This window comes from Pseudophryne corroboree, chromosome 3 (assembly GCF_028390025.1).
Source record: "Pseudophryne corroboree isolate aPseCor3 chromosome 3, aPseCor3.hap2, whole genome shotgun sequence".
Classification (NCBI taxonomy): domain Eukaryota; kingdom Metazoa; phylum Chordata; class Amphibia; order Anura; family Myobatrachidae; genus Pseudophryne; species Pseudophryne corroboree.
The window spans coordinates 337,374,152-337,662,509 of NC_086446.1; the positions used below are offsets into that span (position 1 = coordinate 337,374,152).

The 288,358-nt window shown below is 46.8% G+C and overlaps 1 protein-coding gene and 1 pseudogene across 2 annotated transcripts; one reads left to right on the forward strand and one right to left on the reverse strand.

The window, feature by feature from the left end:
• The first annotated feature begins 3,702 nt into the window (after positions 1 to 3,702).
• Positions 3,703 to 3,821, forward strand: LOC134897492 (5S ribosomal RNA; annotated as a pseudogene).
• Positions 3,822 to 34,644: 30,823 nt separating this feature from the next.
• Positions 34,645 to 206,522, reverse strand: CALCOCO2 (calcium binding and coiled-coil domain 2). Of its 2 annotated transcripts, none has more exons than XM_063959598.1 (22): positions 206,417 to 206,522; positions 174,308 to 174,496; positions 170,954 to 171,032; positions 158,139 to 158,281; positions 156,365 to 156,406; positions 151,005 to 151,142; positions 143,391 to 143,470; positions 142,283 to 142,373; positions 139,611 to 139,675; positions 132,995 to 133,085; positions 120,949 to 121,044; positions 107,064 to 107,132; positions 101,541 to 101,648; positions 97,514 to 97,582; positions 84,242 to 84,310; positions 80,103 to 80,201; positions 78,429 to 78,497; positions 68,484 to 68,582; positions 66,405 to 66,500; positions 59,062 to 59,167; positions 36,553 to 36,578; positions 34,645 to 34,949 (listed from the first exon to the last, which is right to left on the reverse strand). In XM_063959598.1, exons 2-22 carry the CDS (start codon positions 174,482 to 174,484, stop codon positions 34,845 to 34,847), a joined length of 1,917 nt encoding a protein of 638 aa, XP_063815668.1. In that variant the 5' UTR covers positions 174,485 to 174,496; positions 206,417 to 206,522; the 3' UTR covers positions 34,645 to 34,844. The 2 variants fall into 2 exon arrangements, with proteins under 2 accessions (XP_063815668.1, XP_063815669.1); XM_063959599.1 differs by having other exon boundaries at positions 174,308 to 174,484; positions 206,417 to 206,489.
• Positions 206,523 to 288,358: the final 81,836 nt, after the last annotated feature.

Sequence of the window (288,358 nt, forward strand, 5' to 3'; positions counted from 1 at the left end):
GGCTGTCAGGGTGAAGAGGGACAGAAAAGAAAGCAGAACAGAGGTCAATTACAGTGAAGAATTTTGCTGTAGAGGGAATTTGCATGAGGATGACAGCTGGATTGGGCACTACGGGGAATTGGCTCTCAACTATTTTGTTTATCCCCCTTAGATCCTGCACTAGCCTGTAACCCCCCCCCCCCCCACTCTTTTTCACAGGGAAGATGGGACTATTGGCGGTGCTGGACGTCCTGACTAGGATGCCCTGCTGTAGCAGCCGCTCTATGACGGGGTACACTCCTAATTCTACCTCTGGCTTCAGAGGATACTGAGGGATTTTTGGAGCTATCCTACCATCTTTTACTTGTACTGCTACTGGAGCTACATTCGCCATCAATCCAGTGTCCTGTCCATCTTTGGTCCAAAGGGAACCCAGTATTTGCGAGATCATTTCCTCTACCTTTGATGGACAAGTGTCTATAACAGTAGAATGCGACATTAGCCTTTGAGGGGTGTCTAGTATATCTTGCACTTCTTGAGCATGGTTCTCAGGTATATCCAAGAAGACACCCTCAGGAGTACAGTATATGACACACCGCATTTTACACAATAAGTCTCTGCCGAGTAGATTAGTCGGAGCCGATGCAGCCAACAGAAAAGAATGGTTTGCAAGGGCCCTATCGTAATCTCTGCAGGTCTGCTCAAAGGGTATTGTTGCACCGTTCCTGTTACTCCCATTGCCGAAATCGTTTTACCCATGGTTTTTACACCTGATGTGGAATTCAACACTGATCTGGCCGCCCCTGTATCTACAAGGAAAGGTAATGGTACACTTGCTACATCAACCATGCTAAATCCAATATTGATCTTTTCACTTTATCAAACCATTTCTACACAGGTTCTGTTACCATTAAATTGGCTATACGTATCTCCCCTTATACCTGTTCTCAGTCCCTCTCCTTTGTGTTTCACACTTTGCACTACACATTCCCTTATGGTACTATATGGGAGGTATTATGTCTCCCCAACCAGCACACATCATTTTCAGTTTGTTCCTTCACCTCACCCAACCTATGAGACTTACATCTTCCTCATCTATTTATCACCATTCATTCACCAATACAATTTTCAACTCCCTTCCATTGCTTCTCACCTCACCCTTGTAACATATTTTCATAACCCCTCTTTTAATTTCAATATCTGTTTAATAATCTATTCTGTCATATGCTTTCATTCTATGGTAATTTAATGTACTTATATATCATTTTGTTACTATCCATATCTATTTTATTATTTAATCATATAAAACCTAGATAAACTTCTTCAAAGTCCACGTTCTCTGATTCATTCAGAGCACTTACTCCTGATTATATGCTGCCGCTCATCACCACTCGTAAACCAGGCTGAGGGGCATCATTTTGACACCCGATAGCCGGCCCTCCCGTCGACGTCACTATTACACTCACCAGCAAGCTAAATCGCGCCTACTGTATCCTGGCAACACGTCCACACAACCCAGGGGCGGAGGTTCACAGCAATACTTCCGCCCTCACATCAGGTATGATGCCGAGTGTTGCCGATCGTATCCTGGCAACACTGTGACATCACCTGAGGACGGAAGTCTAAAGTACTACTTCCGCCCTCGTCTTACACACGCAATGCCGCTCAGGGAGGTTCGCTCGCTGTTGCTGATCGTATCTTGGCAACACTGTGACATCTTCTGAGGGCGGAAGTCTAAAGTACCACTTCCGCCCTCGTCTTACACACGCAATGCCGCTCAGGGAGGTTTGCTCTCAGCAGCGTTTTCTATCACAGGCGGAAACAGTACACCGTCCGCCCACCTGCCAACCCCCCTGCCCACCCCTTGCCATATAGTAGCTGTCTCATGGTGATATAGCCAATAGGATTGTCCACTTGGATCCCGCCCACAACTACGATCATTGGTTGTCAATTAATGGAAGGGGCTTTAAATATTCAGCCAACTCAGCACACACCAGCTGCTCCATGGAAGTGAACAAGCCCATGATCGGGTGAAACGCGTTTTCCCCTCTTTTCTGTGGGCCCCTCTCCTACCTGAAGACTGCATGGGTGATACTTATTATTTACCTTCAGTAATGAACTGGTTTTTTTTTGGCTTAAATTTAAAATTATCACCAGCTTAGTAAGATTCCTTTCATTGTGGATTGTCACAGGGTGTCAGGAACTGGTGCAGAATCCGGAATTCGGGATCAGGTACCAAGTGGTTGACGTTACCCAGAACAGAGGCGCGGAGTCTAACACGCCGGAAGGTTTTCACCAGGGAACCCAGCAAGGGGATATGGGCTTCGCGGCTTCCGACGTGCAGGTCGCGGCCCCCTGTCTGGGTCACTTGATACCTGAACTGGACTGGAGTTATGGTAGAGGTGTTGTATATGACCAACCGCAGGGATACACAGGAACAAACAGGAACTGGAGAAGGCGGCAGGGTGCACACGGCCAGATAGTACGCTGGGGCCGTGGAGATGGAACAGCAGCAGGCACTCCAGGGGTGACACAGGAGGTAGCGGCAGTCGGCAGACTAAAGTTGTCAGCAAGATGTTGAAGCTGGAATTCATTACTGGAACAAGGCAATACCCACTGGACAGATGAACTGAGACCAGAGAGGAACCAGGAAGCAGAACACCACATGGAGTAGTTTCCAGGTAACGAGCTGTAATTACAGAATCCAGACACCTGTGAAGTCAGTTGCTGAGTGCAGGAGCAAAGGCACTGGGAGACAACTATGCAGGAGCTAGCTGTGACCTGTAGTTCCACAAACTGAAGCAAAGGTAATTTATAACAAAAACAAAACATGAGTGCTCAGGATTGTAACACAGGGGTATCATAACAAAAGCGTATGGTGATAACAAACTATCAGTTGTTTTATAAATACCAGTTATGATGCTTTAGCCTTTATACTGCTAAGTGCTAGAAAAAACTTTCCATTTTTTGATTGCAGGCATCCTCAGGTATTTTCACACTACATATCTGCCCAATCCCTCGTTAAAACTCACAGGGACAGGTGGAATGTGGTCCCGCAGTTTAATCTGTCCAAAGTATCTCAAACTGTTGTTTCTTCATGTTTTCATCTTTTTCTAATTCTGTTGAGTCTTGTGTACATTACACTTTTTTTGATAAATTGTGTGTGGCTCTAGAGACTGAAATCGGCACAACCAATTAGGTCTTTTGGATGCTTTAGTTCATAATTCATTGTGTTTAAAATTAAATACTACACCTACCATTATCACTAGCATTCCATTGTATAACCTATATAGCCCACAGTCAAGACCAGTGGTGGTGTGTGGCCTTGCTTCAGGTCCACCACAGGTACTGCAATTACACGTCCTCAGGGGGTCGCTCAATATCTCACCCCCCCCCCCCCCTGTTAGATTACTCTTGCTACCTTTACAGTACGGCAGTATTGGTCCTTGCACAATATCGTAACACTCATCGCAGTGGTTCTCATACCAATGTCAATTTTCTTCCCCCTTTCTGTTTTTTCCATTCTTTTCTTTTTTCCGTGAACTCTCATCCACGATTCTGGGGAGCGTGTCCCCCAGGAGACACGTTTCTCCCATCTAACGAGGACAGCAGATTCATAAGATCTATCCCATTCTTTCTCCCCCTCTTTTCCCCCATCCCTCTCTCAGAAGAAAATCCCTCTTCTGTTTCGGTGCACTCTCATTAGTGACACAGGGCAAGTCTTCCTACGACCATACCCCTACGCTCACGCCCAATCTCGTCCGATCTTGGAAGCTAAATGGAGGTGGGCTAGGTCAGTACCTAGACGGGCGACCGCTAGGGAATACCCAGTGCAGTAGGAAGACCGCATTCCCTGTGGGACAACACTAACAGCAGGATCACCACTTCCACTTATTCTTACTACTTTTCAGTGTCAAGATCCCACACTTGTCCATTTAACGCAATTTCTCCAAGATAGACTCCAATCATCAGGGTTAGATCTCAGTCTGTGGGTGTTCCCTCTCTCGAAATCAACCCTACTTAGGGCTTTATTAATACAAACACAGTTTGTACAGATCTTTGGCAGACGGAAGCAGCATGGTATGTAGCTATCTTCCAATATGCATTTATCTAAGCATAATTAAGATCTGAACACTCCATTTTTTTATGGAATGCTTTTTTCCTCTGTTGGAATGTCAACAGTTACTTATGTTTAATCTCACTACTGAGTTTTGTTTTGTGCTGAGTTCCCATTTATTTTAAGAATAGAAATAAAGAATCTATTATTTCTTAGATACATCACTAATCATTAGACACTAAGATACAACAAGAGTGCGCCCCAACAAGAGTCATACTTTTCTCTTCTTTGTTACATCAACCATGACCTCAGGTTCACTACCAAGGCTAGCAATCAACTTCCCTGGCTGCAGACTACAGCTGTGGCCCAACCCCTATTGTGTAGTGGGACCTTCCAGCAGCGCATTCGCAGCTACAGTATGTGAGGGGGGTAGCTGTGATTTTTTGGAGGCCTGCCAGTCCCTCCTTGGTGGGTACCTCCTTGTTTCCCCCCTATGTGGCTCATAATCTCTCCTATATGGTCCCTGATCCCAATTATGTGAATTGTAGTATGGCTCGTATTCAGGTCTAGGGGGTCTGTATACGTTATGTGTCCCTTTATTCCTACAGTCCCTTGCAAAATGTCCTTCCTTATTACAATAGAAGCATACTATTGTCCTTGACTTACCATCAGGGGTCTGGGGTTTTCCTGTAAGAGCCTGTATACTCACCATCATCAGCTTATCCCCCTGCGACTCCGTGTGCTTACTGATTTTCCGATCGTGCTCGACAGCGGACTCTCTCAACGCAGCCACAGTAATACCTCTCCAATTAGGTAAAGAGGTTTGCACCCTTGTTCTCAGTGCCTCCTTTAACCCGTCCATTAATACAGAAACAGCTACCTCCCTGTGGTGTGCATTATCCTTAATGTCCTCGATCCCAGTATATCTAGCTATTTCCTGCAGTGCTCGATGTAAATATTCGGATGCCATTTCACCTTCTTTTTGTCTTATGGAGAAGATTTTATTCCATTTAACAACAGTAGGGAAATACACTCCTAATTGCAGGTTGATTTGCCGTACATTCTCCTGATTGTATTCATCAGTGAGAGGTACCTCTGCGTCTAATTTACAATCCGTTATGAATTTCGGGATGTCAGTATTTGAGGGTAAACACACCCGTAGCACTGTTCGCCAATCGTTATTTGTGGGCTTGTGGGCGTTACCTAACTCTTTAATGAACCTCTGGCATCCGACTAGATCTTTTCTGGGATCGGGAAATTCTGACATAATTGACCTTAACTCTGCCCGGGACCAGGGACAATGCATGGCAATGTTCCTGATGGGAGTCACCCCCTGAGTGTCAGTTTTCCTGTTGGGAACTGCAATCACCCTGAAAGGATTTAATTCAACTACATCATTCTGGCTTGACTCTATAATGTGGGGCGCTATTGTCTTTGCATAGTGTATGGTGCCGTACTTACCTGTGGACACGACCTCACTTATCCCTCCGCTAGGGGGCCTTGCTACAACTCTTGGTGGTTGGGCCGTGCCCACCTGGGTGTCCTGTATGGTGGCTGCTAGAGAGAGTGCCGATATTGCGCTGGGCTCATCTTCCTGTTCACAGTCCTGAGGAAAATTTAGAACGGGATACAACTGGCAAGGGTTAAGGCTAGGGTTAACACATTTATCAATCATTTTCCTATCTTTTACCGATGCACCATTGCTTGTAGCCAATTTCTCTACATCAATATATGGTGGTGGTGGTGCGCTCGCAATTGCTTTCCCGCTAGATTTGGAACTTGCTGTGCAAGCCAGTTCCTTTTGCATCTCCCCCTCTTGCTGCCACAGGTTTAAACAATTAGTATGTCTGACCCTTTGTTTTCTGGATTTAATCAGACATACTTTAATCCTTATATTCTGTAACACTTCTGATTCAAAGCTACCAACCTTTGGGAATGGGGCCCTATCTTCCGCAATCATACGTACCCACTCATTGCAAAAAGCCTCTGTGTGTGAGCCATATTTTTCACACATAATAAACCTTGCTGACCCTTTCGGCCGCAGTTCTGACCTTCTCGATCCCAATTCTTCTGCCTGAACCCTAGCTACCAAACGCCCACTACTTGTGCAATTGGATCCCATCGCGGACTTTTTGCCTATAATTGCAATCCCCAAATGCACAATACAATAGACGGTGAAAGACACCTAACGCTTTCACTCGCTCCTTCTCCGCTGACGTACCACGGCTCACTCCAATAGTGAACACCGCGTACCCAGTGAGGCCCTAACTGGCTTCTATTCACTGGAAGTTTTTAGGAGTAACTTACCTCTTCCAGCGAATATCTGCCGCTGAAGATTTTTCCTGAGAGAGACCAGCGAAAACTTTCCTTTTTGACTTACACAAATCAAGCTTGCGTATGCTCTACACAGCGATAATGATACCGAGATTTTACGCAAAAGCTTGTAAAAGGGGTATCAAGTTGCGCTATGTATTGCACCCACAAACATGCGGTCCAATCGCACAGCGTATAGGTACTTGTTACCTATCCGCCATACGACCACTGGAATCGAATCGCAAGCTGCGAAACCTCAGCCGGAGCGTAATACAAAACCTTTAAACTTCAATTCACAATTTCTATACTTCTGCACAATGCACAATCCTATATTACGCTCCTCTACAAATCTCACGATTTGCGTATTACCTTTATTAACGTGAGTCAGCTGCCTCACGCCACCAAGTCTCCACTCACTTGGTGTACCCACGGGACCCGAATTTCCGGGGTTCAAATCCTCTCACTCCACTTTCACTCACTCAGATACACCTTATTTTTCTTTTCTGTACAGAAAATCTGTTACTTCCTTTAGGTCAGTAGCTTTTTTCCAGAGGTGCTCACAGTTTTTAAACTAAATTTTAGAGTAACCTGTTTTTGAAACTGGATAGTTATGTGCTATTGTATTAAATGTCTACTATCCCACCTTAATTGAACAAATATTGTGTGCTTTGTACTTCGCATCCGTATTCCTACGCAACCTTGCGTAAACACGCGACCAGCGTGCCTTTTACACTACGAGCGCTCTCCTGTACTTTGTCCGGACCACGTGTACAAACGTGCGTCCGCAATAAAACAAATCTCACAATCTCTATAAATGTGAGCAATACAAACTATAATTACTCACTTAATACACCCCACACTTGTTCCGTATAACCCTTTACGACTGGGCCAGAACAGCGTTTTGTGTTTTCTTATAATTACTCCCTTAAATACATTTATTTCAAATTTATCTATATAGCAAACAAACGTATCCGATTTCACACAGGTTTAAGAATGATTACTACCCTATAGCAACAATGTATGGGAGAGTCTGCAAACTATTGGTACGCTTTGTGTACGCTCTTGGCTCCAAAATTACACAGACTTTTAAATAGCTTTTTTCCTGTTTACCTCCAGGCTCTATCAGCACCTCTATAGACCAGACAGAGCAGACGCAATCTAGTCAGCACACAAATAGGGTTTTTTGAACATCCAACAACCAGAAACAGATTTAACGTAAATATCTTTCCACCTTTTGCTGATAGATAAAAGTCTGCTATGACCTGCTAGCCTTTGAGTATGTGAAAAAAACGGAATTGTAAATGTTGGTTTACTTACTAAAAGCAACACTAAGACATTCAATACACTTTAAATGGAGCCGCTGCGGCCGCTGTAATCAATCCTTAGCCTAAGTACTTTTTACCCAATTTGCATACAAAGCCCCGAACCGTGTACGCACTTTGCGTACAAACGCCGCAATGGTCATACAAAGTACACGCGGTGCGTACACACACAAAGACACGCCGTGAGCACTTTGCAGCTACACGTGTGACTGGATTTCACTTATATAACACTAGCAGGGAAAGAGAGACACGACACCAATTTGTAACTCTCTCTGCAAATGTTATATCTGCCTCCCCTGCAGTGCACATGGTTTTGCCCAATTGCTAACAAACTTGCTGCTGCGATCAACTCAGAATTACCCCCATTGTTTGAGTTGCTCACTTGGGCAATAGATAGCTGCATATATTGATTTTTTTTTTTAAACACCTTTCATACCGTCCATGTGTAAATTCTGTAATTTATTCCTAAAAAAAATCAAACAGTTCCTTTTTGATGGTTTGAGAAGGAGAGGTTTTATTTAAAGCCTCAACTTGGGCTATTTTATATTCTAATTATTCCTGTTGTTGTAAGGACTGTATTTTTCAGTCAAGATCCGGTTGAAACAGGTGAAAGGTTTATATAGCAAGTATATAATATTCCGGAATAAAATACCACAATAATGGTCACCTGATCAAACAGATCTAGATGTTAACAGCAAGGATCAATCTGTTTCATCCAAAACATTTCCGGACATGTGATCGAAATTTACGACCACGTGTCCGGAAGATCGAGTGAGGCAATATGGTGATAATCCCAAGAGTTACGGTCCGATTCCAGTAACTCTTGGGATTATCACCATATTGCCTCACTCGATCTCCTGGTCACGTGGTCGTAAATTTTGATAATGTGTTCGGAATTGTTTTGGATGAAACTGATCCTTGCTGTTAACATCTAGATATGTTTGGTCAGCTGACCGTTATTTCGGTCACGTGACCAGAAAAAAATAAACAATGCCAGCTCTTGTCTCCAGCCTCAGCATCTTTAATCTATACATAACAACTATTTTAATATTTCCCGATACGATTCACATTTATAAGAGTTATACTACTGTTTCTAAGTTTTGACATGATATTAATGTATGTATGGCTTTATGGTTTGCAATAAGCCAATTATGGTCTCCAATTGATGACATCATTCCCCTTTATAATGGGGGTCAGTTCAATGGATCAATACCTTTTGAGAAAGTTGCCTAGTCCAGTGAAAGGCGTCAGGCCTACACACACCAAGTCCCAGACCGCTCCATCCAGTACAATCCATCCAATTTGAGGAACATTACTAAGGACAGCTTACTCAGCACCACTATTCACTGTGAACCAGGATCCATCCACCATTGACTGCCGTTGCTACACGAGCTAATTATTCTCTTGGACCTTCTTACTTGGGACACAGAACTTGCAAAGTGACTTAATAGCTGTAAGTTACATTTGTGCATTATAAATTAGAACCGTCAACAACATGGCCATGTATGAATATGAATTTAACCCATTGTGACCAACCCTCTATTGAGGAGTGCATTAATCTGTGGAGCAAACTCAGGAGTCCATGTAACATATTTGCAGTTTATGCTCATCCACTTTGTTTTTAAAACTTTGCATATTAAAGTGTATTTATTGTGATAATTGAAAAAAATTTAGGCACTGTTTTTATATTCTTTTCAAGATCCTATTTGAATAGAGGTTCCTCGTATTACTGCTTTAAAAGCACACCAATATGTGCATACCATAGTGTCCACTATTCGGTTAGTTTCTTAAATGGTGTCTTTCAGATCTTTTACTCAGGAAACCTCCATAATCTACGAGTGTTAGCCAAAGTATTGATGAACTAAGTCCATGTAGCTGGAGCGTAGTCAGACCATCCTATGGGTAGAATTTTTGAATGGCAAGTATTTTGTAATGTCCATTTATCTAGTAGAATCAAGTCTATACGTGAGTAGGTAATATGTACATAGGAGGAAGAAGTGTAGTTCTTGACTGTTGGGGAAGAAACCCTCCAGACATCATAAATATCATATTATGCTACGAACGCATGGAAAGCTACAGGGGTAACTTTATTGTTTTTACTAGCACTAGAAGTGGTAAAAAATGAGCTATCAAGAAGGGCGTCCAAGACCAGGTTAAAATCCCCCATTATAATAATATGGACTCTAGAAATTAACCTATTTTCCTCCAGAACTTTTCTAATAAATAGAAGTTGTCTTGTATTAGGAGCATACAATGAGACAGTAGTAACTTCCTTTGCTTCAATTTTACCTTGCACTATGCACTCCATTGTAACCAATGGTGGGAATTTTGCGGTCAGCGGTGAGGTTACTTTCGGTCAACCGCTGGCCACAAAGTTCCCACCATTGGTTATAATGGAGCGCATAGGCGCTACATTGTAACACTGCCGTGTGCTGCCTGACAGACACTTCAAGAGCATACAGCCAATCAGGAGGGTGCCACGACGTGGCGCTTCCTGATTGGCTGAAGGAACCCTCTTAGACAGAAGTCAGGGGGGGTTCCTGGCAGTCGGGGAAAGGGGTCCCATGTGAAAACATGGGGCCCCTTTCAGTGCGTGGTCGGGTGTTCGTTTTGTTATTTTGCCAAGTTCGTGGATTACAAATAGAACAGAAGAGGACCAAACAACACTGGATTATGTGAGTATAATTTTCCCAACAGGTACCCCATGGATTCTACATGGAGAAGAGGACCGACCCTCGTGTGAACATAGGTAAGTATGTATGTATGGAGGTGTGGATGTATGCAATAAACTTTTACTTTCAAGGTGTGTGTGTCCTGTTTTTATTGGGGTATTTTTTTAGTAGTAGTACTACAGGTACCAGCGGGCCCGGTTTTCCTACGCATGCTGGTACTTGTGGTTCTCCAAGTACCAGCTTGCGGGGAGGCTTGCTGGGACTTGTAGTACTGCTACAAAAAACAATATTCAACACTTCTCAAAAAGGCTATCAGCCCCCCATCCGCCGCCCTTGGATGGGGGGGACAGCCTCGGGCTTCACCCCTGGCCCTTGGGTGGCTGGAGGGGGGGACCCCTTGATTGAAGGGGTCCCCACTCCTCCAGGGTACCCCGGCCAGGGGTGACTAGTTGGGTATGTAATGCCAGGGCCGCAGGGACCTATATAAAAGTGTCCCCCAGCTGTGGCATTATGTACCTGGCTAGTGGAGCCCGGTGCTGGTTTTAAAAATATGGGGGACCCCTACGCTTTTTGTCCCCCGTATTTTTGGAACCAGGACCAGATGCAGAGCCCGGTGCTGGTTGATTAAATATGGGGGAACCCCTGTCACTTTTCCCCCCATATTTTTTCAACCAGGACCGACTCAAAGAGCCCGAGGCTGGTTTTGCTTAGGAGGGGGGACCCCACGCATTTTTTTTCTAAAAAATGAACACTTTCCAACCCCTTCCCACTGATAAACATGCACGGATCTCATGGATCCGTGCATGCATATCAGAACACGGTAAAAAAAAGCAGGTCTGTTTTATTTTAGCACTTTCTTACGATTTGTATTTTTTTATGGCAGTGTTTGGCTATTGCCGGCAGTGTTTGTGAATTACACTTTTTAGTAAATTACCGAGTTCTACCAATTTGCAGGTGTATTTGACCGATGGTGTATTCATTCGTATTTTTTTTCTTGGACTTCCAATAAAATACGAATGCCCTCATCACTGCCGTGATTTGAGTTTAGTAAATTCCCGAGATGACACTTTGAAGAAAAAACACCATCTCGGTCAAAATCGGGACCTTAGTAAATATACCCCTATGTGTGTACATTCATATGTTCAGCCGGAATGCAAAAAGTTTGCCAGCTGGCGGGATGCCGGTGGTCAGGCTATCGATGCCGGAATCCCAACAGCCGACAGCCGGGATCCCGACGTGCAGGGACTATTCTCACTTAGGATGTCCACGACACCCATATAATAGTAGAAATGATTAACAATGACCCATATTTTCAAATATGAGAAATTTACAGGAATCAGAAAATGTAAGTGGAACAAAAAAAATATTGTATAGGAGGGGTTAGACAAGGGAGTGATGGACAGGTGTAAGGGGAGGTGACAGAACTACTTGAAGATAAAGCATCTTGAGCAGCATCCTATGATAAGCAGAAATGATCATTTGTGGAGTCAAAGAAGAGTACCTGTTAAAGGTAATAGAGTGAGGAAAAGTGAAGCAAGGATGATGGCCCTCACCCATTGCTCATGGATCCAGTGGAGGAGGTTGGTATAGGGGTCAAGGGCAAAGGGTACCTTCGTGGGAGAGCCATGGAGCCCACACTTGGATGAACATTTAGCCCCTATTGTGGAAATAATAGGTGATATTTTCCATCGCCGCAATATGCCAAATTTGCAATTTTCTCCGGCTGGGTCCACAGGTTATCCACAGGATAACATTGGAATATGCCATAGCGACAGCGGAAATGGCACCAAATAGTCACAAGTTTTCTGGCACCCCAGGATGCATCAGGCTCGTCTATATAATCTTGCCCACCGACTCAGTCAAATCAGTTTTTTGTTTGGTGCAGCAGGAGCCGGACCATGGTCACAGGGCTGCTAAGGCAGCCCTAAGATTTATTATTTTTATAGTCTTACTATGTTTTGAGTGATCTTTCTTAACAGCGTCTTAAACGCATGCTAGAAAGAGTCGCTCCAACAACTCTCCACCAGGTCGCAACAACGCTTACCTCCGGGTACTAGTGCTGTCTCAGTGGGTGTCTGTGTCGGATGTTCTAGCAGGTCCAGCAGACGTTACCAGGCTGTGGCCGGAGCATGGGGAGAAGATAAGGCATCGGTTCCACTTACTAGGGGAATTCGGACACAGCCGCACTGTATTGGTGGAGACTACAAACAGTGGTTGATGCGCCACCACCCCTCCAGCGCTATGCTTTAGGAATCATAGGTGCCAGGACTAGGTGGAGGCCATGATCCCTGGAGTTTATGTCAGCACGTGCGTCTCCCGTCCATGAACTGATTGCCTCACTTCCGGCTCAGACGCTACCACGAGGTAACTCGGTCGCAGCTTAGGCTGCTGCGACCGTGCACACTAGAGTTTACCGCCAAGACCGGGTCGCAGACATGAGCGTCTGCATACACTAATCGTTCACTGAGCGTCTGTGTCCTTTATCAGTTACCGGAGCGGCAGTATACACTAGTAGCATCTGGATACACTCAGCGTCTTTCGAGCGTATTGATCGATCCTGGAAGTGGGGCGAGTCTCCCTGTATCCCACTCTACTGAGTAAGGGTTATACAGTACTAAAATTCTATCTACTGTGTAGTACGAATAGTTAATTTTGGTGCACAATTCATATGATGAGGCCTGTACAGTACTGTCGTTTCTGCATAATATGTCTGAAAAGTTTGTTGAAATAGCTGTTTAAAAACAGAGGGGGTAATTCCAAGTTGATCGCAGCAGGAAATTTTTTAGCAGTTGGGCAAAACCATGTGCACTGCAGGGGGGGCAGATATAACATGTGCAGAGAGAGATAGATTTGGGTGTGGTGAGTTCAATCTGCAATCTAAATTGCAGTGTAAAAATAAAGCAGCCAGTATTTACCCTGCACAAACAAAATAACCAACCCAAATCTAACTCTCTCTGCACATGTTATATCTGCCTCCCCTGCAGTGCACATGGTTTTGTCCAACTGCTAAAAAATTTCCTGCTGCGATCAACTTGGAATTACCCCCAGAATACGGTAATTGTACTCCTACATACTGGAGAAATATTTTTGTGGTTGATTATATACTCATATGACATTTAACTTGTGACTGACTGCTAGTGTGATTGCTGACTTTTATATGTTTGTCGGTATTGTTTCTGAACCTCAATTCGGGTGCTCGGGTTGTAGTCAGATTGATATCACTTCTATATTTATATAAGTGATTTCAGTCACAGAGAGTGTAGTATATTGTATAAACGGATTATTTACCATGTCTGTGAGCGGCAAAAGTGACGAGGATACTTTATCAGGGACTCCTACAGCCTTAACATGTTTATCTTGTAAAGTAGGGATGTTAGCCCAGTATTTAACTTATGACGGGTTATGTGCAAACTGTTGTGCGTATCAGCAAAGTAAAAAACAGGTTCTGGTTCAGCAACCAGTAGATCCACCATGGGGTGTGTTTGCACAGACTTTATCTACAATAGCTGACAGATTAGCACCTGCAGTTCCACTCCCGGGAGTAGGATACACTATTAACCCCTACATGCAGCTCCCTTCTTGTGGTTTAATTCCAGCAGCTTCAAGAAGTAAGCAGGCTAGTAAAACCAGGGTAGATACATCTATGTTACAGACTACACAAGACGATACAACAGATGAGGATACAGTGTATTCAAATACCCCATATGACGACCAGTCGGAGGGTTTCAGCTCAGAGGATATAGCGGAGCTTATTGTTGCCATGAAGGCTATTCTGTCCTGGAAGAATCAGCCAAGGCAATATCAAAATCTAAAGCACCTGTGTTTAAATGTCCAAAAACAGTTAGGATTGAGTTTCCAGGGTCAGAAGATCTGACGGAAATTATGGAAGAACCTTGGGCTACACCCAATAAGAAATATAGAATTCCGAAAAAGTGGGATTCATACTATCCGTTTCCGGTGAGGACAGTTCTAAAAGAGAAGCTCCTCCTAAAGTAGATGCACATGTCGTGCGACTTGTGCGGAAATCTATTTTACCGTTGCCCTCTATCTCACTGAATGATGTCACAGATAGAAGAGTAGATGGTTTCTTGAAAAAAACATTTTCTCAGTCAGGGGCTGTTGTAAGGCCAGCTATGGCTTCAGCCTAGATGGCAAAAGCAATGGTAGAATGGGTGGAGGAACTAGAGAGTGGCCTCTCCGCACCTACCGGGGAGCAGGAGTCTCATCTAGGCCATATAAAACAAGCTGCACAATATTTGGAAGAAGCAGCAATTGATATGGGTACGATTGCTTCTAAAGCATCAGCCTTAACGGTAGCCGCTTGTAGAGCAATTTGGCAACGTACTTGGAAAGCGGATGCAGAATCCAAGAAAGTTCTGGAAGCTTTGCCTTTCGCTGGTAATATTCTGTTTGGAAAACAATTGACAGATATTCTGGAATCGGAAGCTGAATCCAAAAGGGTCAGGTTTCCAGCTAGTTATAACCCTAAACCGAGGGGTTTAAAATTTTGGCCATTTCGATGGCAAGGTAAAGCAAAAGGAAAGGATAATTCTAAGCAACCCCAGTACAATAAATCAGCTAGGGGCAGGAAGCAATGTGCCAATAGTAGGCCAGCTTCCAAGCCAGAACAGAAGCCATCAGTCTGAGGGTGCGAGCCTCCTCCTGGAGGACTCCAGGGTTGGGGGCTGACTCCTTCACTTTGCACACATATGGCAGCAGTCGACGACAGATGCTTGGGTGCAGAAGGTGGTATCTCTCGGTTATGGTTTCCCTTTCAAGAAGCAGCCTCCTCAAAGGTTTTTTTGCACCAGCCCATCTCGTATAGAGTCGAAGGCCAGAGCTCTACAAGAAGCAGTTCAGAAATTGCTTCAGTCTGGGGTAATTATCCCAGTACCCCTGACACAACAGGGACGGGGGTTTTACTCCGACCTATTTTTTATTCAGAAGCCAAATGGATCATTTTGACCAATTCGCAAACTCAAGATGTTAAACGAATACATTTGGGTTCCAAAGTTTCACATGGAGACGTTACGCTCCATAGTTTTGACCATGGAACCAGTAGATTACATGGTATCTCTGGATGTACAGGATGCTTACCTGCATGTGCCCATAGCACGGTCCCATCAGTGTTACCTCAGGTTTGCCATCCTCCAGCAACATTTTCAGTTCCAGGCTTTGCCCTTTGGGCTAGCGACAGCCCCCAGGGTATTTACCAAAATTATGGTATTTATGGCAGCTTATCTTCGCAAGCAGGGGATAAGAATTTTTCCATACCTCGACGACCTTTTAATCCTGGCACAATCCCAGGAATTACTCTTGGGCCATCTCCAACAGACAATAGCTTGTCTACAAAGACACGGATGGCTCATAAATTGGGAAAAGTCGTCTCTGAGTCCATCACAACGGATGGTTCACTTGGGGGCCATATTGGATTCAAGTCTACAAAGAATCTTCTTACCTGGGAAAAAGATATCCAAAGTGCAGGTAATGACTCAGGAATTGTTGCACAGTCAGACAGTATCAGTCCATGCAGCAATGCCAGTGATGGGTCTGATGGTGTCAACATTCAACATGTTGGAATATGCACAATTCCACTCCAGACCTCTACAGCACCTCATTCTAACCAGATGGAATGGAAAACATCAGACAATAAAAAGACAGATGATAAAGCTTCCAGTAAACGTAAAAAGGTCACTAGCCTGGTGGCTACAGACGGACCATCTAGACAAGGGGAGACCCTTTTGGATAGCAGATTGGCAAGTACTGACAACGGATGCCAGTCTTCAGGGCTGGGGAGCAGTGTTCAAAAGTTTTTGGTTCCAGGGAAAATGGACCTCAAGGGAAAGTTGCCTGCCAATAAATCTGTTGGAAATAAGGGACATATATATGGCTCTGGTTCAGGCAAAGGACATTCTGCAAGGAATACCAGTCCAGATCCAGTCAGACAATGCAACAGCAGTAGCGAACCTCAACCATCAGGGAGGAACTCACAGCAAAAGATTGATGGAGGAAATAACTCACATACTAAGATGGGCAGAACTCCATCTTCCGGCATTGTCTGCAGTGTTTGTGCCAGGAGTGCTGAACTGGGAAACGGACTTTCTCAGTCGACACACCATTCAGGAGACCGAATGGGCATTACACCCGGAAGTATTTCAGACTCTAGTAAACGGATGGGGTCTGCCAGAGATAAATCTCATGGCGTCTCGTCTGAACAACAAAGTTCCGGTATACGGGTCAAGAACAAAGGATCCCGGGGTGATCCTTGTACACGCACTGTCAGAGAGATGGGAATTTCATCTGGCATATCTGTTTCCTCCAATCTCCCTGTTACCCAGGGTGGTGAGGAAAATAAAGCAAGCAAAGGGAGCCATAATTCTAATAGCTCCAGCTTGGCCCAGAAGGCATTGGTACATAGATCTAATAAGGATGTCCGTGAAAGCTCCAATTCTGCTTCCTCAACGTCCAGATCTACTAATGCAGGGTCCTTGTTATCACAGCCATCTGGATCGTCTGTCTTTGACGGCGTGGCTGTTGAAACCTCTATCCTAAAATCAGGAGGATTTTCACAACAGGTAATTCAAACCATGCTTAGAGCAAGAAAGCCTTCTTCAGCTCGTATTTATCATCGAATATGGCAGGCCTATCTTCACTGGTGTAGCGAAAGAGGTATGGATCCAAAATCTTTTAGCGTATCCAGGATTTTGGATCTCCTCCAAGCAGGAATGGATAAGGGTTTAAAGGTGGCTTCCTTGAGAGTTCAAGTATCAGCATTAACTTTATGGTTTCAGAAAAAGATTGCTAACCTACAGGATGTGCGTACTTTTTTTCAGGGAATGTTGCACATTCAACCACCGTTTGTTCCTCCAGCAGTACCCTGGGATTTAAATCTGGTTCTTAAAATCCTTCAGGGGGCTCCGTTTGAACCACTTAAGAGAGCAGATCTTAAATGGTTGACGGCTAAAGTTCTCTTTCTGCTGACGATGGCGTCAGCTAGAAGAGTGTCAGATTTAGGAGCGCTGTCATGTAAGTCTCCTTTTCTGATCTTTTATCCAGATAAAGCAGTTCTCAGAACTAGATCTGGTTATCTTCAGAAGGTGGTCTCAAAGTTTCACCTGAATGAAGAAATTGTAGTCCCGGCTTTTCAGGTATCAGGACTTTCTGCAGGAGAAGCGTCGCTGGACGTAGTCCGTGCATTAAGAATTTACGTAGATCATACTAGTGCCATCAGAAAGACAGATTCTCTCTTCATTCTCTACGGATTTCACAAAAGAGGATGGCCTGCTAGTAAACAGACGCTAGCAAGATGGCGCCGAATGATAATTTCAGAAGCATATTCTCATGCTGATCTCCCTGCTCCGGCTAATGTCTATGCGCACTCTACACGTAAGGTAGGTCCTTCATGGGCAGCACAACATGGTGCTTCAGTAGAACAGATTTGTAAGGCAGCCACATGGTCTTCCATTAACACATTCATTAGACATTATGCCTTGGATACTTTTGCCTCTCATGATGCGGAATTCGAACGAAAGGTTCTCCTGTCTAATCAGGAGCGTCCCCACCACTAAAAATGGCTTTGGGAATTCCAATGTTATCCTGTGGATAACCTGTGGACCCAGCCGGAGAAATATACGTTATGGTAAGAACTTACCGTTGATAACGGAATTTCTCCTATGTCTACAGGTATGCACAGGGATTCCACCCTGACGCACCTGATCTTTACAATCACTAAACCTCTTCCCTTTTGTATGGAAGGGTGTGCATATGTGTTCTTATCACCTGAATAGGGTTCTAAATGATGCCTAGCTAAATGGTGTGAAAACAACTGATTTGACTGAGTCGGTGGGCGGGATTATATGGACGAGCCCTATGCATCCTGGGAGGCCAGAAAGCTTGTAACTATTTGGTGCCATTTTCGCTGTCGCTCCGGCATATCCCAATGTTATCCTGTGGATACCTGTGGACATAGGAGAAACTCCGTTATCAACAGTAAGTTCTTACCATAACGTATATTTATGGCAGAAAGGGATGGCGGGACAGGGTTTTTCTAATTACAAGCTATCATTTATGTGCCAGCTACTAGAACTTGGGACAACAGCTTCACAGAGAGAGGGTACCATAGAAGAAAGATCCACCATTTCCATGGGATCGGAACTTCAAAGAAGTTATTTCTATGGGTCTGCACCGAGGTCCAAAAAACATCAAGGAACAGGCAGGTCCACCAGATATATGGTTAAGTGTACCTGGGAGGCCTCAGTTTCTGCAGCAAAGGAGTGATGCAGAAGAAAACATTTGCGAGAGCCTACCAGAGCATAATACCAGTAGTAGTATAGTTTGTATGAGGTTTTCTTAAATTTTGTGGAATTAGAGGATTTGGCAGTAGCCTGGCTCATGTTGTCCTAAACTTCCTCATCTGGTGGGGGGCAGTGGTCCGCCTCTTAAGAGGATTTGTGAGGGCTACGATTGGAAAGAGCAGCATCAATAAGGATACCATAAACTTGGGAGATCATTTCTTTGGTCACGAGCTGGAATCTAAAAAGGCATTCAAAGAGAGTGAGGGTACAAAGAAGTGAGTCTTGTGGCATAGAGTGTAGTAAGTGCCGTATTTGGTAGAATTAGAAGTTGCTGAGGGGTTGGGCAGGAACTTTCGACTGTAGTTCTTATAGGGAAAGCCAAAGCCCACATGTGCTAAAATCCACAGGATTTTGGAAGGCCAGATACATCCACTGTGACGTGCGGGTCTTTTGGAGTCCTGGTGGAAAACGGATTATTCCATATGGGTGTAAGGGAAGATATGGGGGAGATGATGGAAAACTTAAGAGTGTAGGTAGTAAATCAGACTGCATTGCTGCAGCGGCCGTTGGAGGGCAGCTGCATCACGTCACATGCAGCTGCTGCGACCTGGGACGTGGCAGTTAGCCACCTGCCAGCAGCAGGAGCTGTACTGGCAGGGAGCTACTTGTCAGGTACAAAAGCATCTCTGCCATGTGATCCTTTTGTACCTGTGCGGGAGGGGGGGGGGGGGGGTTAGGGGGTAGGGCATGACATGCGGGCAGACTAGCCCTGTGCTGGGCGTCCCCCTGCATGTCAGAGAAACTGATCGTAGATGTGCTAAATTTACCACATCTACGATCAGGTCTGAATTACCCCCATAGAGTCTACAACTGTAGAAGGAATTTAACCACTTAAATGACGATTTATTTAGCCAAAAACCACTCTGAAATTGTCTGGGTTTTTTATGAGTGAATTAGGTGAAAAACAGGAATTTAACCCTATCCCAAATGATTTTAGTTAAAAAAATAATATATATATATATATATATATATATATATATATATATACATATATATATACATATATATATATATTTTTTTTTAAATTCCCAAACATTGAAACATCGATCAGGAACATTGCGAACATCGCGACCATCACGGCTTTCATTTTGAAAGCCGGGACAGCCTCCAGGTATACAGGGGGGGGTCTGGGGTTGGCTTGGGAGGGTTAATTTACACTCCCCAGCGGCTGCCATTGTCTGCAGCCGCTGGAGGGAGGGGTCCTGCCGTGCTGACCGATCAGCAGTGATCGGCAGCACGGCAATCAGTGGGGGGAGAGTGCAGAGAGGCAGAGGGACCCTCGCTGGCCTCGCAAAACAAGGGTAGTCTCCTGCCTGCGCAGCCTAGCTGTGAAGGCAGGAGCACCGCTGCCATGTTTCCTTCTCACAGACCCCTTATGATGCCACGTGGCCGACCCAAAAATGTCCCAGACCCGCCCGTTTTCTCTGCACGCCGCCCCGTCCGTCCCGTGAAGTGGGCATTCGTATATCTCCCGGACCAGATGCTATTGAATCTCAGTAGTGAATGCTTTTGAATAAGGCCCATAAGGCATAAATGTCTTTGGAGCCTTCGGAAATTGGTAGAAACATTAATATTCCATTCTGCTAGTAGCTTTACCATTGCTTTCAGAGGATATAACATAAGAAGAGACATCATAATGCACTATTAATGTGATCGGAAACCCCCATCGATATGTGATATCATATTCTCTCAAAGCCGCCGTCACGGCATGGAAGGATTTACGTTTAGACAGAGTAACGGCATCTTTGTCAGCAGGTGATCTGGCTGCTTTGAGAATATTTTCTTTGATATGGAAAAAGTGAACCTGCGTCAACATATCTCTTGGATATTTAGGTGGGCTTGACCTTGCTTTCAGGAGACAGTGGGGTAAATTTACTAAGATGGGAGTTCTATTTAAGATGTGATGTTGCCCATAGCAACCAGTCAGTTTCCAGGTATTATCTACTAGAAGGTGCTAGATAAATGAGAAGTAGAATGTGATTGGTTGTTATGGGCAACATCCCATCTTAACTACAACTCCTGTAAATTTACCCCAGTGAATGTGATCTAGTAAAAGGTCCTGAGAAGTAGCAGAGGTTAATGGCTTAAGAAAAGCTTCATTACATATTCCGGAAGCTCAGCATTAGATAGAGAATCTGGCATTCCTCTTATTTTCAAGTTATTTTGTCTTACTTTCTCTTCAAGGTCTGCCGCTATATCTCTAAGGGGATCCACTCCCGCCTGCAGATCAGTATGAGCTGCTAGTAGATCGTTGTGAGATGTTGTAATTTCCTGCAACTTCCAAATGGTCTACGATCTCCAATCTCTTTAACTTCTGTATGTAGCAATTAGACTGATGCCTTCATCTCATTCAGCAAGTCATCCCGGAAAGCTGTATACATCTAAAACATTGTATGTACCAGTCATAATTTTGTCATCGAAAACTTTGACTAAAAGTATTCGTTGAATACAGTTTATTTCAGGACTAAAATGAAACCTGAGATCCACTGACTAAATCTTAACTAAAACAAAGCGAAAAAAGTGATTGACTAAAACTACATTTGAAATTCTTGTCAAAGAACACACACTGGAAGTAGGGTTTTAAATTAAATTATATGTTCTAGATATTTGCAGAAAATAAATATGAACTGCTGTGAAAGATATGGGATTGTGTATTGTACTTGTTTGTCCTAACAAACTTAAGGCATTAATTTGTATATGATATATGGGCAGGGCCGTCTTTTCGTATGGGCTCAATGGGCTCTTGCCCAAGGGCCCCAGGAGAATAAGGGCCCTAGGCTGATAGCTGAGGTGCCCCTCTTTCCAGGGATACCAGATTTTTGAAAATCGGCCTTGGGGAACCGGAGATATCCAATGTCAAAGCAGTGGTCCCCATCCAAGCCTGTTACTTGCCAGATAGCTCGGGTTCTGTCTGACTTTCTGAGGGTATACTCCAAAAGCTTGGACTCTCCCCTTTCGGTGGACACTGGCAGCTTGTCTCTACTACGCCCATATCCATAGATATCTACCTTCCAGCAGTTGCTCCCTGCTCCAGCTCCACACGCCTGGTATACAGTTTTATATTTTCGTTGGTGGATTGCTCTGGCTCCTGAACTCTGATCCCCAAGTCCCAGTACCTCCTGAAATGTGGGACTCTCTAGGTGTTTATCCCATTGAAAGCTAAGAAATCTATTTCCAGGAACTGGAGATATCTGCAGTCAAGCATGCTGTCCTCCCACCGGAGAATGATGAATATTAACCACACTCCACTATCCACCCCCTCCCTTACGTATTAAACACCACCCTGGAAGTCCTGTATCGGGGACCCTTTTTTCGGCACAATGCCCCCTTCTACAGTTTAGTGTTCTCCCTCGTGCCTCATCTGTGCAGTAAATGAATAATTAGCAGAAAGATAGAACACCCCCTACCACCTGCGGGACTTTAAAGCTGCCGCTGATAGCACCCCCCACCCTTACTGCTGGAGGATAGGTAGGAGCCCCAGTGCATTGCTGTGCCCAGGGGCCTACACTGCTGTTAAGACAGCCCTGTATATGGGAGCACTAAGGTAATTCATACTCCGCATGCAACACATCATCAGCATACTGAGACTAGAGTACTAAACATGTATGGAAAAGGTATGCAAACTTCTCAAAGGAATTTTAGAGAAACGTTCGTCAGCAAAATCCATTACAGTATCATTAAACTGTTTGCATAAGTTATTACTAAAACATTGAATAAAATGAAACTAAAATGAAACATGAGATCCACTGACTAAATCTTGACTAAAATGAAACAAAAGAAAAAGACTAAATTATGACTATAAACCAACTACAGTTTTAAGTAAAACTAAATTCACAAAATTGTCAAAATTAACCCTGTTATGTACTGTCAGGGGTGTATTAGGCTCTACTGTAAAGGCCCCCACACATGGTACAATTTTTTAAACGATATTGCCATTTTCGACCAATTGGAACATCACATCATGTAAAAATTGTCCATCTGTAGGCACGATAACGTTGCATTGCACGCACCCGCGGGGGTCATTGGTCATCCCCTCAGATGTTTTGAACATACAGAAAGATCTGAGGAGGTGGAGAACGATGCCATGCAGTCGAATGTAGCTTAGCCCCCCTACATCATACCCCCCCTCCCCGGCGTCGCTCATCGCTGCCAGCATCAGCAAGTGTGTATGCACTTGCTGATGCCAGCACCCTGCCGGGTCACGTCACTGCGTCATTTGGAGACACGTATTGTGTGTGGGAGCCATAAGACCTAGGTCACAAAGCGTAGGCAAGCTATCCTGTGACAGCGTAGCTGGCAGAGTAGACTGATATATTACAGTGATTTTTGGAGTAGCAGGTGGGTAGCCGTGTAGTTGGAAAAAGGATTGGCTGATGGATCTTCTTTTGTTTGACTGCTTCTCCAGCCATAGGTGTTGGCCTGACAATGAGGTGTATAACTTGATCATTCAGTGTGGAACATTACAAAACTTTGGTAACTCATAGCGCCTGCGTTTTTCAGCACACTCCCGGAAAACGCTCAGTTACCACCGAGAAACGCCCCTTTCCTGTCAATCACTCACCGATCAGCAGTGCGACTAAAAAGCGCCGCAGGATCCACAGCAAATCTAAGTTTTTAGTTAAATAACTAAGCGCATGCGCCCTGCGTGCCTTGCGCATGCGCATTTTGCAACAAATCGCAGCATAGCGAAAATCGGCAACGAGCGAACAACTCGGAATGACCCCTAATGTTAGCAAACCAATTTATAAAGAAATGGAGGATATGAATAACAAATAAGCGGACATTACATTTAATTATGTAAATATCTTCTTTACATGTCACTTTTGAGCAGTTTTGCTCCAATGAGGCATACAAGTGTAGCTCATGTTCATGTAATTACATGTGGCTAGTCATATCCAGCAACCCCAAATCACTATATAGGCAAATTTGACCAATCTCCAATTCGGCACCAGTGCAATGGATACGCATGATATGCATGGGTCCTACCTGGAAAAAGTGATGTTACTCATGGAGGATTCATCTACTAAACCCATAAGCGATAGCGTTTGATGTGTTAGAGCAGGCATTCCAAACCACAAGGCACACTAACAGTGCAGGTTTTAGTGATATCCAGGCTTCAGCACAGGTGACTTAATTAGTAGCTCAGTTATTTTGATTAACCATCTGTGCTGCAGCCTCCATATCACTAAAACCTGCACTATTGGTGTGCCTTGAGGACTGCGGTGGGAATGCCTGTGTTAGAGCTTTGTGTAGCATGAAGAAAAACTAGATGATGTAGAAAATGGGATGCAGTTAATATGCCGGATGTTGGGATCCTGGCAGTTAGAATCCTGACATCCATCAGAAAGCAGACATCAGAGTTTCGAAAAGGTCAGGACACCGATGCCGGAATCCTTACTGTAGTAAGTATAGCGCGGGGTAGGTTTAGGTGCCATTCGGGGGAGGGGGTTTAGGGTTAGGCTGCGGCATGGGAGATGTTATGGTTAGGGTGTGGGGAGGAGGGAATTATGGTTAGGTACCCCCAGGTAGGGTTAGGCTGCCGGGAGGGCGTTAAGTTTAGGCACCACTGGAAGGAGGTTAGGGTTAAGCACTAAAAGCGGAGGGTAGGGCTAGACTGCAGAATGGGTGGATTAGGGTGTAGGGCACAGGGGGAGAATAACCTATACTCACACCTGTCAGTATTTTATTACAGGGATCCTGGCGTCGGAATTATGACCGCCGGGTTTCCAAAACCCTTATAAAATGAAAATATTGCACCAAAATAACAGTATACATGTTCTTTAAACTGAAAACACAATAAATATGTAGCTGAACACAGAACTGATACAAAAGCAGGTGATATCAAAGGAAAATAATTGAAAAAGTACAATATATTCTTTGTTTCATTGTTTTACTATCTATTCTAGTTTGTATATTGTTGTTGCATTTACTGTCACCATTTCAACACCCAGGTCAAGGTTATACATAAAACATGGACACAGTTGTTGGAATAATGATGGGCAAGTGGGCTCATTTTACCACATTTGGTGGTCTTGCCCAGCGATTACCCGCTACTAAGCTATGGTTAGTTCTCTTATCAGTAGTCTAGCTGAGCTTACCCCCCCCCCCCCCTTCTCCTGTAAATTTACTAATCTGTGCCCCACTTGAAAACATATCCAAGGGGTGGTATTCATGTGACCGCCGGTCAGCTGACCGACAGTCACATGACCTCCTCCGTGAGCCCGACGGTTCACTATCCCGATGGTCGGCATGCCGACCAACAGGGACTATTTCCACTCGTGGGTGTCCACGACACCCATAGAGTGGGAATAGAACCCGTGGCGACCGCAGGTCGCCACCGAGCCCGCAGCGTGGCGAGCGCAGCGAGCCCGCAAGGGGCTTGCTGCGCTCGCCCCTCCCCGCCGGGATCCCGGCGTCGGTATGCTGCCGGGATCCCGGCGTCGGTAAGGTGACCGGCGGTCAGGAGACCGCCGGTCACCAGTACTACACCCATATCCAAGTACTCAAATAAATTGGTCCTCTCTATATTTCGTGTGCCGCTAAATATCAAATAGCGTGTAATTGGAAAGCTATTAATCCCCCTAACAAACGGGAACTGCTGAATAGAGTATGGTTCATCTCAAAGATAGAATACAATACCAGTCTGCAAAATTTCACTCCACATGGCTCCCCTGGTATAGGCTTCACAATGTCCGCCTCCCGGGCCTTTGTTAAAATCCTATCCTCACATGTCCTCTCTTAAGGTGCATACACACGGTGAGATTCAGGCTAAGACCCTCATTCCGAGTTGTTCGCCCGCTAGGCCGCCACCCTCTGGGAGTGTATCTTTGCTTAGCAGAATTGCGAACGAAAGAGTAGCAGAATTGCGAATAAATATTTCGTAGCAGTTTCTGAGTAGCTCGAGACTTACTCCTACACTGCGATCAGCTCAGCCCGTTTCGTTCCTGGTTTGACGTCACAAACACGCCCTGCGTTCGGCCAGCCACTCCCCCGTTTTCCCAGACACTCCTGCGTTTTATCCTGGCACGCCTGCGTTTTTCCGCACACTCCCAGAAAACGGTCAGTTTCCGCCCAGAAACACCCACTGCCTGTCAATCACACTCCGATCACTTCAACTATGAAAAGTCTTAGTTCGGACGTGAGTAAATCTACTAAGTTTTGTGCTAAATTACTTAGCGCATGCGCACTGCGTACGATGCGCATGCGCATTTTTGCCTTAATCGCTCCGTTGCGAAAATCGGCAACGAGTGAACAACTCAGAATGACCCCCTAAGCCCGATTCTCACTATGCGACAGGGACTAGGTAGGCATCGCAAGCACATAATGACTGTGCTTGCGATACTATGTGCGATTTTGGCTAAGTGTCAATTTTGACTATCTCATCTGTAGAGAAAGTCAAAATTGACTTGCCTGCATAGTCTCTCTAGGCTTCGGGACCGCGCATCGGCATCGAATCGGGATCGCAAGGTGACTTTCACCTTGCGATCTGCACTAACTTTTCTTACGATTATATAGTCAAAATCGTAAGAAAATATCTCAACGTGTGTATACACCATTACCCTGTTATGCTTTCCCGCTTTTCTTTTTATCCCGACTTGATAGGGGAACTTCTCCCTTTACTCTATTCCTTTACCCTTCCCCTTCAACTTCTCTTCTCTTTCTGACATCCTTTATGTTTAAACTCTCTTACCTAAAACGCGTTTAGTCCTTTTTTAAGCTACATTTTAGGTGGGGTTTTTTACGACTTATTTACAAGCAGTTTTTGTACGATAATAATGTCTCTTTATAGGAGGATTATATCCTCTTTATGTCAAGAGATTATACATGCTGTTGCTGATCTCTTTGTATTACTTCATATGTCGAACCAATTTCACTGTTTATCATGATTTGCATATGTTATTGGTTTGCTCCAGTATGTCATCTTTGTAATTGCTTATTTTTTTCTTTTCTTTTCTCCCAATAAAAACTCTGATTCAAAAAACATGGACACAGTGATATGTTTGCCCATGAAGACAAGACCACATTCCCACTGGTTTGATACAGTGATAAGTAGACTCACAAATACATTATATATATATATATATATATATATATATATACATACATACACACACACTGCTCAAAAAAATAAAGGGAACACTTAAACAACACAATGTAACTTCAAGTCAATCACACTTCTGTGAAATCAAACTGTCCACTTAGGAAGCAACACTGATTGACAATCAATTTCACATGCTGTTGTGCAAATGGAATAGACTACAGGTGGGAATTATAGGCAATTAGCAAGACACCACCAATAAAGGAATTGTTCTGCAGGTGGTGACCACAGACCACTTCTCAGCTCCTATGCTTTCTGGCTGATGTTTTGGTCACTTTTGAAAGCTGGCGGTGCTTTCAGTCTAGTGGTAGCATGAGACAAGTCTACAACCCACACAAGTGGCTCAGGTAGTGCAGCTCATCCAGGATGGCACATCAATGCGAGCTGTGGCAAGAAGGTTTGCTGTGTCTGTCAGCATAGTGTCCAGAGCATGGAGGCGCTACCAGGAGACAGGCCAGTACATCAGGAGACGTGGAGGAGGCCGTAGGAGGGCAACAACAACAATGACCTCCAGCAAGCCACAAATGTGCATGTGTCTACTCAAATGATCAGAAACAGACTCCATGAGGGTGGTATGAGGGCCCGACGTCCACAGGCGGGGGGTTGTGCTTACAGCCCAACATCATGCAGGACGTTTGGCATTTGCCAGAGAACACCAAGATTGGCAAATTCGCCACTGGCACCCTGTGCTCTTCACAGATGAAAGCAGGTTCTCACTGAGCACATGTTACAGACGTGACAGAGTCTGGAGATGCCAAGGAGAACGTTCTGCTGCCTGCAACATCCTCCAGCATGACCGGTTTGGCATTGGGTCAGTAATGGTGTGGGGTGGCATTTCTTTGGCGGGCCGCACGGCCCTCCATGTGCTCGCTAGAGGTAGCCTGACTGCCATTAGGTACCGAGATGAGATCCTCAGACCCCTTGTGAGACCATATGCTGGTGCGGTTGGCCCTGGGTTCCTCCTAATGCAAGACAATGCTAGACCTCATGTGGCTGGAGTGTGTCAGCAGTTCCTGCAAGATGAAGGCATTGATGCTATGGACCTGCCCGCCCGTTCCCTAGACCTGAATCCTATTGAGCACATCTGGGACTTCATGTCTCGCTCCATCCACCAGACTGTCCAGACTGTCCAGGAGTTGGCGGATGCTTTAGTCCAGGTCTGGGAGGAGATCCCTCAGGAGACCATCCGCCACCTCATCAGGAGCATGCCCAGGCATTGTAGGGAGGTCATACAGGCACGTGGAGGCCACACACACTACTGAGCCTCATTTTGACTTGTTTTAAGGACATTACATCAAAGTTGGATCAGCCTGTAGTGTGTTTTTCCACTTTAATTTTGCGTGTGACTCCAAATCCAGACCTCCATGGGTTAATAAATTTGATTTCCATTGATAATTTTTGTGTGATTTTGTTGTCAGCACATTCAACTATGTAAAGAACAAAGTATTTAATAAGAATAATAAGAATTTACTTACCGATAATTCTATTTCTCGTAGTCCGTAGTGGATGCTGGGGACTCCGTCAGGACCATGGGGGATAGCGGGCTCCGCAGGAGACAGGGCACATCTAAAAAGCTTTTTAGGTCACATGGTGTGTACTGGCTCCTCCCCCTATGACCCTCCTCCAAGCCTCAGTTAGGTACTGTGCCCGGACGAGCGTACACAATAAGGAAGGATCTTGAATCCCGGGTAAGACTCATACCAGCCACACCAATCACACCGTACAACTTGTGATCTGAACCCAGTTAACAGTATGATAACAAAACGAAGTAGCCTCTGAAAAAATGGCTCACAACAATAGTAATAACCCGATTTTTGTAACAATAACTATGTACAAGCATTGCAGACAATCCGCACTTGGGATGGGCGCCCAGCATCCACTACGGACTACGAGAAATAGAATTATCGGTAAGTAAATTCTTATTTTCTCTAACGTCCTAGTGGATGCTGGGGACTCCGTCAGGACCATGGGGATTATACCAAAGCTCCCAAACGGGCGGGAGAGTGCGGATGACTCTGCAGCACCGAATGAGAGAACTCCAGGTCCTCTTTAGCCAGAGTATCAAATTTGTAAAATTTTACAAACGTGTTCTCCCCTGACCACGTAGCTGCTCGGCAAAGTTATAATGCCGAGACTCCTCGGGCAGCCGCCCAGGATGAGGCCACCTTCCTTGTGGAATGGGCATCTACATATTTCGGCTGTGGCAGGCCTGCCACAGAATGTGCAAGCTGAATTGTACTACAAATCTAGCGTGCAATAGACTGCTTAGAAGCAGGAGCACCCAGCTTGTTGGGTGCATACAATATAAACAGCAAGTCAGACTTTCTGACTCCAGCCGTCCTAACTATATATATATATATATATATATATATATATATATATATATATATTTATTTTTAGGGCCCTGACAACGTCTAGTAACTTGGAGTCCTCCAAGTCCCCAGTAGCCGCAGGCACCACAATAGGTTGTTTCAGGTGACAACGCTGACACCCCTTTAGGAAGAAACTGGAGACGAGTCCCAGTTCTGCCCTGTTCAAATGGAAAATTCTAATATGGGCTTTTGTAAAACAAAACCGCCCATTCTTTTTGACAATCGCCTGGCCGAGGCCAGGACTAACAACATGGTCACTTTCCATGTGAGATATTGGTCAACAGCATGATCACTTTCCATGTGAGATATTTTAAATCCACAGATTTGAGCGGTTCAAACCAATATGATTTTAAGGAATCCCAACACTATGTTGAGATCTCACGGTGCCCCTAGAGGCACAAAAAAACTGTATATGGAATACACCCTTTACAATCTGGACTTCAGGAACTGAAGTCAATTTTTTCTGGAAGAAAATCTACAGGGCCGAAATTTAAATCTTAATGAACCCCAATTTGAGACTCAAAACACTCCTGTTTTCAGGAAGTGCAGAATCGACCTAGTTGAATTTCCTTCGTGGAGCCTTCCTGGCCTTACCCACGCAACATATTTTCACCACATGTGGTGATGACGTTGTGCGGTCACCTCCTTCCTGGCTTTGACCAAGGTAGGTATGACCTCTTATGGAATGCCTTTTTCCCTTCAGAATCCGGTATTCAACCGCCATGCCGTCAAACGCAGCCGCGGTAATTCTTGGAAAAGACATGGTACTTGCTGAAGCAAGTCCCTTCTTAGCTCCCCAGGCCCTTAGTCCTCTGTGAGCATCTCTTGAAGCTCCGGGTACCAAGTCCCTCTTGGCCCATCCGGAGCCACTAGTATAGTTCATACTCCTCTATGTCTTATAATTCTCAATACCTTGGTTATGAGAAACAGAGGAGGGAACCCATACACTGACTGGTACACCCACGGTGTTACCAGAACATCCACAGCTATCGCCTGAAGGTCTCATGACCTGGCGGAATACCTGTCCCGTTTTTCGGGCGGGACGCTATCATGTCCACCTTTGGTCTTTGCCAACGGTCCACAATCATGCTGAAAAACTTCCCTATGAAGTTTCCACTCTCCCGGGTGGAGGTCATGCCTGCTGAGGAAGTCTGCTTCCCAGTCGTCCACTCCCGGAAAGAACACTGCTGACAGTGCTATCACATGATTTTCCGCCTAGCGAAAAATCCTTGCAGTTTTGTCACTGCCCTCCTGCTTCTTGTGCCGCCCTTTCTGTTTACGTGGGCGACTGCCGTGATGTTATCCCACTGGATCAATACCGGCTGACCTTGAAGCAGAGGTCTTGCTAAGTTTAGAGCCTTATAAATTTGCTCTAAGCTTATTTATGCAGAGAGAATTCTCCAGACTTAATCACACTTCCCTGGAAATTTTTTCCCTGTGTGACTGTTCTCCAGCCTCTCAGGCTGGCCTCCGTGGTCACCGGCATCCAATCCTGAATGCCAAATCTGCGGCCCTCTAGAAGATGAGCACTCTGTAATCACCACAGGAGAGACACCCTTGTCCTTGGATATAGGGTTATCCGCTGATGCATCTGAGGATGCGATCCGGACCATTTGTCCAGCAGATCCCACCGAAGAGTTCTTGCGGGAAATCTGCCGAATGGAATTGCTTCGTAATAAGCCACCATTTTTACCAGGACTCTTGTGCAATGATGCACTGACACTTTTCCTGGTTTTAGGAGGATCCCGATTAGCTCGGAGAACTCCCTGGCTTTCTCCACTGGGAGAAACACGTTTTTCTGGACTGTGTCCAGAATCATCCCTATGAACAGTAGACGTGTCATCGGAAAAAGCTGCGATTTTGGAATATTTAGAATCCACTCGTGCTGACGTAGAACTACTTAAGATAGTGCTACTCCGACCTCCAACTGTTCTCTGGACCTTGCCCTTATCAGGAAAGCGTCCATGTTTCCTTTTAAGAAAAATCATCATTCCGGCCATTACCTTGGTAAAGACCCGGGGCGCCGTGGACAACCCAAACGGCAGCGTCTGAACTGATAGTGACAGTTCTGTACCAGGAACCTGAAGTACCCTTGGTGAGAAGGGCAAATTTGGACCTGTAGGTAAGCGTCCCTGATATCCAGTGACACCATATCGTCCCCTTCTTCCTGGTTCGCTATCACTGCTCTGAGTGACTCCATCTTGATTTGAACGCTTGTATGTAAGTGTTCAAATATTTCAGATCTCACCGAGCCGGTTGGCTTCAGTACCACAATATAGTGTGGGATACTACCCCCTTCCATGTTGTAAGAGGGGTACTTTGATTATCACCTGCTGGGAATACAGCCTGTGAATTGTGTGAGGGGGAGATGTCTCGAATTTCCAATGTACACCTGGGATACTACATGTAGGATCCCGGAGTTCCCTTGCGAGTGAGCCCCCTGCGTACTGAAACTCTTGAGATGACCCCCTACCGCACCTGAGTCCGCTTGTACGGCCCCAGCGTTATGCTGCGGACTTGGCAGAAGCTGTGAGGGGCTTCTGTTCCTGGGAATGGGCTGCTTGCTGCAGTCTTCTTCCCTTTCCTCTACCCCTGGGCAGATATGACTGGCCTTTGCCCGCCTGCCCCTATGGGGACGAAAGGACTGAGACTGAAAAGACTGTGTCCTTTTTTGCCGATATGTGATTCGGGGTAACAAAAAGTGGATTTTTCAGCTGTTGCCATGGCCACCAGGTCCGATGGACCGCCCCTTTATACGGCAATACTTCCACATGCCGTCTGGAATCTGCCTCACCTGACCACTGTCGTGTCTTCGTCTGGCAGATATGTAAATCACATTTACTCTTGATGCCAGAATGCAAATATCCCTCTGCGCATCACGCATATATAGAAATGCATCCTTAAAATGCTCTATAGTCAATAAAATCTTGTCCCTGTCAAGGGTATCAAAATTTTCAGTCAGGAAATCCGACCAAGCCCCCTCAGCGCTGCACATCCAGGCTGAGGCGATTGCTGGTCGTAGTATAACACCAGTATGTGTGTATATACTGTCATGATATTTTTCAGCTTCCTATCAGCTGGCTTCTTGAGGGCGGCCGTATCTAGAGACGGTAACGCCATGTTTTTATAAGCGTGTGAGCGCCTTATCCACCCTAAGGTGTGTTTCCCAACTCGCCCTTACTTCTGGCGGGAAAGGGTATACCGCCCATAACTTTCTATCGGAGGAACCCCACGTATCATCACACACTTCATTTAATTTATCTGATTCAGGCAAAACTACAAGTAGTTTATTCACACCCTACAAAATACCCTTATTTGTGGTACTTGTAGTATCAGAAATATGTAACAGCTCCTTCATTGCCCTTAACATGTAACTCGTGGCCCTAAAGGAAAATTACGTATGTTTCTTCACCGTCGACACTGGGGTCAGTGTCCATGTCTGTGTCTGTCGACCGACTGAGGTAAATGGGCGTTTTTACAAGCCCCTGACGGTGTCTGAGACGCCTGGACCGGTACTAATTTGTCCGCCGGCCATCTCATGTCGTCAACCGTCTTGCAGCGTGTTGACATTATCACGTAATTCCATAAGTAGACCATCCATTCCGGTGTCGACTCCCTAGAGAGTGACATCAACATTACAGGCAATTTGCTCCGCCTCCTCACCAACATTTTCCTCATACATGTCGACACACACGTACCGACATACAGCACACACACAGGGAATGCTCTGATAGAGGACAGGACCCACTAGCCCTTTGGGGAGACAGAGGGAGAGTTTGCCAGCACACACCAAAAGCGCTATAATGTATATAACAACCCTAGAAGGTGTTGTTTCTATATATGCGCTCTTAATATATCATTATATCGCCAATTTATGCCCCCCTTCTCTTTTAACCCTGTTTCTGTAGTGCAGTGCAGGGGAGAGTGGGAGCCTTCCTCACCAGCGGAGCTGATCAGGAAAATGGCGCTGAGTGCTGAGGAGAATAAGCTCCGCCCCCTTTTCGGCGGGCTTTTCCTCCCGGTTTTTTAATAACTGGCCTGGGTTAAAATACATACATATAGCCTTAATGGCTATATGTGATGTATTTATTTGCCAAATAGGTATTTATATTGCTGCCCAGGGCGCCCCCAGCAGCGCCCTGCACCTCCGTGACCGTGTCAGTGAGCCGTGTGACAACAATGGCGCACAGCTGCAGTGCTGTGCGCTACCTCTCTGAAGACTGTGAAGTCTTCTGCCGCCTGTTTCCGGACCTCCGTTCCGCCGTCTTTCTTCAGCGTCTGTAAGGGGGATCGGCGGCGCGGCTCCGGGACGAACCCCAGGCTGACCTGTGTTCCGACTCCCTCTGGAGCTCAGTGTCCAGTAGCCTAAGACTTCAATCCTCCTGCACGCAGGTGAGTTGCCAGTCTCTCCCCTAAGTCCCTCGTTGCAGTGATCCTGTCGCCAGCAGGAATCACTGATTAGAAACCTAAAAAAAAACTTTACTAAATAGCTCCTTAAGAGAGCCATCCAGTTTGCACCCTTCTCGGACGGGCACAAAAACCTAACTGAGGCTTGGAGGAGGGTCATAGGGGGAGGAGCCAGTACACACCATGTGACCTAAAAAGCTTTTTAGATGTGCCCTGTCTCCTGCGGAGCCCGCTATCCCCCATGGTCCTGACGGAGTCCCCAGCATCCACTAGGACGTTAGAGAAATTTAATTCATTCAGATCTAGGATGTGTTATTTTAGTGTTCCCTTTATTTTTTTGAGCAGTGTATATATATATATATATATATATATACACATATACATACATACATACATACATACACAGATATGTCCACTTACATCTTTGCTATTTTGCTCAATTTGGCACAACATGCAGAACACGGCTAAGCCGTTTTTCACGAGTAGCGAGTGGATGGATTTTTACATTTTTGTTTGCCATATTAGAATATGTATAAAGTAACATATTAAAGAAGCAAATTGAGAAAAATCACAAGGCATGGATACATTTCTGAGTCTCTGACATTGATTTGAAACCACCTGTACTGAAACAGTGATATCCCTAATTTCTGGACTGTGAGTGGGTCATCAGGACCAGGTTTGGAAATCACTGCAGTTTAGCCTATTTGCATACTGAAGAATAAAGAAAATAACACAGGCAACTTAGTTTCATAATAAAAATTTTGATTGTGACGCAGCCTGATGTACCACCTACAGGTCATGTTTTGTGGATTTCTTTAATCATGCACAGGTGAGGTAATCTGTTTTGCTGGTTCAGTAATTATCCCACCTATTTCCACAGAATGAAATCCTCAAAACATGACCTGTTGGGAAAACTTGAGGGTTTTCGGTTGAGAACCATCGTCCAAGAACAACGACATCTGATTATTTTGAGAACTATTGCAGAATAGGAAGTACTGTACAGCCAGAAGTTTGAACAGCAATATTGTGGAATAGCAATACTTCTCCATTAAATAATAAGGACTCAGTGAAATTATTGAGAAAATGTATTTCCATTGCATTGATTAAAGTGTACAGGTTTACTATGAGCAATCAAAGACATTTTGGTGTTTCACATAGTCTATTGTGTATAGATTTTATTACCCCAAATCTCTGCACTCTTTTTAATGGTAAGTGTGGTCAGAGATTCAAGAGGATATACAGTATCACTGTTAACGCACTAGCTCTCAGTTTAATGGCACATCACATGATCTTCATACACTTGACATTCATTGGCTTGGAATTGTTCAGAACATATTGGACATATTAAAGGATTTCTTTGCTGTATGCCTTCAGTCTGTAAAAGGGAAATGAAAAGACATTAAATGTAATAAGGATGCTTTCTGTAGTGCACTTTCAGCTGGGCTTTAGCTGTGTCATTTGAGGGCTGAAACTCTATTCATGAAAGAACCTAATCTATTAATTTGAAACCAGTGATATCACTGAAATATAAAGCCCAGTATAAGAATGCAATCTAGTAATTTACTAGGACCCCATGATATCACAGAAACATGAGGAACAGCAGGACAATATGGTTTAGCAATTGATTAGGATCTATGACAGTGATGAGTCACAAACTTAATTATTCCGAAAGATCTGATAAACTGCAATGTTGATAATCATGCTTCAATCCACAGGTGACACTTGTGAGGTCCACACAGGATCGGGAAATCCAGCTCTCCCCATGCTGTAAACGTGACCTGTGTCAGATGAACCGGGTTACCCGTTTAAACTGTAGCTCACTCAGGTCCTTCCTGGGCAAAACCCTACTACCTGGGAAGGATTCACTAAGCTGGGTTTTTTCTAAAGAAGCTGTTTCCACTGACAAAAATACTGGGTTGATGCACATTCACATGCAAAACCCCACAATTTTCATGTCAGTGGAAAAGGGGTATAAGCTGACAAAGGATAATAATTCTAGCTGATAGTCCCCAGGATTTCCTATTCACTTGCCAGACAATTTAAATAGTTTTCCTATTCTGGCTGCTTAGCAAGCTAGCTTTAGTCATTTTGCACTGTTCTGCTGTGTGTGCTTTTTAATTGAGGATTTAGGAAACTCTGGGCCTAATTCAGGTTGGATCGCTCCTGCGATCCAACAAGCGATTTCCCGGTAGTCGGGAAACCGTGCATGTGCAGGTAGTGGCGGGGCCAGGGACTGCGTTTCCATGTTATCGGTACAGCAGCTGGAGAGCACATGGAGCATTTATAAAATGGTTAGTAAAATTTGATAATTCATTAAACCGTTGGTAACTTATTTGTGCAATTGTAACATGTTGCCATTGGCCCTCATTCCGAGTTGATCGCTCGCAAGGCGATTTTAGCAGAGTTACACACGCTAAGCCGCCGCCTACTGGGAGTGAATCTTAGCTTCTTAAAATTGCGAACGATGTATTCGCAATATTGCGATTACAAACTACTTAGCAGTTTCAGAGTAGCTTCAGACTTACTCGGCATCTGCGATCAGTTCAGTGCTCGTCGTTCCTGGTTTGATGTCACAAACACACCCAGCGTTCGCCCAGACACTCCCCCGTTTCTCCGGCCACTCCTGCGTTTTTTCCGGAAACGGTAGCGTTTTGATCCACACGCCCATAAAACGCCGTGTTTCCGCCCAGTAACACCCATTTCCTGTCAATCACACTACGATCGCCGGAGCGAAGAAAAAGCCGTGAGTAAAAATACTATCTTCATTGTTAAATTACTTGGCGCAGTCGCAGTGCGAATATTGCGCATGCGTACTAAGCGGAATTTCACTGCGATGCGATGAAAATTACCGAGCGAACGACTCGGAATGAGGGCCATTGTGACTCAATTTGCTTTGAAATTGGGTCCATCTTTTTGTAACACCCTGTATATTAGATTCTGTTTATGTAGGAAGACCATTACGTGCTAACTCTACTCACCTCTGTGGATGAACTTGTATTAGCTCCTGAAAAATGTATAACATTTTTTGATTAATAATATGACAAGTGCGCATAATTATAATACAGGTCTACAATATATATAAACAACCCATCCCGAAAAAATGGCTTATGCAGTATAAATAATAAGTGCAAGTTGGGCTTTGTCCAAGGAAAGATATGCAAACCGGACATGAACACATTTTAGGCACTTGCAGGGAAGAATTACAGGTGTAGAAGGTGTAGGGAAGTTGTTCACGGAATACTGCCATTTTTCTATGTTAATGCATCCCACAACCCCGGTCTGTCATTTCCTCAATAAACCACTTTCTGAGGATCACCATGTGTCACATCAAACTTTTCTATTGAACCATTTTGTTGAAAAAATTTAATGTTTATTATAAGGCATCATTGTTTACTTAATGTTTATACACTGTACAGTATGTTACAGTCCCATACTCATTCCACACGTCACAAGCCCTGTCCTCTTTTGGTTTCATTGCAACATGTTTAAACTTCTCCTTTAGCAGCTCCAAGCAGCTCTCTGCAGATTATTTTACAACAGCTGACCATGCACCCTCAAAATAAGGTGCCCATACCAGGTATTGAGCAGCTGTATGTGTGAGCAGAGTTAATTATAGAAATTAGGCAATCTTCTTACAGAGAATGATTTAAGTCTGTCTTAAGAGGAGTACACACAGGCCCTCATTCCGAGTTGTTCGCTCGCAAGCTGCTTTTAGCAGCATTGCACACGCTAAGCCGCCGCCTACTGGGAGTGAATCTTAGCTTGGCAAAATTGCGAACGAAAGATTAGCAAAATTGCGAATAGACACTTCTTAGCAGTTTCTGAGTAGCTCCACACTTACTCGGCATCTACGATCAGTTCAGTGCTTGTCGTTCCTGGTTTGACGTCACAAACACACCCAGCGTTCGCCCAGACACTCCTCCGTTTCTTCAGCCACTCCCGCGTTTTTCCCAGAAACGGTAGCGTTTTTTCGCACACACCCATAAAACGGCCAGTTTCCGCCCAGAAACACCCACTTCCTGTCAATCACATTACGATCACCAGAACGAAGAAAAAACCTTGCAATGCCGTGAGTAAAATACCTAACTGCATAGCAAATTTACTTGGTGCAGTCGCACTGCGGACATTGCGCATGCGCATTAGCGACTAATCGCTCCGTTGCGAGAAAAAAATAACGAGCTAACAACTCGGATTGACCCCCACAGAGCGATGTTCAGCTAATTTCTGAGCAATCTGACTAGATTGCTTAGAAATTAGCTGAACAACGCTCCGTGTGTAGGGGTGCTGGCGACAGCGATACACGGTCCCGCGCATCGCTATCGCCATCCTCGATTGGCACAATCTAGCAGGTCGCTCATTTCACCGCTGGGTGAAATGAGCGGCCCCCCGTGCCTGCCCGTTCCACCCCCCCTTGCTCAGCACATCGTGCTGTGCTGAGCGGGGGGAGAGATGTGTGCTGAGCGGTCTGTGCTAGACCGCTCAGCACACATCTCTGGGGAAATCTCCCCGTCAGTACGGCCCTTTAGATCTTTGTGTCACATTATTCACTGAAAACCTTTGTTACACTTAAGTTAAGTACACTATAATTATTGGACTGATTTGCCAATAATCGGGTGCTCGGCCTGTTTTTTTTGCATAGCGTGTATTTATCTCTCTCCTGCTTCTATTAGCTGGTGACATTTCACCGAATCCGGGACCCAATCACTTACCCCACTCACATCCACCTGATTCGCAGCAATATAGAAATCCAGCCAACCTCATAAACATCACATGTCTCCTTGCGCCCTCCAAATCACTAAAATGTGTCTTATGGAATGCACACTCTGTTTGTAACAAATTAACATCCTTATAAGACCTCTTAATATCTAACCACTTCAATCTGCTGGCTATAACAGAAACATTGCTCACACAATCAGACACAGCCTCCCCTGCAGCACTGTCACACAGTGGTCTCCACTTCACACACACCTCCAGGTCTGGTAACAGTTAAGGAGGTGGGGTGGATTATTACTTTCCCAATCTTTCGCATACACAGTCCTACCACAGATTCCATCACTCACATTCACATCATTTGAAGTACATTCCATCAGGACTTACACTCCTTTCCCTCTGCGTGTTATCGCCCACCTGGGAAACCCAAACAATTTCTGGAAGATTTTTCTGCCTGACTCCTTATCATCTGACATCTCCACCATCATCACAGGTGATTTCAATATTGCTATTGATAGTCCAAAATCTGCTGCTCATGCCTCCAAACTACTTTCTCTAACCTCCTCTCTCGGCCTCTCCCAATGGACTGACTCCTCTACTCATCAGGAGGGCCACTGCCTTGATCTAGTATTCACCAGACTTTGCTCAGATTCTGAATTCACTAACACTCCTTTCCCTCTCTCAGATCACAACCTTATCACCTGCATGCTCTCCACCATTACCTCAAACTCAGAGTCATTAAAGTCCTCCAATCTTACTCAAACCCGCAGAAATATTAACACAATTAATTTTCAAGCACTATCCACCTCTCTGCAACAACTGCTCTCACCTATTTCTGCATTTACTTCTCCTTAATCTGCTGTATCACATCTGAATGAGACTCTAGAAATAGCCCTTGACCAAGCTGCTCCAGCTACCCATCACAATCCACTTAGGCCTAGATGTCAACCGTGGCACTCTAAATTAACAAGATATTTACAAAAACTCACGAAAAGTTGAGCGTCAGTGGCGTAAATCTTGTATTACAAGTGACTTCCTCAGATATAAGTACTTTCTACCACTCTTATCGTAATGTCCTGGACACTGCCAAACAAACATATTTCCAAACGCTCATATCTGCTCAAGCCTCTAACCCTAAATTATTTTTTATTACATTTAAATCACTTCTGAACCCTCGCTCACCCAATCCACCAGCCACTATCAAGGCGCAAGATCTTGCTTCCTTCTTCAAGGACAAGACTGATAAGATCCGAGATGAAATGGTATGCTCTTCCTCAGCCAGTGACCTGCTCAATTCTCTACCTGAACCCTCTGGCACTCTCTCTTTATTTTATCCCACATATGAAGATGAAGTGTCATCACTCTTCTCATCCTGTTACTCTACTACCTCTCCTCTTGAGCCTATACCCTCACAAGTAAGTACATTTCTGTCTGCTTAGCTTATCCCAATTTTAACTAACATCTGTAATCTCTCTCTTTCTACTGGTATCTTTCCTTCACTATTCAAGTATGCAGTGATTACTCCCATTCTGAAGAAAACAAAATTCTGACCCTAACTCCCTCTCAAACTACCGTCCCATCTCTCAGCTACCATGCCTCTCCTAGCCACTTGAGAGACTTGCCTACACTCGCCTTACACACTTTCTTATTTCTCACAACTTATTTGACCAACTTCAGTCAGGCTTTCATTCCCAACACTCCACAGAGACAGCACTGACTAAAGTAGCGAATTATCACTGCGAAGTACAAAGGCCAATATTCACTACTTATTTTTCTAGATCTCTACTTTTGAAACTGTTGACCATTTTCTTCTCATACAAACACTACAATCCCTAGGTTTTAAAGACACAGCCCTATCTTGGTTCCTATCCTACCTACCTTATTGCTCCTTCAGTGTTCGCTTCTCTGAATCCACCTTCTCTTCGCTACCTTTTTCAGTTGGAGTACCACAAGGTTCGGTCTTAGGTACTCTGCTTTTCTCAATCTATACGTCATCTCTTGGCAAACTTATCAGGTCTTTTGGATTTCAGTATCATCTGTACGCAGATGATACGCAAATCTATCTATCCTCCCCAGATTTTTCACCATCTCTATTGGTCATGGTCACTGAATGCCTTTCTACCATTTCATCTTGGATGTTATCTCGCCACCTCAAACTTAATATTTCCAAAACAGAGTTAATTATATTTCCACCGGCCAATAGTAGTTACCAACCTGATATTGCTATCACTGTTGAGAACTCAGCAATCAGTCCTACCCCACAAGCTCGCTGCCTAGGTGTCATACTTGACACATAACTGTCCTTTGCTCCCCACATTCAATCTGTCTCAAAATCATGCTACATGCATCTAAAAAACATATCCAAAATACGACCATACCTTACACAAGACACTGAATAAACTCTAATCCATGCTCTCATTATCTCCCGCATTGATTATTGCAATAGTCTTCTTACTGGTCTTACCAAAAAGAGACTCTCACCACTACAATCCATTTTAAATGCAGCTGCAAGGCTAATCTTCCTCGCTAGATGTTCATCGGCTGCTGATCCGCTCTGTCAGTCCCTCCATTGGTTACCTGTATTCTACCGTATTCAATATAAAATACTTTTACTCACACACAAGGCCATTAACCAAACTACACCAATGTACTTCTCTTCGCTTAACTCAAAACATCTCCCAACTCGACCTCTCCGCTCTTCACAAGACCTGCGTCTCTCATCCGCACTCATCACTCGCTCCCATGCATTATTGCAGGACTTTCTTCAGGCTGCACCACTCTGTGGAATGCCCTCCCACGCACAATAAGTCTCCAAAACTTCAAACGTTACCTGAAAACTCACCTCTTCAGGCTAGCTTATCACATTCCAGACCTACCTACTCAGTCAACCTTCATAAACTTTCCTATCCAATTATAGCCCCACTGTCCAGTCCACATATTTTTTCTTTCTTCACTTTCCCTTCCTTCTGGCCATGGTTCATCATTCCTGTGATGTGATATCATGCAGCCCACCTAGAACATTTGCAATCCAGTGGACAACTATGCAATAGATAACACCTATCCTTGTGTATCAATGCCTATTTCCCTATAGATTGTAACCTTGTGAGCAGGGCCTTCCTACCTCTATGACTGTTTGTTATTACGCAGTTTTGTTTTATCATCGTGTACAATTGTAAAGCGCAACAGAATTTTCTGTGCTATATAAGAAACTGTTAATAAGTAAATAAATAAATAATAAATATTTGGCGTTTTGGCCACATGCTGATTAAGTGGCAAAAAAATGGGCACAAACACACAGCTTCAATTATCCGATCAGTCGGCCTCGACTAAAGATATTTGCCCATAGGACCCAATATTCTGTGGTGTATGTGCATTCTCAATAATCTGCTCATATTTTCCATTGTTTATTACTACATCCTCTTTGTGGGCAGACATATGCAAATTCAGTGTCGTGTGAGAGAAAATCACAAACTTAAAAAAAAAAATGCTTAATGCATAATGCTGATATAGGGACCCTCCAGTTTCAGAAAAATGATCCCGTTTGTTGGTTCCACCCAAAAAATCGCAATGTGTACCTAGTACACATCAGGACTGTGCGAGTGTTTAGCGAGGGGACCTCATGGACAGCAGGTGAGACCACGGAGGTCTCAGCCATGACAGCAGGCAGCACTTGCCAGGGCTGTCTTTTTGTATGGGCTCAATGGGCAGTTGCCCAAGGGCCCCAGGAGTATAAGGGTTCTAGGCTGATAGCTAAGGGTCCCCCTTCTCCAGGGCTACCAGGGGTACCAACTAGTGAGGCTGGTGCATTTCTACTCCCCAGCAACTAGTGCAACGTAACTGCTCTTGTATAGTATGCCTAGTGTCCAGTACTTACCTGATTCCACCTGCAACCAGCACATACTGTCCGCAGTGGCGCCAAGAGGGGGAGGGGGCGGGCACTCTTTTTACCCCTGTTGGAAGGGCAATGGTAAGGGTGGAGCATATGACTGGGGTGGGGCTTAATCCAGCACTGCTAAACAGGGACTGGCTTCTATGGAGTTTATGAGCCGTAGCAGCCCATAGAAGCCAGATAGGGCTGATGGTATAGCAGGGGAGTGGCTTCCAATGGGAGGTCACTGCCACTGCTAGTAAGTGCCTGAGGGGTGGCAGATTTTACTGGGGGGGGGTTGCAGTTCTGCAGCCCATAAATAAAATCTGCCACTAACTAGTTCTGTATCTGTCGAGGGGATAGCAATATCTGTACACATCACAAACACGACTCCAAAAATATTCAAACTGACATACAGCAGATCATAACTACAACTTTAGTAGTGCCATAGTTCTCCTTCTGCCACATAGTGTGCTCAGTTTATATTACAGTATATCACATTATAGTACCTCAACATTATGCCACACTGGGCCCCTACTTCACATTATGCCGCATTGTAGTAGCCACCGATTCACATTGGTGGACTCCAGCTGATTATGCACCTTGCTGACACCTTAGCCTGGCAGATGGCAGTTAATTGCCACATTGTCCCACTTACTGGTAATCAACTGGTCTGTGAACAGAGGTTATTTATTACCAGTTATTTATATAGTGCACACATATTCTGCAGCGCTTTCCAGAGAATATTTGCCCATTCATATCAGTCCCTGCGCCAGTGGAGCTTACAATCTATATTCCCTACCACATGTACACGGACACACATTCACGCTAGGGTTAATTTTTGTTGGGATCCAATTAACTTACCAGTATATTTTTGGATTGTGGGAGGAAACCGGAGTACTCGGAGGAAACCTACGCAAATACGGGGAGAATATACAAACTCCACACAGTTGGGCCATGGTGGGAATCGAACCCATGACCTCAGTGCTGTAAGGTAGTAATGCTAACCATTACACCATACGTACTGCCCTAGGTTATACTCAGCACACGGTAATGCCATCAGACCTCCCCATGTGTCCTTTAAATGCCTCTCAGACCTTTCCCCATGCCATCAGATCTCCCCACACGCACTCAGACCACCCCACATGCACCGTAAGGGGGAGATGTACTAAGCCTTTGTCGAAGTCAAAAATATTACATACACACCACATGCAAACACCAGTGTGGCCTCTGTGCGTGCAAGTAGTCGCCGTGCGTGCATATACACGCACGCTACGTACACTGGTTCACAAGCCTTGCGTATTGGCGCGTGGTATGAGTATATACGGTAGCATACACATTCGCACAGAAAAGCCACAAAGACATATTCAATATTCTATTTATATAGTGCATAATTTACACATAGTCTCCACACACTTTTCCAGCAAGTTACATATACTCAAAAGATAGAACAACAGTTATTCAGGGTTACGGGATGTGAGGGGATGGAGCAAGGTTAGGACTTACTGTATTTTGAGATCTACATTCCGGTTGCTATTTGCAGTTTATAGCATGTTTCTGCGTATAGATATGTGCAGAATTGTAATATTCACAAATACTGTAAATACTGTACTCTTGATATTTGGCGGGAACCCAGTGGCGAACACCTGCAAGTACACCTGGACCAAGCATCGCCAATTTATTTAAACCAACCTATGACCCCTTGTGTACTGTAAACGACCTGCCCTTTGACCCATGAAAGAAGAGCTTACATTTCCCATTGTACTGTATTTGTACACATTGTATAAAAAGAGAGTCCTCCTGGCCAGGCTCAGGCTATTCTCTGAAGGTCATCTTGCTAAGACTGACAGTCCTGGATCCGGGAGCGCTCGCAAACAAACATATGTACTATTGGTTGTAGCTCTTCTCTGTAATATTGTTGTTTCTTTTATCTGTATCTTTTGAGTAAATACTGTTGATGCGTTGGACCACAACATTACATTTAACTACTGGTGTCACATTCCATTCTTGTTTGGGGATAAGGTGTATTCAGCCACATGTGTCGCTGCACTGTGCGCATACCGTGTCGGCGTGTATACGCAACGTGCATACATATCTTAGCGGTTATTTGCTTACGTTTGGCAGCTACAGCGGCCCGAACCACAGTGTGATACGGTATTGCTTTTCCTTGTAAATTAATCAAACTTTACAGTTAGGGGCTCTGTCCAGTTCACCTCATACTCGCGGACTTGCAGGGCCTAACAGACTTTGGTCTAACAACAAAGGGTGGAGGACGCGTCTAAAGTAAAACAATTTCTGTTGTTGTGTTAAAACTACCTAATGTTGTTAAACCACGTCTGTCCTGTATAGTCTCAGAGGTGCTGGTGCGAACCAAGGGACAGCAAGGAAAATTTTTCTTTGTGTGTTACTTTTGGTGTGAAAACGCGCACAAGCGTACAGATATTTTGCGTATATTCTCATATATTGTTGCCATAGGTTGTAGTAGTCATTATAGATCTGCATAGAATTGGATAAGTTATTTGTTATACATTTATTGTATTTTGTTTAGTGGGTACTTGTAAAAGCACATACAAAACTTGGTCCTGGCCTAAAAGTTTGGGCAGCACCCAACGGAAGTTATCCACGTGGGTGACTTTCAGGGTGTGTAGGGAACAAAAGTGTGTTGTGTATTAATTGCAAAATATTTGCATTTCATAAGTGAAACTCTGTTCCAGCCTAAAAGTTTAGGTAGCACGTAGCGGAAGCTTTCCGGCAGGGGACTTCCGGTGCTCAAAGGGAACGTGGAAGCATTTATCTAACTGCTACAATACGAATAGTGTTTTTTTTTGTATTACTAGAGTTGGTTAAGAGAGTGTGGCAGGCTACAAAAGTATGCAGCGATACACACTTGCATATGCAAGTATACATGTGTCATAGTAAAATAATACATGCACGTGTATATAGCGACACACAGATACACACGTGGACGCACAGAAGGTGGAAAACGTGAGCGCATATTTACGCAAGCGGAAGTTAACAAGTAACTATCTGATTTTAGACAGATTATTGAAAAACGTATTATAAGTGTAGTACCTCTGGGGCAAGTTATCGACCAAAGGGAGTGATTTTTTTTTTTTCTGTACAAAAAATCTAAAAGTGTGAGTTTTTGAAAAGTAAGTGTGAGTGGATTGAACCCCGAAAAGCGGGATCACATCGGTGAGGCACTGAGTAAGCAGAGGCTTGGTGGCGTGGAGGTTAGCGACCTCCCATATTAATTGGTATTGAGGCACGTAGTGTGTGTGTTTTTAAAGGTAAAACGTGCGGAGGAGCGTGATTTTGGTGTTACGCTCCGGCTGTGGAGCGCAGCTTGTAAATTTGACTCCCGTGATCATAGGGTGTATAGATAACAAGTATCTATAAGCTTTGCGAATGGACCATTTGCTTAATTTCGCGCAATTACGTCATCATACACGCTGTGTTAGCATACACAGACGTGATTGGTGTAAAGTAAAGGAATTTTTCGATGACGCTCTCTCAGGAAATATTCCTGGTGGAACTACATAGGAAGGCTTGATGATGTTTCCCAAGTGGAATTCCTGTGGAAAGAAACCAAAAAGATCAGGCTTTTAACCTCCACTGAAAAAGGGGTATTAATTTATTGCTGTTTATACTTCATACTTCCAGTGCTGAGGGGTCTGGCAGGGGTCCTCATTGGGTACGTGGGGCGATCACTACTGGAGTGGACCGTGGTACTGTCCAGCAGAGACGGAACGGGTGAAAAGCGCACAGAGGAACTTTTCACAGTCATCTCGTGTGGGCCATTTGGTGTTTGTGTTTAAAAAGTCCACAATGGGAGCCAAATGTCTGTCAAGCTATGTTCCCATTCATTGGATAATTGGTCAGAAATACACCAGTTCCCTGCTATTTAAGGGAGGTCAGTTTAGGAACTGTTTCATTCAGCTGACCTTATGTGAGAGGCTGCACGCCAGTGGTATGTTTTAATTTGTGTTTTTCATAGGAATTTTTTTTATAGGAATTTTATGTATATGGGAAAATTTCTTATTGATGTCTTTTTTATTATAGTTAAATACACTGTCTAATCTTGATTAAGACGCCGCCGAGCGTCGAAACGCGTTGATACAGTGTTGCATTGATGTTTTCAAACCAGCATATCCATTGAGGGGAGCATGTGACATTGTTATATCCGGATTTTACTTTGTCAGCTGAAGTCCACCTCTGTTTCCCAAATTTGGTATGATTGGTCGTCTGTTTGTATTATTTTAAATAAAAGGGGTTTGGTTTGCCCTAATTGGCTTCCCTTTTTTAATTCCACATATGTTCACATGAGCAATATTCATCTGCATCATATGGTTTAAGAAGAAAAATCTCAATATTTTCATTAAAGAAACCTTGATGTGTTTTCTACCATATTCATAAAAGTAAGCATACATGTAAGAATTCGTTGCCAAGTCCTCGTCGTATCACTTTGGTGACCCCATAAGAAGGAGGACGTTTGAACTCTTCTGGGATTTTTCCATCGCTTCATTTCTTCCCCTACACAGTGGAAAGAACTTTTTTGCATATGCAGTATTACACTATGTCATGTTTAATTTTTTGTTTCATGTAAACCCCGATATCGGTGTGAGGACAACTAAAGTGAAGGGACATTTGGAGCGCAAAGAGTGAGATCGTACCTTTTTCTTTGTTATATATTTTCCTATAGGTTGGTGACCTATTTGGTATTGTCTATTTGCTGCCCGTTTGCAGCGCCTTAGGAGGGTCTCTTTTTATTCTACATTTGGTGTTTGTGTTTAAAAAGTCCACAATGGGAGCCAAGTGGGCACGCGAGAGGCGTTCAGGAGCCAGGGTTCAGGCTGAGGAGCAGAGACCGAGAGGGTCCGCTCAGTATATTATGTGTAGAAAATATGGTCCATACACAGGGGCTTTTTGTGATGAAAGGGTACGAATGACTGTTGATGATAGGGCATCATTTCCTAGGGTTGGTAGTTTTGAACCAGAGGTGCTGCAGAATGTTAGAAATAGGATATGTCTGATCAAATCCAAGAAACAAAAGGATCAGACATAACGACTGTTTAAACATATGGCAACAAGAGGGAGAAATGCAAAGGGAACTTGCTCGTGTAGCAAGTTCCAAACCAGACAGGAATGTGAATACGAGTGCACCACCACCGCCATATGTCGATGAAGAGAAGGCTGCTACAACCAATAGCATACCAGGAAATGATAGGGATGCACTTACAAATTGTATTAACCCTAACCCATGCAAATTGTACCCTGTTTTAAGTTCTTTCAAGGGTCATAGTTCAGAAGAGGATGACGAACCTAGCCTGATCTCGTCTCTCTCTCAGGCAGTAAGCATACAGGAAACCCAGGTGGGGCAAGCCCAACCGGTAAGAGTAACAACTGCGTCCTCTTCAGGTGAGACGGCCGGGATCAGAGCTACCGGTAAGTATGGGTCCGTCCATTATGAAGAAACAGTGTATCCCCAGGTTGAGTCAGAAAGGTTGATATAGCAGGGCTACACCCCGTCCGCGTAATTACTGTCCCCAATGGGAGAACTGACAGGGACAGAGTAACCCCCATCAGGAATATTGCAATGTATTGCCTGTGGTCCAGGTCGGAACTGCGGTCAATCATTTCAGAATTCTCCGATCCCAGGAAAGATTTAGCCAGATGCCAGAAGTTTATTAAGGATCTGGGTAATGCCCATGAACCTACAAACAAAGATTGGCGGCCAGTGTTAAGAGCGTGCCTACCCACCAATATTGACACCCAAAATTTTATAATGGATTGTAAGATAGAGGCAGACAGTCCTCTGACTGATGAATACAATTAGGAGAACGTGAAACAAATCAGTATACAACTAGGATTGTATTTCCCCACAATTGTAAAATGGAATAAAATTTTCACTATCAAACAGAGAGAAAGTGAACTGGCATCCAAATATTTTCATAGAGCCTTACAAGATATGGCTAAATACACTGGGATAAGGGATATAAAAAATGATGTGAACCACAGGGAGGTAGCTGTCTCTGTGTTAACGGACGGACTCAAAGAGGCATTGAAAGTCAGGGTACAGACTTCTTTGCCTAATTGGAGAGGGGTCACTGTAGATGCTCTGAGAGAATCTGCTATTGAGCATAACAAGAATATCTTCAAACATAAAGAACAGCAGGGGGAAAGGTTAATGACGGTGAGTATACAGTCTCTGGAAGGCCAAACTACACAACCTACCCCCCAAGTGTTTGAAGAACCGAGAAGGAGAGTAAGTAGGTGTTACACTTGTGGGAGAGAGGGACATTTCTCCAGGGACTGTACACTGAAAAGACCACAAGCCCCTAGACACGAGCCACATACACAAAACTACCCAACACATAGACGGGACCAAGGGACATATAGAAGGGATTTTGAGCCACATAGAGGGGAAACACATAGATTTCCCCCAAGGACGGATGGGCAGACCTCCAACTCATCGCAGTTCCTTCCCTCACATATTATAGCTGCCAACGCCTTCTGGGGAAACCAACAATACAGGCAATAGGAAGGGGGTCACACCTGTATCTTACAGCCAGTGAGGTTGACAAATAGCCTCAGAGACGATCATGGAGGTCATGGTCAAGGTAGCTGGTACAAGACAACCTTTCCTTGTAGATACAGGGGCGGCCAGATATATATAAACCTCTTCAACAGGAATAATGACCATGGGCAAAACAATTTCGGCAATGGGAGTAACGAGAAAAGTGCAACAGTATCCTTTGACTAGACCTGCAGAGGTTACGATAGGGCCCTTACATAACAAACATTCATTCTTGTTGGCTGCATCGGCCCCGACTAACCTACTTGGCAGAAACTTATTATGTAAAATGTGCTGTGTTATATATTCTACCCCTGAGGGTGTGTTTTTAGATATCCCTGAAGGCCATGCACAGGAAGTACAAGATATGTTAGAAACACCTCAAAGGCTAATGTTGCAGTCTACCATTCTAGACACATGTCCATCGCAGGTAGAGGAAATGATCTCACAAATACTGGGTTCCTTATGGACTAAAGATGGACAGGACACTGGATATGGCAAATGTAGCCCCAGTAGTAGTACAAATAAAGGATGGCAGGATAGCTCCAAAAATCCTCCAGTACCCTCTGAAGCCAGAGGTGGAACTAAGACTATACCCTGTCATAGAACGGCTGCTACAGCATTGCATCCTAGTCAGGACATCCAGCACAGCCAATAGTCCCATCTTCCCTGTGAAAAAGAGTGGGGGGAGGGGTTACAGGCTTATGCAGGATTTAAGGGGAATAAACAAAATAGTCAACAGCCAATTCCCCGTAGTGCCCAATCCAGCTGTCATCCTCATGCAGATTCCTTCTACCTCTAATTACTTCACTGTAATTGACCTCTGCTCTGCTTTCTTTTCTGTTCCCCTTCACCCTGACAGCCAGTACCTCTTTGCCTTCTCTAACAGGGGAGTACAGTACACCTGTACCCGTCTTTCCCAAGGTTTCATTGACAGCCCAAGTACTTTCTCCCAAGCCCTACATGACTGTTTACAATCCTTTCAGCCTGAGAATGGGTCAGTGCTGATACAATATGTTGATGACTTGTTATGCTCTGATTCATTTGAGTCATCCCTGGCAGACACTAAACAGCTTCTGTTTCACCTCTCCCAGACAGGACACAAGGTTTCTAAGGATAAATTACAGTTGTGCCGGACAAGGGTTAAATACTTGGGACACTGCTTGATTCAAGGACTAAGACACATGACCACAGACAGAATACAGGCCATCCGTGACATGAGTCTGCCACAGACTCAGCAACAAATTTGCACATTTCTAGGAATATGTGGGTATTGTCGGAATTGGATTCCGGGGTTCTCTATTTTGGCACTACTACTGCAAGAAATGGTCTCTTCAAGCAAACCAGAACGTGTCTCTCATACTGAGTGGTCCGAACTGGCGTTTGAAAGACTAAAAGCGTGCTTGTCCCAAGCACCAGCATTGGGGATGCCAGATTATGAGAAACCTTTTGAATTATATTGTACCGAAAGTGCTGGGTGCGCGGCAGGGGTCCTAACACAGAAACATGGTGATGCCAACAGACCGGTAGCCTACTACAGTGCACAGCTGGACACTGTAGCACGGTCTCTCCCCACTTGCCTACAAAGTGTTGCAGCTATAGCTTTGTTGGTAAGTAAGAGTGAAGATGTAGTGTTAGGGCATGACCTGACAATCCATACACCTCATGCAGTATCAGCCTTGCTAAACTCCGCCCAAACCAGACATGTCTCATCCACTCGGTTTACAAAATGGGAACTATCACTGATGGCCCCTGTAAACATCATCATAAAAAGGTGTAGCACACTAAATCCTGCAACTTATTTGCCAAGTGTGCCTTGTCATGCACAAAGGGTGGAGAATGAGAATAATGGTGAAGGAGGATTTAGTAAAGACACTGATACGCATGACTGTATGGAATACTTGAACCAGACTTTCACTGCCAGACCTGACATTAGTGACAACCCACTAGAAAACGTAGACTTTACCCTTTACACAGATGGTAGTTGTCACAGACAGATAGACTCAGGAGACCTGTGCACCGGATACGCAGTTGTAGATGACAAAGGTATCAAAGAAGCTGAACCCCTTAGTCTACCTCACTCAGCAAAAGTCACTGAACTGGTAGCACTGACCAGAGCATGTGAGTTGGCAAAGGGTAAGTCAGCTAATATATACACGGATTCTAGATATGCTTTCGGAGTAGTGCATGATTTCGGGGCCCTGTGGCGCCTCAGAAATTTCATGACGGCAGCTGGCACGCCTGTGACGCATGCGTCACACATCAAAAGGCTTCTGACAGCCATACAGGAACCGGACAGAGTGGCTGTTATCAAGTGTAAAGCACACACAACCAAGACTCAATTTCACTTGGTAACAGCCGGGCGGACGAAGCTGCTAAATGGGCAACAAGCACCACCACACAAAGTACCACCACACAACTGATTACATTTTTCCCTACAGGAGAAGGCGGTCTGGAAGGTGAAGGGATATGGTCAGGAGTCCTCAGGACTCTGGAGAGATGGACAAGGTAAGCCAGTGGCCCCCAGGGCATATCTCCCAAGCCTAGCTGAAGCGGCACATGGTCTGACTCACCTGGGCAAGGAAGGTTTGTGCAAATTGGTAAGAGCTCACTGGCATGCACCTGGGTTCTCTTCTCAGGCAAGCAAGAAAGTAATGACATGTCTTACTTGCTTGAGGAAGAATATTGGTAAGACAATACCGACGGAGCAATCCCATATCCCTCCTACAGATGGACCTTTCCAGGTAATACAAATCGACTTTATACAGCTACCACCCTGTAGGAATTTGAAATATGTATTGGTATGCACTGATGTCTTCTCGAACTGGGTAGAGGCATTTCCTGCCGCCACAAAAACTGCTGTGTTCACCGCTAAGAAAATTGTGCAGGAATTTGTGTGTAGATATGGTATCCTTAGGATTATTGAGAGTGATAGGGGTACCCATTTTACAGGTGAAGTCTTTCAAGTCATGTGCAAACTAATGGGTATTAATAGTAAACTACATACTTCCTACCGACCGCAGGCCAGTGCGAAGGTGGAGAGAATGAATTGCACTATTAAAAACAAGCTGAGCAAAGTGATGGCTGAAACTGGACTGTTGTGGCCAGAGGCACTGCCACTAGTGTTGTACAGCATCAGAACCACTCACAGGTCACCGCTTAACCTATCACCCTTTGAAATTCTTTTTGGACGACAGCCCCATGTAATGATAGGTCCCCAGGATGATCTGAAATGCAATAATGAGATGACTGTGCAATACTTCGTTAGGATGAGCCAGCAATTGAGAAACCAGCAAAGGAATTGAAACTGGCGATTCCTGACCTGTCAAACAGTAATTGTCATGAAATTTAACCTGGGGACTATGTAATGATTCAAAATGTTCTACGCTCAGGTTGCCTCATAGGTGGGAAGGGCCGTATCAAGTTTTGTTGACCAGCACGACAGCACTGAAGGATGCCGAGAGAGAGACTTGGGTCCACTCATCCCACTGCAAGAAGGTCGCTAACCCGGAGAAAGCTTGTGAGAAAGAGAGAGGTGAAGAAAACCTGATATCACTGGAGAATCTGTTCCGGGAAAGCTGAAAGGCAGGACTGTTGAAACTGCACCTGAGCGTGGTGAAAAACAAAATCAAGGACTGTTATCTTAATTTTTTTCTCTCCAAACACCCCCCCTCTTCATTTTTTCCCCCTTCCTCTTCACAAAATGAGAAGAGACTGTGTTATCCCTATTCCAGATTTTTCTTGTGATTCTATTTTTGACCAGGACAATTTGTTTTTGCAAGGGCCCACGAGAAGTCGAGCAAGGATCTGGAATGGGTTCTGATGGAGAGGATGAATTTGTAGGACCCCAGGATCAGTCCATCACTTTGGTCAAAGCTGGTATAAGTAAGAGATCTGGTAGTCACGGAGCTCGGAGGCAATTGAAGGGTTGTTGTCTGATGAATACTGCATATGTAAGTACTGCGATAACATAGTCGAAGATGAGTGCATCCAGAGATGTCAGTAAAACAATATCAATATTGATGGACATCCTTTGAGTGACTATCACTCATTAGTGGGTACAGTCTTAAACCAAACAGAATGCTGGGTATGCTCACAATTACCTCAAGGACAGAGTAAATCGGGATTTGTGCCATACCCATTAACAGTAAATGAGGTATTCAAATTGCATGGGGGGAGACAGGTGGACAGAAAATACAATATATCTAGACCCCCTAGCCTAAAGCTCCATCAGTACCACTTAGATAGATCACTACTGTGTTTCAACATAACCAATTTCTGGAAACCAGGAAATTGGGAAGTAACTTGGAACAATCAGACAATGACCTCCTCACACAGAGCTGACAAAGAACGCGTCAACTCTGAACTAGTACGTGGGATAGCCGCAAATGGGAGGTACTTCCGATACAAGTATACACGTGGGATCAAAACCATGTGGGCTGGAAAAGTGTCACAGGGATATTGTGCGCACATCATCCAGCCAGATACTTGTGTCGAGCAGATGGAAAAACGGGGGACAGGTTTCTTTGTAAGTATTATTTGTAATATGATATTGATGCATTTTGTCCCCTATGTTCTCCCAGATGACGCTTATTTCATATGTGGAAGGAAGGCGTACAAGTGGCTTACTCCAAGCTCTGAAGGGTTGTGTTACATAGGCAGAGTACTACCAGAGGTCATGACCATTGCACATGACAAAATGAAAGACATTCACCGCAACGCTCCGCCTCCTTATACTCACACCCACTACGAACACATTTTCAAGAGACACCTCATAGACAGGAGAGAGCTCGCAGCCTCTAATTTGATCCATGAATCCACCGGGATTCAGATTCTTCTTGCATTAGACATCACCCATACTGCCAGAGGAATTGTAAATTATAGGTATATCCATGCGCTAGCGAACTTGATAGATAATATCACTGAGATGTATGATGACACCTTCAGATATACGGCTAAGGAACTACAAGCCTACAAGAAGGAACTGGTACAACATCGAATGGTCTTGAATTACGTCACGGCCGTGACGGGTGGGTATTGTGTTACTTTAGCAACTCAATATGGTGTGAAGTACTGCACGTATATTACGAACAGTACTGAGGACCCAACAGAGATCATTGATCAAAAGATGGATGAGATCTTGCAGTTGAAATGGGAGTTTAGAAGGAAACACAGTCTCACTTTAGCGGCTGTGGGTAATGAATTGACTGGATGGGCCTCATGGTTGAACCCACTCAAGTGGTTCTCTGGGTTAGGAGGGTGGGCACAAGGAATGATTGCAAATGTGGGTAAGTTTCTCCTCTGTATCCTGGGTGTTGTCATAATTATCGGCCTGATATTTAAATGTGTTCGGATTTTGACGCGGCAAGAAAAGCATAATTCAAATTTGATGAGTCTAAGGAGCGGGTGCGCTGTAAATGCGGCAGATCTGGTATACGATCCGATGATAGAGAAAGTGTTGTAATAGGAATGTATATGAATCTCATGGCCTGTTTCTTTCACGATTTGTCTGTGTTTTCTCCCTCTACCCAGCAAAACCTCTATCGAATCCGAACATCAGTGTACAAAGACGTAGGTACATGTATGTATGCAACGTTCGTTCAAATCAGACATCATGGGCCATAGCACTGTCCCAGCATACTCTATAGGTTGAATGTCGTCCCACACCCAACCAGTGGTCCCGTGACCGCCGAGTGCATATAGAGGATGTCCCGTCCTCCTCCGTCTTCCCCAAATATAGTCAATGTCTGATTTGCGAAATGAATACATACCTGTGTCTAGGTCACCAATTATTGTTTGAAATATTTTTTTTTGTAATTATGTTTAGTGTGACAGTTATGATAGTTATTGTCTACTGTCAAAGGGTGGACTGTCGAAGTCAAAAATATTACATACACACCACATGCAAACACCAAACAGAGTGGCCTCTGTGCGTGCACGTAGTTGCTGTGCATGCGCATACACGCACTCTACGTACACTCGTTCATGAGCCTTGCATATTGGCGCGTGGTATGAGTATATATGGTAGCATACACATTTGCACAGAAAAGCCACAAAGACATATTCAATATTCTATTTATATAGTGCATAATTTACACATAGGGAGTAATTCTGAGTTGATCGCAACTTCAAGTTTGTTAGCAATTGGGCAATACCATGTGCACTGCAGGGGAGGCAGATATAAGATGTGCAGAGAGAGAGATAGATTTGGGTGGGGTGTGTTCAATCTGCAATCTAAATTGCAGTGTAAAAATAAAGCAGCCAGTATTTACCATGCATAGAAACAAAATAACCCACCCAAATCTAACTCTCTCTGAAAATGTTATATCTGCCCCCACCTGCAGTGCACATGGTTTTGCCCAACTGCTAACAAATTTCCTGCTGCGATCAACTTGGAATTACCCCCATAGTCTCCACGCACTTTTCCAGCAAGTTACGTATACTCAAAAGTTAGAACAGTTATTCAGGGTTACGGGATGTGAGGGGATGGAGCAAAGTTAGGACTTAAAATACTGCACATCTGGATACCAGACATTGAGATCTACATTCCGGTTGCTATTTGCAGTTTATAGCATGTTTCTGCATATAGATATGCGCAGAATTGTAATATTCACAAACTACTGTAAATACTGTACTCTTGATATTCGGCGGGAACCCAGTGGTGAACACCTGCAAGTACACCTGGACCAAGCATCGCCCATTCATTTAAACCAACCTATGACCCCTCATGCACTGTAAATGACCTGCCCTTTGACCTATGAAAGAAGAGCTTACATTTCCCATTGTACTGTATTTGGACACATTGGGGTATATTTACTAACATTCGTAATTCTCCCGATTTGGTGGGAGAATAATCACGAATGACATCGAAAGTGTAAAACTGCAACTTTTTGAATTTATTACGACTAATTTACTAAGCTGCCGTATTCTGCATTTTCGGGTTTTCCGATGTTGATGTCATTCGTTTTTTAGGCAGTGTTTTACGTGAGTGAATTGTAAAACACTGCCGACTTTAATACAATGAATCTCGGCCGGATCTGAGAGATCCGTGCTGGGCTTCATTGTGCACTTTGTTTTAAAAAAAAATAAAGTTTAACTGTTAAAAAAAAAATTGCGTGGGGTCCCCCCTCCTAAGGCAAACCAGCCTCGGGCTCTTTGAGCCGATCCTGGTTGCAGAAATATGGGGAAAAAATGGACAGGGGTTCCCCCATATTTAAGCAACCAGCATCGGGCTCTGCGCCTGGTCCTGGTTCCAAAAATACGGGGGACAAAAAGAACAGGGGTCCCCCGTATTTTTAAAACCAGCACCGGGCTCCACTAGCTGGACAGATAATGCCACAGCCGGGGGTCACTTTTATATAGTGCCCTGCGGCCGTGGCATCAAATATCCAACTAGTCACCCCTGGCCGGGGTACCCTAGGGGAGTGGGGACCCCTTCAATCAAGGGGTCGTCCCCCCCAGCCACCCAAGGGCCAGGGGTGAAGCCCGAGGCTGTCCCCCCCATCCAATGGGCTGCGGATGGGGGGCTGATAGCCTTTGTTGAAAATGTAAAGATATTGTTTTTAGTAGCAGTACTACAAGTCCCAGCAAGCCTCCCCCGCATGCTGGTACTTGGAGAACCACAAGTACACAAGTACCAGCATGCGGCGGAAAAACGGGCCCGCTGGTACCTGTAGTACTACTACTAAAAAAATACCCAAAAAAAGACAAGACACACACACCTTGAAAGTAAAGATTTATTACATACATCCACACAAACATACATACATACTTACCTTATGGCCCCACGCAGGTCGGTCCTCTTCTCCAGTAGAATCCAAGGGGTACCTGTTGAATAAATTATACTCACCAGCTCCAGGGTCCCAGGCTCCTCGTAGCATCCATTTGTAATCCACGTACTTGAATAAAATAAAAAAATGGACACCCGAGCCACGCACTGAAAGGGGACCCATGTTTGCACATGGGTCCCCTTTCCCCGACTGCCAGAAACCCACTGTGACTTCTGTCTAAGTGGGTTTCTTCAGCCAATCAGGGAGCGCCACGTTGTAGCACCCTCCTGATCGGTTGTGTGCTCCTGTACTGACTGACAGGCAGCACACGGCAGTGTTACAATGTAGCGCCTATGCGCTCCATTGTAACCAATGGTGGGAACTTTCTGCTCAGCGGTGAGGTCACTTTCGGTCAACCGCAGGGCAGAAAGTTCCCACCATTGGTTACAATGGAGCGCATAGGCGCTACATTGTAACACTGCCGCGTGCTGCCTGTCAGTCAGTACAGGAGCACACAGCCGATCAGGAGGGTGCTACAACGTGGTGCTCCCTGATTGGCTGAAGAAACCCACTTAGACAGAAGTCAGAGTGGGTTTCTGGCAGTCGGGGAAAGGGGACCCATGTGCAAACATGGGTCCCCTTTCAGTGCGTGGCTCGGGTGTCCGTTTTTTTATTTTATTCAAGTACGTGGATTACAAATGGATGCTACGAGGAGCCTGGGACCCTGGAGCTGGTGAGTATAATTTATTCAACAGGTACCCCTTGGATTCTACTGGAGAAGAGGACCGACCTGCGTGGGGCCATAGGTAAGTATGTATGTATGTTTGTGTGGATGTATGTAATAAATCTTTACTTTCAAGGTGTGTGTGTCTTGTCTTTTTTTAGGTATTTTTTTAGTATTAGTACTACAGGTACCAGCGGGCCCGTTTTTCCGCCGCATGCTGGTACTTGTGGTTCTCCAAGTACCAGCATGCGGGGGAGGCTTGCTGGGCCTTGTAGTACTGCTACTAAAAACAATATCTTTTCATTTTCACAAAAGGCTATCAGCCCCCCATCCGCAGCCAATTGGATGGGGGGGGACAGCCTCGGGCTTCACCCCTGGCCCTTGGGTGGCTGGGGGGGGACCCCTTGATTGAAGGGGTCCCCACTCCCCCAGGGTACCCCGGCCAGGGGTGACTAGTTGGATTTTTGATGCCACGGCCGCAGGGCACTATATAAAAGTGACCTCCCGGCTGTGGCATTATCTGTCCAGCTAGTGGAGCCCGGTGCTGGTTTTAGAAATACGGGGGTCCCCTACTCTTTTTGTCCCCCGTATTTTTGGAACCAGGACCAGGCGCAGAGCCCGATGCTGGTTGCTTAAATATGGGGGAACCCCTGTCATTTTTTTCCCCATATTTCTGCAACCAGGGTCGGCTCAAAGAGCCCGAGGCTGGTTATGCTTAGGAGGGGGGACCCCACGCATTTTTTCCCCCGAAAATAACCACTTTCCCACCCCTTCCCACTGATATACATGCACGGATCTCATGGATCCGTGCATGCCTATCCAATCACGGGAAAAAAAAGCAGGTCTGTTTTTTTTTAGCACTTTTTTACGAGTTGTAATTTTTCACGGCAGTGTTTTGTTTTTTTTTGCTTTGCACTTCTTAGTAAATTACCGAGATTCATACTTAAACAGCCGCGTTTTGACCGATGGTGTATTCATTCGTAATTTTTTTCTTGGACTTCCTAAAAATTACGAATGCCCTCATCACTGCCGTGATTTGAGTTTAGTAAATTACCGAGATGACACTTTGAAGAAAAAACGGCATCTCGGTCAAAATCGGGACCTTAGTAAATATACCCCATTGTATAAAAGAGAGTCCTCCTGGCCAGGCTCAGGCTATTCTCTGAAGGTCATCTTGCTAAGACTGACAGTCCTGGATCCGGGAGCGCTCGCAAACAAACATATGTACTATTGGTTGTAGCTCTTCTCTGTAATATTGTTGTATCTTTTATCTGTATCTTTTGAGTAAATACTGTTGATGCTTTGGACCACAACATTACATTTAACTACTGGTGTCACATTCCATTCTTATTTGGGGAGAAGGTATATGCAGCCACACGTGTCGCTGCACTGTAGCGTGTCGGCGTGTATACGCAACGTGCATACATATCTTAGCGGTTATTTGCTTACGTTTGGCGGCTGCAGCAGCCCGAACCACAGTGTGATAAGGTATTGCTTTTTCTTGTAAATTAATCAAACTTTACACCTTAAAAAGTGATACATTTTATGGTGATAAAGTACCAGCCAATCAGCTCCTAACTGCCATGTTAAAGGCTGGGTTTGAAAAATGTTGGTACTTTATCACCGTGAAATGTATCACTTTTCAAGGCTTACTATACATCTGGAACTTAAATGTCCATCAGACCCCTACGAGCACTCAGATCTTCCCACATGCCCTTAAATGCAACTCAGATACCCCCACATGCCATCAGACCACCCCAAATGTCAAGGTGTGCTGGATCCTGAGGCTATACAACAGTATGACAGTCTAAGGTTTCCTTTTCCTGTTTATTATATACATACTTTCATATGGGTTCCCATATAACAAGCCTGAGGTCTGAGAGTGTGGATTGAACATATCTATCTGTAGCAGCTGACAGTGTAGCTCATCTCTTTCAATCTGATGTTTCTATAAATTAAAAAATAATAATAATTATACTGGAAATAAGGAATCATGTAAACATTGCAGAAATTATTTAGGACTGAGAATTCTGACACAATATTATACATGGGTTGTAAGCGTAACAATGACATGTAGGGGTCAATCCAATTAGGTGTGTTTTGGCTTGTGGGAGCTGTTCTCATGGCAAATTCACACTGTAAATTGCATGTGCAATCGAATTACAAACTCGCATTGCTTTTGTCAGACAGAATTCACTTTTTTTGTGTATAACGCCCTGAGGGTGTGAAAAGGTAGGGAAAATCTTTATTTTAAGATAAAAATATTGGGACTTGCTTCAGAACCCCTTGGACATAGTTTTCAACTAGCTAGGCTTGCTGTGCTCCCCACATGTTCTATTCCCACTCTATGGGAGTCGTGGACACCCACAAGCGGGAATAGCCGTTAGCCAGGATTCCCAACTGCCGGCAATATAACTGCATCCCCTTAATTGGGCCAATAATTACATGTCATTTTGGGGATTAAAAAATGGTCCAATTACACGAAAATAAACTTTTACATAAGATTATTCATTTAATGAAAGTAGTTATTTCAACAAAAAACATGCTTTGGATAATTTTTTAGGTTTTTACAATATTTAAAGTTGCCTCAAATTACCCAAAAAGCTATTTTTTTCTACTTTTTCCCATTTTTCTTTGTAATTAAACAAAATTTGTAAGCTTTTTACTTTCTTTTATTTATTTACTTTAAATTACAGAAATCAGATATTTGTCACCTTTTAAAAGCATCCAGTACGTTCCATACGCTCTCTAACAGCCTTCTATATGGACATGCTAATGAAGTTGGCACTTTTTGGGGGTCCAGGAAGGTACCCCCCCCACTGTTTCATGCACTTCTCACAGATTGCATACTCTCGCTGCGAGTACCGCGAATAGGAATTTCCAACTGAATCTCATATTTCTCAGGAGCACACATTCTGTGAGTCTGCGAGTTTCATGGAAAAAGTCTGCGAGTTTCATGGAACAAACTCGCATATGCAGCCTCGGACCTTATTGGATTCCCTTCATAGACTGCTGAATATATTTTGTTGTATGTTTCTTTCTAAAATTGCATAGCTATGGGAGCCACACATGTTATAATCCCATTGTTGCAATTTGTAAAATTTGTGTATAATTATATATTGTGGGAGTGATTTCAGCTGAATGAGAAATATAAGATCAGATCACATAGAATGCTAAATGGATCACTCGGAAGTTGTTCCTCTTAGGATGATTATGAGAAAACTGTTGGTATGATAATTGAATAACGGGATCTAAGGAATATTCAGTGATGTGTGTAGTTACCATTAATCTCATGTTCAAACTAACTGAGATATCAGACAGATTATAATATTCTGAAGATCTTGACCAGTTGTAAATAGGTTGATTTTGCATATGACCACTATCAGGTTGTAGGTGCAGTAAGTGGCCCTCATTTGATCAGGGTGCCAACGTTAGTGGAGAACAGTCCAGTTCTAGCCAGTGTGTTACAGAAATTGAAGACACATAACAGCGTATAGTAAAGTGTATGACTAAGCAAAGCACCATCCTTATACTCCAAATATTTGTCCTCAAGTATAATAGGATTTTGGTACCTACCGGTAAATCCTTTTCTCTTAGTCCGTAGAGGATGCTGGGGACTCCATAAGGACAATGGGGTATAGACGGGCTCCGCAGGAGACATGGGCACACTATAAGACTTTGAATGGGTGTGCACTGGCTCCTCCCTCTATGCCCCTCCTCCAGACCTCAGTTAGAAACTGCCCAGAGGAGACGGACATTTTGAGGAAAGAATTTATTGTGTAAACACGGTGAGTGTCATACCAGCGCACACCACGAACATACCGCAAAACGTGGCATTCAACAGAATACCAGCCAACGGCATGAAAAAATACACAGCCACATGCTGCGAGAATATGTAACACAACCTGTGTGTCAACCCAACCAATAATAAGACACCGTCTGCCATGGCCTGAACAACGTCAGCAACAGCCTGACAGAAAAGAAACGCCACAAGAGTGTACCCGTAAGCAACAACTGCAGACACAGTACGCACTGGGACGGGCGCCCAGCATCCTCTGTGGACTAAGAGAAAAGGATTTACCGGTAGGTACCAAAATCCTATTTTCTCATACGTCCTACGAGGATGCTGGGGACTCCATAAGGACCATGGGGGTTTTTACCAAAGCTCCAGACCGGGCGGGAGAGTGCAGACGACCCTGCAACACCGATTGAGCAAACAAAAGGTCCCCATCAGCCAGGTTATCAAACGAGTAGAGCGTATCAAAAAGTGTTCGAACCCGACCAATCAGCCGCTCAGCAAAGCTAAACCGCCGAGACTCCTCGGGCATCTGCCCAAGAAGAACCCATCTTCCTAGAAGAATGGGTCTCCACCGGCTTCGGTACAGAACATCCAGCCATAGAACGAGCACACCGAATCGTATCACAGATCCAGCGTGTAACCGACTGCATAGACGCAGGCACCCCAATCACGCTGGGAGCATACTGGACAAACAGAGCCTCCGTTTCCGCAAGCTGAGCCAATTTGGCGACATAAATATTCAAAGCTCTGACTACATCGAGACACCTTGAATCAGCTTAAGTAACCACAGGCATCAAATAGGCTGGTTTCTGCGAAACACCTAAACCACTGTTGGCAGAACTATTATCCGAGTTCTCAATTTCGCTCTATCCTCCTGGAAGATCAAACAGGGGCTCTTGTGAGACCCAGCCGCTACATCCATCACCCGCCGTGCGGACGCCAAAGCCAAAAGCATGACCACTCTCCAAGAGAGAAATTTTAACACAACCTTTCAGAAAGGTTCCAATCATTGTGACACGAGAAAACTCAACACCCCGTCAATGTCCCACGGTGCCAATGGGGGCACAAATGGAGGTTGGATGTGCAGTACTCCTTCCACGAAGGTCCGAACTAACGGAAAGGTCGCCAATTCTTTCTTAAAAGAAAATTTATAAGGCCAAAACCGCACTTGAATGGAGCCTAACTTTAGGCCTGCACCCACACCTGCTTGCAAATAATGGAGAAGAACCATCCAGCTGAAGCTTCCGTAGTAGCCTTCTTGGATTCACACCAAGACACATATTTTCTCCAAACATGGTGGTAAGGCTTTGCCGTTACTTCTGTTCTAGCCTGAAGAAAAGTGGAAATTACTTCACTGGGAATACCCTTCCTGGCTAGGGTATGGCGTTCAACCGCCACGCCGCCTAACGCAGCCGCGGTAAGTCTTGATACACGCCCGGATCTTGCTGTAACAGTTCCTCACGTAGAGGAAGAGGCCAGGGATCTTCTATGAGTAAATCTTGAAGAACTGGATACCAAGCCCTCCATGTTCAGATCGAAACAATGAGGATCGCCTAAAGCTTTGTTCGTCTTACGTTTATCACCTTCAGAAGAGTGAAAATGGAGGGGACACATAGATCGACTGAAAACACGCTTGAGTGTCCCCTGACCTGGAACAATATTCCTGAGATCTCTCGTTGATGCGAGACGCCAACATGTCCAATTGAGGCACTCCTCAAAGACTTGTCACTTCAGTGAAACTTCTCGATAACAACTGTATTTCTCCCGGATGGAGGTCGCATCTGCAGAGGAATCTATTTCTCGGTCGTTAACATCCGGAACGAAGACTGCTAATATAGCGTTTACCAGTCCTTTCACCCAGCGGAAAACTTTTACGGCATCTGCCATTGCGGCTTTGCTCCTTGTTCCGCCCTAGCGGCTTACTTACACCCCTGCTGTCAAGTCGTCCGACAGAATTAACACGGGCAGATCACTAAGCATATGTTCACTGAAAATAGCTCTTAATCCAAGAAAGCTTATTGCAGACAAGCTTCCCAGCTTGACCTTTCCCTATGGAAATACTTCCCTTGCAAGGACTGCTCCCCAGTCTCAGAGATCTGTATGCATAGACACCAGGATCCTATCCTGGATTCTGAACCTTCGTCCCTCTAGGAGGTGAGAACTGAACAGACACCACAGGAGCGATATCCTGGCCATTAAGAATATATTCCGGCGTATGTACAGGTGATACCCGGACCACATTTCTAAGTGACCCCGTGAAAACCATTCTGGCAGTTGACCTGCTCACCGAAAAATGCCTCTTAGGCCGCACCCATCGTCTTCATCGACGGAACCTAGTGATGGATTGTCACTGCAAATCTGATCCGACTCCGGATCCTCATACCTCTTTCCACAGGAACACAGAGAACTCCAACCGTTTCGTATCTACCGTGATACCCACCTCCGACGTCAGCGACGTTGGGAGTAACAGTCTTCCCCTGTGTTGAAGAACAGTCAGAGAGAAAACAACGGTTTGCACTACTTGTGTCTTGACCACACCATAAACAGGAGAGTGTCCCAGTACAGCCTAACAATGGTCGTACTGCCATCACTCTGGTGAAATAGCAAAGACAATCCTGGATATTTACCCAAGTAATCCGAATGCGGAGAACAACGCACTTAACCTCTATTCTTTTTTTTTTTAAACCAGGGACAGCCGGACAATGCCCTGAACCTGACGCACCTCAGGTATGGCGTCGCGTACTACCGCCCCTTCCAGAGGGGAATGGCAAAATCTATTAGAAAAATCAGTGAGGGGAAACACCTGTAACACCAGAATGTCCCCCTTAAGATTCTATAATTAACCCACAGGTCCTAGTCTATTCCAAGGCCGACTGAAAAGTGGTAGACAAGTTCCCACCGGAGTGGTCTCCAGCCAGATAGACTCAGCGATATGTGGTGGATGTGGTAGAAACAAAAAAGGACATCCGCTTCTGCGAACCTAACAAGGCTGCAGAACTCTTACCTTTTCACCTTCCATTGTCTGCACAGAAAAGGAAAAAAAGTGCGGTATCGAACCGGTTAAAACGACTGCATCCCACAAAAGAATGCGTCACCAACCATCGTGAAGGAGTCTAACTTCTGAAGCTACAACTACCAGTGGTATCCGCCGAGATTGACTGAGCTGAGGCATCCCCAAACAGTATTATACCGTCCCACCAGTATCTTTCGTAGACAACCTCAGCATTTCCCCGGCCGCACCTCCTGCCGTCACGCGGCAGCCTGCTGCAATGTTATAGAGTAGAATCCTCATAAGAGACCTTACCCACTCTCTTTAGGGTAATTCTATCGGATGCCTATCCGAATATAACACTCCCCCATGAGCATGCAATGCAAATAAATCCAAAGTATAGAAATAAAATATCACTTAGCCTCCTGTGTATGATCCTTTACGACAGGGCTCCGCTTCGACCAGGAGTTGACTTTCACAGTATTCTATCCACAACGGGAAAAGAATAAACATTCGTACTCCTTGCAAGGATCTGAAACCAACTCGTCACGACCGACCTAGCGCTTTATCAACAGAGCGAGCAGCACATGAGAAGGAATACTATTACATCAGCATTCAGTATAAATCCGAATATGAATATATAAAATGTAATACACAATTACACACATATCTCTCTATATATATATAGAGCATACATATAAGCGGATTGTCCGGAGCCTTCTGGTCCCCGGTGACATTGTGTTCTGAATGTGTACTGAATGCCCCAGTTGAGGATCTACCAGGAAACATTATAGTCGACAGAAAACCTAGTATTCGTCGACAGCAAGGGGTAGTAACCAGGTAAAATAACATTCTTGCGACCCCGAGGGGTCCGAGGGAAGTATACATTTAATTTTAATATCGCTCCCTCACAAATACTACCACGGCTGTGCACGAGCTACAGGCCCCCGGAACCGTACCATACCTATACATAAAAATATACATACAGGAATAAGCTAGTCATCCCAGCAATAACGGTTGGTGCCGACAGGGTCACCCACAAACTACTGTGTCTCCCAAACCTTGCTTTCTTTTACTAGCATACCCCTACCGACCTGTTGACTCAGTATCTACCGTATCAAGTACCAAACAGGTTCCGGCGATGCCGACAGTGAACCTCATAGGTGTTTGTGTCGACACAAGTGACTTATAGAGGGTACATCTGACAGGGAACTCACAGAAAAGTCGGCGAAGTCGACTGTGATCCGCATAACTGACAGAGCACTCACCTATCGACCTATGTCGACTAAACTATAGTGGGTATCAGACAGGGAACACACAGGTATAAACATATATTTATAACCCACAGAATACAAGTCCATTTGTGCAAACGTAGTGCTATTTTTCACTAAATAGCACTATCCTTGTGCCCCCTCATACTTTTGGCGGGGACAAGCAGAAAATGGCCTGTCTCCTCAAAAGAAGGCTAAGCTCCGCCCCCTCCCGGCGTGCTCCAGCCCGCAAATAATATGCAGTCCTGTATGTCCAAGGGGTCTCTATACACTGTTAAGACACTGTATAGATGCACTGTCACCCCCAAATTATATATATACTGCTGCCCAGGGCGCTCCCTCCCTAGCGCCCTGCACCCTCGTACCGACCGTCGGCGTGTGGGAGCCATGGCGCGCGGCATGACCGCTGCAATGTCTGGCGGGGGTATCGTAATGGTGCCCAGGGAGAGAGTCTGCCCCTATTTAGCGGTCTTAACAACTTCTAGTAACTTGCTGCCCAGGGTGCTCCCCCCCAGCGCCCAGCGAGTGCCGTTGGTGTGTGGGAGCATGGAGCGCAGCGTGACCGCTGCGAGTTACCTCCGTTACTGAAGTCTTCTGCCGTCCTGAAGTCTTCGGTTCTTCACCTACTCACCTGGCTTCTTTCTTCTGGCTTCTGTGAGGGGGGTGACGGCACGGCTCCGGGAACAAGCAGCTAGGCGAACCAAGTGATTGAACCCTCTGCAGCTAATGGTGTCCAGTAGCCTAAGAAGCAGAGCCCTTGAACTAAGAAGAAGTAGGTCTGACTTCTCTCCCCTCAGTCCCACGATGCAGGGAGCCTGTAGCCAGCAGGTCTCCCTGAAAATAAAAAACCTAACCTAAAGTCTTTTAGAGAAACTCTATAGATCTCCCCTAGTCTGTGCCCAGTCACCTCTGGGCACAAAGTCTAACTGAGGTCTGGAGGAGGGGCATAGAGGGAGGAGCCAGTGCACACCCATTCAAAGTCTTATAGTGTGCCCATGTCTCCTGCGGAGCCCGTCTATACCCCATGGTCCTTATGGAGTCCCCAGCATCCTCGTAGGACGTATGAGAAATACTAATATGCAAGCAATTTATTTGGTACTTGAAAATTCATGCAGATTTTTATTACCCTTTCACTCTCTTTCAATTCCTGGATCTCTGATTCCTGCATATCTACTGTGCTTCTTAAAATGTCATTTGCCTCTCTCTGTCTCCTATTTTCATTCTGGAAAAGAAAAACAAAATGAAAACAAACCCAAAAGAAGACAAAAATAGTAGAAAGCTCTGACTAGAAAAAGTAAATGTGATGACAGAGTGCCTCATTCAGGTTGGATTGCTTAAGCGATCCAACAAGCAGTTTCCAGATAGTCGGGAAATTGCACATGCACGGAACAGGTCCTGCGATCACATTGCAGTAATGCGAATGCCTCTGCCTGACTGATAGGTAAAGGTGTTCAGAGGGAGGGGCGGGGGCAGCGTGTTGTCCCCATTTCCATTTTCAGCTGGCAGTCTGAGAGGAACATCGTGACCATCGGTCAATGTTGAACCCAGGCTGCAACGCGGTCACAGCGCTGTGATCGGAAATGCAGCAAGAAGGTGTGTACATCTCCTGTATTTGCATTGCTATGGAATGCATTTCAAAAACTGTTGCGAGCAGCTTTGCAATTGCATTCCATGCTAGATTAGGCCTAGAGTTCAGGCGTCCTTTCTGAAATGTGGCAGAATTAGCAGCAGAAGTAGACAGAAGAACCTTGTATGTTGCAGTAAGGCTCGTAGACACAAATAGTAGCCACACATATGTTTTCTGGCACAGTATGGAGGAACACAGTAAAGGGTATCAATCATCTACATGCAATGGAGGTGGTCATGTTGTGGGTTGTGCCAATAGTCCTGATAATGCAGCCTATACATTCAGTAGTTATAATACAGCAGCAGCCGTGGTCATTTACTTTCGCATCCTGTTGCACAGTGGCCGCGATTCTAGTTTTTACATTGCAGCGGTCACACAAACACTTATAATTTCAACCAAACATGACCATGTTGGTATGCTACATTTGGGTCTTGGGGAGTTTAAAAGGCGAGGTCAGATTAGTCTACTTGCTGGTGATATTTTTTGCTACTTGTGCTCCTTATATTGTTTATGTATGACTCTAGCTTTCACTGTTAACTACAATTTTGTAATTTCTGTCCTGACCTTTGGAAAAGATTATGGATTTCTCACTCTGTACCCCATGATAGTGAATTGTTTGACCATGATATGCTGAGATTTCTGTCACAAATGGTTTGTTATACTCCTATTATATAGTAGGCAATATATTATCATTTATTCTGCTGTTATTGAACCTCTTGTCAAAGGACCTCTGTGTTACATTCTATGATATGATGAGGTGTTATGTATATACAGTATACTATTTGCCTATGTCTCCACTATATGTACTGCTGCAGATCAGTGGTAAGCATAATTAGGTAAAAAATCTGGGGTCTGGTTCTAAGGCCAGGTACACATTAGAGCGATCTTGGCCTAATATGTTGTTCCAATTCGTCCGGAAAAGACGTATTAGCTGGATCGTTCAGTGTGTACGCCCAATCTGCATGCTCCCGTGGTCGCATGCAATATCTTCTGGTCGGCCATGCTGCACGACCAACCGGACGATATCACACGTGGTGCCATAGTCAGTGGCGTTACATGGGGGGTGCGACCCGCTCTCGGGTGTCACCCTCTGAGGGGTGACACCAAAATGCCGGCTCCTGTTCAGTGATAGGAGCAGAATGCTGCACTGTTACATTATGTGCAGCACTCTGCTCCTGTCACTGTATAGGAGACGGCACTGCAGGCTCACCACTCCCCGGGAGGCAGCCCACGCCTCCCAAACCCCCCAAGTGACGAAAAATAGGGGGTTGGGATGCTAAGCTCTGCCCCTTCTAATGCCCCCCCCCCCTTTTTTTGGCAGCGGCGCACCGGGTGTCCAGGACGTAAGTGACACCTCTGCATGCAGTGTAAATGAAGGACGGAGCGAGGGATCATTCTGTCTTTCATTACATCGTTCCACAGATATATGTTGGCCGGCGTATCATCCAGCTATACTTCGTTCTAGTATGTACCCGGCCTATGGGTTTATCACAAACATATGGTATTTTTCACAACAGTAGGAATTCGCAATATCACTGAAGAATGAAGCACACTGTGCAGTGTTACGCTTAAATTCACCTGCTGCTGAGACAACTTTTGTTCCAGATTGGACATCTTCTCTACAATGGATTTGAGCTGTTCTCGCAATTCTCTCTCTGCGTCCACGGCTGTTTTATTCTAAGTATATTGTTCATAAAAATGACATAAAAACCATTAACACAAAAAATAAATAAGAAAAACAATATACATTACATAACAATAGGGTGAGTCAAAAAATAATGTCACTTTTGTACCCCAAGTGATTTGATCTTTGTGGCAACCCTGACATACCTCCCTTTTCCTTACAGTGAAAATGTGCTATTTTTTTTACATTATCTTCTAGTACTCACAGAAATGCTTACTTGGGTTGCCTACTATTGGAAAAATTCCCATAATATAACTTGCCCCCGATGTCGCAATTATCGGCACTGCTTGACTTATACTTCTTTAGCAGTGTTTATCCTGTAATCAATTATTTTGTTACAATGAGATTAGCAATTGTTCCGCAGCAATACAGCATATTTCCAAATTATCTTTTAAAGAGGAAGGTGATGGATGAGTTGTGTGTACTGATAGATGAGTTGGATGTACTGAACTTAATAAAAACTAATTTTATATAGACATCTTGGGGTTTATTTACTAATATTCGTGTTTTTGCCGTTTTTAAGGGTGTTTGAACTCGAATGGTATCGGGTGCATTTTACTGCAACTTTTTGAATCCTGATACGGTTATTCACTAAGCTGCCGAGTTTTGCACAATCGTTTTTTCCGATGTCGATGTGATTCGTAATATCAGGCAGTGTTTTACGGGAGTGATGAGTAAAACACTGCCTGACAAAACACAAGGAATCCCGGCCGGATCTGTGAGATCCATGCAGTGCTTCATTGTGTACCTTAAAAAGTTGTTTAAAGTCTTAAAAAATCTGAAAAAAATTGCGTGGGGTCCCCCCTCCTAAGCACAACCAGCCTCGGGCTCTTTGAGCCGGTCCTGGTAGAAAAAATATGGGGGGGGGGAATGACAGGGGTTCCCCCATATTTCCTCAACCAGCACTGGGCTCTGCGCCTGGTCCTGGTTCCAAAAAATACAGGGGACAAAAAGCATAGGGTTCCCACATATTTTTGAAACCAGCACCGGGCTCCACTAGCCAGGTACATAATGCCACAGCCAGGGGACACTTTTATACTGGTCCCTGCGGCCCTGGCATTACATACCCAACTAGTCACCCCTGGCCGGGGTACCCTGGAGGAGTGGGGACCCCTTCAATCAAGGGGTCCCCCCCCTCCAGCCACCCAAGGGCCAGGGGTGAAGCCCGAGGCTGTCCCCCCATCCAAGGGCGGCGGATGGGGGGCTGATAGCCTTGTGAAAAATTGCGAATATTGTTTTTAGTAGCAGTACTACAAGTCCCAGCAAGCCTCCCCCGCAAGCTGGTACTTGGAGAACCACAAGTACCAGCATGCGGTGGAAAACCGGGCCCGCTGGTACTTGTAGTACTACTACTAAAAAAAATACCCCACAAAAAACAGAACACACACACCGTGACAGTATAAGTTTATTACATACATGCACACCTCCATACATACATACATACTTACCTATGTTCCCACGAGGCTCGGTCCTCTTCTCCATGTAGAATCCTAGGGGTACCTGTGTTAAAAAATTATACTCACATAATCCAGGGTAGAATCCGACCTTTGAATAATCCACGTACTTGGCTAAACAAAAAAACGGAAACCCGACCACGCACTGAAAGGAGTTCCATGTTTACACATGGGACCCCTTTCCCCGACTGCCAGGACCCCCCCTGACTCCTGTCAAAGAGGGTCCCTTCAGCCAATCTGGGAGCGCCACGTCGTGGCACTCTCCTGATTGGCTGTGTGCTCCTGTAGTGTCTGTCAGGCAGCACACGGCACAGATACAATGTAGCGCCTATGCGCTCCATTGTAGCCAATGGTGGGAACTTTGCGGTCAGCAGTGAGGTTACTTTCGGTCAACCTCTGACCGCAAAGTTCCCACCATTGGCTACAAGTACCAGCTTGCGGGGGAGGCTTGCTGGGACTTGTAGTACTGCTACTAAAAACAATATTCACAATTTTTCACAAGGCTATCAGCCCCCCATCCGCCGCCCTTGGATGGGGGGGGGGGCAGCCTCGGGCTTCACCCCTGGCCCTTGGGTGGCTGGAGGGGGGGGGGCCCCTTGATTGAAGGGGTCCCCACTCCTCCAGGGTACCCCGGCCAGGGGTGACTAGTTGGGTATGTAATGCCAGGGCCGCAGGGACCAGTATAAAAGTGTCCCCCGGCTGTGGCATTATGTACCTGGCTAGTGGAGCCCGGTGCTGGTTTCAAAAATACGGGGGACCCCTACGCTTTTTGTCCCCTGTATTTTTGGAACCAGGACCAGGCGCAGAGCCCGGTGCTGGTTGATTAAATATGGGGGAACCCCTGTCATTTTTCCCCCCATATTTTTTTAACCAGGACCGGCTCAAAGAGCCCGAAGCTGGTTATGCTTAGGAGGGGGGACCCCACGCAATTTTTTTTTTCAAATTTTACACTAAACAGACCCTTTCCCATAGATAACCATGCACAGATCTCACTGATCCGTGCATGGTTATCCAAACTCGACTGGAAAAAGCAGGTCTATTTTTTTTTGCTGCTTTTTTTAACGAATCGAAAAAAAACAGACCCGCACTTGAGCACTCAGAAACTAACACCCAAATACGAATGAATAGTGAATGCCCGTATTCTATGAAATAACAGTTGCATTTGACTGATGGTCTTTTCATTCGTATTTCGGAACGTTGTCATTCAAACCATTACGAATAGACCAGACACTGCTGAGATTGGTGCTTAGTGAATTCCCGGATTGGGACTTAGAAAAAAAGACACAAATCGGCCAAACTCGGATTTTTAGTAAATACTGGCCCTTGTCTAATTTCCTTTCATATGGTGAATGTGAAGTTGTTAGGCAATTGTGTAGTCATGAATTATATTGTGTATGAATTGTGTACTGTATTTTGAGCATTTACAACTACTACTATGAAGCTACAACTCCAGGCATAAACCAAACACAAATACTACTACTGGAAATTCCTCAAGTAAAGCAGGCGCATATGCTGTCCATGCAGAGCTGGACCATCTTGTGTATACAGCCACTTCTGCATAGTAAGCAAAAATGCCTTTTTTCAGGTCACATTTCATGCATGTGATTTGCAAATTACGCCCAACTCAACACCAAGACTAGGTCCGGCTCTTCCATTAGGCAGTCCTGAGGGGGCAGTCCACCAAGGCTGTGAGAAAAATGAAGGATGTCTTTGACATCCTTATTATGCATCTGCAGCTGCACCAGCTATTAATTATACCGGCTGCAGGCTTCTCCTTTGGCTTCAGTGTTATCAGCCAGGTGTGGCGGGCAGCAGCATGGGTACCCCATCCCATCCCCATCCCTCTCCTCTCTTACCCTCTGACACTGCCAATTATGTAAGCTCCACCTCCCAGGCTGTACAAGAAGAAAGTGGAGCTGAATGAGCAGCAGCAGCCAGGCAGGTGAGGGGAGGTTAAGCAGTGCTGACCATGTGAACAAATGTATTAATGGGTGCTGTGAGGGTGAATTGATTAATGAATTTGAGAGGAATAGCTTAATAAGTGCATAGTTTGATTAATGGCTGGAAAGAGGATACTGGGTGTTCACAGGGGGGACAAATTTGTTAATGGGTGCTGTGAGGGTGACTTGATAAATAGATTCTTAGAGAGGAACAGGTTAATAAGTGCTAAGTGGGTGAATTTATTAATGGAGGGGAATGGGTTAACAGGTGATAGTGGTGAATGGATAAAGCGGTTCCAGGTGGAGGGACGATAATGGGTACTTGGAGGATGAATTGATTCATGGATTCTGGAAGAGGAATGGGTCAATGGATGCTGAATGGGAGAAGCGAATGGATGCCGAGTGTGGGGTGAATTGATTTATGGATTCTTGGAGAGAATTGGGTTAATGGATGTTAAGTGAGGGGTGAATTGGTAAATGGTGTTGATAGGGTCAAAGGTGAACGGGCATATTGGATGATCTGGTTCTGCAACAAAGTGTAATACATTTACAAACAAGATGAGCATATGAAAAATTATTAACATTGTAATCATAGGATTTGGTAAACATGTAAGATTAGTTATATGTAAATGCCTTAAAGGAGTGTATTGGGCAATTAGGGGCAGTAATGTGAAGCTATGCCTTAGGGTGCATAGATACCTCCCATCGGCCCTGAGCAAGACAAATACCAGGTCACATGTAACGCCACACTGTGATTTTGATGGAAAAGCAGGATGAAAAAGTTGTAAGGCAAAGCTGCTAATTCTGACTCACACCCAGTTAAATCTATCGCCCGTAGGAATTACATTTTACAGGTAAGGTATTTCGGCTCCAGCGTCTCAAAGGGAGTCTTTGGAGAGACTCCAAGACTAAATATAAGTCCGAAGGCAAAGTATGGCTGGATATGATCAACACCCTTGATAACAGTTCAAGGGCTTTATGTAAACGCCTGTAAGATGTAGGCACGGTTATAATTCCAGCGAGACTGACTATATTTTTTTTAATGCTGCAATCATTTAAAGGGCAAAACCAGGTTGGTTTGTTCTTTTAAATTATTGATGCTTTAAAAATAAGGGTAGATTTGCCAGAATCACGTGCCTGTATCTCATGTTGGGGTAGATGTACTAAGCCTTGGCGAGTGATACCGTGTAGAGAGAAAAAGTACCAGCTAATCAGCTCTGGAGTGCCATGTTACAGGCTGTTTTTGAAAAATGACAGGAGCTGATTGGTTAGTACTTTATCTCTCTCCTATTTGTCACTTTCAAAGGCTTAGTACATCGGCACCAGGATATTTACATAGGGCCCCAAATCTCAAATATCAAGGCCAGTGTCTATTGTAATAGAATAGAAAGGATGGAAATAATGGAAAGCCCTTGATTTATGCCTACTTGCAAGAAGGAAAGGAGGCACAAAGGCTGAACTGGGAAGCGAACTCCCCTGCACTCACACAAAACAATATACACCCTGCAAAACCAGTAGCAGATATTTTGCAGTAGTTGTTCTTGGGCCCTAACCATGGTCTGGAAGACCAAACTAGATAAACCCTTAGACTTCAGGATCCAGGCCTCAAGTTCCCCACCTTTAAAGCCGTGCAACTCTTATTGAATGGAAGGAATGGGCCTAGATGTAGAACATTCTTTCTTTAAGGAAGACACAGGGTGGCTCTGACCACATGGCAAGCCGATCCACATATTAAAGACACCTGGGCCAATGTGTCTCAAGAAGAATCATGTGGACACATTCCCTCTTGACCCATTTGAACACTCACAGAAGCATGGATATCATGGAGAATAAGACTACCTGGCTGTCATTGCAGGGACCATAGACACCCAAGGAACCCTAGTTTCAGCTCAATACTCCCTCTCCTGCAAACCACACATTCAGTACCTCTCACAGTACTGCCGTTACATATCAACAATATTTCCAGGATCGGACCCTTACCACCACCCCCCCCCCCACCCCCCTCTACCCGGGATGCTAGAAATACCCTCATCCACTCACGGTCATCTCCAGATTGGACTACTGTAATCTCCCCCTATCTGGCCTTCCTGACAAATGCCTCTCTCCACTCCAATCTATCCTCAATGCTGCTGCCAGGTTTATATTCCTTTCCAAGCTATGTCCACTTACCCTCTCTTACAAGCCCTACACTGGCTTCCCTTCCCCTTCCGAATCCATTTCATGCTTCTCACACTCACTTACATATCCCTCAACCATTTCTTTCCCATATTTACATATTTGACCTTATTTGCCCTTACACTCCCACCCACCCTCTGTGCTCCACAAATTCATGCTACCTCTCCTGCCAACTGATTACTTCCTCCCATTCCTGCCTCCAAGATTTTGCACGTGGTGCTCCCTACCTCTGGAATTCTCTTCCTCTCCCTATCAGACCATCATCATCTGCTACATGCTCACTTCAACCCCATCTATCATCCTAACCCTTTGCTACATGGCTCACTTCTATCCTATCTGTGTCACCCATGTCTGTCTGCCACACCTCTTCAGAATGTAAACTCTCATCCCTTCAGATTGTAAGGTCTCACGAGCAGGGCCCTCTTGCTTCATTCGCTTTTCCCTCTATTAGACTATCTTCTACTCCAATGGCACCTAACCACCCCGGTGATTATTTAAGTGTCTTGTCCCCTGATGCAGCAATGTTAATATACCATGTATTTGTCCTACAATGTCTTGTACTGTAAGTCATTGTTTTCTTGTTTTGCTCATTTGTTTATGTACTTAGTTAGGCACTGCGGAACCCTTGCAAAGCCATGTAAATAACCAATAATACTAGGGGAATTTCTAGTGCAGTCAAGAAGCCATGAGGTCAGTGTCAGGTATTTTCCAGCACACCAGTAACCTGTCGAAGATCTCATCCATGTCCCAACTGAGCCCCATAGTTTTCTTTCCTGGGCATAAAGGGCCTATTTCAGAGTTGATCACAGCAGCAAATTTGTTAGCAGTTGGGCAAAGCCCAAGGGCGTAGCTACCATAAGTGCAGGCAGTGCAGCTGCTATGGGGCCCAGAGCTGAGAGGGGTTCCCTGTCAAAGTTACATGTGTTATATAATTTTTTTGCCACTGGGTGGTACGCAGGGGTCCTTTCAAACTTTTTCCATGGGGCCTGCAATATATGTGGGTATGCCCTTGGACCTGCTTATTATAGTGTGGTATAAAATGAACTGGAGGGCATTTTAATGTTATATGATATGAACTGGGGCACTGTAATGAGGCACAATATGAACTGGGAGCACTATATATCAATGTGAATTGGGGGTACTGTGCAGCATAATGTGTGCTAGCAGCTCTGAAATGTGACATAAGGTGAACTTGAGCACTACTACAATTCATAAAAGAAACTAGGGCACTATTATAGGGCATAAAATTAACAACTGCTGCAGAGAATTGTCTCTAGAAGCATTGGGATGGGGGCCCCTTCAAAATGTTGCTATGGGGCCCACAAAGTTCTGGCTACGCCACGGCAAAACCATGTGCACTGCAGGGGGGGGGGCAGATATAACCTATGCAGAGAGAGTTAGACTTGGGTGGGGTGTGTTCAAACTGACATCTAAATTGCAGTGTAAAAATAAAGCAGCCAGTATTCACCCTGCACAGAAACAAAATACCCTCCCAAATCTAACTCTCTCTGCAAATGTTACATCTGCCACACCTGCAGTGCACATGGGGCCTAATTCAGACCTGATCGATCACTAGCTTTTGCAGCGCTGCGATCAGATAGTCGCCGCCTACAGGGGAGTGTATTTTAGCTGTGCAAGTGTGCGATCGCATGTGCAGCCGGGCGTTACAAAAAATATTTGTGCAGTTTCTGAGGTGCCCAGAACTTACTCAGCCACTGCGATCAGTTCAGCCTGTCCAGGCCCGGAATTGACGTCAGACACCCGCCCTGCAAACGCTTGGACACGACTGCGTTTTTCCAACCACTCCCTGAAAAGTTGCCACCCACAAACGCCTTCTTCCTGTTAATCTCCTTGCGATCGGCTGTGCGAATGGATTCTTCGTAAAACCCATCGTACAGCAATGATCCGCTTTGTACCCGTGCGATGCGCAGTTCTGACCTGATCGCAGTGCTGCACAAAAAGCTAGTGTGCGATCAGGCCTGAATTAGGCCCATGGTTTTGTCCAACTGCTAACAAATTTGCTGCTGTGATCAACTCTGAATTGCCCCCTATGTGCACTGCAGGGGGATGGGGGGGAAGGGTGGGGAGCCGGTATATAACTTGTGCAGAGGGAGTTAGATTTGGGTGGGGTGAGTTCAAACTGAAACATCTAAATTGCAGTGTAAAAATAAAGCAGCCAGTATTTACTCTGCACTGAAACAAAATAACCCACCCAAATCTAACTCTCTCTGCAAATATCTGCCACACCTGCAGTGCACATGGGGGGTAATTCCGAGTTGATCGCAGCATCAAATTTGTTAGCAGTTGGGTAAAACCATGTGCACTGCAGGGGGGGCAGATATAACATTTGCAGAGAGAGTTAGATTTGGGTGGGTTATTTTGTTTCTGTGCAGGGTAAATACTGGCTGCTTTATTTTTACACTGCAATTTAGATTTCAGTTTGAACACACTCCACCCAACTCTAACTCTCTCTGCACATGTTATATCTGCCACACCTGTAGTGCACATGGTTTTGCCCAACTGCTAACAAATTTGATGCTGCGATCAACTCGGAATTACCCCCATGGTTTTGCCCAACTGCTAACAAATTTGCTGCTATGATCAGGTCTGAATTACCCCCATTGACAGGAAAAGATGAATCCACCCAGGATCATAGGCCATGCAGCTGGAGATCCAGAGCTGGCATCTGTCGGAACAAATGGCTAGTCCCAAACTGAGAATCGGGCATGCCTTGAGTAGGCTGAGCAAGAGAATACACCACCAGTAACAAGTTGGCCTGAGTGGATAAGCAAAGCAAAGCCTTGAATGGAACCAAGCAACAGAAACTCCCCCAGAAGGGGCCAGCATTCTCCCCAAGAATTGATCTTGTGACCTGTTCCATTGTAAACTTGTGTTTTACCAGTTGTGCCACAGTAGCTGTTTCCAGTTCAGGAATACTTGACCATCCAGAGTAGTCTATTTGTTTTCCATGCGCCCACATTCTTGCCACAGCCAATCCTGTGCAGGCTGTGAGTCTATAAAGCAGAAAGTCAGTGTCTTCATGGCCTGATTATTGGGGCTTGTCACTTAGTCTAGCTATTCCTGCTTACTGCTATTTCCTGGACTTTGACCTTGGTTTGTGTTTGACTTTGATTCTGGCTCTGATACCTCAGACTACATTTTTGACTACATTTCAGCTTAACCCTTTTGGATACCTGCCTGCTCCTGGCTTGATCACCTGTGTACCAAACTCTTGAAATACACAGTTTGTAGCTTCTTGCAGGGCTGTTGAGAGATGAGGGGGAGGCGGTACCAATTGCCCAGGTGTGGGCTTGTTGGAGGGGCCTGGGTCCCCTGCCCCACCTCTTACCTGTCAGCAGCAGTGCCCTCTCTCCCCACCCCAGCTGCTGTGTGATGGGCTGCAGTGGGGCCAGGGATGCTGCTTCCGCTGTGCAACAGCAGCAGCAATCTCCACTGCCTGTGCAGGGAAAGGGGGAAAAATGCCCATCTCCCCAGATTTTTTTTCTATTTTCGGCCACGCCCAGCAAAAAGTACCTTGGCATAGCCCAGGCTCTATAGCTCTGGATTCACATGACAAACTGCATGCATAGGATAACAGACACTGGTCTCCGTATAAGCAGGGGCAGCACATGAGACTGGAGAGTCAGAATGCTGGGCTCTGAAAAGAAATACTTCCCGACTTCGGGGGTTGAACAAGAGGCTAAGAAAAATCATTCTCCAGGCCTGGACCAGAGTAGATCCTGGGAATGTTATCACCCATCCATCAGCCTTCAGTGTGGGAACCACCATGATCAGGTGATGCTGGAGGTATGCCGCTGTAGTAGCCTTGATGAGAAGGTCAGCCAAGAAGTAATAACTGTAATGCCTTTTGTTGGCAATGTCATCACCACTCTACATCACTCTGATTCCCCATTTTGGACTGACCCCAGAATGGTTAGCAAAGGATATACCAAGAAAATAAATGAAAGAAAACAAAGCCCCATAACAGCCATATAAAAGCCTGCATAATGCAAAGTCACACAGCTATACTGTACAAGTGTCACATTACATGTCAAATGAATCAGCACGGTCTCTTGGTACGTCCTAGTCTCATTGCGTTGCGACTAACATACATTTGCAGCAAAAAAATGACTCCCAATGCTAGCAGAGTTGTACAGCACCTGGTGGCTCACTCATGACAGGCATCTCTCATTAAGGCTAGATGTACGAGGACACCTCTATATATACATTTCCTTTTTTATTGCAGATCCAAGTGATAGCAGCCTCTCACCTGTTTCACCAGTGATTCCTGTAACTTTTCATTCTGCTTCTTCTCACTCTCCAGTGTGGCAATCTGCGCCTTATGTGACAAAGGATAAAGTAGTAGTGTTTATATTTTTGTGAGATAAAACACATTACATAAAGGATCATCCTCTTACTAATCAAATATCGTTAATATGCTTTTTGCTGTGTATACTGGTATATTTGTAAAATGGCGTTGGGTATGTGTGACCGGTGGTCAGCATTCCGACCGATCCCTGCCGCCAGTCATGCTTACCCAACGCCGCTGCGCTCGCCACAGTATCTATTCCCACTCTATGGGTGTCATGGACACCCACGAGTGGGAATAGTCCTGGGCCCCATGCCGGCATTCTGACGGCAAGGATCCCGCAGTTGGTATGCTGACCACCGGAATCCCGACCGCCGGGATGGTGACATCAGAGTTTTGAAAAAGTGTGAATTTTTTTAGAACAGGCATAATGTAATAGGATGAGTGAACATACAAACTCGCATGTATCCTGCAATCCTGCAACTCGCAATGGCATAAATCGCATTCAGATGTTTTGCCACTGCACACATAAAACCCGGGCAATGTAACACCCTGTGAGTTGTAAACTCACACCTAAAACATTACCAAAATGTAAAAAAACAGACCAGCTTCTGGCTGGCAAGTTTGGCAGAAGCAGGCACAGATCAGCGAGAGCCATGTATGTTTCTGTCTGGGAAAAAAAAAAAAATGAGTTAAAAAGTATTAAAATTAAAAATAAAATAAAAATGATGTGCCACCAGTCAGCAGCCATTATATGGTGTATATAGTAATAGCCTCAAGATTACAAACTTGCAGGCTATTACATTTTGCGAGTTGGTGTGAGAAGGTGTGAGTTTGTCCCGCATAAAAACTGGGACCCTATTACACCCCCCCCTCCACATCAACTTTTCCATTTTATTATGATTCTTGCAGAAGTGCATCTCAAAATGTCAGTAAGAGCAGTGAATCCATCCTAATCCTCATATTACATAACATGCTGCTTTACCATTTAAATGAGCTGCTTAGTAAACACCAGGTCAGAGATACCATTAAGGGGGGTACTCACGGAGCGATCGCTGCTTAAAATCTAAGCAATCTGACTAGGGCCCTCATTCCGAGTTGTTCGCTCGCTAGCAGCTTTTAGCAGCATTGCAAACGCTAGGCCGCCGCCCTCTGGGAGTGTATCTTAGCTTAGCAGAATAGCAAACGAAAGATTAGCAGAACTGCTACTAAATAATTCCCTGCAGTTTCTGAGTAGCTCCAGAACTAGAATGCGACCACCTCAGTCCGTTTAGTTCCTGGTTTGACGTCACAAACGCGCCCTGCGTTCGGCCAGCCACTCCCCCGTTTCTCCAGCCACTCCTGCATTTTTACCTGGCACGCCTGCGTTTTTTAGCACACTCCCTGAAAACGTCCAGTTTCCGCCCAGAAACACCCACTTCCTGTCAATCACACTACAATCACTCGAGCGTTGAAAAAACGTTGCTCAAGCTTGTGTAAATCTACAAAGTTTTTTGTGAAAGTACTTAGCGCATGCGCGCTGCATACCATGCGCATGCGCATTTTTGCAGTTTTTTCACTTGATCGCTGCACTGCGAAAATCGTATGGGCCCCATTAGGGAAAAAAAGACTCTGCAGTGTTCAGATTAAATTCACCTGTTGCTGAGACATCTTTTGTTCCATGATAGATAATTCCTCTTCAGTAGATTTAAGCTGTTCCCACATTTTCCTCTCTGCATCCTTGGCTGCTTTATTCTGAGTGAATTGAAGAGTTAATTGAAAACAATAATTAAATCTGGCATCAGGAGTTACTTTACATCACATGAATATAGGGTTTGCCCAAATGTCACCTCGGTGCCTTTTTGAGATGACATTACCCTATACCCATTAATGGGAATCTGCAAAGCTAGAAAGGCTTTATTTGATACATGGTGGGTCAGACTATTATGCGCCGCACATGGGGCGGGATGTACTATCACTGATCGCAGGTTAGGAGGGGGGGGGGGCCGCACCACAGGTATCCCGGGGGGTGGGAGGTTGTTGTGAGCGGAACGGGGGTGGCGGCGGGATTCGGCGGTGAGAAGCCCATAAGCTTCTATAAAGAAAAGATGGCGATACCCTCAGCGGCATAAACTCGGCGGCCGAGTCTTAGTACATTTGAAAATGCGGTAAAACCACGCATTTTTCCCCTAGTATATCCCGCCCATGGACCTTTCACTGTTAACCTTCACTGGCAGCTATAGGCTGTGGGTAAAGGAGAGAAAGCAGTTCAGATGCGCTGTTTTTACTTACAGTGGCTGCAAAATGATTAGATTACCAAAATCTGTATTGCTATAATAAGTGGCAGTCAGTGGGTAGGGCGAGCAGGGTGCGTGTCCTGGGCACCGAGGCGGGCACAGCTGAGGTGGGCACCGCCACTCAGGGCATCGCACCCGACCACGCACCCATAGCGACCAATTTCGCCGCCGAGCAAGTCCCGCCTTGGTGCTCGGCGGCGTTACTGCAGCAGCAGCTCCTAGCCTCCCTCCTTGCTAGGGCTGCTGCCGGGAGCGTGAACGCGATGCCAGCGTCATGCTCCCTGACCTGTCCTCATTGTTCCCGCTGGCTTGAGAGGCGAGAGGGAAGGGGGGGGGGGGGAATCGCACACAGAGAGGCATATCATAAGGGAAGGGGGGGGGGGGTATGCACGGAGAAACTCACAGAGAGGCAAAGAATGAAGGGGGAGAGGGGATACAGGGCAGTCTTTTCATATGGGCTCAATGGGCTCTTGCCCAAGGGCCCCATCCGTATAATGGGCCCCATCCGTAGGCTAATAGCTGAGGGTCCCCTCTTTCCAGGGGTACCGGATTTTTTTAAATCGGCCCTGGGGAACCAGAGATATCCGACTTCAAAGCAGTGGTCTCCATACAAGCCTGTTAATTGCTCTTCCCAGCCAGATATCTCAGGTTCTGTCTGACATAGAGTTTTTCCGAGGGTATACTCCAACAGCTGGGACTTTTCCCTTTCGGTAGACACTGGCAGCTTGTCTCTACTGTGCCCAGAACCAGAGATATCAGCCTTCAAGCAGCTGGTCCCTGCTCCAGCGCCACACGCCTGGTATGCAGTTTTATATTTTCATTGGAGGATTGCCCTAGTTCCTGAACTCTGATCACCAAGTCCCCAGTACCTCCTGAAAGGTGGGTCTCTATAGTTTTTTTTATCCAATTAAAAGCTAAGAAATCTATTTCCAGGAACTTGAGATATCTGCAGTCAAGCAAGCTGCCCTCCAACCAGAAAATGATGATAATATTATTAAGCCCACTCAACCATCCACTCCTCCAGTACGTATTAAACACCCCCTACCACCCTGGAAGTCATGTACCAGGCCTGCTTCATCCAGCCCAATTCCCCCTTCTACAGTTTAGTGTTCCCCCTCCCGCCCCATCTGTGCAGTAAAGGAGTAATTAGCAGAAATTACTGCTCCAAGTCCTACATGCTTAGCGGAAGATAGAACACCACCTACCACCCGCGGGACATCAAAGCTGCCGCTAATAGCACCCCCAACCCCTACTGCTGGAGGATGGGTAGGGGCCCCAGTGCATTGCTGTGCCAAGGGGCCTACACTGCTGCTAAGACAGCCCTGGGGGGATACACACGGAGGCATAGAATAAGGGGTGGGGGGACACAGTGAAGCAAAGAATGAAGGTGGGGAAGGGACACAGAGAGACATAGGGGGGTATCCAATTAGGCCCAATGCCGTTTCGGACGATAAAAATGTCCGGTTATCGCGATTAATGATCAATAGTCATTATCATGGTATCCAATTACAGGCCATTTTTATCGGACGAAATTGGACCCGCAATCGTGCGATAATACATGGGAATGGGGATAAGTCCCTAATCCAATGTGTTATCGCAGCTCCAGCAGGACACTTATTGTTGATAATGCTTCAGATGCCTGAGGCACATGCAGCATAATCCCTGATAAGTGCCGGCATCGGCGGTAATTGGATAGCCATCGGCAATAAAATGACCCAGGCGGTCATTGACAGTGGGTAACTGGATGCCCCCCATAGAATGAAGGGGGAGACTATGCGTGCTGATGGTGTGCTGAGAGACGACAAGTGGAGGTGATGGTGTGTTGAGAGACGACGCAGGGGGAGGTGATGGTTTGCTGAGAGAAAACGCACGGGTAGGTAATGGTGTGCTGAGAGATGACACAGGAGATAGGTGATGGTGTGCTTTGAGACAACGCATGGGGAGGCGATGGTGTGCTGAGAGATGACACATGGGATAGGTGATGGTGTGTTGAGAGACAATGCAGGGGGAGGTGATGGTGTGCTGAGAGACGTCACAGGGGGAGGTGATGGTGTGCTGAGAGACAACGATGGGGGAGTGATGGTGTGCTGAGTGACAACGCATGGGGAGGTGATGGTGTGCTGAAAGTTGACACGGGGAGGTGATGGTGTGCTGAGAGACAACGCAGGGGGAGGTGATGGAGTGCTGAGAGACAAAGTAGGGGAAGGTGATGGTGTGCTGATAGACGTCACGGGGAGGTGATGGTGTGCTAAGAGATGACACAGGGGATAGGTGATGGTGTGCTGAGAGACGACACGGGGAGTTGACGGTGTGCTGAGAGATGACACAGGGATGTGATGGTGTGCAGAGAGATGACGCACGGGGAGGTGATGATGTGCTGAGAGATGACACAGGGATGTGATGGTGTGCAGAGAGACGAAACGGGGAGGTGATGGTGTGCTGAGAGACAACACGGGGAGGTGATGGTGTGCTGAGAGACAACACGGGGAGGTGATGGTGTGCTGAGAGACCACACGGGGAGGTGATGGTGTGCTGAGGGATGACACGGGGAGGTGATGGTGTGCTGAGAGATGACACAGGGAAGTGATGGTGTGCTGAGAGACGACAGACAGGGAGGTGATGGTGTGCTGAGAGATGACACAGGGAAGTGATGGTGTGCAGAGAGATGACACAGGGGGAGGTGATGGTGTGCTGAGAGACGACGCAGGGGTAGGTGATGGTGTGCTGAGAAATGACGAGGTGGGGAAGTGATGGTGTGCTGAGAGATGCTAGTGTAGCTGAGAGACACAGGGGGCAGGAAGTGACATGGGGACACGTGTCTGGTTGAATCGCTATTGTATGATGATGACCTTGTTAATATTCCTACACAAACAGGTATCTTCCAGGCAATGTGACTTACATGAATAGTGAATAGCAACTGAAGACGCCTTCTTCCCAAGGAGGATGCATTTCTTCAGAAGTTCCACGTTGTGAGAAACCACCATATAGGTAAGGTGTGTATGCAATGGAAAGGAATGTTCCCAGAGTGACGAGAGACGGGTGGTGTGTCATGTTGGCATGGCCCATTTTCAGTGGCCACGCCCACTTCTTCGGCACGTGCACATAGTGTTCTTTATATTCTATGTGTTGTTTTTTGTTTTTTTGTTTTTTTGGGGGGCGCCGTTCTCCATCTTGCCCTGGGCGCCGAAGACCCTAGTTACGCCTTTGGCGGCAATGCAGATGGCGATTTAGCATTGACTCTTGATAAGTATACTCCTAACGGAGAAATGGGGATTTCCAAATATGGACTTCCTTTGCTCAATTTTCATCTTGTTAGAACATACTGAAAGGCTGTTCCTGGTTACATTATTAAATAAAGATACACAGATATACTCTATGTAAAACACTGTTTAATTAACTTTTATAGTAAGATCATTTTATGTATTAATAAGGTTTAAAATCCGTTTAATTTTAATTATGCTTAATTAAATGTAGGCAAAAGTCATGGCACTCTCTTACCTGTTTAACCAATGATTCCTGTAACTTTTCATTCTGCTTCTTCTCATTCTGTAGTGTCCCCAAATGCACCTTTTATGACACAGTAAGGGAATTCTTATCAGTCACACTAGTGTATAAGCCACAACATTTGCAACATACTTTTACTGATCAAAAATAATCAACGTGGTCACGAATTTATTATTTGGTTCATATATGCAGATGGCCGCAATCAGGTTATGTCCTAAACAACGCTCTATCTATTAAGTACACAGCCATCACTCATAACAATTAAACTCCCAAATGTAGATTTAACCCTTCCTGCAGTAATGTATGTTCTCAATATACAGGCAAACACAAGAGAGAAGCCTGTTAATTCAGTAGGAACTAATGATTACTGAGGGATGCCTCCCTAATGTCACTAGTTCTTCTGAATTAATAGACTAAATAATATAGGGTCGTCTGACAAAATGGCTGCCTCTGCTGAGTGTAGGAGACAGGTACACTTGTAGCACTATCAGACCAATCTGTGTTAAGCTTAAAGTCACCTGCTGCTGAGCCAGCTCTTGCTCCAGGATGTACATCTTCTCTTCAGTGGATTTGAGCTGTCCTAGCAATTCTCCCTCTGAGGGGTCTATTTACTAAGCCTTGTATGGAGATAAAGTACCAGCCAATCAGCTCCTAATTGCCATATCACAGGCTGGGTTTGAAAAATGACAGTTGGGAGCTGATTGGCTGGTGCTTTATCTCCATCCACCTTATCTCCATCCAAGTCTTAGTAAATAGGACCCTGAGTCCAGCACAGTTTTATTATGAGTGAACTGTACAATGAAATGAAAGAAGTAAATAAATATGACATAAGGAGATACAGTACTATACAGTACATTATGATTACATGAAAATAGGGCCGGTCCTAAGAAACATGTCTGCACCCATTCGGCTAATGAAAGGCACGAATGTGCTATTTGTTTACCTTTCCTCATGTAGCTCTGCTTCTAATGGTTGTCAACTTTTGAACAAAAACCCTTACTATAGCCTGCCCTCAGTGTCACCCTTCCTTCCTGGGACCCAAAGCACAATGTAAACAGTGCTTGTTGAGCTCAGTCCATACATCTCTAGTAAAGCTCCATAACTTGTAATAGGCTGTGAGTTTCAGACAAAAGGGCTACAGCTTCAGGCAGTGGCAAACGCAGGATTTGCATGGGGGGGGTTTCCAGAACTGGGTGGAGCCAAGCACGGGGGTGGGGACTGAGGTAACCTAGTATATGCTGGGTCTGTAAAACTAGTGTGTCTGTGTATGTATATATGTATATCTACACACATATATATATATATATATATATATATATGTCACGATCCGGGTATCTGGACGCCATTTCTTACCCATCAGATGCCTCCTAAGGCTGGCTCAGCGCTCCAGGACCGGATCCCATCTGTTATCCTGATGTGTACATTCCTGTATCCTCTCCTGTCACTCTGGGACGCTGTCACAGTAAACGCCATATTACACCTGGCATGGCGTCTCCCGCGGCCTCCGCCGCCGTCCCTGAACTTCTGCATGCAGAGTGTCTGAGTGGCGATTACGTCAGCCGCGGCCTCCGCTGTGTCCGCGTGGTTGGATGTGCATCTGTCAGCCTGGCGCCTCCTGTCTCCGGTGGCCGGCGCCGCCATTACTGTTTTCATTACCACATGGATTACAAACCAAACTTCCCTCCAAGTGTCTGCATGGGCGCAGCCATCTTGGATTCTGTCAGCTGATCATTTCCTCCAATCTGTTCTCAGGATTGATAATCTGCATAATTGCCTAGCCAATCCCTTCCTTGCTGCAGGTATAAATACACTGTGCCTGAGCAAGGAAGGCGTCAGTGCTTTGGTTGTCACACCTAGTTCCTGTTTGTCTCTCTCCTGTGATTGTCTTCCAGGTTCCAGCTCCTGTCTCAAGACTTCCACCATAGAGACCCGCACCAGCATTCCACCTGCGGTGTAGCCTGACTCTCCAATCCATTGTGGATTCATCTGTTTCCAGCTACAACATTACCTGCTTCCAGCTCAGCTTCCAGCAGAGTACAGCTTCCCTTAAAGGGCCGGTGTCCTTTCTACACTTTACCACTCTCCACCGGTATTATTATTTCTCCGCTCTCAAGTTCTACATTTCAGTTCATATTTCATCGCTCCCAAGTTCATTTATTATTTAACTGGTTCCAGCCAGTATCCACTCCGTGCTAACAACAATCTGGTTCCAGCCAGTATCCACAGCAGCTGTTTTATCTTCAGCAACCCAGCTTTTCCTGGAACACCAGCTGGCACAATCCTGGGTTATCTCCATTGCTACAGTCGAGCCTGGTAAGGACTTTCCATCTAGAAGATCATAAGAACTATCTCACACTACCAGTGCCCTGTGGCTCCTGCCATCCTGTAGTACCCAGGAACTGTATTTATTCTTTGCTGACTTTTACGTTTTCTTTTACTGCTGCTGTGTTGCGGAGTTGTCATAATAAACATCATTGACTTTTATCCAAGTTGTCGTGGTCACGCCTTCGGGCAGTTATTATTCATGTTACTTACATGTCCAGGGGTCTGATACAACCTCCCAGGTTCCGGTACATCTCAGCCCCTACAACTGAGGCTGCCTCCCGTCAGCTCAGGCCCTCAGTTGTGACAGTAAGCACTGACCTAATGAATCCAGCCGGAGACCAGGATCAAGCGGCCAGGCCGATGCAAGAACTGGCAGCCCGACTAGAACATCAGGAGGCTGCACAGGGCCACATCATCCGCTGTCTCCAGGATCTCTCTACTCGGCTGGATGGGATTCAGACAACTCTCCGTGGATCAGGCGCGTCTGGTGCGTCAACCACAGTGACTCCAGCTATAACCCCACCCACCTTACCCATTTCTGCTCCACGTCTTCATCTTCCAACGCCAGCAAAATTTGACGGATCTCCAAGATTCTGCAGGGGATTTCTCAACCAGTGTGAGATTCAGTTTGAGCTACAACCTGGCAATTTTCCCAGTGACCGTACAAAAATTGCCTACATTATTTCTCTTCTCAGTGGCTCAGCCCTTGATTGGGCATCACCGTTATGGGAGAGGTCCGACACCCTGCTATCTTCCTACACTGCCTTCGTGTCAACATTCAGGCGCATCTTCGACGAGCCAGGCCGGGTAACCTCAGCTTCATCCGAGATTCTCCGTTTACGCCAGGGGTCACGTACTGTAGGACAATATCTGATACAGTTCCAGATCCTGGCATCCGAACTGGCATGGAACGATGAGGCCCTGTATGCTGCATTCTGGCATGGCTTATCTGAGCGTATTAAAGATGAGTTAGCTACCAGAGACTTACCTTCTAAGTTAGATGAGCTAATCTCACTCTGCACGAAAGTTGATTTACGTTTCAGAGAGAGAGCAACTGAGCGTGGAAGATCATCTGCTCCAAAATCTTCTGCTCCTCCTCCTCGTCAACTGTCACCATCTAAAGATGAGCCCATGCAACTTGGCCGTTCCCGTTTAACTCCTGCTGAGCGCCGAAGACGTCTCTCCGAGTTTCTCTGTCTCTATTGTGCAGCTCCGTCTCACACCATTAATGCCTGTCCCAAACGTCCGGGAAACTCCAAATCCTAGCTCGCCAAGGAGAGGGCCGGCTAGGAGTAATGATCTCCTCTCCATCTCCTCAAGATTGTAATCTCCCAGTCTCGCTTCAAGTTGCTCAACGTTATCGGAACGTCATTGCCCTCCTTGATTCCGGAGCAGCTGGGAACTTTATTACCGAAGCCTATGTTAAACGGTGGTCCCTACCCACCGAGAGACTTCCTTCGTCCATTTCTTTAACTGCCGTGGATGGCAGCAAAATTTTTGATGCAGTTATTTCTTTAAGGACTCTACCAGTTCGTCTGAGAGTGGGAGTTCTTCATTCCGAACTTATTTCTTTTTTAGTGATTCCAAGAGCCACACATCCTGTGGTCCTGGGCCTTCCATGGCTCCGTCTTCACAATCCTACAATTGATTGGACGACTACGCAAATCCTGGCATGGGGTTCCTCCTGTGCTGAGACATGTTTGTTTAAAGTATTGCCTGTCTGTTCTTCCTCCCCCAGGTCGTCTGATGTTCCACCTCCTCCATATCAAGATTTCACGGATGTGTTCAGTAAAGCTTCTGCTGATATCCTTCCTCCTCATAGAGAATGGGACTGTCCGATTGATCTCGTTCCAGGGAAGGTTCCACCTCGAGGCCGAACTTATCCGTTGTCTCTGCCTGAGACGCATTCTATGGAGGAATATATTAAAGAGAACCTAGCAAAGGGGTTCATTCGACCTTCTTCTTCTCCAGCCGGCGCAGGCTTCTTTTTTGTAAAAAAGAAAGATGGTGGTCTGCGGCCGTGCATCGACTACAGAGGTTTGAACGACATTACCATCAAGAACCGTTATCCTTTACCCCTGATTACTGAGCTCTTTGACAGAGTTAGCGGAGCTACCATCTTTACAAAGCTGGACTTGCGAGGTGCATACAATCTCATCCGGATCCGTGAGGGTGACAAGTGGAAGACCGCCTTTAACACCCGTGACGGACATTATGAGTACCTCGTCATGCCCTTCGGATTGAGCAATGCTCCAGCTGTCTTCCAGCATTTTGTCAATGAGATCTTCAGAGACATTCTATACCGTCATGTCGTGGTCTATCTAGACGATATCCTCATTTTTGCCAACGATTTAGAGGAACATCGTTTTTGGGTTAAAGAGGTTCTGTCCCGTCTCCGTGTCAATCATCTCTATTGCAAATTAGAAAAATGCGTCTTTGAAGTCAAGTCCATTCCGTTTCTAGGGTACATTGTGTCCGGTTCCGGACTAGAGATGGATCCTGAGAAACTACAAGCAATCCAAAATTGGCCGGTACCCTTAACCCTCAAAGGGGTCCAGAGGTTCTTAGGGTTCGCCAACTATTACCGAAAGTTTATACGAGACTTTTCCACCATTGTGGCGCCTATTACTGCTTTCACTAAGAAGGGTGCTAACCCGTCCAAGTGGTCTGAAGAAGCCATGCAAGCATTTCATCTTTTAAAACAAAGGTTCATCTCTGCGCCTGTTCTGAAACAGCCTGACATCGACTCTCCTTTCATCTTAGAGGTGGATGCCTCCTCCGTTGGAGTAGGAGCTGTGTTATCTCAGAGGGCTAAAGATGGCCATTTACACCCTTGCAGTTTCTTCTCCCGGAAGTTCTCCCCAGCTGAGCGCAACTATGCCATTGGCGACCAGGAGTTGCTAGCCATCAAGCTCGCTCTAGAAGAGTGGAGGTATCTGTTGGAGGGAGCTTCTCATTCAATCACCATACTTACAGACCACAAGAACCTTTTATACCTGAAGGGCGCACAATGTCTCAACCCTCGTCAGGCCAGATGGGCACTTTTCTTTTCCAGGTTCGACTTTAAACTCCAGTTCTGTCCGGGCTCTCAGAATCGCAAGGCCGATGCCCTTTCCCGCTCATGGGAGCAAGAAAATGAGTCAGAGTCTTCAGACAAGCATCCTATTATAAATCCGTTGGCATTCTCCACGGTAGGGATGGACTCTACGCCCCCATCAGGGAAAAGTTTTGTGAAGCCGATGCTAAGGAAGAAGCTCATGCATTGGGCCCATGCTTCCCGTTTTGCCGGACATACAGGTATCCAAAAAACCCTGGAGTTTATCTCTAGGTCCTATTGGTGGCCAACTCTGAAAAAGGACGTCTTGGAGTTTATTGCATCTTGCCCAAAGTGTGCCCAACATAAAGTATCCCGCCAGTCGCCTGCGGGGCAACTGGTTCCACTATCCGTTCCCCGTCGACCATGGACCCACTTGTCGATGGATTTCATTACAGACTTACCCATGTGCAACAAGTTCAATACCATCTGGGTGGTAGTTGACCGGTTCACCAAGATGGCACACTTCATTCCTCTCACCGGTCTTCCGTCAGCTTCCAAGTTGGCTCAAGTATTCATACAAGAGATCTTCCGACTCCACGGTCTTCCTGAAGAAATTATCTCAGATCGAGGAGTTCAATTCACAGCCAAATTCTGGCGAAGTTTATGTCAAGTCCTCCAAGTCAAGCTAAAGTTTTCCACGGCTTACCATCCTCAGACCAATGGTCAAACCGAGAGGGTGAATCAGGACTTGGAGGCCTTCCTCCGCATCTATGTGTCCTCCTCTCAAGATGACTGGGTTCAATTACTTCCCTGGGCCGAGTTCTGTCATAACAACCAGTATCATTCTTCATCTGCTTCAACACCATTCTTCACTAACTTTGGATTCCACCCTAAAGTCCCCGAGTTCCAACCGCTTCCAGCAACTTCTGTTCCCGCAGTGGATATCACCTTGCATCAGTTTGCCAATATCTGGAAGAGCGTACGATCAGCTCTGCTCAAGGCATCGTTCAGGTACAAGAAGTTTGCGGATAAGAAGCGTCGAGCAGTTCCTGCTCTCAAGGTGGGTGATCGGGTATGGTTATCCACGAAGAATTTGAGGTTAAGAGTTCCCAGTATGAAGTTTGCACCTCGCTATATCGGTCCTTTCAAGATTGAACAAGTCATCAATCCTGTTGCTTACAGACTCCAGTTGCCTCCCTTCTTAAAAATACCCAGGACATTCCATGTTTCCCTGTTGAAACCGCTGATCTTGAATCGGTTTCATTCCTCACTTCCTCCAACTCTGAAAGTCCAAACTCAACGAGGCGTTGAGTATGAAGTGGCCAAGATCCTGGACTCACGTCACCGTTACGGTCAACTACAATATCTTATTGACTGGAAGGGTTATGGTCCTGAGGAACGTTCATGGACCAATGCTTCTGATGTCCATGCTCCTGCCTTGGTCCGGAGATTCCATTCCAAGTTTCCTCAAAAGCCAAAGAAGTGTCCTGGGGCCACTCCTAAAGGGGGGGGTGCTGTCACGATCCGGGTATCTGGACGCCATTTCTTACCCATCAGATGCCTCCTAAGGCTGGCTCAGCGCTCCAGGACCGGATCCCATCTGTTATCCTGATGTGTACATTCCTGTATCCTCTCCTGTCACTCTGGGACGCTGTCACAGTAAACGCCATATTACACCTGGCATGGCGTCTCCCGCGGCCTCCGCCGCCGTCCCTGAACTTCTGCATGCATAGTGTCTGAGTGGCGATTACGTCAGCCGCGGCCTCCGCTGTGTCCGCGTGGTTGGATGTGCATCTGTCAGCCTGGCGCCTCCTGTCTCCGGTGGCCGGCGCCGCCATTACTGTTTTCATTACCACATGGATTACAAACCAAACTTCCCTCCAAGTGTCTGCATGGGCGCAGCCATCTTGGATTCTGTCAGCTGATCATTTCCACCAATCTGTTCTCAGTATTGATAATCTGCATAATTGCCTAGCCAATCCCTTCCTTGCTGCAGGTATAAATACACTGTGCCTGAGCAAGGAAGGCGTCAGTGCTTTGGTTGTCAAACCTAGTTCCTGTTTGTCTCTCTCCTGTGATTGTCTTCCAGGTTCCAGCTCCTGTCTCAAGACTTCCACCATAGAGACCCGCACCAGCATTCCACCTGCGGTGTAGCCTGACTCTCCAATCCATTGTGGATTCATCTGTTTCCAGCTACAACATTACCTGCTTCCAGCTCAGCTTCCAGCAGAGTACAGCTTCCCTTAAAGGGCCGGTGTCCTTTCTACACTTTACCACTCTCCACCGGTATTATTATTTCTCCGCTCTCAAGTTCTACATTTCAGTTCATATTTCATCGCTCCCAAGTTCATTTATTATTTAACTGGTTCCAGCCAGTATCCACTCCGTGCTAACAACAATCTGGTTCCAGCCAGTATCCACAGCAGCTGTTTTATCTTCAGCAACCCAGCTTTTCCTGGAACACCAGCTGGCACAATCCTGGGTTATCTCCATTGCTACAGTCGAGCCTGGTAAGGACTTTCCATCTAGAAGATCATAAGAACTATCTCACACTACCAGTGCCCTGTGGCTCCTGCCATCCTGTAGTACCCAGGAACTGTATTTATTCTTTGCTGACTTTTACGTTTTCTTTTACTGCTGCTGTGTTGCGGAGTTGTCATAATAAACATCATTGACTTTTATCCAAGTTGTCGTGGTCACGCCTTCGGGCAGTTATTATTCATGTTACTTACATGTCCAGGGGTCTGATACAACCTCCCAGGTTCCGGTACATCTCAGCCCCTACAACTGAGGCTGCCTCCCGTCAGCTCAGGCCCTCAGTTGTGACAATATATATATACCGTATATACACACACACACACACATATATATATATATACATACATACATACATACAGTCCACGTATATACGCATATATATATCATATGTGTGTGTGTTTATATGTATGTATATACGTGTGTATTCCCCTTAGAATGTAAGCTCTCACGAGTAGGGCCCTCTTCCCTCATGTGCTTATACGTTTCTTACTTTAATAATCCTCAACTGCCCAGATCCCGCAGTTTTTTGGCCACCTAGAACTTATCTCTATGTTTACTGGTGTAGTTATGCTTAGTTGCCCTGTACTTGTCCTATATTGTCTTCAACTGTAAGTCACTGTTTTGATTATGTGCATATGTACTCTGTAATTGGGCGCTGCGGAACCCTTGTGGCGCCATATAAATAAAGGATAATAATAATAATAATAATATATGTATGCACATGGATATATATGTACTATAATTGAAATAAAGTAAACTTTTATTAAGCACTTACAAGTGCCACCAGGAAGACAGCAGGCTGCAGAGGACGCTAGACAGCCATTAATAATACTCATGCAGCATTTTTTTTTTTGGGTGGAGGGGGTTTCTGGGAGCCCGGAAACCACTCCCCCCCCTGGGTGCGCCACTGTCAGGCTAGGTTGTGTTTGTGACACCATGGAAGAGAGTGATTGGGGATCATATATTACATTGAGGAAGGGTTGTCAAAAAGTGGACAACTCCTTAAAATGATTATTACTGTATATGGGGGTATCATTTCAAGAGCAACAACAAACAGCAATCTGTAAACTAATGGTAGCATTGATGTTAAAATATATTCTGAAAGATATGTAGGACCATTTGTTTAGCACTGTTAGTAATTTTATCAAAATCTGTGTATAGATTAATATATTATGGGCATATTTATTAACATTCTTTACTAAAATAATGTGAAAAAGCCTTTTCACATTATATTAGTTTCACTTAAATGTATTAAAGGACTTTTGGAGCAGTTTTCATGAAACACTGATCCAAACCCTTTAATTCACTTTTTGTTTGGTAAGCAGATTGCATTTCCTGTACTTATAGTGGACAATGCGATCTGGCTGAATTTACTAAAAAAATATTTAAAAAAAAATGGTAAAAAACACTGCAGTGAGCCGTTATATTAACTTCAGCTGGTGTAATCACAGGGCTGTGATTACACCAACTGAAGTTAATGATCAGCTCTGTGTATCCGACACACAATGTGATCAGCTCTGTGTATCCGACACACAAGGTAATCGCTAAGTAAAAAAAAAAAAAAAATTATACTCACCTACACCTAGGAGCCGGTGATCGGTGCAGGCTCCAGTCATCGGGTATTCCTGCACTGCTGCGTGACCCCCAGTGCAGTAAAGTGATGCTGGAAAGCGCCAGCTCACTTTACAGTACCAGAGGTCACAGCAGGAAGATGATCTGATGACCGGCAACCCTCCGTTCACCGGTCCCTTGTCTGGTGAAAGTGATCAGTGCTTGAGGGGTCGCAGCATGCACACGGGTGTGGGGGAGTAGTTGTGGGGGGTCGACCCAGCGGCAGCGATGGCGGTGCATGCGCAGCACATACACAAGGGGTATTCTCCCAAAAAAATACCCCCATAATGCTGTGGTGCGGAGTGGCATTTCAGCGACAAAGCTTTTTTGCAAGCTGTGTCCCTGCATGCGATTATAGATACATCCATGCGATGTAATCAATCACATTGGGGATTGGGTTGATGTAATCACTTCACATCCACATCCTTTTGGACACATTAATACATGCAGATACTTAGGGCCAGATGTTCTAAGCCTTGAAAAGTGATAAATTTCATGGTGATTAAGCACCAGCCAACCAGCTCCTGACTGTCAATTTTCAAACCGTGGAGCAGATTTATTAAGCCTGGGGAAGTGATAAAGTGGAAGGTGATAAAGCACCAGCCAACCAGCTCCTAACTGTCATTTTTCAAACCCAGCCTGTAACTGAACAGTTAGGAGCTGATTGGCTGGTGCTTTATCAACTTCCATTTTATCACTTCACCAGGCTTAATAAATCTGCCCCCCAGTCTGTGACATGGCAGTTAGAAGCTGATTGGCTGGCACTTTGTCACAGTGAAATGCATCACTTTTCAAGGCTTAGTATACCTAGCCCTGTGTGAGATAGGGGTATATGCAATTGCGGTCGAATTGCCGCAAATGTCGAAAAAGGGGGCATTTGAGACACAAAAAAAATATTCGACAATGCAATACAGTACTTTTTGACAAAAAAACTGACTTTTCAGATTCGACTTTTTGAAATTCGACAGTTTACGAATTCGACATGTCTGCAATGGTAAAAATGCGGCTTTTCGACAAAAGTATATTCAATTGAAGAATGTCGATTCGACAACAGGGCATTTCGACAGTAATTTCGTCAATTTAATTCCGCCTCACTTTGCTGGCGGAATCTAATAAAAAAATTTAAAAACATGTTTTTTTTGTGTTTTTTTTTATTGCTAATAGCATATCTATTTATATTAGAAGGGATTAGGTACTTGGTTTGTCTATTAGGAGACACAACTATTATTTATATATTTTTTAAAATAATATTATTTTTTTAACTGACTAAAATAGAGAGAGCATGGTTTTCAGTGGGAAGGGGTGGGAATGGGTTAAAATCCAGAAACAAAAATTGCGTGGGGGTCCCCCCTCCTAAGCATAACCAGCCTCGGGCTCTTTGAGCCGGTCCTGGTTGTAAAAATACGGGGGGAAAATTGACTGGGGATCCCCTGTATTTTTAGAACCAGCACCGGGCTCTGCGTCCAGTCCTGGTGCAAAAAATAAGGGGGACAAAAAGCGTAGGGGTCCCCCGTATTTTGAACACCAGCACCGGGCTCCACTAGCTGGAGAGATAATGCCACAGCTGGGGGACACTTTTATACCGGTCCCTGCGGCCGTGGCATTAAATCCCCAACTAGTCACCCCTGGCCGGGGTACCCTGGAGGAGTGGGGACCCCTTAAATCAAGGGGTCCCCCCCTCCAGCCACCCAAGGGCCAGGGGTGAAGCCCGAGGCTGTCCCCCCCATCCACGAGCTGCGGATGGGGGGCTGATAGCCTTGTGTAAAATAAAAGAATATTGTTTTTTTTTCAGAAGAACTACAAGTCCCAGCAAGCCTCCCCCGCAAGCTGGTACTTGGAGAACCACAAGTACCAGCATGCGGGGGTAAAACGGGCCCGCTGGTACCTGTAATTCTTCAGCAAAAAAAATACCCAAATAAAAACAGGACACGCACACCGTGAAAGTACAACTTTATTACATACATGCCGACACACACATACTTACCTATGTTCACATGCCGACTGTGTCCACATCTCCAAGTAGAATCCGGGGTACCTGAAAATAAAATTATACTCACCTAAATCCAGTGTGTCCTGTTGTATTTTTGTAATCCACGTACTTGGCAAAAAAACAAACCGCATACCCGGACCACGGACTGAAAGGGGTCCCATGTTTACACATAGGACCCCTTTACCCGAATGCTGAGACCCCCCGTGACTCCTTTCACAGAGGGTCCCTTCAGCCAATCAGGGAGCGCCACATCGTGGCACTCTCCTGATTGCCTATGCGCGTCTGGGCTGTCAGACAGCGCATCGCACAGCCTCTCCATTATCTTCAATGGTGGGAACTTTGCGACGTGGCGCTCCCTGAGTGGCTGAAGGGACCCTATGTGACAGGAGTCACGGGGGGTCTCAGCATTCGGGGAAAGGGGTCCCATGTGTAAACATGGGACCCCTTACAGTCCGTGGTCCGGGTATGCGGTTTGTTTTTTTGCCAAGTACGTGGATTACAAAAATACAACAGGACACACTGGATTTAGGCGAGTATAATTTAATTTTCAGGTACCCCGGATTCTACTTGGAGACGTGGACAGAGTCGGCGTGTGAACATAGGTAAGTATGTTGGCATGTATGCAATAAAGTTGTACTTTCACGGTGTGCGTGTCCTGATTTTATTTGGGTTTTTTTTTTGCAGAAAAACTACAGGTACCAGCGGGCCCGTTTTACCCCCGCATGCTGGTACTTGTAGTTTTTCTGCAAAAAACAATATTCTTTTATTTTACACAAGGCTATCAGCCCCCCATCCGCAGCCCATGGATGGGGGGGGGGGGGGGGGACAGCCTCAGGCTTCACCCCTGGCCATTGGGTGGCTGGAGGGGGGGGACCCCTTGATTTAAGGGGTCCCCACTCCTCCAGTGTGCCACGGCCAGGGGTGACTAGTTGGGGATTTAATGCCACGGCCGCAGGGACCGGTATAAAAGTGTCCCCCGGCTGTGGCATTATCTCTCCAGCTAGTGGAGCCCGGTGCTGGTGTTCAAAATACGGGGGACCCCTACGCTTTTTGTCCCCCGTATTTTTTGCACCAGGACCGGACGCAGAGCCCGGTGCTGGTTCTAAAAATACGGGGGATCCCCAGTCAATTTCCCCCCCGTATTTTTACAACCAGGACCGGCTCAAAGAGCCCGAGACTGGTTATGCTTAGGAGGGGGGACCCCACGCAATTTTTTTCAGGGTTTTTTAACCATTTTTGTGCCGTCCAAAAAGTCGAATCCAGGACGCACACTACCGTCAATTGGTCCGTTTTTCGACAGCGGGACTGTCGAATCCGTTTTTTATTGAATATGTCGAATTCCGGCACCCGCCGGCCGGAATTCGACGGTTGAATTGTGTCGAATTTAAAAACGGGCAAAAAAAAGCCGCAATTCGCCCGGAATTGCATATACCCCATAACCTTTGTTAAGAATTATTTTTTTTTGCTGAACATTGATAGTAAAATAAAGTGAAAATGAGCCAAATATAAAAATGATGTATACTTTCAGTTTGATTGTAAAAATGCCTAATATGGGCCCAGATGTATGAAGCTTTGGAGAGTGATAAATTGCACGGTGATACCAGCCAATCAGCTCCTACCTGTAATTTTTAAAACACAGCCTGTACCATGACAGTTAGGAGTTAGTTGGTTGGTACTTTATCACTGTGCTATTTAAACTCTCCAAGGCTTGATAAATCTGGACCTAGATTTTTGAATGTAGATCAAGGTCATGGTACCCTCTTACCTGTTTCTCCCTTGACTCTTGGAACTTTTCTCTATGCTTCATCTCATTTTCTAGTTTTTTTATTTGCACCTGCAAAGCATACAGTTAATACTTATGCATTCACAGCAACAGATTCAATTAGCTGTGAGTTGATGCCAAGCAACAAACAAAACAAAAAAAAACCTGCATCTGGAACAAACCATGCTGCAATGAAAGCGGTGCAAACACTATTTATTTTTGCATGCAGGACGTTGTCGTAGCCAGTCTAGGGAACAACAGCGCCTCCTGAAGAAACCTTAAAAATGGTGCCTATTTGATAGGGGAGCCAGTCTGGGTAGGCCAGATGCAACCTAATATGTGGATTTTTTGTTTTGTTTCTGGTTGCTAGGGGGCTTGCAGTGGTGGTGCTGAATAGGGGAGGGTGAATAGGCAGGTAGGCGAGCAACTGTGGCTGGCCACACAGATGATGCACATTACTTATTTATTATAATATTTCATGGAAGTGCCATCACCAGACTTAAGTCCAATAAACTACCAAAAGAAGAATAAGTCTACTGTTAGAATTACATATTTTTTTACTGTATATTAAAACATATTTAATATCTGAGACTTAAAATAATATAATTTTTTATTTTCTCTTTATTGTATGGCGGTTACAGCGATGCTGTGTATGTACTGTATGGTGGTCACTTGATGCTCAAACTTTAATGTCATCAACAATTTCAGTACATGAACAGTAAGCAAAAAAAATACAGTACATGTGCGAACAACTGAATCATAAAAAGCATAAGTATATCATTTATTACCTTAATAAGTACCTTCTGCAATACAATGATTAATATTTAACATATTTTTCGCAGACGGAAAAAAGTTCCTCTTAGCTGGTACTGCATAGCATAGATCTACAGAGTTTGTTTAGGGAAGAGCCGTATTTACAATGGGGCTGATGGAGCTGCAGCTCCAAGCCCACACCCCAAAATAGACCCACCGCATCTGCAGCAAGTCTCTGTGCTGTAGATAGGTCCTGTTGCCAGTCCGCCTGCCCCCTCCGGCATCAACAACCGTCAACCTCCGGCCACGGTGCCAGTGGAACAAAAGCTGCTGTGGCCATTGGCATAGATGTTTATGATGGTGACGCAGCAGAAGCCCTCCCTGTGCTGCATACTCACTGAGATTCAGCGCCTCCTCCGTGCGCATGATGTTACAAAGGTGTCTCCCTGCCACCACTGCGCCCAGATTCCCAGATCTCCAGACTCCACAACGCAGCACGTGGGCTGCCAGCCCAGAAGCCCCAAGATGGGGAAATGGAACGGTCAGAGTTTGTTACACTGCAGAAGTTGCACCGATTTCAAAGTTGACAGTGAGCCGCTGTGCAGTGTCAGGTGCAAGCTGGGAGTCAGGAGAGAGCTCTGCTGTGGGCACACATAATAAACTCCCCACTCTGGTAATGTGTCCCCACTTCCGCCTCTGGTCACATCCATCAGGCCCCCCATAGTTTAAGGGTTCCGCGGGACCAGGAGCAGGCTCAGCGCACTGTCATATCTAGGCAGTGCAGTACCAGTTCCTCTTCTCTGTTCACTAAGTCTCTGATCCCAGAGTCCATCCCCTCCACTACTTTCCCTCCTCTCCTCCCTAAGCTTCCTCACTGGGGACTTTTGTCAAGGACACAGCCCAAGAAAAATACTGCATCTCTAAGGTCTATTTACTAAGCCTTGGGTGGAGATAAAGTTGCTGGAGATAAAGTAGCAGCCAATCGGCTCCTAACTGCTATGCCACAGGCTGTTTTTGAAAAATGACAGTTAGGAGCCGATTGTCTGCTACTTTATCTCCAGTGACTTTATCTCCATCCAAGGCTTAGTAAATAGACACCTAAATCCCTATATTATTATTATTATTATTATCCTTTATTTAAATGGCGCCACAAGGGATCCGCATCGCCCATTACACAGTAAATAATTAAATGAGCAAACAAGAAACCAGCACTTACAGTTCAAGACAATATAGGACAGGTATAGAAAACCCGGGGTTAGGTGTAAGTAAGGAGTATAAGATTGTATAAGTAAGAAAAGGAAAGGAACATGAGAAAAGAAGTCCCTGCTCTTGCGAGCTTACAATCTAAAAGGTGAAGGGCTAACAGACCGGGGTGACACAGAAGGGGTAGACAGTGAGCATAGACAAGAGGGTTAGGAGGAGGTTAGCCGGGTTTGGTGAAGAAGTCATCCTACCACCCTGTCACTATATTCCCTCCCTACCTACCTGCGTCTCTCTATCCCCTCCCTACTGCCCTGCCTCTCCATATTCCCTCGCAACCACCCTGGGTCTCTATATTGCCTCCCTACTACCCTTCATCTCTATATTCCCTCCCTCTGCCCTACTTCACTCCACATGTATGCCTCTGCCCATCACTTTCTTTTTTCCTCTGTGTCACATTATCCCATCATGTTTTTTTCTCACAGAGGCCATGTGTGACACACAGCCGCCCCGAAAACTGCTCAGACCCACCTGCGTTTCCATCAACACGCCCCCGCAATGACACATCGCCATCCTAGACCGCCTCTGCCTGGCAATCTGGCAGAGGTTTTCGCACCACTGCGATGTGATCGCATCTCCCAGGTCCTTACTTTTACCAAGCTGCAAAGTTTGCTTTGCTCCCAGCTTAGAATCAACTTGATTAGATTTGAAAATGAAGTTTAGGATTTGATTTTTGCTCAGTTTTGATGTGTGAGCAAAAGAGTGAGGGCCACACCGCACATCCTGCAACCATTTTTTCAATACTTACCCTCCGGAATCCCGCGTTGGCAGCAGCAGCAGCACCGGGAAAATGGCGTGGCAGCCATTTTCCTGTTGTCTCGCGTATGTGCAGTAAGAAAATCATTGCGAAAATGGCGTGGTGGCATGCACACTAGGCTCTGGGACAGCGCTAGCATCTCCTAGTGATCCTAGTGCCCAGAGTCTATTGCTCAGACAGCTAGAGAGGAGGGGACTCCATCCTTCCTTATCTGGCTTTGAACAGGAACCTCTAAAAGCATACTAACCTACTTTGCTATCCGCTCCTCTGGGAGGGGGCAGCGTGGTAGGCACATAGGAGGCATGGCCGGCGGGAAGGTGGGCTGTCTGGGAGGCATGGCATCGCGATTGCATGACTGTGGCTCCGCCTCCACTATACAGTGCCGAAAAAAGCAGTTTCTGAAGTGGGGGGGGGGGGGCAGGACTATGATGACGTGATTCATTGCGAATTGGGTCATCAGGTTTTCTTCGGACCACACAGTTGTACTCGGTCATTGGCGGCCGAGGGGGTGGGTTGGCTGGCAGGGAAAGCGGGATACTTGCCCACCTTTCAGGGAAACCCTGAGCACCACCTGATTTTCAGGAGCCTCCCGGCCATTCTAGGAGGGTAGTGCCCTTATTGCTGTCAAATGCACCACCTATTGCTACTGACAGCAGTGCTATTCTGCCCACAACAGGTTCCCTACAACAGAACTACAGGCTGCTACCACCACAGTCACTCCCTCAAAATATTGCCATTGCAATGTCCTAAACAACGCTCTATCTATTAAGTACACAGCCATCACCCATAATAATTAAACTTCCAAATGTAGATTTAACACCTTATTGCTGCTCACCCACTGGGTCCTGCAATTTTCTCCTGGGCACATCATTGGTATTAGGCCCCTCCCCTCCTGATCACTGCTATTATTGCTTTTAAGAGCTTTAGATGCATAAACTTAAATCTCCAGACTACTACCTCTCCAAATGATTCCCTCCCAAGTGGAAAATTGATCAGGTACCCCAAATTTCTTGAAACTTTCCCACCTCAGTAGACCTAACCATCGAAAATTCTTTGCTTAAGAGTTGATGGCTGTGTGTCTCACAATCGTGTTTTTAACTGCTCTGTTAACACAAGACTGCCCCACTATTTACACATTTCAGAGAACCCTTTTGCTGCCACCTGTGTGACTCCAGAACAAAGAAAAGCCAATTTCTACCAGAATCATGCTACAATTGTTATTCTACCTTAGTTCTATCACTGTGTACAACATGTATTTACCTGAAGCACTGCCAGCTGATCTTGCAAGTTGGAAATTGACTCATTCGCACATGTGAGTTTTGCGCTTTTCTCCTTCATACTGAATGCTAGATCCTGGCATCTTTTTCTCTAAAGAAATAATAACATTTATGTATAAAACATTTTCATGAACAGTAACTTTTGGTGACAGGCCTCCAGTCCGAAGTTTATAAGAATGCAGCCTGTAAGTTTAGTTAGTGCCAGTGAGGCGTGTGGAACAAGTTGATAGTGAACTGAAAGGCTACAATATTGATTTAGCCCACAAAATTGTGGCTTCCATAAAGAGGCTCCAATGTACAACATGCACTCAACCACAATGCAAAATGTTTTGCAAGCATGCACGAAGACATCAGGGTGTGACCATACTCTCAGCAACCTAGGGAATGAAGACTCTCCAGGCGTGCTCAGTGTTACTATTACAGGAATAATCCAACAATTTTAGAAGCACTCATTTCATTAACTTGGACTTTTCCATTGTTATATTAATATATATATATATATTAAGGGACTTCTCATTATTATACGGCAGCAGTGGATATATAGCAACAGCGTATACCACTGTGACTGCCTCATCACTGTAATGACTGATGGCCAGGACACTACCACTGGTCTGATGCATGACAACACAGCACCACTGAAAGGGACTTATACAGCTACACTGGATATATGGCAGCAGAGGACATCACCACTGTCTCTGGTCACTGGACTGATGCTGCATAAGACACTACCCCTGGTCTGATGCAAGACAACACAGCAAAACTGCAAGGGACTTATACAGCAGCCAGCAGCACTGGGGACATATAGCAGCAGAGGACACCAACACTGTGACTGGCTGGACTGATGCAGCACAATACACTCACTACACTGGACTGGACTGAGCAGCACAACGCAGTACAAGACTCGCCACCCCACTTTCCAGCCCCCACACAGACACTGAGAACACGTCCTCTCAATACACTCTCCGAGACCGGAGTGAAAATGGCCGAAAGAATCCGACAGCAGGATGATGACGTTTTGCCTCGTTCGGGTTTCCGAGTCAGGCGGGAGAACCTGAGCCTGACTCGGAACCGGTCTCAGAGCGTGAAGTCCGGTAGTGTTTGGTTCTCTGAGAACCGAACCCGCTCATCTCTTATATATACACACATACACAGTATATATATATATATATATATATATATATATATATAATAAGGCAAATAACCTGCGGCACTCAGAGGCTTGATGCAAAACGTGCTGTATTAGAAAATGCACATGAACTCCAACGTTTCGGGGTTGGCACACCCCTTTGTCAAGGATAAGCAGCAATGAATAAAGGAGAAAAGAACTTACCTATATACCCAAGAAGCCCGCCGTGTGAGAGACGCCGTCCCGGACTCCGTACACGGAGCCCTAGGTCCGGCGCACACCAAGTGCGTCATCACTGACGGGACGTCGGGTTGCCATGGTAACCATGACGCCCGTTCGCTCCGTCAGATGACAGAAGAAACAGAGTAAACCAAAACTAAATCATCAAGCCTCTGAGTGCCGCAGGTTATTTGCCTTATTATACTAATTGTGTTCTGGAGGCACCAGAGCATCCAATATTATTAGGAGGAGTGCCGGTCCATACATTGTTACATATATATATATATATATATATATATATATATATATATATACACACACACACACACACACACACACACACACACACACACTTATATATAGTACACACACACATATTCAGTATATATAATATAAAATTACTGTGTGCCTGCGATAATTTATATTTTAGAATTTGGGGGTCTTTAGGATGCGCCACCACAATATCTTGATACACACTGAAGTAACACTAAAAAACAGTGTATGGATATGTTCTGTGGAGAGGTTTTCTGAAGAAGGAGGTTTTGAGAAGAGATCTTCTTTATCTTTCTATAATGAAACCCTCAAACCAAAGTTCACCCAAAAGGAATGAATTCCTGTATATATATTTTACAATTATTTTATTCAGAAAAATTGTAATAGGATCTTACATAGCAAATGCAGAGTGATTTAGGCGGGCCAGATGTTGTTGAACTTGATGTGCAAGCTCCTATACATCGAGCATGCCCACTTTTCACTATTGCATTAATCTCCAAAGTGTTTTGAGTTGTTGGTATTGCAAGATGCGTCCAAATCTACATACGGTAACATGTACATTTCTTATTGTAAAATGTTTTCTTAAGTGTTTCCTATCCACATATACGTTCACCTCTAAATTAAACAATTATGTTTTTAAAGGTGACCTACGCAATCACTGCCATACTGTTTCCAAACAAAGAATTCCATTTCATCTGGTGAGTTAAAGTGGGCACTCAAGTTGCTTGTAACGTGCACAACGAAAAACGCAGCTATTTGCCCGTATGCAGTGTTGTGCACATCTATGCAGTCACACCACCCCTATTTATACACTTAGTTATGTAGCCATCATCAATAGCAGTGCCTTAGTGCTATAGACGGATCTCTGTGTACGCACAGATCTGCACAGCCCACAATTCTCTCATCTCTCTGTCTACATGTGATCCGCTCGTTACCTCCCATTTACACCCTTTTAGCCTCAAATGGAGATAAGACTGAGGGGTCTATGGACTAAGCCTTGGGGAGTGATAAAGTGAAGAGAGATATAGTACCACTCAGCTCCTGTCATTTTTCAAACACAGCCTATAACATGGCAGGTAGGAGCTGATTGGCTGGTACTTTATCTCTCTCCAAAGCTTAGTACATAGACCCCTGAGTTATTTATAACTCAATAACACCCATATGTGTATGTTCTCAGATACAGAGAATGCCTAAGTCAAAAACGTGCAAGATCTGTCCACAAAATGTAACTTTTGTAAGTAATCCTATGCAATAAAAGGCTAAAGCTGCTCCTCACCTCTACGTGGAGAATTCAAGTGTTTTGCGCACCGGCAGCCACTAGATGGCACCTGACAGAGCAATTTAATTGTTGCTCCGTTCTGGCGAGCACAGCCGCCGATGCTGACATTACTGTTATGTTGTTCCGTCATGTTGACAGGCTGGTAACTTGGTATAATATACTTTTCCTATACCTGCGGATGCACAGATACAGCATATATTTTGCCCTTTCGGAGACCAGTTGTACACATACGAACAAGCTTTCAAGATTAGTTTAGTCAGGCATGCGAGACATTACAGTTTGTCAAACAAAGTGGCAGATGTATTAACCTGGAGAAGGGACAACGAAGTGATAAAGCAGTGATAAGCACAAGGTGATAACGCACCAGCCAATCATTACAGATTTGAAAAATGACAGTTGATTGGCTGGTGCGTTACCTTGCACTTATCACTGCTTTATCACTTCTTTGGGGGACATGGCAACCAATCAGCATCGATGTAACATTTCTAATTTGCATACTATAAAAGTATACAGAGCAGCTGATTGGTTGCCATGGGCAACTTCTCCACTGGCTCACTTCTCCACTTTTATCACTGCTTAGTACATGTCTCCCTATCCCTTCTCCAGGCTTAATCTGCCCCAGAGTTTGGTTCCATTTACCAATTATCAGCTTTTTCCTAGGCTGTCTGAATGCTATTTCTAAATGCAAACCAACCTGCTTTTAAAGAAATACCGGAAGACACATAGGAAACTAAACCTTTAGAAAGGGATTCCAAATGAAGTGCCACAATGCGAAAAACATTTGCTTTGTGCTGTATATTATTTTTTGTTTTATTGTTTTAGATGTTATTCCCGATATCTGCTCTCACTGGTGGAAATTTACTAAGCTCTGAATTTGATTTGAGTTTGCATTTTCATATGAAAATGTAACTCGGAAATTTACAAAAACACAAATCTCGGCAGTGTTGGGCCAATTCATATTGAGATACACTGCCATCCACACAAATACAAATCAATAGACCATCGGTCAAACATGGTTGTTTGTTCATATATACCTCATACAACACAGGAATTTACTAAGAATTCGTATTCTCAGTCACTGCCTGCAATAGCCATACACTGCCGGAGATGGATGGAATTCTTACATTAATAGAACTTTTAAATAGACCTGCTTCTGGCTGGAATGTTTGGAGAATTATGCACGGATTTGTAGTTTCACAGCAAAAAAGACAATATGTATTTTTATTTAAAAAAAAACAAATTATGAAGTCGCCACCCACAGCCCAGGGGTGGAGACCATAGCCCCGGGCTTCATTCCTGAGCCCTGGGTGCCTGGAGGAAGGGGACCCTTTTATCGGGGGGGGTCCCCACTCCCCCAGGGAACCTCGGCCAGGGGTGACTAGTTGGGGGGGGGGGGGGGGAAGGGGTGATGCCGCGGCCGCAGGGACCAGTAAAGATGTGTCCCCCGGCTGTGGCATCCTCTCAAATTCTTTTTTACAATTTTTAACAATTGAAATACTTTACACATAGAAGCCCTGCATGGATCTCACTGATTCGACCAGGCTTCATTTTTTCATGTCCGGCAGTGTTTTACTAATCTCTCTAGTAAACCACTGCCCGACAATACGAATTACATCGACATCAGTGAACTGGAATTGAAAAAACACTGTCGTTAAGTAAATGACTGTATTTTTGTTATTCATAAAGTTGCAAACTCAAACGGCTGATGTCAGCCAAGATTGATCTCGGCTGAAATTGGCTGCAACACGAATGTTAAATTTACCCCATTGTGTATGCAGCTTCTTAATGCAAAGTCTTTTTCCCTGCAATTAGTTATCACTACCCAGAGGTGGCTTTAGACCACATGGGACCTTAAGCAAGACACCGATTGGCCCCCCCCTTTCTCAAACATCACCCCCAGTGATATGTAAAGGAACTACTCGGCATACCAGGGGCACCCACAAGCTGTGGCAATCCAGCTACAGAGCATAATAGGATTCCAGGATCATAAAGCTATAAATTCTGTCATTACAAGTGAAGAGCTATCCCAAACACAAGCTATCCCACATCAATAAATGCCAGTATGCATGCGAAGAGGAGGGAGGGGGGTATTGTATACAATATGTGCTACAAGATACATCCCGCCCATAAACACAGATGAGGTTTGGTATTCATGCACATTCTGGAAATGCATATTTTTACTCTGAACAAATGGATTTGTGTCCAACTCTAAATAAAGCCCTTTATATTTTGTACAAAAGCAAACACTGTAGATATTTTTCTATAGTGCTTATTGATGTTTGTGTAGCCATTTTTTTTGAGAGTATTAGAAAGTAGTTAGAGAATGTGTTGGTGAGTTTATTGCTTCCCGCTGCACTCTAGCAGTATCCCTAACAACGTGCCTTACAGCAGATTTCATTGACTGTGATAGTGCTGGAAGCGATGGTTTTATTGTCCCCCAGATTTGCTTTTGTACAGTAGCTCATCCTCTATGACACACACTGTAGCTTTATGTGGTGACAGATTTAATTAGCTGGCTGCAAAGCCTCCTGTAGAGCCTGTCTTCAGACAGAGCACTACATTTATGCATGGTCAGTAAGTCCGTCAACCATGCTCAGATACTCAATTACCTCTTCAGCCAGTAAATGCTGTATCTTCTTATTCTGCTTCTTCTCAGTCTCAAGTGTCCATTCCTGCATCTTGTATATGAAAGTGCAAAATTAACACTGATTGAGTTCACCAAGATAATATTTTGATGTTTAAATCATAGCCACGAGATAGACAACACAGTGCTTGTACATCCCTTTCCAATGTATAGGATCCTTGGGTCCTTATGTATCTCCTTTTTTAAGGGTACGGTGTATTCACGTAGGTGGTCCGTGTGGGCAAAAGTGTGAGGAGACAAAAATGAAGAAAAACAATGTGTAGTGGAGTCAGGAGGATACAGAATACTTTGTGAGGAAATCATCTATGTGGGGGTCTAATGGAAACCACCCCTTTGCAGGCTGGGGATAATGAATACCCCAACTCACAGAGGACACGGAAACAGAAAGCACATCAAGGTATCTTTAAATATCCCTGCTACAGGATAGGGTTAGACGTACCAGTACTCACTATGGGGTAAATGTATTACCCTCCGATATGAGGGAGAAGCAGTATCAGCGCACGTTATGCGTGCTGATACCGCTTCTCCTCCATGTAAGACACTTGCGGAGTGTGCACATTGACAAGGGCGCTATGCGCCCCTGTTCATATCGGCGCTGCTATCTAACAGATAGCAGGCCGATATGCTTGGGCAATGCGATACTGACCATTCTGACACCTGCAGCTGTCAATTTCGACAGCTGCAGGTGGCGAAGTCCATACACCACAGCAGGGGTAGAGCAGTCCCTGGCTGTGGTGGGTGCCGGCTCCGGACTCTACAGGGGATCTTGCATGAGTAGCAACATACGCAGAGGAGCCGACCGGGCACTGTGAGCTGATGCACTGTGTGCTCAGGTGGACATCACGGGAGGGGGCGCTTGGCAGACAAGATGTTTATACAGCTTGTTGATGTCCCTTCCTGCTTCACCTCGTAGTGAGGTGAAGAAGGAAGTGTTATAGCGGCACGATGCGTGCAGCTATACTACATTTACCCCTATAAGTGGCTGCTTGTCATAATCATAATTCTTTTCCACAACTCGCAGACTACGAAATATACTTGAAAGCTTGGGATTGGATTAAATATATAAGATCTTGGTTGCAGGATAGAAAACAGAGAGTTGTAGTAAATGGAGTGCATTCACAGGAGAAAAATGTTACCAGTGGAGTACCAGTGCTCTTTAATGTCTTTATTGGTGACATTGCAAATGGCATTAAAGGGAAAGTATGCATTTTTGCAGATGACACAAAGGTATGCAACAGGGTAGACACACCAGGAGGAGCAAAACAAATGATTGAGGATCTAGGTAGACTAGAGGAATGGTCAAGAGCGTGGCAATTACAGTTTAATGTCAAAAAATGCAAAATCATGCACTTGGGTCTCAAAAATCCAAAGGCTAAATATAGTATTAATGGCACTATACTGGAAACTACTGAGGATGAAAGTGACACTATTTCAGGTGACTTAAAGGCAGGCAAGCAATGTAAGAAAGCAATGAGGAAGGTTAGTCAGATGCTTGGTTGCATAGGGAGAGGAATCAGCAGCAGAAAAAAAGTAGTAATAACTGTATAGGTCATTGGTATGATGGCCTCATCTAAAATACTGTGTTCAATTCTGGAGGCCATATCTTCAGAAGGCTATTAATACATTAGAGATGGTACAAAGAAGGGCAACTAAAATGGTGCATGACCTACATCACAAAACATACCCAGAAAGACAAAAAACAAATCTCAATATATATAGTTTGGAGCAGAGAAGGGAAAGGGGGGACATGTTGGAAACGTTCAAATATGTCAAGGGTTTTAACAGTCCAGGAGGGAAAAATTCTTCAAATGAAGAGAAGTATTAGAACACGAGGACATGCACTGAAACTGGAGCGAGGTAAGTTCAGGGTAAATTTGAGGAAAAATTACTTCACAGAAAGGGTAGTGGACAAGTGTAATAGCCTCCCATCAGAGGTTGCAGAGGCTAAGACAGTAGAGCAATTTAAACATGCATGGGATAGACATAAGGATATCCTTACAAAGAAATAAGGATCAAATAAGGTTTGAGGTAAAAATATGGTAAAAAAAAGGGGCAGACTAGATGGGCCAAGTGGTTCTTATCTGCCGTCACATTCTATGTTTCTATGTAACTCTGTGATACCTTGGAAGGTGGTCATAGGCAGTGGCAATAAGGCTCTGGAAGCCGAAAATATTAATCAGTTTTTACACCATCACAGGTAAATTCAAAAGATGAGGTAATCACATGTAGCAGTCCTCAGCCTGTTACACAAGATTACCTCATCTGCAGAATGTATTGAACCTGTCTTGAGAAAGATTTGTCAGAAGAAAAACGTTGACTGGCATTATCCTTACCTGTGATAGAGTAAAACGGATATTTATTTATGGTTTCGAAAGCCTCGTTGCCACCGCCTGTGATCACCTTCCAATGATACCAAAGGTCATTTTCTTTCAGAGAAACAAGGTATTACAATGTTGTGGAAAAGAAACCCTTACGCATATGACCAGTAGCCAGTAGGGTTGACCGAAGCTTGGCCTTGCAGGATGTTAGATGCCCGGCTAGAGGTGGTCTTGCAGGATGTCAGCAGACAGACCAGGTTTTCAGGAACTGTTGCAGCAGACAAAGGAAGCCAGAAAGGTCCAGAGTACTAAACAGAGCGACACGGGCTTCTGCCGGAAACTGAGGACTATAACCAGTAAGATCAGGCAGGAGTGTCTCGGATATAAAAGGGAGGAGAGGCAATCCAGAGGCTCGCTGGAACAAGCCCCCTCTAAGTTACAAATTCTGTGCAGCTGTAGTGCTGCACATCTCTGCTGATGCCCGCCCCCCCCCCCCCCCCCGCAGCCCTGTTGCCTGGTCAACCGTCGGGGAAGCTGCCAAGCAGAAGTACTGTGATATCCTGGATGCCTAGCAATGAACAGACTAGCGCTAAGCCAACGCAGCGGCTTGTAACAATAATTAAAGATACCTTGATATGCTTTCTGCTTCCATTTCCTCTGTGAGTTGGGGTACGCATTATCCACAGCCCTTAGTGTTCCATGAATGCAAGGGGGTGGTTTCCATTAGACCCCTTCATAGATTTATTCACAAGTATTCATGTTTGAATTCTGTATCATCCTGACACAACTACACATTTTTTTCTATCATTTTTTTTCTATCCTCACGCTTTGGTCTACACGGACCACCATTGGGAAGAATGCCCACATGAATTTACCATCCCCCTAATGAAGGGGATACATAAGGACCCTATATATTCAAAAGGGACATATGTCTTAATGTCTATAGTTTACTATTTATAGTTCATTTTATTTGTTCTTTACCTATGTTATAGGATTACAACACGGTGTTGATTCTCTATGTGTGTTGTGCTTTTATTAGTGATTGTACTATCCAGTCCAGAATAACATTCCTGAGGAGGGGGCTGTTTGCACCAACATTCCTGAGGAGAGGCCTGTGTGCACTATGAACTGATGTACAGATGGAGCCATGCTCATCGAGTGTGGCTACATCGGAGGCGGGGGCGTCCAGCGTGCCTGGGTGCGCCTGCGCCCAGGCACGCCAGTGAGCACACAGAGGCCCTCCCATTCGTGCCTGGCGGTCCGCCTCGCTGGCCGCACTCAGACGCTAGCGTGGCTCCATCTGTATATGTAGCTGTTGTATAAGTTTGTTGCTAGTTAACTTGTGTAACCAATCCAGTGTGTATCCTATACTTTGCATGTAACTACTAGGGTAAAAATACTATAGTAGGGCGTGGCCATGAATCACGTCTTTGGAACATTCTCTGCCTGCAGGAGCGACAAGAAGATTGAAACCTATTCTAGTCTCGAGATTGAAAAAAGCTTCTAGAATTGCTGATTGTTGTACTTGGACAAACCTATGTGGATTCAAAATCTGTAGTTAAGAACATTACATTTCTATTTCATTTTTATATGCTGTAGTGTGTGTATTCTTGTCTTCAGATAATACTCCATTGCACTCCTGAAACCTACCCTATAACCGGTTTAACCGGGAACAACCTACAACATCAGTTTCCTTCCCATAGTCTGAATTGTCTAGCTTGAACCAAAAAAGGAGTGCCATGTCTTTTACACCACCTTTCTATTTATATACTTTACCCACAGAGAATGGACCCCAGAGTGTATAAAACAGGCAGAACCCTTCTTTGAAGCTCCCAGACTCTCAGTTCTACCTATTAATACAATGCTTGTATGTAGGGCATCATTCATAGCTAGAGAGTGAAAATGTGGACCAAAATACACTATGCAAGGGGAGGAAATGCTACTTTATTTTCTATGCAAGGAAAAATAAGAATTTACTTACCGATAATTCTATTTCTCATAGTCCGTAGTGGATGCTGGGGACTCCGTAAGGACCATGGGGAATAGCGGCTCCGCAGGAGAATAGCGGCTCCGCAGGAGACTGGGCACATCTAAAGAAAGCTTTAGGACTATCTGGTGTGCACTGGCTCCTCCCCCTATGACCCTCCTCCAAGCCTCAGTTAGGATACTGTGCCCGGACGAGCGTACACAATAAGGAAGGATTTTGAATCCCGGGTAAGACTCATACCAGCCACACCAATCACACCGTATAACCTGTGATCTGAACCCAGTTAACAGCATGATAACAGAGGAGCCTCTGAAAGATGGCTCACAACAATAACCCGATTTTTGTAACAATAACTATGTACAAGTATTGCAGACAATCCGCACTTGGGATGGGCGCCCAGCATCCACTACGGACTATGAGAAATAGAATTATCGGTAAGTAAATTCTTATTTTCTCTAACGTCCTAAGTGGATGCTGGGGACTCCGTAAGGACCATGGGGATTATACCAAAGCTCCCAAACGGGCGGGAGAGTGCGGATGACTCTGCAGCACCAAATGAGAGAACTCCAGGTCCTCCTCAGCCAGGATATCAATTTTGTAGAATTTTACAAACGTATTTGCTCCTGACCAAGTAGCTGCTCGGCAAAGTTGTAAAGCCGAGACCCCTCGGGCAGCCGCCCAAGATGAGCCCACCTTCCTTGTGGAGTGGGCATTTACAGATTTTTGGCTGTGGCAGGCCTGCCACAGAATGTGCAAGCTGAATTGTACTACAAATCCAACGAGCAATAGTCTGCTTAGAAGCAGGAGCACCCAGCTTGTTGGGTGCATACAGGATAAACAGCGAGTCAGATTTCCTGACTCCAGCCGTCCTGGAAACATATATTTTCAGGGCACTGACAACGTCTAGCAACTTGGAGGCCTCCAAGTCCCTAGTAGCCGCAGGCACCACCAATAGGTTGGTTCAGGTGAAACGCTGAAACCACCTTGGGGAGAAACTGAGGACGAGTCCTCAATTCCGCCCTGTCCGAATGGAAAATCAGATAAGGGCTTTTTCAGGATAAAGCCGCCCATTCTGACACGCGCCTGGCCCAGGCCAGGGCCAACAGCATGACCACTTTTCATGTGAGATATTTTAACTCCACAGATTTAAGTGGTTCAAACCAATGTGACTTTTGGAACCCAAAACTACATTGAGATCCCAAAGTGCCACTGGAGGCACAAAAGGAGGCTGTATATGCAGTACCCCTTTTACAAACGTCTGAACTTCAGGGACTGAAGCTAGTTCTTTTTTGGAAGAAAATTGACAGGGCCGAAATTTGAACCTTAATGGACCCCAATTTCAGGCCCATAGACACTCCTGTTTGCAGGAAATGTAGGAATCGACCCAGTTGAATTTCCTCCGTCGGGCCTTACTGGCCTCGCACCACGCAACATATTTTCGCCAATTGCGGTGATAATGTTTTTGCTGTTACATCCTTCCTGGCTTTGATCAGGATAGGGATGACTTCATCCGGAATGCCTTTTTTCCATCAGGATCCGGCGTTCAACCGTCATGCCGTCAAACGCAGCCGCGGTAAGTCTTGGAACAGACAGGGTCCTTGCTGGAGCAGGTCCCTTCTTAGAGGGACCTGCTCCAGCTCTATATTCGTGGTTCACCCAATCCGGAACCACGAATATAGAGCTTACTCCTCTCCATCTTATCAATCTCAGTACCTTGGGTATGAGAGGCAGAGGAGGGAACACATACCCTGACTGGTACACCCACGGTGTTACCAGAGCGTCTACAGCTTATTGCCTGAGGGTCCCTGGACCTGGCGCAATACCTGTCGAGTTTTTAATCATGTGGAAGACTTCTGGGTGAAGTCCCCACTCTCCCGGGTGGAGGTCGTGCTGAGGAAGTCTGCTTCCCAGTTGTCCACTCCCGGAATGAATACTGCTGACAGCAGGGGCGGAACTGTGGGAGGCAGTGGAGTCGGCTGCCGCCGGGCTCCTGGCCACAAGGGGGCGCATCTCCTCCACTGTCTCCCGCAGCCTGAGGACTGCGCTGCTATTGCAGATGGAGGAGCTGTGTCAATGACACGGAAGCTGCCTCCTGTAGAGAGAGATGGCACTGGCTGCAGCTAGGGGGAGCTCCAGAGCACAGCTCCTCCCAGGCCCTTAGTAAGCCAGCCGAGGGAAGCTCAGAACTCTCTGCTCCTCCATGCTCTGGATGATAGCCAAAGGTAGGCACTGTGTGGGGGGTGGGGGAGAGGTGTATTTGGGGGGAAGTACTGTGTTTTGTGTGTGCTTGTTTTTAAGTGAGGTGTGTGTGTTTTTAAGGAAAGTTGTACATTCAAGTAAAAGAGGCATGTGTGTGTGTGATGTGTGTGAGAGTGGCATGTGTGTGAGAGGCATGTATGTGTATGTAAGTGGGAGGCATGTGTATGTAAGTGAGAGGCATGTGTGTGTGTGTGTGTGTGTGTGTGTGTGTGTGTGTGAGAGGCATGTGTATGTAAGTGGGAGGCATGTGTATGTAAGTGAGAGGCATGTGTGTGTGTGTGAGAGGCATGTGTATGTAAGGGGCCCTACACACTCGGCGATGCGCCGCCGAGGTGCCCGACGGCCGACGAGCGACCCAGCGGCGGGGGGGCAGTGACGGGGGGAGTGAAGTTTCTTCACTCCCCCCGTCACCCGGCTCCGTAGACTTGCAGGCAAATATGGACGATCTCGTCCATATTGGCCGGCATGCACAGCCGACATGGCCCCAGCGATGAACGAGCGCGGGGTCGCGCATCGTTCATCGCTGGGGACTCCACACTGCACGATATGAACGATATCTCGTTCATTAAAGAACAAGATCGTTCATATCGTGCAGTGAAATCGCTATGTGTGTAGGGCCTATAAGTGAGAGGCATGTGTATGTAAGTGAGAGGCATGTGTATGTGAGAGGCATGTGTATGTGAGAGGTGTGTGTAAGTGAGAGGCACGTGTGTGAGAGGTGTGTGTAAGTGAGAGGTGTATGTAAGTGAGAGGTGTGTGTGTGTTTAAGTGAGACGTGTGTTTAAGTGAATGAGGCGTTTGTCTTTTTTTTAATATATATCTAGTGTTCACGCTAGGTGTCTGCCCCTTTTTTAGACAGCTGAATCCCGCCCTGCCCGTTTTTGTGCGCCCTGCCGCCCCGCCGTTTGCTGCCTGCCGGACCTCGCCACGTCGCCGGATCCAGCCGTGCGCCGCCGGACTCGGTACGTACATGAGAGTCCCCCTGGGCTAAATTAACCTTGTAAGTATTTTGCAGCTGTAAACATTAATCTCAGTGCTTTCTACCTGGTGCAGTGTGCCTCAGTGCTCTCTACCTGGTGCAGTGTGCCTCAGTGCTCTACCTGGTGCAGTGTGCCTCAGTGCTCCCTACCTGGTGCAGTGTGCCATTAGTGCTCTCTACCTGGTGCAGTGTGCCTGAGTGCTCCCTACCTGGTGCAGTGTGCCTGAGTGCTCCCTACCTGGTGCAGTGTGCCTGAGATGCTCCCTACCTGGTGCAGTGTGCCTCAGTGCTCCCTACCTGGTGCAGTGTGCCTGAGTGCTCCCTACCTGGTGCAGTGTGCCTCAGTGCTCTCTACCTGGTGCAGTGTGCCTCAGTGCTCTCTACCTGGTGCAGTGTGCCTCAGTGCTCTCTACCTGGTGCAGTGTGCCTCAGTGCTCTCTACCTGGTGCAGTGTGCCTCAGTGCTCTCTACCTGGTGCAGTGTGCCTCAGTGCTCTCTACCTGGTGCAGTGTGCCTCAGTGCTCTCTACCTGGTGCAGTGTTCCTCAGTGCTCTCTACCTGGTGCAATGTGCCTCAGTGCTCCCTACCTGACGCAATGTGTATAATGTGCTCTATCTGGCGCAATGTGTATAATGTGCTCTATCTGGCGCAATGTGTATAATGTGCTCTATCTGGCGCAATGTGTATAATGTGCTCTATCTGGCGCAATATGTATAACGTGCTCTAGCCTCTACCTGGCGCAGTGTGTATAGGAGGTTCTAACTGGTGCAATGTGTATTAGGGGCACTACCGTGTGGTGTAATGTGAATTGACACTATTATGTGGCCACGCCCCTTCCCCACGAAACAACGCCCCTAGATTTTTGGTGCGCACTGTCCATGTTTTGCCCATAGGAATGGGAGCACCAAGCATTATAGTATGTACCTAAGTTTGCCCATTTAACTTAAAAATTTACCCTCACAAATGAAAAATGTGCCCTCCCCGTGATCAGCACCCTGCCCTAAAAAAAAAATACTACAGTGAACACTAATTATATTGGCACACCGCTGCGCCAAAGCATCTCCATGGAGACCTGGTGGGTGAGGGAGCACTGTAGGTGTACTATAATGGTATGCTGGTGTCTGTTTTATTGTAATGACTGACTTGGAGTGCGTCCACTTTCTATGTGTATCTATATTACTATTGGGAAAGGTACCTGAGCACCCTTCTACTGTTCACCCTGGGTGCGGGATAGCTACATATGGTATGTGTGTGTATGTGTAGGGGGGCACCAAAATGTATCATGCCTCCGGGCGACTGGGACGAACTTACGCCACTGGCTGACAGTGCTATCACATGATTTTCCGCCCAGCGAAGAATCCTTCCAGCTTCTGCCATTGCCCTCCTGCTTCTTGTGCCACCCTGTCTGTTTACGTGGGTGACTGCCGTGATGTTGTCCGACTGGATCAACACCGGCTGACCTTGAAGCAGAGGTCTTGCTAAGCTTAGAGCATTGTAAATGTCCCTTAGCTTCAGGATATTTATGTGAAGTGATGTCTCCAGGCTTGACCATAAGCCCTGGATATTCCTTCCCTGTGTGACTGCTCCCCAGCCTCGCAGGCTGGCATCCGTGGTCACCAGGACCCAGTCCTGAATGCCTAATCTGCGGCCCTCTAGAAGATGAGCACTCTGCAACCACTACAGGAGGGACACCCTTGTCCTTGGTGACAGGGTTATCCGCTGATGCATCTGAAGATGCGACCCGGACCATTTGTCCAGCAGGTCCCACTGGTGCGTGGAATCTGTCGAATGGGATTGCTTCGTAGGAAGCCACCATTTTACCCAGAACCCTTGCATTGATGCACTGAGACTTGGCTCGGTTTTAGGAGGTTCCTGACTAGCTCGGATAACTCCCTGGCTTTCTCCTCCGGGAGAAACACCTTTTTCTGGACTGTGTCCAGGATCATCCCTAGGAACAGAAGACACGTCGTCGGAACCAGGTGCGATTTTGGAATATTGAGAATCCAATCGTGCTGCCGCAACACTACCTGAGATAGTGCTACACCGACCTCCAACTGTTCCCTGGATCTTACCCTTATCAGGGAATTGTCCAAGTAAGGAATAACTAAAATTCACTTCCTTCGAAGGAATATCATCATTTCGGCCATTACCTTGGTAAAGACCCGGGGTGCCGTGGACCATCCATACGGCAGCATCTGAACTGATAGTGACAGTTCTGTACCATAAACCTGAGGTACCCTTGGTGAGAAGGGTAAATTTTGACATGAAGGTAAGCATCCTTGATGTCCCGAGACATCATGTAGTCCCCTTCTTCCAGGTTCGCAATCACTGCTCTGAGTGACTCAATCTTGAATTTGTACCTCTGTATGTAAGTGTTCAAAGATTTTAGATTTAGAATCGGTCTCACCGAGCCGTCCGGCTTCGGTACCACAATAATACCCCGTTCCCTGTTGCAGGAGGGGTATCTTGATTATCACTTGCTGGGAATACAGCTTGTGAATGGCTTCCAAAACTGTCTCCCTGTCAGAAGGAGACATCGGTAAAGCCGACTTTAGGAAACGGCGAGGGGGAGACGTCTCGAATTCTAATTTGTACCCCTGAGATATCACCTGAAGGATCCAGGGGTCTACTTGCGAGTGAGCCCACTGCGCGCTGAAATTCATTGAGGCGGGCCCCCCACCGTGCCTGATTCTGCTTGTAAAGCCCCAGCGTATACTGAGGGCTTGGCAGAGGCGGGAGAGGGTTTCTGTTCCTGGGAACTGGCTGATTTCTGCAGCCTTTTTCCTCTCCCTCTGTCACGGGGCAGAAATGAGGAACCTTTTGCCCGCTTGTCCACGAAAAGACTGCGCCTGATAATACGGCGTCTTCTCATGTTGAGAGGCGACCTGGGGTACAAACGTGGAATTCCCAGCTGTTGCCGTGGCCACCAGGTCTGAAAGACCGACCCCAAATAACTCCTCCCTTAATAAAGCAATACTTCCAAATGCCGTTTGGAAAACGCATCACCTGACCACTGACGTGTCCATAACCCTCTACTGGTAGAAATGGACAACGCGCTTAGACTTGATGCCAGTCGGCAAATATTCCGCTGTGCATCACGCATATATAAAAATGCATCTTTTAAATGCTCTATAGGCAAAAATATACTGTCCCTATCTAGGGTATCAATATTTTCAGTCAGGGAATCCGACCACGCCAACCCAGCACTGCACATCCAGGCTGAGGCGATTGCTGGTCGCAGTATAACACCAGTATGTGTGTAAATACCTTTTAGGATACCCTCCTGCTTTCTATCAGCAGGATCCTTAAGGGCGGCCATCTCAGGCGAAGGTAGAGCCCTTACAAGCGTGTGAGCGCTTTATCCCCCCTAGGGGGTGTTTCCCAACGCACCCTAACCTCTGGCGGGAAAGGATATAATGCCAATAACATTTTAGAAATTATCCGTTGTTATCGGGGGAAACCCACGCATCATCACACACCTCATTTAATTTCTCAGATTCAGGAAAACTACAGGTAGTTTTTCCTCACCGAACATAATACCCCTTTTTTTGGTGGTACTCGTATTATCAGAAATGTGTAAAACATTTTTCATTGCCTCAATCATGTAACGTGTGGCCCTACTGGAAGTCACATTCGTCTCTTCACCGTCGACACTGGAGTCAGTATCCGTGTCGGCGTCTATATCTGCCATCTTAGGTAACGGGCGCTTTAGAGCCCCTGACGGCCTGAGACGTCTGGACAGGCACAAGCTGAGTAGCCGGCTGTCTCATGTCAACCACTGTCTTTTATACAGAGCTGACACTGTCACGTAATTCCTTCCAACAGTTCATCCACTCAGGTGTCGACCCCTTAGGGGGTGACATCACTATTACAGGCAATCTGCTCCGTCTCCACATCATTTTTCTCCTCATACATGTCGACACAAAAGCACCGACATACAGCATACACACAGGGAATGCTCTGATAGAGGACAGGACCCCACTAGCCCTTTGGGGAGACAGAGGGAGAGTTTGCCAGCACACACCAGAGCGCTATATATATACAGGGATAACCTTATATAAGTGTTTTTCCCCTTATAGCTGCTGTATAGTTAATACTGCGCCTAATTAGTGCCCCCCTCTCTTTTTTTAACCCTTTCTGTAGTGTAGTGACTGCAGGGGAGAGACAGGGAGCTTCCCTCCAACGGAGCTGTGAGGGAAAATGGCGCCAGTGTGCTGAGGAGATAGGCTCCGCCCCTTTTTCGCGGACTTTTCTCCTGCTTTTTTATGGATTCTGGCAGGGGTTAAATGCATCCATATAGCCCAGGAGCTATATGTGATGCATTTTTTTTTGCCATCCAAGGTGTTTTTATTGCGTCTCAGGGCGCCCCCCCCCAGCGCCCTGCACCCTCAGTGACCGAAGTGTGAAGTGTGCTGAGAGCAATGGCGCACAGCTGCAGTGCTGTGCGCTACCTTGTTGAAGACAGGACGTCTTCTGCCGCCGATTTTCAGGACCTCTTCTGCCTTCTGGCTCTGTAAGGGGGCCGGCGGCACGGCTCTGGGACCCATCCAAGCTGGGCCTGTGATCGTCCCTCTGGAGCTAATGTCCAGTAGCCTAAGAAGCCCAATCCACTCTGCACGCAGGTGAGTTCGCTTCTTCTCCCCTTAGTCCCTCGGTGCAGTGAGCCTGTTGCCAGCAGGTCTCACTGAAAATAAAAAACCTAATCTAAAACTTTCACTAAGAAGCTCAGGAGAGCCCCTAGTGTGCACCCTTCTCGTTCGGGCACAGAGATCTAACTGAGGCTTGGAGGAGGGTCATAGGGGGAGGAGCCAGTGCACACCAGATAGTCCTAAAGCTTTCTTTAGATGTGCCCAGTCTCCTGCGGAGCCGCTATTCTCCTGCGGAGCCGCTATTCCCCATGGTCCTTACGGAGTCCCCAGCATCCACTTAGGACGTTAGAGAAACACAAATACCAGGCAGCTTTCTTTTTACACTGCCATTTAGAGTTGAGCTAGAAAGTGCTCCTCTCCCAGCACTATATGGTGTTACTTACTGTAGGAGCACTGCTCTTCAACCTTTTATACTTCAGTAGTGTCTTGGTGGGTTCACCTTTAGTAAATACGTCCAGAAAGACTCCATAGTGGATTAAGCAAAACCTCCCTGTAGTACATCTCCCCCTGATTGTAAACTGGAGCTGATAGATCACACTTGCCTACCTGACCCTCTCCATGAGGGAGAAAATGCTCTGTTCCTGGACTTTCCTGGTAATGTATGATTGCCAGCACCTGTGGTGAGCTGGTTATTTGATAAGAAAGGTGTTTCACCACAGGTGATGGCAATCATACATTACCAGGAAAGTCCAGGAACAGAGCATTTTCTCCCTCATGGAGAGGGTCAGGTAGGCAAGTATGTGATAGATACTGTAGTAGCTATTATGCCAGTTGTCATTTTCTTATCTAATGATCTAGTTGTTTTGAAGATAGGCGAAACCTCATAGACATAGAGGCTTCATCTATAGTCCCTGTGCCTCTCGTCACTCAGCGGAAACCTGATATTTCTATGGACATCACAGGATTTGAGTCCTTAGAGCATAGGTTCTCAAACTCGGTCCTCAGGAGCCCACACAGTGCATGTTTTGCAGGTCTCCTCACAGAATCACAAGTGAAATAATAAGCTGCACCTGTGGGCCTTTTAAAATGTGTCAGTGAGTAATTAATACACCTGTGCACCTGCTGGGTTACCTGCAAAACATGCACTGTGTGGGCTCTTGAGGACCGAGTTTGAGAACCTATGCCTTAGAGCTTCTGCTGACAGAGGTATATTCAGTGTTTAGTGAGTCCAGTTATGATCTTGGGATTGCAATGGATATTTAGCTATAAACTATATAGCCATTGTAAGTATACTACAGACACCCGTTTTCAATTTGCAAAGATATAGTAACGTCACTAATAGTCATTTCATTGAATGCAACCTATGGTTTTTTTTTAGTACCTTTTAAGAAGATAATTGGGAATATATTATTATATTGCCTCCTAAATATATTATTTGGAAAGAAAGGGCTCGGATTTATGAACAGAAAATGATGTGTAAAAGAAATGATATAGCTTCTGAAAATAAAATAAATAGCATCTCTTGGTGAAATGTTCTGCATTGGAAGTATACATTTCTATGTATAAGGCAGAAATAAGACCGTTCTTGAATAAAACAATCCAGGATCTTGGCACTGTGTGCGCCATTGTTGTGCATGTGCTGGCCATTACAGCTGTTTTACTTCCTCCTATTCATGAAACATAATGACACAGCACTACTTACATCTGTTAACACTTACCTCATGGTCTGCTCTCAGTTTAATAATCTCTTCTTTGCATAGATTGAAAGTTGCAGTCATGATCTCCAGTGCCTCCTGCTTGGCTGCGAGTTCACTCTATCAGAAGAAAACTATATATAGTGATTGCTGCCATTGTTACCAAAGTCATAGCTAAATGCAGCTAACTGACCTGCAACTGTCTGCATTATGTATGTATGTATGTATGTCATACTTGCCTACCTGACCCTCTCCATGAGGGAGAAAATGCTCTGTTCCTGGACTTTCCTGGTAATGTGTGATTGCCATCACCTGTGGTGAGCTAGTTAATTGGTAAGAAAGGTGTTTCACCACAGGTGATGGCAATCATACATTACCGGGAAAGTCCAGGAACAGAGCATTTTCTCCCTCATGGAGAGGGTCAGGTAGGCTTGAATGATGTATGTATGTATGTTTATATATATATTTCTGAATGCTATATTCTGAATTCCCCCCAAAGTACCTGCCACACGATATATTATCAGTTTGTTTTTTTGAACTTTTTGCACGTGCTACTTACACCCCTGCCCCCCTTAATGTGGACCTGCATTCATGCACTTTAAGTATTTACTATTTATATATTTATAAAGGGGCCCAGACCATGCACTCCTAAAAGCTTCTGCGGTGCCCACCCCATTCACTGCATTCTCCCAGTGGGCCTTTCATGTCCCAGTCCAACACTGGACTCTATGGGCCGGATTCAAATGATTTTGCACCCGCTATCTCCCGTCTAAAGTGACGGGAGATAGAGGGGTGATATGCAAATGTGCCCTGTTATCACGCTGATCGCGCTCATTACAGTCTGGTTTAGGCGCGTCAAGCACCTAAACCCGACTAAAGTATGTCAAAGTCAGAAAAATATCACGCTGCACGTTGCCATATATTCACCTCATGCGCGTGCCTGCTGCACGTGCACATTCTCTCCCGTGCGTACGGATACTCGCAGCCGCGTGATGGCGCCTTGTGGTATATGCATTTACGGTAGAGTTTGTGTGCGTCTAGCGGGCGACTCAATCGTTAAATAATAACACCAAATAGTATGGTTTATAGATAATGTTCCCCTTAATAATGACTGTAAGTTTGTTTAATGTAAATGGTCGCTGGACAGAGGAATTCCTCTTTGTATGGTACGAAGGGTCAGACAGGGTTTGAACAGCTGTGTCTGGTACCTAACTAAAGAACATTTTAATAGCAACAATCCGGTGTTGGTTAGGTAAAGATTAATTGCTCCTGCGTATAGTTATGGCCATTAGTAGATTCTGGACATTTCATATATTTGCGATTCATTACCCATGCGGCGAGAATCTTCAGATTCCCTCCCACCTGAGCAGTTTGATATAGTCACAGCCCACCTGTTCAAACTAACCTATGACCTTTTGTTATGATGCGAGGAGGCATTCCTGTGTCCAATGAACAATGAGATTATAGGTCCCTTTGTAGTATACTGTATGCAGTGTATATAAGATCAGCCAGCCTGGACAGCTCAGTCTCTCTCACTCCACAAACGGTTTTCATATTGACTAACTCGGAGCTGGTACCAGGACTAGCGCAGCGATCATTCCCAGTGTGTGTAAGTAATTCTCTGTAATCATCTCGCTCTTTGTTTGTATTGGCCACATTCTCTCTCTCTGTTTAGTATAAGATTGTAACGTTATTGTATATTTCTGTCTAGATAATCTGTTAGAATTATATGTTAGTTTGTAGTGTATGACTTGTGAACTGTTTACCTTTTTCGATATAACTTAAAAGCTTGTTAGTAAAGGTGTTGGAACCTTAGCACGGTATGGTGTGTTCATTACATTGCAGTGGGTAATAGGAGCGTCTCGATCGCTCAAACAGCTTTAGTATTAACAAGGTTAAGCAGCGTTATATCGCTACAGTGTTTCAGTAGAAGGGTTACAGTATAAGAGTATCCTTTCTGTGTGTTACATTCAAGGTTTACTGATTGTCATCTTGTGAGCGTCTGCGCCGCTCGTGATCTCCTCGTGGTCTCGAGCGTCCGCTACGCTGGTAGCGTAGCATTACGGTAGTCGCTCGCCTATAGCGTGCTCGACACCAAGCGTAAGCTGTGAGCGAGCGTGCCGCATGTGCGTCTCGATCACGGCCGAGCGTATGCTACGCTGAGTGCGTACCCTTACGGTACCCCATACGCCAATTGCGTACTTAGTCTCTTACCCATATAATGAAGGTTATAAGGTAATCAAAATCAGCATTATCAATTGGCGGCTCGTCCGTCCTCCACATATCCGCACTAGCGAAAACAAACGTTATCTGTCAGCAAGGGCGGGAAGGCAGTATCCCTTCGTATCGGGATACAGTAGTGCTGGCTAGATAAGCGTCTGTTTCGCTACGTTGAAGGAGTGTTGGTGGAATCCGGAACCGGAGGTAAGAACAATACGCTATTGTCTTTTAAAACTGTTTATTTCTGTTTTGTGTATACACACGCACACATCTACATTGTTGCAGCTCACTTTCTTGTTGCCATTAGAATTGATTATTAGACACGTGCTGAGGAATTCTGGTGCTATTTAATTGAGATTAAATAGGATAATTTTTAAGGGAATAATTGTAAAGGACATGCACACAGCATAGCAAATACTGTGTGGTGTACGGTAAGCGATTATAGTTGAATATCGTTTACATTGATAGAAGCGTGTTGATTGTGTCGCTGTGGGCATACCTGCACTTTGTGCATACGTGTCTCGGACAACGTGCGAAATCATGTACGTGACGCAAAGGCATACGCACGCGGCGTGTTTTACGCAACGGAGCATACGGATACGCCCACTGAGACTCAAATCACACAATAACCTTGTTTAGGGTGGGCGGTATAGTATAGCCACCTGATAATAGCACAGATTTGTTCAGTTTTTCAAAAAAGTATTAGTTAAAAGAGAACCTTTTTCTACTGCAAAACCCAGGGATTGGACCCCTACCTGTATGAAAGGAATTTCTGTACAGAAAGATCAGTGTGTATATGAGTGAGTAGGAGTGAGTGTGGAACTTAAAGTATTATTTTTGTGAACCCACAAATCGGGATCCCGTCGGAGACCACATCAGGTGAGTGGACACTTGGTGGCGTGGACTGGCTTGCCCGCGTTAACATTGTAGAAGGTAAAAGGAGCAAGTAGTTTCCGCAGACAAAAGGACTGCGAGGTATTTAAGCGCAGCCCGAGGGGTTTTGCGTAGCACCCATATAGTCAAGTTAAGCTCCGGCTGAAGGTTTCGCAGCCTAAACAACCGATTCCATTGGTTGTAAAGCGTATAAATATTTAGTTATTTATGCGCTGTGCGACTGGACCGCACGTAGTTGTGTGCATTAGTTTGTTACCTTGATACCCATTAAAAATTTACTGTGGGATCATAAACGCTATTTGTACATTCTAACGTGATTTGTGTAGGTTTTTGTTATTTTAAGGGAGTTTCACTGCTCACTCGGGAAATCTCCAACGACCAATACTTACTGGGGAGGGATCGCATACTCCCACGTGCCCCAGTAAATAGAGGTTACAAAAGATCCCACGGATTGGATTGGCCAATTGGGGCGCAGAGTGAGTGAAGGCACTAGTTGAACTTTCACCGTCGCCTTACCGCGGGCAATCTGGTCTGTTTGTGAGAATTAGCTAAGACAGCAATATCTACAAACAATGGGGGCCAGTTGTTCAAAGAAGGGACGTCCAACAAGGGTTCACGTTGGTAGTTGCTGGCCCAAAGGGTCCGCAAGGTATATAATGTGTGAAAAATCACACACACAGGTATTATGCAAAGAATGGGAACGAATGACAGAGGATGATGAGGAACAGTCTCCCCGGGTAGGCAGTCTGAACCCTGAGGTATTACAGAACCTACGAAAAAGGATAGGTCTAATAAAATCTGCCAAGCAGAGGATTAGACAAAATGATTGTTTACAGTTATGGCAACGGGAAAGTGAAATACAAGTAGAATTAGCTCATACAGCTGACTCTCACCTTGGTGAGAGAAATGTGGCAATGGGAGAGAGGGTGGTTACAGAGAATGGCACACTGGTGTATGATAAAAATGCACTTAGCAACTGTATTATAAATGATAAGAATAATTGTAATAAACGTAACCATGATAATTGTAATACTGTTAAATGTACAACTGTTAACCTGTGCAAGTCGCACCCCATGTTAAACTTCCCTCAGGATTACCAGCAAGAAAGTGAGCCCAGCACGATGTCGGCACCTTTTCCAGCAGCCACCACACAAGACATCCAGGTGGACGCGACCAATTCGGTAAAGGCAATAATCAAACCCCCTAACGGAGGGTCAGGTGAGGTCGTGTCCACAGGTACGTACGGTGTTATATATCACGCACAAACAAATGTACCTCATATTGTAGAACCAACACAAGATGATGTAATTGAATTCAACCCTGTCAGGGTGATCACAGTCCCCAATGGGAAGACTGACGCTCAGGGAATCATTCCCGTCAAGGACAGTGCAATGCGCCGTCCCTGGTCTCGGACAGAATTAAGGTCAATTATGTCTGAATTCCCTGATCCTAGGAAAGATCTAGTTGCATGTCAAAGGTTTATTAAAGAACTAGGAAACTCCACAGAACCCACCAACAAAGGTTGGCGGACAGTGCTGAGGGCATGTTTGCCCTCCAGTGTTGACCCTGCGAAATTTATTGCTGATTGTAAAATAGACACAGAAGTACCTCAAACAGAGGAACACAATCAGGAATGTATTAAGCAGATCAACCGACAATTAGGAGTATATTTCCCAGCCGTTGTCGAGTGGAACGAAATCTTCTCCATAAGACAAAACGAAGGGGAAAGTACTTCTAATTATTTCCATCGGGCATTGCAGGACATGACTAGGTATACCGGTATAGCAAACATTAAAACAAATGTGAAGCATAGAGAAGTAGCGGTTAAGGTATTAATGAATGGTTTAAAGGAAGTGTTGAGAACAAGGGTACAGACCACCAACCCAAACTGGAGAAATATCTTGGTGGCTGCACTAAGAAAGTCCGCTGTTGGGCATGAGCAAAACATCAGCAAGCACAGGGAAACACAGAGACGTAAGGAGCCTCAGATCCCTGTGGGTAAGTCCAAGGTGATAAGGTGTTATAATTGCCAGAAGGAAGGTCATTATGCAAGAGATTGTAGATCAAGAAATTTACAGAAGGTATATCAACCCCCTAGACAACAACATAACCATGGTATCCAAGGAATCAGGGAAGTACAGGGAAAGCGGTTGATGGTGATGAGCATCCAAGCGTTTGAGGAGGCATCAAATCAACCAAGACCTCAGGTCACTGGCACTTGGAGGAAGCCCAGGGCTTGTTATCTTTGTAAAATAGAAGGGCATCATGCCAGCAACTGTAACAGCCCACATAAAGTCAGACCCCCTAGACAAGAACACGAGCAGAGTTACGACACTCGGAAGTATAATCAGGTATCATACATGTCAAATTCTGGTCCACGCATATAATTTATGATTAGGAAAGCTGATCATTAACCTTGATAAAGCCTGAGGTAACAGTTAATAAATTGGGAGGTCATTCCTTGAAGACACAGGAATGACCGGGTAAAAATTTGTAATGTATCTGTAAAATGTTTCTTTTTCCCCATCTCTGACGTCCACCACAACAGCTCCAACATCACCTGACTACCTGACCTTTTCAGAAGTCTACCAAACCCCAGTATGACCTACCAGCATCGATGTATCCTGGCCAGATACAAAGGGTGGAGTATGGAAATACTGGTGGGAGAGACTATGCAAACATACCATTGGACATGTAGATGTGACAGCCTGATGGTGAACGGAAGATCTGACAATGTTTTTTTCTGTTGTTGTTTATTGTTGGTTTATGTAACATATATATATGACTTGTTCTCTCTCTCTCTCTCTTTTTTTTTTCTTCTTTCTCATGTTCTCATACTTTACAGATGGTATGTCACACATCAGTTGGATAAATGGTAATGCAAGATTTATTCTCCTTACAGAAAGAGTACTGAGCTAGAATGAATATTGTATCACCAGAATGTTTAGAAGACTGAGAGACAGCACCTTTGAAATGACAGCAGAGCAAGAAGAACAACAAGACTAAAGGACAAAGGCATCATAACATTTTTTTCTTTCCCCTCAAAGTATTTTTTTGTACCCCCATTACAAATTTCCCCTTTCTCCTCCTGTAAGATGGACTCGCCTCAAGAGACTGTGATCCGTGTTTTCATGTTGACCCTGATGTTGACCAGAGCAGTCTGTTTCGGTGAGAGTACCAGTGAGGTCGAGAAAGGATCCAGAAAGGTTCTGATGACAGAGATGGAGGCGTAGATTTCCAAGAACAACATAATCACCAAGCAAAGGCGAGTATCAGAAAACGATCTGGTAGCATTGACCATAGAAGGAATTGTGAAGGATTGTTAGCTGAAGAAAATTGCATTGTGATAACTTAGTTGAGGATGGGTGCATCAAGAAATGTCAGTCCAGTTTTAACATTAACATGGACCGGCATCCATTGGGTGACTATCACTCCTTAGTGGGTAAAGTCTTAAATCAGACAGATTGTTGGGTATGCTCTCAAGTACCTCAAGGTCATAGCAAATCAGGACTAGTACCATTCCCTTTAACTGTAGGAGAGGTACTTGAGCTAAGTGGTGGGAGGCCGGTGGACAGGAGGTTTAATATCTCTAGTCCTCCTAGTTTGAAGCTCCACCAATATCATGTGGATAGGTCCTTAGTGTGCTTTAACATTTCCAATCCCCGAAAGCCGGGAAATTGGGAAGTGTCATGGAATAACAAAACCATGACCTTTTCATATAGAGCCGATAGAATGCCTACAGATACAGAGCTTATACGCCACAGTGGAAAATATTTCCGATATAGGTATACCCTAGGAAGTAGGACAATGAGAGTTGGAGAAGTATCACCAGGATACTGTGCACATATCATACAACCGGATACGTGTACTAGACAGATGGGAGAATTAGGGTTAGGAGAGTTCACATGAAAAATGTGTTACATGGTTTTGACATATTCAGTCCCATATGTTCTCCACGATGATGCATATTTCATATGCGGGAGAAAGGCGTATGAGTGGCTTGCCCCAAACGCAGGGGGATGTTATATTGGAAAGGTACCGCCTGAAGTAATGACTGTATCGCATAACAAAATTAATTTGATTTACGACCCAACCATTGAGACCACGCTGTGATAAAATGTGATTCCACGATCCGTTTCTTTCACCCGTTTCTCCTTTGTTTTTCTCCAAGGTACAAAGACTCGCTTGTAAGAAGGATTTGAAGACCACATTTATACAAAGATTTTTTTTTTTATGGACTATGTTGCCGGCCCCCAATATCCCTAGTGACTTTAATGAAAACGCTAGCCCAGAACTTTAGTGATTTAAAAATTTTATGGACATTGAAACGGCTTTGCTCGCATTATAGCAAAAGCCCAAAGAGACATCAGTCAACATGTACATCGAGACCAGACTTCAGACAAGACTTCAATCGGCGGAATGTAAATTAACCTCACATAATGGTATCTCTACCCCGTAACGACACTTCTTATTTTCACCTCTACAACCTCTAGGTAACGACACACATAGTTGATAGGGAATATAGGCACAGATATCAGCACTCACATATCCCCCCATTCATGTATCATCAACTAAAATGTGCTCCCCCATTTTGTTGCAACCAAAAGCCGAAAAGAGCTCGGTAAAGTTTGACAGCCCATCCACAGGCCCGTAATACGGGATAAGAAGGAATTCAAATGTATACTTCGCAATACCTCGAAGCTTGATTTAAAACACGTACGGCACGATGATACATGACCCCTCAAACATGGATTCATACACACATGCTTCTACTATCTCACTAGGTCATACCTTTTTCCCACCTTCCTCTCTTCTCCCTTACCCAATCATAGAAATGTATTTATACATGACATATATTTTTCTCTTTTTGAACTGTTTTAGGAAGTGGCAGTTATTGATGACTGCCAAAGGGTGGACTGTCAAAGTCAGAAAAATATCACGCTGCACGTTGCCATATATTCACCTCATGCGCGTGCCTGCTGCACGTGCACATTCTCTCCCATGCGTACGGATACTCGCAGCCGCGTGATGGCGCCTCGGCCATGCGCTCGAGCGCGTGGTATGTGCATTTACGGTAGAGTTTGTGTGCGTCTAGCGGGCGACTCAATCGTTAAATAATAACACCAAATAGTATGGTTTATAGATAATGCTCCCCTTAATAATGACTGTAAGTTTGTTTAATGTAAATGGTCGCTGGACAGAGGAATTCCTCTTTGTATGGTACGAAGGGTCAGACAGGGTTTGAACAGCTGTGTCTGGTACCTAACTAAAGAACATTTTAATAGCAACAATCCGGTGTTGGTTAGGTAAAGATTAATCGCTCCTGCGTATAGTTATGGCCATTAGTAGATTCTGGACATTTCATATATTTGCGATTCATTACCCATGCGGCGGGAATCTTCAGATTCCCTCCCACCTGAGCAGTTTGATATAGTCACAGCCCACCTGTTCAAACTAACCTATGACCTTTTGTTATGATGCGAGGAGGCATTCCTGTGTCCAATGAACAATGAGATTATAGGTCCCTTTGTAGTATACTGTATGCAGTGTATATAAGATCAGCCAGCCTGGACAGCTCAGTCTCTCTCACTCCACAAACGGTTTTCATATTGACTAACTCGGAGCTGGTACCAGGACTAGCGCAGCGATCATTCCCAGTGTGTGTAAGTAATTCTCTGTAATCATCTCGCTCTTTGTTTGTATTGGCCACATTCTCTCTCTCTGTTTAGTATAAGATTGTAACGTTATTGTATATTTCTGTCTAGATAATCTGTTAGAATTATGTTAGTTTGTAGTGTATGACTTGTGAACTGTTTACCTTTTTCGATATAACTTAAAAGCTTGTTAGTAAAGGTGTTGGAACCTTAGCACGGTATGGTGTGTTCATTACATTGCAGTGGGTAATAGGAGCGTCTCGATCGCTCAAACAGCTTTAGTATTAACAAGGTTAAGCAGCGTTATATCGCTACAGTGTTTCAGTACAAGGTTTACAGTATAAGAGTATCCTTTCTGTGTGTTACATTCAAGGTTTACTGATTGTCATCTTGTGAGCGTCTGCGCCGCTCGTGATCTCCTCGTGGTCTCGAGCGTCCGCTACGCTGGTAGCGTAGCATTACGGTAGTCGCTCGCCTATAGCGTGCTCGACACCAAGCGTAAGCTGTGAGCGAGCGTGCCGCATGTGCGTCTCGATCACGGCCGAGCGTATGCTACGCTGAGTGCGTACCCTTATGGTACCCCATACGCCAATTGCGTACTTAGTCTCTTACCCATATAATGAAGGTTATAAGGTAATCAAAATCAGCATTATCAAGTAATAGGCGCGATCGTGAAGAGACCCGTTTTGGCGCCCAAATGGGTCTCATTACACGCATATCAGCTCGCTACCTCCGGGCGTAGAGAGCTAAAATGAAGTTGTCGCGCCTGTTGGCTGTAACATTAGAATACCGCCAGTGGGCGCGATAGGGGGCGGGAGGGAGGGGGGAGAACATTTGATCTGGCCCTTTGTCTCTGCTCCCTGCTTAGCCTCTATCCAGTCCAGGTTCCTACAAGACATAGTCTGCCACATGCAGGTCTCGACTCTGACGGACAACAGTTCTCTAGGACATAACTCATGTATGTCTGCAATAGGATGTGGCGTATCTGTTATGTGTGCAAGGCATAGGCATTCACAGTAGCCAACACAGGGGTGCCACTCTGGGATTTCCCACCTCCGCTGCATTATGGTTCACTTTCCCCGTCCAGGACATAGACTGCTTGCCTGGGCGGCCCAGGTGAGCGGTCTATTTCCCACAGCAAGGGCTGGAGGTGGTAGCCTGTTAGCCAACAGGGGGGGGGGGGGGGGAAATCCCAGAGTGGCACCCGCATGTCAGCTCCTGCGCACACCTGTGGTGCAAGGTGTATGTTGCACATCACGGGCACCTGGGTCGAGTGATCTACACCACACACTGATACACTGACTCAGGTACTAACATAGCTGCGATTCATTTTAAGTACCAATGTTCTGTACTTTTCACATGCGCCGGACCCGTACTATGCATGTACAGTACAGGTCTGCGACATCGGACTCAGATCAGCACCAGACTGTCAGTGATTGACAGCCTGCTGCCATTTGGGGGCAGGGAGGGTGCAGTCACAGACTCTGTTGGAGTGATGAGGCCAGGATCTTACTCAGAAAATAAATTTCCTGGCCTCTTAGTTGGAAGTGCGGCGGCAGGCTTTTGTGACCACATGGTGTCACAGGAAGGGCAGCCATTGGGGAAGGGGGGGGTGCTGGTGTCCCGGGCCCTTACAGAAAGGGAGGCCCACCCCTTGCTCCTACCACCAATATCTGTAGTGCTGCACTAGTGTGTGAATTGGCAGCAGACTGATCCCCAGGGAGTACTTCATAAAACAAGCCTTATCAGCGCATCAGCTCTCTGGGGGCCTAATTCAGACCTGATCGCTCGTTAGCAGTTTTTTGCAGCACTGCGATCACATAGTCGCCGCCCGCTGGGGAGTGTATTTTAGCTGTGCAAGTCTGCGAACGCATGTGCAGCCGAGCGGTACAAAAAGATCTTTTGCAGTTTCTGAGTTGCCCAGGACTTACTCAGCCGCTGTGATCACTTCAGCCTGTCCAGTACCGGAATTGACGTCAGACACCCGCCCTGCAAACGCTTGGACACGCCTGCGCATCCCCAACCATTCCCTGAAAACAGTCAGTTGCCAGCCACAAACGCCCTCTTCCTGTCAATCTCCTTGCGATCGGCTGTGCGAATGGATTCTTCGTAAAACCCATCGCACAGCAACGATCCGCTTTGTACCCGAGCTCTGGGCCTGTGCATTGCGGTGCATACGCATGCGCAGTTCTGACCTGGTCGCAGCGCAGCGAATAAAGCTAGCGTGCGATCAGGTCCGAATTACCCCCTATAAACCGTTCCTGTAGATCCGGAACACTCCACCTATATGTATGACATTACATAGAGGTGGAGCGGTGCTGCAGAATCTCTTTTTGGGAGGGAGGGGCTCTATATTTTGTAAGTCCCGAGTCCCACAATTTCTGATGGCAGCTCTGGTCACGGGTGATCACATGCTGCATCCTAGGAGGCAGCATGGATCACTAATGCATTAACATATTAGTGCTATCGCTGCTGCTTCCTTGTGCTTTGTTCAGGATTATGGCACTGCTGCCATTTTCCAAGAGATATGCAGCACAGTGCCGTAATCTTCAGCCCATTGTCCTGTGCCTCTGCCAATAGGTCCTCTGTATCTTGTAGGAGAGGATCTTGGCCTCCCAGGATTGCAATGGAGACGAACTAGCACCAAGAGGCCAACCAGTTGGTTACGTCACAATATATTACACACATAAATTGCTCTGCACTGGAAGTTGATTAATGTGGAGCATGATATGTAAACATCTTGGTGGGGTTTAATTTTTTTCTGCTTTGGTTCAGTTCAGTTCTGCAGGGAGATTGTCAGCATAGAAACCTGGCCTGCAGAATGAACTGATGATTGGAAGGTGATTGATCAAGAAATATCAAGCGCAAACAATCTCCTAAAAGCCCCCATACATCAGAAATCAATTAGGGCAATTTGGCATTTTGCAGATGATTGTGCAAATAAATCTGCAATGTATGGGGTTCACAGATCGCGGATTCAGAACAAAAATCGATTGGGATTGTAAAATCAGATTGTCCAACATGTTGGATTTCGCAGATCAATTGGGGCTGTAGATTGCTAGTGTATGGTAACACTCAGCAGATTTGCACACCATTTCTAGTAAACTGATGAGCCTTTCAGGATTGGCAGATATGTACATGCTGAAAATGATCAGCAAATCCCTGAAAAATATCTGTAATGTATGGGTGCAGATCGGTGGTTTGGGGTATCTTTAAATCTGGGGGGGGAAATCTCAGAATCTGCAAAAAATAATAATTGGTGATGTATGGGGGCCTTAATACCAAACACATCAGAAACTCACCCTCAAATTGTTCTTTTCATCAACAGGCTTCTCCAGTAATATTTCCATTTCCCTCCTTTCTGAGCATAATTTCTGATCTTTATCTATGTACCTGAGAATAATGAACGGGTTATGTATATATACACACACAATATATGATCAACCAGCTGCACACAAAAAGACATGGGCAAAGAAAGATAGCAAATAGAGCCCTTTGTCTTTTACAGAATGTTAACTGAATAGTTCTTACAATATACAGGTTGAGTATCCCATATCCAAATATTCCGAAATACGGAATATTACGAAATACGGACTTTTTTGAGTGAGAGTGAGATAGTGAAATCTTTGTTTTTTGATGGCTCAATGTACACAAACTTTGTTTAATACACAAAGTTATTAAAACTATTGTATTAAATGACCTTCAGGCTGTGTGTATAAGGTGTACATGAAACATAAATGAATTGTGTGAATGTAGACACACTTTGTTTAATGCACAAAGTTACAAAAAATATTGGCTAAAATGACCTTCAGGCTGTGTGTATAAGGTGTATATGTAACAAAAATGCATTCTGTGCTTAGATTTAGGTCCCATCGCCATGATATCTCACTATGGTATGCAATTATTCCAAAATACGGAAAAATCCGATATCCAAAATACCTCTGGTCCCAAGCATTTTGGATAAGGGAGACTCAACCTGTATTTGAGGAAAATGTACGTATTCATAATAACACTGGTACAGATTTTGCCATAGATAGTTTGAGGGTTTACCTCCATTGATGGCTGTAAAGTGCCAGGTCTATTTACTAAGCCTTGGATGGAGATAAAGTGGGCGGAGATAAAGTACCAGCCAATCAGTTCCTAACTGCCATCTCACAGACTGGGTTTGAATAATGACAGCTGGGAGCTGATTGGCTGGTGCTTTATTTTCCAGCCACTTTATCTCCATAGTAAATAGACCCCAACGTGGTAATACTAATACTGCTGCATTATGATAAATTGTGGCCTGTCACAAGCCTGATGGTAAGGGTAAGGAACAGAGATTGAGTTTCATGCTGTTGCACAGCAGGTCTTTCCAGCACAAAGAAATCACAGGTGTATGTGATGGATGTCTCTGCAGAAGCGAAACGGGTTAAAGATGGGGAGCTGTGATGTCACTATGGGGTTGACTGAAAGGCATCACTGAAAAGACTATGGGGGTCATTTCGAGTTGATCGCTCGCTAGCAGTTTTTAGCAGCCGTGCAAACGCATTGTCGCCGCCCACCGGGGAGTGTATTTTCGCTTTGCAGAAGTGCGAACGCCTGTGCAGCAGAACGCCTGCAAAAACATTTCGTGCAAAACAAGACGAGCCCTATACTTAATCTTCGTGTGCGTTGATTCTAACGTTGGAGGGTTGGCTTTTGACGTCACACACCCGCCCAGCGTTTTCCCTGGCACGCCTGCATTTTTCCAAACACTCCCTGAAAACGGTCAGTTGACACCCAGAAACGCCCCTTTCCTGTCAATCTTCTTGCGGCCGCCAGTGCGAATGAAAATGTTGCTAGAACCTGTGCAAAACCACAAAGGACTTTGTACCCGTACGTTGCGCGTGTGCATTGCGGTGCATACACATGTGCAGAAATGCAGATTTTTAGCCTGATTGCTGCGCTGTGAATAACGGAAGCTAGCGATCAACTCGGAATGACCCCCTATATTGTAACAGTGTCAGACTGGGGCATAAAGGGGCCCACTAGGTGAATGCAGTGGTAGGGGCCCATGTTTAGCGGTGCGGACAGTCTCCTGAGGGGAACTGGCCAGCTGCCACAGATGTTTTACTAACCATTACAGCATGCATGGCCCTTTAGTACATCTATATGGGAAATAGGGCTCCGGTATGTAATACTGGCGGTCGAGATCCCAGCAGTCAGAAGGCCACCGAAGGCGCACACAAAATAGTTTTTTTTATGTCTGTGGGGGAGGGGGGGCTGGGAGGGGCATTTTTGAATGTCAATGGGTGGGGGGCATTTCTTTTAATGCTCGCACTTGGAGCCAAATTGTCTACAAACAGCCCTGATCCCAACCAACACACCCCACACCAACTCTATCTCTCTGTATTTCTCTCTGTCTCTCTATATCTTACTGTATATAGTAAAACATGTTGAACTAATGCATTGTATATTACAATGTAATAATACTGTTTTATAATATGTGAACTTTATTGAGACTCAATTGTTTTGTAAATACACTACTTTTCTACATTAGGTGTGCAATTGTTCTTGAATAGAATTATACTAGTGACTAAAAGGTATATAACAACCTTGTGAGTAAGTTATTAAAAGGCATATAATTAGTTATTCATTATGAAAAGTTATGAAATGTTAAAATAGTATATTTGCTTTAAGAATATGGTATTATTATTGGGAAGGAAACAAACACACTTTTACAGAATACATTAGTTTGTGTTAGAGAGGAGCAGCAGCAGGACAATTAACGAATGACAAAAAGTCAGCTGAAAGACGTGTGAGAACCATACTGCTCAACATTTCACACCTATGACTTATGATGTGGCCACGCCTCTGGGGTTGTGCCTAGCATGCCTTTTCTCCCCTTCAACCATCCACTCACTGCTGCACGCACCAATGGCATGAGATCATGTAAAGGCCCGTACACACTGGTCGATATATCGGCCGTTCTCCTGAACGGCCGATATATCGCGGGACCGTTGGCCAGTGTGTACGGCCGATACGTCTGTGAACTCCGTCGTTCATAGACGTATCGCGTCGGCCGCGCAGCACAGCCGACGGCCAATATATCTACCGATATATTGGCGCGTCGCTGTGTGTGTACGGGGCGGTCGGCGGTGATTGACAGGTGAACTGGGCGGGCGTGTGTACACGCCCGCCCAGTTCATGACGTCAGTCCCCGACGGATCGAGCAGTGTGTATGCTGAACACACTGCTCGATCCGTCCATAGATATATCTGCAGATCAACTGATCTGCAGATATATCTGTTAGTGTGTACCCACCTTAACTGTTGACGGCTGCTCTGCCACCAACTAGTTATGTTTACTGCATGTCCCATCCAGTCGCATCCCCCCCTCTCCCAAAGTAAGGGTGCCAAAGCAGGCCCCAGTATTGTTGGCAGCAAGAGTGGCCAGGCAACGGGTCACATAGTCCATAAACATATTGTAAATAATTATAATTAATCATAACATTTCAGTTATCACCATGAACAGAATGAGATAGAAAGTTAAATGTGGTATGTTGAACTTAAGGCTTCTCCGTGCAGTCGCCATGCAGAGCCACACATTTCTGCCAGCGTTTCTTGACCTTCCGCAGCTCTTTATTACAGATGTTCTGGGATTGCCTCGAGAACCACTGTTCCACTTCCAGAATGACATCACTTGTGTTGTCAAATCGCCTACCCCAATGTGGCATCTTCATCTCAGGGAAGAGTAAGAAGTCGCTGGGTGCGAGATCAGGTGAATAGGGGGAGATGGGGCAACATTTCATAGCAACACCTGTCGACTTCCACAGAGGGTGCTTGGCCGGAATGTGCATGTGCATTGTCGGCTAGCAGACGGATGCCTTTGATGATCAAATCACAGTATTTTTCTTCCACAGCATCTTACAATTTCTGCAGAAGGGTGCAGTAACAAGCAGTGATGATGGTCTGACCCCTCAGAAAGGTAATCGGTTAGGATTATGCCACGACAGTCCCAAATAATGGACTGCTTGACCTTCCCTGCAGATTTCTGCACCCTAGCCTTTTTGGGAGGGGGGAATGGGTGTTGCTCATTTCTTTGGTCTCAGGATAGTACAGGTAGACCCAGCATTCATCTATAGTCTTGAGACATGCAAAGAAATTCTCTTCATCCTGCTCCATCAGTATCAATATCTGCTACAAAAGGTCACATCGAGTTTGCTTGTAAAATGGGGTCAGCAAGCGGGAAACCCATCATGTTGACCCTTTAGACATGTGCAGTTGCTCATGCATAATCTTCCACACACTTCCATAACTAAAACCAACTTCTTTCATGATCATTTCAAAGGATAGTTGTCTGTCTTCAAGGACAAGAGCCTCCACTTTCTTCACTGTGTCATGATCATCTGTAATTGAGGGTCTCCAAGATCGAGGCTCATCTGAGAGCGAAGTGTCCAGTTTGAAAGATCTTTTCCCACCTTACAACAGTGTTATATGATGGACTTTCATCACCATAAACAGCCATGTGTTATGATCCACAAGCAGTGGTTCATTCCAGTTTTCTTTCTGTTCATGAATTTTATGTTATATTTCTGTTTGCATGCCAGGATTTCTCTTGTACTTGTTTAGAAGACTCTTGGTGGCCGCCAGTGGCGAGTCTGTGTAACAGCAGCCTGTTTTCTATGTGTTAAGCCTCACCTGTCAGATAATTTGGTCATTATGTGGTGAGTCTGTGTACTGCAGTCTGGCTCTTGTCTGTGTAACCTCACCTGCCAGTATTTTGGCCATTACCTTGTGCCTGGCTTCCAGCCATCCTGATTGGGGCGTGCTTCCCTTATTACCCAGCTAGCCCTGCAGTCCAGCGCCTGTGATAGAAGTTTGTTATTGTACCTGTATGTTCCAGTTCTTGGTTAGCTTCCTGCAAAATTGTTCCTGGTCCCTGTCAGCAGTTCCTGGTCCCTGTCAGCAGCTTCCTGTGAAGCCTGTCTTCCTGACTCTGGTGTGTTCCTGCATCCAGCTTGTGTACTCCAGTGTTCTGTGTCCAGTTTCCTGAGTCCTGTCTGAGGGATCGTTTCCTGCTGTCCTCCAAGTTGCCTTCCAGTAGAGTGGTCTGGTATCCGAAGCCTCTGGATTCCGGTCGTTTCCTGCGCACACCTTTCGTGGTGTCGTGAGTAGTGGCTCTGCCGCACTTTATGGCTGAAGCCGTATTTTCTTTATTTTTGGTTGTATCATTTTTGCGGAGATTTCTGCATTGCTGTCCTCGCCTTATTACGACGGGTTCGTATTTGTCAGTTAGGCTGCATTACTTGATTTGCTGTTGTTCCAGGCGGCCGTGCCGCACATAAACTACTTTGTTATTTTTTGTATCCTTCTGTGTTTTAGTCGTGTCAATCTTAGTTAGTTTTCCCCTTGTTCTCCTTGGTCTCGGTTAATGTCTTGTCTCCCATTAAGACCAGGGGGCATCGGAGTCTGGGCGGACCTAATTCGCCCATTCAAACACGGCTGCCGTGGGCACAAGAAACCATAGTCTTGCAGGCGTTAATCAACCACTGGGAAGGACAACGGAGTCAGGGATTTTTGTTAGGGGAAGCTGCGTATCTCGGTTCTATTGCAGCTTCACGTATCTGTACTCGGAACCCTTCTACTGCCACCCAATCTCTTGGGTTCCAAGTACGTTGAACATAACACCACCATTTCATCATGGATCTAGTGAGCGCTGTTACCCTTTAAATGGAGGAACTGGATAACACTGCAGGCTTCAATTTTGTCCGTCATGCAGGTTACTGACATCTACCAGCTCCTCAAATGAACCAAGTTGACATAAGTAGCTTTAATTTACAACATCATGCACATAAGGATCAGTGATTCTGTTGATCAGAGTACATCCAGATATCTCAATAACTTCATGGTGATAATTAAAACTTTATGATACCCTTTCAAATTAATGAAGAAGAGTGGTAATTTATTTAGAACATTGTAAAATTGGTGGCACATCAGGGATTTAGAACAAGGTCCACAAATATATTTTACTATATGGTAACTAAATTAAGTGATTCATTACTAGTTCGTTCCGAAGCCTGAATGACAGCAATTGGCAAGGAAGATTATTGCAGGGGGATCTTTCAGGCAAGAGAGGGCTGCCCATTGGCTAGATAAGGCAGTGGATGACCAGACCAATCACAAATTCTGTAGTATCCATTTTAAATGCCCTATTGTTTTAATGAGCTCTGAGCACACCAGACATAACATGACTGAAGTGGGTCAGACATTGACACTAATTAAGCTGAAATAGTATTATATGTATTTGTTATGCAGAGCAGAAGTCAATTCCAGACTACTGTATTAAAATAATAAACACGTCACTCAGACCTCACTGCCTGCTGTAATTATACATATAAAATCAAGCTATTTACAGACAGTCAACAATTGAACACAATGGGCCGAATTCATGTTTTTTCGCAAATGCATATGCAGCTGTGTTTTCTTAGGTTACGGAACTGATAATCGTCGCAGCCCAGGAACGACGCCCACTAGAGCCTGGCAAAGTCCTCTACAGTTGCATACACATATGCAGCAACGACACAATAACGAGGAACATCGACTCCTACGGTTGATCTAAGTTTACGCAGACAGGCCGTGGCAGTAATAATGCTGGCGCCATGATCTCAGCTGAAGGCAGATACACGCCTTGAAAATGGTCATGGTACGCTTGCATTTTTGCCACCACTTCCATATTAACTCCCCAAATGGTCCCTTTCTGTCAATTACTCTGCACATAAAAGGTCAGTGCGAGCGAGATCGCAAAGGTACCTTGGTGCTTGCACAGTATGGTCATGGCACATGCGCAGTCTGCTGATAATTGCTCCGTTACAAAAATATTGGCATGCGTACAAAAATGACTTAGGCCCAATATACATACAACATATATATACAACCATAATCTATGTATACACACTGTGACAACTCTGACTCCAGCTTCTTCCTTTCTTCTTCAAGGAGCTTCACTTGATTTTGCAGCTTCTAACAAACAGGAGAAAGAGTATTTGCTACAATGTAGGAACCAAAAATCAATGCGCATATAGGGGGTCATTCCGAGTTGTTCGCTCGCTAGCAGATTTTAGCAGCATTGCACACGCTAGGCCGCCGCCCTCTGGGAGTGCATCTTAGCTTTGCAGAATTGCGAACGAAAGATTAGCAGAATTAGCAGTTTCTGAGTAGCTCGAGACTTACTCCTACACTGCGATCAGCTCAGCCCATTTCGTTCCTGGTTTGACGTCACAAACACGCCCTGCGTTCGGCCAGCCACTCCCCCGTTTCTCCAGACACTCCCGCGTTTTATCCTGGCACGCCTGCGTTTTTCCGCACACTCTCAGAAAACGGTCAGATTCCTCCCAGAAAAACCCACTTCCTGTCAATCACACTACGATCACTTCAACGATGGAAATTCTTCGTTCGGACGTGAGTAAATCTACTAAGTTTTGTGCTAAAATACTTAGCGCATGCGCACTGCGTACCATGCGCATTTTCGCCTTAATCGCTCCGTTGCGAAAATCGGCAACGAGCGAACAACTCGGAATGACCCTCATTATACTGAAGAGTGGAACAGTAGACCTGGGAGTAAATTTACTAAAAGGTCAATTTTAATCAACTGAATTAATCAAAACTGTGGCAGGGCACGCTGGGATGTGTAGTTACACAACAACTGGAGTGCCACAGACTGCCTACCCCCTAAGACATGAAACTCCTGAACCCCTCAACCCCCATTCCAAACACAAATTTCCAGAAGTATAAGTTCTGCTCAACTCATAATTTGGATTCAAGTTGTGCACGTGTCACTAGTTTTTATCTTTGGACCACAATGATCGGTTGGTCCCCATATTCAGTTTCAGGTTGGTACTAATTCTGGATGATATGAGGCCTCCCTCCTGCGCAAATACTGGCAGCGACTAGCAGCCCTCTCCACCATAAATTGCGCCCTCCTCCTCCTCATAAAATATATGTGCAGTATAGTGCACAGTGTGACAAGCTGCATCATGATCTCACTGGCTGCATTAAACATCTGTAAAGCAGAAAGAATCACGAGCTCCGGCATACACACTGGTACTCCCCCCGGCCATGACTACAACAATGCTGTGAGAAGGCCCCACTCCTTCCTTTGCTTTCCTATTGTGACCTCATCTATGTGAGCCAGGCCAGAAAAATGTCCATTTCTAATGAAATACATATGTATTTGCAGGGATTTCCCGGGATCAGTGTGAATGGGGCTGTCCCGGGTCGATCCCAGGTCTAAGTGTTGTCTGAAAGGGGTCAATCCCGGGATGCGTCCCGGAATACATCCCGGAACACATTCCCGGGTGTGACCCGGCTCTGCCAGTCTGAAAGGGGTATGATTAGCCTTGTTCATGGCTTACCAATGACCCTTGGAAACCCTGGACTGGATCGCATTACACCATGTTGTTTACTGCTACATTTCTGCACAAACCTGCTGCCCCACGTTAACCTCATGTGAAAGCATGCTAAGCACAGTTTTGCTCTGTTAGATTGCAGAGTTTATTATAATTATTCTGATAAGCAGTGATTAGTACTATAGAGTATGCACCTGCATTATATTTTTTCTGTGTGGACCTACAAGTCTCGGGATGATATCACCTCTTGTTATGTTTGGAATTAGGATGTGCAGTCCAAGGTCATGTCCCAAAAGTGAGCACTTTTGCTGTGGGTCCTTGTCCCACAATTATAATTGTGCTATATTCACTATCTCTTCCCCCAGTGAATTCATCTGGAACATGTTTTTAAGTCTAATGCATTTCAGTTTCCTTATTTCTTCCCAATTATGGGCCTAATTCAGTAAGGATAGCAAATTCTCCTAATTAGCAGAATTTGCTATCCTTTGTATCGCATGCTGGGGGCCACTCATTGCTGGGCAAGGCCGCCCGGCATGCTGACCGGAGCCTCCCCCACTTTTTATCAAGCAGAAAATGCGAAGCATCGCAATTTCTGCTTGTTAGCAGAAATTGTTGAAGCCTCTTGCCGGCGCAGCTTAGCTGCGACTGCAGGAGACGTGCCGCCATCTTCCTGCTGCCTGTGACTTCACGTAGCCGCCGTGATCATGACCCTGACACGTCCCCACTCAGCCACCTCCGCAACACACCGTCTCCTCCCTGGAAATGGAGCATGTCCCCCACCCCGCGCCCGCCTCTCCCTGATTGACAGGCAGAGGCAATCGCATTTTCTGCCCCCTATCCCCCCCCCCCCCCCCACACACACACACACAGAAAATGCGGGCACATGCATCTTTTTCTCCGAAATTACAATTGGGCATGCATCTTTTTCTCCGAAATTACAGTTGGGTCGTTTATTGCGCTCCAGCCTGAATTAGGCCCTATATCAGCACACAGTCAGGGAGGTGTTCAGACATGTATAGAACAACAAATAAGGATTCCCAGTGCCATTGCTGCTCCAGACCATTTTGTTTATCATTGAATTGATAAACTTTTGGATCGCCCTAGCCCTTAACAATCACTTTTTTTTGGGTATTCTATACAAATGATTCTACTACACCATGATCTTATTAATGCAAAAGAAATACACCACCCTGAATTTATACAGTATTGTATTTGTGCTTACCTGGGAACATTCCATTAATTCTATATTTGTAGTTTTTAATGTCTCAGTATCCGTAAGTTCTTTGCTCAGTTTCTCTTCTTTGCTCCGCAACCTGTAAAAATTGGTAGGAATGTATACTGGGAATATAAGCACTTCCAATACCACATACTCCCACAAAGGATATTGGACCTTATTCAGTAAGAGTAGCAGATTCTGCTTTTTAGAAGAATCTGCTACTCTTGCAATCGCATACTGGGGGATGCCCATCGCAGGGCAAGGCCGCCTAACGTCGGCCACCAACTGCGATCACGCTTTAATTGCGATCGTGCCACAGAAACTATGGAACCTGGCTGCGATGACAGGAGATCTGCCTTCAGTTTTTCGATTGGAGCTGCTACATGTGATGACACGCAACCACCCCAAAAACACCACTAACACGCCCACGTTTCCCCGGCGTCACCCTAAAAACGCTCCTTCACCGGCATTAACCGCATTAACTGCTTACGTACACACAAGAAGGAGCATGCGTGTATGCACAGTGGTGGCTTCTCAGAAATTGCGGTCGTATCACGTTTGCGATGCGACCTGAATTAGGTGAATTGATGCGTGTTTAGACGCACATCAGTTGCACCATAAAAAAAATTGCCCCCCTTCCTCCTTGGCTTACCTCTCCGGCTGTCTGGCCTCCGCTCGTTCGGGATCCCGGCTGTCGGGATTCCAGTGACGGAATTCCGAGAAGTGTCAAGATTACGGCATCAGCATTTAGAATGTGTGTACATGTGATAGGGAATATAGACTGTAAGCGCTACTGGGGCAGGGACTGATGAGAATGGCCAAATATTCTCTGTAAAGCGCTGCGGAATATGTGTGCGCTATATAAATAACTGGTGATAATAATATCATCATTGTGTATGGTTCTGGATCAGACCCATAGTCTGAAGGCTGGCATAATACAAATATTTAGTAGACCTACTACACTTTTCACAGAAATAAAAGTTACATCGGTTGTAAATGGTCTGTAGGTAGCAAAACCACTTTTCTCCTAGATCGACGAATATCTCAAATGGGTTCCTGGGGGAAATGCATGCAAACAACCACTGCAATTCTCATTGACACTTAAAACACTTACTTCTGTACATCAAGCTCCAAAGACTGAATGATTTTGTTCATCTTCGCTTTTTCCTCCTCAAGCTCTTTCATTTGATTTTCCTAAGGTATACAAATTAGTAATGAATGTGACAATGTTTCCCAGTATCCAAAAGCAAAACATATCAAAGCAGAAGTACACCTGTTATCTACAATGTTCTCTGATGTGGGAAGGACTCAATGTCATTTCAGGTAAACACCCTTCCTGGAAAATTGTCTACTCTCCCTGGAGATCTTACCCAAAACTCAGAGTCTAGCTGGTGTTCCTGGAGATTTGTCAACTACTGTATAATATATATTACATGTAAACACAGTAATTTTCATATTATGGGAAAATCTGTGTACACAGTGTCTTGCAAAAATGTTGAACACCCTAAGAAGTCAGCAGATTTGTCTGTATAATCATAAATCCACAGACTGTTCTAGACGGTATGTTTACTGTGAATACATAGTCTCTGACAGTACATTTTGAAACTCATAATTCATTAGTTATCTATAGATAAAAAAAATAAAAAATAAAATAACAAATTAAAAATGCTGCTTGAATAAGTATTCAATCCCTGTGTTGCCTATGCTCCAGGTTTAAAAAGATACAGTGCAAGACTAATTGAAAGCCAAGTGTTTGGGCAATATCATATACAGTGCATCAAGAAAGTATTCACAGCTCTTCACTTTTTCCACATGTTATTATGTTACAGCCTTATTCTAAAATTGAATAAACTCATTTTTGTCCTCAAAATTCTACACACAATACCCCATAATGACAACGTGAAAAAAGTGTGAGATTTTTGGAAATTTATTGAAAATAAAAAAACGAAGAAATCACATGTACATAAGTATTCAAAGCCTTTGCCATGAAGCTCAAAATTGAGCTCAGGTACATCCTGTTTCCACTGATCATCGTTGAGATGTTCCTACAGCTTAATCGGAGTCTACCTGTGGTAAATTCAGTTGATTGGACATGATTTGGAAAGGCACACACCTGTCTATATAAAGTCCCACACTTGACAGTGCATGTCTGAGCACAAACCAAGCATGAAGTCAAAGGAATTGTCTGTAGACCTCAGAGACAGGATTGTCTTGAGGCACAAATCTGGGGAAGGGCACAGAAAAATATCTGCTGCTTTGAAGGTTCCAATGAGCACAGTGGCCTCCATCATCCGTAAATGGAAGAAGTTTGGAACCACAAGGACTCTTCTTAGAGCTGGCCCGCCGTCTAAACTGAGCAATCGGGAGAGAAGGGCCCTAGTCAGGGATGTGACCACGAACCTGATGGTCACTCTGTCAGAGCTAAAGCATTCCTCTGTGGAGAGAGGAGAACTTTCTAGAAGGACAACCATCTCTGTAGCAATCCACCAATCAGGCCTGTATGGTAGAGTGGCCAGACGGAAGCCACTCCTTAGTAAAAAGCACATGGCAGCCCGTCTGGAGTTTGCCAAAATGCACTTGAAGGACTCTCAGACCATAGGAAACAAAATTCTCTGGTCTGATGAGACAGAAATTGAACTCTTTGGCGTGAATGCCAGGCGTCATGTTTGGAGGAAACCAGGCACCGCTCATCACCAGGCCAATACCATCCCTACAGTGAAGCATGGTGGTGGCAGCATCATGCTGTGGGGATGTTTTTCAGCAGCAGGAACAGGGAGACTATTCAGGATAGAGGGAAAGATGAATGCAGCAATGTACAGAGACATCCTAGATGAAAACCTGCTCCAGAGCGCTCTTTACCTCATACTGGGGCGACGGTTCATCTTTCAGCAGGACAACGACCCTAAGCACACAGCCAAGATATCAAAGGAGTGGCTCCAGGACAACTCTGTAAATGTCCTTGAGTGGCCCAGCCAGAGCCCAGACTTGAATCCAATTGAACATCTCTGAAAATGGCTGTGCACCAACGCTTCCCATCCAACCTGATGGAGCTTGAGAGGTGCTGCAAAGAGGACTGGGCGACGCTGCCCAAAGATAGGTGTGCCAAGCTAGTGGCATCATATTCAAAAAGACTTGAGACTGTAATTGCTGCCAAAGGTGCATCAACAAAGTATTGAGCAAAGGCTGTGAATACTTATGTACATGTGATTTCTTCATTTTTTATTTTTAATAAATTTTCAAAAATTGAAAAAAATAAATAAATCACGTCATTATGGGGTATTGGGTGTAGAGGTTTGAGGACAAAAATTAATTTATTCCATTTTGGAATAAGGCTGTAACATAACAAAATGTGGAATTAATACAGCTTTTATGGATAAAATCGTTGCATGTGATGCAACCGGAGCCAGGTGTATGTTACCTGGCCAGGTCACATAACATGCAACACGCTGCCCACCGCGTCCCCCGTCATATGAAAGAGGAGATCCGTTCTGCAGAATGGATCTCCTCTGGCTCCCTGGATCCCCTAGAGTTATGCAGTGGTGTCTGGCCACCAACGTCACTTCCAGAATCGAGCCCTAGAATACCATGCGGCTGGTATTCTGGAGCGCAAGCTTCTGGAAGCATAGTGCAAGGAGGGGAACTTAGTTCATCTCCCAGCACATTCTGGCTGATCTCTGCGTGTGCAGAGATCAGCTGCAGCAGGGGGGCTGATCATCAGTCCCCCCTGACACACGCTCCCTTGCGCTCTGCATGGGGGAGGGGGGGGTAGTATATTCCCATGGGGTGGAGGGGTGGGTAACCTCCAGGGGTCAGTAGCGGAAGTCCCAGAGGCTATGGAGACGGTTGCTGCTGGTCTCCAGCAGTGAAGAGGGCACCTTCTCCATTGCGTCTGTTGCACTTCAGTTACTGTGTGCCCACCAGGGACATTCGGTGAGCTAAATGGCTCAGGAGGCACTGGCTAACCCCAGAGCCAGATTTCCATGCAATATATGAGCCAAAGGGTACATCCAGGCATTATACACAGGTGCAGCATTATAAACTCCTGGAAATCTGGTGAGTTTTGATTAGAGATGTGGGGAAAGTATACACAGGTGAGGCACTGCCATAGACTTTTTACTCCAGAGTTTGGGATATAAAAATTATTAGAATAATGCTAAGAAGATATTTCAAACAAATTATCAGTATTTTTCATATATTTTATTCACTCAAAACTCTGGTTTAAACGTAAGTATGACAGGAAAGGCTCTGCCTCACACCACCGCACGTCACTGGTGCCCACCCCCTGACAATCCGTCTGTCCGGCTCCCGTCCCCGCACTCCGAGTCACTGGCTCCTGCCTTGTGACTTCCAGGCTGTCTGACTCCGCCCCCGCACTCTGAGTCTCCGGCTCCCACCTCCTGAACCCCCAGCTCCCGCCTCCTGATACCCCGGCTGTCTAGCTCCCGCCTCTGCCTCCTAATCGCCCAGCTCCCGCCGCTGCTTTCTAATCGCCCGGCTCTCGCCGCTGCCTCCTGATCCTCTGTCTGCCCAGCTCCTGCCTCTTGACCCCCGGCTATCTGGCTCCCACCTCCTGACCCCCAGGCTGCAAGGATTCCGCCCAACACCCTGGCTGGTCAGCTACCACACAAAGAGGTAGATCCAGCAGGGGCAGCGATGAGGAGCAACTGGTGAGGTGAGAAGAGAGGGGACTGACAGGGGAGAGTGCCGGGGTCGGGGGGGGGGAGAGAGAGAGAGAGAGAGAAAGAGAGTGAATATATGTGGGAGTATATATTTGAGAGAATATATATTTTGTGTGTATATGTACACATGTGGCTGTTTGTGTGTGTGTACTGTTTATGTGTGTGTATGTATGTATATGTGGCTGTGTGTGTGTAGCTATATATATATATATATATATAGGTAGGTGGGGTGTGTGTGTGTGTGTGTGTGTGTGTGTGTGTGTGTGTGTGTGTGTGTGTGTGTGTGTGTTGTACCTGTAACAGAAATACAATAATTATTACCTATTAAGGTAAAAGATAATAGGGCAGGGAGATTAGATACTTCAGGGGATATGGGTGGACACACAGATAGTAGTGGAGCTGGGGTAAGTAGAGCCTGGATATGTTCAGGGGTGGAAATCTTAAATGAAAATAAGAGTTTTAAGGGCACTTTTAAAGATAGGAGGTGTCACAACTGAGGGCTGGTGCTGACCAGGGGGAAGCCTCAGTTGTAGAGGCTGAGGTATATGTGTACCTGGGAGGCAGTACAGGGTTCTTGGACATGCAGGGAACCTTTAGAACAAATGCCCGAAGGCATGACCAAGACAACTTTGTAAAAAGTATAAAGAGTTTATTAAACACAGTTCAGAGGAATACTGATGACTTGGTATTGGTAATAGGAAACACAGTTCAGAGGAATACTGATGATAGAAAACCGATGGTGACTTGAGATCGATGATAGGACACCGATGGTGATTTGGGATCGATGACGGAGCACCGATGATGACTTGGGATCGATGACGGAGCACCGATGGTGACTTGGGATCGATGACGGAACACCGATGGTAACTTGGGATCGAAGACGGAACACCGATGGTGACTTGGGATCGAAGACGGAACACCGATGGTGACTTGGGATCGATGGCGGAACACCGATGGTTACTGGAGATCGATGGCAGAACACCGATGGTTACTGGAGATCGATGGCGGAACACCGATGGTTACTGGAGATCGATGGCGGAACACCGATGGTTACTGGAGATCGATGGCGGAACACCGATGGTTACTGGAGATCGATGGCGGAACACCGATGGTTACTGGCAGGGCAGAGCACCGCTGGAAGCCGGTGTCGGGTAACTGCAAGTCACAGGGTGCAATGATGAGACACTGCAGAGTCAGGCTGTACTGCAGAGAAAGTCCATGGGAGAACTGCACACTGGAATCACTGAAGACAATTGAAGCACTGACATGTTTCCACCCCAGGAACAGGATATTTATACCTGCTGGGAAGCAGGGATTGGCTGGCTGATTAAGCAGAGTCTAGAGTGCAGCTGCTGGATAATTAGGCTGAGACCAGAGTGCAGCTGATAGGCTGAAAGGTAACATGTGACTAGGAAAACATGGCTGCGCCCATGTTAGCTTTTGGAGGGAAAGATTGTTTGTAACTTGAATGTGAGCTTTAACCATGAAGCTGCCAGAATCACAGTAAAGAGATTTGAGACAATGAGATGCAGCGTGCTGCACACAGACAGTGCAGATGGAATCCAGGCTTGGAACGCTGGGACAGTCTCAGGAGGCATTTGGAAGGTAAATACTGGTAAGGAATTACCTGGATCGTGACAGGAGGCTGGAAGAGCTAGACGTTAGAAGTGGGAAGAGGAGATCAGGGTGTGGTGAAGAAGCCGTCATTGGTGGACTGAACCAAGGGAGTGAAAGTGCGGGGGAGGGGGAAACCATCGTCTATTTTGCCTCTGGGCGTTTGGTATGACTTATGCCCCTGCCGGGGGGGGGGGATCTATAACCAGTGGAGTTGGGGGAGGAGACATATAGGTGGGAATGTAATAGGGTGTGAGAATCAGGAAGCTAGATATTTTGTGAGAGTTCTCCTGTTTTGTTTGAAAGTGACAATCTTTTCCATTGCAAAATCAACCTGTTTTTGCCATGTAAATGGTTGCCACTTTAAAAAAACAGGAGAACTCTCACAAAATATCTCACTTCCTGTTTTCACACCCTATTACATTCCCCCCATAAAGTTACATTATAGTGGAGGTTGGGTAAAAAAAGAAAAAAGAAAATACATTGGCCACAGTGTAGGGCACAAAAAAAAGGTTGTTTTTTTAAGGGGAGGTGGGGGCGGTGGTTTATAAAACTTATTTTATAGTACTACTAAGCAGATGTGGGGGGGTACTATTGTTATATGTTAAGACCACTGGGGGGGTTATTGCCAATGGGGGTTGGGAATTAATTTTATAATGGGGGCCTATGGACACAAGGGATGATGGGGTAATAAAAAAATAATAATTTTGTCAGTTAAGTGGTTAAAGGAGTTGAGTGGCTGAGACTGTAGTGAAGGAGCATCAGTCATCCATATCAAGATCTCTACATACAACTGGCTTGTTTAGGAGGTTGTCTAGAAAGAAGTAATTACCGAAGAAAATTCACATCAAAGCATGTTTGGAGTTTTCCAGAAAACATCAGTGTGACCTAGATAAATTGTGGAATAAGATTTTGTGGTCAGCTGAGTAAAAATGTAAGATTTTTGGTCCCAATTTAAAGCACTATGAATAGCTCAAATCTAGCCTATTCCACGGCAGACACCATCCCAACAGTAAAGTTTGGGGTGGCAGCATCATGTTTGTGGGGATACTTTCCCTCAGCAGGGAATGGGCATCCTGTTAAAATCTAACAAATGGTGGATAGTGCAACATACAGGAATATACTGCAAGACAACCTTGTTCTGTTGAAAACTAAAGTTTGGGAGAAAGTTCACCTTTCCAAGATCAATGCCAAAGCAATACTGGCATGTTTTAACTACAATAAGTGAATGTTCTACAATGGGCAAGTCAAAGTCTGGATCTCAATCCAATTAAGAACATGTGGGACTATTTAACCTGAGCAACCTGGAACAAATCTGCCAGGAAGAATTTATCCCAAACAGTGATGAAACCAGGAAACAGGGCTCTATTTAGCAAGAAAGTCGATATTGCCCCGATCATTATCGGGAAATATCGTCATGAAAAAAAAAAAAGGTCACTTTTTTTTTTTTATCAGGGTATTCAGCATAAAACATCACAGGAACAGCGCTTGCAGTAACAGCTGTTCCTGCAAAGGTCTGGAAGGCTTTAGTTTTGGAAATCCAAAAACAAAATCTTCAGTTTTTCATTGTGCCCATGTTTTTACTTAACAATGCGAATAATCTCCTATTTGCATAGTTAAGTCTGCAGTGTTACAAGCGGCAATTAAGCTATCATAATATCCTGCAGGGACTGATGGGAAAGGTTTTTTCTTTATATAACGCTATTCTGAAATGATGTTATATAAATTAAAGATATATATAAACCCAGCATGCAATAGAAAGTAGTAGCAGAATAAGCTACTGAACCTGAATGACGCCCTATATCATTTGTTCGGGAGTTTAAGGGAAACCGTTGACGACCAGTGTCGGACTGGAGCATGAAGGTCCCACCAGGGGAATGCAGTGGAAGGGGCCCATGCTTAGGGACAAGGTCAGCCACCACAGAGGTTTGAATAACCATTAGTGAGTGAATAGTCTGCGTCCCTCTGTATTTACATGTGGTAAACACTGCTACTACATGCATGATAATGTACCAGATTAATAACAGGAAAGCACTGTAGAAAAAAATACACCATAGTCCTGTACACTATAATGATACCTATGTATAACTCAAGTGCATTGTCTGGAACCTGATTCCCAGAGGAGGAGGTAGCCCACAGGCAGTGGGGCCCACCGGGTTTCCCCTGTGGGCCAGTCCAGTCCTGTTGACGACATTGCATCGTTTGCCCGTCATCTAGTGTGTACACAGCTTAAGTGCCATTTGTAAATCAGACAAATCTGTTGACTTTTTAAGGGGTTCAATGCTTTTGTATATATGTGCATGAAAAGTATAATTGTCAGACATGCTTTTAGTAGTGTGAATTTGGTATCTTGTGGGATAATAATAATGCATCATTTTATACCCTGTAGTTTATATACTTTATGTTATATGTAGAACTGGCATTTGTTGAGATACCACATTTTCCTTATGCTGCTTGTTGATCTCTGCCTCAAGTGTCTGGATCTTGTCAGCCTGAGTCCGGTTGTTGCACTGCAGTAAGGAAATGGTGTCTTGCAATGCAGACTTCTCCTCAGTCAGGTTCTGTACTGTCTCCTGCAAATAACAACACTCTATCAACATTGAAGATTTTTAAGGTCATTTTTTTTTTTTTTTAGTAAAACCATAAGTTGCTCAAGCTTATGCTGCATACGAGTACAAATGCACAGGAAGAGGTATTGCACTCATCCTGTACTTTTACAATTCACAGATAGCACTGCAATACTCGGGTCTTGTTAGTTCTTTGATCATGTAATTCAGGGGCTATACTCTCTTATTGGTTCTCACGGTTTAGTCCGACCTAGACCGACTCTGACCCAGTGTACTGATCCTATGTTCATGTTAATCTTGCCCTTTCTGACCTGGACTCTCTTGGATTCTGCTTCTGTCTCCTGGAATAGCCTAAGGGGGTCATTCTGACCTGATCGCTCGCTGCAGTTTATTGCAGTGCAGCGATCAGGTCAGAACTGCGCATGCGCCGGCGCTGCAGTGCGCCGACGCATGGCTGACAGCCGACGGCTGTCGTTGCCCAGCGATCGCCTCTGCCTGATTGACAGGCAGAGGCGGTCGCTAGGCGGGAGAGGGCAGCATGGCGGTGATTGCTCGCTGTTTTGTGTGCATGGTCCTGCCAACGCAGGTGTGGCCGGACCATGGGGGGGGGGGCGGGCCTCAGCGGCTGCGTGACGTCACACGCAGCCGGTGCGAGCCGGGCAGCGATGACTAGCTCCCGGTCAGCGCACAAAAGCTGCGCTGGCCAGGAGCTACTCCTGAAGTACAAAAGCATCGCCGCTGTGTGATGCTTTTGTACTTCAGCGGCGGGGCAGGGACTGACATGCGGGGCGAGCTAGCCCTGTGCTGGGCGTCCCTCGTCAGTGTGGATAATCGTAGCTGTGCTAAATGTTACTGGTCTAAAAAATGCCTATTGCCTGCCTTGACCTCAGATTTTGCCTTTGCCACAGCCTGGTTCTAAGTTAGGACTGTTTATTAAACCTTGCCCACTGCCTGCCAGTATCCTGTTCCTCTTTCCAGCAGTTTTTCATCCACTTCATCTTCTCTGTAAAATCCAGAGATAATGGGCGTAATTCAGTAAGGATTGCAAATTCTGCTAATTAGCAGAATTTGCAATAGTTTTGCTAGCATGCTGGGGGCCGCCCATCGCAGAGCAAGGCCGCCCAGCATGCTGACTGCCAAGAGAAAAAAAGTATTCCTATAATGGGCACTCATGGATTGATGCAATATAAGGATAATTGAAAACGGTCACATTAATATTTTAGTGACCCATATACACCATTAAAACATTTAAAAAAAAGCCAGCAAAATATTAAAATGACAATGGGCCTAATTTAAACCTGATCATAGATGTGCTAAATTTAGCACATCTACGATCAGGCACACTGACATGTGGGGGGACGCCCAGCACAGGGCTAGTCCGCCCCGCATGTCTGGCCCTGCCCCGCCGCACAAGTAAAAAAGCATCGAACAGCGGCAATGCTTTTGTACTTGAAGAGTAGCTCCCCACCAGCGCAGCTCCTGCGAGATGGCAGGGAGCTACTCATCGCTGTCAGGGTCGCAGCGGCTGCGTGTGATGTCACGCAGTGCCCTGGCCCGCCCTCCCCCGCACGGTCCGGGCACACCTGCGTTGCCTGGATCGTGCCCCTAAAACAGCGGCTAAACGCTGCCGGCTCGCCCCCTCCCGCCCAGCGAACACCTCTGCCTGTCAATCAGGCAGAGGCGATCGCAGGGCTGAGACGGCCGCCGGCTGTCTGGCATGCGCTGGCGCACTGCGGCATGGCGCATGCGCAGTTCAGACCTGATCTGCTGCTGTGCGAAAACACCAATCAGGTCTGAATTAGGCCCAATGTACAAACTAGTGAACCAAGTATGAGTGAATTAAAATCCTGTATCCATCATAAAAATTTCTTGTCTTTACTAAATATTTTAATTTGACAATTCACACCAACCGTTGAATACTATATCATATTATATCAGTTGATATTATATTAGTTAAGCATTCTGAAAAGCTGAATAAATGGAGCAAATTCAATATTCATAAGCTAGCCCACTGCAAGGTTCATTAAAATATTACATATTAGACTAGTTTGTATTAGGTTAGACCCAATGGAAATATATTGTTCACTGTTTAATTAAAGGTCATCAAACCCACTTCAAAGTCCACTTCACTATCTTTGTTCATAGCGGGGGTGTACCTATTTATACCACTCTTACAGACAGTAATTCCCATATAAATAAATTTAGTAATGAACTGCACATCCCAGCATACCCTACCATAATTTTACCATGCTCTGACAGCAAAACTGTGGTAGGGTATGCTGGGATGTGTAATTCCGCATAAGCTGGAGTGTCACTCATTGCCTACCCCTGCTATAGATGAAGGCCAGACTAAGGGGTATATGCAATTCACGGCGAATCGCGGCAAATTATCGCCATTTTTTAATTCGACACAATTCGACAGGTGAATTCCGGCAGGTGGCTGCCGGAATTCACCATATTCAATGAAAAACGGATTCGACAGTCCCGTGGGCGAAAATCGGCCGATTTGCCGGATTTTGCCGCGATTTAAATAAACGGGAAAAAACGGGAAAAACCCGAAAAAAATTGGCGTGGGGTCCCCCCTCCAAAGCATAACCAGCCTCGGGCTCTTCGAGCTGGTCCTGGTTCTAAAAATGAGGGGAAAAATTGGGCAGGGATCCCCCGTATTTTTAAAACCAGCACCGGGCTCTGCGCCTGGTGCTGGTGCAAAAAATACGGGGGACAAAACGAGTAGGGGTCCCCCGTATTTTTCACACCAGCATCGGGCTCCACTAGCTGGACAGATAATGCCACAGCCGGGGGTCACTTTTATACAGTGCCCTGCGGCCGTGGCATTAAATATCCAACTAGTCACCCCTGGCCGGGGTACCCTGGGGGAGTGGGGACCCCTTCAATCAAGGGGTCCCCCCCCCAGCCACCGAAGGGCCAGGGGTGAAGCCCGAGGCTGTCCCCCCCATCCAAAGGCTGCGGATGGGAGGCTGATAGCCTTGAGTAAAATTACAAGAATATTGTTTTTTCCAGCAGTACTACAAGTCCCAGCAAGCCTCCCCCGCAAGCTGGTACTTGGCGAACCACAAGTACCAGCATGCGGGAGAAAACCGGGCCCGCTGGTACCTGTAGTTCTACTGGAAAAAAAATACCCAAATAAAAACAGGACACACACACCGTGACAAGTAAAACTTTATTACACACTGCCGACACACATATACTTACCTATGTTGACACGCCGACTGCCACGGTCTCCGACGATCCGAGGGTACCTGTGAAAACAATTATACTCACCTTCCAGCGTCCAGAGGTACATCCACGTCCAGAGATAATCCACGAACTTGTTAAAAAAAAAAACGAACACCCGTTCCATGCCGGACTGAAAGGGGTCCCATGCTTTCACATGAAACCCCTTTCCACGAATGCCGGGACATCACGTGACTCCTGTCACTGAAGTCCCTTCAGCCAATCAGGAAGCGCTACTTCCGTGGCGCTCACCTGATTGGCTGTGCGCTGTCTGAGCTGTCAGACAGCGCATCGCAAAGCCGCTCCATTAGTTTCAATGGTGGGAACTTTGCCGTCAGCGGTGGGGTTACCCGCGGTCAGCCGCTGACCGGCGGGTGACCTCACCGCTAGCCGCTAAGTTCCCACCATTGAATATAATGGACGGAGCTGTGCGATGCGCTGTCTGAGTTCAGACAGCGCACAGCCAATCAGGTGAGCGCCACGGAAGTTGCGCTTCTTGATTGGCTTTAGAGACCTTTGTGTGACAGCTGTCACTGACAGGTCTCATTCGTGGAAAGGGGTCTCATGTGTCAGCATGGGACCCCTTTCAGTCCGGTGGTCCGGGTGTTCGTTTTCTTTTTTTGCCAAGTCCGTGGATTTATCTCTGGACCATGGCTGAGGTGAGTATATTGATCTTTTCTTTTCAGGTATCCGTGGATTCTACATGGAGAAGAGGACCGATGTCGGCGTGTGAACATAGGTAAGTATGTGTGTGTCGGCAGTGTGTAATAAAGTTTTACTGTCACGGTGTCTGTCTACTGTTTTTATTTGGGTATTTTTTTTCCAGTAGAACTACAGGTACCAGCGGGCCCGTTTTTCTCCCGCATGCTGGTACTTGTGGTTCTCCAAGTACCAGCTTGCGGGGGAGGCTTGCTGGGACTTGTAGTTCTTCTGGAAAAAAACAATATTCTGTCATTTTACTCAAGGCTATCAGCCTCCCATCCGCAGCCCTTGGATGGGGGGGACAGCCTCGGGCTTCACCCCTGGCCCTTGGGTGGCTGGGTGGGGGGGACCCCTTGATTGAAGGGGTCCCCACTCCCCCAGGGTACCCCGGCCAGGGGTGACTAGTTGGATATTTAATGCCACGGCCGTAGGGCACTGTATAAAAGTGACCCCCGGCTGTGGCATTATCTGTCCAGCTAGTGGAGCCCGATGCTGGTGTGAAAAATACGGGGGACCCCTGCTCGTTTTGTCCCCCGTATTTTTTGCACCAGCACCAGGCGCAGAGCCCGGTGCTGGTTTTAAAAATACGGGGGATCCCTGCCCAATTTTTCCCCGCATTTTTAGAACCAGGACCAGCTCGAAGAGCCCGAGGCTGGTTATGCTTTGGAGGGGGGACCCCACGCCATTTTTTATTTTTATTTTACCGTTCCAGCAATAAAAAAAAAATAAAAAAAAAATAATATTTTTAAAAATATATAAATAATACTTGTGCCTCAAAAAAAAAAAAAAAAAGTACCTAATCCCTTCTAATATAAATAGATATGCTATTCCCAAAAAAAACAAAAACAAAAAAAAACATGTTTAAATTTTTTTTTATTGTTTTCACCCTCCAAAGTGTGGCGGATTGAAAATGACGAATTTACTGTCTAAAAGCACTGCTGTCGAATTTCCAAACTTGAATTGAATATGCTTTTGTCGAATTGCAGCACTTGTATCATTGCAGAAAAGTCGAATTTCAAAAAGTCGAATTTTGAAAGTCCGTTTTTTTGACGGAAAGCACTGAATTGCATTGACGAAATTTTTTTTTTGGCGAAAATGACCCGAAATTCGACAATTTCGGGAATTCGACCGCAATTGCATATACCCCTATGTGGTTCTAGCGATATTATTATCCTCATGGCTATATATGAAATCACGTATGACTGAGTAATAAATATGTACAAATCAGTTTGAAAAGCCATGTATTTGCCCAGCAATGACATATGTGACCCTGTAGGACAGCCATATTTTACCTTAAGTATGATACACTCTTCCTTTGTTTTCATCATCTCCAACTGTGGAAACATTTAAATAAAATATTACAGGCACAAATATACAGGAGTTCTTGGCAAAACAGGATTACACAGGAACAGTAATTCAGTAATCTTGGAGAGTCAGATCATAGTAGCTCATGCGAACACAAGCCCAGAACAGGATACATTAATGACCCAGCCAAGAATGCAGGGACCAGACAGATTTTAATAGGCAGGTGTCAGGTGCAAACCATAATGGTGATTAGTAGCAACCCAACGGACACCTAGCCTCAAAACAGACTTGGAAGAGCAGAACCTCTGGAAATTTCCAGAACTGGCAACCCCTGGTGGCAGGGAATAATACTGCAAGGGGATAATGCAAAAATCGACCGAGTTTTAACAGTGCAGAATGTTGAGATGTTTACAAAGTCAACAGATGAAACACCATCATTCTGCTGAAACTGGCAGCACAGAGTTAGGCTACAGCAGGGGAGGTTGTGTGTGGGAGGGGAAGTTAGGGTTAGGCACCAGGGAAGGGGTTAGTATTAGGGCGTAAACATACTCACTGCTGCAAGTGCTACTGGATCCAGTGACAAAATTGCGAGCATGCCGACATACTGCACGTCGACATTAGAACCAGCTCAACATTCTCATGTCAACATGATGAGATAATAGAGCTTACTTTACAGTAGTCAAGGCTGGGTCTTTTGTGCTCTTCAACTCGGAAAATCTAGGACCTCAGAGGTGCATGCAATTCTATTTGCAAATACAATTTCGGTTGCAGCCTAGTTGTGAAAATATGTTAATGACTCAGCGGCTGCCTTGTGTACAGAGACACCCACTGCCACTTAGGTACAGAAGACGCAACATTAGTCACACCAGCAAACTTCTGTGCAACCCTATGGTGTCAACTAAGATATATGGGCCAGTGCAACTGCAAGTGAATTCACAATGGCTGACTAGGACATGGCCAGAAAAGAGTGCTGAACTCCTGCACTTATGTAGCCACCCCCATTACCTCTTCCAAATGGTCACTACCTGTCACTCACTTTGCAAATAAATCATCACTACAGCCGCCGTTACCAATCAGTCATTGTGTGTGTGCAGCGCAGCGGGCAAAAAAATGCTCCACTGCATCTGACTTCAACGTTGTGTCCATCAGTATCAGGCCCATAGGCTATTGTCTCAGTTATGTCAAGGGAAACTATTCAAGCAAGATAAAATCAAAGTGTGCTAGAACAATGGGCACACTAGAAGCAGTTTATTCACTTTTTTCTGCCATCATATTCAGTCAGCGGGATGGAATGGAGTCTGAGATTGCCGGACGTGTGGGATGCCGGCCGATCTCTGCCTTTTTTGAAAGGGGCAATCACTTTCAAGGCATGGTTTTACCTTGTAGGCGTTTGCCCCTCTAAAAATATATCAGAGACCGGCTGGAAACCTGCACCTCCATTACATCCCGCTGAGTGTGTTTAAATAACTTGTTTTACCAACAGCTGTCATTAGATTGATTCCGGTACTTATTACAGTTCAGCCACCTTACAAAGAAGTGAATGTAAGAAATCTGGGGAAGGAATGCAATTCTGGAACAAATAAGGAATATTAAACCGATCCATTACATACTTGTTCTGATCAGAATAATAAATGCAATCATTTGATATAATGGTTTCAATTATAAATATGGAATACTTTGTCATTTCTAATTTTCTTATTTGCTCCCGGTTTGCATCTTATTTATTCTCCAGGACTTGAAAGTGAACAGACAAAATCAGACCTCTGTTGTCACCATCAAGATGTCATCTTCCTCTTCTGTGATATTGCTACGGAACTGAAAGGGGACACTGGCTCCTCGCACCTCTCCATTCTGGTCCACGTAACAAAACTGGTAAAACTCATCATCCTTGGGCAGATAGTAAGCTGTAAAAAAAACAAAGTCAGTTCTCCATTGTCTAGAATATATTTGAAGAGGTGAGTGGATGCAGGTGTTACGTTATGTTTAGAAGAAACAGAGATATTTTCAGTTAAAGATAAATTATTAGAACTCAAGAATTGGACATAGCACATTCATCTACAAAATATATCAGTAAGTAGACCACCAACATCACCAAAAATCTGAAAATTGTTACATAACTTTATCCACTCGCCTCTTCATGTAAAAAAAAGGCTAAAGTTCTAGTTTACTCTTTATCAGCTTGTTCTCTCCATTTTCCAAGTAGAAGGCCTGATATAGTATCTATACTATCATTGGCTGATTCAGGGAGCACAAGATACGTGTCATTTTATTTAATTACCTACAGTACTATTGAATCTGGAGGGACATCCCGCTACACTGTTTGACTATCGATGGGGGCCGGGAATGGTCGCACGCTCACAGAGCTTCCATCCCCAGTTTCAAAGTTCAGTCAACCTACGTCTCTCTCTGTCACCACCGTCATTCCAGGGACCAGGCTGAGCACACCTTTACCTGTGGCCAGCATTGCCCAGTGCCTGTAGCAGCTTCGTGGGCTACCCACCCGAGTCCTTACTCTGTCTGCTTTTGCCCCCTAGTATATGTGCCATGGCAGCCCTGAGTTGCGCTCCACAGCTGTGTGCTGCCTGCGGAGACCCTCCTGAGCACAGGCTTCCCCACCTGCAGTCATAGGAGGACACAGATGAGCTGTATTTTAAAGTGATGGATATCTCCCCCAATGGCCACTTCTGCAACTGTGATGTGCATCAGGCTAGCAGAGGCACTTCCAGGACCTTATGTTGGAGGCTAGTCATGGTGATTTTGATGGAGGTAACCTGACGTGGGCTTTGTCATCTCTGCCTAGCATACCCACCTCTCCCTCCAGGTGAGCTGGGAGCCAAGGGGAGAGTGCTGGGACCGGGTCACATCTTGCTGTGGCTGCCATCTTGCATGCTGCCATGCTGCTGAGGGGCCACCATCTTGCCCCCCCTCCCCTGCCCAGTCACTTCCCTGCTGAGGGGCCACTGCTTCTGCCGAGACATTGGCAGACCCAAATCCTCATCTGTGGTCAGACGCATCCCACCCCCGTGCCTTTGGTCCTTCATCAAAATCGCCCTTTTTAACAACTAAAAGGTGTATAAAAGAACATTAACTGCTCCCTCCTTGCTACTGCGGATACCGACTGCCTCCATTCATCACTGATTCTGTGCTCCAAAGCATACCTCTAATTTGTTACTTATTGTAAACTCTCTCTCCCTGTCACCCTCTGCCTCTCCCCTGTATCAGTATCTCCCCATCTCCCTCTCTCTCTGGTCACCCTCTACTTCTCCTAGGCATCATCTGCTGCCCATCACCCTCTGCTTCTTTGTTACCCAGTGCCTCTCCCTGTCACGTACTGCATCTCCAAATCACCTTCTCCCTGTTATCCACTGCCTTTCCCCATCACCCTTTACTAACACTTACTGCATCTCCATCTCCCATTTCTCCCCATCACATCTCCTGAAACCCACTTCCTCTCCTCTTCATCCTTTACATCCCCCTGGCATCGCCCACTTCCTCCCCCTTTCACCCATTCCCTTGTGTCACCCACTGCCTCTCTATGTCACCCTCTGCCTCTCTCTGTCACCCACTATCTCTCCCCATCACCCACTGCCTCACCCTATGCCTCTCCCCTACGTCACTATCTCCGCATCACCCTCTCTCTTCTGTCACCCTCTGCCTCTCCAAGGCATTACCCTCTCCTGTCATATGGATGGGAAGCAGTTAACCTACCGCCGGTCGAAAATCCCGGCGATCACAATACAGGCGATGGAATCCCAACAAGTGGTGAAACGCTGATGCCGGAATACCGGCGATACAGGCTTTTCTCCCTCTGTGGGTGTCCACGATACCCATAGAGGGTGGATATAACCAGTGCGAGCGCAGCAAGCCCACAAGGAGCTTTGTAGCGCTCGCACCGCAGCTGGCATACTGGTGGCCGGGATGCGGCTGTCTGTATACTGACGGCCGACATCTCAGCCGCTGGTATATCATACTGAATCCATATGGATATGGCATTCCCTTTGAGGCCATGGCCCTTGCTGTGATGCACGCAAATGACCCCTCCCCTGTATGCTGGGTTTGTTATGTGTGACCAGAGGATCGCATTCCGGCAGTCACAATACTGAAACTGGCATCCCGATCTTTAAAATCCCGACAGGGGTGAGGTAAGTATGCTATCCCCTCTCCCCTATCCCCTAACCCTCCCTTCCTACATTCTAACCCTAACCTCCCCCCTTTAGTGCCTAACCCAGTGGTTCCCAAACTTTTTTGAATCACAGCACCCTATGCACATGTCATTTACAGTGCATCTAGAAAGTATTCACAGCGCTTCACTTTTTCCACATGTTATGTTACAATCTTATTCCAAAATGGAATAAATTATGTTTTCTCCTCAAAATTCTACACACAATGGCCCTCATTCCGAGTTGTTCGCTCGGTAATTTTCTTCGCATCGCAGCGATTTTCCGCTAATTGCGCATGCGCAATGTTCGCACTGCGACTGCGCCAAGTAAATTTGCTAAGAAGTTTGGTATTTTACTCACGGCATTACGAGGTTTTTTCTTCGTTCTGGTGATCGGAGTGTGATTGACAGGAAGTGGGTGTTTCTGGGTGGAAACTGGCCGTTTTATGGGAGTGTGTGAAAAAACGCTGCCGTTTCTGGGAAATACGCGGAAGTGGCTGAAGAAACGGGGGAGTGTCTGGGCGAACGCTGGGTGTGTTTGTGACGTCAAACCAGGAACGACAAGCACTGAACTGATCGCACTGGAAGAGTATGTCTCGAGCTACTCAGAAACTGCTAAGAAATTTCTATTTGCAATTTTGAGAATCTTTCGTTCGCAATTTTGCTAAGCTAAGATTCACTCCCAGTAGGCGGCGGCTTAGCGTGTGCAATGCTGCTAAAAGCAGCTTGCGAGCGAACAACTTGGAATGAGGGCCAATACCCCATAATGACAATGTGAAAAAAGGTTTTTTTTAGATTTTTGGAAATTTATTAAAAATAAAAAACTAAGAAATCACATGTACATAAGTATTCACAGCCTTTGCCATGAAGCTCAAAATTGAACTCCTGTTTCCACTGATCACCCTTGAGATGTTCCTACAGCTTAATTGGAGTCCACCTGTGGTAAATTCAGTTGATTGGACATGATTTGGAAAGGCACACACCTGTCTATATAAGGTCCCACACTTGACAGTGCATGTCTGAGCACAAACCAAGCATGAAGTCAAAGGAATTGTCTGTAGATTTCCGAGACAGCATTGTCTCGAGGCACAAATCTGGGGAAGGGTACAGAAAAATATCTGCTGCTATGAATGTCCCAATGAGCACAGTGGCCTCCATCATCCGCTAATGGAAGAAGTTCGGAACCACCAGGACTCTTCCTAGAGCTGGCTGGCCGTCTAAACTGAGCGATCGAGTAGAAGGGCCCTAGTCAGAGAGGTGACCAAGAACCTGATGGTCACTCTGTCAGAGCTACAGCATTCCTCTGTGGAGAGAGGAGAACCTTCCAGAAGGACAACCATCTCTGCAGCAATCCACCAATCAGGCCTGTATGGTAGAGTGGCCAGACGGAAGCCACTCCTTAGTAAAAAGCACATGGCAGCCCGCCTGGAGTTTGCCAAAATGCACCTGAAGGACTCTTTAGACCAAGAGAAACAAAATTCTCTGGTCTCATGAGACAAAGATTGAACTCTTTGGCGTGAATGCCAGGCGTCATGTTTGGAGGAAACCAGGCACGAAATTAAGCATGGTGGTGGCAGCATCATGCTGTGCGGATGTTTTTCAGCAGCAGGAACTGGGAGACTAGTCAGGATAGAGGGAAAGATGAATGCAGCAATGTACAGAGACATCCTGGGTGAAAACCTGCTCCAGAGAGCTCTTGACCTCAGACTGGTGCGACAGTTCATCTTTCAGCAGGACAACGGCCCTAAGCACACAGCCAAGATATCAAAGGAGTGGTTTCCGGACAACTCTGTGAATGTCTTTGAGTGGCCCAGCCAGAGCCCAGACTTGAATCCGATTGAACATCTCTGGAGAGATCTGAAAATGGCTGTGCACCGACGCTTCCCATCCAACCTGATGGAGCTTGAAAGGTGCTGCAAAGAGGAATGGGCGAAACTGGCCAAAGATAAGTGTGCCAAGCTAGTGGCATCATATTCAAAAAGACTTGAGGCTGTAATTACTGACAAAGGTGCATCAACAAAGTATTGAGCAAAGGCTGTGAATACTTATGTACATGTGATTTCTAAGTTTTTTATTTTTAATACATTTTAAAAAATCTGAATTTTTTTTTTTTTCACATTGTCATTATGGGGTATTGTGTGTAGAATTTTGAGGGAAATATGAATTTATTCCAGTTTGGAATAAGGCTGTAACTTAACAAAATGTGGAAAAAAGTGAAGCGCTGTGAATACTTTCCATATGCACTGTATATACTATGTCCATAGTATACACTATCTCTGTCTTCTCACGATTTTATCAGTATGACATTGGGGGTCATTCCAAGTTGTTCGCTCGTTGACGATTTTCGCTATGCTGCGATTTGTTGCTAAATGCGCATGCGCATGGTACGCAGCACGCATGCGCTAAGTTATTTTACACAAAACTTAGTAGATTTGCTGTGGATCCTGCGGCGCTTTTCAGTCGCACTGCTGATCGGTGAGTGATTGACAGGAAAGGGGCGTTTCTGGGTGGTAACTGAGCGTTTTTCGGGAGTGTGCTAAAAAACGCTTGTCAGGGAAAAACGCGGGAGTGGCTGGATGAACGCAGGTTGTGTTTGTGACGTCAAAACAGGAACTAAACGGACCGAGCTGATAGCAATCTAGGAGTAGGTCTGGAGCTACTCAGAAACTGCAAGAAAATTTTTAGTAGCAATTCTGCTAATCTTTCGTTCGCTATTCTGCTAAGCTAAAATACACTCCCAGAGGGTGGTGGCCTAGCGTGTGCAATGCTGCTAAAAGCAGCTAGTGAGCGAACAACTCGGAATCAGGGCCACTGAACACTGTTTGATTTTTTGTTCAAAATGCTTCAGAATCAATAAAACACATTTTTCAAAAATAAAAAAATACTATCTACAGGATTCCAATTTATAATTTGAATTTAAGAGATGAATATTTATTAAACAAACCCTTACCTAAAGATTTATTGTTATATCTGGCTGGTTGGAATGAAAACCTGATAATGGATGAGAGCAAATGACAATTGAACATTTGCTCTAAGCACTGGAAAATTAACAAAAACTGTCATTCATACAAATTGGTTAAATCACATACAGGTCTTGTCCATTTTTCAGTATTTGGTAGTAAATGGTTGATTGTCATTTGCTCTTATCAATTACCAGATTTTCATTCCAACCTTCCAGATCTGACAATAAATCTTTAGGTGTATGGCCAGCTTTAGAGGAGCATTTAAGATATAAAGGGGGTCAATCTTATTAGCCGCAAAGATCTTGTGGGTGTGAGTCATCGCGGCAGAAGCCGCACTTTACGGCGGCCCGAATTCGCACAAAAGTGCTTGTTATCCCATAGGGCTCAGAGCTATTTTGTGCGAATTGGGGCTAATTTCAGCCCGCAAAGGGAGCGTAATCAGGTGCCATTGCTGGCATTGAAATGCTGCTGCAACGGCACATTGCACTCTTTGCAGCTAATAGGATTGACCCCCAAAAATTAAATAATCATAAACATTATGATGGGGATTGCAGACCACGGTCCTATGTGCTGTATGCAATCAATGGGATGACCTGAGCCCTGCAGAAAGAGATGTCATTTTGGAAGCATTTGGGGCCATTTCAGCATTTTCCTATAGGGCCCACAAAGTTCTTGTTACGTCCCTGCTGTTTACTGTATCCAATAGCTCATCAGAAGGGTAATTAGATAGCTATTATGGAAGTCACTTTTAACAGTGTTTAATATAGAATGATCAGGTACAGCTATTAAGAATAAGGTCATGATCAAAAAAACGAGATTTATGGTAAGAACTTACCGTTGTTAAATCTCTTTCTGCGAGATACACTGGGTTCCACAGGGAATTACATTAGGGTGTAGAGTAGGATCTTGATCCGAGGTACCAACAGGCTCAAAGCTTTGACTGTTCCCAGAATGCATAGCGCCGCCTCCTCTATAACCCCGCCTCCGTGCACAGGAGCTCAGTTTTTGTTAACCGTCCAATACAGTAGTAGGCAAAAGAGCCGACAACTGTTAGTAGCCACAAACACCACATTCTCACGACAGGAGAAAGTGTCAGCGGCTAATGCCATACCAACCCAAAGAAGCTAAGTGTGTCAGGGTGGGCGCCTTGTGGAGCCCAGTGTACCTCGCAGAAAGAGATTTAACAACAGTCACCCGGTCACGGTGAAAAATCAGATATGGTCACTTACAGGACAAAGCACCCAAATCCGACACCTGTCTGGCAGAGGCAATAGCCAGCAGAAACAACAGCTTAAGAGAAAGCCACTTAAGGTCTGCCGATTCAAGAGACTCAAACGGAGACCCTTGCAACGCCTCCAGAACCACGACAATTCCCAAGGAGCCACCGGCGAGACATAAGGAGGTTAAATCCGCAACACACCCTGAGTAAATGTATGAACATCAGGTAAAGTTGCAATTTTTCTCTGGAACCAAACTGACAAGGCAGAAATATGAACCTTGATGGAGGCCAGACGAAGGCCCAGTCCAGGCCTTGTTGTAGAAAGGCCAAAAGTTTGGCCATACTAAACTTGTAAGCGTCATGATTATTAGTGGCGCACCAAGCAAAGTAAGAATTCCAGACCCTATGATAAATCCGACCAGAAGCCTGTTTCCAGGCCTTCAACATGGTTTGAATGACCGCCTCAGAAAATCCTTTGGCCCTCAGGATGGAAGCTTCAAGAGCCACGCCGTCAAAGCCAACCGGGCTAAATCATGATACACACAGGGGCCCTGAACGAGGAGATCCGGGTGCTGTGGAAGTAGAAGAGGACGCTCTATCAAGAGGCCCTGAAGGTCTGAGAACCAATTCCATCTGGGCCATGCGGGAGCGAGCAGAAGTAGGATTCCTCCTTCTTGCTTGAGTTTCCTTATTACTGGGCAGGAGTGACACCGGAGGGAACACGTATGGCAGTTGAAAGTTCCATGGAATTGCCAGTGCATCCACGAACGCTGCTTGAGGATCCCTTGTCCTTGCTCCAAAGACCGGAACCTTGTGATTGTATCGAGACGCCATCAGGTCCACATCTGGAAGGCCCCACTTGTCCACGAGTAGTTGAAACACTTCTGGATGGAGGCTCCACTATCTGGCATGTACGTCCTGATGACTGAGAAAGTCTGCTTCCCAGTTTAGGACCCCCGGAATGAATACTGTCGATATGGCTGGCAGATGACGTTCCGCCCACTGAAGAATACTTGATACTTTCCTCATTGCCATGCGGCTTCGAGTGCCGCCTTGATGATTGATGTACGCCACCCTGGTGGCGTTGTCCGACTGTACTTGAACAGGTCTGTTCTGTATTAAATGCTGGGCCAAGCTCAGTGAGTTGAACACCGCCGGCAGTTCCAGAATGTTTATTGGGAGGAGAGACTCCTCCCTGGTCCACCGACCCTGAAGGGAGTGTTGCTCCAACACCGCGCCCCAACCCCTAAGATTGGCATCCGTCGTCAGAAGGACCCAGTTGGAGATCCACAAGGGATGACCCCTGCTCAATCGATGGTCCTGCAGCCACCATCTTAGTGACAGACGGACCTCCGGAGACAATGAGATCATTTGCAACCTGATCCGGTGAGGCAGACCGTCCCACCTGGCAAGAATCAGCTTCTGCAGAGGGCGGGAATGGAATTGAGCGTACTCCACCATGTCGAAAGCCGACACCATAAGACCTAGCACTTGCATTACCGAATGTATCAACACTTGCGGACGAGATAGGAAGCATCAAATCTTGTCCTGAAGCTTCAGGACTTTCTCCTGAGACAAGAACAACCGCTGGTTGTGAGTGTCCAACAATGCCCCCAGGTGCACCATGCTCTGAGCAGGGACCAGGGGAGATTTCTTCCAGTTGATGAGCCACCCGTGGGCTTGCCGAAACTGGATAGTCAGATCCAGATGGCGTAGGAGAATTTTTGTGGAATTTGCCAGGATCAACAAGTCGTCCAGGTACGGCAGGATTCTGACCCCTTGACGGCGGAGCACAGCCGTCATTACCGCCATGACCTTGGTGAACACTCACGGAGCCGTGGTCAAACCAAAAGGTAACGGACGAAATTGGTAATGGACGTTGCCAACCGCAAACCTCAGGTACTGCTGATGCGACACTGCAATGGGAATATGTAGGTAAGCAATCTGTATGTCCAGGGAGACCATATAATCCCTAGGTTCCAAGGCCAGAACAATAGAGCGAAGAGTTTCCATACGAAGCTTGGAGACCCTCACAAATCTGTTCAAGGACCTGAGGTTGAGAATAGGCCGGGAGGACCCATTTGGTTTCGGGACTAGAAACAGCGGTGAATAGTACCCCTTGCCTCTCTGAACCAGAGGCACCTGTACTACCACTCCTGTGTCCAGGAGGGACTGTACCACCAAATGAAGAGTTTTTGCCTTTACCTGATGATGTCTGTCAGGCAAAATCGATGAGGGGGATGATTCTTGAAGGATACGGCATAACCTCGAGTGACTACTTCCCGTACCCAGGCATCAGAAGTGGTCTTCAACCATTCCTGGGTATACCCTAGAAGTCAACCCCCCACCCTGGGATCACCCAGAGGGAGGCCCGCCCTGTCATGCGGTAGGCTTATCAGTTTTGGAAGCAGACTGACGGGCAGCCCAGGCCCGTTTGGGTTTGGGCTTATTGGGTTTGGAAGTGCAAACCTGTTTCGGGTATGCCTGATCTTTTGCTTTCCCTGAAGGACGAAAGGAGCGAAATGGAGTACTCTTAACCTTCAGCACCGAAGGGGTAGTACTAGGCAGACATGCTGTTTTAGCAGAAGCTAAGTCAACCACTATCTTGTTGAGGTCTTCTCAGAAAAGAATGTCTCCCTTAAAAGGAAGCACCTCCAGGGTTTTCTTAGAGTCCATATCCACAGACCAGGACCGTAACCAGAGAATCCGGCGAGCCAAAATGGATGTAGTAGAAGCCTTGGCCGCAAGAATACCGGCATCAGAAGCCGCCTCCTTAATGTAATGAGAAGCTGTGACAATATATGACAGACATTGTCTAGCATGATCAGAAGCGTTGGAAGGCAACTCCGCCTCCAGCTCCTGAGCCCACGCTTCCACAGCCTCTGCAGCCCATGTCGCTGCAATGGTGGGCCTATGCGCATCACTAGTTAGGGTGTAAATTGCTTTTAAACAACCCTCCACATGCTTATCCGTTGGCTCTCTCAGAGACGTGATGGTAGTTACCGGCAGAGCTGAGGATACCACCAACCGCGCCACCTGCGAATCCACTGGCGGGGGTGTTTCCCAATTTTTACTTAGCTCCGCAGCGAGGGGGTAGCGAGCCAGCATCTTCTTGTGAGGTGTGAATTTTTTTCCTGGATTTCCCCAGGTCTATTGACGTATGTCAACTAAAATGGTCAGAGTGAGGTAAAACTTGTTTAACCACTTTCTGACGTTTAAACCTGTCCGGTATCTTAGGGGCAGCATCAGGCTCCGAGTCATCATCAACTTGAAGAATGAGCCTGATAGCCTCCAACAAGTCAGGAACAATCACCTGTGAAACAGCTTCCCCATCAGAAGCATCGGGTTCAGAATCTGTGGGGTCAGTATAAACGCCATCCTCATCAGACGAGGTGTCTGGGACGTTGGTGGATTGTGAGGAAGTAATTGTCCGCTTACAGGACCCCTTGGTCTTAGGTGGGCGAGGGTTAGACTTCTGAGTAGTCAGTGATTGGATCAATTGAGGTAACTGATTGCACAGTTGATCTGCTCACGGCGGGTTAACCGCGGGGACCATAAGCGGTTGTACCGGCACAGGAGATCCCATAGGGGGCGTTAGCCTAGTTACCAGTGTATTCAATAGTGTGGAGAAGGTAGCCCAAGGTGGGTCATTTTGAACCCCCGTTGCTACAGTCCCACTGGGGGGTAAGGAACTCCACGAACCTGAACCCTCAGCTGCTATGTTATCCTCAAACGTGTCTGCAGCGTCAACACCACGCAATGTGGGATCAGCCCCAGCACCATTGCCCTTTGTAGCTGACATAATCAAAAGCTCAATGCAAGGCAACACAGTACAATATCAGCAGCACAATACCTGACAAGAAACCCCTGTGCAGTGTATTTCAGCACAAACAGGGAACTCAAGAGGTATATGGTGACTAAAAATCACAGAGAAAAATACACACTGAGTATATCCTGTGAACTACCTATATTAATGATAAACCTGACGCACTTAGCCCCCTCAGGTTATAGAATATAGGGATAGCAATCTGAGTGAGATACACGAAATGGAGGTCACACAGTAGCTATATGCACACACACAGAGTTTGTACAATGCAGAAATTATGACATGCAATAAAACTGCACTGGACTAGCAATACATAGTAGTACTAAGTACAGCTATACACTTAATAGATATAACAATGCACAGTAAAGACTGGATGAATATCACAGGGTACTTGTACTAAATAACCCTGACTAAATGCACTTTTTCTTAACTAACACTGTCAGCAGACATGTAGAATACTTAAGTGTCCTGTAAAATGCACAGCGCTGACAGGCAGGCGGCTTTACAGAGGATTTGCCCAAACAGTCCCAGGATCAGCTCAGCTTGTCCTAATGGCGCCCAAACACTGACAGGGAGTGAGGGAGAGATATACATCTCCAGGGTGGGAACATTTACTCTAAATGGTGCCCTGGGGCTGGGGGAGGGGCTACAGGTCAAAGCCTTATTACCCTGCTGGACTTCACCACCGGGTACTGGAGGCTTAAATAAACGGTTTTATGAGAGAAAACCAACCTGTGCCCATGCCCTGGTGGTCTAGTGGGGTCCCTGTACTGCCACAGTGTCCACGCCAGTGCGCGCGGCCCGCCTCCCACCGGCCGCGCGGGATCGCCATTTACAGCGGATCCCGCCGGGGAAAACCACTTACCTCCTCCATGAGTGTGGCCACGCAATCCAGGAGAACAGCGGTCGTGTGTGTGACTAATTGGAAGAAAACCGGAGCCTCCTCTGTAGATACCCAGCAACCAGGGCGCGGGAGTGTACAGCGCCGCTGGGGGAGGTGATGGAGCTGCAGCGGGAGATGTCTGACTGACCATCTAACACAGTCAGTGTCTCTGCTGCAGTCCTTGAAGTCTTCATTTTTCTTTAAAAGCTTCTTCTCAGGGCTGCAGGAGCAGCCCCCCTATTGTATGCCTGCTTACTGCATGGCACCAACTACAAATCTGAGCTCCTGTGCACAGAGGAGGTGTTATAGAGGAGGCGGCGCTATGCATTCTGGGAACAGTCAAAGCTTTGAGCCTGTTGGTGCCTCGGATCAAGATCCTACTCTACACCCCAATGTCATTCCCTGTGGAGCCCAGTGGAGCCCGCAGCAGAAAAGTGATTTCATAAACATCAATTTTGTCTGATGTGTAGTCTTGCTTTGTTTGGATGCCAGCCTCAAATTTTTTGTTTAGCTCCCACATATTCTGCATGGTCATGTACAAGTTGCTGCGTCTGAAAATGTTGTAAGGGATAAATACAAGGCCTCTACAGGAAAACTAATGTCAACTACTGCATGTAGCTCACTATTGTTTGTTGCATTATGGACCCTATTCAGGTTGGATCGCTAATCTTGCTAAAAAGCAGTTGCTGCGATCAAATAGTTGCAGCCCAGAAATAGAGAAAAAACACACATTGCAGAAATTATGAACGCATCGCAATGGGCGATGTGGTCGCATAACCATACGCTAATACCGGAACATCTGCTCCAGGCAAGGTCGTCCACAAATCGGCATATGCAAAAGGCTGGAAGTGGTCATCGCTGATGAAAGAGACCCACACGAAAAACGCCCTGCCACGCCTGCGTTTTTACAAACACACCCACAAAACACCATGTTTCCTCCGCTAAACTCTGGCTTCCTGTCAATCAAAATGTGATTGCATTGAAGCACAATGCGTTCGCAGAAATAATCACAGATCGCTGGTGCGTACGCACAATGCGAACGCTGCACATGCGCAGTCGTTCGATAATCCGGATTGCGTTTCTCAAATTTTGCAAACCAACCTGAATAGGGTCCTATAGGTCATCTTATATAACTGATATACTCTATCTGCCACAGCTTATGTTCTCATTGGGATACCATGCTTTTAACTTGTAGGTTGAGAAGAATTCATGCATAAAAAGTATTTTGTCAATTGTTAAATTTAGTCAGATTAAAATATTTGTTATTTTAACATAGAACAATTACAAAGTATTAGTGGTAACCTGTCAAACATGCTTTCTGACAATAAACAGAAATTCATCCATAGCGTCACAATTGCATGGTGTGTGTGTCTAAAAAAGGCAGTGTCATATCTACAGTACTGGTGTAATTACAGGAGATATGGGTGATAGGGGAGATAGGCAGGCCTAAAGCATATTTTTACACATAGGCCCATCCCTTGCTAGATCTGCCACTGAGGCATAGGGCATAAACAACAGATCCATACCTTTGAACAGGACTGTATCTTCCAAACTGCTTGATGCATAAATCCAGGTGCAATGATCTCCAGTAGTTTTCCAGCAAACCTTGAGAGTAGGAGAAATACAAGATCAGATGACATAACAGGAAATGACTGACCTAAATGACTGTACAGAATGTGACTGAATGACATTGATGCAAATATGCTTTAAGTGTATCATTATGCGTTGTAAACTGTATGACATTGTATAAGCAAAAACAGTGGCGGAACTAGCGAGCGGTGGGCCCAGGTGCGACAAAATGCTTTGGGCCCCCCCCCATCCCAATCCAAGTCCTCCCCCTCACCCCTGGAGAGGATCTGGTGAGGGGGACCTGCTCAGGGCCAGAGAAATGGATACCTAGCAACAGTGCCGTAACTAGACATTTTAGCACTGTGTGCAAGAAACGGCATCGGAGCCCCACCCCTGCATGCAAAATAGGGGCAGTGCGTGCCGTAGGCACGCGCAAAAATACATAGTGGCGTGGCTTCGTGGGGAAGGGGTGTGGCCACAAAATAATACCAATTCATAAAACGGTGCACAGTAGTCTCCATTATTCAAATTACACCGCACAGTAGCACCACTACACCAGGTAGAGACCCTTTTACACCTTACGGCGGACAGCGTCCCCTTTTTACACATTACGGCAGACAGCGTGCCCTTGTTACACATTACGGCAGACAGCGTGCCCTTGTTACACATTACGGCAGACAGCGTGCCCTTGTTACACATTACGGCAGACAGCGTGCCCTTGTTACACATTACGGCAGACAGCGTGCCCTTGTTACACATTACGGCAGACAGCGTCCCCCTTTTTACACATTACGGCAGACAGCGTGCCCTTGTTACACATTACGGCAGACAGCGTGCCCTTGTTACACATTACGGCAGCAGATTCCCCCTTTTTACACATTGCGGCAGCAGATTCCCCCTTTTTACACATTGCGGCAGGCAGATTCCCCCTTTTTACACATTACGGAGAAAGAAAGAAAGAAAGAAAGAAAGAAAGAAAGAAAGAAAGAAAGAAAGAAAGAAAGAAAGAAAGAAAGAAAGAAAGAAAGAAAGAAAGAAAGAAAGAAAGAAAGAATTATACTTACCCTCTCCGCTGGCTCAGGCTCCTCGGTGCAGCTTCTGGTCACGATTCCCGGGCAGGAGAGAAGGAGGAGGAGGGAGGTGGAGGAGGGAGCCGCAGCAGCGCTGTGTTATTGGTGGAGGCGCTGCTGCTGCTGCTGTCCCTCTGCTTCACTATAGGCTGTTCTCGGAAGTGAAGAAGAGGGACAGCAGCAGCAGCGCCTCCACCAGTAACAAAGAGCTGCTGCGGCTCCCTCCTCCACCTCCCTCCTCCTCCTTCTCCCCCGTACCGCTGTGCTCCTCTCCTCTCTGTTCGGGCGGCTGTGTGCTGCGGGCAGCATTTGCCCGCAGCACACAGCGGCATGTAATGAGTCAGTTTGACTCATTACATGCTTTGGGCCCCTGGACAGAGGCGGGCCCCAGTGCAACGCACTGGTTGCACTGGCGATAGTTCTGCCTCTGAGCAAAAAGTATTTATTTAAATTAAGGGATAAATGACTATCCATAAATATCAGGTAAGTCGCTGCTGTGCAAGTGTATGCTACAAAAGGTAGCCAAGAGCAGAATGGAGCTCCCACTAATATACAATCAAAGCCTATAGTATTTAAGACAGCATAACATAAATTAATTAGCGCCTGGTCATTTTTCTCTTTTTTGTTCCTTTTGATTAATTAAGCTAACTCAACTTTTCTATCCAGGGGCGTAGCCAGAACTGTATGGGCCCCATAGCAACATTTTGAAAGGGCCCCTGACCCAATCCTTCTTGACAGACACTTCTCCACAGCACGTGTTAATTTTATGCACCATAATACTGCCCCAAGTCATTTCCTGAACCATAGTAGTGCCTTAAGGGGGGCACTGACGGGGGAGATGTGTGCTGAGCGATCTTAACACAGACCGCTCAGCACACATCTCTCCCCCCGCTCAGCACAGCTGATGTGCTGAGCGAAGGGACGGACGGACGGGGGGCTGCTCACATCACACAGCGGTGAAGTGAGTGACCCGCTAGATTGGGGTGGTATTCATGTGACCGCCGGTCAGCTGACCGACAGTCACATGACCTCCTCCACCAGCCCGACGGCTCACTATCCCGATGGTCGGCATGCCGACCAACAGGGACTATTTCCACTTGTGGGTGTCCACGACACCCGTAGAGTGGGAATAGAACCTGTGGCGACCGCAGGTCGCCACCGAGCCCGCAGCGTGGCGAGCGCAGCGAGCCCGCAAGGGGCTTGCTACACTCGCCCCTCCCCGCCGGGATCCCGGCGTTGGTATGCTGCCGGGATCCCGGCGTCGGTAAGCTGACCGGCGGTCTCCTGACCGGCGGTTAGCAGTACTACACCCCTAGATTGAGCCTGCATGCAGGCTCAATCTGGCACCGGCGATAGCGATGCGCGGGGCTGCGCATCGTTATCGCTGGGAGGCATACACACGGCAGATCCGTGCTTAAAATCTAAGCAATCTATTCAGATTGCTTAGATTTTAAACACGGATCTCTCCATGTGTACCCCCCTTTAGTTAATGTTAAGTAACATTGTAGGGCTGCCAGTACATATTATGCAACAGTAATCCCAATTCACGTTATGACAGTGTCCCCAGTTCCTGTTATGTCACATTACAGTACCCCCTGTTCATATTAGGTAAAATGGTAATGCCCTCCAGGTCATTGTATACCATATTACAATGAGCAGGTTTAGGGTCATAACTAGATGTATTTGTATGCCCCAAGGCAAATGTTTGTATGGGCCCTTATGTATCACCCAGTGGTGAAAAATGTATATAAACCATGTAAATTTGACAGGGAAGGTTGACCCATCTCAGCTCTGGACCCCATAGCAGCTGCACTCCCTGCACCTATAGTAGCTATGCCCTTGTATATAACACGTAACTGTGACAGGGAAGGTGGCCCCTCTCAGCTCTGGGCCCCATAGCAGCTGCACTCCCTGCACCTATAGTAGCTATGCCCTTGTATATAACACGTAACTGTGACAGGGAAGGTAGGCCCCTCTCAGCTCTGGGCCCCATAGCAGCTGCACTCCCTGCACCTATGGTAGCTATGCCCTTGTTTTTATCCTTGCATGTCTGCCTGAAGCCCCATGTTGTCAAAAACCAGTCCTAATGTCACCAATGTGTCATACAGCACCTGAATGTTTGGTAATCATTAAAGTTATACTCTGTAAGCACAGAAATAAAATGAAAGAAATATATTGGTCATGATTTGCAATTTTGAAATATTAAGAGAAAATCCATACCACTACTGCATGCTGACTTACCTTAAAGAGACCAATCCAGTCTTTCTTGCCAGGGATGAAGTTTTCTCTTGTACGATATCTGCATTTTACGTCCGTGTCTGGTGCATAGATTTTTTGCACATCAATGAAGATCACCTGTGAAAAATGTCTTTGTTCGGGTGGAATAAGTGATGTGGGTGGGCCATCTTCTTCATCCATCTTTAAAAGAGACTAGGTAAAGAGATGAAGTAAACATGATATATATAGATATATATATATATATATATATATATATATATAAAAAATATGCACAAAAACATAACTGATGTGAGTACATTGTGTACATGGACAGACAGTGGGGCTCATTCCGAGATGATTGCTCGCTAGCTGTTTTTAGCAGCCGTGCAAACGCTATGCCGCCTCCCATTGGGAGTAAAGTTTAGCTTAGAAGTGCGAATGAAAGGATCGCAGAGCGGCTACAAAAATTTGTTGTGCAGTTTCAGAGTAGCTTCAGACCTACTCAGCGCTTGCAATCACTTCAGACTATTCAGTTCCTGTTTTGACGTCACAAACACGCCCTGCGTTCGCCCAGCTACGCCTGCGTTTTTCCTGGCACGCCTGCATTTTTTCAAACACTCCCTGAAAACGGTCAGTTGACACCCAGAAACGCCCTCTTCCTGTCAATCACTCTGTGGCCAGCAGTGCGACTGAAAAGCTTCGCTAGACCTTGTGTGAAACTACATTGTTCGTTGTGAAAGTACGACGTGCGTGCACATTGCGCCGCATACACATGCGCAGAAGTGCCTTTTTTTGCATCATCGCAGCGAACAATTTCAGCTAGCGATCAACTCGGAATGACCCCCAGAGACTGAACAGTAGTTGGTGTACATACACCAAGAGCTTCAAGTTCAATATTTAATTAACTTTAAATTCAATAGGCAGTGGTCAGTTTCTAAATGTACATAATAATAGGTTACTCCCTGACTAATTGTGTGCTCAGCAAAATAAATACATCCAGACAATAGTAGATCTTGTTTAGGAAAAAAGTGAAAGTAAAATACATGGCTGCTTATGAAAATAATGGGTTTAGTATGAAATACCTACAATCAAAATCCCGACATTTAAACTGTCGACAGGTCAAAGAGTCGACACAAGTTTTTCATTTACTTTTTGAATGTCGATATAGGTCGACACAGACACCATATAAATGTACCTCATCCCCTCGCATGGCTCGCCGCATTCGCCATGCCTCGGGAACGGTGCCTCGCTGCCCTCGGCAAACTATTATATTCCCCCACCAAGTCCACTGGGATGGTAAAGTATAAACAAGTCGGTTTCAATGAAAAAATCCTGAGAAACTCATGTCGACTTTTTGACCTGTCAACATTTTAAATGTCGGCATTTTGCCCATGTCAGGATTTTGACCTTGTCGGGATTTTGACCATCGGTCAATGGTTGTCAGTATTTTGACCGTCTGCATTTTGACTGTAGGTAAATTGACCGGTAAATACCTGGCTATTTCTCACCTTCATTTTCTGCTTGTTTTACGTATGCATAAAGCCCTTCCTTGTTACACTTTTTTTTTCTGACATCTGACAAACCAAATAGCTGTCACATATATTAAAGGAAAAGTAAACAAGCAAAAATGTAATCCCAATATAAACATGCATTAACTATGGCTATATTGATAGTTTATTAAGTTATGAGGAGTCAATTCAATTAGCTGCGAGGGGGGTGAGTTCATGTTGCAACGGCATAGGCTCACGTTCTGCTCCTAAGAATCTTCTGGCACTGGACATTTCTTTGAATATGGGGTCAGCTTTCAGAAGCCTCTAATAATTTCAGTGGGGATTCTACCTTGGATATGTATTTGCAAAATATCATCAAACATTATAGGGGCTGCAGACAATGCAACAAAAACAACTGATACAACAATTTTAAACTGAGAGACAATCTTAATGGGAGGTTTCAGAACACCAAGCAGCTACAAAATGGGAAGCTGCAGAACCCAATGGGAACAGTGTGCTGCAGAGCAAGATGCTGAATGCAGTTACCAGCTTCAGTTGGCTAAAATCCGCGGCCAGAGACCCTGATATTAGCAGACCCTGTCCGGAGCATTTCCCTATTCTGGAGAAAGCTGGAGATCTAGACACTTTGTTCAGGGGATTTGGAAAAAATTCCCTCATAACTGCTGATGGTGCCGCAGGGTCCCCATATATTGTGGATGTGCAACTTTACAGTACATGTTCCTGCATTGTATACCTGCTGCATTAACCCTGTGTTGACTTTTATCCTTTGTTCTACCTGGTTAATAAACCAATCCCTGGGAAAGCTATACATTGTGTGGACTGACCTCCACCACACACCATTGACATACAGTACATATATCAACTATTTAGGGTTTGTCAATATGCTGCAGACAGTATGCACTGGCCCCAGGTCAATGGGCATTCTGTTTAACCCTTGGACTGAGAGGTTAACCCTTGGACTGAGAGGTAAAGCCATGGAGGCCTTTGCAGACCTTCCCACTGAAATATATTGAGATTATGCAGCTATCAAGAAGGCTTTGCTGCAAAATTGTAATATCACGGCGATAGCTAAAAATTCAGAAAACTAAAACACAATGCCCACCCACCACCTGCTCTGGAATTTTACCTCAAGTGTCCACGGTTTTCCATCAGTGGATTGAGGGCTACAAATTTGTATATAAGATGTCTGAGCTGAAGGATTTAATTATTCAATTTATTCAATTGATTTCATATAGGGATCTTGGATCATGACCCTATATAATGACAGGAGGCAGCTCACATGACTGAGAAGTACACTATTACCAGGGGGCTCATACAGCCAAGAAAGGATGGTATCCGGACTATAGCTCTACACTAAAAAGGTCTACAGTCAATAGGTCTACCACTAATGGTAGACATGTATTAGGTCGACAGGGTCAAAAGGTCGACATGTAAAAGGTAGACAGTTCAACAGGCTGATAGGGTCAAAAGGTCGACATGACAATGGTCAACACACATATGGTAGACAAGTTTTTTTATTTTATTTTTTAAAAAATGTCAACTTTTTTATACGTTACCATCCACATGGACTACAATTGGGAATAGTAAGCTGTGCCAAGCGTAGCAGTAGCAGAGCGAGGCACCTTGCCTGAAGCTGTGAGGGGACGCACTACACTAATGGGGCTTGTTTGTGTCAGAAAAGTGAAAAAACACCCTAAAAAATAAATAAATTGTCTACTTTTTTGTGTTGACCATTTCCATGTCGATCTTTTGACCCTGTCGACCTTTCCTACTGTCTACTTATTCTGTGTCGACCTTTTGACCCTGTTGACCTAATGCATATCTACCATTAGTGGTAGACCTATTGACTGTAACCTTTTTAGTGTAGATCTAATAATCCACTCCCCACATGCCATATAGGGCACACTAGGGTAAAGCAGTGCTAGGTGCTCATGCTTAACAGGTGCGCTCAGCCACCACAGAGACTTGGATTGCCTCTAGAGACTGCATGGTTTGGGCCCTGTATAAATATAGTAACTGCATGATAAATACCAGATTGCTAACAGCAGTGCACTGTAGTGAATACAGCATAGTCCTGGGAATGCAGTATAATGCAACATATGTACTATCATTAAGCACATGTTGATGCTGATCCCGTCTATATACTGTATACCTCAATAAAGCACTGCACACGTGATAGGGACCCGGGTCCTGTCCCGCCAGTGTCTAAACACCAATGAGAACTGCATTATGTCTAGTAAAGGCAAAATACATGCCATTGTAAAAATAGGATTTTAATACCTACCGGTAAATCCTTTTCTCCTAGTCCGTAGAGGATGCTGGGGACTCCAAAAGGACCATGGGGTATAGACGGGATCCGTAGGAGCTTGGGCACACTAAAAAGACTTTAACTGGGTGTGAACTGGCTCCTCCCTCTATGCCCCTCCTCCAGACCTCAGTTATAGGAACTGTGCACAGGAGAGACGGACATTTAGAGGAAAGGATTTTTGTTTAAACTAAGGGCGAGAAACATACCAGCCCATACCACAAACATACCGTACAACCGGAGTAGCAGCAAACCAGATAACAGTATGAATTAATAACAGCAACAAGCTGAATATAACTAATACACAACCCACGTGTAAACAAATATAACCAGTAACAATACAACTGCAAGTAACAGTCCGCACTGGGATGGGCGCCCAGCATCCTCTACGGCAGTGTTTCCCAACCGCGGTCCTCAAGGCACTCTAACAGTCCTGGTTTTAGTGATATCCAGGCTTGGACACAGGTGACTTAATTAGCACCTCAGTTATTTTGATTTAACCATCTGTGCTGAAGCCTGGATATCACTAAAACCTGCACTGTTGGTGTGCCTTGAGGACCGCGGTTGGGAATGCCTGCTCTACGGACTAGGAGAAAAGGATTTACCGGTAGGTATTAAAATCCTATTTTCTCTTACGTCCTAGAGGATGCTGGGGACTCCAAAAGGACCATGGGGTCTATACCAAAGCTCCAGAACAGGCAGGTGAGTGCGGACGACTCTGCAGCACCGATTGAGCAAACATGAGGTCCTCATCAGCCAGGGTATCAAACTTGTAAAACTTAGCAAAGGTGTTTGAACCCGACCATGTAGCTGCTCGGCAAAGCTGAAGTGCCGAGACCCCTCGGGCAGCCGCCCAAGATGAGCCCACTTTTCTGGTAGAATGGGCCTTTACTGACTTTGGCAACGGTAGCCCAGCCGAAGAATGAGCTTGCTGAATCGTATTACAAATCCAGCGAGCAATAGTTTGCTTAGAAGCAGGATTTCCAATCTTGTTGGAAGCATACAGGACAAACAAAGCCTCTGTTTTCCTGGTAAGAGCCGTTCTGGCGACGTAAATTTTCAAAGCTCTTACAACATCAAGAGACTTTGGAACCGCCACAGCATCCGTAGCCACAGGCACCACAATAGGTTGGTTAATGTGAAAAGAAGAAACCACCTTCTGCAGAAATTGTTGACGAGTCCTCAATGGAAGATCAAATAAGGGCTCTTGTGAGACAAGGCCGCCAACTCTGACACTCGCCTGGCAGACGCCAGAGCCAAAAGCATGACCACTTTCCAAGTGAGAAACTTTTACTCAACCTTACGCAAAGGTTCAAACCAGTGAGACATAAGGAACTGCAAGAGCACTTCAAGATCCCACGGCGCCACCAGCAGCACAAATGGAGGATGGATATGCAGTACTCCCTTCACAAAAGTCTGAACCTCTGGAAGGACGGCCAATTCTTTCTGAAAGAAAATAGATAAAGCCGAAATCTGCACTTTGATGGGACCCAATTTCAGGCCTGCATCGACGCCTGCCTGCAAAAAATGGAGAAACCGACCCAAGTGAAACTCCTCCGCAGGAGCTGCTTTGGTTTCACACCACGAAACATACTTTCTCCAAATACGGTGATAATGTTTCGCCGTAACCTTCTTCCTAGCTTTAAGGAGAGTGGGGATGACTTCCCCGGGAATACCTTTCCGAGCTAAGATTTGGCGCTCAACTTCCACGCCGTCAAACACAGCCGCGGTAAGTCCGGAAACACGCATGGCCCCTGCAGTAACAGGTCCTCTCGTAGAGGAAGCGTCCAGGGATCTTCCACTAGTAATTCTTGAAGATCCGGATACCAGGCCCTCCGTGGCCAATCTGGAACTACGAGTATCACCTGAATCCTTGTTCGTCGAACGATCCTCAGCACCTTTGGAATCAGAGGAAACGGAGGGAACACATACACCGACTGAAACACCCACGGAGTCACCAGGGCGTCCACTGCACTGGCTTGAGGGTCCCTTGACCTGGAACAATACCTCGGAAGCTTCTTGTTGAGGCGAGACGCCATCATGTCTATCAGAGGGATTCCCCAACGCCTTGTCACTTCTGCAAATATCTCTTGATGAAGAGCCCACTCCCCCGGATGTAGATCGTGTCTGCTGAGGAAGTCTGCTTCCCAGTTGTCCACGCCTGGGAGGAAGACTGCTGACAGATCGCTCATGTGCTGTTCCGCCCAGCGAAGGATTCTTGTGGCCTCCGCCATTGCCGCCCTGCTCCTTGTTCCGCCTTGGCGGTTTACGTACACCACCGCTGTTATGTTGTCCGACTGGATCAGGACAGGGAGACCCTGAAGAAGGTTCTTTGCTTGCAGCAGGCCGTTGTAAATGGCTCTCAACTCGAGAACATTTATGTGTAGACAAGATTCCTGGCTTGACCATTTTCCCTGGAAATTTCTTCCTTGCGTGACTGCTCCCCAGCTTCGGAGGCTTGCATCTGTTGTCAGCAGGACCCAGTCCTGGATTCCGAATCGGCGTCCCTCTAGAAGGTGAGAGCCTTGCAGCCACCGCAGGGAAGAAATCCTGGCCCTGGAAGATAGACTTATTTTCCGGTGCATGTGCAGGTGAGACCCGGACCATTTTTTTAGCAGATCCCACTGAAACACCCGGGCATGAAACCTGCCAAACGGAATGGCTTCGTAAGCCACAAACATCTTCCCTAGTACCCGAGTGCATTGATGAATCGACACAGTTGTCGGCCTCAGAAGCTCCCTGACCATGGTCTGGTTTTCCAGAGCTTTGGCCTCCGGAAGAAACACTCTCTGTATCTCCGTGTCTATGACCATGCCCAGGAAGATCAGCCGGGTGGCCGGGATCAACTGAGACTTTGGCAAATTTAGAATCCAACCGTGATGACGCAGAACCGACAGGGAGAGATCCACATTTCTTAACAACTGTTCCTTGGACCTCGCCTTTATCAGGAGATCGTCCAAGTATGGGATAATTGTAACCCCTTGCTTGCGAAGGAGGACCATCATCTCCGCCATTACCTTGGTGAAAACCCTCGGGGCCGTGGAAAGCCCAAACGGCAACGCCAGAAATTGGTAATGACAATCCTGCACCGCAAACCTCAGGAAGGCCTGATGAGGGGGGAATATCGGGATGTGTAAGTAAGCATCCTTGATGTCGACTGACGCCATAAAATCCCCCCCTTCGAAGCTGGAGATCACCGCTCGAAGCGACTCCATCTTGAACTTGAAAATTTTCAAGTATGGATTGAGGGATTTTAGGTTCAGAATTGGTATGACCGATCCGTCCGGCTTCGGCACCACAAAGAGGCTCGAATAGAACCCTTTCCCCCATTCTGACGGGGGAACCGGCACCACGACCCTCTGTTGACACAACTTTTGTATCGCATTCCTTACCACCTCTCTTTCGGGAAGAGAAGCTGGCAAGGCCGACACGAAAAAAAACGGTTGGGGGGCATCTCCTGAAACTCCAGTCTGTACCCTTGGGTCACTATGTCTAAGACCCAAGGATCCAGAGCCGAACGAACCCAGACCTGACCGAAGAATTGGAGACGGACCCCCACCGGTAGTGATTCCCCAGGGGAGCCCCAGCGTCATGCGGTGGACTTGGTAGAGGCGGGGGAGGACTTTTGGTCCTGGGTGCCTGGCACTGCAGGCGACTTCCTTCCCCTACCTCTACCCTTTGAAGCGAGGAAGGACGAGCCCCTACCTATTTTGTATTTATTAGGCCGAAAGGACTGCATCTGCTGATGGGGTGCTTTTTTCTGTTGTGTGGGAACATAGGGAAGAAAAGACGACTTACCCGCAGTAGCGGTCAACACCAGGTCAGCCAGGCCGTCCCCGAACAAGACACTACCTTTAAAAGGGAGAGCTTCCATATTCTTCTTGGAGTCGGCATCAGCATTCCATTGATGAACCCACAGCGCCCTCCTGGCCGAAATCGACATGGCATTGGCTCTTGATCCCAAGAGGCCAACATCCCTCGCCGCATCCTTTAGGTCAGGCATGTCCAAACTGCGGCCCTCCAGCTGTTGTGAAACTACATATCCCAGCATGCCCTGACACCGTTTTGCTGTCACAGAATGCTAAAGCTGTGTCAAGGCATGCTGGGATGTGTAGTTTCTCAACAGCTGGAGGGCCGCAGTTTGGACATGCCTGCTTTAGGTAATCTGCAGCGTCCATGATATAACCAAGAGTCAAAAGAATATTATCTTTATCAAGAGCATCCATATCAGAAGCCAAATTTTCAGCCCACTTAGCAATAGCACTACTCACCCATACCGACGCCACAGCAGGTCTGAGCAATGCGCCAGTATTGATGAAAATGGACTTCAATGTCGTCTCCAGCTTGCGATCTGCCGGATCCTTGAGAGCGGCCGTGTCAGGAGACGGAAGCGCCACCTTCTTGGACAATTGCGAGAGAGCCTTGTCCACATTCGGAGACGACTCCCATTTTTCCCTATCGTCAGAGGGGAAAGGATATGCCATCAAAATTCTCTTAGGAATCTGCCACCGTTTTTCAGGCGACTCCCACAGAGAAGCCCGCAGGGAGAAACACAGAGAGAGTATGCCAGCTCACACCCCAGCGCCCATACACTAAAGGAATAGTATATATGATCAGCGCTGATTAAACATAGATGAAAGCACCAAATTTCATGTGGCCCCCCCCCCTCCCCCGTTTTTCCTCCCTGTTACTTGCGGGAGCTTGGAGGTCCGGGCCGGCTACCGCTGCGCTGTACCTCATTACTGAAGTCTTCTGCCGTCACTGAAGTCTTCAGTTCTTCTAATACTCACCCGGCTTCTTTCTTCTGGCTTCTGTGAGGGGGGTGACGGCGCAGCTCCGGGAACAAGCAGCTAGGAGAACCAAGTGATCGATCCCTCTGGAGCTAATGGTGTCCAGTAGCCTAAGAAGCAGAGCTCTTAACTAAGAAGAAGTAGGTCTGACTTCTCTCCCCTCAGTCCTACGATGCAGGGAGCCTGTAGCCAGCAGGTCTCACTGAAAATAAAAAAACCTAACAAAAAGTATTTCTAGAGAAACTCACTAGAGCTCCCCTAGTATGCATCCAGTCACTCCTGGGCACAAAGTCTAACTGAGGTCTGGAGGAGGGGCATAGAGGGAGGAGCCAGTTCACACCCAGTTAAAGTCTTTTTAGTGTGCCCAAGATCCTGTGGATCCCGTCTATACCCCATGGTCCTTTTGGAGTCCCCAACATCCTCTAGGACGTAAGAGAAAAAAAAATCTTCAATTACCTGTGCTATCCACTGGGATGACTTAACTGTAGGGAATGTAGTTATGTGACTGGCGGTCAGGAGACCGACGGTCACATAACCTCCCCCTACATCCCGCCCCCTCACAATCCCGATGGTCGGCATGCCGACTAACAGGGACTATTCCCACTCATGGGTGTCCACGACACCCATAGAGTACAAATAGAACCCGTTGCCACTGAGCCTGCATGGGGCTTGCTGCACTCGCCACCCCCCGCTGGGATTCCGTTGCCGGGATCCCGGCGTCGGTATGCTGACCGGCAGTCTCTCGACCACTGGTCACGCATATCACACCCAAGTGTAGGTTAGTGTATGAATGCGGAACTCTAATGCCATTCCAATCAACTGAGTTCATTATGATGAAGTTCCTTATTCAACAGTGAACACATCTGAGATGCGGTCGCATTCCCCCGTTTCTCGGCCCACTGCACATGCGCGGGTAGGGAGATGTGATTGCATCTCAGTAATGTGAACGCCTTTGCCTGATCATGACATTGGGTTGCACACTAGGAAGAGGAGCCAGCAGCATGAGGATCACTAACAGGACTGAGAAAGGACATGTAGATGTTTGTTGTACACTGTGTTTTGTTATACAGGTAGTTTGTTATAGGAAGTGCTCAGTTACAGCATGACTGCAGGCAGTAAAGAGTAAGACCCACTTCTGAAGTTTTACAGCTGGTGATTTGCACATAGACCATTCAACATGGTGTCAGAGGTCTGGCTGTGATAACACAAGGGGGTAAATTTACTAAGATTCGTATTTTCCCGTTTCAGGTCAAAGTTCAATCACGAATGACATCGAAAGTGTAAAACTGCAACTTTTTGAATTTGTTACGATGGATTTACTAAGCTGTCGTATTCGGGTTTTTCTTTTCTTCCGATGTCGATGTCATTCGTGTTTTTTTTGTGTTTTTTACGGCAGTGATTAGCAAAACACTGCCGACTTTTTTACAATTAATCTCGTCCGGATCTGTGTGATCCGTGCTGGGGTTCTATTTTTTTTTTTTTTTTAATTAAACACTGTAAAATTTAAAAAAAAAAATTGCGTGCGGTCCCCCCTCCTAAGCATAACCAGCCTCGGGCTCTTTGAGCCGATCCTGGTTGCAGAAATATGGGGAAAAAAATGACAGGGGTTCCCCCATATTTAAGCAACCAGCATCGGGCTCTGCGCCTGGTCCTGGTCCCAAAAATACGGGGGACAAAAAGAGTAGGGGTCCCCCGTATTTTTAAAACCAGCACCGGGCTCCACTAGCTGGACAGATAATGCCACAGCCGGGGGTCACTTTGATATAGTGCCCTGCGGCCGTGGCATCAAAAATCCAACTAGTCACCCCTGGCCGGGGTACCCTGGGGGAGTGGGGACCCCTTCAATCAAGGGGTCCCCCCCCCCCCAGCCACCCAAGGGCCAGGGGTGAAGCCCGAGGCTGTCCCCCCCCATCCAATGGGCTGCGGATGGGGAGGCTGATAGCCTTTGTTGTAAAAGAAAAGATATTGTTTTTAGTAGCAGTACTACAAGGCCCAGCAAGCCTCCCCCGCATGCTGGTACTTGGAGAACCACAAGTACCAGCATGCGACGGAAAAACGGGCCCGCTGGTACCTGTAGTACTACTACTAAAAAAATACCCAAAAAAAGACAAGACACACACACCGTGAAAGTATAATTTTATTACATACATACACACATACATACATACTTACCTTAAGTTCCCACGCAGGTCGGTCCTCTTCTCCAGTAGAATCCAAGGGGTACCTGTTGAAGAAATTATACTCACGAGATCCAGGGGTCCAGGCTCCTCGGGAAATCCAGGGGTAATCCACGTACTTGCATAAAATAAGAAAACGGAAAGCCGAGCCACAAACTGAAAGGGGCCCCATGTTTTCACATGGGACTCCTTTCCACGAATGCCAGAAACCCACTCTGACTGATGTCTAAGTGGGTTTCTTCAGCCAATCAGGGAGTGCCACGTTGTAGCACTCTCCTGATCAGCTGTGTGGTCCTGTCCTCACTGACAGGCAGCACACGGCAGTGTTACAATGTAGCGCCTATGCGCTACATTGTAACCAATGCTGGGAACTTTCTGCTCAGCGGTGACGTCACTTTAGGTCAACCGCAGGGCAGAAAGTTCCCATCATTGGTTACAATGTAGCGCATAGGCGCTACATTGTAACACTGCCGTGTGCTGCCTGTCACTCAGTACAGGAGCACACAGCCGATCAGGAGAGTGCTACAACGTGGCACTCCCTGATTGGCTGAAGAAACCCACTTAGACATCAGTCAGAGTGGGTTTCTGGCATTCGTGGAAAGGAGTCCCATGTGAAAACATGGGGCCCCTTTCAGTTTGTGGCTCGGCTTTCCGTTTTCTTATTTTATGCAAGTACGTGGATTACCCCTGGATTTCCCGAGGAGCCTGGACCCCTGGATCTCGTGAGTATAATTTCTTCAACAGGTACCCCTTGGATTCTACTGGAGAAGAGGACCGACCTGCGTGGGAACTTAAGGTAAGTATGTATGTATGTATGTATGTAATAAAATTATACTTTCACGGTGTGTGTGTCTTGTCTTTTTTTGGGTATTTTTTTAGTAGTAGTACTACAGGTACCAGCGGGCCCGTTTTTCCGTCGCATGCTGGTACTTGTGGTTCTCCAAGTACCAGCATGCGGGGGAGGCTTGCTGGGCCTTGTAGTACTGCTACTAAAAACAATATCTTTTCTTTTACAACAAAGGCTATCAGCCTCCCCATCCGCAGCCCATTGGATGGGGGGGGGACAGCCTCGGGCTTCACCCCTGGCCCTTGGGTGGCTGGGGGGGGGGGGACCCCTTGATTGAAGGGGTCCCCACTCCCCCAGGGTACCCCGGCCAGGGGTGACTAGTTGGATTTTTGATGCCACGGCCGCAGGGCACTATATCAAAGTGACCCCCGGCTGTGGCATTATCTGTCCAGCTAGTGGAGCCCGGTGCTGGTTTTAAAAATACGGGGGACCCCTACTCTTTTTGTCCCCCGTATTTTTGGGACCAGGACCAGGCGCAGAGCCCGATGCTGGTTGCTTAAATATGGGGGAACCCCTGTCATTTTTTCCCCCATATTTTTGCAACCAGGATCGGCTCAAAGAGCCCGAGGCTGGTTATGCTTAGGAGGGGGGACCCCACGCAATTTTTATTGAAAAAATAAGCACTTTCCCACCCCTTCCAACTGATATACATGCACGGATCTCATGGATCCGTGCATGTCTATCCAATCACGGGAAAAAAAAGCAGGTCTGTTTTTTTTTTAGCACTTTTTTACGAGTTGTAATTTTTCACGGCAGTGTTTTGTTTTTTTTTGCTTTGCACTTCTTAGTAAATGACCGAGATTCATACTTAAACAGCCGCGTTTTGACCGATGGTGTATTCATTCGTAATTTTTTACTTGGACTTGCAAAAAATTACGAATGCCCTCATCACTGCCGTGATTAGTGCTTAGTAAATTACCGAGATGACACTTTGATGAAAAAACGGCATCTCGGTCAAAATCGGGAGCTTAGTAAATTTACCCCAAGGTCTTCAGTGCGTAGATACTGTACACAGGGCCGGATCCAGCTAGGGGCAACAGGGGCAGTTGTTCTGGGGCCCCCACACATTAGGGGCCCCCACACTTTCCCGCTCCATTGTGCCCGCCGCTGCTCCCACTGCAGTGCGCTCGCCGACGCTCCCCCTGTATAGCACCCGCCGACGCTTCCTCTGTATTGCGACCGCCACTGGCACTGAAATCGGAGCACAGCATGATTCAGCCTTGTCTCCGATTTCCTCTGAAGTTCATGGCCGCGGCCGCCAGCCAGCTCCACCTGCCGAGCTGCTTCTGAGACGTCAGAGTGACTCTCGCGGGATTTCGCTCACCGCCGCAGCCACTGGGAATGGGATTACTATGCGCTGTCCAGGAGCTGAGAGTGAGGCCGCGGAGCCATTTTACTGTCAGCTCCTTCCTCAGCAGCTCCGGGTCTCCTTATCAGTGTCTGGTTCTGGAGCTGGTTTTATTGTTTAGTGTGACCCCCCACCGCTTCCCCCTGTGGTGCAGCAGCATTAAAGTGCTTGGGCTGTACTTGAATGTTATTCACGTCCACATTATGAAATAGTATATATATATATATATATATATATATATATATATATATGCTATCATAGTATACAAAATAGCACTGTGTCTGGCTGCAGCACACAGCAGCTAGACACAGTGCTGTGTTTGTATACTATATAGTATGTAATATTACATCGCCATTATGTAACTTTTATTAATAGGTGCCCCACAAGTTTGTTGTCCAGGGCCCCCACAGACCTTAATCCGGCCCTGACTGTACACCAGGGACGGATTAAGCCTTGGGGGCGCCCGGGGCACTTAAGACAAGGGGACCCCCAGTGGAAGGCGGAGAAGTGTATTTTAGATTGTGCATACCCCCCAACATGACCCATTCCAGGAGGGACAAAATGGTCTCTATCTGGACGTCCCTCTTACTCAGAGGTGTAGCAAGGTGTCATGGTGCCTGGAGCAAGGTATGTTTCGGCGCCCCCTCCCCTGTACTGAATTGGGGGCGTGGCCACCAGGGCCGGTTTAGACCTTGTGGCATCCAGGGCGAAAGTTTCCTTTGGCGCCCCCCCCCCCCCCCACACACACACACACCCATAGGTTAAATATAGTGCGCGCCGAAGGCGCACGGCAAAAAATATGAGCATGGTTTCATATGGCAAGAGAGTGGCCACAGTTATGTCCCCTGAAGTTGCGGACCCAGTAGTTGTGCCCCCTGTAGATTTGCCCCCTGTAGTTGTGCCCCCTGTAGATTTGCCCCCAGTAGATGTGCCCGGAGTAGTTGTGCCCCTGTAGATTTGCCCCCAGTAGATGTGCCCCCTTTAGCTGTGCCCGGAGTAGTTGTGCCCCCTGTAGGTGTGTCCCCTGGTAGCGCCGCAAACGCACACAAAAAAAAAATACTCACCTGCCCCGCTCCTGCTTCCCGACTACTGCTGGCTGTGTCTCTGCCCATCCGTGCGTGTGACGCGTGAAGTCACATGCAAGTCATGGACTGGAGGGAAGGGAGAGATTTGATGTAGCTCGGGCTTCCAGCTGTCAGTGACTGACAGCTGCGGCTGCGAGCTGCTCGCGGCCAGGCGGAGGTTCTGGCGGAGTCGAGCTGTGGCGCCCTGTACTGTCTTGGGCGCCTGGAGCTCGAGCTCCACCGGGACCGCCCTCCCTACACCCCTGCTCTTACTATATTATTAGTGTCACCTGTGTTGAACTATTTAATAGATAAGAAAGGTGTTTCAGCACAAGTGATTGCAGTCATAACTTAAGACAGCATGTTATCCCTCCAGGACTGGGTCATGTTAGGATGTATGGATTGTGTACATTAAATTTAACCTAATGTTGTATATTAGGTTTAACCTAATAGTTTAATAATGCCTGATTACTGTTAGTAGCGCCACCTAATTGAATGACAACTATTTTTATACAAATTTTTTGTAGTGGAACAAAGACAACTTAAACAACCATAGAACATACTTGCCTACCTGACCCTCTCCATGACGGAGAAAATGCTCTGTTCCTGGACTTTCCTGGCAATGTATGATTGCCTTCAGAGGCCCTGAACGAGGAGGTCTGGGCGTTGTGGAAGTAGAATTAGACGCTCTGACGATAGGCCTTGCAGGTCTGAGAACCAGTGCCGTCTGGGCCACGCTGGAGCTATGAGAAGCAGAATTCCTTTCTCTGACGTCCTAGTGGATGCTGGGAACTCCGTAAGGACCATGGGGAATAGACGGGCTCCGCAGGAGACTGGGCACTCTAAAAGAAAGATTAGGTACTATCTGGTGTGCACTGGCTCCTCCCACTATGACCCCCCTCCAGACCTCAGTTAGATTTCTGTGCCCGGCCGAGCTGGATGCACACTAGGGGCTCTCCTGAGCTCCTAGAAAGAAAGTTTATTTTAGGTTTTTTATTTTACAGTGAGACCTGCTGGCAACAGGCTCACTGCATCGAGGGACTAAGGGGAGAAGAAGCGAACCTACCTGCTTGCAGCTAACTTGGGCTTCTTAGGCTACTGGACACCATTAGCTCCAGAGGGATCGACCGCATGGAACTGGCCTTGGTGTTCGTTCCCGGAGCCGCGCCGCCGTCCCCCTTACAGAGCCAGAAGCAAGAAGAGGTCCGGAAAATCGGCGGCAGAAGACTTCGGTCTTCACCAAGGTAGCGCACAGCACTGCAGCTGTGCGCCATTGCTCCTCATGCACACTTCACACTCCGGTCACTGAGGGTGCAGGGCGCTGGGGGGGGGGCGCCCTGAGGGCAATATATGACACCTTGGCTGGCAAATCTACATCATATATAGTCCTAGAGGCTATATAGATGTAAAATTACCCCTGCCAGTATTCCAGAAAAAGCGGGAGAAAGTCAGTTGAAAAAGGGGCGGGGCTTCTCCCTCAGCACACTGGCGCCATTTTCTCTTCACAGTGCAGCTGGAAGACAGCTCCCCAGGCTCTCCCCTGTAGTTTTCAGGCTCAAAGGGTTAAAAAGAGAAGGGGGGGCACAAAATTTAGGCGCAATATTGTATATACAAGCAGCTATTGGGAAAAATTCACTCAATATAGTGTTAATCCCAAAATTATATAGCGCTCTGGTGTGTGCTGGCATACTCTCTCTCTGTCTCCCCAAAGGGCTGTGTGGGGTCCTGTCCTCAGTCAGAGCATTCCCTGTGTGTGTATGCGGTGTGTCGGTACGGCTGTGTCGACATGTTTGATGAGGAGGCTTATGTGATGGCAGAGCAGATGCCGATAAATGTGATGTCGCCCCCTGTGGGCCGACACCAGAGTGGATGGATAGGTGGAAGGTATAAACCGACAGTGTCAACTCCTTACATAAAAGGCTGGATGACGTAACAGCTGTGGGACAGCCGGCTTCTCAGCCCGCGCCTGCCCAGGCGTCTCAAAGGCCATCAGGGGCTCAAAAACGCCCGCTCCCTCAGATGGCAGACACAGATGTCGACACGGAGTCTGACTCCAGTGTCGACGAGGTTGAGACATATACACAATCCACTAGGAACATCCGTTACATGATCCCGGCAATAAAAAATGTGTTACACATTTCTGACATTAACCCAAGTACCACTAAAAAAGGGTTTTATGTTTGGGGAGAAAAATCAGGCAGTGTTTTGTTCCCCCATCAAATGAGTGAATGAAGTGTGAAAAAGCGTGGGTTCCCCCGATAAGAAACTGGTAATTTCTAAAAAGTTACTGATGGCGTATCCTTTCCCGCCAGAGGATAAGTTACGCTGGGAGATATCCCCTAGGGTGGATAAGGCGCTCACACGTTTGTCAAAAAAGGTGGCACTGCCGTCTTAGGATACAGCCACTTTAAAGGTACCTGCTGATAAAAAGCAGGAGGCTATCCTGAAGTCTGTATTTACACACTCAGGTACTAGACTGAGACCTGCAGATAGTGCTGCTGCAGCGTGGTCTGTAACCCTGTCAAACAGGGATACTATTTTGCGAACATAAGACGTCGTCTTATATATGAGGGATGCACAGAGGGATATTTTGCCGGCTGGCATCCAGAATTAATGCAATGTCCATTCTGTCAGGAGGGTATTAGAGACCCGACACTGGACAGGTGATGCTGACTTTAAAAGGCACATAGAGCCTTATAAGGGTGAGGAAGTGTTTGGGGATGGTCTCTGGGACCTCGTATCCACAGCAACAGCTGGGAAGAAATTTTTTTACCTCAGGTTTCCTCACAGCCTAAGAAAGCACTGTATTATCAGGTACAGTCCTTTCGGCTTCAGAAAAGCAAGCGGGTCAAAGGCGCTTCCTTTCTGCACAGAGACGAGGGAAGAGGGAAAAAGCTGCACCAGTCAGCCAGTTCCCAGAATCAAAATTCTTCCCCCGCTTCCTCTGAGTCCACCGCATGACGCGGGGGCTCCACAGGCATAGCCAGGTACGGTGGGGGGCCGCCTCAAAAATTTCAGCGATCAGTGGGCTCGCTCACAGGTGGATCCCTGGATCCTTCAAGTAGTATCTCAGGGGTACAAGCTGGAATTCGAGGCGTCTCCCCCCCCCGCCGTTTCCTCAAATTTGCCTTGCCGACAACTCCCTCAGGCAGGGAGGCTGTGCTAGAGGCAATTCACAAGCTGTATTCCCAGCAGGTGATAGTCAAGGTGCCCCTACTTCAACAAGGACGGGGTTACTATTCCACACTGTTTGTGGTACCGAAACCGGACGGTTCGGTGAGACCCATTTTAAATTTGAAATCCTTGAACACATACATAAAAAAATTCAAGTTCAAGATGGAATCGCTCAGGGCGGTTATTGCAAGCCTGGAGGAGGGGGATTACATGGTATCCCTGGACATCAAGGATGCTTACCTACATGTCCCCATTTACCATCCTCACCAGGAGTACCTCAGATTTGTGGTACAGGATTGCCATTACCAATTCCAAACACTGCCGTTTGGACTGTCCACGGCACCGAGGGTCTTTACCAAGGTAATGGCAGAAATGATGATACTCCTTCGAAAAAAGGGAGTTTTAATCATCCCGTACTTGGACGATCTCCTTATAAAGGCGAGGTCCAAGGAGCAGTTGTTGGTCGGAGTAGCACTATCTCGGGAGGTGCTACAACAGCACGGATGGATTCTATACATTCCAAAGTCACAGCTGGTTCCTACCACACGCCTACTGTTCCTGGGGATGGTTCTGGACACAGAACAGAAAAAAGTGTTTCTCCCGCAGGAGAAAGCCAAGGAGCTGTCATCTCTAGTCAGAGACCTCCTGAAACCAAAACAGGTATCGGTGCATCACTGCACACGAGTCCTGGGAAAAATGGTAGCTTCTTACGAAGCAAAATTCCATTCGGCAGGTTCCATGCAAGAACCTTTCAGTGGGACCTCTTGGACAAGTGGTCGGGATCGCATCTTCAGATGCATCGGCTGATAACCCTGTCTCCAAGGACCAGGGTATCTCTACTGTGGTGGCTGCAGAGTGCTCATCTTCAAGAGGGCCGCAGATTCGGCATACAGGACTGGGTCCTGGTAACCACGGATGCCAGCCTTCGAGGCTGGGGGGCAGTCACACAGGGAAGAAATTCCCAAGGACTTTGGTCAAGTCAGGAGTCGTCCCTACACATAAATATTCTGGAACTGAGGGCCATTTACAATGCCCTAAGTCTGGCAAGGCCTCTGCTTCAAAACCAGCCGGTACTGATCCAATCAGACAACATCACGGCAGTCGCCCATGTAAACCGACAGGGCGGCACAAGAAGCAGGATGGCGATGGCAGAAGCCACAAGGATTCTCCGATGGGCGGAAAATCACGTCTTAGCACTGTCAGCAGTGTTCATTCCAGGAGTGGACAACTGGGAAGCAGACTTCCTCAGCAGACACGACCTACACCCGGGAGAGTAGGGACTTCATCCAGAAGTCTTCCAACTGTTGGTAAACCGTTGGGAAAGGCCACAGGTGGACATGATGGCGTCCTGCCTAAACAAAAAACTAGATATTGCGCCAGGTCAAGGGACCCTCAGGCAATAGCTGTGGACGCTCTGGTGACACCGTGGGTGTACCAGTCGGTTTATGTATTCCCTCCTCTGCCTCTCATACCAAAGGTACTGAGAATAATAAGAAGGCGAGGAGTAAGAACGATACTCGTGGTTCCGGATGGGCCAAGAAGAGCTTGGTACCCAGAACTTCAAGAAATTATATCAGAGGACCCATGGCCTCTACCGCTCAAACAGGATCTGCTACAGCAGGGGCCCTGTCTGTTCCAAGACTTACCGTGACTGCGTTTGACGGCATGGCGGTTGAATTCCGGATCCTAAAGGAAAAGGGCATTCCGGAAGAAGTCATTCCTACGCTGATAAAAGCCAGGAAAGAAGTAACCGCAAACCATTATCACCGTATTTGGCGAAAATATGTTGCGTGGTGTGAGGTCAGGAAGACAGAGGAATTTCAGCTGGGTCGTTTTCTGCACTTCCTACAGTCAGGGGTGACTATGGGCCTAAAATTGGGTTCCATTAAGGTCCAGATTTCGGCTCTGTCGATTTTCTTCCAGAAAGAACTGGCTTCACTGCCTGGAGTTCAGACATTTGTAAAGGGAGTGCTACATATTCAGCCCCCTTTTGTGCCTCCTGTGGCACCTTGGGATCTCAACGTGGTGTTGAGTTTCTTAAAATCACATTGGTTTGAGCCACTTAAAACTGTGGATTTGAAATATCTCACGTGGAAAGTGGTCATGTTATTGGCCTTGGCTTCGGCCAGGCGTGTGTCAGATTTGGCGGCTTTGTCATGTAAAAGCCCTTATCTGATTTTCCATATGGATAGGGCAGAATTGAGGACTCGTCCCCAGTTTCTCCCTAAGGTGGTATCAGCTTTTCACTTGAACCAACCTATTGTAGTGCCTGCGGCTACTAGGGACTTGGAAGATTCCAAGTTACTGGACGTAGTCAGGGCCTTAAAAATTTATAATTCCAGGACGGCTGGAGTCAGGAAAACTGACTCGCTTTTTATCCTGTAGGCACCCAACAAAATAGGTGCTCCTGCTTCTAAGCAGACTATTGCTCGCTGAATTTGTAGCACAATTCAGCTGGAGCATTCTGCGGCTGGATTGCCGCATCCTAAATCAGTAAAAGCCCATTCCACGAGGAAAGTGGGCTCATCTTGGGCGGCTGCCCGAGGGGTCTCGGCTTTACAATTTTGCCGAGCTGCAACTTGGTCAGGGGCAAACACGTTTGCTAAATTCTACAAAATTGATACCCTGGCTGAGGAGGACCTTGAGTTCTCTCATTCGGTGCTGCAGAGTCATCCGCACTCTCCCGCCTGTTTGGGAGCTTTGGTATAATCCCCATGGTCCTTACGGAGTTCCCAGCATCCACTAGGACGTCAGAGAAAATAAGATTTTACTCACCGGTAAATCTATTTCTCGTAGTCCGTAGTGGATGCTGGGCGCCCATCCCAAGTGCGGATTGTCTGCAATACTTGTATGTAGTTATTGCCTAACTAAGGGTTATTGTTGAGCCATCTGTTGAGAGGCTCAGTTATATTTCATACTGTTAACTGGGTGTAGTATCACGAGTTATACGGTGTGATTGGTGTGGCTGGTATGAGTCTTACCCGGGATTCAAAATCCTTCCTTATTGTGTCAGCTCTTCCGGGCACAGTATCCTAACTGAGGTCTGGAGGGGGGTCATAGTGGGAGGAGCCAGTGCACACCAGATAGTACCTAATCTTTCTTTTAGAGTGCCCAGTCTCCTGCGGAGCCCGTCTATTCCCCATGGTCCTTACGGAGTTCCCAGCATCCACTACGGACTACGAGAAATAGATTTACCGGTGAGTAAAATCTTATTTTTTCTTGCTTGAACTTCCGAATTACCCTGGGCAGGAGTGACACCGGAGGGAACACATATGGCAGCCGAAACCTCCACAGCACCGCCAGCGCATCCACGAATGCTGCTTGAGGATCCCTTGTCCTTGCTCTGAAGACCGGAACCTTGTGATTGTGTCGAGACGCCATCAGATCTACGTCTGGAAGACCCCACTTTTCCACTAGGAGTTGAAATAATTTTGAATGGAGGCCCCACTCACCGGCATGTACGTCCTGATGACTGAGAAAGTCCGCTTCCCAATTCAGGACTCCCGGAATGAAGATTGCCGATATGGCCGGTAGATGGCGTTCCGCCCAATGTAGAATCTGTGAGACTTCCCTCATTGCCAGACGGCTTCGAGTGCCGCCTTGATGATTTATGTAAGCCACTGTGGTGGCGTTGTCCGACTGCACTTGAACAGGACGGTTCTGAATTAAATGCTGGGCTAGGTTCAATGCATTGAAGACCGCCCGCAATTCCAGAATGTTGATTGAGAGGAGGGACTCCTCCTTGGTCCACCGACCCTGGAGTGTTGCTCCAGTACCGCGCCCCAACCTCTTAGACTGGCATCTGTCATCAACAGGACCCAGTTGGATATCCAGAAGGGACGGCCCCTGCACAATTGTTGGTCCCGGAGCCACCAGAGCAGCGACAGACGGACCTCCGGAGTCAATGAGATCATTTGAGACCTGATCCGGTGAGGCAGGCCGTCCCACTTGGCTAGGATCAGCCTCTGGAAGGGGGCGAGAATGGAATTGAGCATACTCCACCATGTCGAATGCTGATACCATGAGGCCCAGCACCTGCATCGCCGAATGTATCGACAGTTGCGGACGAGAAAGGAAGCAAAGAATCCTGTCCTGAAACTTCACGACTTTCTCCTGACACAAGAACAACCTCTGGTTGTGAGTGTCCAATAGCGCTCCCAGATGCACCATGCTCTAAGTAGGGATCAGGGAGGATTTCTTCCAATTGATGAGCCACCCGTGGGCTTGTAGAAACCGGACCGTCAAATCTAGATGACATAGGAGAAGTTCTGGGGAATTTGCCAGGATTAACAAGTCGTCCAGATACGGCAGTATCCTGACCCCTGGACGGCGGAGTACCACCGTTATCACCGCCATGACTTTGGTGAAGACTCGCGGAGCCGTTGTTAAACCAAAAGGTAACACCCAAAACTGGTAATGGAGGTTGCCAATAGCAAACCTCAGGTATTGCTGATGTGACGCTGCTATAGGAATATGCAGGTAAGCATCCTGTATGTCCAGGGAGACCATGTAGTCCCCAGGTTCCAAGGCCAGAACTATAGAACGAAGGGTTTCCATACGGAACTTGGAAATCTTCACAAACCTGTTCAATGCCTTGAGGTTGAGAATGGGCCGGGAAGACCCATTCGGTTTCGGGACTAGAAACAGCGGAGAATAGTACCCCCGGCCCCTCTGCGCAAGAGGCACCTGTACTACGACTCCTGTATCCAGGAGGGTCTGTACCACCGAATGCAGAGTGTTTGCCTTTGTCTGGTGCAACGGGACGTCTGTCTGGCAAAATCGATGAGGGGGTCGGTTTTTGAAGGCTATGGCGTAACCTCGAGTGAAGACTTCCCGTACCCAGGCATCTGAAGTGGTCTTCAACCATTCCTGGGTATACCCTAGAAGCTGGCCCCCCACCCTGGGATCCCCCAGGGGGAGGCCCGCCCCGTCATGCGGCAGGCTTATCGGCCTTGGAAGCTGGCTGACGGGCCGCCCAGGCTCTTTTGGGCTTTGGCTTACCAGGTTTGGAAGTGCGGGCCTGCTTGTTGTACGCCTGACCTTTTGCTTTACCTGAAGGACGAAAGGGGCGAAAGGAAGTACCTTTAGCCTTCGACACAGAAGGAGCGGTACTTGGCAGACAGGCAGTTTTGGCAGTAGCCAAGTCAGCCACTATCTTATTTAAGTGCTCCCCAAACAGAATATCTCCCTTGAAAGGGAGTACCTCCAGGGTTTTTCTAGAATCCAGATCCACAGACCAGGATCTCAGCCACAATATCCGGCGAGCCAGGACTGACGTAGTAGAGGCCTTGGCTGTTAGGATACCGGCATCAGAAGCCGCCTCTTTAATGTAGCGAGAAGCTGTGACAATATATGACAAGCATTGTCTAGCATGGTCAGAGGAGATTTCAGCTTCCAACTCCAAGGCCCATGCTTCAATAGCCTCTGCAGCCCATGTTGCTGCAATAGTGGGCCTTTGTGCAGCACCCGTGAGGGTGTAAATCGCTTTCAGACAACCCTCCACACGTTTATCCGTAGGCTCTTTTAGAGACGTGACGGTAGTGACAGGTAGAGCTGAGGAAACCACCATCCTAGCCACATGTGAGTCTACTGGAGGAGGCGTTTCCCAATTCTTAGACAGCTCTGGTGTGAGGGGATAGCGAGCCAGCATCTCCTTTTGAGGCACAAACTTCGTACCCGGGTTTTCCCAGGGTTCCTGACGTATATCCACTAGGTGGTCAGAGTGAGGTAAAACTTATTTAACCACCTTCTGACGCTTGAACCTATCTGGTTTCTTAGGAGGGACGGATGGCTCGGGATCATCCGTAATCTGTAGAATTAATTTAATAGCCTCCAAAAGATCAGGAACATCCACATGTAAACTACCCTCCCCATCAGCAGTATCTGAGTCAGAACCTGTGGGGTCAGTGTAAGTGCCGTCTTCATCAGACGAGGTGTCAGTGACAGCAGTGGATTGTGAGGAGACAAGCGCTCGCTTAGAGGACCCCTTGGACTTAGACGAGCGATGGTCAGACTTTTTAGTAGTCAGGGATTGGTTCAACTTCTTCATTTGAGCAGATAAATCGTCCGCCCATGGCGGGTTAGCTGCAGGGACCACATACGGTTGTACCGGTATAGGGGGTCCCATAGTGGGTGTTAGTTTATTAACTAGCGTATGTAGAAGCGTGGAAGAAGCGGCCCACATTGGGTCATTATGTACCTCCGTTGCCACAGTCCCACTGGGGGGCAAGGAGCCCCCAGAACCAGAGCCCACCGCTGCTATATTCTCCTCATAGGGATCTGTGGCTTCAGCAACGCCGGCAGTGTGTTCAGCCCCAGAACCGTTACCCTCAGAAGCAGACATGATATAACTTATCAGGTAACACAGTACAATTGGCAGCAGCACAATACCTCTGACCCAAACCCCTTCGCAGTGTAGTCAGCACCAGCAGAGATAAAGGAGAGATATGGTGACTAAATCACAGAGAGAAAAATACGTATTAAAGTATATCTTTGTGAAAATCCTATATCAATATAAAAACCTGACGCACCAAGCCCCCTCAGGTTATAGAATATAGGGATAGCAAGTTGAGTGAAAGACACGAAATGGACACCACTCAGCTATCTAATGCACACAGATAGTCACAGTTTGTACAATGCAGAGGTTATTACTAACAATAATACTGCACTGGACTAGCTTGTAGTATAGGGACTGCCAATAATCAGAGAAGCCGTGAAGGGGCTTGGCAGCGTATCATGTATTTGCAAATATATTGTACAAAATATCTATGAAATTCTATCACCATATAGTATTGTTACAAGTATTAGTTGGTGTGCAGGGGTATATCAGAGGGGAAAATGCACCCCCCTTTCTGTTTGCTGTGACCGGTCCCATTTCATGCATCTGATAAGTATTGCCAGAGTGATTAAGCAGCTACCACTGTGCTACTCAGGCTTGTCGTTGCAGGGCAGCTTGCAAGGCCAAGAAAACTGTGTTTCCTTGGCCTCGCCACTCCCAAAAAACAGGGGTGACACACCCCTGTTTCCAGCAACGCTGGCCGCCCCCTACCCGTGAATGCCTTTCAATCAGGCTGAGGCACTTGTATCAGAATGCAGAACCCGTTCTGGGTCAAGATTTCTGTTGCTGTACCTGACAAACACAGGCTTAACTCAATGATCTTACTTATGATAACATTTATACATCATTTTCCACTACTTATCTGCAATCATAAAGATCAATCGATTATATATACACACATCCATACATACAATGGGGGTCATTCCGAGTTGATCGCTAGCTGCCGTTGTTTGCAGTGCAGCGATCAGGCTAATATTTGGCATTTCTGCGCATGAGTATGCACCGCAATGCGCAGGCGCGTCGTATGGGTACAATGAGCATCGTGGGTTTGCACAGAGTGTAACGAACATTCCTGTCGCACGGCCGAACGCAGGAAGATTGACATGAAGTGGGCGTTTCTGGGTGTCAGCTGACCGTTTTCAGGGAGTACTTAAAAAAACGCAGGCATGACTGGGCGTTCGCTGGGCGGGTGTGTGATGTCAAAAGCCGTCCCTCCGTCGTAAGAATCAACGCACACGGAGAGTAACTACAGGGCTGGTCTTGTTTTGCACAAAATTATTTTGCAGGCGCTCTGCTGCACAGGCGTTCACACTTCTGCAAAGCGAAAATACACTCCCCGGTGGGCGGCGACAATGCAGTTGCACGGTTGCTAAAACTAGCCATCGAGCGATCAACTCGGAATGACCTCCAATGTCCGTGAGGTGCAGCACTCCTGATGTCCAATCCAATTCCGCTGCATTTTCATCAGTTTAAAAACCTTTGATCTGACAAAAATGCCACAAAATAAAGGGCATTGAAACGTTGCCATAATTTATGCCACTGTAAAGTGATTGGATTAGACATCTGTAGTGCTGCACCTCACGGACATTGTATGCATTTACTTTTGTGCGGGCACCCAATATAAGTATAATATGGTAAAGGGAGAGTCAGGGAGAGCTGATTTGTTTTAATATTATTATTATTAACATTTATTTATATGGCGCCACAAGGTTGCTGCAGCGCCTAACAAAGTACTAAACAAATTAGCAAAACAAGAAAACTGCAACTTACAGTACGAGACAATGCAGGATGGGTTCAGTAGGATTTACCGGCTTCCAGGAAGCGTACCATCAATATACCGACAGTGGCATCCAGCGCAAAGAGTCCCCTTGCGGGCTCGCTGTGGCCTCAGTGGCTCGCTGCACTCGCCACAGGTTCTATGCCCACTCTATGGGTGCAGTGGACACCCACAAGTGGGAATAGTCTTGTTGCACCAGTATTCCAGCTGCCAGCATTGCCACCTGTCAGGATTCCGGCGTCGGTACCTTGACTGTCGGGATCCCGACAGCCTGTAAATTAAACGTATACCTGCAGGACAAGTACACGGTATATTAAAATTGCTGCATCCAGGGACAGGACACTGAAATAATCGTTTGAGTGTCAGAAACCGAGGGTAAGGTGCTGTTATATGGAGTATGGAGAAGAAAATAGTCTAAGAAAGGGAAAAGCCCATGAGCGGAGAGGGTCCTGCTCGTGTGAGCTTACATTGGCCCTCATTCCGAGTTGTTCGCTCGCAAGCTGCTTTTAGCAGATTTACTCACGCCTACTGGGAGTGAATCTTAGCTTCTTAAAATTGCGAACGACGTATTCGCAATAATAAGAATTTACTTACCGATAATTCTATTTCTCGTAGTCCGTAGTGGATGCTGGGAACTCCGTAAGGACCATGGGGAATAGCGGCTCCGCAGGAGACTGGGCACATCTAAAGAAAGCTTTAGGATCACCTGGTGTGCACTGGCTCCTCCCCCTATGACCCTCCTCCAAGCCTCAGTTAGGATACTGTGCCCGGACGAGCGTACACAATAAGGAAGGATTTTGAATCCCGGGTAAGACTCATACCAGCCACACCAATCACACTGTACAACTTGTGATCTGAACCCAGTTAACAGCATGATAATAGAGGAGCCTCTAGAAAAGATGGCTCACTACAACAATAACCCGAATTTTTTGGTAACAATAATTATGTACCAGTATTGCAGACAATCCGCACTTGGAATGGGCGCCCAGCATCCACTACGGACTACGAGAAATAGAATTATCGGTAAGTAAATTCTTATTTTCTCTGACGTCCTAGTGGATGCTGGGAACTCCGTAAGGACCATGGGGATTATACCAAAGCTCCCAAACGGGCGGGAGAGTGCGGATGACTCTGCAGCACCGAATGAGAGAACTCCAGGTCCTCCTCAGCCAAGATATCAAATTTGTAGAATTTTACAAACGTATTTGCTCCTGACCAAGTAACTGCTCGGCAAAGTTGTAAAGCCGAGACCCCTCGGGCAGCTGCCCAAGATGAGCCCACCTTCCTTGTGGAGTGGGCATTTTAAGATTTTTGGCTGTGGCAGGCCTGCCACAGAATGTGCAAGCTGAATTGTACTACAAATCCAACGAGCAATCGTCTGCTTAGAAGCAGGAGCACCCAGTTTTTTGGGTGCATACAGGATAAACAGCGAGTCAGATTTTCTGACTCCAGCCGTCCTGGAAAGATGTATTTGCTTGACCACGTCAAGCAACTTGGAATCCTCCAAGTCCTTAGTAGCCGCAGGTACCACAATAGGTTGGTTCATGTGAAATGCAGAAACCACCTTAGGTAGAAAATTTGAGGACTAGTCCTCAATTCTGCCCTTTCAGAATGAAATATTAAGTAAGGGCTTTTATATGATAAAGCCGCCAATTCTGACACCCGCCTGGCTGAAACCAGGGCTAACTCGTCACTTCCATGTGAGATATTTTAAGTCCACAGTGGTGAGTGGTTCAAACCAATGTGACTTTAGGAAACTCAACACAACATTGAGATCCCCAAGGTGCCACTGGAGGCACAAAAGGAGACTGTATATGCAGTACCCCTTTTACAAATGTCTGAACTTCAGGCACTGAAGCCAGTTCTTTTTGGAAGAAAATCGACAGGGCCGAAATTTGAACCTTAATGGACCCTAATTTTAGGCCCATAGACAGTCCTGTTTGCAGGAAATGGAGGAAACGACCCAGTTGAAATTCCTCTGTAGGGGCCTTCTTGGCCTCACCCCACGCAACATATTTTCGCCAAATGCGGTGATAATGTCTTGCGGTTACGTCTTTCCTGGCCTTGACCAGGGTAGGGATCTTCAGGATCCGGCGTTCAACCGCCATGCCGTCAAACGCAGCCGCAGTAAGTCTTGGAACAGACAAGGCCCTTGCTGGAGCAGGTCCTTTCTTAGAGGTAGAGGCCACGGTTCGTCCGTGAGCATCTCTTGAAGTTCCGGATACCAAGTCCTTCTTGGCCAATCCGGAACCACGAGTATAGTTCTTACTCCTCTCCTTCTTATGATTCTCAGTACTTTTGGTATGAGGGGCAGAGGAGGGAACACATACACTGACTGGTACACCCACGGTGTTACCAGAGCGTCCACCGCTATTGCCTGAGGGTCCCTTGACCTGGCGCAATATCTGTCTAGTTTTTTGTTTAGACGGGACGCCATTATGTCCACCTTTTGTTTTTCCCAACGGTTTACAATCAGGTGGAAGACTTCTGGGTGAAGTCCCCACTCTCCCGGGTGAAGGTCGTGTCTGCTGAGGAAGTCTGCTTCCCAGTTGTCCACTCCCGGAATGAACACTGCTGACAGTGCTATCACATGATTTTCCGCCCAGCGAAAATCCTTGCAGCTTCTGCCATTGCCCTCCTGCTTCTCGTGCCGCCCTGTCTGTTTACGTGGGCGACTGACGTGATGTTGTCCGATTGGATCAATACCGCCTGACCCTGAAGCAGGGGTTTCGCTTGACTTAGGGCATTGTAAATGGCCCTTAGTTCCAGAATGTTTATATGAAGAGATGTCTCCAGGCTTGACCATAAGCCCTGGAAATTCCTTCCCTGTGTGACTGCTCCCCAGCCTCGCAGGCTGGCATCCGTGGCCACCAGGACCCAGTCCCGAATGCCGAATCTGCGGCCCTCTAGAAGATGAGCACTCTGCAACCACCACAGGAGGGATACCCTTGTCCCTGGTGACAGGGTTATCCGCTGAAGCATCTGAAGATGCGACCCGGACCATTTGTCCAGAAGGTTCCACTGTGCGTGGAATCTGCCGAATGGGATTGCTTCGTAGGAAGCCCCATTTTTACCCAGAACCCTTGTGCATTGATGCACTGAGACTTGGTTTGGTTTTAGGAGGTTCCTGACTAGCTCGGATAACTCCCTGGCTTTCTCCTCCGGGAGAAGCACCTTCTTTCTGGACTATGTCCAGAATCATCCCTAGGAACAGAAGACAAGTCGTCGGAAACAGCTGCGATTTTGGAATATTGAAAATCCAATCGTGCTGCCGCAACACTACCTGATATAGTGCTACACCGATCTCCAACTGTTCCCTGGATCTTACCCTTATCAGGGAATCGTCCAAGTAAAGGATAACTAAAATTCCCTTCCTTCGAAGGAATATCATCATTTCGGTCATTACTTCAGTAAAGACCCGGGGTGCCGTGGACCATCCCTACGGCAGCGTCCAAACTGATACAGTTCTGTACCATAACCTGAAATACCCTTGGTGAGAAGGGTAAATTTTGACATGAAGGTAAGCCTCCTTGATGTCCCGAGACATCATGTAGTCCCCTTCTTCCAGGTTTGCAATCACTGCTCTGAGTGACTCAATTTTGAATTTGAACCTCTGTATGCAAGTGTTCAAAGATTTTAGATTTTAGATTTTAAAATCGGTCTCACCGAGCCGTCTGGCTTCGGTACCACAATAGTGTGGAACAATACCCCGTTCCCTGTTGCAGGAGGGGTACCTTGATTATCACCTGCTGGGAATACAGCTTGTGAATGGCTTCCAAAACTGCCTCCCTGTCAGCGGGAGACGTCGGTAAAACAGACTTTTGGAAACGGCGAGGGGAATACGTCTCGAATTCCAATTTGTACCCCTGAAATATTATCTGAAGGATCCAGGGGTCTACTTGCGAGTGAGCCCACTGCGCACTGAAATTCATTGAGAACGGGACCCCACCGTGCCTGAATTTGTAAAGCCCTAGCGTCATACTGAGGGCTTGGCAGCGGCGGAAAAGGGTTTCTGTTCCTTGGAACTGGCTGATCTCTGCAGCCATTTTCCTCTCCCTCTGTCACGAGCAGAAAAGAGGAACCCTTTTGTCCGCTTGCCAACCAGGACTGCGCCTGATAATACGGCGTCTTATTTTGAGAGGCGACCTGGGGTACATCCCCTCTTTTAAGGCAATACTTCCAAATGCCGTTTGGAATCCGCATCACCTGACCACTTTACTGGAATAATTGGACAACGCACTTATACTTGATGCCAGTCGGCAAATATTCCGCTGTGCATCCTGCATATATAGAAATGCATCTTTTAATTGCTCTATAGGCAATAATATACTGTCCTTATCTAGGATATCATATTTCCAGTCAGGGAATCCGACCACGCCAACCCAGCACTGCACATCCAGGCTGAGGCGATTGCTGGTCGCAGTATAACACCAGTATGTGTGTAAATACATTTTAGGATACGCTCCTGCTTTCTATCAGCAGGATCCTTAAGGGCGGCCATCTCAGGAGAGGGTAGAGCCCTTGTTTTTACAAGCGTGTGAGCGCTTTATCCACCCTAGGGGGTGTTTCCCAACGCACCCTAACCTCTGGCGGGAAAAGGTATACTGCCAATAACTTTTTAGAAAATATCAATTGTTATCGGGGGGAAACCCACGCATCATCACACACCTCATTTTATTTCTCAGATTCAGGAAAACTACAGGAAGTTTTTCCTCACCAAACATAATACCCCTTTTTTTTTTTTTGGTGGTATTCATATTATCAGAAAAGTGTAAACTTTTTCCATTGCCTCAATCATGCAATGTGTGGCCCTATTGGAAATCACGGTTGTCTCTTCACCGTCGACACAGGAGTCAGTACCCCTGTCGGCGTCTGTATCTGAGGTAACGGGCGCTTTAGGGCCCCTGTATGAGACGTCTGGACATGCACAAGCTGAGTAGCCGGCTGTCTCATGTCAACCACTGTCTTTTATACAAAGCTGACACTGTCACGCAATTTCAACAGTACATCCACTCAGGTGTCGACCCCCTAGGGGGTGACAACACAATATCAGACAGACACTCTACTCCGTCTCCTCATCATTTTTCTCCTTATACATGTCGACACCAACGTACCGACACACAGCACACACACAGGGAATGCTCTGATAGAGGACAGGACCCCACTAGCCCTTTGGGGAGACAGAGGGAGAGTTTGCCAGCACACACCAGAGCGCTATATATATATATACAGGGATAACCTTATATAAGTGTTTTTCCCTTTATAGCTGCTGTATTGTTATATACTGCGCCTAATTTGTGCCCCCCTCTCTTTTTTAACCCCTTTCTGTAGTGTAGTGACTGCAGGGGAGAGCCAGGGAGCTTCCCTCCAACTGAGCTGTGAGGGAAAATGGCGCCAGTGTGCTGAGGAGATAGGCTCCGCCCCTTTCTCGGCGTCCTTATCATCCTTTTTCTGTATGTTTTGGCAGGGGTTAAATGCATCCATATAGCCCAGGAGTTATATGTGATGCATTTATTTTAGCCATATAAGGTTTTTTAATCGATTTATTGCGTCTCAGGGCGCTGCCCCCCCCAGCGCCCTGCACCCTCAGTGACCGGAGTGTGAAGTGTGCTGAGAGCAATGGCGCACAGCTGCGTGCTGTGCGCTACCTTATCTGAAGACAGGATCGTCTTCTGCCGCCGATTTTTCCGGACCTCTTCGCTCTTCTGGCTCTGTAAGGGGGACGGCGGCGCGGCTCCGGTGACCCATCCAGGCTGAACCTGTGATCGTCCCTCTGGAGCTAATGTCCAGTAGCCTAAGAAGCCCAATCCACTCTGCACGCAGGTGAGTTCGCTTCTTCTCCCCTTAGTCCCTCGATGCAGTGAGCCTGTTGCCAGCAGGTCTCACTGAAAATAATAAACCTAAACTAAAACTTTCACAGAGAGCTCAGGAGAGCCCCTAGTGTGCACCCTTCTCGTCGGGCACAGAAATCTAACTGAGGCTTGGAGGAGGGTCATAGGGGGAGGAGCCAGTGCACACCAGGTGATCCTAAAGCTTTCTTTAGATGTGCCCAGTCTCCTGCGGAGCCGCTATTCCCCATGGTCCTTACGGAGTTCCCAGCATCCACTAGGACGTCAGAGAAATTGCGATTACACCTCTCTTAGCAGTTTCTGAGTAGCTCCAGACTTACTCGGCATCTGCGATCAGTTCAGTGCTTGTCGTTCCTGGTTTGACGTCACAAACACACCCAGCGTTCGCCCAGACACTCCTCCGTTTCTCCAGCCACTCCCGCGTTTTTCCCAGAAACGGTAGCATTTTTCCGCACACACCCATAAAACGGCCAGTTTCCGCCCAGTAACACCCACTTCCTGTCAATCACACTACGATCACCAGAACGATGAAAAAGCCGTGAGTAAAATTTCTAACTGCATAGCAAATTTACTTGGCGCAGTCGCACTGCGGACATTGCGCATGCGCACTAAGCGGAAAATCGCTGCGATGCGAAAAAAAATACCGAGCGAACAACTCGGAATAACCCCCATTGTGAAGAGGGGCAGACAGATAGGGGTGACACAGATAGGGATGGTAGAAGGAAGCCACGTAGCAGAGGGTTCAGATGAGAAATGGTGTAGAACTGAGCATGTAACAGAGGGATAGGATGAGAGATGGCTGGGTTTGATGAAGACGTGGGTCTTGAGAGCCATATATACAGTGTGACATTTTACAATCAGTATTACATACATTTCTAAAGAAACTTTGTGGCCTTGGAATTGGAAAGAGAATTTATATTTGATATATATGTATATAAGGAAGTAAATACCTACCAGTCTAATAGATGTGTCGCAGATGTCTAGTAGTCTGTAGCTTTCAGTTTCATTTTACTTACTGGGCAGGGCAACAAGGAAGTGATAGAATATAAACTGTGGGGAGTGTCAGTGATTTACATGTGTAGATCTATGGCCCTGATTCACATGTGATTGGAGTTGCTATCACTGCTGCTTTCTTGAAAGTAGTGAAACTACTTATGCAGCAGCACAATCAGTCGCTCCTGAGTCCTATGTCATGACTAGATTTATAAAATGACTAAAATAGATTGGAAAAAAGATTAACCCTTTGACTGATTTCAATAAATGTATGAACTGCATAAAAGACCAGGGGCCTTATTCAGGTTTGTTACCAAATAATAAAAGCACACTAATGGGCAAAACCATGGCCCTCATTCCGAGTTGTTCGCTAGCTGCTATCGGTCGCAGTGCGGCGATTAGGTGAAAAAGCTGCATTTCTGCGCATGCGTATGGGCCGCAGTACGCATGCGCAAAGTACTTTCACACAAAACTATGCAGTTTTACACAAGGTCGAACGACGCTTTTCTGTCGCTCTGTTGATCGGTGAGTGATTGACAGGAAGTGGGTGTTTCTGGGTGGTAACTGAGCGTTTTCTGGGAGTGTGCTAAAAAACGCAGGCGTGCCTGGGGAAACGGGGGAGTGGCTGGCCAAACGCAGGGCGTGTTTGTGACGTCAAAGCAGGAACTAAACTGACTGAGGTGATCGCAAGGTAGGAGTAGGTCTGAAGCTGCTCAGAAACTGCATGAAAATTTTTACGAGCAGTTCTGCTAACCTTTCGTTTGCACTTCTGCTAAGCTAAGATACACTCCCAGAGGGCGGCGGCCTAGCGTGTGCAATGCTGCTAAAAGCAGCTAGCGAGCGATCAACTCGGAATGAGGGCCCATGGTGGTCATTCCGAGTTATTCGCTCGCTAGCTACTTTTAGCAGCAATGCAAACGCAAAGCCGCCGCCCTCTGGGAGTGTATCTTAGCATAGCAGAATTGCTAACGAAAGATTAGCAATTCTGCTATTAAATATTTCCTTGCAGTTTCTGATTAGCTCCAGACCTACTCCTAGATTGCAATCACCTGTCCGTTTAGTTCCTGGTTTGACGTCACAAACACGCCCTGCGTTTGACCAGCCACTCCACCATTTCTCCAGCCACTCCTGCGTTTTCTGCTGGCACACCTGCGTTTTCTGCCGGCACGCCTGCGTTTTTTAGCACACTCCTGGAAAACGCTCAGTTACCACCCAGAAACACCCACTTCCTGTCAATCATTCTCCGATCAACAGAGCGACTGAAAAGCTTAGTTCGCCCGTGAGTAAAATAGCATAGTTTTGTGTAAAATTGCTTAGCGCGTGCGCTCTGCTGTGCATATGCATGCCCAGAACTGCCGGATTTTAGCCTATTAGCAACTCTGCTAAAAATAGCAGCGAGCGAACAACTCGGAATGACCACCCATGTGCACTGCAGGGGGGGCAGATATAACATGTGCAGAGAGAGTTAGATTTGGGTGGGGTGTGTTCAAAGTGAAACCTACATTGCAGTGTAAAAATAAAGCAACCAGTATTAACCCTGCACAGAAACAATATAACACACCCAAATCTAAATTTCTCTGTACGTTACATGTGCCCTACCTGCAGTGCCCATAGTATTGCCCATTAGTGTGCTTTTTTGCTTTGCTAACAAACCTGAATAACCCCCCAGATTCGGAGTGGTATCCAAAGCGCCTACAGTTGCTGATTTTCACACTGCTCATAGGGGGTAATTCTGAGTTGATCGCAGCTTCAAGTTTGTTAGTAATTGGGCAAAACCATGTGCACTGCAGGGGGGGGGCAGATATAACATGTGCAGAGAGAGTTAGATTTGGGTGGGGTGTGTTCAATCTGCAATCTAAATTGCAGTGTAAAAATAAAGCAGCCAGTATTTACCCTGCATAGAAACAAAATAACCCACCCAAATCTAACTCTCTCTGCAAATGTTATATCTGCCCCCCCTGCAGTGCACATGGTTTTGCCCAATTGCTAAAAAATTTCCTGCTGCGATCAACTTGGAATTAGCCCCATACTCTACACCAGTAATTCTCAAACTCGGGCCTCAGGACCCCAAACAGTTCATGTTTTCCATGTCACCCAGCAGGTGCACAGGTGTACTCATTACTCACTGATGCATTTTAAAAGATCCACAGGTGCAGCTAATGATTTCACTTGCGATTCTGTGAGGAGACCTGGAAAACATGAACTGTTTGGGGTTTTCACATTACTTGGGGTCAGTGGTGTATCTACCCATTGGCCAGGATGGCACTTGCCAGGGGCGCCAGCCAAGGAGGGGGCGCTGCCCGGCAGTGCCACCCTCAGCCAATGGGAGGAATCACTTAGTAGTGGCATCTCCTGTGCTGGAGGATCGCACAGTATTCAGGAACAAGCGCCGGTGTTCGGCACTGCAATGCACTAGTGAAGAAAATGAAAATAAACTAAAGTTACCAGCAGCCCTTGCTGTCGGGAGCTCCTGCAAGCAAGGGTTGCTGGGAGCTGTAGTTTACTTTTACTTTCTTCAGAAAGTGTGGTGCGGTGCGGAAGTGTGGTGTTTCTGCCTACTGTGCGACCCTTCAGCCCAGGTGATGCCCAGCTCATCACACTAGGTATACATATTACGGATATGTTCTTTGAGGGGAGAGGACTATAAGCAGGGAGGGGAAAGACATTGTGCAGGGAGGGGGGAGACTACGCCTATGTGCAGGAGGGGAAACTATGGATATGTGCTGAGAGTTGGGAGACTTTGCCTATGTGCAGGGGGGAGGGGGGGCTATGGATATGTGCAGAGAGTGGGGAGACTATGCCTATGTGCAGGGAAGGGAGACTATGGATATGTGCAGGGAGGGGGGAAGCTATGCCTATGTGCAGGGGACGATGACTATGGATATGTGCAGAGAGTGGGGAGACTATGCCTATGTGCAGGGAGGGGAGACTATGCCTATGTGCAGGGAGGGGAGACTATGCCTATGTGCAGGGGGGGAGACTATGGATATGTGCAGGGAGGGGGGAGACTGTATATGTGCAGGGGGGAGACTATGGATATGTGCAGGGAGGGGGGGAGACTATGCCTATGTGCAGGGAGTGGGAGACTATGGATATGTGCAGGGAGGGGAGACTATGGATATGTGCAGGGAGGGGGGAGACTATGCCTATGTGCAGGGGGGAGACTATGGCTATGTGCAGGGAGGGGGGAGACTATGCCTATGTGCAGGGAGGGGGAGACTATGGATATGTGCACGGAGGGGGGAGACTATGCCTATGTGCAGGGAGGGGGAGACTATGCCTATGTGCAGGGAGGGGGAGACTATGGATATGTGCACGGAGGGGGGAGACTATGCCTATGTGCAGGGAGGGGGAGACTATGCCTATGTGCAGGCAGGGGGAGACTATGGATATGTGCACGGAGGGGGAGACTATGCCTATGTGCAGGGAGGGGGAGACTATGCCTATGTGCAGGGAGGGGGAGACTATGCCTATGTGCAGGGAGGGGGAGACTATGGATATGTGCACGGAGGGGGGAGACTATGCCTATGTGCAGGGAGGGGGAGACTATGCCTATGTGCAGGGAGGGGGGAGACTATGCCCATGTGCAGGGAGGGGAGACTATGGCTATGTGCAGGGAGGGGGGAGACTATGCCTATGTGTAGGGAGGGGGAGACTATGGATATGTGCACGGAGGGCGGAGACTATGCCTATGTGCAGGGAGGGGGAGACTATGGATATGTGCACGGAGGGGGGAGACTATGCCTATGTCATACCTCCCAACTGTCCCGATTTTCGCGGGACAGTCCCGTTTTATGGGGACTGTCCCACTGTCCCACCCGCGGGCCGCAGTGTCCCGCGGTGAGGGGGTCAGTTGGGAGGCTCTGTCTCTCGCTGCCCTGCTTAGCAGAGCAGCAGTGAATAGACGCTGTGCGCATGCGCACAGCGTCTATTCATTGGAGACAGAGGGAGAGGGGGCATGCCAGCGGCTCACAGAGCGCTGGGCATGCCCCTCCAGTGACGAAAACGGGGGCGTGGCTCGCGATCGCGGGTCCTCCTGTGAAGCCACGCCCCCTTTTTGTATGCCACGCCCCCTATTTGGGAGCGCGTGCGGCTTCGCCGCGCGTGTGTCCCTCTTTCAAAAAGAGAAAAGTTGGGAGGTATGCTATGTGCAGGGAGGGGGGAGACTATGCCTATGTGCAGGGAGGGGGAGACTATGGATATGTGCACGGAGGGGGGAGACTATGCCTATGTGCAGGGAGGGGAGACTATGCCTATGTGCAGGGAGGGGGAGACTATGGATATGTGCACGGAGGGGGGAGACTATGTCTATGTGCAGGGAGGGGGAGACTATGCCTATGTGCAGGGAGGGGGGAGACTATGCCCATGTGCAGGGAGGGGAGACTATGCCTATGTGCAGGGAGGGGGGAGACTATGCCCATGTGCAGGGAGGGGAGACTATGCCTAAGTGCAGGGAGGGGGGAGACTATGCCTAAGTGCAGGGAGGGGAGACTTATACCGCTTTCACATTGCAAATGCCGGATCCCACCCGCTAAGAGAAACGTGTCCTTGCCGGGTGGGATCCGGCATTTGGTCTCCTTTGATGGCTTTCCGACCCGGCAATATACCGGGTCGGTTGCCATAGCAGCTGGGGGCGCAGCAGCAGCAGGGGCGGGGGTGGAGGCGGCGCTGGGAGATGAGCTCATCTCCTGCGCCGCCTCTCCCTATGCTGTGAATGGGAACCGCGTCGCATCGACGTGGCTCCCATTCACACTGCGCCTGACCCGGTATTCAACCCGGGTATAATCCTTCTTTTATACCGGGTTGAATTACCGGGTCAGGCGACCCGCTAATTCGCCGAAAGTGTTTTCACATCACACACTGACCCGTGTCGACACGGCAATATGCCGTGTCGATACCGGGTTATTTGTGCGATGTGAAAGGGGTATATGCCTATGTGCAGGGAGGGGAGACTATGCCTATGTGCAGGGAGGGGGAGACTATGCCTATGTGCAGGGAGGGGGAGACTATGCCTATGTGCAGGGAGGGGAGACTATGCCTATGTGCAGGGAGGGAGGACTATGCCTATGTGCATGGAGGGGGAGACTATGCCTATGTGCAGGGAGGGGAGACTATGGATATGTGCAGGGAGGGGGGAGACTATGCCTATGTGCAGGGAGGGGAGACTGTGGATATGTGCAGGGAGGGGGAGACTATGCCTATGTGCAGGGAGGGGGGAGACTGTGCCTATGTGCAGGGATGGGGAGACTATGCCTATGTGCAGGGAGGGGGAGACTATGCCTATGTGCAGGGAGGGGAGACGATAGATATGTGCAGGGAGGGGGGAGACTATGCCTATGTGCAGGGAGGGGAGACTGTGGATATGTGCAGCTAGGGGGGGAGACTATGCCTATGTGCAGGGGGGGAGACTGTGGATCTGTGCAGGGAGGGGGGAGACTATGCCTATGTGCAGGGAGGGGGAGACTATGCCTATGTGCAGGGAGGGGAGACTGTGGATATGTGCAGGGAGGGGGAGACTATGCCTATGTGCAGGGAGGGGGGAGACTATGCCTATGTGCAGGGAGGGGGGAGACTATGCCTATGTGCAGGGAGGGGAGACGATGGATATGTGCAGGGAGGGGGGAGACTATGCCTAAGTGCAGGGAGGGGAGACTGTGGATATGTGCAGCTAGGGGGGAGACTATACCAATGTACAGGGGGGGAGACTGTGGATCTGTGCAGGGAGGGGGGAGACTATGCCTATGTGCAGGGAGGGGGAGACTATTAAACATCCTAGTGATACTTGGTGGACCCCTTAATTCAAAGTAAAGCATTCATTACCTCTAATACCAAGAAATAAAGACACGGAGACTTGAATTTGGCAGAAAAATTGCTAGCTATTTATTTTACCCTAACCATAGCAAACCTGTAAATGAAAAAACTTTGTTAACATGCCGATTCAGCCGGCATATGGTGGCAGAAAAAAGAACGGCTCTATTTAACTAACGCTAACCTTAAAATTCAAAAGTGTTCTAATTTAACTACAAACTGTAAAATCGGTAATAGGTGCCCAACTCAACCCCCACAGTGACTACCCACCCTGATGGGTGCCTGCCGCTGCCCCCGGTCGGGTGATCGAGCGACCCTATAAGTCGATGGAGGTGAGTGCACCTAAACCACACCAAACTGTAAATCACTACAGCTAACCATACAACTACAAACTGCCGTTCTTTTCCGCCAACAGCGAAAGACTCTTCCCCAGAGTCTTCGCACCGCCACCATAACCTCACCCTAACTCCTGCAACACTAAACACAGATCCTCCAGGAAAAGCATCATCCCCTCATTGGATAAATGCACACCATTAGGCCGAAAAAGGTGACTGTCTCGGAACCGAATCCTAGGGTGGCAAACTACTTTGCCTCCGTGGGACAACACCCACTTCGCCACCGCCCCATTCACCTTCTGCCTGGCCTCATCAATCAGGCGACCATCCGCCACCCCTCGCCAACTCAACCTTGGCACCATCAAAGAGAACACCAAGACACAATTTGTCCATGCTGCGGCCACACTGGCCAGATCCTGTATCATGGCCCACCGCAGCTCCAAAGATGTCCTCTTCCCCAGGTCGTTGCCACCTAGATGGACAACCAGCACCCTAGGGACTCCATGCTCGCTAGCCTGACTGACTAGTCTACTCTTCAGATCTTTCCACATCATTCCCCGCCAACCAAGCCAACGAACTCCCTAAGCCCTAGGAAACATCTGTGCCCCCTCCGAGGCCAAAAACCTGGCTGCCCAATACACATAAGAGTGGCCAACCACCCAGATAGCCAAGTCATCGTCAAACCAACCTGAAGAGAAGGAAAGGGGGTAGAATTGGTTACTAATTATCTATAGCATTGTTATTAAACGCATTAACCTGAAGGATCTGCCAAAAGAAAAATTTGAGTTTTCGTTTATTGCAGAAGTCACGGCCTAGCCGATCTGCGCACGCTTCCAGCCAATTTGAAGCAGAACATAAACACACAAATGGGAAGATCAAAATTAAAAATAAGAAATTAAACGGGGAGGGGGGGGGGGAGGGGGGTATAAAATGGAAAAAACATGTAAGAACTCAGCTGGAGGTGAAAGCGTAAAAACTTGCTGAGGGACTTTGATTAGAACTGATCAGCCGAATTGTGGATTATAATTCAGTCCGTCAAGTCAGGCAAAAAATCGCAAAAGAACTCCAGACCCCCGCTGCGGCTTATGCCAGCAGCGGCGAGTGGCTAATCCCTGAGTAGGATAAAAAACGGGAAGACAAACAGACGTACCACACAAGAACGTACTGAACTGTAACAACATCACTTATAACAACTACAATTGAACAAAAAACCACGCGCAAGCAAACATCTCATGCAACGGGGCGAATATATCGTCTGTAACTTGACGACTTCCATCGCCCCACTGCCTGGATTTCAGCTACGGAAAACCCTGCCGACGCAGCCGACGTCGCAGCCCCGATGCGAAAGGAATGCGTCCCGAAAGCAGCGGGTGGAAGGCCCAAACTCGCCAGACAGCGACCCAGCATCCAAAGAAACTGATATTTCGTCACCGGCAGCCCATCATAATGCATTATGCAGCAGCCATGACCCCCCACCGTCGGGCCGTACAGCCGCATATTGAACTGCCAACCTCCCTGGGCAAATGCTCTCCTCAAGTGACCCATCGACCTCTCCCCACTTGGTCCGTCTTAGAGCGACGCAATCTGCATAGCAAGGACCTCTCACCCACCACCACGTCCCCGACAAGCATGCGCGAATCTGCTCGCTTAGAAGGCGCTACCAACTCCGAAACCCGAAAGGCCCCGTGGTAAGCCATTGAGAACGCCAGACTGAACAACAGCGACTCAAACATGGACGCCGCGATACCGCCAACCGCCCCGATGACAGCCGGAAGCAAGGCCGCATCAATGGGCCGCCTCCCATCAGGCGGCGGCGGCGCCACGCGCGCCCATCCTTTCATCGCCTTCAGCAGAATCCCGCTTTTTGTCACGTCAGGGATGCCCTTGATTTTGCTGAAGAACGAAATACCAGCCAAGTACCGGGATACCACCACTCTGGACCTACCCGAAACATACAGCTGCCAAATAAAAGAAAGCATCATCCGATGCCCGCTCTTACCTTGTTGACTTCGTCCTCGGGCGAACTCCTCCCACTCGCTCCAAGCTTGCCCGTAGGCCTTAAGCGTGTTCGGCGCGACTGACCGCATCGCTAGACCCTCCAGTCCGGCCCGATCACCTGCCAGACATAACCGGGACATTGAAAACCGTGCTCGTCGGCCTCGGGTGCCAACAAACAAAACCTGTCCCACTGCCCTCGTGACAACGCGTCGGCGATTCCGTCCTCCAAACCAGGAACATGCTGCGCGCGGAACCACACATTCCTACGCAGGCATGTCCACAGCAACTGGCCCAGCACCCTCAGGACCACCAGCGACTTTGCCCTCTGGTTATTTATCGCATGTACCACGCCCAGATTATCACATCTGAACAAGATGCTGCGATGCTCCAGACGATCGCCCCAAACCTCCAGCGCCACCATAATGGGGAAAAGCTCCAGGAGCAACAGATCCTTAGTGAAACCCTCGCGATGCCACTCCGCCGGCCACGAGGCCGCGCACCAAGATCCCTCCAGGTAGCAACCGAACCCAGAGGAACCCGCCGCGTCGGTAAACAGCTGCAGCCCATCGCTGTCGACTGTTGGTGCTTGCCATATGCACACCCGTTGAAGTCCTCCAGGAACGAGGCCCAAATGGCCAAATCCCTCTGAATCTCGGAGGACAAGCGCACGAAATGAAGTGGTCTGGCACAACCCGCAGTCGCCCTTTCCAGCTTCCGGCAGAAAACCCTGCCCATCGGGATTACCCGACAAGCAAAGTTCAAAATGCCCAGCAAGGGCTGCGCCCGCCGCAGAGTGACCTTGCGCGACCTTCCGAACCGGCAGATAGTCTCGCGGAGTTTCGCAACCTTGTCCTGAGGCAGCCGACACGATCCCGCCACCGTATCGATCTTTATCCCCAAAAATGACAAACAGGAGACCGGCCCCTTTGTTTTGTCCTCGGCCACGGGAACGCCGAAGTGAAAAAACAGAGCCCGGGTGCTGAACAGCAAGTCGCCGCACCGTGGTGAATTCGCCGGACCCACACACAGGAAGTCATCGAGGTAATGGGCGACCCCGTGACCCCCCGACGAAGACTCCACGCACCAATGAAGGAATGTGCTAAACCGTTCAAAGAATGAGCAGGACACGGAACATCCCATCGGCAAGCACTTGTCGATGAAATACTCCGATCCGATCCGAAAACCCATCAAGCGGAATGAGTCTGGATGCAACGGTAGCAACCGAAAGGCGGATTCCACATCTATCTTATCCATAAGGGCCCCAGGCCCGTAACTACGGACCAGCTCTAGCGCCTCGTCAAACGACTGATAAATCACCGAGCAATGAGCCGGCGGTATCGCGTCGTTGACCGATGACCCCGACGGGTAAGAAAGATGCTGAATGAGCCTGAAAGCACCTGGAGTCTTCTTTGGAACCACCCCCACCGGGGAGATGACCAAGTCATCTACCGGTGGTGAGCTGAACGGTCCTTCCATCCTACCCAGCCTAACCTCCTTGTCTACCTTCTCTCGCAGAACCGATGGCAAGGCACGAGCAGACTGGAGATTCCGCGGGGCTCGAACTGAAACCCTGCTCGCAACAGGCAAGCGAAAACCAAAACGAAAACCATCAAACAAAAACTGCGCGTCCTCCCCATTCGGATACCACTTTAACCACTTGCCCATTGTATCCAACTTAATTGGCGTTGGAGCTCTGCGGAGCGCTCCCGCCTGCGCCAGGTCTTGAGTAACTTTGCTTACTCCGGGCACCCTGTCGACTGCCTTTGAAGCAGGCCGAGGCTGGGTGTGAGCCGCCACATTGCAAGCACAAATGTCGAAATCGACATTGCTTGCCGAAGGAACAGGTCGCATTGTTAAACGCGAAGCACTTCCCTTTTGCGACGGCCTGACCCCCTCCGCGGACGGCCGACCTAGCTGCCTTGCCCGCTCCACCGTCCGTGCCGGACCCTTGGGCGGACGACCCCGCGCGGTGCCCGTCCGCCCCCGGAATCCGGGGCTCCCTAGCCTGCTGAGAGGCCCGGGTGACTTGCAGCCAGACTTCGACATCCTTGCAACCTAAGTCTATAACCTGCAAGCAGTCCTGCTTTTCCCTAAATTTTTCGTCGTACATCCTCCATTCGATGCCCGACGATGTGCGCTGCATGTCGTGGATTAAATGCAGGTGTCGGATGACATTCATATGCTCGTCCGGTCTATCCTCCAGGTAACAAGCCGCGAAGACGCAAAAACCGGCCAGCCAGTTATCGAAGGTACGGAAAGCCTCGGCCCCGATGCCCTTCTTGGCTGACGCCGACTTATAGTCCTTCTTTGCGTCCTTCGTCAATACGAACATATCAACGTAATCACCCCTGCAAATCTTCCTACGGCAGCTGTCCCTCAGTCCCCGCAGCACGGCGGTGTAATCGCAGTGGACTACCACCGGCAAATCACGCCGCTTCTTGGCCCTGCGAGCGTCCTCGCTAAGCCGCTTGCGCCTCTTCCGTCTCTCCTGCTGACCCGCCGCCCGCTTGGCGTATTTCGTTGCGCGCTTCTTTACCCTAGTCGTGCTACTGACTTCGGACGCGGGCGACGACAGAGAAGAGGAAGAGGAGGAAGAGGAAGAGCTTCGAGAACTAGAGCGCGCGGAGGAGCCCGATCCCGACTGCCCCACCTCACCTGAAGCCGTCGACTGCTCAGACACGGAATCCTCCGGCGTGGCAAAATCGACATCTTCCTCCTCGGTCCCCGCCATCTCCATTCCACCGCGATCACCTGCAGAAGAGAAAGGAGCAAAAGACCCAGAAAGCAGTCGCGTCCCATGCCGGGTACCTCGTGGGGGGGCGTCTCAGCTGCACGCCCATGCCCGTCCTGACCTGCACTATGATCCAGCTGCGCCGCGGCCGCCCCGAGCTCTCGGCAGGCGCGGGCAACTCGCTGCGCCGCCAAAACCGTCCGTGCACTTGACCCGCCTGCCACTGCATGCATGTCGGAACTGCCTGCCACCTCCGGGGGATGCGGCCGCGGCCAGCGGTCCCAGTGCCGCCACAACCGTGGCCAAGGCCGATGCCAGTGTCCCGGAGGGGTCTTGTCCACTCCAAAACTCGGCGGCGGCCCTCGTGGGTCCCCCAGCCGGTGTAGGTGCGCGCCTGCCCGCGCGATGCACGACCGGCGCCAGCTGGGTCCCCGACGTCAGGCCCCCAGACCTCCCAGGTGGGGAAACGGCAGCGCCCCTGACCATCAGCGGCCCGCTTCCCCACCAAACCCTGGCCTCCTCTCTTGAAAGCCCTTCAGAACTTCCTCCGTCCGCTGGGAGGGTGCCGCTTCGTGAGTCCCCCCTGTACTGCACGGCCCTATTGCCTCTGAAAAGCACCCTGCCCCTCCTGTTCCCCCGCTCCCCGCCAGACTCCGGCTGCAGGGGAGTGAGCTGGGGAGACAGGGAGACCAGCGGCGCCGCTGCGCGCACCCGTGCGCGAATGGCACCGCTCCCCGCGATCAAGCCTCCGGCCGCATCTCCTTGATCCTCCGACGGGCGAGGCCCCGCGACAGGCCTCGCCCGGCTAAGAGCCGTCTCCCGCCTGGTCCCCCCCCTCGCCTGGCACCACTACTTGGCCTTGACAAGGGGGAAGCGACCGAAGACGAGTGGACCTCCGTCGCCGGGCGCCGACCTCGGCGCGCATGCGCGCGCCCGCGGGCATCCGGCCGTGATGTTTCCTCCGCCGCGCTCGGAGGTGAGGGCTGCTACCCTTCCACCTCCGTGTGGCCTGCCCGCACCTCCGGCCTTCCCCGCCGCCCACGCCCGGCCGGCAAAGCCGGCCCGGCCCCCAGCGGCAAGGCTGACCTGGTCCGCCGCTCCGTGTCCCTGTCCGAGCCTGTGGAGGCCCCAGGGGAAGGGGCACCGTCCCCTTGGCCAGCCAGCCCGTCCTCGGGCCCAGCCCCACCGCCCGATGCGTGGTACCGAGCTGGTGTCCCGGCGGAACGTCGAGGGCGGGAAGCCATGCTAACTGGAGTGAGGGATGCAGGGGAGAGCTTGATATAAAAATAAATATGGATACCGAATAATCAAAAATGGGGAGACTCTGCTATGCAGCACTCACCCACTCACAAGGCAATCAGCAGCAAGAGAGACTGATCTGGCCTAGCATTCCCTATATATAATAACTAGAGATGAGCGGGTTCGGTTCCTCGGAAACCGAACCCGCCCGAACTTCAGTTTTTTTTACACGGGTCCGAGCGACTCGGATCTTCCCGCCTTGCTCGGTTAACCCGAGCGCGCCCGAACGTCATCATCCCGCAGTCGGATTCTCGCGAGGCTCGGATTCTATCGCGAGACTCGGATTCTATATAAGGAGCCGCGCGTCGCCGCCATTTTCACACGTGCATTGAGATTGATAGGGAGAGGACGTGGCTGGCGTCCTCTCCGTTTATAGAGAGTGAGACTACTAGAGTAGAGAGAGACACAGTATTATTTACTTTAGTAATTTTGGGGAGCATTAGGAGGAGTACTACTACTTGCTGAAGTGATAGTGTGACTGTATATCTGACTTGTGGGGGAGACAGTGGGGAGCAGTTAGAGTCTGAGAGCAGGAGTACATATTTTAACGTACAGTGCACACTTTTGCTGGCACTCTGCTGCCAGAGTGCCACACTGCCATTGTGACCACACTGACCACCAGTATATATTGTGATTGTCTGCTTAGGAGTACTACTTGCAAGTTGCTGATAGTGTGACCAGTGACCTGACCACCAGTTTAATTAATCACCACCAGTTTAATATATAAATATATATATATATAATTGTATATAATATATATATAATTGTATATGTATACCACCTACCCGTGTTTTTTTTTTTTTTCTTTCTTCTTGATACATACTACTATAGTAGCTTACTGTAGCAGTCTGCGGTGCTGCTGAGCTGACAGTGTCCAGCAGGTCCGTCATCAGTCATTACATAATAAATATATATACCTGTCCGGCTGCAGTACTAGTGATATTATATATATATATATATATTAATTTCATCTCATTATCATCCAGTCTATATTAGCAGCAGACACAGTACGGTAGTCCACGGCTGTAGCTACCTCTGTGTCGGCAGTCGCTGGTCCATCCATAATTGTATACCACCTACCCGTGGTTTTTTTTTTCTCTTTCTTCTTGATACATACTACTATAGTAGCTTACTGTAGCAGTCTGCGGTGCTGCTGAGCTGACAGTGTCCAGCAGGTCCGTCATCAGTCATTACATAATAAATATATATACCTGTCCGGCTGCAGTACTAGTGATATTATATATATATATATATATATTAATTTCATCTCATTATCATCCAGTCTATATTAGCAGCAGACACAGTACGGTAGTCCACGGCTGTAGCTACCTCTGTGTCGGCAGTCGCTGGTCCATCCATAATTGTATACCACCTACCCGTGGTTTTTTTTTTTCTCTTTCTTCTTGATACATACTACTATAGTAGCTTACTGTAGCAGTCTGCGGTGCTGCTGAGCTGACAGTGTCCAGCAGGTCCGTCATCAGTCATTACATAATAAATATATATACCTGTCCGGCTGCAGTACTAGTGATATTATATATATATATATATATATATATATATATATATATTAATTTCATCTCATTATCATCCAGTCTATATTAGCAGCAGACACAGTACGGTAGTCCACGGCTGTAGCTACCTCTGTGTCGGCAGTCGCTGGTCCATCCATAATTGTATACCACCTACCCGTGGTTTTTTTTTTTCTCTTTCTTCTTGATACATACTACTATAGTAGCTTACTGTAGCAGTCTGCGGTGCTGCTGAGCTGACAGTGTCCAGCAGGTCCGTCATCAGTCATTACATAATAAATATATATACCTGTCCGGCTGCAGTACTAGTGATATTATATATATATATATATATATATATATATATATATTAATTTCATCTCATTATCATCCAGTCTATATTAGCAGCAGACACAGTACGGTAGTCCACGGCTGTAGCTACCTCTGTGTCGGCAGTCGCTGGTCCATCCATAATTGTATACCACCTACCCGTGGTTTTTTTTTTCTCTTTCTTCTTGATACATACTACTATAGTAGCTTACTGTAGCAGTCTGCGGTGCTGCTGAGCTGACAGTGTCCAGCAGGTCCGTCATCAGTCATTACATAATAAATATATATACCTGTCCGGCTGCAGTACTAGTGATATTATATATATATATATATATATATATATATTAATTTCATCTCATTATCATCCAGTCTATATTAGCAGCAGACACAGTACGGTAGTCCACGGCTGTAGCTACCTCTGTGTCGGCAGTCGCTGGTCCATCCATAATTGTATACCACCTACCCGTGGTTTTTTTTTTTTCTCTTTCTTCTTGATACATACTACTATAGTAGCTTACTGTAGCAGTCTGCGGTGCTGCTGAGTTGACAGTGTCCAGCAGGTCCGTCATCAGTCATTACATAATAAATATATATACCTGTCCGGCTGCAGTACTAGTGATATTATATATATATATATATATATATATATAAATTTCATCTCATTATCATCCAGTCTATATTAGCAGCAGACACAGTACGGTAGTCCACGGCTGTAGCTACCTCTGTGTCGGCAGTCGCTGGTCCATCCATAATTGTATATTACCTACCCGTGGTTTTTTTTTCTCTTTCTTCTTGATACATACTACTATAGTAGCTTACTGTAGCAGTCTGCGGTGCTGCTGAGCTGACAGTGTCCAGCAGGTCCGTCATCAGTCATTACATAATAAATATATATACTTGTCCGGCTGCAGTACTAGTGATATTATATATATATATATAAATTTCATCTCATTATCATCCAGTCTATATTAGCAGCAGACACAGTACGGTAGTCCACGGCTGTAGCTACCTCTGTGTCGGCAGTCGCTGGTCCATCCATAATTGTATACCACCTACCCGTGGGTTTTTTTTTCTCTTTCTTCTTGATACATACTACTATAGTAGCTTACTGTAGCAGTCTGCGGTGCTGCTGAGCTGACAGTGTCCAGCAGGTCCATCATCAGTCATTACATAATAAATATATATACCTGTCCGGCTGCAGTACTAGTGATATTATATATATATATATATATATTAATTTCATCTCATTATCATCCAGTCTATATTAGCAGCAGACACAGTACGGTAGTCCACGGCTGTAGCTACCTCTGTGTCGGCAGTCGCTGGTCCATCCATAATTGTATACCACCTACCCGTGGTTTTTTTTTCCCTCTTTCTTCTTGATACATACTACTATAGTAGCTTACTGTAGCAGTCTGCGGTGCTGCTGAGCTGACAGTGTCCAGCAGGTCCGTCATCAGTCATTACATAATAAATATATATACCTGTCCGGCTGCAGTACTAGTGATATTATATATATATATATATATTAATTTCATCTCATTATCATCCAGTCTATATTAGCAGCAGACACAGTACGGTAGTCCACGGCTGTAGCTACCTCTGTGTCGGCAGTCGCTGGTCCATCCATAATTGTATACCACCTACCCGTGGTTTTTTTTTTCTCTTTCTTCTTGATACATACTACTATAGTAGCTTACTGTAGCAATCTGCAGTGCTGCTGAGCTGACAGTGTCCAGCAGGTCCGTCATCAGTCATTACATAATAAATATATATACCTGTCCGGCTGCAGTACTAGTGATATTATATATATATATATATATATATATTAATTTCATCTCATTATCATCCAGTCTATATTAGCAGCAGACACAGTACGGTAGTCCACGGCTGTAGCTACCTCTGTGTCGGCAGTGGCTGGTCCATCCATAATTGTATACCACCTACCCGTGGTTTTTTTTTTTCTCTTTCTTCTTGATACATACTACTATAGTAGCTTACTGTAGCAGTCTGCGGTGCTGCTGAGCTGACAGTGTCCAGCAGGTCCGTCATCAGTCATTACATAATAAATATATATACCTGTCCGGCTGCAGTACTAGTGATATTATATATATATACATATATATATATATTAATTTCATCTCATTATCATCCAGCCTATATTAGCAGCAGACACAGTACGGTAGTCCACGGCTGTAGCTACCTCTGTGTCGGCAGTCGCTGGTCCATCCATAATTGTATACCACCTACCCGTGGGTTTTTTTTTCTCTTTCTTCTTGATACATACTACTATAGTAGCTTACTGTAGCAGTCTGCGGTGCTGCTGAGCTGACAGTGTCCAGCAGGTCCGTCATCAGTCATTACATAATAAATATATATACCTGTCCGGCTGCAGTACTAGTGATATTATATATATATATATATTAATTTCATCTCATTATCATCCAGTCTATATTAGCAGCAGACACAGTACGGTAGTCCACGGCTGTAGCTACCTCTGTGTCGGCAGTCGCTGGTCCATCCATAATTGTATACCACCTACCCGTGGTTTTTTTTTTTCTCTTTCTTCTTGATACATACTACTATAGTAGCTTACTGTAGCAGTCTGCGGTGCTGCTGAGCTGACAGTGTCCAGCAGGTCCGTCATCAGTCATTACAAAATAAATATATATACCTGTCCGGCTGCAGTACTAGTGATATTATATATATATATATATATATATATATATATATTAATTTCATCTTATTATCATCCAGTCTATATTAGCAGCAGACACAGTACGGTAGTCCACGGCTGTAGCTACCTCTGTGTCGGCAGTCGCTGGTCCATCCATAAGTATACTAGTATCCATCCATCTCCATTGTTTACCTGAGGTGCCTTTTAGTTGTGCCTATTAAAATATGGAGAACAAAAATGTTGAGGTTCCAAAATTAGGGAAAGATCAAGATCCACTTCCACCTCGTGCTGAAGCTGCTGCCACTAGTCATGGCCGAGACGATGAAATGCCAGCAACGTCGTCTGCCAAGGCCGATGCCCAATGTCATAGTACAGAGCATGTAAAATCCAAAACACCAAATATCAGTAAAAAAAGGACTCCAAAATCTAAAATAAAATTGTCGGAGGAGAAGCGTAAACTTGCCAATATGCCATTTACCACACGGAGTGGCAAGGAACTGCTGAGGCCCTGGCCTATGTTCATGGCTAGTGGTTCAGCTTCACATGAGGATGGAAGCACTCAGCCTCTCGCTAGAAAAATGAAAAGACTCAAGCTGGCAAAAGCACCGCAAAGAACTGTGCGTTCTTCCAGGGGGAGGGGGATGGGGACTACGGCTATGTGCTGAATGGGGGATGAAGACTACGGCTATGTGCTGGAAGGGGGATGGAGACTACGGCTATGTGCTGGAAGGGGGATGGAGACTACGGCTATGTGCTGGAAGGGGGATGGGGACTACTTCTGTGTGCTGGGAAAAGAATGGAGACTACGGCCATGTGCTGGGAGGGGAATGGGGACTACTTCTATGCTGGAAGGATGTGGGGACAGGAGGTTATCTACAGTACCCGTTGGCCAGGATGGCACTCACCAGGTGCACTGGCCGAGGAGGGGGCGCTTTCTAGTGTTGCCACCCTTGGCCTGGGGGTGAAATCACTTAGTAGTGGCAGTGCCAGGGCAGGTGGTTCACACAGCAGCCAGGAGCTGACACCGGTGTTCAGCACTGCAATGCACCACAGTGAAGAAACTCAAAATAAACTACTAGAATACTATCCTTAATATATAACTACATTACCACTACTAGGTAGTGAGCAGAGATACCTTTTCATTGTCATTAATATTTGAATATACCCCCCTGGCTTCGGGTGACATCGCCGGGTGGTGCCCCTCCTTGACCGCACCAGGCACTGCTGATTTTTCCACAGTGTGACAAGGATTACTACTGTACTACTGTGAAACGTAATTTTAACTGGGAGTAATATTGTATTTGGTCATGTCCCTTTCCCACAAGATCATGCCCCTTTTTTGCACATGCCCTTCCTTTTTTCAAATATGGGGGCACCAGTCTCTTACTTTGCCAGGGGCACCCGGACCCCTAGATACACCTCTGCTTGGGGTACCCACTTATACCCCTTTCACATCGCACAAATAACCCGGTATCGATACGGCATATTGCCGTGTCGAAACGGGTCAGTGTGCGATGTGAAAGCGCCTTTGCCGAATTAGCGGGTCGCCTGACTCGGTAATTCAACCCGGTTAAAAAGAAGGGTTATTACCGGGTTGAATACCGGGTCAGGTGCAGTGTGAATGGGAGCCGTTCCGATGTGACACGGCTCCCATTCACAGCATAGGGAGAGGCGGCGCAGGAGATGAGCTCATCTCCCAGCGCCGCCTCCACCCCCGCCCCTGCTGCTGCTGCGCCCCCCGCTGCTATGGCAACCGACCCGGTATATTGCCGGGTCGGAAAGCCAGGAGAGGAGAGCAAATGCCGGATCCCACCCGGTAAGGACACGTTTCTCTTACCGGGTAGGATCTGGCATTTGCGATCTGAAAGCAGCATTACAAAGCCCTTACCCACTCCTCTTCCATTTACATCTCTGACCTTATCTCCCTTTACTCTCCCACACGTCCTACTGATTACTTCCTCCCACTCCTACCTTCAAGATTTCTCACGTGCTGCTCCCTTTCTCTGGAATTCTCTACCTCTCTCCCTCCGACTCCACCTCTCTACAAAACTTCAAACGAGCTCTCAAAACCTACTTCTTCACCATACCCAGACTAATCTCATCCTAACCCTCTGTTCCTCTCTCACTGTCTACCCCATCTGTGTCACCCCTGTTCTGTCAGCCCCTCCCCTTTGGAATGTAAGCTCTAACGAACACGGCCCTCACCCCTCATGTGCTTATCCTTCTCTTACTTAAACCATCTTCAACGTCACCAAATCCCATGCTTTCCTGACACCCTGATACTTATGTCAGTGTCGTCTGCTGCTGCAGCTATGTTTATAAACCCTGTACTTGTCCTATATTGTATTCAACTGTAAGTCACAGTTTTCCTGTTATATTTTGTTTATGTACTCTGTAATTGATATGCGGATCCCTTGTGGCACCATATAAGTAAAGGATAATAATAAATAATAATATATTGGTCGTGTAGGCAGAGTTATGGTCTGATTCTGAGTTGTGCGTACGGATGTTTCAGATGGATCTCCTATACCCAGCATAGGGGGTAATTCAGATCTGATTGCTGGGCTGCGTTTTTTGCTGTCCTGCGATCAGATAGTCAGCGCCTACAGGGGGAGTGTATTTTCACTGTACAAGTGTGCATTCCTATGTGTAGCACAGCTGCTAAAAATCAGTTTGTGCAGTCTCGGCGCAGCCCAGGACTTACCCTTCCAGTGCGATTGAATCCTGCTGATCGGGGCCGGAGCTGCACCCTCCCTGAAAACGCTTGGACACACCTGCGTTTTTCCAGATACTCCCTGTAAACGGTCAGTTGCCACCCACGAGCCGCCTCTTCCTATCAATCACCTTGCGAACGCCCGTGCGAATGGCTCCTTCGCACCATCCTGTCGCTGACCAGCGATGCCTGTGTGTAGCTGTCCGACGCGCCTGCGCATTGCAGTGCATATGCATGCGCAGTTTGTACCTGATCACCCACTGTGTGAAAACGCACAGCAGCGATCAGATCTGAATAACCCCCATAGACTGATAACATACCTCCAAACTTTTCCTTTCCTGATAGAGGGACACGCGTGCGGCGAAGCCGCGTGCGCTCCCGAAAAGGGGAGTGGTCTAATAAAAGGGGGTGTGGCTTTGTGGAGGACCGCGATCTCGAGCCACGCCCCCGTTTTCGTCACTGAGGGGGCATGCCCAGCGCCCTGTGAGCCGCTGGCATGCCCCCTCTCCCTCTGACTCAAGTGAATAGACGCTGTGCGCATGCGCACAGCGTCTATTCACCGCTGCTCTGCTAAGCAGGGCAGCGAGAGTCAGAGATTCCCAACTGCCCCCCCCCCCCCACCGCGGGACACTGCGGCCCGCGGGTGGGACAGCGGGACAGTCCCCAAAAAACGGGACTGTCCCGTGAAAATCGGGACAGTTGGGAGGTATGTGATAATGATAACTGATAGCATATGGTGGTAGTGATGACACTGCATATGAAGTAAGTGATTTTGATTCCTCAATTAGGGCAGGAGAAAGCACTGGCATAATCAAGCACGTGTACTGTTTGATGCACTTTGCTTGTCTGTGCATTCATAGCAAGCAGCAGATATTATGTAATAAAGTTTTTTTTTCCCCCAAGAACTATTGCAATTACTTTTTGTTTTGATATTGTATAGATCCACTCTTCTCTCTCTCTCTGAATGTACCATTCTGGCTTCAAATAAAGTGATAGTAGAAAAAACTATAACTAGACTTTTTCGGTGCCCTGGGTCAGAAAGGGCATTGGTGCCCAAAACAGCCGCTTTCCCCCCAACACACACACACATTCACACATTTTATATATAGGGGCATAATGCGTGCACCAAAAAAAGTGGTGTGGCCTTGTAGGGTAGGGGCAGGACAATACTGATTCAAGAGAAAGCACTTGTTATGATGGCCCTACCCACATGACATATTTAAACATACAGTACATTACATACACATTTATAGAACACATATGCTTTCAGCAGAACACTCAAAGATAATTGACAATAATCCTCTTATACCACACATTCATAAACTCATCTTTACAGACCTTTGTCATTCAGTTATATTATCCTTTATTTGTAATCACACATTTTTTCAGCAGTCATACCCAGGGCCTCTTATTTACAAGCACCCTCAATAACACCCTCCTTTATTTAAGAAACACATTTCAATAATGTCATACCCTGGACTCAACCCCATGATGCATTACATTGCAGTCAGACACTCATAGTCATAGCATACTTGCCTACCTGACCCTCTCCATGAAGGAGAAAATGCTCTGTTCCTGGACTTTCCTGGTAATGTATGATTGCCATCACCTGTGGTGAAACACCTTTCTTAATTAACTATTAACTAGCTCACCACAGGTGATGGCAATCATACATTACCAGGAAAGTCCAGGAACAGAGCATTTTCTCCCTCATGGACAGGGTCAGGTAGGCAAGTATGACTCATAGAGCTATTTGCTCTTGCATAGGAAGCCTGCAAATTCTAACTATATGAAGCTAATTGTAATTGTCAGTTGAAAACCGTTGCAGCTGAGCAGATCTATGTAGTGTGCAGCCACACATCCAATGCTCTGCAGCCACACACTACATAGAGCTGTAGAATATATACAATGTGGTAAAGCGCCACTTTTGTGTAGGTATTTGATATAAGGGGTAATTCAGAGTTGATCGCAGTAGCAACTTTGTTAGCAATTGGGCAAAACCATGTGCACTGCAGGGGGGGGGGGGCAGATATAACATGTGCAGGGAGAGTTAAGAGCCCTACACATTGAGCGATCTGCCGCCGAGCTGCCCGACGGTTTCTTCACTCCCCCCGTCGGGTTCACTACGGCTGGCCGGCGGTCGGGCTCCCTGCGACCAGCATACCGGCGCCGGGTGCCCGACCGCCGGCTTACCGACAGCGTGGCAAGCGCAAATGAGCACCTTGCGGGCTCGCTGCGCTCGCCACGCTACGGGCACGGTGGCGCGCTACGCGCGCCACACTATTTTATTCTCCCTCTATGGGGGTCGTGGACCCCCACGAGGAAAAATAAGTGTCGGTATGCCGGCTGTCGGGCTCCCGGCGCCGGTATACTGAGCGCCGGGAGCCGACCGCCGGCATACAGAAGAAACCCCCCCCCCCCGTCACCCACCTCCATAGAAGTGCAGGCAAATATGGCCGAGATCGTCCATATTGGCCTGCATGCACAGGCGACGGGGCACCAGCGATGAACGAGCGTGGGGCTGCGCATCGTTCATCGCTGGAGCCTCCACACTCAAAGGTATGAACGGTATCTCGTTCATTAATGAACAAGATCGTTCATATCTTTGAGTATTATCGGCCAGTGTGTAGGGCCTATAAGATTTGGGTGGGTTATTGTGTTTCTGTGCAGGGTAAATACTAGCTGCTTTATTTTTACACTGCAATTTAGATTTCAATTTGAACACACCCCACCCAAATCTAACTCTCTCTGCAAATGTTATATCTGCCTCCCCTGCAGTGCACATGGGTGGTTATTCCGAGTTGATCGCAGCCAGCAACTTTTAGCTGCTGCTGCGATCAATAGTACACGCCTATGGGGGAGTGTATTTTAGCTTAGCAGGGCTGCGATCGCTTGTGCAGCCCTGCTAACCTAAAAAATTTAAAGCAATAGTAGACCAGCCCTGGACATACTTACCCTGTGCGCAGGGCCGTCTTAACAGTAGTGTGGGCCCCTGGGCACAGCAACGCACTGGGGCCCCTACCCATCCTCCAGAAGTAGTGGTGGGGGGTGCTATCAGTGGCAGCGGGCGGTAGGGGGTGATCTATCTTCCGCTAAGCATGTAAAACCTGGAGCAGTAATTTCTGCTAATTACTCCTTTACTGCACAGATGGGGCGGGAGGGAGAACACTAAACTGTAGAATGGGGCATTGTGCTGGATGAAGTGGCCCTGGTACATGACTTTCAGGGTGGTAGGGGGTGTTTAATACGTAGGGGAGGAGTGGATGGTGTGCGGCTTAATATTTATCATTTTCTGGTGGGAGGGCAGCTTGCTTGACTGCAGATATCTCAAGTTCCTGGTAATAGATTTCTTAGCTTTTAATAGGATAAAAAAACTATAGAGACCCACCTTTCAGGAGGTGCTGGGCACTTGTAGATCAGAGTTCAGGAACTAGAGCAGTCCTCCAATGAAAATATAAAACTGCATACCAGGCGTGTGGAGCTGGAGCAGGGACCAGCTGCTTGAAGGCGGATATCTCTGGTTCTGGGCATAGTAGGGCAAAGTTGCCATTGTCCACTGAAAGGGGAGAGTCCCAGCATTTGGAGTATACCCTCGGAAAAACTCTATGTCAGACAGAACCTAAGATATCTGGCTTGGAAGAGCAACTAACAGGCTTGGATGGGGACCACTGCTTTGAAGTCGGATATCTCTGGTTTCCTAGGGACGATTTTCAAAAATCTGGTACCCCTGGAAAGAGGGGACCCTCAGCTATTAGCCTAGGGCCCTTATACTCATGGGGCCCTTGGGAAAGAGCCCATTGAGCCCATACGAAAAGACGGCCCTGCCTGTGCGATGAATCCAGCGATGATGGGCCCGGCTTTGACGTCACTTCTCCGCCCTCCATTGTCCTGGACACGCCTGCATTTTACTCACCACTCCCCAAAAATGCTCTCCAACGGTCCAGATCCGCCCATCCACGCCTCCTTCCTGTCAATCTTCTTAGCGGTCGCCGCTGCGACCGCTTCCATCGGTAGCCATGACGTAACTTGGCAACGTCGCTCATGCGCACTGCTCCCACCGAGCATGCACATTCCGTACCCGTCCACTGCATGCGAACGGGTCGGAATAACCCCCATAGTTTTGCCCAACTGCTAACAAATTTGCTGCTGCGATCAACTCTGAATTAGGCCCATAGTGTCTGTTGGCAATTAAAAAGTCTTCTAGAACCGTGACAATATAAATGAGAAGAGTATAGAAAAAAATAATTCTGTGTAGTAATCACTGAAAAACATCTGAAAAATACCTACACAAAAGTGCTCCTTTACCGATACTTGCCTACTTTTGAAAAACATTTCAGGGAGATTGTGAAAGTAACACCTATCAGCGCGGGCATGGACTGCTACATCTGATAGGCGTGTCATAAACATGACTTACATTCAAATGTAAATGATCCCCAAAGTTAGTAAGATCTACTTGTTGAAGAAAAGACACTGATATTTTGTAGGATTTGTTTGTGTATTGTGTTTTACAAGAGGTTCCATATACTGTAAGTGGCCACGAGAAACCTTATTTAAAATGCATGTAGCCATAGGGATCATTGTGCCTTTGTTAGGGTCTCCTGCTCTGTGCTGCCATGTCGTCATGGCAACCGGGAGACAAGTGCTAGCGGAGTAACCTGAGCGTAGCTGATACTCCGGTTCGGGTCTTTTGCTGTGCAGTGGTTACAGGCTCTGTGCACGGCAGGGGATCCGGTGCTGGTTTTTGTGCTCACAGTCTGTGAGGTCTGAGTGGGGCGTGGACAGCACCTGCTATATAAACCCTCTTCTCAGGTTAGGCAGATGCTGCTGAATCTTTGTTGGTTAGTCAGTTCCTGAAAGCTAGCTAGTACTGTGTAAACTTTGTATTTGTTTGTTGCTTACTGCAAATAGGCCTTGGGATTTGGTATTACACTCTGCCAATCCAGACCTAGCAGTAAGACTGGAGTCAGTCGTTTAACCTGCTGGGGTTCTTTTGCTACTCTGTGAACCTAGCAAGTTTGCGGCTGTATTCTCAGACTTGCCTGCCAAAATCCTTTCTCACTGTGCAAGGTGTTCAGGTGTCAGTTTAGTGGCAGTAAGCTGAACCAGTGCACTGCAAGTGAGGACTAGGATTGTGGAGACTCTCCTTGTGTCTATTATTCCATCTCTGACCAAGGAGTTTACTGCCACACCCGTTGGTAACCCTTTAGGGTTTTGCTGTTGCCCTTAGCAACAGCATTTCGGGTTCTCTACGTATTAAATCACTACATCTTGCTTCTTTCCATCTGAGCATTCCTAATATTAGGGAGACACCCAGTTTCTTAGCCGTTGGGCTTCTCTGTTCACTTTGTGTTTATTTTGTTACCCTATCACCTTCTGTGTATGTAATGTCATATTCCCCAGTCTGTCTGTGAGTTCATTTGTTTTGCATCCCTCACCGTTCAGACACCAGTACATTCCTGCTGGCACTGGTGTGCATAACATATTCAGCAGCCTAATACTCCTGTTGAAATTTTGTGGGAATATGGAGCATACCCCTCAAAATACTTTGCAACAGGTGGTCGATCAGGTGCAGGTCCTGACTCGACAATTTAATGATTTGTCCATTAAAATGCACACCTCGCAGGCCGCTGGCGGAGCTCCCGCAGCAGCAGCACCTTCAGGGGTTAAGGAGCCGAAAGTAAATCTCCCGGATCGTTTTTCTGGAGATCGCTCGCAGTTCTTTTGTTTCAAGGAGAGCTGCAAGCTATATTTCCAGCTTAGGCCTCAGTCTTCTGGGTCGGAGATTCAGCGGGTGGGCATAGTGATTTCCTTGCTACAAGGAGACCCACAGGTCTGGGCATATGGGTTGCAGCCTGACTGTCCGTCGCTTAAAAGTGTTGATGCTTTTTTTACGGCACTGGGCATGTTGTATGATGACCCTGACAAGACGGCCTCAGCCGAGGCTCAGATTTCGATCCTTAAGCAAGGGCGAAGGCCAGTTGAGGTTTATTGTACGGACTTTCGGAGGTTGGCCCATGATACCCAGTGGAATGACCCAGCCCTGAGACACCAGTACCGAAGAGGTCTTTCTAACCAGTTAAAAGACCAACTGGTACAATATCCCTTGCCTGATAGCTTGGATCAGCTCATGCAGTTATCCATTCGGGTGGATAGACGGCTGAGAGAGCGCAGGCTTGAAAGGGAGACCGAGGTTTCCTTCTTTCCCAAGGGAACCTCAGACTCTGAGGAATTTTCCGAGGAGCCTATGCAGATTGGGGCTACCCGCCTCTCCTCGCGTGAGAAGACGCGGAGGAGACAGCAGGGGTTATGTTTGTACTGTGGGAATAAAGGTCATGTGGTAGTATCATGCCCAGAAAAGCCGGAAAACTTCAGGGCCTAAGGGTAATGGGAAATATCCTGTCAGGCCAGAAGTCAGAATTTCCCAAGAAGACTTTTATCATTCCGGTGACCTTGAAGATCCTCGGTCAAACTGTCAAGACTGAGGCCTTTGTGGACAGTGGGGCCGACGGGGTTTATATGGACCGCCAATTCGCCCTGAAACACTCTGTTCCCTTAGTACCCTTGGCATCGGAAATTGAGATTTGTGGGTTAAACGGGGAACCATTATCCCAGGGTAAAATTACCTCTTGCACTAGCCAGATTTCTTTGTCTATTGGAGCCACACACTCTGAAAAATTGTCCTTTTATGTGACTGTCTGTACTTTTGCCCCATTGGTGTTGGGGTTACCCTGGTTAAGGGCCCACAATCCTCAATTTGACTGGGTCTCTGGGGAGATTCTTAGTTGGGGTACTGATTGTTTCAGGAGTTGCTTGAGCCTTCCAGTCAGGCTTTCGCAGCTAAGTTTGCCAGGATTGCCAGAATGTTATGCAGATTTTGCGGACGTGTTCTCCAAAAGAGTTGCAGAGGTACTACCTCCCCATCGCCCCTATGACTGTGCCATTGATTTGTTGCTGAATGCTAAGCTTCCCAAGAGCAGGTTGTACTCCCTGTCACGTCCTGAGACTCAGGCTATGGCAGAGTACATTCAGGAGAACTTGGCTAAGGGATTTATCAGACCTTCACAGTCTCCAGTTGGGTCGGGGTTCTTCTTCGTGGGTAAAAAGGACGGTTCGTTGCGACCCTGCATCGACTTCAGGGAATTGAACCGTATCACGATTAAAAACTCATACCCACTGCCTCTCATTTCGGTCTTGTTTGACCAGCTTCGTACTGCCACCATTTTTTCTAATATTGACCTACGCGGTGCGTACAATCTAATCCGAATAAGAGAGGGGGATGAATGGAAGACTGCCTTTAATACCCACTCAGGGCATTATGAATATTTGGTGATGCCTTTTGGGCTCTGTAATGCCGCGGCAGTCTTCCAGGACTTCATGAACGATGTGCTCAGGGAATATTTGGATAGATTCTTAGTTGTATACTTAGATGACATCCTAATCTTCTCCCATTCCCTGGAGGAACATCGGAAGCATGTATGCTTAGTCCTCCAGAAACTCAGAGACCACCGGCTTGGGGCGAAGCTGGAGAAGTGCGAATTTGAAGTTCAGCAAATCGCATTTCTAGGATATATTATCTCCCCAGAAGGTTTCCAAATGGAGGGTTCCACGGTACAGGCAGTCCTGGATTGGGTGCAGCCCACTAGTTTGAAGGTGCTTCAGCGTTTTCTGGGCTTTGTGAATTTTTATAGACGATTTATCGCTGGATTTTCGTCTATAGTGGCGCCCTTGGTGGCACTCACTAAGAAAGGGGCGGATGTTGCTCACTGGTCTTGTGAGGCCAAAGCGGCTTTTGCCCGTCTCAAAAGGGCATTTGTCTCGGCCAAGGTGCTGCGACACCCAGATCCAGAGCGTCCTTTTGTGGTGGAGGTGGATGCCTCTGAGATGGGTATTGGGGCAGTGCTCTCTCAGATGGGGGTGTCTGATAATCGCCTTCATCCCTGTGCTTACTTTTCCCGTAAATTTTCGCCTGCCGAGATGAATTATGATGTAGGTAACCGGAAATTGTTGGCTATTAAGGATGCACTCGAAGAGTGGAGACACTGGCTTGAGGGGGCTAAGTTTGTGGTCTCAATTCTCACCGACCATAAGAATTTGGCATATTTAGAGTCAGCGAAGCGCCTCAATGCCAGGCAGGCACGATGGGCTTTGTTTTTTGCTCGCTTTAATTTTTTGATAACATATCGCCCTGGGTCAAAAAACATCAAGGCTGATGCGCTCTCGCGGAGTTTTGCTCCAATCCAGGAGACCACCGAGGAGCCATTGCCCATTGTGTCCCCATCATGTATTAAAGTGGGCATTACCCAGGACCTCTTGTCATTAGTCCTTAGAGCACAGGAGCAGGCTCCTCCAGACCTTCCGGTAGGTCTTTTGTTTGTGCCTACTAGGTTAAGACAGCGAGTGTTCCTGGAATTCCATGCCAAGAAGTCGGCAGGTCACCCGGGTATTGCCAGAACTCGGGAGTTGCTATCTAGGGCGGTGTGGTGGCCCTCGGTGGCTAGGGATGTGGATCAGTGGGTTCGGGCATGTGACATCTGTGCCCGAAATAAGACTCCTAGAGGGGTTCCTGTTGGCCCATTACATCCACTCTCTATTCCATCTAAGCCATGGACTCACATTTCAATGGATTTTGTGGTGGACTTGCCCAAATCCTCGGGGATGACAGCCATCTGGGTTGTCGTTGACAGGTTTTCGAAGATGGCGCACTTCGTTCCATTGGTTGGGCTGCCATCGGCCAGACGCCTGTCTGAATTATTTATGCTGCATGTTGTGCACATCCACGGGTTGCCACTTGATGTGGTCTCTGACCGCGGATCCCAGTTTGTGGCCAAATTCTGGAGGGCATTTTGTTCCGATCTCCAGATTTCTGTCAGCTTGTTGTCAGGCTACCATCCGCAGTCTAATGGGCAGACTGAAAGGGTGAACCAGTCCTTGGAGCAGTTCCTCAGGTGTTATGTCTCCAAGTGTCAGACTGACTGGGTTGCTCATCTGTCCATGGCGGAGTTTGCCTATAACAACGCGGCTCACTCTGCTACAGGGATCTCTCCCTTCCTTTGTGTGTATGGGCATCATCCTAAGGCCAATTCTTTTGACCCCCTGGACTCCACGCCTGGTGGTTCCTCTGTGGTTTCGGTCCTTAGAGGTATTTGGAGGAAAGTGAAGAAAGCCCTTGTGTCTGTGTCATTAGTGACCAAAAGGGTTTTTGATAAGCGGAAAAGACCCTGCAGCTTCAAATTAGGGGACTTCGTCTGGTTGTCTACCAAGAATTTGAAGTTGAGACAGCCATCTCATAAGTTAGGCCCCCGGTTCATCGGTCCTTATAAGATCACTAGGGTTATCAATCCGGTGGCATTTCAGTTAGATCTACCCCGTTCTTTGGGTATCAATAAAACATTTCATTGTTCCCTTTTAAAACGGGCGATTAGTAATCCTTCTTCCAGTGGAAGACCTTCCCCTCTTCTGATACGTGGCCAGAGGGAGTTTGTTGTTGAAAGGATTCTTGACTCCAAGATGGTTCGGGGTCGGCTGTCATTTTTGGTGCACTGGAAGGGGTATGGCCCGGAGGAGCGGTCGTGGGTGCGCAGTTGTGATCTTCATGCCCCCAGACTGTTACGCTCTTTCTTCTCGCAGTTCCCCGATAAACCCGGTGGTAGGGGTTCTTTGACCCCTCGTCAGAGGGGGGGTACTGTTAGGGTCTCCTGCTCTGTGCTGCCACGTCGTCATGGCAACCGGGAGACAAGTGCTAGCGGAGTAACCTGAGCGTAGCTGATACTCCGGTTCGGGTCTTTTGCTGTGCAGTGGTTACAGGCTCTGTGCACGGCAGGGGATCCGGTGCTGGTTTTTGTGCTCACAGTCTGTGAGGTCTGAGTGGGGCGTGGACAGCACCTGCTATATAAACCCTCTTCTCAGGTTAGGCAGATGTTGCTGAATCTTTGTTGGTTAGACAGTTCCTGAAAGCTAGCTAGTACTGTGTAAACTTTGTATTTGTTTGTTGCTTACTGCAAATAGGCCTTGGGATTTGGTATTACACTCTGCCAATCCAGACCTAGCAGTAAGACTGGAGTCAGTCGTTTAACCTGCTGGGGTTCTTTTGCTACTCTGTGAACCTAGCAAGTTTGCGGCTGTATTCTCAGACTTGCCTGCCAAAATCCTTTCTCACTGTGCAAGGTGTTCAGGTGTCAGTTTAGTGGCAGTAAGCTGAACCAGTGCACTGCAAGTGAGGACTAGGATTGTGGAGACTCTCCTTGTGTCTATTATTCCATCTCTGACCAAGGAGTTTTCTGCCACACCCGTTGGTAACCCTTTAGGGTTTTGCTGTTGCCCTTAGCAACAGCATTTCGGGTTCTCTACGTATTAAATCACTACATCTTGCTTCTTTCCATCTGAGCATTCCTAATATTAGGGAGACACCCAGTTTCTTAGCCGTTGGGCATCTCTGTTCACTTTGTGTTTATTTTGTTACCCTATCACCTCCTGTGTATGTAATGTCATATTCCCCAGTCTGTCTGTGAGTTCATTTGTTTTGCATCCCTCACCGTTCAGACACCAGTACATTCCTGCTGGCACTGGTGTGCATAACAGCCTTATAACCAATGTAGGGAAATGGCACTGATGAGCCCATTTGAATGTACAGGTTGTACAGTGTTGGACTGGGGCATGTAGGGCCCACCGGGGGAATACAGTGGTAGAGGCCCATGTTTAGGGGTGCGGCCAGTCTCTAGAGGGGGTGTGCCCTGTTGCCATATTGGTTTGCCTAACCATTTTGCAAGTGTTGGTCCCCTAGATAAATATATACAGTAAATACTGTAGTGCATGAATGATAATGTACTAGATTAGTAACAGCACAGTCTGGAACCTAATCCCTAGAGGAGGGGGTGGGGCCCCAGGCAGTAGGGCCCACTGGTGGTTTCCCCTGTACCCTGTGGGCCAGTCCAACCCTGAGTTTGTATCTCTGATTTATGTTTCCCCCAAAAAATGTGACAGCTACTTAATGGGGGTACGGGGAAATCAGGGAGATTGCTGGATCATTCAGGGAGTCAGGGAGATTGTAACTATTTCAGGGAGTCAGGGAGATTGTAACTATTTCAGGGTCTCCTGCAGAATGAGGGAGGGTAGGCAACTATGGCTTTACCTAATTGTATATATTCTGCTTTATGTTGTTTGGTGTAGGTGATTACCATTGAGGTATTAAGCTGCCATTTGTTGGCAGCACATAATTACAACTGTTTGTTTCCATAGGTTAAGAAATTTATTTTGTTTCTCTTAATTATTATTCCCCCCCATGTTTTCCAGAAACATACTCCTGTCAGCATTCTGGGGCAGATTGACCATGAGGGTCACCAGGAATTTTTCCCAGTGGTCTGATGACTTGATAGGGCCATCCTTCGAATGGGTGTGTGGGGCTTTTTATAAATGCTTTTTTTGTTTGTTGTTTTTTACAGAAATGGCTTTCCAGATAGATGAGGGAGTTAGAGGAGCATGGGAGGTACAGTGCAAACTTGGGGGCCGTCTGCACTTACCTACAGGGACAGAAATATGTGACTGGCATTCTGCCTGTCATTACAGAGTGGTTTGTGTCCTCATGAGATAAGACATTGGTAATGTTGGTTTCATGAGACAGAACTTCCCAAACAGACACACTCAGGGGCAGATTGGAAATGAAAAGTGGTCCTGAAAAATGTTGTACAAGTGGCCTCATATGGGCAGCACCAGAGGTGTAAGGTCTAGCCATGTGTCATGTCATATCCCCAAATCCAGGTCCCATCCACATACCACACTCACATTCAGCTGATTCACAATTGAATATAAATCCAACAAGCCTTATAAACATCACGTGTCTCCCATCTCCCTCTAAGTCACTAAAATGTGCTTTATGGAATGCATGCTCTGTTTGCAACAAATCAACATCTATTCATGGCCTCTTCTTTTAAAAAAACCCTCAATATGCTAGCTATAACAGAAATATGGCTCACACAATCAGACACAGCCTCCCCTACAGCACTGTCACATGGTGGCCTCCACTTCACCCCCCCCCCCCCCCCCCCCCAGGCCTGGTAACAGTAAAGGAGGCGAGGTTGGAATATTCCAAATCTTACACAGTTTTACCACCTGTTCCTTCACTCGCGATTACATAATTTGAAGTACATTTTTTTAGGATTTTCACCCCTTTCTCTCTGTTGCAGCTATCTATTGCCCACCTGGGCAACCCACAAACTTTCTGGAAGATTTTTCTGCTTGGCTCCCTCACTTCTTATCCTCTGACATCTCCACCATCATTATGGGTGATTTCAATATCTCTACTGACAGTCCACAGTCTCCCCATGCCTCCAAACTACTCTCTCTAACCTCCTCTCTTGGCCTCTCCCAATGGACTGACTCTCCTACTCATCAGGAGGGCCACTGCCTTCATCTTGTATTCACCAGACTATGCTCTGTTTCTGAACTCACTAACACTCCTTTCCCTCTCTCAGATCACAACCTTATCACCTGCATGCTCTCCACCATTACTTCAAACTCAATGGGGTCGATTCAATTCGGCAACTTATGAATAGCGCCGGGAATTAGCTCCCGACGCTATTCAATTCAGCTCCAGTTAAGTCGGCGATGGCCCGTTCTCACCGACTAAACAGGTTGAATTGTATGGGAGAATGGGCATTCTCCTACTTAACTCCCCGGCGCGAGGCTGATTCCCGACAGAATCAGCCTCGCGCCGGCCGTGAGGCAGCACTTTTGTCGGGTTTCTTCTCTCATCCCCCGGGGATGAGAGAAGAACTCCCCACAATTGCGGGTAACTAGCAGCTGAATTGAATAGCGTCGGGAGCTAATTCCCGGCGATATTCATAAGTTGTCAGGAATCGACTCACCACAGCCACATCTGTCCGTCGGTGCGGACTCCGTCCGGGGTCCCTGCGTTCTGCTGTCGTCCGCTCCTCTGCCGCCAGACGTCATCCTGGGCCTAGGAACGCTCCTGTAACAGCGGGCGTGTGAGCGCGCCGCGTCCCCGCCGGGCCGCGGCATGGGCGCCGCCATGGCGGTCTCCATCGGTCAGAGTACGGCGGCCAATCCGGAGCTTGGCCGCACCTCCTTTTCCCACTCCAACCAATGTCTGCACACCAGGGGGTATATCAGGAGCTGCAGGGTGAGCCTGTGGTTGTCCTGAACTTTGTGTCACTCCTGCGACCCATGTGCCTGGATTCTCCGTGTTCCTGGTTACCTTCCTGGATCCTCCGTGTTCCTGGTTACCTTCCTGTTTCTCCGTGTTCCTGGTTACCTTGCTACATCTCCGTGGAACTACAAGCATCAGCAACCCCTGCATCTGTATTTGGCTCCACACCTAACTACAACCGCAGTGTGCTTCAGCCTCTGCAGTAGAGACTCTCCCCAGGTGCATTCCATCACCTCACCTGTGAAGCAGCTTGCTAGCTGCCTGTGCTTAACGAACTGCTCTGTGAACTTCCACCTGAGTCTCCTGCATCTGCTACCAGGTTTGCTACACATTTATTACCATCTCTGCTGGCTCCACGTTTTAAACCATTCTGGTTCTCACACCAGTGAACTTATCCATCATTACCATTTCCTCCATAGACTCTCAGCTTCCAAGCTGCACCATTTCCATTGCATACTTTTTATTGTTTATTCCTGCACGTTATTCTGCTGCCTTATTGTGTGAACTTTTATGTTAATAAAACACCATTGCGCTGATGCACAGAAACCCAATCCAGCCTCCTCACTTCTTCCATCCTACCTCCACTGACCCACTAGCGCCCCCCTCCGGGGACACAAGCAAAACCGAACCTGACAGTAAGTTCAGGACTGATGGACTCGGACGGTGGTCAGAGTGTGGGGTCAGGGGCCTTACAAAATCTGGTCTCCCGCTTGGATGGTCAAGAGGCTGTGCAGCAGCAGATGTTCCAGTTTCTGCAAGGGATGTCCTCCCGGATTGATACACTACAGCAAACCCTGCCTAGTGTACTTGCTACTCCAGTTCCAGTTACCCCAGCACCTGCAAGTGCTGTGAGTTCTTCTACGCCGGCTGCATCAGCTCCAGTGTCACGCTTGCACCTGCCCGTGCCTAGCAAATATGATGGCAGTCCGAAGTTATGTCGCGGGTTCCTTAACCAATGTGAAATCCAGTTTGAATTATTATCACACAGTTTCCCCACGTCAAGATCCAAGGTTGCCTACATTATCTCACTGCTCTCTGGTTCTGCCTTGAGTTGGGTGTCTCCTCTGTGGGAACGTGCTGACCCTCTGATGAACAACTACGCTGAATTCGTGTCAACCTTCAGATGTATCTTTGACGAGCCAGGTCGTGCAACATCAGCCTCTGCAGACCTTATTCAGCTTCGTCAAGGTACCCGGAGTATGGGACAATATGTCATCCAGTTCCAGACGTTAGCCGCAGAGATTCAGTGGAATAATCAAGCCCTGGTAGCAGCCTTCTGGCATGGACTTTCAGATCGGATCAAGGATGAACTGGCAACCCGCGATGTCCCTGAGCAATTGCCTGAACTGATTTCTCTATGCATCAAGTTGGGCTCTCGCATCCGCGAACGCAACAGTGAGCGTGCTCGTAGTGAGCCGCGCAAGTCAAGAATGGTACCTTCAGTACAATTTCAGCCTCCACCTTCTGATGAGCCTATGCAAATCAATAGGTCCCGCCTAACTCCTGAGGAGCGGTCAAGAAGACTCCGTGAGAGATTGTGTCTTTATTGTGCGGCTGCAGGTCACCAGATCAATTCTTGTACAGTGCGTTCGGGAAACGCCAGATCCTGACTTGTAAAGGAGGAGACAAGTTGGGATCTTCTAGACAAGCTCCTTCAAACCAAGACCTCATTCTTCCTGTGACTTTAGAGTCTACAGATGGTCTTCAGTCTGCATCTGCGTTAGTGGACTGTGGAGCCGCAGGAAACTTCATCACTCAAGCTGCGGTAGATAAGTTTTGTTTGCCTATCTGCGAACTCTCATATCCAGTCTACATCACTGCAGTAGATGGTAGCCGAATCTCCAAGGGGAATATCTCTCACCAAACCAGACCAGTGGTTCTGGGAGTCGGGTTCCTGCATTCTGAATTAATAAAGTTTTTAGTTATTCCTCAGGCAACCCAGGAGATCGTGTTGGGAATGCCCTGGCTCCAACTACATAATCCGCAGATTGATTGGTCTACGTTACAACTCACTTCCTGGGGTTCACATTGTCGCCAGTCCTGCTTAGCCCAAGTTTGTCCTATCAAGTCTTCTGAAGTCAAAACCCAGTCAAATCTTCCTGCGGCTTACCAAGATTTCTCTGACGTCTTCAGTGAAAAGGCCGCTGATGTTCTGCCGCCCCATAGAGAGTGGGATTGCCCCATTGACCTCATTCCCGGCAAGAAACCACCAAGGGGGCGTACCTATCCGTTATCCGTTCCTGAAACTGAGGCGATGAGCGATTACATCAGGGAGAACTTACAGAAAGGATTTATCCGTCCCTCATCTTCACCCGCTGGTGCGGGCTTCTTCTTTGTTAAAAAAAAAGGATGGAGGATTACGTCCATGCATTGACTACCGGGGTCTCAATGACATTACCATCAAAAACAGTTATCCATTACCACTCATCACTGAATTGTTTGATAGAGTTAAGGGAGCCCGCATCTTCACCAAGTTAGATCTCCGCGGTGCCTACAACCTCATCAGAATCCGTAGTGGTGACGAATGGAAGACAGCTTTTAATACTCGAGATGGTCATTACGAGTACCTGGTAATGCCGTTCGGGTTGAGCAATGCCCCAGCAGTGTTCCAGCACTTTGTTAACAAAATCTTCCGTGACGTTCTGTACAAATACCTCGTAGTTTACCTGGATGATATCCTCATCTTCTCCCAAGATCTCTCTTCTCATCGTCTGCAAGTCCGTGAGGTCCTCCGACGTCTTCGTGAGAACCGTCTCTACGGCAAATTATCCAAGTGTACCTTCGAAGTTCCCTCCATACCCTTCCTGGGGTATATAATTTCCGGATCGGATCTCCAGATGGACCCGACAAAGTTGGAAGCCATTGCCAATTGGTCCATTCCAAGTAGTCTCAAGTCTATTCAGCGATTCCTGGGATTCGCCAATTATTATAGGAAGTTTATCCGAGGATTTTCAACCCTCATCGCTCCTATTACCAACTTAACTCGGAAAGGGGCAGATCATTCCAACTGGTCAGAAGAAGCTTTAGCGGCATTTCAAAAGATCAAGCTGGCCTTTATGTCTGCTCCAGTTCTGTCTCAACCGGATGTAAACAAGCCATTCGAGTTGGAGGTGGATGCCTCCACAGTAGGAGTTGGAGCTGTTCTCTCCCAGAAGGGAACTGATGGGAAGATTCACCCTTGTGGATTTTATTCTCGTAAATTCCTCCCTGCAGAAGCTAACTATTCCATTGGAGATCAAGAACTACTAGCGATCAAGCTGGCCCTTGAGGAATGGAGGTATCTCCTGGAAGGGGCCAAATTTCCGTTCAACATCTATACGGATCATAAAAATCTGCTTTATTTGAAGGCAGCCCAGTGCCTCAATCCTCGCCAGTCCCGGTGGGCTATGTTCTTCTCTCGTTTTAACTTTAAGCTTCATTTCCGCCCAGGTTCTCAGAATATCAAGGCAGACACTTTATCCCGATCCATGGAGTCCGAAGAGGAGACGTCCGACTCGGTTCCGCATTCCATCCTGAGTCCAGTGGTATTTGCTTCGTCTCAAGTTTCTCCTGCTCCACCTCCTGGTAAGACTTTTGTTTCCCCAGAACTCCGTTCCAAGTTGCTGTCTTGGGCTCATCAGTCCAAATTCACTGGGCATCCTGGTGTCCTGAAAACTTTCAAGTTCCTCTCTGAGACATACTGGTGGCCGAAGATGAAAGTTGACATCAAAGATTTCGTGGCATCCTGCCCGAAGTGTGCGCAGCACAAGACTCCTCGACAATCTCCAGCAGGTCAGTTACAACCATTATCTGTTCCCAGCCATCCCTGGTCACACTTGTCCATGGATTTCATCGCTGACCTTCCCTCTTCTCAAGGATTCAATACCATCTGGGTTGTGGTTGACAGGTTTACCAAAATGGCCCATTTTGTACCACTCCAGGGTCTTCCTTCCGCACCAAAGCTTGCCCAAATCTTCCTACGGGAGATTTTCCGCTAACATGGACTACCCACTGAAATTATATCTGACCGTGGAGTTCAGTTTGTGGCAAGATTTTGGAGAGCCCTTTGTTCTGCCATGCAAGTCAACCTCAAGTTTTCGTCAGCCTACCACCCTCAGACGAATGGGCAGACGGAGAGGGTAAACCAAGAGTTAGAAACCTTTTTAAGACTTTATGTTTCGTCTTCTCAAGATGACTGGTTGGACCTGCTCCCATGGGCTGAATTTGCCCACAATTTCCTTTACCATACTGCTACAGAAACAACTCCGTTCTTTGCTGTATATGGACAACATCCCCGTGTTCCAGATTTTCAAGAACTTCCTCACATTGATGTTCCTGCTGCCACTGCTGTCTTGAGTCAGTTCTCTTCAACCTGGAGGAAGATTCATGCTTCTCTCAAGAAGGCTTCTAGCCGGTATAAGTTCTTTGCTGACCGCAAAAGACGTGCAGTTCCTAGCCTGAAACCTGGTGACAAGGTTTGGCTTTCCACCCGGAACCTCCGTCTTAGAGTCCCGTCGATGAAATTTGCACCACGTTTCATCGGTCCCTTTTCCATCGAAAGAGTCATCAGTCCTGTGGCCTACAAGCTCAAGTTACCACCTTCTCTACGAATACCTAATGCCTTTCATGTCTCTCTCCTCAGACCGTTAGTCCTGAATCGCTTCCAAAGAGCTCTTCCAGTCGGCCCCAAAGTGCGAACTCAGCGGGGCGTGGAGTTCGAGATAGAGAAGATTCTGGATTCCCGTTGCCGGTACGGTCGTCTACAATACCTTATCGACTGGTCCGGTTATGGTCCTGAGGAGAGAAGTTGGGTGAATTCGTCAGATGTCCATGCTCCAAGGTTGGTCCGTGTCTTCCACAGAACTCATCCTTCCAAGCCACGTGGGTGTTCAGTGCCCACCCATAAAGGAGGGGGTACTGTCAGGAATCGACTCACCACAGCCACATCTGTCCGTCGGTGCGGACTCCGTCCGGGGTCCCTGCGTTCTGCTGTCGTCCGCTCCTCTGCCGCCAGACGTCATCCTGGGCCTAGGAACGCTCCTGTAACAGCGGGCGTGTGAGCGCGCCGCGTTCCCGCCGGGCCGCGGCATGGGCGCAGCCATGGTGGTCTCCATCGGTCAGAGCACGGCGGCCAATGCGGAGCTTGGCCGCACCTCCTTTTCCCACTCCAACCAATGTCTGCACACCAGGGGGTATATCAGGAGCTGCAGGGTGAGCTTGTGGTTGTCCTGAACTTTGTGTCACTCCTGCGACCCATGTGCCTGGATTCTCCGTGTTCCTGGTTACCTTCCTGGATCCTCCGTGTTCCTGGTTACCTTCCTGTTTCTCCGTGTTCCTGGTTACCTTGCTACATCTCCGTGGAACTACAAGCATCAGCAACCCCTGCATCTGTATTTGGCTCCACACCTAACTACAACCGCAGTGTGCTTCAGCCTCTGCAGTAGAGACTCTCCCCAGGTGCATTCCATCACCTCACCTGTGAAGCAGCTTGCTAGCTGCCTGTGCTTAACGAACTGCTCTGTGAACTTCCACCTGAGTCTCCTGCATCTGCTACCAGGTTTGCTACACATTTATTACCATCTCTGCTGGCTCCACGTTTTAAACCATTCTGGTTCTCACACCAGTGAACTTATCCATCATTACCATTTCCTCCATAGACTCTCAGCTTCCAAGCTGCACCATTTCCATTGCATACTTTTTATTGTTTATTCCTGCACGTTATTCTGCTGCCTTATTGTGTGAACTTTTATGTTAATAAAACACCATTGCGCTGATGCGCAGAAACCCAATCCAGCCTCCTCACTTCTTCCATCCTACCTCCACTGACCCACTAGCGCCCCCTCCGGGGACACAAGCAAAACCGAACCTGACATAAGTTGCCGAATTGAATCGACCCCAATGTCCCTGAAGTCTACCAAGCCTCCACTAACCCACAGAAATATTAACGCTATTCATTTTCAACTATCTACCTCTCTGCAACCACTGCTCTCACCAATTTCTACATTCACATCTTCTGAGATTGCTTTATCACACCTTAACCAAACTCTAGAAACAGCACTTGATGAAGTGGCTCCGGCTACCCATTACACTCCACCGTGACTTAGATGTCAACAGTGGCACTCTAAATATACAAGACACCTACAAAAACTCTCACATAAAGTAGAACGCCAGTGGCGTAAATGTAGTAGTTCAAGTGACTTTCTCACATATAAGACCGTGTACAACTCTTATCGTAGTGCTCTGGACACTGCCAAACCAAATTATTTCCAATCGATCATCTCTGCTCAAGCCTCGAACCACAAGCGACTTTTTAATACACTTCTTGTACCTCCCTCACCCAACCCACTATCAGTGCGCAAGATCTTGTGTCCTATTTCAAGGACAAGATTGATAAGATCTGAAATGAAATGGTATGATCTTCCACAGCCAGTGACCTTCTCAATTCCCTACCTGAACCCTCTAACACCTTCTCTTCATTTGATCCCATGAAGATGAAGTATCTGCACTCTTCTCATCTGCCTTCTCTACTACCTCTCCTCTTGATTCTAAACCCTCACAAATTAGAAAAGCTCTGTCTGTTGTGCTCATCCCAACCTTAACTAAAATCTGTAATCTCTCTTTGTCTACTGGTATCTTTTCTTTCTCTGTACAAGCATGCACTGATTACTCCCATTCTGAAAAAAAACTAACTGACCCAAACACTCTCTCAATCTACTGTCCTATCTCTCAGCTCCCATGCCCCTCCAAGCTACTTGAGAGACTTGCCTACACTCGCCTCACACACTTTCTTAACTCACACAGTTTACTGGACTCACTTCAGTTAGGATTTTGTGCCCAACACTCCACAGAGACAGCACTAAGGTAGTGAATGATCTGGTCACTGCTGAATCTAAAGGCCATTACTCACTACTGTTTTTGACATTGTTGACCACTTTCTGCTCATACAAACACTACAATCCCTAGGTCTTCAGGACACAGCCATTTCTTGGTTCTCATCCTACTTATCTAATCGCTCCTTCAGTGTTTGTTTCTCTGATTCCACCTCCTCTTCACTACCTCTCTCAGTTGGAGTGCCGCTGGGCTCAGTCTTAGGTCCTCTGCTTTTATCTATCTATACCACATTTCTTGGCAAACTAATCAGCTCTTTCGGATTTCAGTATCATCTGTATGCAGATGATACTAAAATCTATCTATCCTCCCCAGATTTGTCACCATCTGCTTTGGGCTATGTCACTGAATGCCTTTCTGCAATTTCATCTTGGATGACATCTCGTCACCTCAAACTTAATATTTCCAAAACAGAATTCATTATATTTCCACCGGCCAATAGTAGTACCCAACCTGATATCTCTATCACTGTTGATAACTCAGCAATCATCCCTATCCCACAAGCTCGCTGCCTAGGTGTAATTCTTGACTCTGAACTGTCCTTTGTTCCCCACATTCAATCTGTCTCAAGATCATGTTACATACATCTAAGAAACATATCCAAAAAAATATAACCATAGCTTACACAGCAGAAACTCTGATCTATGCTCTCATTATCTCCCACATTGATTATTGTAATAGTCTCTTGACTGGTCTTCCCAAACATAGGCTCTCACCACTGCAATCCATTTTGAATGCAGCTGCGAGGCTAATCTTCCTTGCTAGACTTTTGTCATCTGCAGATCCGCTCTGTCATTCCCTCCATTGGTTACAGGTATTCTATCATATTAAATATAAAATACGTTTACTTAAATACAAGGCTATTAACCAAACTGCACACATCTCTTCACTCATCTCAAGATATCTTCCTAACTGACCTCTTCACCCTGCACAAGATCTACGTCTCTCATCCACATGTATTACTTGTTCCCGCTCAAAATGACAGGACTTTATCTGGGCTTCACCTATTCTATGGAATGCCCTCCCACGCACAATAAGACTCACCTCTAGTCTCCAAACCTTTAAACATTCCCTGAAAACTCACCTATTCAGACAAGCCTATCAAATTCCAGACCCACCCATATACCCTTCAATGCTTCCCTATCTAATTACATCCTCTCTGTATAGTACACATAACCTCACATATATTTTGTCTTTCTTTACTCTCACACCCTCCTGACCCTTTGCCAACATTGTGGGGTGATCATATCATACAACCCATTAAGAACCTAGCAATCTGGTGGACCATTTTCCAATAGGTAGCATCTATCCTTGTGTATCAATGCCTATTTCCCTATAGATTGTAAGCTTGCGAGCAGGGCCCTCCTACCTCTATGTCTGTCTGTTTTTACCCAGTTTTGTTCTATTACTGTTCTAATTGTAAAGAGCAACGAAATATGTTGCAGGAAGGGGAAAGTTATAAGGAAATAAAATGAAACATATGGGGCACATTATATGATACACCTTTAGAATTAGGGCAACTATATAATTCTTTAGAAAAATTGATGTTTTCACTTATTACACCAACCCTATGCCATTACCATTCACTCAATCCTACATGTCAGCCAAGCAGGCAGACAGCGCAAACACTAGATCACCTGCAATCACAGGCTTAAGGGCCCCATGCACTAGAACGATAATGCCCGATTACATGCGATTTCGATCTTTCGGTCCGATATATTGAAGTGTCAAATCGTATGCGATCGTATCCGAAGCGCGGTCCTGTGAGTGTTGGGTTGGATCCCCTAGGTCGCAAGTGCTGCACTCATGATATATCGTGACCGCATGGAATCGTATGTAAAAAGGTGTGTTTTTGTGCCTGCGATATATCGCATGCAATATATCGTAGGAAGTTTGACTGGCATTCTCAGGACATTCCCATCAGCGGCAGCAGCAGCAGCAACGCAGCAGGAGGAGAGCTTATCTGATATATCCAATTTGATTGGATTTTGCATTGCCCCAAGTACGTATTTCGCATTGCCCCAAGTATGTATTTCCACACTGACCACCAATCACTGTCCTACTAGCACACTGTCCACCAATGTATATCACACTGTCCACCTATGTATATCACACTGTCCACCAATGTATTCTAAATTATTGTTCACAGTCATTTTATTAATTTCTGTGTGCCCAAAGTCATGTGTGCCTAATGGCCATGTGTTTTCACCGCCACTGTACCCCAATGCTGCACTTTGTGTTTCTGTGTCCCCAAAGTAATTTTAAAACCCCCTAATGGACATGTGTTTGCACTGCAACTGTACCCCATTGCTGCAGCTTGAGTTTCTGTTTCCCCAAAGTCATTTTAACCCCGTAATGGCCATGTGTTCTCACCGACACTGTACCCCAATGCTGCACCTTGTGTTTCTGTTTCCCCAAAGTCATTTTAACCCCCTAATGGCCATGTATTTTCACCGCCACTGTACCCCAATGCTGCACCATTGTTGTTTGGGTAATGAGGAAACTATTTTCAAAAATACAACTTTATTTTAAAACCATATATTATCCAAATGTAACCATATATACAAACATTTTGAAAGTATATTTTGAAACTTAAGTAAAACCATTTTGTAAAAGAAAAAAACTTTATTTTAAAAACAAATATTATCCAAATGTAACCATATAACCATTTAACCATATACCTTAAGTAAAACCATTTTGAAACAGAAAATATATAACAGTTTTTGCACAACTTTTTATCCCTTATAGCTATGTCTCTGGATCAAGACATAGACTTCATCACCAGCCTACTAGACATGTACTGTAGCCATGAATGTCTACGGAAGGTCAAAGCGAAGGGGTGTTCAGATAAAGTGCGGCGGAATTCAGCCTTGGAGGAGCTAGTGGATTACAACAGGCCCTTTGTGTCCAGTGCTGACAAGGACTGGGTTAAGAAAAAGATCCAGAACCTGCGTACTGTGTTCCTCAAAGAACACAAAAAAATGGAACAGTCAAAAAGGTCTGGAGCTGTTTCCTCCCAGGTTTACAAGACCTCGCTCTGGTACTACCCCTTACTGGAGTTTGTCCTGGACCAGGAGCCTACCCGGGCAGATTTCACATCCCTCCCTTGGACAGCCACACCAGAGCCTGAAGAGGGTGAACTATCTCTCTCGGCATCTGTAAGTATATTTTTTGGACTAAGTTTTTAAAAGGTTCACTAAAGTTTTTGCAAGTTCCATCAGTCCAACACAGTCCACTTAAATGTGGTCCTCCTGCCAATCAACTGCACCCACCCCGTTAAAATAGGCCAGGTACTCGTCCCTGACCTGTTTTACCTGTACATTCGCCCTAGAATGGTGTGGAGATGGTTCCACAGAGGGTGAAGTCTTCTCTGGGTGTTCTGGGTTTGGGTCTCCTGGCGGTGCTCTGGGCAGTGTCCTATGCTGGGTGGTTTTTCTGTGCAAATAGTTATGCAGGACACAGCACGAAGTCACCACCCAATCTATCTTTTCCACCTGCAAGTTGAAGCCGTTAGGACTATCCGGAAGCAGCTAGACAGGATGCCAAAAGTGTTCTCTACAATTCGGCGTGCCCTGTATAGCCTATAATTGTAGATCCGCTTCTCCCTTGTCAGGTGCCTTTGGGGGTATGGCTTCATAATGTTCTCCTGGAGTGTGAATGCCTCATCAGCCACGAAAACAAAATTGAGGATGTGCTTGGTTTGCTCCCAAGATGGCAAGTTCAGGGTCTTTGTGGTGAGCCGCTCATAGAAGGTGGTATTCTTCAGCGAGCCACCATCTGATGCACGTCCATTTTTGCCAACGTCAATGAAGATGAATTCATAGTTGACATTCACCACTGCCATCAGCATGATGCGATATACCCTTTATAATTAAAATAAAGGGATCTGCTGTTTGCAGGAGGTTTGATGCAGATGTGTTTAACATTCAGGCCCGGCGACAGGGGGGGTCAAAGGGGACACCCGTCCCGAGACCGTCGTTGTGAGGGTCCCCAAGGTCCAGTCAGCGGGCAGCGGCAGCTGCATTTCATCATAAGTGTAAATAATTATATATTGCTCTCGGCATTGCGGCAGCCGCTGGCCACCCACTATGTGGCTGAGGTTTTTTTTTATTCAGCACGCATGCCCCCCCACCCACCCACTCCCGAGTCCTGTGTTCACCCCTCAGTGCCCCCAGCCCCCCAACCCAGGTCACCTGTCATCCGTTCAGCTAGTCCCTGGCCGTGCCATGTGCTGTGCAGTGTACTGACGTTGCACCGCGCACCAGTCACACAGCAGGAAGCTCATCCGCCCACCCAACCACAGCCTATTCCGCCCACCCAACCACAGCCTACTCCCCCACCCACCTGCTCCTCAGCCATATACTCTGCTATGCTGGAGGTAGAGGAGGACATACCTCAGTTTGAATTTTTATTGGCATCTTATAATTCCCAATAAATATGGTGCGGTATAGGCTATATGGTGTTTTGGGGGCAGATTTTTGGCGGAGGATACACGCATGCTGTAGGTGCATAATACAATTGAAAATTGGGTAGAGCTAGACCACCATCAGCTTTTTGTCTAGTGAGGGAATTCAGCTGTATTCAAGGTCTCTTATTGGCCCATATCAAAGATGATAGAATACTATTCAATTTCCTAAAAAATGTCGGGAAAATATATACTAGAGATTGCAAAATAATATACAAGATTTTAGGCAACAATATCATTTTGATGATGCTAACCCTGCCGGTCACTGTCAATGGGAGTTTACACCAAGTTTTTGATTTACGTATAATCTGTTGCATAAATGGGTCAAGGTTCAGAGGTATGAAGTCAGAGGGGTTATTCGTAATTTGGATACCGAGGTATTTAAATTGGTCTGTCCAATAGAGCGGCAGGGAATTTTTTGGAACAGTGGGAGGGGGGCCAATAACAGGCATGATAAAGGACTTAGTCCAATTTATGTGGAGGTCAGAGAAGCTGCCAAAGTCCTCAATGACCTGTAATAGAATAGGCATAGACGTGGCATAGTCTTGCAGAAACAACAGTACGTTGTCTGCGTAAAGGGCAATCTTGTCTATCCGCGGGCCTGTAGCAATACCTATAATGTCTGGATGTGATAGTATCAAACAAGCTAAAGGCTCGATAGCTATGGCGAACAATGTGGGGGAAAGGGGGCATCCCTGTCTGGTGCCCCGGACAATTTGAAAGAGGAAGAAACATATCCATTTACTGAGATCCTGGCACTTGGATCTTGGTAAAGCAATTTGGTCCATTGTATATAGTTAGGGCTGAAGCCCATACATTTCATGACTTCCCACAGGTAAGACCATTCAACACTTTCAAACGCCTTGGCCGCGTCCAAAGAGACCATGACCGAGTCTGAGGAGAAGTCGTGCGGCACTTGCAGAATGATATATAGTCTGCGCAGGTTAAGAGAGGTGGACATTACAGGCATAAAGCCGGATTGATCTTGGTGAATTATGGAGGAAATAACCGTATTAAGCCGAATCGCCAACATTTTTGCCAGGATCTTAGCATCGCTGAGAATAAGAGAAATTGGCCTGTAAGAATCTAAAAGCCTGGGGTCCTTACCGGGTTTTGGCAGCACTATAATAATAGCCTCAGACATTGAAGGGGGAAATTGATTGTTGGCAAATATATCTAAAAACATATTATGCAATCTGGGTCCAAAAAAGTCAATATGTTATTTGTATACTTCAGTGGGGATTCCAACACAACCCGGAGACTTGTCATTTGGAGTCAAACCGATTGCCGCAGTCACCTCGTCTAACGTTATAGGGGCGTCCAGGAAGTCACAAGCCTCTGGGGAGAGTGTGGGGAGAGTTATATTATTCAAATAAAAGCATAGTTCCTCTTCGGAGCATGCCAACCAAGACCTATAAACATCCCTGTAGTAAGAGAGAAATAACTGCGCAATGTCTGACGTGGTGTAAACAATGGTGCCATCAGGACCGGACATTTGCGTAATGGTAGTCCCAGGTCGGTCATAGTGAACTAAGTGGGCCAGCAAGCTGCCAGGTCTATCTGCTTGCATATAGATATTAGTATCTCGAAACAAAAGAGAACGTGAGTTTTTATCTGAAAGGTAGGATAACCATGCCGACTGAGCTGTCAACCAACGTGTTTTAAGCGCAGGGGTGCCTTCTGTCAAGTATCGAGTTTTCAGATCTCTAAAGTCAGATTCAAGGGCTTTCTCTTTTTTCCCTACTGGACAATTTATGGACAGCTATGCGTCTAATCAACGTACCACATAAAAAAGCCTTGAATGAATCCCAGACTGCAGACACCGGAGCTGAACACACATTATCTGAGAATTAACCCTCCCACTGAGTTTCTAGGTCTGAACAGTCACCCAACTGGACCAGCCAAGATGGGTGTAATTTCCAGTAGGACTGTCCCCTCTGGCACTCTACATTAAGTGACAGCATTAAAGGTGAATGATCAGATATACCCCTTGCCTCGTAATGAACATCCGAGATATTAGGCAACAGTGCAGGAGAAACTAGGAGCAGGTCAATTCTAGAAAAGGAACCATGTGTGCTGGAAAAACAGGAAAACTGCTGGAGCGTGGGATATTGAGTTCTCCAGGCATCTAACCACTGCAGGCTACTCACAAAATCTGCAAATTTATATGGGCCACCCCGGGGGCAGGAGGAGACTTCCACCTATCCAGAGAAACATCAACGACATTATTGAAGTCCCCTAAACAGATAACAGCGGTGTGAGGGGAAAAGGCAATGAAAGAGGCTGCCTTTTGCAAAACTTCATAGGAGAATGGAGGTGGAACATAGACAAACAAAAGAAAAATGGTCTGGGAACTCAATTTACATTCCATAAACAAAAATCTGCCATATGGGTCAGTATTAATCGTAATCAACTCAAATTGCACATTTTTATTTATCAGATCTGACACCCCTCGAGAGAAGGAAGAGTGTGAGGAATGACAGGCCCATCCCACCCAGGGTCTGCAGAGCGACATCAGTCGATTTCCCTCTAGATGGGTCTCGCTCAAACAAACTATGTCCGGCATATTTCCTAATCATTTTAAATACTAGGGAACGTTTCATTTTATTATTAATACCTCGGACATTCCAGGCAAGAAATTTCAGGTCAGTCATTGTACCTGTGAAATCGTCAGACTCACAACGGATTTAGGCTGACCCAGTAGCAAAAGCAGACGGATATACAGATGCCTTATCAAGGCGTATAAAGGGTCCTAAAAGAGGCCCCACATATAATAGCCCAAAAGAACGACAGGGTCTAATATCTCTAAAACCATGCCGTCCGCCTTCCCCGAGTTGTAGGCCGTGCCAACCAGTACAGCATACCTTCACGTCACAAATCATAATAAGTAAATATGAAAAATAATAAACTGAAGAAAGAAAAAAAGACACACAAAAACAAACATTACCCAAGCAACAACCCCCTACCCTGTATACATAGTAATTGAGGTTGAATAGAGGCAAAATGCACATCGTGTTCAACCTGTATTCTGTATTAAGTTGAGTTGATTATAATGTACCTGCTGCAGTAATGTTTTATGACCAGTTAACAACTATAAATCATGTTACACCCGGATTATCAATGTCAAAATTTTAAATGTTATAACCTTGGATATCATATTCAATCAGAAATGTATCCAATCCTTTTTTAAATGCATTTACAGAGTCCGCCATTACCACCTTCCCTGGCAGGGAATTCCAAATCCTTATTGCTCTAACAGCGAAGAAACCTTTCCTCCATTGCGTACACAATTTTCTCTCCTCCAGCCTCAGCAAGTGCCCACATGTCCTAAACAGAGTTCTTTTAATAAATAATTCCTCTGATAACTCTTTGTAATGTCCCTTTACATATTTGAAGATATTAATAATGTCTCCTCTTAGGCGCCTCTTTTCTAGTGTATACATATTCAACCTAGTAAGCTTTTCCTCGTAATCCAGTCCCTCTAGCCCTTTAATCAATTTAGTAGCTCGCCTTTGAACCCTTTCGAGTTCACCGATATCTTTTTTATACAGTGGTGCCCAAAACTGAACTCAATATTCCAGGTGCGGACGTACCAATGCTTTATACAGTGGCAGGATTACATCCTCGTCCCCTGTCTCAATTCCCAGTTTTATGCACGCTAGCACCTTACTTGCCTTCTTTACTGCGCTTTGACATTGTATATGGTTATTAAGCCTATTATCAATGAGTACCCCCAAATCTTTTTCCAAGAGTGTTACCCCTAGACTTTCCCCATTTAATATGTAGGATGCAAGTTTGTTTTTAGTCCCGAAATGTATAACCTTGCATTTTTCTATATTGAACCTCATTCTCCATCTAGACGCCCAGATTTCAAGTTTTGATAAGTCATTCTGCAGAGACTGTCACGCTCAGCGTAAGTTGGGGTTCCGACAACCGAGTTCTGGCTGAAGGGACAGCTACCTGTGAGGAGAGTAAATGAGGTGGCTGAATGCAATTCCTCCTCATGGGGTGGAAGCCAAACTAAGTGTCAACGTTGGCCGGAGGGCGTAAAGAAAAGGAGGACTTGTTGAAAGATAACTGTAGTTTTAATGAATAATCAGGCTGTACACGAATATTGGAGAAATTGAAGAAACTGGAAGAATTAGAGTCTATGGTTAAATGACTTGAAGAGTGAAGCTGAAGAACTCCGGTAAAGAAGAAGTGAAGACTGTGCTTTATGATTAAAAGACGAGGCTGAAGTACTTGGATTTTTAAGAAATGAAGACGTGGTTTGTGATTGAAAGACGAGGCTGAAGAACTTGGACTTTGAAGAAATGAAGACTGTAGTTTGTTATTGAAAGACGAGGCTGAAGAACTTGGACTTTGAAGAAATGAAGACTGTGGTTTGTGATCGAAAGATGAGGCTGAAGAACTTGGACTTTGAAGAAATGAAGACGTCTGCGGGAACCACCGTTAGCACCTGGAGCTCCTCTATGACCTGGGACCCTGTCAGCGCTTCCACGAGTGGCAACGGACTTAGACAGCAGGACTGCAGCAGCGTTTAGGTAACCGATGGATGAGAGCAACCAGGACCAGGGAACCAGAAGTAAGCTGGGAGCACAGAGCTGGAGAACCTTTCATAAGGAGGTAACTTGAAGCACTGGCACTCTCCCTCTGAGCCAGCCCCCCTTGTAAGGGGAGAACACGCAGGATTGGCTGGACACAGATTGGGAACTTCATTGGTAATACTATGGTCTCCAACATGGCTGCCCCCAGCACAGGAAACAAACTTAGCTGTTAGCACACAGCTTTAGCCAGCTTCTGTCTCTGACACACTATACTGTGTCACCACAAGAGGACCTTACCGCAGCGATCCCCGCCGCAGCGCCCGGCTCTCCAAACCCTCGGCCCCCGGCCCTTGGCAGCCGCACATCCGTCCAGGAGGACCGGCCGCCAGCAGCTCCCTGCTGCCGCGCCACCCAGCAGGACAGTAACCCAAGGGAGCACCCGTCGGAGGTAAGGCTCCGGAGCCTGACAGAGACTGCACATCTATTTCCGAATTAATTACCCTACGCAGTTTACCCTCCCCAAACTTTGGCATCCCTTAAGATCTAAATTCCTAAGAGAAACTTGTAAGTAAACAATGTTATACGATGAAGCCCAGAACCACCATAGCAAGGTGGCTCCCCGGACTTATACTTGCATAACCGATGCATAGAAGTTCAGAAATATCAATGCAGGAGGTCAATCTGGAGCCAGCTGACGGGCGCATATCTGTCCAGCCAGGCAGCTACCTTTCTAGGAGAATTAAAGAATTTAGTCTCCCCGTCTGCCTCCACACAAAGCCTGGACAGAAATAGCATAGAATAGGAGAGATTCAGGTCCCGGAGACAACGCTTGATGGGCAGGAATTGGGCCTGGTCTTTTTGGACATCCGCGACGAAGTCCGGGAATGCCGACACCCTGATGCCATTCCTGAGGAGTGGGCCCTTCATGCGACCCAGATGAGGGATCGAGTCACTGTCTTTATAATGCAAGAATTTTGCGATAAAAGTTCTGGAGGGGCACCGGGAGGTAGAGGCCTGGAGGGTATTCTGTGGGCACGTTCCACCGTGAATTGTGAGTTAAAGGAGTCTGCGCCATACAGCTCTTTGAGCCATGATTCCAGAAATTCCTCAGGATAAGACCCCTCTTCCTTCTCAGGTAGGCCTCCAAACCATACGTTGTTTCTGCGTAGGCATCCCTAGCTCTGTCTAGGAGCTTGGTTTGCAGTGAGGACACCTGTTGGGACACTGGAAACAGATTGCTTTAAAGGGCCACAAAGATCCTCTAGGTTGGAGACCTCACCCACTCTCACGGATGTGCTGAACATCCTGTCTCAACAATGAAAGATCACATTGCACTTTCTCCATTTTGTCGGATAAACGTTGTTCACTGCCCGCTATAACTCACCCCTGTCTATCTACCCCTCCCCTTTAGAATGTAAGCTCTCACGAGCAGGGCCCTCTTCCCTCATGTGCTTATTCTTTTCTTACTCTAATAATATTCAACTGCACCAAATCCAGCAGTCTTCTGCCACCTGATACTTATTCCAGTGTCATCTGCTGATGTAGCTATGTTTATTTACCCTGTACTTGTCCTATATTGTCGTCAACTGAAAGTTGCTGTTTTCCTGCTTGATTATTTGTTTATGTACTCTGTAACTGGGCGCTGCGGAACCCTTGTGGCGCCATATAAAGAAAGGATAATAATAATAATAATAATAATAATAACCTCCAATACCTGTCGAATGGAGGGAGTAGAAGGCGATGTAGAAAAACCTGAGGCGGCCCCGGATGGAGGTTTATTTTGAGCAGAAGGGGAAGATTTAGGAGAGGATTGCGATGGCTGGCTGGTAGATTGTCGAGCATGCATCTCCAATTTAGCCGCAGCTGCGCGCTGGCTGTCCTTCATCATGGTGAACAGGTGTGAGCCGGCAGGCAGACAGGGAGGAGGGCTCAGGCAGCATTGCAGAATAAAAGTACAGACAGGTGCAGGAGGCAATAAAGTCCCAAATATTCAGTGTCAAGAAAGGCAGTTTGTATCAGAGTAGCTGGAGATATGAACAATGTGTACTAAAATAGCTCACCCAGCTGAGCAGTCTCCACAGGCTCATATTACCGTGTAACGCTGACTAAGGGAGCTGCTTCCAAGATGGCCACCAGACCCACAGCTCCCACTCCCCCTTTGCAGGAAAGTAGACCCCAGACGCTGGGCTTGCTGAGCAGCAAGGTGGGGACCCAGAGGGGCTTCAGAGAGACCGTCCACACCCCAGGCACTTGGTGGCACTGGACTCCACTGCGGGTTCGCAGAAGCGGACACCCGGGGCGCATGGCCGGAAGCACCAAATTTAGCCCGGTGACCCAGTGAAGGCCTAGACCTCAGTACCAGGCGCCGGTCGTCACAGTAAGGAAGCCAGCTGGGATGGCGGAAATGGATGCCCGCTGCTGCCCAGAGGCATAGGGGATGATGTGCAGCCCAAGAGTGCCTCTGGAAGGGCTCAGGATAGTTTGCAGGATTAATAGCCCAAGGTAAATTTCCTTTTAAGCTAATTGGAGGGTATAGGAGGTAAACCTTCTGATCACCATTCTCCGTAGTATTTTGCCAATGCACGTGCAGATGACCAGCTTGCAGCGTGCATGATAGCTTGACATGCAAGACCTTGAAGCAGCTTTAGAAGCAGTGTCACCCAGTAAAGAGAGGCCTTTAAATTGAGAAATATCAATACCAGACACTATCATGTGACAATATATCATGTAAAGGTGGAAGGTTTAGCTGTACAGAAAGGTTTTCTAAACTTATAAATAATTGCTGTATATTGTAACAGGTGGGGTAAGAGCAAGGTAAGTAGATAACCAGGAGACAATGTAATGATTTGGTTCTTTGTCATCTTTACTTTTTCTAAGTCTACTAAGAATTCTTCATAAGAGACTTTTGGTATGGCCCTTGAGAATAATTTGGTACACTTTTGGGGTTGAGAAATGTTTTTTTTTTTAACATATTTTTATTGGATTTTCTTACAGGATAACAACAATAATAATCATTACAGAAGAAGAGAGAGAAGGTCAAAGCTAGTGATAAGGCAACATAATGTAACATGTACAATTACCACCAAAATTTGTCCAGACCTCTGATGTATAGAATTATCATCGAGCAATAAGAAGCAGATTGTGACTTCTATATACGAGTGTCGTATAATTATAATAAAGTATTAACAAACAATTAGTGTGCCTGTCGTCTTTAGCATATCCATAGGGTTACAATATCAATTGTAATTCTCTCTCTCTCTCAATAACTTAGCATATTAACTAATCGAGGGAGGGGGGACATTATTCCGCTAAAGAGGGATTCTGCATCAAGGAGATATTTAAATGTAAAAATAGGATGTCATAATCGGTATAGTCATTTTAAGACCAAGTAAAATAAGATTTTAAACCTACCGGTAAATCTTTTTCTCGTAGTCCGTAGAGGATGCTGGGGACTCCGTAAGGACCATGGGGATAGACGGGCTCCGCAGGAGACATGGGCACTTTAAGAAAGACTTTAGGTCTGGGTGTGCACTGGCTCCAGTAGCGGATCTTGCCACGGGCAAGCAATACTTTTGCCCGGGGCGCCGCCTTCCGGAGGGCGCCGCACCAGGGCAAGATCCGCTACTGGTGTGTGCCCCCTGCTGCCCGCTGCCCGCTGCCCCCGGCCGCTACCGCTGGGAAGGGAAACTAGACGCGTACGCGTCTAGTTTCCCTTCCTGGAGAGGTCCTTTACTGTGCGGTGCGCGATGACGTCATTGCGCACCGCACAGCAAAGGTCCTCTCCACGAAGGGAACTAGACGCTACGCGTCTAGTTTCCCTTCGTGGAGAGGACCTTTGCTGTGCGGTGCGCGATGACGTCATCGCGCACCGCACATCAATTCAGCTGTGCAGGGGGCGTAAATGACCACGCCCCCTGTACAAAGCCACGCCCCCTAAAGCCGCCCGGGGCGCCACAAGCTCCGGAGCCGGCCCTGACTGGCTCCTCCCTCTATGCCCCTCCTCTAGACCTCAGTTAGAGAAACTGTGCCCAGAGGAGATGGACAGTATGAGGAAAGGATCTTTGTTAATCCAAGGGCAAGATTCATACCAGCCACACCAATCACACCGTATAACTTGTGTATCAATTAAACAGTTAACAGTATGAAAAAATAACGTAGCATCAGTCCAACCTGATGGAACTATAACATAACCCTTATGTAAGAAAAACTATATACAAGTCTCGCAGAAGTAGTCCGCACTTGGGACGGGCGCCCAGCATCCTCTACGGACTACGAGAAAAAGATTTACCGGTAGGTTTAAAATCTTATTTTCTCTAACGTCCTAGAGGATGCTGGGGACTCCGTAAGGACCATGGGGATTATACCAAAGCTCCCAAACGGGCGGGAGAGTGCGGATGACTCTGCAGCACCGAATGAGCAAACCTTAGGTCCTCCTCAGCCAGGGTATCAAACTTATAGAACTTTGCAAAGGTGTTTGAACCCGACCAAGTGGCAGCTCGGCACAGTTGTAGTGCCGAGACCCCTCGGGCAGCTGCCCAAGACGAGCCCACCTTCCTAGTGGAATGGGCCTTGACCGATTTTGGTAACGGCAATCCAGCCGTAGAATGCGCCTGCTGGATCGTATTACAGATCCAGCGAGCAATAGTCTGCTTCGAAGCAGGGGCACCAACCTTGTTGGCTGCATATAGGACGAACAGTGCTTCCGTTTTCCTGACTCTAGCCGTTCTGGCCACATAAATTTTCAAAGCCCTGACTACATCAAGGGACTCAGAATCCTCCAAGTCTCGTGTAGCCACAGGCACCACAATAGGTTGGTTCATATGAAAAGATGACACCACCTTAGGCAAGAATTGAGGGCGAGTCCACAATTCCGCCCTATCCATATGGAAAACCAGATAGGGGCTTTTATGAGACAACGCCTCCAATTCCGACACTCGCCTAGCTGAAGCCAAGGCTAATAACATGACCACCTTCCAAGTGAGATATTTTAACTCCACCGTTTGAAGTGGTTCAAACCAGTGCGACTTAAGGAAACTCAACACCACGTTAAGGTCCCAAAGCGCCACCGGAGGCATAAAAGGAGGCTGAATATGCAGCACTCCCTTTACAAAAGTCTGTACTTCTGGGAGAGAAGCCAATTCTTTTTGAAAGAAAATGGAAAAGGCGGAAATCTGAACCTTAATGGATCCTAACTTTAGGCCCAAATTCACTCCAGTCTGTAGGAAGTGACGGAAACGGCCCAGATGGAATTCTTCCGTAGGAGCATTCCTGGCCTCACACCAAGAAACATATTTTCGCCATATACGGTGATAATGTTTAGCTGTCACGTCCTTCCTAGCCTTTATCAGAGTAGGAATGACCTCATCCGGAATTCCCTTTTCCGCTAGGATCCGGCGTTCAACCGCCATGCCGTCAAACGCAGCCGCGGTAAGTCTTGGAACAGACATGGGCCCTGTTGTAACAGGTCCTGTCATAGAGGAAGAGGCCACGGATCTTCTATGAGCATTTCCAGCAGATCCGGATACCAGGTCCTTCGTGGCCAATCTGGAACAATGAGAATTGTTCTCACTCCTCTTTTTCTTATTATTCTCAATACCTTGAGTATGAGAGGAAGAGGAGGAAACACATAGACCGACTGGAACACCCACGGTGTCACTAGGGCGTCTACTGCTACCGCCTGAGGATCTTTTGATCTGGCGCAATACCTCTGTAGCTTTTTGTTGAGGCGGGATGCCATCTTGTCTATCTGGGGCAGACCCCACTGACTTGCAATCTGTGCGAAGACTTCCCGATGAAGTCCCCACTCCCCTGGATGCAGGTCGTGTCTGCTGAGGAAGTCTGCTTCCCAGTTGTCCACTCCTGGAATGAACACTGCTGATAGTGCGCTTACATGATTTTCCGCCCAGCGAAGAATCTTGGTGGCTTCCGCCATTGCCACCCTGCTCCTTGTGCCGCCTTGGCGGTTTAAATGAGCCACTGTGGTGATGTTGTCTGACTGGATCAGAACTGGTTGGTCGCGAAGCAAGTTCTCCGCTTGACGTAGGGCGTTGTATATGGCCCTCAGTTCCATGATGTTGATGTGAAGACAAGTCTCTTGACTTGTCCAAAGTCCTTGGAAGTTTCGTCCCAGTGTGACTGCTCCCCACCCTCTGAGGCTCGCGTCCGTGGTCACCAGGATCCAATCCTGAATGCCGAACCTGCGTCCTTCCAAAAGGTGAGCACTCTGCAGCCACCACAGGAGAGATACCCTGGCCCTGGGGGACAGGGTGATCCGCTGATGAATTTGTAGATGTGACCCGGACCACTTGTCCAATAGGTCCCATTGGAAAGTCCTTGCATGGAACCTGCCGAAGGGAATGGCCTCGTATGTTGCCACCATTTTTCCCAGGACTTGAGTGCAATGATGCACAGACACTTGTTTTGGCTTCAATAGGTTTTTGACTAGAGTCATAAGTTCCTGAGCTTTTTCTATTGGGAGAAAAACCTTTTTCTGGTCTGTGTCCAGAATCATGCCCAAGAAGGTCAGACGAGTCGTAGGAACCAGCTGTGACTTCGGGATATTGAGAATCCAGCCGTGTTGCTGTAACACCTTCAATGAAAGTGACACGCTGTTCAGTAACTTCTCTCGTGATCTCGCTTTTATGAGGAGATCGTCCAAGTACGGGATAATTGTGACACCCTGCTTGCACAGGAGCACCATCATTTCCGCCATTACCTTGGTGAAAATCCTCGGGGCCGTGGAAAGCCCAAACGGCAACGTCTGAAATTGGTAATGACAATCCTGTACCGCAAATCTCAGGTACGCCTGATGAGGTGGATATATGGGAACATGAAGGTATGCATCCTTTATGTCCAGGGATACCATAAAATCCCCCCCTTCCAGGCTGGCGATGACCGCTCTGAGCGATTCCATCTTGAACTTGAACCGTTTTAAGTATAGGTTCAGGGATTTTAAATTCCGTCCGGTTTCGGAGCTACAAACAGGGTGGAGTAGTATCCCTTCCCTCTCTGAAGTAGGGGAACTTCGACCACCACTTGTTGAAGACACAATTTGTGAATAGCATTTAACACTATCTCCCTTTCTAGGGGAGAAGTTGGTAGAGCCGATTTGAAAAACCGGCGAGGAGGCACCTCTTCGAATTCCAGCTTGTATCCCTGAGAAACAATTTCTATTGCCCAGGGATGCACCTGTGAGTGAACCCAGATGTGGCTGAAAAGTTGAAGACGTGCCCCCACTGGGGCGGACTCCCTCAGCGGAGCCCCAGCGTCATGCAGTGGATTTTGCAGAGGCCGGGGAGGATTTCTGTTCCGGGGAACTAGCTGTGCTGTGCAGCTTTTTACCTCTGCCCTTACCTCTGGCAAGAAATGACGATCCACGCACTCTTTTGCTTTTATTTGAATGGAAGGACTGCATTTGATAATGTGGCGCTTTCTTAGGTTGTAAGGGAACATAAGGCAAAAAATTTGATGTACCTGCCGTAGCTGTGGAGACCACGTCCGAGAGACCTTCCCCAAACAATTCCTCACCCTTGTAAGGTAAAACCTCCATATGTCTTTTTGAGTCGGCATTACCTGTCCACTGCCGGGTCCAGAGGACTCGTCTAGCAGAGATTGACATAGCGTTTATTCTGGAACCCAGTAAAATAATGTCTCTTTGAGCATCTCTCATATATAAGACAGCATCCCTTATATGGCCTAGGGTCAATAAAATGGTATCCTTATCTAGGGTTTCAATCTCCGTCGATAAGGAATCTGTCCATGCTGCTACCGCGCTACAAACCCAGGCCGACGCAATTGCCGGTCTGAGTAATGTACCAGAATGTGTGTAAATGGATTTCAAGGTAATCTCCTGCTTGCGGTCAGCAGGATCCTTGAGGGTAGCTGTATCTTGTGATGGCAGCGCTATCTTTTTTGACAAACGTGTCAACGCTTTGTCCACCTTAGGGGAGGATTCCCATCGTATCCTGTCCGTTGGCGGGAAAGTATACGCCATAAGAATTCTTTTGGGAATCTGCAGTTTTTTGTCTGGAGATTCCCACGCTTTTTCACATAATTCGTTCAACTCATGTGAGGAGGCTTCTTTCCCTTATACATGTGTACCCTTATGTCAGGGACAGGGGGTTCCTCTGTGATATGCAACACTTCTTTTATTGCAATAATCATATATCGAATACATTTAGCCACTTTTGGCTGTACCTTTGCATCATCGTAGTCGACACTGGAGTCCGAATCCGTGTCGGTATCAGTGTCTGCTATTTGGGATAGTGGGCGCTTCTGAGACCCTGTAGGTCCCGTCGACATAGGGACAGACGTGGGTTCACTCCCTGACTGTTCCTTAGCTTCAGCTTTGTCTAATCTCTTGTGCAATAAGTTCACACTAGCACTTAAAACATTCCACATATCCATCCAGTCCGGTGTCGGCACCGCCGACGGAGACCTCACATTCATACGCTCCCCCTCCTCTCTAGGTGAGCCTTCTACCTCAGACATGTCGACACACGTGTACCGACACACCACACACACAGGGAACCTCTTATCTGAAGATAGTTTCCCCACCAGGCCCTTTGGAGAGACAGAGAGAGAGTATGCCAGCACACACCCCAGCGCTATATGACCCAGGAAAAAAAACACAATAATTTTATGTTTACCCAGATAGCGCTGTTTACATATACAATATGCGCCTAATTTTGTGCCCCCCCTCTTCTTTAAAACCCTCTGTCTACCGTGGAATAAGCAGGGGAGAGTCCGGGGAGCTTCCTCTCAGCGGTGCTGTGGAGAAAATGGCGCTGGTGAGTGCTGAGGGAGAAGCCCCGCCCCCTCGGTGGCGGGCTTCTGTCCCGCTTAAAATATCAAAATTTGGTGGGGGCTCTTATATATATACAGTGCCCAGCTGTATATATACTTATTTGTGCCAAAAAGAGGTCTATATGCTGCCCAGGGCGCCCCCCCCCCTCCCTTCGCGCTGCACCCCTACAGTGACTGCCGTGTGTGAGGTGTATGGGAGCAATGGCGCACAGCTTTACTGCTGTGCGTAACGTCAGTGAAGATCATGAAGTCTTCTGCCGCCTCTGAAGTCTTCTTTTCTTCTCATACTAACCCGGCTTCTATCTTCCGGCTCTGCGAGGGGGACGGCGGCGCAACTCTGGGACGGACGGCGAGGGTGAGACCTGCATACCGATCCCTCTGGAGCTAATGGTGTCCAGTAGCCTAAGAAGCAGAGCCTTGAAACTCACAGAAGTAGGTCTGCTTCTCTCCCCTCAGTCCCTCGATGCAGGGAGTCTGTTGCCAGCAGGCTCCCTGAAAATAAAAACCAAACAAATATACTTTCTGTCAGGAAGCTCAGGGGAGCTCCCTGAAGTGCACCCATCTCCTCTGGGCACAGCATCAAACTGATGTCTAGAGGAGGGGCATAGAGGGAGGAGCCAGTGCACACCCAGACCTAAAGTCTTTCTTAAAGTGCCCATGTCTCCTGCGGAGCCCGTCTATCCCCATGGTCCTTACGGAGTCCCCAGCATCCTCTAGGACGTTCGAGAAAAGGGGAGGAGGAAAGGAGGGGATTCAGGTTAGAGGAATAGGTAAAGAAAGTACCTTGTAGTTTGACCCAGGGCAATACACTAATTAGGTGAGGTCTTCCAATCGTTTATAATGCCACCAATCAGTGTTCTCATAGAGCTGGAATATCTTGGATCGCGTCACCTCATCAAGTGTATTAATGTATATGCCCCATTTTCTATAAAAGCGGACTACCCCCCTTTCCAAGTCAGGAATTGTCGACTCCCTATCAAAATAGAGGATCTTGAGGAGTAGGGCTTTCACTTCACACAGTGAGGGGGAGGTTGACGAAATCCAATGTTTCATAATAACTTTTTTCGCTACAGATACCAATATCGTGAGAAAAGGAATCATGTTTGGTAACATGCCCTGTTGTATCCAAGGTTTAAAGTTAGCAAAAAGACGAGGGATTGGTTCTAGTCTAAGTTGCAATTTTAAAGTAGTATTAATAAAACATACAGTCTTATTCCAAAACCGTCAGATTTTGTGGCAATGCCATACATAGTGTATGAATGTCGCTGATGCAGTAGAGCATTTCAGGCAACATTTGAGTTCAGAAGGTATATAGTGCTGGCGTTGCGTTTGTGTGATGTAGGCCCTATGTATCATCTTAGTATGAACCTCTTGTGATAAGGAGGATTTTAGTAGTTTCATAGAATGGTCGTAATGTTGAAATATTGTAGCGGGTGATTCTATCAAAGGGAGATCTACAGACCATTGGGATACTATGGAGGTACAGATCTTATCTTTGTATAATGTCAGTAAAGGAAGATAGAGGAATTTCAATCTGTAAGTATGCTGATTTAGGAAGTGTAGGAGTGAATCTATGTCATCGGGGGTGGAGTCGGACGGTGCAAAGTGGGATAAGGAGGAAACAAAGTGTTGAATTTGCATGTAGGGGTAAATATGTTGCGATGTGAGTCAAAACTTTTCTTGGATGGCGGGAAAGGTGTACAATTTGCCCCCTGGGTCAAATACATCTGAGGTAGCTCGGAATCCCTTCAAGTAGAGTCTGTGAAAAATGGAGGAGTCTCTTCCCGGCTCAAAAAGGGGATTTCCCCATAAGGAAATATGTTTGGTGTATCGATGGTCGCGTTTAAACTTTTTGTTAATAGCCAGCCATGAAATGTACATGTCTTTAAAGAGTGGGTTGAGGAGTAACTTAGGGGGTAGTTTTGCTCTCGGGGTGTGGAGGAGGGTGTTAGGTGATAGTGGGTGTAGTAGCGCAGAGTCTAAGTTATACTCAGTGAACATGCTTTTTTCCAAGAGCCAATCAGAGGCATATCTGAAAAGAATCGAATGGGTATAGACCAGTAGGTCAGGGAGGCCTAGACCACCGTGTTTACGTGACATTTGTAGTTTCTTCTGTGCAATGTGCGATTTCCCCCCTCTCCAAAGAAACTTTTGGAAGTTGGTATTTAAAAAAGAAATGTCTTTATTGGATATACGTATAGGAAGCATCTGCATAAGGTTGTTATGATTCCAGCACTCCTGACCAGAGGAGATTTTATGACTAGGACCAGAGCGCTGGAATGGAATGCAGGTAACGGGAGCAGGAAAGACTAGTTGCCCCTGGCGCCCTAACTCTATTGTCTCACCCGTGCTATCGGAAATCCCCTGCGAGACTATGGTTTCTTGAGCCCCTGGCAGCCACGTTTGAAGGGCGGATTATGTCTGCCCAACTCCGGTACCCCCCGGTCTTAGTGAGAGACAAAGGGAAATCCGAGGCAGGATGATAACAAGAGGACCTCTGACTGACAACAGGCCAGGGGCAACAAGCTAACTAACAAAACTTGAAGTATGTGCGGAAACCCGCCAGGGAAAAGGACAACCAAAATCCACTTGTCCAATACTCCTACCCAGCACCGCTGGATACCAGAGTGGACCTGTGGAAGCGGAACCCTCCGCGAAATGCTCCAAAACACAAATAATAAATAATAATGCGGACAAGCCGCAACACACGGCAAAGCCGTGACTCACGAACACCACTGGATGTTATACGGTGATTAGTCAGGACTCCAGGAATAAGATGACAACTTCCGAGTTCAGGACTTCCGAATACTGGAATGACCGGATACAGCAAGACTGGAAACAGACTCTCAGCAAACAGAGACAGCATGCAGGAAGCTATTACCGGCGTCTGTGAGAAGTCCTGAGAGTGCATATGAACAGGAGTCCTCCAATCCGGTGCTGACAGGGCTAATTACCTACATGCCGTGCAGCTGCCTTGCTGCACGGCCAGGAAACAGGTGTAGACTCATTAAACCCTGGACCCAGCAACGGGGAACGCGGTCCGTCAGTGGCGTCCCCGTTGCTAGGGTCCGTGCGGCTCAGTGCGCCCGGCGTCCAGCGTTGCCAGGGAGCCGGCGGCTGTCCGCGTACGGCGTCCCTGGTTGCTAGGCGCCGGGCCGCACCGACGAGCGGACCCCGGCGCCTAACAGTACCCCCCCCTTGAGGAGGGGTCAAGGAACCCCTAAAGCCAGGCTTCCCAGGAAATTCCCGAAAAAATGCCCTCTTGAGCCTTGGGGCATGAAGATCCTTATCCAGGACCCAGGACCTTTCCTCTGGACCATAACCTCTCCAGTGAACCAGAAAATAAAGCCGGCCCCTGGACAACTTGGAATCGAGAACCTTCTCCACCAGGAACTCCTGTTGTCCCTGTACGTCCACTGGAGATCTTCCCTGAGAGATCTTCCGAGGAAATTTACTGGAAGAAATGTATGGCTTCAACAGGGAGCAATGAAACGTATTACCAATCCGAAGAGATTTTGGTAAACGTAACCGGAAAGCAACTGGGTTAACTTTTTTAATGATATGAAATGGTCCAATAAATTTGGGTCCCAACCTAGCTGAAGATTGTCGAAGTCTAATGTTACGAGTCGACAACCATACCCTATCTCCCACCTTAAAATTGCAAGGACGTCGGAGCCGGTCAGAAAAAAATTTCTCTCGAAAGGCCGCTTTTCTGAGAGCAAGGTGCACTTTTTTCCAAATGGCTCTGAGATGGGAGGTTAAGGTTAGTGAGGAAACTGAGGAATGTTGAAAAAAAGAATTAGCTCTGGGGTGAAAACCAAAAACTGAAAAGAATGGAGACACGTTGGTGGAGGAATGACAAGAATTATTGTAAGCAAACTCCGCCAATGGAAGAAACTCGGACCAATCATTCTGGAGTTTGGCTGAGTACAAACGCAAATACTGTTTCAATGATTGGTTAACTCGCTCGGTTTGCCCGTTGGACTGTGGGTGGTAACCGGATGTTAATGACAATCTCATCTTTAATGAAGCACAAAAACACTTCCAGAATTGTGCAATGAATTGTGGACCCCGATCAGAAACAATATCAGTGGGCAACCCATGAAGTCTGAAAACATGGCGGAGAAACAAAACTGCCAATCCTTGGGCAGATGGCAGTCGGGGAAGGGCAATGAAATGAGCCATCTTGCTAAAACGGTCCACTACCACCCAAATGACTCTGCATCCAGCTGAAAGGGGAAGGTCCACCACAAAATCCATGGAAATATGAGACCATGGCCTGAGAGGGACATTTAAGGGCATAAGTTGCCCGATAGGCAAGGAACGGGGAACCTTATGCTGTGCACAAACCTGACATGAAGAAACAAACTCCTTAACGTCTTTAGAAAGACCAGGCCACCATACTGAGCGGGAGACTAACTCCAATGTCTTAGAGATCCCTGGATGCCCGGAAACTTTGTTATCATGGAACTCAGTCAAAACAGTAGCTCTCAAGAACTCAGGGACGTAAAGACGACCAGCAGGAGTATTTCCAGGAGCTTGGTGTTGAAGCTGTTTTAACTGGGTAAATAAATCTTGTGTGAGGCCTGCCCAAATGACTGAAGATGGAAGTATGGGAGTAACAGGACTGTTATCATGAACCGGAAGAAAACTGCGTGACAGAGCATCTGCCTTGGTATTCTTGGAACCTGGCCTGAAAGTTATAATAAATTTGAAACGGGTAAAGAACAAAGCCCAACGAGCCTGCCGGGCATTCAGCCGCTTAGCTGATTCGATGTATTGCAGATTCTTATGGTCAGTCAATACTGAAATGGTATGTGTTGCTCCCTCCAGCCAATGCCTCCACTCCTCGAAAGCCCATTTTATTGCCAGTAATTCCCGGTTACCAACGTCATAGTTGGATTCAGCGGAGGAGAATTTCCTGGACATAAAGGCACAAGGATGTAGTTCCAGAGACTCTGGATCCTTTTGAGATAGTATAGCCCCTACTCCAACCTCCGAGGCATCAACCTCTACAACGAAGGGCAATCCTGGATTGGGATGTCTGAGGACTGGAGCCGAGACAAAAGCTTGTTTCAAGGCCTGAAAGGACAACTCCGCTTCACGCGACCAGTTGGTAGGATCCGCTCCTTTCTTTGTCAGGGCCACAATGGGAGCAACCAGGTCGGAAAAAGAATGAATGAACCTCCTGTAATAATTCGCAAACCCTAAAAAGCGCTGAATTGCTTTTAAATTGGTGGGTTGCGCCCAACTAAGGATGGCCTGGAGCTTCTTTGGTTCCATGAAAAATCCCCGAGGGGAAATAATGTACCCTAAAAAAGATACCTCCGTGACATGAAACTCACATTTTCCAGTTTGGCATATAGATGATTCTCACGTAACTTTTGAAGAACCTGACGCACCTGGGTAACATGTTGTTCAATAGAGTCAGAATAAATCAGGATGTCGTCTAAGTAAACGACCACGAATTTCCCTAGGAAGTCACGGAGCACATCGTTAATGAGGTCCTGGAAAACTGCTGGAGCGTTAGACAAGCCGAACGGCATCACTAGGTACTCGTAGTGACCCGACTGAGTACTGAAGGCTGTCTTCCACTCATCTCCGGACCTGATTCGGATGAGGTTATACGCTCCTCTTAGGTCAATTTTGGAAAAAATCACAGCCGAACGCAGCTGATCAAAGAGGACAGAAATCAGCGGCAGAGGATAAGTATTTTTAACTGAGATTTTATTTAGGGCTCTATAGTCAATGCAAGGTCTGAGCGAGCCATCCTTTTTCTCCACAAAGAAGAAGCCAGCACTTAAAGGAGATTTAGATGGCCTAATAAATCCTTTCCCTAGGCTCTCTTTAACATAGTCATTCATGGCCGCAGTTTCTGGCCCGGATAAAGCATATAACCTTCCCTTTGGCAATGCGGCACCAGGAATTAGCTCAATGGCGCAATCATAAGGCCGATGGGGAGGCAGAATGTCTGCATTGCCCTTGGAGAACACATCAGCAAACTCCTGGTACTCCACGGGAATGAGTTCAGGAATGGCAGCAGCTATTCTGACTGGAAACGAAATACATTCCTTATCACAGAAGGCACCCCATTGAGAAATCTCCCCTGACCGCCAATCAATGGTGGGATTGTGAAAGGCCAGCCAAGGGTGACCCAGAACTACTGGAACTGCTGGGCAATGGGTAAGGAAGAACTCGATTTTTTCAGAATGAAGAGCTCCTACCGTAAGTAGTACAGAGGGTGTACAGAGGGAAATAACCCCATTGGACAGTGGACTCCCATCTAAGCCATGCATGGTGACACACCTACCCAAAGATAACTGAGGAATGCCTAAGGCCTTAGCCCAAGTTAAATCCATAAAGTTTCCTGCGGCTCCACTGTCGACAAAAGCCGACACAGAGGAACTGAGGCTGCCAAAGGAAACCTTAGCTGGGACTAAAAGGGAGTTATTCGAGGAGATAAGCTGCAGACCTAGGTGAACCCCCTCACAATTCACCTGGTCAAGGCGTTTCCCGACTTATTCGGACAATTACGAGCAAAATGTCCCTTACCCCCACAGTACAAACAAAGACCAGAGTTTTGCCTTCTGGCTCTCTCTTCAGGAGACAACCGGGAGAGACCCATCTGCATGGGCTCCTCTATGTCCTCAGGGATGGAATATACACATGGAGATGACCTGACCGATGCTCCTTTTTCAGCCTTCCGCTCTCTGAGACGACGATCAATCTTAATAGAAAGCTCCATGAGTTTATCGAGAGTCTCAGGAGCGGGATACTGGAGGAGACTGTCTTTAATAAATTCTGATAAGCCGAGGCGAAACTGACTGCGCAGGGCTGGGTCATTCCAGCCACAGTCGTTCGACCACCAGCGAAACTCTGTACAATAAACCTCTGCAGGATTCCTACCCTGTCTGAGAGCGCGCAACTGACCTTCAGCGGATGCCTCTCTATCAGGGTCATCATATAATAGTCCTAAAGACCCAAAAAAAGCGTCTACTGACAATAACACCGGATCATCTGCTTTTAAACCAAATGCCCAAGTCTGGGGATCCCCCTGGAGCAAAGAAATAATAATCCCGACCCGCTGAGATTCAGTACCCGAGAAGATCGGTCTTAAACGAAAATAAAGTTTACAGGATTCTTTAAAATTAAAAAACTCTTTTCTATCACCAGAAAAACGGTCAGGCAAATGCATTTTTGGTTCAGAAACTACCCTCGGGGAAGTTCGTAAAAGATCTTCCTGCGACTTCACCCGAAGGGAAAGATCCTGAACCATCTGAGTAAGTTCTTGAATCTGACTGACTAAGAGCTGACCAGGATTTGGTCCTAACCCTGTTGGATTCATGAGGCCGACAATTTCTTACAAAAACTAAATTAAAAAAAATTAAACTCCGTTTAATTTTAAGTTTTGGTTTGGCCGGTAATAATGTTATGATTCCAGCACTCCTGACCAGAGGAGATTTTATGACTAGGACCAGAGCGCTGGAATGGAATGCAGGTAACGGGAGCAGGAAAGACTAGTTGCCCCTGGCGCCCTAACTCTATTGTCTCACCCGTGCTATCGGAAATCCCCTGCGAGACTATGGTTTCTTGAGCCCCTGGCAGCCACGTTTGAAGGGCGGATTATGTCTGCCCAACTCCGGTGCCCCCCGGTCTTAGTGAGAGACAAAGGGAAATCCGAGGCAGGATGATAACAAGAGGACCTCTGACTGACAACAGGCCAGGGGCAACAAGCTAACTAACAAAACTTGAAGTATGTGCGGAAACCCGCCAGGGAAAAGGACAACCAAAATCCACTTCTCCAATACTCCTACCCAGCACCGCTGGATACCAGAGTGGACCTGTGGAAGCGGAACCCTCCACGAAATGCTCCAAAACACAAATAATAAATAATAATGCGGACAAGCCGCAACACACGGCAAAGCCGTGACTCACGAACACCACTGGATGTTATACGGTGATTAGTCAGGACTCCAGGAATAAGATGACAACTTCCGAGTTCAGGACTTCCGAATACTGGAATGACCGGATACAGCAAGACTGGAAACAGACTCTCAGCAAACAGAGACAGCATGCAGGAAGCTATTACCGGCGTCTGTGAGAAGTCCTGAGAGTGCATATGAACAGGAGTCCTCCAATCCGGTGCTGACAGGGCTAATTACCTACATGCCGTGCAGCTGCCTTGCTGCACGGCCAGGAAACAGGTGTAGACTCATTAAACCCTGACCCAGCAACGGGGAACGCGGTCCGTCAGTGGCGTCCCCGTTGCTAGGGTCTGTGCGGCTCAGTGCGCCCGGCGTCCAGCGTTGCCAGGGAGCCGGCGGCTGTCCGCGTACGGCGTCCCTGGTTGCTAGGCGCCGGGCCGCACCGACGAGCGGACCCCGGCGCCTAACAAAGGTAGAGTAATTTGGGGAAAATTATGTGTTTTATGACCGCCACTCTGCCTAACAAAGATAGAGGAAGAGATTTCCATCCCTCTAAAATGTTAGAGATGCGCAGTATTAAAGGAGTGAAGTTAAGGTCATAGAGGTCAGAAAGCTTGGCCGGTACTTGGATACCTAAGTATTTAAAGTATGTTGGGACTACCTTCATGGCGTGTAAAGATGGGTCGGAATGTATAAAATCCAGAGATCCTGAGATGGGCATGATTTCTTACTTATCAATGTTTATTTTGTAGCCTGAAAAAGTGCTGAATCGAGTAATAATGTCCATTACTACTGAAAGGGAATGTTCTGGGTGTGATAGGAACAAAAGCATGTCGTCTGCAAATAGGCAAATTCGGAGGTCAATCGGGCCTACACGAATGCCTTGATAAAGGGGGGGGGGGGGGTCTCGTAACATAATTGCCAGCGGTTCCAATGCAATCGCAAAGACCAAAGGGGATAGAGGGCAGCTTTGTCTGGTGCCTCTCAATATGGGGATAGGTTGTGATAGATATCCATTACATGATAGTTGGGAGGTAGAGGAAAAATATAGAGTTTTAATAATCTTAATAAAGCTGTCTGGGAAACCAAATCTGGTCATAGTGGAAAAGAGATGATCCCAGAGCACCATGTCGAAGGCCTTCTCGGCATCCAGGGAGAGTATGGCGCTGGACATTGGTGAGGCCATTTGGGAGACCGAGAAGATAGCCGAGAAGACCCTTCAAACATTAATGATGGAGTGTCGTCCAGCTACAAATCCAGATTGATCTGTGTGGATTATAGAAGGAAGGAAAATTTTTAGTCTGTCAACTAGGATTTTCGTCAGGTTGAGGAGTGATATTGGTCTGTAAGAGGAGGGGTTGCTAAGGTCTCTTCCTGCTTTCGGGATTAGCTTAATTATAGCTGGGTTGAAATATCTTGGGAGGGTATGTGTAAAGATAATTTGGTTGTATAGAGCTGTCAAAATAGGGACAATGGAAGGAGCTAGGAGTTTATAATATTCAGTCGTCAGACCATCGGGTCCTGGTGCCTTCCCTGATTTTAAATTAGAAATCGTGGTTTTGACTTCCAACTCTGTTATTGGAGCTGTCAGTAAGTCAGAGGCAGTTGATGGGAGCGTCGGAACAATTAGGTCATCCCAAAAGGAGTCGTCAGTCTGAGTGTCATTTGTGGGGGTTGAGTACAATGAAGTATAGAAGTCTGTCATGATGTCAACTATATACGCACTACGAGATTCCAAGGAGCCCCCCATTGGTGGGGATTGGCTGCGTAGAAGATTTGTCAGTAGTTTGCACATCTTGTTACCAAACCGAAAGAATAGATGATCCTTGCGGAAAGAGTACGTAGATTCTAATTTATTAAGCAAGGCATCAAAGTGGATTTTTGCGAGGGAGTAAGTCGATTTATTAAAGGGGGGAGGGGTCAGACATGTAGAGTTGATAAGAGGTAGTGAGATTAGATTGTTGAGAAAGGTAGTCAGTTGCCAGTTTCTTTTTAAAGGAATGGGTGTAAGCTATAATTGTTCTTCTAAGTACCGACTTGGATGCCTGACAGAATAATGAAGGGTCAATAGATAATGATTCTGTGTTGAGTAGTTCATAATCTGCCCAAGTAGCTTGGACTTTGCTACGAAATTTAATAGATGTGGCAAAGGAAGTGGGGTAGCGCCAGGGCCGGCTCGAGGCATGTTCGACTCGAGCGGCCGCGCAGGGCGCCACCCTTAAAGGGCGCCGCGCGCTGGTGCCGCCATGTCGGAGCCTGGAGCCGGCCCTGATCTCCCCTGCTGTCCTACCGCTTGTTAGTGAGCTGTGTGCGCTATGCGGCACCGGCGTCTGATGTCAGACACCGGCGCCGCACAGCGCGCACAGTTCTGTGTCAGACAGCGGCGCGCACAGCAGCACTCCCCCTCCCTTGGCACGGCAGGTACTGGGGGCATATGTGGCACTGTGGGGGGCATTTATCTGGCACTGTGGGGGGCATTTATCTGGCACAGTGGGGGCATTAATGTATCTGGCACTGTGGGGGGCATTCATTTATCTGGCACTGTGGGGGGGGGGCATTTATCTGGCACTGTGGGGGCATTTATCTGTGCACTGTGGGGGCATTCTGGCACTGTGGGGTCATGTATCTATCTGGGTCTGTGGGGGCATATCTGGCACTGGGGGGGGGCATTGATGTATCTGGCACTGTGGCGGCATTTATCTGGCACTGTGATCGGGCATTAATGTATCTGGCACTGTGGGGGCATTTATCTGGCACTGTGAGGGGGCATTAATGTATCTGGCACTGTGGGGTCATTTATCTATCTGGGACTGTGGGGGCATATCTGGCACTGTGGGGGGCATTTATATATCTGGCACTGTGGAAGGTATTTATGTATCTGGCACTGTGGGGGGCATTTATGTATCTGGCACTGTGGGGGGCATTTATGTATCTGGCACTGTGGGGGGCATTTATGTATCTGGCACTGTGGGGGGCATTTATGTATCTGGCACTGTGGGGGCAATTATGTTTCTCGCACTGCTGGGGGGGCATGTCATGTGCATTTGGCACTGCTGGGGGGGCATGTCATGTGCATTTGGCACTGCTGGGGGGCATGTCATGTGCATCTGGCACGGCTGGGGGACATGTCGTGTCTAGCTGGCACGGCTGGGGGGCATATCATGTAGTGTTCCCATGTCTCAGTGCAATACCTGGCGCAAAGTGTCTAACGTGCTCTGCCTGGCGCAAAGTGTCTAACGTGCTCTGCCTGGTGCAAAGTGTCTAACGTGCTGTGCCTGGCACAAAGTGTCTTAACGTTCTTTACCTGTCGCAGTGTGTATAGGAGGTTCTACCTGGTGCAATGTGTATTAGCTGCACTACTGTGTGGTGTAATGCGAATTGCCACTATTATGTGGCCGCGCCCCTTCCCCACGAAGCAACGCCCCTAAATTTTTGATGCGCGCAAGGTCCATGATTTTGAACGGAGCAACAAGCATTACAGTATGTACATAATTTTGCCCTTCTAACTTAAATATGTGCCCTCCCAAATGCAAAATGTGCCCTCCCCGTGATCATCACCCCTGCCCTAAAAAAATCCTAGAGTGAACACTATCATGTGTAGCTGGCACTGCTGGGGGGCATATCATGTGTAGCTGGCACTGCAGCAGGGCATGTACTGTCTATCTGGCACTGCTGGGGGGTATATCATGTCTATCTGGCACTGCTGGGGGGCATGTCATGTGTAGCTGGCACTGCTGGGGGCATGTCATGTGTAGCTGGCACTGCTGCGGGGCATGTCATGTCTATCTGGCACTGCACTACTGTAGACATTATGTGTAGCTGGCACTATACTGGAGACATTGTGTCTAAGGAACACTACTGTAGCTGTTATGTGTAATGCTGCTAATTGTGTGCGTAGAGGGGGTGTGAAAATATATTTATTTATTTGTAGTGTGATAATATGAAGTTGTGAGGCCCCGCCCACTTTTCCAGGAGCCACGCCCACTTTTCCAGGAGCGCGCGCGTATGGGAGGGGGCTCTTTTACATTTTCTCGCACAGGGTGCTAGTAGGCCTGGAGCCGGCCCTGGGTAGTGCCATTTAATGTAGGGGCCTTGGTCTATAGTGGTGCGTAGTGTCAGCCAGACCATGGCGTGGTCAGATATGCAGATGGGGGATATTTCCACCTCCTCTATTTTGGAAAACAGAGAGGGCGAAACTAAAATGTAGTCAATTCTGGATAGGGAACCGTGGGCTGCCGATAGGCACGTATATACCTTGTCGGTCGGGTGATGCGTTCTCCAGCTATCAAGTAGCTGAAGTTTGTCTATCAGCATGGGTATGCCATATTTCTGAGCAGCCGGGTGAGATTTGTTTGAAGTAACCTGTTTATCTAAGTGTGGAGAAATGTACATATTAAAATCGCCACAAATAAGCATAGATAAATGAGTGTGTTGTTGAAGTGCGGTGAGAATAATAGAATAGAATTTTTTGGGAGAAACATTGGGTGCATATAAGTTACAAAAAACATAGACTGTTACACCAGTGGTTCCCAAACTTTTTTTAATCATGGCGCCCTAGAGTATCAGAATATTTTCACGGCACCCCTAGGCCAAAAGATTCTTTGAGAATTTTAGAAAACAATAAGTAAATTATGTTTATGTGTCATCCTTAGTTTCTTTAGTGTGTTGCGGGACAATATTTGCTTCTGTTTGTCCTCATATTTTATAAATTGGCAGCCACAAGCGCTGGTTTTGCCTATTACATTGGCCAAAAATAGTTTGAATTGGTCCTGGACCACAAATCCAAGGCACCCCTGCTAGTGTCCTGAGGCACCCCAGGGTGCCGCGGCACACAGTTTGGGAACCACTGTGTTACACCAATCTTAACCTCTATTTAAACAAAGCGCCCATCGGGGTCTGTCGAAGATGACAGGAGTTCGATGGGAACGGTTCTTTTAGCTAAGATGACTATGGGAAAGCAGGTGTAGTTCCAATGCGGACTGAGTCACTACACTAATTCTGTAAAAGGAAGATCAGATGAATTTAAACGAACAAATAGTGCTTTAAAGTAAGGAACTGTGCACATAGTTATGTATGAATGAATGTGCACAGATGTGCAGGAGAGCGTTTGGGTAACCCTCGTAGTAGACAGTCACTCCAATCATCGTCGTGCCCAGATTGGGCATTCATATCAGTGTGCAGTTCTTCCAAGTACTGTTAAGCATCGGCCACTGAGGTAAAATCTACGTGTGAGGATCCATTGTAAATGCGGAGTCGTGCCGGGTATAACAAGGCAAATTTTTTCCCTTTCTTGATCAGGTATGAACAAACTGGGGAAAACTCTTTTCTAGCAGCTGTCAGCTCCGCCGAATAGTCTTGAAATAGGAGCAGTCTATTTCCATTCCACTGCAGGGAACCGAGCTTACGGGAGGCCACCCATAGTAAGTTTTTGTGTGCGTAATTGAGGATACGGAAGATGACTACACGAGGGCGTGCTCCCGTCTTGTTGCGTATCGGTCCTAGTCGGTGTGCCCGCTCAATAACCATATCATGGCATTGATCTGAGATTTGAAGTAATTCTGGGAGAGTGAGCCGTATAAAATCATAAAGGGTGGGACCTTTTACGTCTTCAGCGACCCCAACAACCCGTAAATTATTCCTGAGCGATCTGTTCTCCAAATCTTGCAGTTTGTTAATGATCGAGTGTTGCAGCTTCCTCTGTTTGGTAGAAGAGGTCTGTAAATTTGCCACATCAGAAAATATAGCCCCCAATTTCTGTTCAGTGTCCTGGACTCTGTGAGTGAGTTTGTCCAGCTGCTGCGTGATACTAGCCGTTTGTGCAGTGATAAGGGGGCCTATGGCATCCCTGATTGCAGCCTAAGTCACAAGGGTGTCTAGTTGTGCAGCCTCTGTATTAAAAGTATGCCCAGGGGGGACTGGGGAGGTAGCTCACCTCTGCTGTACGGCTCAGTGGTTGCTGTCACTGGCACATGTGCTGGAGAGTCCGTCCAGCCAGCTCTGGGCGCCATCTTGGATGGGGCGTCCCTGGCTCCTTTACTCTTATTGCGGGGCATCAGGGGGAGAAGGTAGCGGTCCATGCACTGCAGTGGTGTCAGGGAGAGTAGCGGGTGTGGGTCCCGGCGGCGTGGAGGCTGTGAGAACAACCGTGATATCGGGAGCCCGGCGGCGGTATCGGAGCTGCACTAGCGTGCGGCTCTCATCAGCGGGGCCGGAAGCGGAAGTCGAGAAATGGTTTTGAGAAAACTAATAGGGTAAGCTCAACTCCTCTTATTTGCAAATGCTAAAGCTAAGAGGGAAGCCAGTGTCTTAGAAATAGACTTAATAAGGAAATCAAGGTAGTCAAAGAGACAAAAGGAAATCTGCAAGTTAGATAATATTCTAGGCAGGTTTATTGCTTTTAGAATTATGTTCCTTTCTATGATCTCCTGTAAAATGTCCAAATCTGCCATGCAAAGGAACATTAAATTATTTTCTCTATTCTGTTATGTAGGACATAGCTGTCATATTGTCCAGAGCAGATCTAGAGCCTTGTGTGTCTAGAGAGGTTAAAGAGATTCAACAGTTATTTACCATCTCTCAGTTCTAAGGTACTTTTAGAAAGGCTATTTTCTTCCGTGACAATTCTCCTTGTATGGATCTTTGGGGGTAATTCCAAGTTGATCGCAGCAGGAAATTTTTTAGCAGTTGGGCAAAACCATATGCACTGCAGGGGGGGCAGATATAACATTTGCAGAGAGAGTTAGATTTGGGTGGGTTATTTTGTTTCTGTGCAGGGTAAATACTGGCTGCTTTATTTTTACACTGCAATTTAGATTGCAGATTGAACTCACCCCACCCAAATCTAACTCTCTCTGCACATGTTATATCTGCCTCTCCTGCACTGCACATGGTTTTGCCCAACTGCTAACAAAAATCCTGCTGCGATCAACTCAGAATTACCCCCTTTGTTGGGAGAAGTTATGCCCAGATGAGACATATCTGATGTTATCGTTAAAATCAGTAGACGGTCTAATGCGGGCCTGTAATTTGGAAATTGACAGAGAATTCCAATTGGATATCTCCCATATGACATGGGAAGATAGGTATGCTTGACTAGCAGTGGCAGGTTTTTAAGAAAATCTGAGGAGAGCTAGTGAGTTCCGGCATAGGAGAGAAAATGTGTAAGAGAGATCTACCTTTGTCCCAGTTAGTGCCGCTAAATCATTGAGAGAAATTTTGTCTTTGGCAAGAAAGTCAGAGCAAAACTCTCTATTGCTCTCCATTTCTTTGGAGGAGGCAGGTTCCATTATTCAAAGCATGTACTAGACAGAAGGGGTGCTTTATCATGATTCATCCTTAGGGATCTTGCCTGTAGATGTCGCTACTCTGTTGACTGCCCTATTATAGCAGTTTATGATAAAGGCCAATTCTATTATGAAAGATACTAAGTCCCTGTGGTGTATGATTTTAGCAAATTGTTTATGTATACCACTCTCTAGACTCCATATGGTTGGAGAAATGTGGTGACTACTATTGTTCCAATAGGTAAAATATAAGGTGTGTTTGAGAAGCAAAATAACATGACAGGACACTGGAATAAAAGCATGTTCCAATAAAATTGTAACCTACTGTTGTATAGATGTATGGAAATGGGAAGGAAAGCATTCTGGAGATCTATTTTAATGCATAATCCATTCTGGTTTAGTAAAAAGAAAATGCCATGCAAACTCTCCACACGGAATCTTATGGGTTTTGAAAAGCTGTTTTGCACTCTTACATTTAATACTGGTCTGAATGACAAATGTTAATTTTTATTTTATGTATTTATTTATTTTTGATAGGGAAGTTATGACTGATCAGCTATGCAAAAATGGGTTTTCCATCTCTAATTTGTTCTTGTCAGAGAACGGTTTGTAATATATCATTCAGACGGGACTGCATATCAAACTGTTTACTGTATATGCCTTTGATGAGAAATTAAATTAATGGCAAGTTGACACCAACTTGTATTGTGTATTAGCCATTTTGTCTGTGGTAAGCTCTCTTTACTAAAGTCTAGCTCTGCACAATGCACAAAGGGCTTCATACAGTATGTTTACCTTGAGCTCTAGGCTTTAGCACCACAAAGGACCTATGAAACATATAACAAGACATTACGCCTGACAGAAACTCTTGTCCAACCAGGTCTATGTGTGAGAGACTAGAATAGTCCAGATACTTTGGTTCTAGTTTCGATAAGCCTGCTCTAGCGAGTGATGATACTATTCTAAAGTTTGTAAAATAGTTAACTGCTTGTCCCACAATACAATAGCCCTGCTGATAACTTTTAGAAGGGAGCAAGAAAAAGTGTATCCAGAAAGCATACAGATTATCCTACCTTTCTGCCTAGCCCAGGACATATAGCAGAGGACCTGCTGCAACTGTAATTTTAATAGTTTTTCTCAGAGTTTTATTTGAGAAATCAACAGCTTATCACACAATAATGCATTAAGAGCTGCATCAAAACCTGGGAGAAGAGTATTGGCATATCAAGCAGGCCTATGAGAATCCTCAGCACCATATAATACTATTTTATAAGTATAGACCTGAATGCCTGTTTAGAATTTTCATGCACCTCAGCTTGTGAATGCAAAGCCCAGTGTGAGGACGGAGTATAGGTTAGGCAGAGGTGTCCTGGCAGCTAGAGCCACCCCTGTGATCTGGAATTAGGATTCTGTAATAGTACTCCTGTGTGTGAATGAGATGGTACCTGCTTTCTTCTGACGATGCTCGCGGCTTCGAGACTTCTCACAACTTCTTCGGGAGCCTGTGGCAGAAGAATGATCACCCCAAGGAGGACCCCACAGATAAGGAAAAGCAAATGTGTGGTGATAACACGTTTATTAATTCACGGCAGAGGAACGTCACCGTTTAATATACTCAAGTGCTGGCTAAATAACCAATTCTATCTCAGAGACACACAGTGGAGTATCGCGTATCGTTTGTGTCACAAGCATAAGTGTCATCACATATCATCGGCATAACAAGCATAAACATTACCTCATATCATTTGCCTGATAAGCATAAACGTCATAAGTGCTTTCTATAGGGCTCAGAAGAAGAAAAGAAAACCCGAATGTTATTTAACCAGGAGGGTTACGAAATGTTCCCACAATATATTAACGCGCCACTAGGTGGCGATAGAGACCTTAATGAAGAGTGTCTTTAATGTTATACACAATCCGGAGAAGTCTATAAATATTGGTTTAGACAGCTCACGAAAGTCATATGGTATATAAGAGGGAATTGTGGAAGACTGAAGATGGTAATTGACATGGGCCAGCGTAATAACTGTTTGTGAAAAAGAATGTTAAGAGTCAGGCACTAGGCTGGCAATATGCAGTTAATAGTTGGGCTTTGGAGGAGGTAGACAGGAGAACAGTCTGCAGGCAATGTAGAAAGTCTTATTTATACAACGTGGGGTGTAAGCTCGGGGTTACCCCTTGCAGGGTCCCTAGGGAGACAGAGGCTGGCTAGATTTGTTGTGTGAATGCGCCCCTCACTAAGGGACTTGTCTCATAGGTAAGGTGCTTCCCATTATTACAGCTGTGGGGAAATGGGCATATGGAGGGTACCTGACTCCTTTTAGTAGATGGCGGTAGCGGCACAGCTGCAGCTGCTGTGCTTCTCTGGTGCTGCTGCAGCTGTTGGGATCCCCCTTTAGCTGTGGCGGCTGGCGGCCCCTCTCCTTGCTTAGCGGCAGCGTGTCCCGGTGGGTGACGCGCTGCTGTGGTGGGTGGCTCTTCTCCCTGCTGGTTGGGGGTAGCGGCCAGTCTCCTCTCCCTGGCTTGGCGGCCTCACGGTGCCCGGCTGTGGCTGGTGGCTGTACTCCCCCTGCGCATCGAGTGTAACAGTGGCGAGGGCTCCCCACACTCTGGACAGGCAGGCTCATCCCTCCTCTACGCCGCGAGTCTTCACCGTCTTCCTCTCCATCGCAGCTGTACAGGGCGCTCTGCAGCGGCAGACAGGTGAGTCACAGCAGAAGGATCCCGGCTCTCTGCTTGACCTCCTGACCACTTCCCGCAGCGGCGGCTCCTTGGTCAACCGCGGCACGGCTCTCTCCTTTCCCACACGCTGGGAGGTTCAGCCTTCCCTGGCAGCGCGGCAACTCTCCTTTTACACTGGACCTCCCTCTTCTTTTCCCACGCCCAATGCAGCCAATCCAAACGGGAACAGGCTTCCCATCCTGCTGGGACCTTTTCACAGGCCCTGGGTCCTAGTGCCTCACTGGTTTCTCCTCCCTGGTGCTGCGGTTGCCTAGCAACCGGGATGGGGAGATTAACCCCCACAGTCTCTTCCCTAAGGGCACCTCATTAGGCTGCTCTGGTGTCAGTGGCAGCCCAAATAATTATATCAGGGGTACCCCAGAGGCAGGGTACCACAAATTACCCTGCTGGAATTATGCATGTCCTCACGCATTTTCAGTGTAACCCAAAGTCCTGAACAACAAGTCTCTTGACAAAAACTACAACAATTAAAGGTTAAGCAACGTAGGCATGAACATATCTACATTCAGCACATTATACATTCTGGCCCTCATTCCGAGTTGATCGCTCGCAAGGCGAATTTAGCAGAGTTGCTCACGCTAAGCCTACGCCTACTGGGAGTGTATCTTAGCTTCTTAAAATTGCGACCGATGTATTCGCAATATTGCGATTACAAACTACTTAGCAGTTTCAGAGTAGCTTCAGACTTACTCGGCATCTGCGTTCAGTTCAGTGCTTTTCGTTCCTGGTTTGACGTCATAAACACACCCAGCGTTCGCCCAGACACTCCCCCGTTTCTCCGGCCACTCCTGCGTTTTTTCCGGAAACGGTAGCGTTTTTATCCACACGCCCCGAAAACGCCGTGTTTCCGCCCAGTAACACCCATTTCCTGTCAATCACACTACGTTCGCCAGAGCGAAGAAAAAGCCGTGAGTAAAAATACTATCTTCATTGTAAAATTACTTGGCGCAGTCGCAGTGCGAATATTGCGCATGCGTACTAAGCGGAATTTCACTGCGATGCGAAGAAAATTACCGAGCGAACGACTCGGAATGAGGGCCTCTATTCTCTGTAGCGCAAGAGTAGAACCCCTTTAGTGCTGCGTTCTGACCTCCTGACAATGATTACATTGGATTCACTTTCGACATTAGAGACACCAGAAGAAAAGAATTGCCTGTTACTGGTAAGTTCGTTATCCGACGACTCTGGAGCCGTGCTCCGGACAATGGGGTAGGTGATGGTGCTCCCCATAAACATTAACAACTTAGTGGGGTCATCAAGTGGTATACCTCCCTGGGGCTCCCATCCCTCCGCCACAGGACTCCTCTCCCTCCGCAGAGGTTCTTCGGCGGTGCACAACTTCAGTTGATCACGAGGTACAGTACTGAGTCGACCATCTTCTCCCTCGATCTGGTACGTATACAGGTCATCAGTCGGGACTCTTATGATAGTGTAAGGCACAGTTTCCCACATGGTGTTGAGTTTACTGGTCCGGCGGTTTTTCTTTCTCCACACTCTGTTGCCTATCCGTAGAGGAACCGGCTGTGCGTTAGCATTGTAGTTTCTCCCTTGCCAGGCGTGGACGACTTCCAGTCGCTTTTCTACAACTTGTCTGGCGGTCTCGATGCGGTGCTGGTGCTCTTGCACCCAGTCAGTTTGCGGAGTACTGGGTTCGCCCACCTCTGGAGTCAACTCCAGGTCCTTGGGGAGTCTGCCTTGTCTCCCAAACATCAGATAGAAGGGCGTGAAGCCTGTTGAACAATGTTCCGTGTTGTTGTATAGATACGTCATCTCCGGTAGGAGAGTGGGCCACTGGGCCCTAACTTCTGCCGAGAGGCTTCGGAGCATCCCTATAACGGTCTGATTGGCCTTCTCGCAGAGACCGTTACCCTGTGGGTGATAGGCCGTTGTCTTCAATTTCCGGCATCTGTACATGGAGCATAGCTGGTGGAACAATTGAGATTCAAAGGCCGGGCCCTGATCCATCAGAATCCGTTCAGGGTATCCATAAGGCCGGACAAAATGCTTCATGAAGAGTTCGGCTGTCATCTTTGCGGTTAGGTTGCATGCGGGGACTACGACCAGGAAATGGCTATAGTGGTCCATGATCGTGAGGGCATATTGGACACCGGTGGAGCTTGATTCCAGCTTTATATGATCTAATACCACCAATTCGGCCGGGCGGCTGCTGGGAATCGGGTGAAAGGGGTCTTTCTGGGTGGCTTCGGCCGGGCGTTTTAGGCTGCAACTCACGCAGTCACGGCACCATCTTTCTACATCAGCCCGCATTCCAATCCAGGGGTACCGCCTCCTCAGAGTTGCCTCTGTTTTCTGTGTCCCGAACTGTCCAGACTAGTTGTGGTAAGCGGTAAGAGGCGGGCTTGATCTTTTGGTACCACAATCTAATGAATGGGCTGATGGGTCCCGGGGTCAAGACTTGGGCGAATGACGAGTCCTTGTCAGAGACTCAGGCGATCACGGTGTCTCAATAGTTTGATTAACTCTTGATCTGTGTTAATTCTCTCTACTCTGGTCAGCCGACCATTTCGGCGGAGGAGTTCCTTGAGGTTCCGTCAAGCTTTCTTCTTGGATCGACTTCCAATCAACTTCCCCCGTGTCTTGCAGACCTGGTTCAGGTGAGGGGTCTGTGGTGACAACAACAGGGTCAGAGGTGACCATGCGTCTTGGTGGTTTAGGGGCCTTGAAGACTGGGGTCTCGACGTCTTCAGCCCAATCTCATTCTTCTTCCTCCACATCCGCTGTGGGTAGACGGGACAGGGCGTCCGCATTGCCATTGGATTTCCTGCTGCGATACGTTACTGTGTAGCGGAAGTTGGCCAAGCGTGACAACCATCTCTGCTCCATTGCGCCCAGCCAGGCTGTGGATAGGTGGGCCAAGGGGTTGTTGTTGGTGACAATGACGAAAGGGGTGGCAGCCAAGTAATTTTTTTTACTTCTCCGTCATGGCCCAGATCAGGGTGAGCAGCTCCAATTTGAATGTGCTGTAGTTTTCGTTATTGCGTTCTGTTTTCCTAAGGCCCCGACTGGCGTAGGCAATCACCCTTTTGCGGCCATCCTGCACTTGCGATATTACAGCTCCCAGGCTGCGGTGGCTGGCATCATTAAAGACCTGAAAGGTTTTCTCGTAGTCAGGGTAGGCCAGGATGGGTACCTCGACAAGTGACCGCTTAAGCTGTTCGAAAGATGCTTGGTGGTCTTCGGTCCATGCGACCACTGTCGTACTTCGCCTCTCTTGGCCCGACTTTCCACGCAGGAGCTCATGCAGAGGGGAAGCTACTTTAGCAAAGTTCTTGATAAAGCGTCGGTAGTAGTCAGCGAACCCCAGGAAGCTGCGCACATCTTTGACGGTCTTTGGTACTGGCCACTCACGCACCACGCAAATCTTCTCTGGGTTTGGTTTCACCCCCTCAGTGCTCACAATGTGTCTGAGGTATTGCACTTTCGGCTTCAGGAGGTGGCATTTGGACTGCTTCAACTTCAGGCCACAGCGAGTCAGTTGTTCGAACACTTCCTCCAAGTGTTTCAGATGGTCCTCGTACATTTTTAAGAAGATGATTATGACATCGAGATACAGTAGGACCATCTCGAAGTTGCGATGGCCCCAAGCAGTGTTCCATAATTCTATGGAAGGTGGCAGGGGCATTGCAGAGCCCGAACGGCATTCTATCAAATTCGAATAGGCCCATGGGGGTGGTGAAAGCCGTTTTTTTCACGATCTTCTGGGTCCATCGGTATCTGACAGTACCCACTGGTCAAATCCAAGGTGGAGAAATAGACAGCGGTCTTCAGGGCAGTCAGTGACTCCTCAATTCGGGGCAATGGATATGCGTCTTTGTGGGTGACTGCATTCAACCTCCTATAATCGACGCAGAAACGTAGGCTGCCGTCCTTCTTCTTGACAATGACCAGCGGGGCGGTCCACGGGCTGTGGCTCTCTTTGATCGCGCCAGCCTCTTGCATCTCGCTGATCATGGTTCGTACCGGTTGGTACATGGTCGGTGGGAGCGGCCTGTGTCTCTCTTTAATCGGCGGACTCACTCCGGTGGGAATGTGGTGCTGCTCCCCTTCTGCTCTACCAAAGTCAGCTGGATGTTGGCTGAAAGCCCCGGCATACCTGCATATGACTTAGTAACACCCTCCCGTTGATCTTCTGGTGTATCTGCATCTCCGACTTGAATGACGTTCCACCAAGGGGTGTCCGTGGTGATTAGGATGGATTGGCTGGTTATGGTTCTTGGTTGAGTTCCGGTCACGGTTCCTCCCAACACATCTTGGAAGTCAACCAACACCACGCTGGCCACTGGGCAGTTCCGAAACAGCCGGATCGGGTAACTGTGTGGATTGAGTACCCGGACTGGAACTCTTCCACGTTCCACTCTCGCCAGCGTCCTGGCCACCGTGAATGGCTGCCTGCCATCGGGGTCGCAGGCTTAGATGACTGATTTGTAATCCCGCCCACTGGGGCCGATTCTGGCTTTACACCATATCACGTGTTCAGCATTGGGTCGAAGTATAACAGGTTGGCGGTCCGTGATCCTGGCCTTGCCCACTTCTCCTTTGGGGTTAGTGAACCGCTTGTGCTCCTAAAGCAGATGCATCGTCTGCTGCATCGTTTTCCGGTCTCTCGGGCCGCTGTCTTCATCTCTATCCTGAGGGCCTCCACCAGATCGTCGGGGCAACTTCTTAGCACATTCATCCCCAGAATGACAGGGGGTAGATGTTCATTACAGAAAGTTGTGACCAAACAGCCTTGATGTTCTAGCCGTACTTTGCCAATAGACAACTCGTACTTCCAGTAACCACGGAACTGAATTGGTTGGCCATTGCTGGCCAGCCGGCTGAGCCAGGTGGTAGGTGGTATAATGATCTCGCTCTCTTTCCAGTGTTTCCAGAACTCGGTGAGCTGAATAGTCGTTACTTGGGATCCGGTATCTAGGAGGGCTGCCATTTCTACTCCTTTGATCCTGATCTACAAGTGGGGACACTTGCCCACATATTGTGGCCACCATTCTGGTGCCGATGGACCTATTTGTGGGGTTCTTCCCGAGGGTTGGTCCCTCGCCTCGGGGTCGCGTCGTTTAAAGGCTCGACTTCACATTCGAGCTCAATATGCCCACTCAGCTTGCAGCGTCGAACTGATCAGTGGGGCATCGTCCTGAGCCTCGCGGGACATCCCATTGTCATTTGTTCCGTCCACCTGAATCACGACGCCAACCTCCGCGTTTGTTTTCGGCCTGTTCCAAGCGAATATCTCGGATTTCTTTCATCATCTCTGTTACGGCACTAGTGAGAGCTTCGATCAGGTCTTGGCTGGCTTGGACCTGCTGAGTGGCAATTCGTTTAGGCTGGATGGGTTCAGGCATCAAATACATTTGTGTCTCGTTGCCCTCTTCATCCTCGGTGAGTTCTGAGGTCGCCCCATATTCTGCGTCTGTGTTCTGATTCAACCCCAGTATGTCCATGGAGGTTTCTTTAAATTCAGGGAATGTGTAATTGGGTTTCTGTTTCCTCCACATTCTCAGCTGGGCCCTTGTTGTTTCGCTCTTGGCTCCTTCAATAAACAGGTCTGTCAATGTTGCGTCAACATGTTCCACTTCCCTCGGAGCTCTCGCTTGGATTGCCCGCATCGCCTCCTGTAACCCCAGAGCAAAGTCTCGCAAGGATTCTTGCGGTTGTTGTTTTCGGGTATGTAAACGCCCCTTCGGTTTTGCGATGGACTGGGAGTTATAGATGCTGGCCAGTTTTTTTTAGGATTCCTTCGGCTGTCTTTTGGTCTGCATCCGAACATGATCGTTCCTCCTGTAGCGTGGACCATTTTAACTGGCTGATGACAATCACTGCCCGCTGCTCTTCGCTCAGCGTGTATAACCGGAACACGGAGTGTCATTTTTCCTTGAATTCCCTGAACGAGCTGGTCCCCTGTACGTGGTTGTCGCCTGAGTATGTGGGAAGCCAGGGGGCCCCGAAATAGTACGGCATGGTGATCAGTGCCATTGGCATAGGTGCTGTCGGCATTGGTACCGTCTGTATTACCGCCACTTGAGGTGCTGGGTTGGGTGTATCAGGTGCTCTTCTGCGGCTCAGGGTAGAATCCACAGACTGTATTGATCTTCCGTATCTGGTGCGTCCTGCGGTTGTGACATCTCGCCGTTCACAAGGGTATCTGTAATCCTGTTTGTGACGCCAAGTTGTAATAGTACCCCTGTGTGTGAATGAGATGGTACCTGTTTTCTTCTGACGATGCTCGCGGCTTCGAGACTTCTCACAACTTCTTCTTTGGGAGCCTGTAGCTGAAGAATGATCACCCCAAGGAGGACCCCCCAGATAAGGAAAGCAAATGTGTGGTGACAACACGTTTATTAATTCACGGCAGAGGAACGTCACTGTTTAATATACTCAAGTGCTGGCTAAATAACCAATTCTATCTCAGAGACACACAGTGGAGTATCGCGTATCGTTTGTGTCACAAGCATAAGTGTCATCACATATCATCGGCATAACAAGCATAAACATTACCTCATATCATTTGCCTGATAAGCATAAACGTCATAAGTGCTTTGTATAGGGCTCAGAAGAAGAAAAGAAAACCCGAATGTTTTTTAACCAGGAGGGTTACGAAATGTTCCCACAATATATTAACGCGCCACTAGGTGGCGATAGAGACCTTAATGAAGAGTGTCTTTAATGTTATACACAATCCGGAGA

Excerpts from the sequence above, each read along its gene's own strand:
- CALCOCO2 (XM_063959598.1), bottom strand. The coding sequence starts at position 174,484 with ATGGATGAAGAAGATGGCCCACCCACATCACTTATTCCACCCGAACAA. Across the intron at positions 143,471-151,004 it reads AGCAGCATAAGGAAAATGTG|GAAAATCAAATGAAAGAGCT; the intron begins GTATCTCAACAA and ends TGTATACCTTAG. Across the intron at positions 101,649-107,063 it reads AGCATTTACTGGCTGAAGAG|AGAAAAAGATGCCAGGATCT; the intron begins GTAATTGAGTAT and ends TTATTTCTTTAG.